Below are 252,609 nucleotides of genomic sequence, written 5' to 3'. Positions count from 1 at the left end.
CGCTCGGTGTGAGGCACTTTTCATTAGTTAGTGGCGTCGCTCTCAGCTCAGGTCCTACTCGCTCTGGGTTAGGTGGTCAGACCCAGAACTGTCGTCCCTGGCCTCACCTGTCCGGATCTCGTAGAGAGAAGTGACTAAAGCATGGAGGCTTGCCCTCCTTATCTTCTCTTCGTTTACACAGCCTATTTTTAACCACATAAAACTGCGTTGAGTTGCATCTTTTATCCCATGTGAAGGGATCTTCTCCAAAAACTGATTTCACACACACACACGGTGCCGGCAGGGTGTTTTGAGCTCCACTAAGGGTGTCACGCTGAAACAAATTTACCTGAACTGTTACAGTGGAGCGTTGTAAAATAAAATGTTACACGCCGTCATTTTAATACATTACAAAAACTTTTCAAAAATATTTTTAGGGGCCCCTGGGTGGCTCAGATCATGATCCCAGCGTCCTGGGATCGAGCCCCTCATGGGGCTCCCTGCTCCGCGGGAAGCCTGCTTCTTCCCTCTCCCACTACCCCTGCTTGTGTTCCCTCTCTCGCTCTCTCTGTCAAATAAATAAAATCTTCAAATGTGTATCTACCTTTCTGGAAAAGGGATTGTGCATTATTCTGAATTTTTTTGTATCTATTTCCTAGCAAAATACTATTTTTATGGTTTTATAGTGATAATAACAAACGATAAACCTTTTAGTGTGCCCTTGACAAAGTAAGTTCCAGGATTTTTCTGGAGTTTTACTAGTTTGAGATCTCCAATGCAGGAAACTTGATTTAGTGGTTAGAGCCGTTCCTGGTTTTGACCTTTAAGGCCTGGGCGCCTGAGTGTTTCCGTTGGTTAAGTCTCTGCCTTCGGCTCGGGTCATGATCCCAGGATCCTGGGATAGAGTCCCGCTTTGGGCTCCCTTCTCAGCGAGGAGCCTGCTTCTCCCTCTCCTCCCCTTGCTCTCTTGCTATCTCTGTCACTACCCGTGTCTCTCTCAAATAAATAAAATCTTAACCTTTAAGCCCAGATAATGTGATTTAAAGCTCAAGAGTTACTGTGCCAGGGCGCCTGAGTGGCTCAGTTGGTTAAGCGACTGCCTTGGGCTCAGGTCATGATCCCGGAGTCCCGGAATCGAGTCCCGCATCGGGCTCCCTGCTGAGCAGGGAGTCCGCTTCTCCCTCGGACCCTCGCCCGTCTCATGCTCTCTCTCTATCTCATTCTCTCTCTCAAATAAATAAAATCTTTAAAAAAAAATTTTTTTTTAAAAAGAGTTACTGTGCCAGACACTCCAGAGAGCTCACTAACATTTAGCTAATGCCATTCATTCAGCAAACATTGTTGACTATTAAAACAGGTGCCTTTAGGGCTCCTGGGTAGCTCAGTTGGTTAAGCGACTGCCTTCAGCTCAGGTCATGATCCTGGAGTCCCCGGATCAAGTCCCACATCGGGCTCCCTGCTGAGCAGGGAGTCTGCTTCTCCCTCTGACCCTCTGACCCTCCTCGCTCTCATGCTCTCTATCTCTCATTCTCTCTCTCTCAAAATAAATAAATAAAATCTTAAAATAAAAAAAAAACAGGTGCCTTTATTTCCGATTTTTGATTAGGCGAATCACCCAAACCTCTCTAAGCTTGTCTTCTTGTTACCAGAATTGGGAAGAGTATAATACTCAAGCTGTGTTCCAGAATTATTTAAAGAATCAAAATGCCATATACCGTAGGAAAGCACAGTGTCCTATAAAGGTAAGGAGTGAGGAAGAGGTTCTCAGACATCAGCCTTCCCTAATGAACAAAACCCAGTATCAATCATTCGGGAATCCAGAATATTAATGTCTGGAAGGCTGGCTATGAGTTTACTGTTCTCTTGTGTTTGGTTGTTTCTTCCTTGGAACTCAGAATGCTTAACAAATATTGATCAGTAAAAAGGGTGGGGGACTGAAAAATGTTATCAAAAGAAACGAAATCTCACTGAAACCTTCAAACTGCATGGACTGCTTCCTCTTCAGCTCCTCTTCCACCTTTGAAGCATCTGAAGTTTAAGTCAGATACTATGCTGTACAACACTGCCGCTCACAGATATTCCTACCATACTTGTTTCTCATGGACGTGTCACCAGCTGTCCCTACCACTCTTCTGAACCTTGAGGAATAACTGTAGAAGAAAAAAAAAGAAGTCCTGGTTATGACACTCCCAGTTCTATCTGAATAGAGTTTATAAACCAGATGCGCAGGTCTTTCACTTTAGAAGTGAGGGGAAAAAAGTGAAATAAAATAACCTAACTTTCAAAAGCCAAAGGTAATTGTGTAAAATAAACTAGTCAAGCCCGTAGTGGTATCTCTTTGGCTCTTCTGGTGCACTGTTTTCTAGATAAGAGGGAGAGACATTATTAGGAGATGGCTTTAATAATACTACCTATCCCATAAAGTCTTGTAGTTTGAACGAGTTTAATACATGTAAGGTTAGAGCCACTCCTGGCACAGAGCAAGCACTAAATGTTGGATTTTAATACGGAAAATACTGCAGTGTAAGCACTGGAAGCTTCAATAACCATTAAGTGGCCACACACCCTGAGAAGCCTCACAGGTTTAACAAAGGGACTGAGCTGGAGTAGAGGACTTGAGAGCCATGAAAAAGTGTTTGAAACGGTCCACCTCTCAAAAGGCAGAAATTATTTAAAGCTAATACCTGTAGGCTTTATAGTCTAAACAATAGGCTTAATTGTTTTTGTTTCTTTTTGTTTTGTTCTTTTTCAATACTCCAGGGTAAACACAGGAAAACCTAACCAAAGATAGTTGCTAAATGCCCGCAGGGGTTCTAAGAACTACAACCATACTATTTCAGATAACTCAGTTCTGAAACTGCTTGCAGCTTCATGTTAACTATGCTTGAATTGAACATCTAGGACTAGTCTGTGGGTCCTGGGAGCAATGGACAACTATCCCTCCTACTTTTATGGAAACTTCTCACAATCAAACCGATCTTACCAACAGTGGGCCCCTGACCCAAGCTGGCCATCAGAGTCTCCCCTATGGACATTTATTTTTGACCAAAATTTGGTCCTTCTCTAGGTGAATGGACCTAAAGCTTAGGAGCTTTGTAGTAAGCCTCTTCCATCTGTGAACAATGCAGATGAGCTGAGAGAGCAAACCAGTGGCTTGCTAGGCCCTCGTTCTAGAACGTGCCTGAGATGCAGCTGCCTGCCACAGTCCTGAGGTTCCACAAGCCATCCTTTGTCCTTGAAATGAATAGCACTTTTCTATTTAAGCTAGCTTACTTTGGTTGCTGTGATTTCGAGAGTCCTATCTGTTACACCTGGATACAGGAGAAATAATTTCCTTGTGACTACCTCCCCTTCTCTGTACCCTATCACCTTAGTCCAAGCTATCATTACTTCTTGCATTGTCTATTGCGGTAGCCTCCTAGCTGGTACCCCTAATAAAACCCTATAATGAGTAAGTATTGGTTACTGTTGTGTGGTTGGATTGTATAAGTAAACAAATTATTTACCTTCGCGATTATTATTAAAGAGTTGTAGCAAGACAGCTTGGAACGAAAATTCAGCTTACTGGAGGAACCTTCTTTATGTTGGTCAGAGCAGCCTGCATGTATCATGCACCTTTGTAAGCCCCCGGGTAGTGATATTGAGTGGTGCTCTGAGGGCAGGAGAGTCAAATCCTTCCACCAAAAACAAATCTATTCACATGAGAACAAATCACTGGCCCTTCTAGGATGGAAGAAGCCCAGTGTTGTCAACTATCAAGTGGCCACTTAGTCTCCTGAAGAAATAGTGTCACGTTGGGAGTTCAGTATTGGTTTGTGTCAATGTTTAATTGAAGATTCAGAGATAGCAGTAGCTAAATAAGCCTTGGTAAATGGAAGTCCCTGCTACTGGGCCCTAACATAGTCTCCATCTCTGCCACTGTTGCTACTCCATACATGTGCTCATTGTGCCAATTCTGAGATGCTCAGTGGCTAGTTGACATCAATCAGCCAAGTCATTTTGTTTATATGGATGTTCAGTGTCTCTCCCGTGGTGGATGCTTTATAGTGGGCATTGACATGTGAAGCAAAGATCTTCATACTTTGTTCTCCCTCTCCTGTATCTATCCATATACCTCTACTCCAGACCTTGTTGTATCCAGTCTTCCAGTCTTTTTCCTTTCAAGACACTGACCAACTGGTTAGGCCATTTGCCACTGCCCATGAGTCCATTTATATTCTCACTTTGAGACTTCTTGCACAGAACGGGTGATCATTTTAATATCTGCCTGTTGAGAAGATTTCCCTTGAAACAGAATGGCCATAACCCACTCATAGACCCAAACCATAACCCATCCATATACCAAACTTGGGCTTTTTCCACCAGCTTCAGCCGGACTCTTCCCCCATGCTCCATTACAGCCATAGGTATGAGCTGAGTGAAGAACACTGGTGCAACTGTAGTGTGTTTCATGGGTTTCTGGGGACCCTGCTCATGCAGATTGCTTGTGTCCTCTGATCCTGCTTAGGCTTGATCCCAGGTGTAACATTTCCATCTTATGATGGATTGGTCCTGGGCCCATCTGACTTTATGACTTGGTGTGTCTGACACAATCCAGCCAGTGATGGAAAGTTCCAGATGCGTGGTCACTTGGTATCCCCTGGTCAAGTTTTCCATCTCCATTGTGGCCCAGTGGCCCACGAGAAGCTGCTTTTCAAACGGCATATAATTCTCTGCTACAACTCGCATATTCTTGTTCCAGGATTTTAATAGTTTGCATTGTGATTCTTCCACTGGACCTTGCCATAAACTTCACCTCCACCACCACGGGTCTGCCATATCATATGGCTCCAAAACTTACTTAAAGTTGTCCCCTGGTATATTGTGCAGAGCAGCATTACCAGGGATAGAATGTGTTGTCTTCACAACCTGAAGAGGCCTACTAAGTACTGTGTTTCCTTCTTGGGGAAAGAGCATGTGAGATGCATTAACTTGTTGTTGTTGTTGTTGTTGTTTAAGTAAGCTATGCCTAATGTGGGGCTTGAACTTATGACCCAGAGATCAAGAATCGCATGCTCTACTTACTGAGCCAGCCAGGTGCCTCAGTAATTTGTTTTTTTATGTCAGGAGATATGTCAGCAAAGCTCCTGATTGCTAGACCTCTGACTCTTCAGAGTTTATTTCCCATCCTCCGGATTGCCTGCAGCTTACCAAGACCTTCAGGGTACTAACTACTTCTTGTTCCATCTTTCTCATCAGAGTGATGTCATGTAACATACTCTGGGACAAAACTATAAATTTATATTCTTATCCCTTCTATGTGAATGTGAAATACTTCTGATTCTCTTTTTAAAAAACTTTTAAAGATTGATATATAATTGACATGTAAAATTATATGTTTCAGATGTACAACATGATCTGATATATTATATATTACAGAATGATCCCCACAGTAAGTTGCAATAGTTAACATCCATCACTGCACACAGTTACAAATTTTTTCATCTAGTGATGAGAACAGACTGGAATAGAAAAGGACCCATTTGTCAAGTCAGTGGCTACGTACCATGTACCTGAGACCATATTAATCTGATCTAGCAAAGATACGAGATCAAATACAATGGCTACAGTTGAGGCTACTAGTTGGTTAAGCTTGTACTGGTGTACAGCAATCCTCCAGGATCCATGAGTTTGTGTAGAACCAGACTGGTGTATTAAATAGAGCATAAAGAGGGACAATTGCCTCTGAATCCTGACATCCTTACAGGTGGCACTAATCTCCCCATTCCCCCCCCCCCCGAGATGCAATATTATTATCGTTATTGATTCATTATTTGGCTGATTTGGGAGCAGTTTCAGAGGTTTCTCCATTTCTGGGCTTTCAGTTCTATCCCATTGATTGATAGGTCTCTCCTTATGCCAGTACCATAGCTTTGTAGTAGGTTTTGAAATATGGAAGTGTGAGTACTCCAACTTTGTTCTTTTTCAAGACTGTTTCGACTTTTCTGAATCCCCTGCATTTCCATATGCATTTAGGATCAGCTTATCCACTTCTGCCAAATAGGCATCTGGGATTTTGAGAGAGATTATATTGAATCTGTAGATCAATTTGGAGGGTATTGCCATCCTAACAATATTAAATTTTCCAATCCCTGAACATGGGGATGACTTTCCATTTTAAAGCTTTTATTTTATTTGAGAGAGAGAGAGAGAGATTGAGAGAACAAATGGGAGGAGGGGCAGAGGGAGAAGCAGACTCCCTGCAGAGCAGGGAGCCCCATGTGGGACTCGATCCCCGGGATCATGACCTGAGCCGAAGGCAGATGCTTAACCGACTGAGCCACCCAGGCACCCTGACATTCCATTATAGATCTTCTTTAGTTTCTTTCAATGATTTTGTAGTTTTCAGTATGTAAGTTGGCACTTTCGTTAAATTTATTAAGTATTTTATTCCTTTTGATGCTATGTTAAATAGAACTGGTTTTTAAATTTTATTTTTGGAATGTTCATTGTTAGAAAATAGAAATAAAATAGATATTTTTGTGTTGATCTTGTATTCTGCCACCTTGTTGAACTTGTTTAACAGTTTGTGTGTGTGTAGGATTTTGTATGTACAAGTCATTTCATCTGTGACTAGAGATAACTTCAATTCTTCCTATCCAATCTGGATGCCTTTTTTTCCCCTAAGTGCTCTCAATAAAACCTTCAGTACAATGCTGAATGAAAGTGGTGAGAACAGACTTTATTCCATTGTTCCCAACCTTAGAGAGAGAGCATTCCGTTTTTACTATTAAGCATCGCGTAAGCGGTGAGTTTTTCATCGATGATCTTTATCAGATTGAGTCACCTTCGTCTTTGAAGACTGTCGCTGGCTATAGAACTCTGAAGTGGCAGTTGTTTTTGTTTTTTCCCTCCCAGCACTCTAAATATATTTTTCTGTGTTCTTCTGGCTTCAGTTATTTCTAATGAAAAATTGTTTATCATTTATGCCATTTTTCTCCTATATGTAAATGTGTTACTTTTACTTGGCTTCTTTGAAGCCTTTTGCTTTACTGGAGTTTAGCAGTTTGCCCATGATCATGCCTACATGTGGTTTTCTTTCTTTTTTTAATTTTAATTTTAATTTTTTAAAGATTTTATTTATTTGAGGCGGGGGGAGCAGAGGGAGAGGGAGGAGCAGACTCCGTGCTGATCATGGAGCCCGACGTGGGGCTCAGTCTCGTGACCCTGAGATCATGACCTGAGCCGAAATGAAGAGTTGAATGCTTAACCAAGTGAGCCACCCAGGCGCCCCCACGTGTGGTTTTCTTCATACTGCTTGGAGTTTCTTGAGCTTCCTCAGTCTGTACATTTATGTCTTCCCAAAGCCAGTATTTCTGCAAGTATTTTTTACGTCCCATTCTCCCTCTTTGTGGAACTGCAATTGCAGGTATGTTAGACCACTTGATATTTTCCCACAGGACTCTGAGGCTTTATTTTTTTCCTCCAACCTTTTTTTCCTCCGTTCTTCAGATTAGGTAATTCATTGATCTATCTTCAAGTTTGCTTATTCTTTATTATGCTATCTTTAGTCTCCTGTTCAGCTCATTAAGTCCTTGAATTATTCATCTCAATTATTGTACCTTCCAGCTCTGGAATGCCCATTCTTTTTTTATAGTTTCTGTTTCTCTGCTAGATTCCTTATCGAGGAATTCCTTATCATCCATTTGTGTGTACATTTCCCTTTAAGTCTCAGTATATATGTAATAGCTGATTTAAGGCTGTTGACTGCTAATTGCACATTTGAGTGATCTTACAGTTGGTATCTATTGACTGATTTCTTTTCCCTGAGTAAAGATCATATTTTTGTTTCTTCACATTTCTAGTAGTGTTATTACTAGAATGAATTATATTGCTTTACAGAAGGATTTATTTCAGAAGGCAGTTACTTTGAGAGGATTTAATTTGCAATCTTTTTCCTCTGTCATGGACAATGGCTGAAATTTCTGCTCAACTCTTTCAATTTCCACCTGCTTCCCTCCCACCCCACCCCCCACCAGGAACTATAGGTTTTTCTCCATATAATTTAGTTTAGCCACCAGCCAAAGGTTTTGACACATTCTATATGCAGATTTGAGGATTTACACCTTCTGGGGCTCTCTCCCTTCATAGATTTCCCACCTAACTACTCTCTGGCTTCCCTGCCAACATGGAACTCTATCTTTTTATACCTTAAGCCAGTAGGCAGTGGTTATCACTGAAGCGGCGTGAAATTATGGCGATGTCCTCAGACACACACACACAAAATCAGACACAAATGTCACCTATTGCATTTCATCTTTCAAAAGTACTCACTCTCCAGTTTCTGTCTTCTGTGGGTCATTTTCCAATGCCTTCAAATAGGTAAAAAAAAAAAAAATATATATATATATGTGTGTGTGTGTAATATATATGTAATATATATGTAATATATATATAGTTCACATTTTAAAAATTCTATCTCTGGGAGGATTAATCTGACCAGGTTATTCCATCATTATCAGACACTTAGAGGCTCATGCTATTTTTATGTTTATTGTGTATTCAGCAATCTTATAAATGCCTATTTGTTTATACATTTGTAGATTCTCTTGTATTTTCTACATAGACTAGCATATCATCACCAAATGTTTTTGTTCCTTTGTATCCCATTCATATACCTCATTTCTTTCTCCCTCTCCCTAATGTCCTAGCTATAATCACAAGTGTAATGCTGAATAGAAAGTGAGCATCCTCATCATTGTTTTGACTTTCATGGTAGTTCTTCTCAAGTGTCATTGTTAAGTTTTGTTTTGTTTTTTTTTTACTGTAGGCTTTTTTTTTAAGATTTTTTTTTAAGATTTTATTTATTTGAGAGAGAGAGAATGAGAGATAAAGAGCATGAGAGGGAGGGGGGTCAGAGGGAGATGCAGACGCCCCGCCAAGCAGGGAGTCCGATGTGGGACTCGATCCTGGGACTCCAGGACCATGACCTGAGTCGAAGGCAGTCGCTCAACCAACTGAGCCACCCAGGCGCCCCTAAAGATTTTTTTTTTATTATTCATTTGAGACACACAGAGAGAGAGAGAGAGAGAGAGAAAGCATGAGCAGGGAGAGAGGCAGAGGGAGAAGCAGGCTCCCCGCTGAGCCAGGAGCCTGATGTGGGGCTCAATGTGGGGGCTCGATGTGGGGCTCGATGTGGGGCTCGATCCCAGGACCCTGGGATCATGACCTGAGCCGAAGGCAGACGCTTAACCATCTGAGCCACCCAGGTGCCCCTACTGTAGGCTTTTGATAGATGTTCTATCAGTTCAAGAAGTCTTTCTGTTCCTTGCTTGTTGAATTTTTTTATTAGTCAGTGTTGAGGTTTATCTTGTTTTTCCTGAATCTATTGAGATGACCATATGGTTTTCACCTTCAAGCTGTTGATAAAATTCCTTATATAGATTTTTCTAATACTGAACTATCCTTGATCTGACCCTCTTTGAACTTCATCTGTTATTTCTTACACAGTACTGGGTTTGCTTTGCTAGTGTGGAAGATTGTAATTTCCAGTACAATATCTCCACCAAAGTCTCTCCCATCCCATATGCTCTTTCACAATCTGACTTTGCCTCTCTCTCATCAAGACACAGTGTCATCTCCCTTGAAATCTGGGCTGAGCAGAATGCAACTGAAGTGGTGTATGACTTCCAAGATGAGAAGTTTACAGCCTAACATACTCTTTCTCCTGATGTTTCTTTTGAGACCTGGCTGCACATTCCAAGAAGCCCAAGCTATGAGGAAAGGCTACATTAAAGTGCTTTGGTCAATAGTCCCAGCTGAGCCTAGTCTTTGTCATCTAAGTCTGGGCTTCAGAGGTGCGAGTAAAGATGCCTAGATGATTCCAGCCCCAGGCTGTTCAAATCACCCCCAGACAATGGAGTTTGTGCAGCCAAGGCCAGACATCTTGGAGTAGAGATGTCATTCCTGCTGTGCTTTGTCCAGTTCATGATGCACAGAATGTGTTTGTATGGCTTTGTTTATGCCACTAAATCGGGGTGGTGTATTACACAGCAACAGAAACGGCTAGGTTTTTTTTTTTTTTTTAAAGATTTTATTTATTTGAGAGAATGAGATAGAGAGAGCATGAGAGGGGGGAGGCGCCCACAGCTAGGTTTTATTTATAATTTGCATCTTTTCACAAGTGAGATTGCTTTATTTAAAAACTGCCCTAGGGGGGCGCCTGGGTGGCTCAGTCGTTAAGTGTCTGACTTCGGCCCAGGTCACGATCCCAGGGTCCTGGGATGGAGTCCGCATCGGGCTTCCTGCTCAGCGGGAAGCCTGCTTCTCCCTCTGTTCCTCCCCCCACTTGTTCTCTCTTTCTCTCAAATAAATAAATAAAATCTTAAACAAAACAAAACAAAACAAAACTGCCCTAGGGGTGCCTGGGTGGTTCAATCGGTTAAGCGACTGCCTTCAGCTCAGGTCATGCCCCGCATCGGGCTCCCCGCCCAGTGGGAAGCCTGCTTCTCCCTCTTTCACTCCCCCTGCTTGTGTTCCTTCTCTTGCCGTGTCTCTATCAAATAAATAAATAAAATCTAAAAAAAAAAAAAGACCCCAAAACTGCCTTAGTCTGATTTTGGTATCAAGAGGAGTTGGATGGCTTTTTCTTTTATAGGTGAAACTGGAATTCTCTTCCTTGTGGGTTTGGTCACATTCGCATTTTCTCTTTCTTGACTTTTCAAATTGCATAGTATATAGAAAATTATCCATTTCATTTAAAATTCAAGTTTACTGCGAAATGACAATAATCCCCTAAGATTAAAAAAAATACCATAGCTGTAGTTATACTCTTCTTTGTGTTTCCTACTAGGTGTGTGAGTGTCCATGCACACATGAATTTTACTAGAGATTTTATTGGGCTATTTTTTAAGAAACTAGCTTCTGGCTTTGTTGAACCTTTTCTATTTTGTTTTCTATTTATTAATTTGTTTCCTTCCTTATTTTCTTCCTTCTACTTTATTCGAGGGTCTTTTCCTTTGCTTAGTTGAATACAACTTATTTTTAGTTTTTGTTTTTTAATAAATGCATTTAATATAAATTTCCCTTTTATCTGCTTCTTAGGAATTCCCATTATTTGCAAGTTCCATGTTGTGTTTTGTCAGCATATTTATTTATAGAAATTATCTCAGAAATGAGTGTTCATCTTCCTAAGTTGAGAACGGAGGTTCAGAGAAGTGAATGAGGTCATCAGGTGACCTCTATCAACTTCCTCCTAGAGGATCTTGCCTCTACCCAGTTTTATTGAGAAAAAAGTGCTTCCTCCTCTCAAAGGCTAATCCTTCTACCTGTTCTCTGAATCTCTGCCCCCCCTACTTCCTCAGTGATCTTTTTTGGTCAGTTATCCCTCACTGCTGTATTTGGATGTTTTCCCTTTCCACTGGCTCTTTCTTCTAACACAGGAATATTTTATTTCTTCCATCTTTTTAAAAACAGCCTCCCTTGATTCTACATCCCTCATTTAACTACTCTACCACCTCTTTCCTGTGCGTAGAAACTTCTGGAAAAGAGTAGCTGTTCAGTCTGTTCAGTCACATTTCCCATCATTCCTCTCTTGAACCAGTTTGCTGGCTTCTGCCCCCAGAGCTGCAAATGAAACCACCCTGACCAAAGTCACCAGTGACTACCCCATTGCCAGATACAGCAGAGGCTAGCCAATCCGTTATACTCAGCTTCACTATAGCCTTTGGCATGGTTGACCACTCCTTCTTTAAAACTCTTCGATTTCTTTGCCCATGTTCTTTTCTGGTTTTGCCCCTACCTCTCCAAGCACTCCCTCTCCTTCCTCCACCAGTCTTCGCGTGCTGTTGTTTCCCTTAGCTCCCTTATTGATCCTTTTCTCACTCTACAGGATCTTCCTTGGCAATGTCATCCACTTCCCGGGTTCAACTACCACCTTTTTTTTTTTTTTTAAGATTTTTTAATTATTTGAGAGAGAATGAGAGCGAGCACGAGGGGGGAGGGGCAGAGGGAGCAGCAGACCCCCCGCTGAGCAGGGAGCCCGATGTGGGACTCGATCCCGGGACTCCGGGATCATGACCTGGGCCGAAGGCAGTTCCTTAACCAACTGAGCCACCCAGGTGTCTCTCAACTACCCTTTTAAAAGGATGTCTCCCAAATATCTAGTTCATGGCCAGAGCTCTCTTGAGGCAGAGACCTAAATATTCAGCTGCCTGTTGAATTTCCTCACTTGCATGTGCCATTGCACCTCAAATGAACATGACCAAAATGGAACATACCATTTTTTTTCCCACTCTGTTCCTCTTCTTTTGTTCCCTACCTTGGTAAATGACCCCACATCTACCTAACTCCCCAGGGAGTTATTTTGGATTCCTCCTTCCTTAGCCTGAATATCCAGTCATTGAAATCTTACCGTCTCCCAAGTTTGCATGCACTGCCTCGTCTCCATCCTGTTACTGCCTTGGTTGAAGTGTTCTTGCTCTATTCCTGCAGTTTCTGCAAAGGCCTTCTAACTAGTCTCCCTGCCTTGGGTTTTATCACTTTCCCTGCTGAGCAATCCATTTCCTATACCACCAGCATAATTTCCTAGGTTGCAAATTTGAGTATGTCATTCCCTTGCTCTAAACCTCTCATTGGCTCTCTTTAGTCCTCTGGATAAAAGTCCAAAATTCCTAGCAAGATACACAAGGCCCTTGGTGATCTGTGCTTGGCTCAAGCCTCCATAGATGACTAGCTTTAACTTTTCTCCCTTCAAACCCTCCATCCTAACAACGAATGGTAGTTCACAGAAAATCTAACGCTGCCTTTCCCCTTGTTGCTATATCTGGCTGTCTCATCCTTTAAAACTCAGTTCAGGGGCACCTGGGTGGCTCAGTCAGTTAAGCGTCTGCCTCCGGCTCAGGTCATGATCCCAGGGTCCTGGGATCGAGTCGCACATGGGGCTCCCTGCTCAGCGGGGAGTCTGCTTCTCCCTCTCCCTCTGTCCCTCGCCGGCTCGTGCTCTCTCAGATAAATAAAATCTTTAAAAACACAACTCAGTTCCGATGTCACCTCCTCCAGCAAGTAGTCATTATTCCCTCTCATCATTGGATTGGGTGCCTGTCCTACCTGCTGCCACTGTCCACCCCTACTCATAACCCTTAATATACTGTACTGCTTTCCTGGATCTCCTTGCAAGCAGTGACTTAATTTTCTCTCTTTAGCTTCAGTTCTGTTGCAGTGTCTTGGGCCTAATGGGTAGACATTCAATAAATGTATGTTAGGTGAAAAAAATGTTCTCAGCTGCCTAAATAGGTTGGACAGTAATAGTTCAAGGACCGGTTTTAGTGTTGGAGAACATGCACAATTTGATGGGCTTGCATTAAGTTCAAACCAAGACATGAAGAACAAATGACATCACTGTAGTGAAGGCTGAAATCCAGTCTAACCACAAATTAGAAAAAAAAATAAAATTTATGGAGCGCCTGGGTGGCTCAGTGGTTAAGCGACTGCCTTCGGCCCAGGTCATGATCCCGGAGTCCTGGGATCGAGTCCCACATCGGGCTCCCGGCTCAGCAGGGAGCCTGCTTCTCCCTCTGACCCTATCCCCTCTCATGCTGTTTCTCTGTCTCTCTCTCAAATAAATAAATAAATAAATAAATAAATAAATAAATAAAATCTTAAAAAAAAATAATCTATGGTTCATAGTTTAAAACTACCACATGCCACGTGGCTAGGAGGAAACCTAAACTTTAATTGTTCCTGACAAAGGCTTCTGAGTTTTCAAAATGACCCTCTTGTGTTCCTTGATTTGTCTTCCTGTTACAGCACAGATTTACTGTAACTTTGGATCTCCGTGTTCATTTTCCTTAGACCACTCTAGCTATCTTTAGGTCTTTCTTACCATCTGAGGTTAAATTTAAAATTTATCAGTTCCAATTTATCAATCTTCCCAATGGGTGAAGCATTAAACACAATCAGGCATCAATATTTATTAACACAAGACAAAGGAAACACATTCAAATGAGTTAATAGAACACTGTCCAGCCAGATGTTAAATTTAAAAATGTATATCTAGTCTAATTTCAAATAAATAAAAAAACTTTATACATAATTACACAGTACTATAGTCTGAATTTGACACTGGTAAATATCTTGACAGAAAGTAAACAAAACATTTAGGACTAAAAAATTATTCTTATATCTTTACACACTCTTCCTGTGGACAAATAACATGGCCCATCTACATATACCTAGACCAGAAATGTTTTATGAATGATAAAGAAAAGGCCTATTGTGTATTTGGAGTACTGCAGCTTCTTGCTCCAAATACTCTTGCTTTTACATCAAAGCAGACAACAAAAACAACACTAAGGCATAAGTCATGTTGGAGTTTGAGGGTGAGGTGATAACTCCTCATTGCTTTAGTCTAAAAGATTGCTGGATATTCAAGGAAAGTAATTTATTTGGCCAAGATATTGAGCACCATGCCTGGGGCGGAGACCTTAACAAAAAAACCTAAGGCCTCAGGCCCTTTGTTGATTCAACAAAAGCATTAAGCAAGCACTGCCCAGGGACTAAAGAAAGGAGACACACTTATATTACCAACAGACAGGCAATGGTCCCTAAACAGCCCGAGGCAGCACAACTTCCGTGAGGAAAGGGCTTGATGGTGGCGGTGGTCTGGACCGGGCCCCCTTTCTGAGGCAGCAAGTAAATAAAGGCTGTGGATTCACACCGATGCCCGTTAGCATGCCGGTCATTCCCAGGGTCTCACTGATGCAGGAGATGACACTTGTGCAGCTCTAAAAATCCCTTGGGCTTAGGAATTTTCCTGAGGCAGCCCCTTCCTGATCTACCTCAATTCTGCTGAGAGGCAGAAAGAGGTTCAAAAGCTGTTAGATGAAAGGATTTCTCTTAACTGAAATGGGGGCTTGCTATTAATCTCGTCTTTTTCACAGGCATAAAATAAAAACCCAGACAGAATGTGTTCCAGAGTTTTGGCTAGGCTGTTTCTATCGGTAATGGCCTTTTGGGTCTATCCTAAGAGTCCATTCTACCACAAAGGTTCTACTTAACGTGGAAAGGGCAAGAGCACTGTGTCATCAAGAGAAAGTTTTCTTATCCAAGTCTGTAACAGACTAGGCATTAAAACTATAGATGACCCCTCAAACACCCACAGGCTAACGACTGGACTCTCTTCTCTTTCCAGAGGATCCTTTACCACAGTTACTGAGAAGGTCCCGAGGCCATAGCTCAGCTTTCTTTCCTCCACTAGCATATTCTGGCTTTGGGGAATACGCAAAAGATCAAGAAAGCAGCCACAAGGTAGAAAGCAAAAACTAAAGATAAATCAGAGGCCTGAGGAACTACAAACCCAGATAATCAGACCCTAAGTAACTGGGAGTTGACCATACTCTGAGATTAATGGAGTATCTTAATTTGAAAGAATGAGTACACATCACCTCTGCCCAATATGGTAGCTACTAGCCACATGTGGCTACTGAAAACTTGAAATACGGGTAGTCCGAACTGAAATGTGCTTAATAAACACTGGATTTCAAAGATTTAATATGAAAAAAAGAAAATATCTCAATCCCTTTTCATATTGATTCCACATGGAAATTATAGTATTTTTGATATACTGGGTTAAATAAAAGATATTAAAGTCAATTTCACTGGTTTCTTTTTACTTTTGCAAATGTGGTTACTAGAAAGTTTAAGATGACCGATGTGGCTCACATTATGTTTCTAGCAGACACCCTAACTTGTGTAGTAAGAATTTTCGAAGCAACCCATAGGATAAGACTCTGCCTATATTTTTTTCTTAGAACTCGTGGATTATGGAGATAGAACTATTTAATCCTCAGGATCCCTTGCTTTGTTTAGTGAATCATTAAAAACTATTGTAAGACAATTACTTTCCAAATAAGCAGGCTGTTCTTTCTGCAAACTGAACCGTAGCTAGTCACTGGGATTTCCTGCCCCAATGTAAGTGCTTTTTTTCTGTACACCTTAGAACCTCTCCCATCATGTGTAAATTAATTTCATCCAAAATGTCAAAAAAAGAGATCTGGAACTGGAAAATGTCTTGAGGTCTGCCCTCAGCAGAGAAAAAACTGGGAGGAAAAGAGGCTTATGGAAAAGGGAGGCAAGAAAGTGGCTTGGAGCCACAAGACTGAAGGGCAGCCCCCGAGAGTGACGAAGGGTCTGGGCTTTGCATTATAAACCTTATTTTCAGGGTAATTACAAGTCTTAAAAATTGTTTAAAAACATATTTAGTTTACATGATGTTACAGCGGGGTAAATAATATGTATTATTAAAATAGTCTAAATAAATATTTACACAATAGACCAGAGTGGGTCCATTCTGATATAACAAGTTAACTCTGTTCACTTGGAGCTTTTCTTTTTTTTTTTTTTAATTTTTAAAAATATTTCTGTAAGAAAAAAATAATAAAATTCAACTATATTCAAATACATGAAGTAATCAGACCAAAGAAAGGAAACCGAGCCAGAGGCCAAACTCAGTCCCACGCTCAGTCCACTTGGCCTGGGCACCACAGTTATTTCAAAGGAGTTTCTTGCATACATCAGACTTCCCCTATTTCAGCATAAGCCTCATTATTTTGGCAACCCAAATCGGTCAGTTTTGAGATCTGTAGTTATGTCACCTCTATGGTTTCCCGTGACTGCTGATCCCACGGCCTTCCCAGCCTGTCATTCTTGTTCCTAAAATCCCTGCCCTCATGAACTGGAAGAACAGAGGACACTCTTCAGTTTCCCGAAGAGAAGCTATATGGATAAACTGGAGACGAAGTTGACAATAGGCCTGGAAAAAGAGGAAATCCTAAAATCTTATGTAGTCACTCTAAATCTGAAACACAGTTTCAACACCGGGGGCCGGAGTGAGTTCTTGTGGTTTCTTAGGATAGGGTGGGATCTAATGAAGCTTAGCCTTTTCATAACAGTTTGATTTTTAAACTGAGATTTTTCAGCTTGTAGAAACAGGCTGAATTCTTAAAAGCTTAAGCTGATTCTGGGAATGCAAGCTTGAAAAACAGAGGCAGCTTTCGTTTATAAAATACATCAGCCAACAGAGACATAGTACAATGTGCAGCGAAACCTGCAAACAATTTGCACTTTTTAGTTACCTATTCAATTACACTGCATTAAGAGAATACCGAAATTCTCACAAAGTAGAAATGCTTCTACTTTAGTTGCCACGACTACACACGCCAATTCTTCAATTGTTTAGCTGAATTGTGTATATTCTTATTTACACGTTTAAAACACTGGTCAAAATGTTTTACTCTCAAGAATTATATAAAGTAACTCTCCTATTCAGTGGGTTATTTGATTTGCTTATGGGTCAGCAGAAAATAAGCTGAGCAGTTCCACGTCAACAAACCTGCAGAAAGTCCGGCTATGGTAAAAGGGCAGAATACAGTACAGAGCGGGGAACTGGAGAACTCCCGACTACCCCCTTCATGTGAATTCATTAAACTCCCTTACAAAATTCTAAAACAGCATTAGATAAAAATACAAGTATATACAACAGATGAAAAAAATGTAACATGCATGGAATCGCTTTAGTAACGTGCTGCTCACGCTATGTCAAAGCTCATGACTAATGGACTGTTAACATTTTTTTCATTTGCTACCGTACGATTCCCCTTTCCTGTGTGTCCTGTGATTGTAGAATCCCACAGGATGAGATGAAGGATATAATGTAACCATCTCAGCTTATTTCACATCATTTGAAAGCTTACTCCTAGTCACTGGTCTTTGGTCCTTGTGGTTTTTCAGGATGGCCCCCCTGTGATCCCCACAAGGCTGGTTACATGTTATAAGCCACATAGATGGGGTCTAACTGGTCAGCCAGGAAGCTGTCACGGAGGTGCATCCTCTGCTTCTCTCCTCTGGAGTTGATGGGGATAACACCTGGGTCCACCACCACCACGACGCCAACAATGAGGTAATGCTCTTCCAGGACCACGTTCGTCACTAAAGGGACCAGATCGAGGGCTTCCTGTTCAGAGCCACACAGTTCCACAACCACCACAAGCAAGTTGGTCCATGTGAACACGGCACTGAAATTTCAATGACATTCAGTTAACATCGTCATTACGTTTACCAGGCATTTTTCATAGTATCTGCTCAAGACTTATCCCAATTTCCCTGACAACTGTCTTCTCTCTCGGATCCAACCAGAAGGCTAGCAGCCACGTCTGCCATGACCTTGCCCCTGTGATCACAGCTGATTAGCTGAGCCATCTACAGTCTCTCGGGGGTTTGGCAATGGGGTTGAAAGTTGTTAGCTGGTCATGTGAACTAAGCACATGTGAAAGTTCTGGGGTAGCCGGGCGTCCAGAGCAGCACAGAGAATGGCTCTTCCGGGACAAGAGAAAGAATGAAGTGGATGCCCCTACGGCTCTAGAAAGTGAGAGGACAGTGGTTCCTGATGGCCTTCCCATCCCTTACTTCTACCTTTCTGGAGATCCAGACAGACTCTAAGGAACCTCAGAGGTAGCCAGGTATTCTTTTCATTAACTCTCTCTTTTGCTTAAGTTTTTTTTGAAGGGAGTTTCTATTATTTGCAACTGAAGAGCTTTGACAAAGATAATATTCTGAGCCCAACAGGAAGGGAGTGGACCTCTCCTCCTCTGTGCTTAGTGCCCCATACAGGTATCTCTCCCATCGGGCCATGAAAGTGACAGAAGGTAGAGAGTTGCCTTACGCGGAGTGGGACTGCTGGGTTAGAAGGCATGACCTGACCTGTGATATGAAGTGTTAAATAGCTTTAAAAAACAGATTCCAAGGGCGCCTGGGTGGCTCAGTTGGTTAGGCGACTGCCTTCGGCTCAGGTCATGATCCTGGAGTCCCGGGATTGAGTCCCGCATCGGGCTCCCTGCTCGGCAGGGAGTCTGCTTCTCCCTCTGACCCTCTTCCCTCTCGTGCTCTCTATCTCTCAAATAAATAAATAAAATCTTTAAAAATAAATAAATAAATAAATAAATAAAAATAAAAAACAGATTCCAATCATTAAAAAAGAAAATGTACACTTGGTTGCATAAAAAGTCAAAGGTCTAAAAAAAACCCAAAAGTCAAAGGTCTAAAACTAGAGGGTAGCCATGGCACCTGACTTCTCTGTATTGTTCTTATAATTCATGGGCATTGTTTGGGTCTGGGGAGAGACTCTGACCAAAGTGAGATGAAGATGCTGACAAGGGGCGCCTGGGTGGCTCAGATGGTTAACTGTCTGCCTTCGGCTCAGGTTATGATCTCAGGGTCCTGGGATCGAGCCCTGCGTCAGGCTCCCTGCTCAGTGGGAAGCCTGCTTCTCTCTCTCTCTCTCTCCCTCCCTACTACTCCCCCCTGCTTGTACTCTCTCACGTTCTCTGTCGAATAAATAAATAAAATCTTAAAAAAAAAAAAAAGACGCTGACAAAGGAGCATCTAGAAAGCATGAGCAACCACGGAAAGAATTGTGGCTATTTAGCATGGGTTAAAAAAAGAAAAGAAAAGAAAAGAAAAAACCACCACCAGGGAAGGATGTACTGCATTAAAAATGCAGAAAAAAAAACTGGGTGGATTCTGTATTGTCAAGAATCCAGCATGAAAGCCACTAGGTAAAAACTATCAAGTTTTAATTTTAAGGAATTTTTAGTCAGTGTGAGGCTGGATGTTTCTTTATCAGGGATAATGTGGAGCGAATTCCTACACTGAGAGGGAAGCTGGAGGAGGTAATAAGGACCTTTTTCATCTGCTTACCATCTGACAGTTTGCGAAGCACATTCCCATTTGATCTTCCCCATAATTAGGAAATAGCAGAGAAAGTATTTTACATGAGAAAAGCTGCCTATGTGGGAGAGCTGGGCCTTCGGAGTTGGGTCTTTTGAACTTCAAGTCATGGTTCTTTCCACCACAGTGCACCGACTTTCTAGAGACAAGCTGGTCAGACGTCTTCCAACGGTAAGAACCTATCAGTACCCGACTCCACGGTGGTTCCATGAAGCCTTTCTTAGCGTCTCCACGGCCTCCTCTGCCACAGCAGACGGCAAATCACGACAAGAAAGAACCAGTTCATTTGCTTTCTTACTCCCCTTGGAGTTCTAGGTCTGTAGGGGGTATTTGGTAGGGAGGGCTGACGACTTAGCTCAGTTTTAACTGACACTACACTACAGCTGGGGCAGGAAACCCATTCTGTGTGGGGGCATTTACCATTCAGCAATGCTCCTGTGGATCCGGGACACTGAGGTCTCAATATCGATCGGGTGGTATCGTAATCCTCTCAGCTCCAGCGTTTCATCCAGAGCTCCCACCACATATAATGCATCGTGACGCTCTGACAGAAAAAAAAAGAGAAATCTGGTTCATCAGACATAATGAGCGCAATACAATGTTGGAGTGAAGAGCACCAGGTCAGACTGCCTGCCATGTCACTTGACCCCACCACTCGCCAGCTGTGTAACCTTGAGCCAATTACTTAAGTCTCCGAGTCCTGCTTCCCCCTCTGTGAGACAGGGAGAACAATACATGGCTGCTGGGAGTATTACATGAGATAATCCAGGTGAGGGAGTTAACAAGATGCCTGGTACATTGTAAGTGCTAAAAAAGAATTAGCTATGCTGATGATGATTATTATTACTACTATGTCCCAGGAATTGTGTCCAGTGCTGGGAAGATGACAAAACACGAGTCCCGCTCTGAAGACACTTACTGTCTAGCGGGAGAGAGAGACACACAACAGGTGCTCCACTGTGACACGGTAAGCCCCGTGCTAGGAGTGCGCACGAGGTTGTGTGTGAGGCGAGCGGAGGACACTCCCCGTGCTCAGTTCAAGGGTTCAGGGAAAGAAAAGCCAAAACCAGGCTACGCTTTTACGGATAAATAGGAATTAGCGAGATGACAGCTGGGGGAGGGGTGGAGCGGGGAGAGTGGATTTGAGAGGGAGAAGAAAAGAGCATGTGTCGTTCCTAGACATCTGCAAGGAGTCCAGATTTCAGGAGTAGGATTACAGAATACGGAGAGATTAGTCCTGGTTATTAATAGGCTTGTAATCCAGCTAGAACATGGCAGAAATCTTTTTTGTTTTAATTGCATGCACACACCCCATACGTAAGGCTACATATGTGGTTTATGTCTATATAGGTACGGCATTTTGAAGAAAGAGATGATTTTGCTAGGTCTACTGAATACAGTATTTTCAGGAAAGGGTAAATTTCTGAAAAATTGAGCAAAACAGAGTGCTAGAAGCTGTTGGAGAGAGAAGGATGAGGAGGTCCAGCAGATTCCCACCATATAAGAAGAGCTCATAAAGACTATAATAACGAACACAACAGAAACACAGCAGGTAATCTCACATCATTCCCATAAGCCAGGAAACATCATTCCCACCGTCCCGGTAGGAAACTGAGAGGCTCAGTGATTGCTCAAGGTCACAAAGCAAATGGCAGAAGCAGGCTTCAAAACCAGGGCACCTGGTGAGGGATACCTCCCTCTTCCCCAGTATGTTATCCTGCCTCCCCGTGAAACATGGAGAAACTATGGACGCTGGTCACTATGGAACAGACTCAAGGAGCTTAGGAGAAATGACTCGGCCCTAATTCAGGCCTTTAAAGTCCAGTGAGTTACCTGTATCTGTTCTTGAAGTGATGATACAGCTACTGCTGGGTATTTTAACACGGCCATTAATGCCATGAGGAAGAAAAGTTGAAGTCAGGCAGCAGTGAAGCCATGATGACAGTCAACTGAGCAGAGGGTAATGGGGGGACCGCTCACACCAGAGCCCTGCCCAGCAGTCACATATCTAACACCCGTTAGACAGAGGAAACACCCATCCTAGGAGCCTGTGCAGCGGTTGGAGTCAGCCAGGGGCACAGTCAGCATCAGACACGTCTCCATGACTGCCGGCCATGCTCACGCACAGTTCAGAGATGCTGACGTGGTACCCCGGGTGCCTGCATCCTAGTTACTCCTCATGGGGCAAAGTCTTGCTTCAAATGAATATAAATTCATATATGGGTCCAAGAATCACAGCAGGGAATAACTAAATACACACACACTGGACAACGCAAAGGCCGGCCGAGGAAGGCGAGCCGGGGCTTCGGGCTGCAAAACAAAGCAGGCTGAAGGGAAAGCTCTGGTGAGGAAGCTACCTCCAGTGGCCGCTGTGAGCTCAGTCCGGCGGACAAATCCAAGGTATCCTGTCCGCGCCCAGAGCGTCTGCGCGGCATCCCCAAAGCTGAGGCGAGTGTTGAAATGATCAGCTTGAAGGGTCTCACTGTCATAGATGGTGTAATAGCCACTGGCTGTGTGGGGACTGTTCACCCAAATCTACAAGAAAAGGGCACCGGTCACATTTCAGCAGGGACATAGAACTCTAACAATTCAATTCTCTTTGGACGGATTATTATTATTTTTTACCTCTCATTGTTAGAGTAACAACAGTAACACACTAAGAAAGGCAGTTGACATTTATCAAGTGTTTCCCATGTGCTAAACAGAGACGTAAGTACTTTATATGTCTTATCCCCATCAATCCCAACATATGTGACAATACAGTTCTGTACTATTGTTATTCCCATTTTACAGATGAAAAAACAAGGAGTTAAGTAACCCGTCTAAGACGGAGAAACTAGGACTCACACCCAAGCCTGCGGAGCTGCAGAGCCCATGCTCTTAACCACGATGCTACACCGCCTCCCTGGCTTATTCCTCAGCCCCTTCCAGAGCCCTGCAAATGCATCAAGGGATCACTTCTGTGCTTCTGTATAAAGCCCTCAGGAAAACACTACGGGGTATTTGAATTCGCACTGTCAGCATAGCAGTAGCTAACAATGGTAATAACACCAGTATTTATTGCAAACTCGTTACGTGACGGTCACTGTTGCACGTGCATTACACATACAGGTATAAATGTAGTTAGCTGTCACACAATTTCTTTCTTTTCTTTTTTAAAGATTTTATTTATTTGACAGAGAGAGACACGGCGAGAAAGGGAACACAAGCAGGGGGAGTGGGAGAGGGAGAAGCAGGCTTCCTGTGGAGCAGGGACCCTGATTGGGGGCTCGATCCCAGGACCCTAGGATCGTTACCGGAGCCGAAGGCAGATGCTTAATGACTGAGCCACCCAGGCACCCCAACTGTCGCACAATTTCATTAGGTGAAATTAGGTGGGTGCAATTATTATTTATGGATGAGAAAACTGAGGCCCAAAGAAAGTGAGTAACTCGCTCAATAGTTAGAGGCTGGGAAGTGGCAGAGCGCAGGTCATTTGGCTCCTGTACCTTCAACTCTGCTCCCAGTAAACTACGGGCTGAAACATCAGTGCTCCTCAAATATTTGAGGTAAGAAAAATTAAGTCTTTTTAAAAATCTTTTAAAAAAAATCTTGATACTAATACAAAGATGGACACATTTTAGAATAAGAATATAAAATTTCCATGAATTTAAAAAATTTAGTATTTGTGGCTCCTTTCAGTTCCACCCCTTAATAGGTGGAAACAGGATTTGCCCATTTTCCTTTTCAACTAAGGGAATGTCAGTGGACCAATCTGGGACTAGTTCTAGTCTGGGTGCCAAAATCTTCCCTCCATCCTGGTGTCAATCGCCCTCTTTTCAGTCTTGAGCCTTACAGAGAAAGATTAAAACTCTTTTTTTGTTTTGTTTTAAATTTATTTGACGGAGTGAGCACGCACAGGCAGGGGGAGCGGCAGGCAGAGAGAGAGGGAGAAGCAGGCTCCCCGCCGAGCAGGGAGCCCAACGCAGTGCTCAATCCCAGGACCCTGAGATTGTGACCTGAGCAAAAGGCAGATGCTTAACGACTGAGCCACCCAGGAGGCCCAGATTAAAACTCTTTAAAAAAAAAGATGAAAATTCACAATGGGGGAAAAGCTCAATCCACAGTTTCACTGACTTCTCGAATGTGAACCCTAAAGTCTTTACTGCCAACTTTTCAGAGTAAAGATAAAAATTATACATACCTCTCCAAGATGAGAGTCTCCAACAGGCCCTTTGGTCTCGGGATTAACAATAACCACTTTCACTCCAGGTAAAATCTGAGCATCAAAGGGAAAACACAAAGACTCAATCAACTCTAATGATCCCTCAGAAATGCAGTCACCTGCCACCCCTCCTTTAGTGAGGCGAGCGAGAGCACAAAGGCAGGAGCTAACTGATGTGGTGCTCACTGCATTGTCCTCAGTGGAGACCAGAGGTATAATAAGGTTCATCCTCAAAAATAAACCAGGGAACCAACCAGTCTACCTTCCCTTCTTCCCTTCAAAGGGATGAGGAACTGCAGCCCAGAATCATAACAGTAGGAATCTGTAATGTGACCTGTCCTTTTTCATGATCTATCCTGTTCACTGGAGTGATGGCAGGAAAACCCCTTAAAGCAGAAAGGGCAGCAGGGAGGGATCGTGTGAGAGGTTCTGCTCCTGTCTTCAGCAAGGGCTTGTGAGAGGAACTTGAAGAGTAAGAGAGGACGGTGGTGGCTTTGCAGGAGAATGGGTCCTGCCCCCGGGATCATGAAAGGTATCACACGCTCGGAATCTCCCTCAGGAGAGAAAAGGAAGAACAGGTGCTGGCCGTAAGAACGGCTCACGGCTTCTCTGGTTACCCATACACTGTCCCTTCAACTTCCTTCTCCATCGTGGGTTTCCGGAGTATGAGGTTAGCTGAGAAGCGCTACAACAGTGATCTAGGCTCATACATCTGAGACCTCAAGGAAGGAAGAGAAAAGACCGTTCTCACTGGTCTGGGTCAGGCACCGCACTAAAAGCTTCTGAGGCGCCCAAGCACGAGCTGAGGCAGATGGAGCTCTGACAACGTGGTAGGACGATCACCCCAACTCCACTTCAAGGAGTTTAAATGGAAGAGAGGGACTGGAGTAAGTGCTCCATGGACTTGGTCTACTGCTTGATAGGTTAGGTAGGATCCCCTTTTTTCTGTATAATTTTCCCCTATGCCCTTCAGAATTACTAGAAGGAATTCTGAGGCATCACTGCTATCTCTGCAAAAGAATGAGAAACTCGCCAGCTTATGCTGATGTTCTATCACCCTTAGTAAATGTTCACAACTGCTACAGACTTGAGGTTGTGTCTCTCCAAAATTCGTATGTTGTATGTAATCTACCTAAATCCCCGATATGATGGTATTAGGAGCAGGGGCCTTCTACCATGTGAGAATACAGCAATAGGATGGCCATCTGTGAACCAAAAATTCTTCACCAGAATCTGCTGGTGCCATGATCTTGGACTTTCCAGCCCCCGGAACTGTGAGAAGTAAGCTTCTGTTATTTATAAGCCACCCAGTCTATGGTATTCTGTGATAGCAGCCCAACGGGACTAAGACAGTAACTGTGTCTCTTCTTGAACATTTTATTTTATTTTTTAATATTTTTTTAAAGATTTTATTTATTTATTTGAGACAGAGAGAATGAGAGAGAGAGAGAGAGAGCACATGAGAGGCGGGAGGGTCAGAGGGAGAAGCAGACTCCCCGCCGAGCAGGGAGCCCGATGCAGGACTCGATCCCAGGACCCCAGGATCATGACCTGAGCCGAAGTTAGATGCTTAACAACCGGGCCACCCAGGCGCCCCTCTTCTTGAACATTTTAAAGCCTCATTCTAATCTAAGAAATCTTATCCCCATAGACACACACTCTATATATCTCTAGGCCCTTCCCCATTTTGGTTTCTCTTTCAGCTTTAAACACATGCATGCCCTCCCTGATCTTCAACCACACCTCTCCACTGCCACCCTATTTTTCTCCCTGTAACATTTATAAAGATAGAATTGGCTCTAAGTGCTGTTCACTTCACCTTGAATATAATGAACACTGAATTTTGCTGATTTGTCAAATAAGAATAACACGTCAGTTGTATTTTTAAAAAGAATCTGTGGAAATTAAGAAAGTCCAAATCTACAATTCTTATCTATGTACCCATATGCATTTGAAAGTATTAGCTAAGGTGAAATTGTTGAATTATCTCCAGATTTCAAATAAGGCTTGCCACCTGGGTACTCATATGTTACATGGCTTCAAGTTTCTTTAAAAGGAACCAATTAAAAAATAAAAAATAAAAAAATAAAAACAAATAAAATGAACCATTTCCCAGGTAGACCAACTTACAATGGTTAACAAATTACCTTTCCAGACTCTGAGAGAAGCAAACTCTGGGGGGCACCCCGTTCCACAAGACGAACCCTGGAGAAGAACAATATTTACTGTATGCATATGTACATACATACATACATACATATATATATATATTTGAAACACTGGCTGCACCACATCTACTACAGCTATATACTGCCCTCCCGAGCCCTTTATTTTGTCTCTCCTTCTCATGCTAGAGCAGAGTTTCTCAAACTTGGCACTACTGACATTTTGGGTCAGATAATGTTCTTTTGTGATTTTTTACGAGGGGCTATCTATCCTGTGCATTGTAGGATGTTTACCAACATCCCAGGCCTCTACCCACTAGATGTCAGCAGCAACCCTCTTGTTGTAACAAGCAAAACCGTCTATGGACATTGTCAAATGTCCTCTGGAGGGCAAATTCTCCCCACTGAAAAACACTGTCCTAGAGAGATGCTCTACCTGTGCAGGCTGGGTCAGTGCCCCGGGGCACATCAGTGAACACAGCCGAGGTCGGCGGGACCTGGGCAAAGGTCCCAGAGCCCTAGGGCCAGGCACTCACCATGGGACATAGCTAAAATTCCCCTGTTAGCTGATGAGGAGGAGGGCTTTTATTCCTGGGGTTTAGATAAAGTGTTGTTTCAAAAACCCTACTCTGCCTCATTTATTTTGTCTGTTCCATCTTTTATTTTTAAACTCCCAGAGGAAAGAGTCTATCATTTTAGTTCACTTTATATCAGATGTCACAAAATAGTTTTACACAGGCAGGAACTAAGTATTACATTTTAATATTAAAGAAGAGCGCAGCAACTCTGAGAATTAGAGCTTTCTTCTTACAAACATAAATCTTATCAGGTATTAATAAAAACAAATTCCTTCCCTCTTCCCATCCCTCCCTGGAAGATACAAACAAAAGGAATGAGGGAGAGAGCCAGCTTTCTTGGGGCTCAGAATTTTTTATGCTTAGAAACTCAAACAGGGAATGAGCATAATAAATCTACTGTACCTGTCATGTCTCAATGATTTCAGATCTACATACACAGTAGTTGGATCAGGCCCTGAGGTTCCCTAAAGAAAAAGAAATCAGTGCATTGTTTATTTAAAATGTAAATGAACTGTGTTTCCATATTTCACATTCTCAAATCAAGAAATAGATAATTTAGCCATATACATGAAAAATCCAAACTCTGTTCAGAAAGCTCACCCTCTCCTCAGCCAGATGAGGCAGGGTTGCAGTCAACACCTGAAAGGGACTCATGGCCTCACGTTTCTTTTTTTTTTTTAAGATTTTATTTATTTATTTGACAGAGAGAGAATGAGAGATAGAGAGCACAGGAGGGAAGATGGTTAGAGGGAGAAGCAGACTCCCCGCTGAGCAGGGAGCCCGATGCGGGACTCGATCCTGGGACTCCAGGATTATGACCTGAGCCGAAGGCAGTCGCTTAACCAACTGAGCCACCCAGGCGCCCAGGCCTCACATTTCTTTTCCTCCCTCCCCTGGGAGAGGAGGCCAGGGGCCTAGTCACAGGGGCTGGAGCAGCCCTGAAAGGTTACCAGACTGAGGAGGGTTCTCGTCCCTGGACTCAAGGCACAGATGAGACAGGCCAGCATCCACGGGATTTTCAAAACCAACACTGGCCTAAGCAGACAGTAAGGAGCCTGTGATGGGGCTCCAAGGTTAAATCATCATGATGCTACCTGAACGTCCTTTGCCCACAGTCACAGAAGCCCTGAAAGTCCCCACCCATGTATGCCAGCTTCTTTTACTCTCTCTCTTGTCCCTACCTATATTTACCGTATTAGCCCCCCAGCTCCCTAAAATCAGAACTTAGTTCTTTTCTATTATTTACCCCCCAACAATATAACATGGCAAAGTTGCCATCTGGCTGCAGAAAAGAATACAGGCTTTATTTGTGCTTCCTCTGTTTAAAAAAAAAAAAAAGGAGGAGACAGAAAAACAGAAGGTAAGACACTAAAAAAATTCAAACAGGACTCAAAAACCTTGGTTCATCATCATGTACCATTAAACTACTAGAGCAAACATTTCAATGGGGGCTCATCTGCTGGGTGTGGCTCCAAGCGTGTGTACCTAGTAACTCAGTGATTCTACAGAATGACCCTGTGAAGAACAATTCTATTATCTTCATCCTACAGACGAGCAAAATGAGGCACTGTGAAATTCGAACGAAGAGCCCGCAGTCCCAGAGCAAGTAAGTGGAGTTGGGCTCCTGCCAGGCTGCCTAGCTTTGCAGCCTCTGCTGTGGAGCACCACACACTCCGCTTCCATTCATTATCAAGCAAGATATCGTGACAGTCACCTGTAAACATATCGCTACATTGACTCTTGATCCAAAAGTAGTGCTCACAGCCCGAGGGGACAGCCCAATGTCTTTGAAGAGCTTGGAGAAGGACTGCTGGAGGGCAATGCGGGGTCGCTCCTCAGCCACCACCACACACGTCCGGATGCAGGAAAGGTTGATTCCTCTGGTCTGTAAGACACCAACGGCCCAGGAGCAGAAGTTAGTAGGAACAGAAAAAGAACCGAACAGGAGGGCCACTGTTCTATCCCTTTGGTCAGGAAGAGCCAAGGAACTGGGTATTCTCATCTCGACACCCAGGGAAAAGACTAAAGTTTTCGGAAATGCCAAGGCACTCCACGAACATCACTACCCACTGGTGCATCTGTTCATTCTCTATTTCTTTCCTCTTTTATCTAAAAATCTTAGATTCTTCAGCAGTCCATTTTTATAACTCCCCACTTCTGTGCTTTGGATGTCTTCCTATTTCAAAATGGAGAGAAGGGACTGAGAGAACATGAAACCCAGCACTCTCAAGACCGAGTCCTGTTTCTTGTTACCCTTCTTAGGGTCAATCCTCTACTTTTATGTATTTACTTATTCTTATTTAAGGTCAGTTAACATATAGCATATTACTGGTTTCAGAGGTAGAGGTCGGTGACTCATCGGTCCCCGGTAACACCCAGCGCTCACCACGTGCCCTCCGGAACGCCCACCCCCCAGTTCCCCGGCCCCCGCCCCTCCGCCCCAGCAGCCCGCAGCCCGCAGCCCGCAGCTCGTTTCCTATGACTAAGAGTCTCTTACGGTTTGTCTCCCTCTCTGGTTTTGTCTTGTTTTATTTTTCTCTCCCTTCCCCTATGCTCTTCTGTTTTGTTTCTTAACATCCACATAATTTTCTATTAAAGAGAATCCGTGTCCTCTGACTTCTCTCATACGCCAGTCAGACACATTATCCCTGGGTACACACACGAATGAGCTCCCCTGATCTTTGGGGCACACCCCAATCTCCACTACTCTGGGGCTGCAAATTTTCTCGGAAAAAAATCCTACTGGGGGTCATGGTTCTCTTTCATCTTTCCATGAAGTCACTTCCATTCAGCCTCCCGACTAGTTTCACCTTCCTCTCCACAAAGTAAGACTCAGATCCAGCTTTGAAAGAGCGCATTAAATTAGAAAGTGGAAGCAATAAAATTCCTGAGGTTTTACAAAATGTTGGCCGGCTAGAAAAAGGCAGGCAGGTAGGCCTGGCAGGCCTGGCTCGGGTCTCGTCATGCGTGGCCCGTTTCTTTCAGGGCCCTTGGGACCAGGTACTTGTGTGGTTGCCTCTTACCTTTAGCACCTCCACTTGGTTTCCAAGCCCTTTGGTGCAGAGCTCCATTACTGAATAGGAGCAGAAAGTGTCCCTTATTTTGTACTGGTTGACAGTGGAGAGCCAGAGGAAAAGGTTGTTTTCTAACTCCATAGGAGGAATTAAGATGGACTGGTGACCTGAATAGACACTGCAATGAAGAAAGGCAAGAGCTGATATTATCAATGCATCCTAGACATCTTGGTGTCTTAGAACACCATCCATTCAACAAATATTTACTGCATGTGAAGGGCTGTGTAAGGTCATATGAGATATAAAGGTCTAAGCATCAACCTTGCTCCTGTCCAACTCACAAGACACAATAACTAATATAAAGCAGACTGGTATATACTGTAACTGAGATGTGAAGATCATAAAACCAAGATCATAAAAGAAGGAGCAAGTCATTCAAATTAGGAAACCTGGGGTGGGGGGTGGGGGCGGTGTTTCACTGAGTAGGTGTCAGTTGACCCAGAGCTTAAAGAATGAGCAGGAGTTTGACAGTGGCTGGAGGAAATGGGGGTGGGGGTAAGAGCATTCCAGGCAGAGGAACAGCATATGCAAAGGAAAAGAAACACAGAAGTATATGGTATGTTTAAAGTTGTCAGAAATAGCATTCTAGTATGAAATGCTATAGCACAGGATGCATGGGGGAGTGGTGAGAAGTGAGGCCAGAAGGGTTGGGGCTGAACCGTAAGAGCGTAACTATCATCTGAAGGAGTTTAGGCTTTCCCAGCAGGCAGTCGCTGTGGCTTTAAGCTGGGGCAAGCCCAGCACTAGGGAGAGGGACTGGAGACACAGACACCGGCGAGGGAGGGACAGGAGAGGTGAGAGATGATGAGGCTTGAATCCCGACAACGCGGTCAGGATAAAAAGAAAGGAATGAGGAGTCACATTTCATATGTATAGTTCGCAGCCATGAATCCTCAACTTCTTAAACCCGAGTATAGATAGAATCACAAAGAGCCCAAGGATCCTGTATTTAAAAAATACTGGAATTGTGGTTGCCAACTCTGCAGATCTAAGTTATTAGTAAGTCTGGGGAAGGCCCCTTAATTTGCTTTTTTAAAGACCCCGAGGTGATTCTTATGTACAGACAGGTTTGGGAACAACTGAGCCACAAAGGACACGACACTTAATTGGATGTGAGACATACAGATATAGAAGTTGAAAATAATGCTCAAGTTCCTAGTTTGGGCCCCGAAGGTGAATGGTCCCATCCTGTCAAAGATGAGGACACACAAGGGGAATGCTGCGTTGTAGGTGTCTGTGAAACATTCATGGGGACATCTCCCGGGGAGGTGAAAATGCAGGGCTGAGAGAAGGCTCCCTGGGAGGAGTGGGGACTTGCCATTCCCTAAGATACAACCTGGACAAGACAGACATGCTGCTTTCCAGGCACATGCCGTCATCCAATCTCATTATACTCCTTCCTGCCAAACCTAGGGGGTACATTCTGGCTGTCAAAGCATGACATATTTCACCCAAGTATCAACCTTTTACTTGGCTCTGCTTCTAATATAAGGATTACCGGATAGAGCAGAGAGCAAGTAATATCACTCACTTTTTGTATGAGGCATAAAACTAACAGACAAGGAAAAAAAAAGGAAATAGAACCAAAACTAAATGAACTTCAGAGATACATCAGGTGCACCAATTCTGGAAACATCAGCATTTTATTGAAAGATTACCAAATTAAAGGAGCAAAGGGAAGGATGAGATGGTGACAGCCCCAAAGACATCCCCACTCATTCTGTTTCTTTGCTTTTCCATTCCTACCTGCAGAGACACCAGAGTGCAAAGCCAAGTCCACAGTAAGGGTCAAGGCAGATAGCGATCTGCCGAGAAGAATACAACTCACACTGGAGCTTGATGGCTCTACAAAGAGCATTGACTGCAGAGTGGGACATCTGGAAAGGAGGGAACACAGAACAGGATGGAACTGGCATCTCCACAGGCAGAAAAAGCCCTAATGATAGTTTTGAAAAGTTTCAATTTCCCTCAAACTCCTCAAAATAATGTCTGTTTTTCATTGTCTCAAAAAGCCTATCTAAGTCTGGAGTGCCTGGGTGGCTTAGTCAGTTAAGCGCCTGACTCTCGATTTTGGCCCAGGTCATGATCTCAGGGTCGTGAGATCGAGCCCTGTGTCCGGCTCCACCCTCGGTGCACAGTCTGCTTGAGATTCTGTCTCTCCCTTTGCCCCTCCCCACCCTCTAAAATAAATAAATAAATCTTAAAAAAAAAAAAAAGCCTACCTAGGTCTAACATAAGGTAACATATTTTTGTTCATTAGTTAATACTGAGTTCTATGAAATATGAATCTATGGTTTCTTACTGGCTTTAACTGTGACTCTTGTTATCTATTAGCTTCTAGGCCAGGTTCAGAACACTTCATAACACACATTCCTTGGGGTTACTTATTCCGGAAGAGCCAATGCTTTTATTTAAATATAGCAGGGACCTTTGATCCTCTGCCTACTGTCTCTGGTACAACCAGCTGGCCTCCACATCTGAAGTCCCTGGGGCAGTGGTCATCTCTATTTTTTGCAGACCTGGCATTTTACCAGCATCCAGAGAGAGTCAATATCTCCAGCCCACTCTACCTTCACTCCTGTCAGCATGCCAGTTGTGGAGACGCTAAAATCAAGATATGCCAACATCTCAGGAGTGGGTGGTTTATACAGCTGAGGTAACCTTTTCCTGGGTAAATCATCTGCAATGAAAAGAAAAAAACCTGATGTCAGACACACTGGAACATCAAAATCATTGCTCTTCAACTGGTTTTCTAAGGCTTTGCTATGGACAAATATAGCTCCTGGGATTTGCTAAAGCTTTGGCTTCTCCTATTTAACCAAACAGCTCACGTATGTCACTCCTAGAAGTGGGTTGGAGTTGAGGACACCACTGGGTAATATAAACAAAGCAAATCTCCATCAGATAAATGTATTTACTAGAAGGTTGGTGAGGGGTAAAGTAAAAAGGGGGCAGAAGACGTAACTAAGGAAGCAGATTGCTGGTGTTCAAATCCTGCTCTGCCATTTACCATCAGAGTGACTTTGGAATTATTTAACCTCTTTGTTTCTGTTTCCTTATAATACCTACCCTCATAGGATTGTTAGAGAGTTGATTCACATAAAGCACTTTTCAAACAACTCAAAAACTCAAAAAGCCTTAGTTGTTACTATGCTGGTTCCAAGTTAAAGTTCATTATTTATAGTTTAGTACATGCAATATCACTCATGGACAGCTTTAAAAGTTGTTTTTCTCCAAGTTAATACGGTAGGATTTTTAAGAATGAAAACCTAGAATTAGGGATTATTTTCCTTTGCTCGTTTATTTATATACCTCTCCCTTCCTCCCAAATTTGCTTCGTAAGTATGTCAAAACCAAGGATGTCAAGGCTGTCTCTGGCCCCAACCATGCCTCTTTAATGACTCCTATGGCTTTCTGGATCAAGAAACAATTCTGACTCTAAAATTTAAATCTCTATATTGTTGGGCGCCCATCTCTGGTCAAACCAAAGACTTTATCTATCACTTTCAACACACTTTTGTATAGGGTAGGGTCACTCGTGTTCCTACAGAAACCTTTCTGTTGTCTGTATCACAGCCCATAGTTCAGGTCTTCCTGAAATGCGACTGAGTCCAACAACCGTAGTAAGTCTACATGCATCATTAACACCAACACAGTCCATTTGTGTTATATATAACTGTGCTTACGTCCTTAAGTAACAAATGTAAAAAACTCTAGTTCAGCATCTGGCACATAACCACCACAAATACCTGCCATCCTGCATTTAAGCCCATACAAATGTTCCTGAGTTAGACAGACACCATGTGGTACTTACTGAAAACAGGGAGAAAGGAAATGAATGGTTAAGAGTCTGGGAATGGAGCCAAATCAACCGGGTTTGAATTTTAGTTTTGCTACTCATTTAACCTCCCTCTACCTCAGTTCTCCTATCTGTAAAATGAGGATAAAATTTACACCTATCTAATAGGGTTGGTGTAAGGATAAAATTAGGCAATGTATGTTAAGTGACTGGCATATAGCAAGGGCTCAATAAAAGATGTTATTATTATGATTATGTGTGAAGTGCTTTACATTATGTCATTTAATCATTACAGCTCCATGAAGTGGTTATTAAAACTCCCACTTTATGGACAATTTTGCCCAAGTTAGTAGGGATACACGGAGAGTAACAGAGTATCAGGATTTAAATATCATCTCTCTGACTCCAAAACCCACTCTCTCCCCTCTACCACCATTCTCCAGGTATCCCCACATCTTCTCCCCCACCGTGCTTTATTAGCACGAATACCATCTACAAGTCATGTACTTTATGGTTTTTAAAGTACTTTCCTATTATGCTGCACTTCACATTCTTGAGTCAGGTAAGGGTAGTTAGCATTTTAGGAAAGGGTAATCTCAGAGAAGGTTATATAGAAAATAAGTACTTGAGCTTGAACTAGAACTGGGTTTTCTGACTCCTAGTCCCATGCTGCTTTAACTAGATCACATCTAGAAGTCGAGGATCGGATCATCTCAAGATTTTATATGGCCTTACATGTACACAGTTATATTCTGCACAAAAACCTAACCACCATTTGAGGATGCCAAGAGTAAGAGCAAGACACTTTTTTGTTTCAAGAGCTTTTAGCAAACTGTGATCTGCATCTTTGGATCTGGCTGCTGTAGCATCCAGTCCTTTGGTAACACAAGCGAACCAGACATGAAGTTTTGCTTCTGTCTTAGCAGGTGGAATGTGTTGCAACCTAAGAGCTGTATAAACATCTTTGGCATGAGAATCTAGGAGATCTCAGGGAATGAACGTTCTTGCTCCTTCAGTAGCTCTGGAGAAATCTCCCTTTCACCTGTGTCAATGATGGTTGGCCAGGTTTTCACGTCCACAGCTGCTGCTGCCTCTCGGGACCTCAGTAACCTCAGCAGGGTCTGTGTGGTGAGAATGCAGGCTGCTTTGCTGACCTAGAAAACAAATGGACAGAAATAAGCACCAGGAAGCTTAGTTCCCATGTGGCACCACAGGCTTTGGCTGCTGCTAAAAGCAAACTCATACTGGACTAAAAGCACACCATACTGCACAGGAGAGTATTTGTTTTTCAAAGAACACACAATAGTACAGTGGATGCTGATGCATCCCCTACATCTGTCCTTCTGGAACTATGTAACACTGGACTGTGACTCAGAAGGATGGGCCTGTTCACAACACGAGTTATTGTAAACAAGTATTCTCAAATATTTCATAGTTAAAAATCTCAGTGTGGATGCCAACATCTCTTGGCTTCCCGAAGACCGTGATAAAGTAAAAACATGGATGTTGGCTTGCGCGGGAACGAGAAGAGTCCGAGGCTCATCTCTACAGGAGTTCGCGTTTGCCGCAGTCGAGCGAATGCACGAAATGTGCTAGGCCTAGAACATATCCCGAATTTGAGGGATGCGGAGCTGTCATGGAAACTAAGCTCTCCTTTCACACCGATACATGGAAAACGCAAAGTGACCAACTTCCCCTCAAACTGTCAACAGCAGGAAACTCCCCTCCCTGCTGCTCTGTCCTACTCTGCAGTATATAAAGAGGGCATTCTGCTGAGCTGAACTTTGTAATCAAATCATCTATGGTGAACATGGCTTTTACAGCACAGGCTCTAGCTGTTGACAGAAACAAATGTCACACAAGTTAGAATTCTGCCTCTTTGCTGTAACATGAATTAGAATATGATGCAATACAGATTTATGTTACTTCCCTCAAATCTCATATCCTTGAGAAACTTCTATCACTCCCAGGGCAAGATCTGGATACCTTTTAATACTATGCCAAGTGACTTTATAGAACTAACCCAAATAAAAATGACCAACACTGGGGAGAATCCAGTTTGGCATGTCAAATTACCTTGGCTACTGTGCAGAAAAAATGAGAACATTTTTTAAGAAGGGAGATAAAAAAAGTTTTATGGAGAATTACTAACGACAGCCTCACCTCCTTAACATTCATGATAAAAACACAATTCTGTACCTCACCAATAATCACTTTCCCATATTCCTTCACCGAAAAATGCTAGTCATTTTGTTCAGATAAATGAAAAGGAGGTGGTTTTCAGGAGACAGATTTCACTTCCTGACTCAACAAAACCGGAAATTTAGTAAGGATCCTGAGTTGTCTGACTCTGGATTTTATGAGATGAAGACGAGGCAAGATACACTCGGTACTTACGTCAACAATCATGCGGACAGTGGGCAATGTGGCCGTAAGGTTCTGAGCGTGAGGAGGTCGGACAGTGACAGGTATGCACCCCGCGTACAGGCAACCATAGAACGCTGCTATTAACTCGATGCCTGCAAGACAGAGTAACTTAGCTGCCCAGCATCACTCAGAAACTAAAAGGCAGATCTTCTAAAACCAGTTTATTAAATCATGTGTCAGATAGTTTACTATCAGGATTTTAACATAGATAACAGCAGAAGAAATTTTTTAAATCGAGAAGGGACTGAATGTAAAGAAGGAAGCATATAAAACAACTTAAAAAATATAGAGAAGCCAAGAATAAGTAACAAGAAAGGAAGTCAAAAGTAAAGAAAACTCTTGAAAGACACCTAAGGAAGGTATTTTGAAATCATTACTTGATATTGCTTAGAAGAAATAACTGCAGAAATGAGGTCTGGTAACTTAGGAAATAAAAGAATGGGGAAAGGGAGGGATGAGGAACACCTGAGCTTTAAAAAAATATTTGGAAGGGCTGCTGTGTGACAAGCAATTAGACTTCTGAGATGGCGCTCCACCTGTGTGTGCGAGTTTTAGGGAGGCAAAGTGTGACTCAATTTGAAGAAGACTCTCCACTATCAGGACATGGAGAGTGGCCTTTTCAGGAAGTGCTCTGGTCCATCACCATGTCATTCACTGGTGGATGGAAGACAACCTTACAGGAGCACCATAGGAGGGTTCTTTTACCAGATGACCTTTTTTTTTTTTTTTAAGATTTTAATTTATTTATTTATTTGAGAGAGAGAGGTACAGAGAGCGTGAGAGAGAGCGCACGAGCAGGGGTGAGGGGCAGAGGGAGAAGCAGACTCCCCGCTGAGCAGGGAGCCTGACGTGGGACTCGATCCCAGGACCCCGGGATCATGACCTGAGCCGAAGGCAGACACTTAACCAACTGAGCCACCCAGTCGCCCACCAGATGACCTTTTAAGAAGTCTTAGTATCAGTGTAAATAAAATAGCATAGTAAGAATCACAGAACAAAATGAACTAAGGGGGATGAAAGACCAGAGAAAACCAGAGGTATGAGTGGGTAATGTGACGGAAGAGTACAGAAACGAAAACCTCAAATATTTCACCTAACATTTTTAATATTTACACCAAACTGTCATCAAATAATTCTGAGTCCCTCTTACTGTGAAGAGAACATTTTTAAATTAAATGAGAGCCTGGAAGATGAAAGCAGCAATAACGAAGACTACACATCAATCAGGATATAAAGAAAGCAAAGTCAAAAGAGTTCACACTTAATATTCTTTAGGAACTGGGTGAAATGGTCCCATTCCTGAACACTCCTAGAAAGAAAGCACCTCTTTTGAAGGTTCCAGAAGTCAGAGTCTTCACTTATTCATTCGATATTTACCATAGCACCAGGAACTATGCTACACAGTGGGAATACAAGAGTAAATACAACAGAAACAGTCCCAGCAGAGCCATGGTGCTGCCCAACTCCAGGGCGTGAAGCTCGGTTCTTACCTTAGCCTGGGTGCCTGGGACTCCCAGAACTGGGAAGTGCACAGCCTATGTGGGCAAAGATGGCGGCCCTCACTTCCTGGCCTCTCATACTCTGTAGCCTGGTAATGGAGCTTGAGTCTAGTTTACCAACCCAACACCTACCAGGTGGATAGAGCAACACCACGTTGTCTCCTGCATTTAGATGCCCCTTATCACCAAGAACTGATGCAATCCTCTCTGCTCGCTTATGAAGCTGAAGGCAACTGGCTGTACACACAGTAGTTCCCTTTAAATAGAAGAAAGTGTAAGTGGGTCAAAACTCAGGAAATAAAACAGTGACAAGTACAACGTTATGTCGGAAAGGCTTGTGCCTTGGTAGATTCTCTTTAGCAAGTTATCAATTCCAGTGAAAATTCCCGTAGTATCGAAAGACTTGTGGTATTTCTTTTTCAATGCCTGAAGGTCCTTAGGGAATATCAACATTAACTTAAATCAAACATTACGTACCTATAGTCTTTCCTATTTAAGACAGCTTCAAAAACACATAGGAATTTTTTATTTAAATGAGGAAGTAAGAATGGAAGGAAAATAAAGGAAATAAAACTAGGATGAGGGCTGGAGTCACTGCTGGCCATGTGGCCACGTGCATCATGTGCATTTGCTGTGCGTCACACAAATTTGGCTCCGAGTATTCTCACAGCAAAGATGTAAACAAAACAGGAACAACGGAGTCCACTCGCTAATAATAAAGATTAGCAGATCAGAAGATGGCCAGCTACTCCTGATCCTGAGAATAATTTCTCCTTGAGGTCTTCATCAATTCCTGAATGTCAATCCAAGTTTCACTGAGCTAGGCTTTTTGAAACCCTTTTGTGTGTAAAGATAAACCACACAAATATGAAAGTGCATTAAAATATGAATGTACTGCATAATGGAAAATTACAAAGGAAGTGTCGGTATAAGAACGGGCAGGCATGAAGAACGCCACTGCCAGCAGCACCAAAGCACACCCGAGGGTGCGCCCCGCCCCCGCCCCTGGTCTAGTCTCATCCTTTCTTTCCTTCCATACGTAACTGCTACTTTGACTTTTTAATCTTAATCACTGATTTCCTTTTCTTTATAATGTTACCACCCGTGAAAGATTTGACTTTACAGAAATGTAATGTACAGTATGAGCTTCTGTGTTTTGCTTCTCTCTCTCAACATTAACAGTCATCTCTGCCGCAGTGCACGGGTGTAGTTCTCATTTTTGTTGCTGCATAGTATTTAACTGTACAAACACACGACAATTTATTCATCCATTCTGCTGCTGATCGACAATATCACTCTTATACATGTATCCTCATGTGTAAACACATGAGTTTTGGTAAAGGGCAGACCTAGAGATGGAATTCTGGGATCACCGCATATGCCTATCTTCAACTTCACTAAACAACACCAAATTATTCTCTGCCTATTGTGCTAATACCACCCTATCTTAATTATTGTAACTCTGTAACTCAAAAAGTCTCACAAGAAAAACAAGTTTTATTTTTAAAGCTATTTTAAAAATAACTTGTTTCTTTAATATAAAATAGTACATGTTCAATATAGAAAATAGAGACAAGTAAAATATAAGATATAACCACTATCAACATTTTGCTGTATATTTTCCTGGCTCTTAAAAAATGAGTATACATTATATGTAAATTCACATGTGACATTAAAAAAATGTTACCATATTATACTATCTGCCTGAAGCTGTGTATTGCACTGGTAAAGAATGTGGGCTCAGAAGCCAGCTCTGGGTTCAAATGAAAGAGCTAATTTCCCAGTCCCACCACTTACTAGATCTCAGGCAAGTTATTTTATATCTCCGGGCCTCAGTTTCCTGAACCTTAAAATGAACTATAAAATATATAGCACCCAGAACAGGGTCTTCAGTAGGTACTCTATTATTATTATTTTTATTTTTTTAAAGAAGGAATTCTTTTTTTTTTTAAGATTTTATTTATTTATTTGACACACAGAGAGAGCGAGAGAGAGAGAGAGGGAGAGAGCACAAGCAGGGGGAGTGGCAGGCAGAGGGAGAAGCAGGCTTCCTGCATGAGCAGGGAGCCCGATGTGGGGCTTGATCCCAGGACCCTGGGATCATGGCCTGAGCTGAAGGCAGCGGTTTAACCAACTGAGCCACCCAGGTGCCCCTATTATTATTATTTTTTAAAGGTTTATTTATTTATCTCAGAGAGAGAGAGAGAGCACAAGTGGGAGGGGTAGGGGAGAAGGAGAGAGAATCTCAAGTAGACGCTGCACTGAGTGTGGAGCCCTATGCAGGGCTTGATCTCACGATCTGAGACAGAATCAAGAGTCAGGCGCTTAACCGACTAAGCCACTCAGGTGCTCCTAGATAGTTGATTATTTTACTGAAGTTTGATATGTTATTCTCTACCACTTACACATTATGAATATTTTCTGCATAATCAAATATTCTTTTATAACACTGTTTTGAATGGCTGTATAGTATTTCATGCCATAATTTTATATGCCATAATTTACTTAGTCAACTGTCTATTGTTGGACAGTAAGGTTGTAACACTAAAACGGATATCCCTTTGGCTAAAGTCAGGGTTAGAGCCACAAGGCCATTTCTTATATCTTACAATATTCTTTTTGGCCCATGGTACAGTAGCAAACTAAAATAAAAACAATTTTCTGGGGGTGCCTGGATGGCACAGTCAGTTACGTGTCTGACTCTGGGTTTCAGCTCAGGTTGTGATCTCAGGGTCATGAGACTGAGCCACTGGGCGTGGCGCCTGCTTAAGATTCTCTCTCTCCTTCTCCCTCTGCTCCCCCATCCCCTGCACTCTCTCTCAAATAAATAAATCTTTATTTTTTTTTATTTTTTATTTTTTTCTGGGCATGAGGGAACAATGCGATATGGTCACTAAGCTTTCTGATAGTCTGGGTTAATCCAAGGTAACATACTAGAATATACAGAAGAATAAATGGACTAAATGTCTTTGAGTCAACACATACATTATTTCTCTAACCAAGAAGCAATTTAAACTTATGCTCTCTAACAAATACCTGGGGGCACGCGTGGGTGGCTCAGTTGGTTGAGCGACTACCTTCGGCTCAGGTCATGATCCTGGAGTCCCTGGATTGAGTTCCGCATCGGGCTCCCCGCTTGGCAGGGAGTCTGCTTCTCCCTCTGACCTTCCCCCTCTCATGTGCTCTCTCTCTCATTCTCTCTCTCAAATACATAAATAAAATCTTAAAAAAAAAATACCTGGGATACAGGTTTCACAGGGCTTTAACTGTAACCCAGCTTGGAAGTGGAGTGGGGAAGTAAGCTGGACTGACATTTTCTTACTGAAATTGAGGACCCTAATGAATCCACGGGCTTGGAGGGTAAGCCCAATTCATTTAGGGTAGAACAAGGAAGTCAAAAAGTTTTCTATCAGAACGCAATGGTTCTTTAGATTTTTAATGACTTTTCACAAGATGCGCAGCATACTCCCCTCATGAGGTTCTATCAGCAAATAAACTCTCAAAAGCGTTTGTATAAATTACATCAGAATCCAGGGGCAGCCGAGGCAGAAGGGGGCAACTTGGGTAAGTGGCCCAGGAGATTTCAATAGGCCCTACAGTGCTCCCCGATGGTGGGAAATACTGTTATACAACATTGTCACAGTATTTTTAGCCTCTGATTCAGCTGTTAAAACAAGTACCACCACATGCCCACAGAATGCCTAACTTAAAAACATAATATTCTGGAGCGCCTGGGTGGCTCAGTCAGTGAAGCGACTGCCTTCAGCTCAGGTCATGATCCCAGGGTCCTGGGATCGAGCCCCGCATCGGGCTACCTGCTCAGCGGGAAGCCTGCTTCTCCCTCTCCCACTCCCTCTGCTTGTGTTCCTGCTCTATCTCTCTGTCAAATAAATAAATAAAAATATTAAAAAAAATAATATTCTTATGAACCATCCATTAGAAAGTACCAGTTAATAAATTCTGAATAATTTTCAATTTGTTTTTTATCTGTTACCAATAAATCATTTAAGTATATAGTAAAAGTAACTTTGTTTCAAGAAATATTTATCCACGGGGCGCCTGGGTGGCTCAGTCTGTTAAGCCTCTGCCTCGGCTCAGGTCATGATCCCAGGGTCCTGGGATTGAGTCCCAGACTCCTTGCTCGGCGGGGAGTCTGCTTCTCCCTCTTCTCTCCCTCTGCCACTCCCCCTGCCTGTGCTCTCTCTCTCTCTCAAATAAATAGTAAATACAATCTTAAAAAATAAATGTTTACCTAAAGTCATTTGCTTCCTGGTGGAAGTCCAAGAATTAAAAGTCAAATTCGATTCAAAATGACATGACATAATGCATCCTATACATCTGCAGATCTATGGAACTGCACTGTTGGCTCCACTGTTCCTATCATTACTGAATGAAGGCGACTCAACTGTAACATGAGGAGAGCCAGCATTAGATAACACTCCAGGAGGTCTCGTTTCAACCTTGAAGTGATTGCACAATTTATCCTCATATGTCAAAACAAGAAGAAAGCAGTAACTCCTCCCTCAGAGTTGACAATGGAAATTTTCTGATGAAAGAGATCAAGAGTGCCTAAGATCCTCCCATAATAGTCATCTGATTAGATAGATACAATTGGATTTTTAATACCTTGGCATTTAACAGCATGAAGAGTACATGGTCAGGAGTTGCCTGGGCTCGCCACTGTAAAATCTCCGCCAGAAACTGGTGCTGAAGTCATAAAGCAGAAAAAAGAATCAGGGTCAGTAACTTTGGAAAAGTTGGATAAGGCATCTCCCATCTACTGCCTGAAGCAAAAATTCTGTCCTTGACTTTTTTATAAAAATCAACACATCTGAACTCTTCTTACCTTCCTCACTAAGTCATTCTCTTCAATTTGCCCAAGATCTCTTCCTGCAGCTTGTGCTATGCGTTTTCCAGCAACCAGATTCCCAACCATCACAGAAGCAGGGCCCACACCTGTAGGTAAAGGCAAAAATCAACTGTCTGGGGGTGGTAATTCAAACTATGTCCCTGAAGTATTTCCAGACTGACCCAAACTAGTTCAAATATTCATTCAACAATTCAGACTGAGCATTCCTCTAGGCACTGGGGGCACAGTAGTAAACGAGGCAAACAGCCTGTTTTCTGGTGAGGAAAGGCAACCAGTAAGTACATATACAAATAAACCATGTCAGGTAGCAGGAAGTGCTAGAAAAAAACAAGATAGAACCAGAGAAGAGACAGGGATTTGGGAGGGTGGAGGGGAGCAGGTGGGCTCCTATAGCTTGGGCATAAGGAATTTTTCACTCTGAGGAGGTAACAGTTGGTTGCACTAGTTCCTACTGATAAATAATTTCATCAGCTCCAATCACAGTACGACCCTAAAAATGGACTTAACAGTAAGGAATATCTGGTCTGGAAAGAAATCTGCCATCTATGAGAATTGAGAGTGGGTTCATCAGGAATCTCAGAAGTGCTCTATTAAAAGTGAGTAATGACAATGTGTTGTGGGACATTCTATAAGACAACTGGCCTGGACTCTTCAAAAACCATGTCTTTAAGAGAAAATAAGGCTAGGAGTTTCCAAATTAAAGGACACGACAGCCAAATCAATGCATGACCTTGACTGGATACTAAATTTTTAAAAATCAGTTGTAGGAGCACCCGAGTGGCTCAGATGGTTAAGCGTCTGCTTTCGGCTCAGGTCATGATCCCAGGGTCCTGGGATCGAGCCCCACATCGGGCTCCCTGCTCAGTGGGGAGCCTGCTTCTCCCTCTCCTTCTCCTGCTCCCCCTGCTTGTGCTCTCTTGCTCTGTCAAATAAATAAATAAAATCTTTAAAAAATAAAAATTAAAAAAAATCAGTTGTAATAAAAAAGTGAAGAAATCTGGATACAGACTGTGTATTGTTAAATGATAGCATTATATTGTTAAATTTCTTTCTTTTCTTTCTTTCTTTTTAAAGACCAAGTGTGTGTACAGGAGCAGGGGTGGGGGGCTGGGGGGGTGGGCAAAGGGGGAGAGAGAGAGAATCCCAAGCAGGGTCCACACCCAGTGCGGAGCCTGAGCGGGCTCCATCTCTTGACCCTGAGTTCATGACCTGAGCTGAAATCAAGAGTCAGATGCTTAACCAACTGAGCCACCTAGGTGCCCTAAGGTTAAATTTCTTAATGGAATAATGGCATTGTTGTTGATTAGGAAAACTTTAGGAGATTTTTTTTTTTTTTTGGTCTTTGGAGATAACATTACAGAAATATTTAGGGGTGAAATGTCGTGATGTCTACAATTTATTTCCAAAGAGTTCAGTAAAACAATGTTAACAACTGGTGAATCTAGGGAAAGTATACAAGTGTTCACTGAGGTATTCTTTCAACATTTCCGTGGGTTTGACACTTCCAAATAAAAATGGAGAACTCACTGAACTCTACCTCTGAAACTAATAATATACTATATGTTAATTAATTTGAATTTAAATTAAAAAATAAAAACTGAGAACTCTCCCTCTCTTCAAGAAATAAGTACGAGGGTGCTGTATGCCTTTCTTGACAGTTGCTTGAAGACTCTGTTGTACCAAACTAAGCAGATGGCTAAAAGATAACAAAACTTATTACCATCCGTGTTTTGAATAAGGCTGATGCTACATATGAATTAAAATTAAATATCTTTTATTGCCAAAATCTGTTGATCCTAAATATACAGCTGGAATAAAATCACTTAAATCATAGACTCTAAATAATTGGGGAAGTATGGGTAAAGGGTATAAGGGAATTCTCTGTACTATTCGGCAACCTGAAGTGTGAAATTATTTCAAAATAAAAAGTTAAAAATTTTTTTCAGATCGAATAAAAAACTCAAGAAGTATAAAGTACTCCAACACTTTGCTGAACAATTTGAGTCTACAAAGTATCTACTGAAATTTTACGTATAATATGCAAAACTCCTTCCTAAGAAACTGTATAACAAGTTACAGAAAAGATATGTCATATTGGCAACAGCCTTTTATATAGGCAGGGACTCAAGAGTGGATCTGACTGTGTTAGCTACCCAATCCTGAAATTAGACTGTAAAAATAAAGGTGTGCGTTTTTAAAAGTAAATTTTTCAGAGTACTTTAAAACAGCAAAAATAATTCAGCAGCAATTTCTTGAGGTCCTTCTGTGTGCATTCCTTAAGTCTAAGGATCACAGAGGGTGAAAGATAATTGAAAGAAATAACATCTAGAAGGCTAACTGCTGACACCTTGCTGCATCTGTAAATATGTCTTCGCCTTCTTATTTTTCCCCACAAAATTATGCAAACTTCCTGTGGCAAAGAATGCTAGTCATCAACCCCAATATCTATTCTCCTCTTCCTCCTTAATAACAGACCTCCCAGTTTTAAGCTAGGCAAATAAATGCCTGGAATTAAGACTATATTCTTTAGAGTGGAAGACTAATATGTAAGAGAAAGTATATGTGCAATTTCTAGATATGTTTAGAGGGCAAGGGTATTTCCTTCTTTGCTTTTTTTTCCACTTAGCTAGAATGTAAGAATGACGGCTGGAGGTCAGGGGGCCTAACTGGGCCCTGAGACAGTATGCTAGGATGGCCGTGGCAGATTGTTTTATTTTCTTATAATCCTTCCTTTCCTTCCTGTTGTTGCCGTGATTATATGACAGGAGTATACCTCTCTGCTCCACTGACTCTGGGAATGGTCTGAACTTGTTTTGGACAATGACATGTTAGGAGCCATGACACAAACAAAAGCTTTAAATATGCTTGTGTGGTTTGGCTTGCCTTCTTGCTTTTGCCATCTGCCTTGAGAAAAATATGGCGCAGTAGCTGCTGGTCCCATGATGAGGAGACACATGGAAGAGTTCGGAACCCAAATACCTGGAACCAAGCCAAGCTCAGGTGATCCCCAGCCAAGTTCAGCAGAGCCACATCCCATGAGTGAAAAATAAGTGCTTTGAAGCTATTGAGTTTTTAGAGTTATCTGTTATGTGGCATATCTGTAACAACAGTTGACTGATATAGTGCCAGGGCAAAAAGATGGGAAGCTGGAGCCACAATGACTGGGGAGCTACCACCCTAGTCCCACACTGCCTAGCTCTGAATTTCTTTTACCTGAGAAAGAAAAACTTTTCTCTTGTCTTTTTAAGCAGCTATTAGGTTTTTCTGAAATTTGCAGCCAAAACCAGTCCTAATACATTTCCCATTCCTTTTTTTTTTTTTTAAGATTTTATTTATTTGACAGAGAGAGAGAGCCCACGAGCAGGGGGAGCAGCAGAGGGAGAGGGAGAAGCAGGCTCTCTGCTGAGCAGGGAGCCCGATGCAGGACTTGATCTTAGGACCCTGGGATCATGACCTGAGCCGAAGGCAGACGCCCAACTGACTGAGCCACCCAGGCGCCCATGTTTCCCATTCTTTACACAATAGCTCCAACAGGCAGCTCGCTGAGATTTCTGTCACTAGGCTGCCTTAACTTTTTTCCATCTTCCTTTTCCTCTCCTTTCTAACCTCAGTCCTATGCAACTCCACTTTCCCATATTCTTCTTAAATCCCAACCTCTCATGTTATCCCCACATCATCTCTACCCCATCTGTGCCATGGTTTTCAAACTGCTTTGGTCCAACCCATATCCATCCCACTAAGATCTTAGCAGGACATCACAACAGACAGCAAAAATACAGAATCCAAACCTAACACTTTCATTAGACAAGGCAGATGCCATACCTGTGGAGGCTTAGGAATAAATCTTTTATATAGGTTTTATCGTTTAATAAAATTGAAATCTGGTTAGCAAAAGCCATGTTTTAAGCATCTACTATGTCTCTAGATAGCATCTTTTAAGCACCTACTATGACATGAAAGGTTTGTTAAAAGAAACTTGGATTGGGGCATCTGGGTGGCTCAGTTGGTTAAGCGTCTGCCTTTGGCTCAGGTCATAATCCTGGGGTCCTGGGATCAAGCCCTGCAATGGGCTCTCTGCTCTGCGGAAGTCTGGAGTCTGCTTCCCCCTCTCCCTCCACCAGCCGCTGCCCCTGCTTGTTGCACCCTCACTCTCTCTATCAAATAAATAAAATCTTAAAAATAAAATCCTAGATTAAATGCTATTTAAAATAGCATTTTAGGGGCGACTGGGTGGCTCAGTCATTGAGCGTCTGCCTTCGGCTCAGGTCATGGTTCCAGGGTCCTGGGATCAAGCCCTGCATCAGGCTCTCTGCTCGGTGGGAGGCCTGCTTCTCCCTCTCCCACTCCCCCTGCTTGTGTTCCCTCTCTCGCTGCCTCTCTCTGTCAGAGAGATACATAAAAATCTTAAAAAAAAAAAATAAATAGCATTTTATTATTAAGAGTATGCTTATCGTTATTAACACTGAGTAATCTATAAAATTGTTGAATTATTACATTGTACAACACCTGAGACTAATATAACACTGTATGTTGATCATATTTCAATTTTAAAAAGTTATTTAACATATTAAAAACTAATAAAATAGGATTTTAGGGATGCCTGGGTGACTCAGTTGGTTAAGCGACTGCCTTTGGCTCAGGTCATGATCCCGGGGTCCTGGGATCGAGTCCTGCATCGGGCTCCTTGCTCGGCGTGTGGGGGAGGGCTGCTTCTCCCTCTGCCTGCTGCTCCCTCAGCTTGTGCTCTCTCGCTCTCTGACAAATAAATAAAATCTTTTTAAATGATAATAATAAAATAAAATAGGATTTTACTCATATGACAAATGAACGTAGGTCTTCAGTAAACCAGGAAGCGAGATGGAGAAGGCGTTGTGTGTTATATGAATCTGCCAGACACTTAGGGAAGAGAGTTTTTACATATTTTTTTATGAATTACTTACAGACTCCTTGATTTTGACTGCCCCTTCAGAATATTAGCCTCCATAAACTCTTATTTCCATTAGCAGAAACTGATAAATATCATATATACTTTAGCTCTATACACACTGTTACTAAGGCTAGTGGATGAGTTGACAATAACAAGTATCTCGATAAACAACTGTGACATCATCTTCAGCCACCAAACCAGGGAAGTAGCTTTTGCAGAGTATATTAAAATTTTAATAATGTTAGGATAATGTCTTGAATAAAAATGTCCTAGAAAGTAAGAGGCTAACCTTGTATTTTATTATTGTACATTATATTTACCTTTCAGTAAAAGCTGTCTTACAGAAATATGATTAAATGCCACACTTCCTCTTCCCTCCCTAATCTCCCCATTACTTCCTCTCTTCCCAACACATCTGGAGGCCAGTGAGCTGACGGACACTCTGTCTGTGTGTGTGCACATATGTGCAAGTGGGTGAGTGGGCGGTGGTGGCAGGATCTGTAAAGTCCAGATTTGGGCTCTCGTGTTTTCAGCCATTCAGGAAACTAGAAGCCTCTTATTAACTTCTCAATTAAAATAAATTAGCATCAAAAAAAATGTAATGATTTCAGTTTGGGTTGAACAGATATTTCAACATGATTGACCATCAATCACTTACTCCTCCCTTTAGCCTCTTACTCAGCCTTGTAACCTCTGTCTGCTCAGAAATAAGGCAAAAAGGTGAAATGAACTATTTGGGGTTTTTTTCCTCTTTTCCATATGGCAATTTACGTACACTTACTTGCATCTTGAATTCACAGGAATTCGGAAAATGCAAAATATGCTACTTATCTTGTGCTTATAACATGGAAAATTTCGAAATTAAGTTATCTTGCTCCCTAGAGATATTACAGGCCCAAATCAGACCCCTAAAGTTTAAAACAACTGAGGGATGACTCTTGGTAAGTGATTCCCAACAGAAAGGCAGTATAACAGTATAACATAGTGATTAAGAGTGTGGACTTTAGAGTCACAACTGGTGTGAGTCTCAACTCAGCCACTAACTAGCTATATGACTTCGAGCACAATTCTTAACTTTTCTGAACTTTATTTTCCACTGCTGGGGCCACACTTTTGGGTCACATATGTACAATACTTAGCTTGTATCTGACTTTTAGGAAGCACTCAATAAATACCAGCTATTGTTACTATTATCAGAACTTCCTCTTAGAAGACTTCTTTTATTCCAGTTCCACAAGTGAGATTTCGATCATCTTGACCCCAAGCCTTACATCCAGGGGAAATGGAAGCATGCTGCTGAGAAGTACTCAGAAGAGGATGCCAGTACTAAACTCAGAGAAAGAGATTCTGCAGGCTCTCAATCCTCCCTGCTTTTAGTCATCTAATACTACTCTTGTGTTACCAGTCTTTGTAAAATCCAGTTCTAGAGAACGAATCACGCTGAAAAAAGTCAGCTTCTTGAAGTTATAATGTTATATGTTAGGTCTTCAAAGCTAGCATATTACCTGGTTGCTTTTGTCGGGGTTTTGGCAAATTGGTCACACATGTATGTGGGCACATGAGGATATTGCAAGGATGTAGAGATCCGTCCAGAAAGAGCTGTTTCGTCTGAGATATGTGGATCCCTCCTAGAGGAGTTTTTGGCAATGTATTGGCAGGCACCAGAGCAAGACAATAAACACCCACTTGATGAATGCTATCAATTGCCTAGAAAAATACAAACAAAAATGTTCAGTGAGATTAATTTTACTACACTTGACATCCTCCTAACGTAATCCATTATTCTACTTTAGGATTTTTCCTTTTCGGTCCATTCTAGGTCTAGAATCTGCTAGATTATTAAAATCTCATACACCTGAAGCTACCTGTTTCTTTTAGCAATGGCAGAGATCAACAGAGGATGGGAAAGAAATGATCTAAATGGGATAGCGGTGGATACTGATCTGTAAGCCTCAATATGTTCTCCCTTGAATGGTAATGTCCAAAACCTAGACATTTGTTTCAGTTCTTTCAATATACAACATAGCTCAATTCAATAGAGGCCAAGTATTTTTATTATGAACACAAGAGAAGCCCTGGAAGTGGGCCCCTGCTTAACTGGTTCACCAAGTTACCCAGAATCCTGTCTACAAAACAATGGGGTGAGGCCCACCACACACTGAACCCTGGAGGCCACTGGCACCTCCACTTCCGGCCACACACCTGTGTCCCTGCTGAAGATCAGTTGTGCGTGCTTCCACACCTTTTATGCTTGCTCTTGTGTTCACATAATTTAACTACTACATCAATTGATAAAACAGAGGGTAAAAGGACAGAGTTGTGCTTTGTTTGGAAAGACTCATTAAAAAACTATTGCTGGGAGGTGCCTGGGTGGCTCAGTTGTTAAGCGTCTGCCTTCGGCTCGGGTCATGGTCCCCGGGTCCTGGGATGGAGCCCCATGTCGGGCTCCCTGCTCAGCGGGAAGCCTCCTTCTCCCTCTCCCTCTGCCTCTGCTTGTGTTCCCTCTTTCACTGTGTCTCTCTGTCAAATAAATAATAAAAATAAAATCTTTAAAAAAAAAACACCAAAAAACAAAAAACTATTGTTGGTAGACACAAGTTAATTCTAAAAGGTAAGGATTATGTATTCTAGTCCTTTTGCACATACTTGCCTTCTAGTCTAACTTAAAGGAAATGAAAACAGAAACCACAGACCATGCAATTTGATGTAGTTTATGGAAGTAGGTTGACCTGGAATGCAAACTGGTGTACTCATACTCACACTGCTCTATATCAAAGGAATGCAGATATTTATATGTTTTGTGTAAAAATTTAATACTTGAAGAATTTCTCATTTTTATGATTCTCTGCTTCAACCACCTTTTAAAGCTAACTGACCAACTATTAATACCAGTTCCAAACATACTAGCTGAGAGAGTTCTATTGTATCTCTCATAAGTCTTACTGAAAAAGAGATATAGCCTTAGAAGAATGGACCAATGGTCACAAAAGACAGACAAGACCTTTTATTAAAACAACTTAACAGTGCAAAGGAATAAACCTGAACATCATATTCCTCAGACTATCCTACTAATCAACAGAGACAACTGGGAAATAGAAAGTCTGGCAGGGATCCTAAGTCTCTGGTATTTTAGAATATACAGAGAGTTAGCAAATGTTATTACCTGAAGCCTGGATTCCCCACTGAAAATACACCATCTGGCAAGTCATCAATCGACCACCTTCTTTAAAAGGTGCTGAGTTAGGTATCCAGTTTATATTATACATAGATCTGGAGTTAACCTCTGGGCTCTAACTGACCAGAACATATGGGGTCCTTACTGCTCTACTGTAGATCCAAATACTCCAAGCTGAGAAGCTACAGATACTGAGGAAATAATGCCCTCTTATTTCATGCCCAAATTAGACCCCGAATGACTTTTACAAGAATCTGGATTAGTAAGTAAGCAGTGCATGTAATTCCTATAATTGCTTTCCAGGGAAAAATAAGAAATATTTTAGGGGAATTTCAGTTTCCTATAATAGGGGGGGAAAATGTGTAATTCATCACAACATTCTACCATTATGACTCATAATTCATTCCAAATGAAATAAGCATTTTGTTTGTTCAAAAACATGAATGGTATGAAAAATATTCTTTGCAGGTCTGATTCTTAGCCATGTGTCGGAGATCAGCCCAGTCCCACCTCTTTATAGTCTTTTCTGACCAGCCTATCCTCAGTAGATTCTCTTTCTTATCTTTTCACTACAAATAGCCTATGCTCTACTAGCTGATAACTCAGAACCACAGACCCTGAAGATAAAAAGAAATCTTAAAAGTCATCTAACCCTATTACTCATCTCAGGCTTGCATCATTTCTATACCATTACTACTAACTTGCAGTGAATATATCCAAATGCCCCAAGCAGACAAGTAATAAATGTTGGGAACACTTTCAATAACATAGACTTTTCTTTGCCAAAGACAGTCCATGCTTTCTTTGGACCATACATTATCCAACAAATATTTACTGAGTCTACTATGTGTATGTGCTGGCATGACTCTCAGGATCTAGGGACTGAGTTGTGAACAAAACAGAAGAGGTCTTGGCCTTCATGGGCCTTATACTGTAGTGGATGTAGAAAAGAGTAACTATAAACACATGGTGATGAATACTGAGTAGACAAATAGTAAAAGGGAATGTTATTTAAAACAGTGGGTCTCTCTAAACTCCTTACTGGAGATTATGCTTATGATGACTTTTTTTTTTAAAAAAAGATCTTATTTGACAGAGAGAGAGACACAGCGAGAGAGGGAACACAAGCAGGGGGAGTGGGAGAGGGAGAAGCAGGCCTCCTGTGGAGCAGGGAGCCCAATGTGGGGCTCGATTCCAGGACCCTGGGATCATGACCCGAGCCGAAGGCAGACGCTTAACAACTGAGCCACCCAGGTGCCCCTATGATGATTATTTTTTTTTAAAGATTTTATTTATTTATTTGAGAGAATGAGAGATAGAGAGCACGAGAGGGAAGAGGGTCAGAGGGAGAAGCAGACTCCCTGCCGAGCAGGGAGCCCGATGTGGGACTCGATCCCGGGACTCCAGGATCATGACCTGAGCCGAAGGCAGTCGCTTAACCAACTGAGCCACCCAGGCGCCCCTATAATGATTATTTTTGATGTTAATAATAATCACCACCGTTATTTACCAAATAAACCCTGTATACTTCAAATAACGATCTCACTGAATCCCTCCCATAGCTCTATCATTTATCCCCACCTTACAGGTTAGGAAATAAACTCAGTAAGGTTAAGTAACATCTGGTACGGAGTGGCACTGTGATTCAAAGGCTGTAATTTCAAATGAAGACTAGACTCTTCTCATCATTCTACCCGTCCAACCCTCCCAACTAGTGATGTATCCCTTATACAGAGCCCAGGTCTTTCTCCTTCCCTAATGGTTATCTCACCTAGCTCTCTAACTCCATAGGAAAGCTCCTTCAGCATAAGAACATCCTACATTTGCTTGGGTCCCTGCATGCTAGGCACCCATTACAGAACATAATGTAATAGGACTATAGTTGTTGACAAGTGGATTGATTTCTGTCAAAGATGTGTTCCACACATGGTCAATTTAAACTTTCATGGTTACTAAACACTCAGGCACAAAAAAAAGTTAAAGAATTTGCTGAGGCAGGTCAATTCATTGTTCTTGGCAACCTGAGCAGAAAAACAGTATGTAGACCAGAGGGAGAAATGGTACTAATTATATTATTTTGCTAAGAGTATCCAGAATGTTTGAGTACTGACTGGCAAGAAAAAAGTAAGGTGTCATAACTAGTCCAACAAAGAAAAGGCTTACTCAGTGGTTGCTGCCACCTCTGACAAGCAAAGCCAACCTGTCCTGACAGATACCAAGGTGTGTGCTCACCTGCAACACTCGGCTCATCCACTGGAAACTGTCTTCCTCTGAGGCGTCGGGTCTTTGTTCCGCAACCACCACAATGCGCTCATCATAAAATACAGACACAGAAAACACAGCAATTCTAAGAGAGACAGATCAAACACGTCAGGACTCCCTTCACAACCAGACCTATTTGCTTTGCTCAGTTGGAATAACAGAGAGGAGACATCCCCACCACACTACCCAGAAGTGAGTCATTTAGAAAAGAAAATGCCACAGTCATTACCATTAAAACGAGGACTCAGAACATGTACTAATAAGCACCACTGGCATGAACACTGGGACACGGTGATAAATAGGACACAGTCCCTGTCCTCATGGAGCTTGCATGTCAGAGACAGAACAAATAAACATGAAATAATGTTATGTTGTAGTATACACTGGGAAGAAAAGCAAGGCAGGGCGAGGGGCAGAGCGGTGTGTGGGGTGGCCGTAACACTGAAGGCAGGGTGGTGGGGGAATGCCTCCCTGAGGAGCGGACACTGGAGCAGAGACCTGAGTGAAGTGAGGACGCGAGCCATGCGAAGATCTGGAGGAAGAGGTTTCTGGGCAGAAGGAACGGAAAGCGAAAAGGTTCTGAGGAAGGAACGAGCTTGGCAGGTTTGAGGAACAGCAAGAAGGCCAGTGTGCCTGGAGCAGAGCAGTGAAGCACAGAGTGGTGGGGAGAGGTCAGACCCAGACCAGGGCAGGCAGGGGGACCTGGCAGGCCAAGGGGAGGGGGATGTTCTGAGTGAGGTCTCCGCTCGAACGTCCCCTTACTAGTGAGGCATTCCCAGACCACCCTATACAAACCGGCAAGCACGCTCTCACCTAACCCCGTGTTCTCAATTTCCCTGTGTCTGCAGTTACTGTTTCCCCTGATGAGAACGTGAACTTCACAAGGGCAGAAACCTGGCCTGTTTTGTTCACTGCCACGTGTCCAGAGCAGTGGCATACAGTTGGCACCCAATAAATATTTGTTGAATGGATGCCTGAAAGAATGGGAAGTCACTAGAGAGCTAAATATGCCCTTCTTTCCTCCCTTTCTTCCACATGTATTTATTGAACACCTACTGTGTGCCAGGTGCTGTGCTGAGTGCTGGGGATATAACAGTGACCAAAGAGAGAAGGTCTAGTGCCCCACGGAGTTTACATCTCAGAGGAAGCCATGCCATTACAAAAACTACACATTTTAGCAACTGGTTCTGTATGGTTTCATTAATTTTTCCTACTTCTTAAAAAACTAAAGGGATACCAAAAGTGCTTTAAATACATATATCCATGATTATAAAACTACTGGATAGACATCAACTACGCAAGTATGTACCAAATATCTTTTCTTGTGTTAATAAGCAAAGAAAAAAGGATTTGTAATTGACTTTATCCACGGAATTTGAAATTAGCACTTGTGTACTATGTCAATCTGTGTTAAAATGTTGTAATAATTTAGAGATGAGTAAGAGAAACAATTCTCAGATGTAAAATTCCTACAATGTAGCACCTATCTTAATTAGCTTGAATGGCACTACTTTTTTTTTTAAAGATTTTATTTATTTATTTGAGAGAGAGAATGAGATCGAGAGAGAGAGCATGAGAGGGGAGAGGGTCAGAGGGAGAAGCAGACTCCCTGCTGATCAGGGAGCCCGATGCGGGACTTGATCCCGGGACTCCAGGATCATGACCTGAGCCGAAGGCAGTCGCTTAACCAACTGAGCCACCCAGGCGCCCGAATGGCACTACTTCTATATTGACAGAATGTAGGAAGTTGAATGTTTTAGAATTCTCCAGAGTCCTCAGAATTCAACAAAGAGTAATAATTAAAAATTGAAATATAGGATATGGTTATATTTTATTCCTCTCAATTTCAACCAAAAAACCCGCCATGTTAAGATAAATATTCAAAGGCCAACTCCTGCTGTGCTTAGCCAAAAATAACCCAATCACTTAGAGACTCTACAGAATACAACTCAAATCACCCTGTAAAGATACATTTAGATTCCACTGGAAGTGCTAACATTTGAATTTTTATTACTCACCTTCCTCTATAAACAGTCTTTATTGATTCAACAGCCAATCCAGTAGCAACAATGTCATCAGCATTATGTCTCCGACCACTAACCATCAGTAACCCATCCATTTTTCCAACTACGAACACCAAACTGCCCTGAAAGGTAACAATAATTTACCTTGATTTCCATTATTTAAATAGTAAAACAGACATTTTACTTCCTACCTTGAGTTAGGGCTTATCAAAAATATAGGAAAAAAACACTGTATTTTATGGTTTCTAAAAAAGGTGTTTCATAACTCAAAAATCAGGGGGAAACCAGTAGCATATTACAATTAATTACAGCATGTAAGAAAGGAATTCGTTGGTATTTATTCTCAGGGAGGAATTTTATAAGAAAACAACTAGGATTCCACAAAAGCACAGTTTATTTTCCCAGACATGATTATGTACCTATTCATAAGATGGATGCAAAGAAAAAAATGGTTAACTCATTTAATACTGGAATTAGGAAGAAATTAAAACAGCTGAATGTGAGAACGCCTGCTTTAGCTTTACAAGGGTAATGCTGTTTCCATTTGGCAAGATTAGAAATAGGCTAATAAAGGTCTAAGAAACACTGGAGGAGCCTCTCCTTTCCAAGAAGATAACACAGCTGCCATGCCCTAAAAGCATCACTGTACAAATAATACTTATCAATAATTCCCCTAGACCCATTTGTAATAAGTTGACTTTTCCATTTATTATACAAGTCCTAAATTCCCTGGACAATTTACACATACTCAATTATCTAGTAGTCATCTCCACATGAATGTCACCCTTTGAATTATCGCACATGATGTAGTGTCTTTCACCTACTGGGTTATGTAAGTAAAGTAGAACTTCTAGCCTCAGGAAGCTACTGGTCAATCTCAGAAGATGGAAAGGAACCAGCCATTTCTAACAGTCTGAAAAGTGCTATGGTGGAAGTAAGTAAAGAGAAAGAGACACAGATCTGTCCATTTCTCCATTTCTTTCACAGCAGAATTTTTAGCTGGGCATGGCTGACCAAAATAAAGACTGTATTTCAGTGCCCCCTGACCCATGAGACATAAGGGGAAGTGTTGCTCAGCAGCGTAAGGAAATCTTCCTTAAGAGATGGTAGGACTGCATTCTATCCTGTTTCCTGGAATGCAGATGGGACGCCGCAGCTCCATCCTGGACCTCAGGCATGGAGAGGTAAACTAAAAGGGGCTGGGTTTTGGAGAACTTTTTGGTGCTGAGAGGAGAAGTCAAGACAGTGGTTATAGATTTCTCTTTCTAGGACAGAGATCCTCTTAGAGGTGTGCCCCTCATGCCCCTGCCCCCAAAAATGGTGGGGAAGAAATAAAATTAGATTTTTCCTTACATAACTTGAGTTGGTAAGAGGAGAAGAAAGAGTAAGGAGGTAATTAGAGTTGGATGGAGATATATGGGCTTAACTATGATCACAAATATCTGTTCCTGACAAAATACAATCAAACTTCCCATTATGTCATGTAAAACCCTTCATGATCTGCCTGACTCTCTACCTTCCTTGTTGGCTCATGAAGCTAACTGTGAGCTCTCTGAGAAGAGATTTTGCATTTTAATTGTCTCTGTCAGTGCCTATAAACACCATTTGCTGGAAAGCAAACTGATTTCATGGTGTAGTGCTGTTAGTTTGTATGAAAATGCTTTGTACACAATTATGGTGTCCCTTTGCTAAGGTAACTTTTCTCAGCACTCTTCTAACTTACTGAAACATAGAAGTCAAATGAAAGAAATGGAGCAAGAATAAATGAAGAGTTTTTCTTTGAAAGTAAAAAAGTCTTAGTTTGAAGGAGTCAAATGAACTTGGGTAATGAAAGCAATAAATATTAACTCAGTTTATGACATTCTTACAAAAACTGCTCTAAATCTAAGAGAGGCCCTATAACACTCTTGAACTAATCTGAATTTCTTCTGTTCTGTGACAGAAACTTTTGTAAAGTACAACTATCTGGATCAGATACACCAAAACAAACATGATTGTATCACTTACCGGCCCTACAAACCCCAGAAGTCCTGACCGGATGAAGGGCACATCCCCCACAGGAGAGCCTGTAGAATTCACTGGAATCACCTAAAAGACAGAAAGCAGTGAAAATCTTCATCTTTTCTTAAAATATGTATTTGATTTTTATTATTTATTTTTAAAATTATGTTATGTTAATCACCATACATTACATCATTTGTTTTGATGTAGTGTTCCATGATTCATTGTTTGCGTATAACACCCAGTGCTCCATGCAGTACGTGCCCTCTTTAATACCCATCACCAGGCTAACCCATCCCCCCACCCCCTCCCCTCTAGAACCCTCAGTTAGTTTCTCAGAGTCCATAGTTTCTCATGTATTTGATTTTTAAAAAGTCTTTAAAAAAACTACAATGGTAATATACACTTGTTGAAAACTTAAAATTACATAAATAGTGATGTCAGTATTCCCACCTTTAAGGGATAAACATTTAAAATTTGTTGTAAATCTCTTAGACTTTTTATAGATAGACTTAGACTTAATATTAACATATTAAGAATTTATTTTTATAAAAGGAATCATATTATATATACTGTTTTGCAACCTGCTTTTTCCCATACTATATATTTTTCACATAACATGTATTTTGGATATCTTTACAAGTTGGTGATTGTTGCTCTAGCTCTCTGTTTAATAGTTCAGTGATACATCATCACACGGGGGACGGGAGAGTGTAGCCCTTGAAGTTAAATGTAAGTTCAATTTTTGGCTCTGCCATTTACTAGTAAGTTCCTGGACTTCTTGAAGCCTCAGGTTCTTTGACCATAAAATAGAGCTCCCAATGCCTCTCACAGGTTTAGGGTAAAGATTAAGGGTAAATAGATCTGGAGATGTAAGCACAATGTTTGGCCCAGAGTTGGTCCTCAGGAAACTATGAGAATTTAGTACTATTACAGCATAAGCAGTCTTTCGGGCTAGGCAGGCCATCTAATTTTACTGTTATAAACATGCTTTACCGAATACCACTGTAGAGATTTTTGTGTATTTGTACAAAAGGCATGAGCCCTTTCAAGTTTTTCTTACCAGTAGTTTATTTTTACTTTCAAAAAGATTTTATTTATTTATTTGACAGAGAGAGAGAGAGAGAGAGAGAGAGGGAAAGAGAATCTGAAGCATACTCTGCACTGAGCACAGAGCCCAACATGGGGCTTGATCCCACAACCCTGAGATTGTGACCTCAGCCCAAACCAAGAGTTGGACTCTGACTGAGCCACCCAGGCACCCCTGCCAGTAGCTTATTTTTAAAGATATACTTTATTTTATTTTCTAGTCATGACTAGGTCTTCTGTCCTACTGAAAGGTTAACTACACCGGAAAACTCTCTCAGGATTTAAATATAAGAATCCAGTAAGAAAAATATTAGAAACTTTAATTTGCAAAACCAAGGCAATAGTTTTCTCCTTCTTTTGGTTAGGATTTTTATTCTACTTCGTTATCATTAAATTTATACTGCCGATTTCAAAATTTCTTCATCAATAAGGACCTAGCAGTTTGGTATTGAAGTCTGAGAATTTTGGCTAGGCAGTTGCTCTTGTATGAAAGGCAACATAATTATCAGTATCTTCAAACACTGCTTGAGTATCTTGTTTATGGTAAGGAAAATGCAATGATGAAAAATTTAGATATTGGGAACCTAGGTACTCCAAGCATTTAAAAAGAAGAGAAGTAGGGTGAGATTTAAAGTAGTAAAATGTATAGACACTCGGCACAGGTAATTAGTCACCTGTGAGAGCGAATCAAGAGCCTGGCAGTAAACCTATGCCTTAAGAGTTTATCAATTTCCACTCCTATCAAGATGAATTGGTCACAACTTTTGAAGGCAGGCCAAGATTGCAGTAGTAATAATGATGATGTGATGATGGTAATAATAGACATTTAATAATATATATTATACCACTTTAGGCTGTGTAAACACAGCTCAGGAGTGCTTAATCTTTTCTAGCTACCACACTATTCATAAAGATAACACTGTCCTGTCAGTTACATCTGTTGCTACGTAAGTTTGTAATGGTGTGTACCAATAGTGGTATGGTAGACAGATGTGCCCTGCCATACTGAGACTGAGAATCAATTAGAGAAAAAGGAAGCTCAAAGAACTAAAAATTGGTAGTGGTCATATTATAAGCCCCGTCTAATATAAAGGCCCATAAAATGGTGTTTTCTGTTCCCTAAAAGCTACCCTGAGGCAGGTTAATCCCAATTATGAAATACAGACAATTCATTATACCTGTTCTGATTTCCAGGCTCACCAGGCAAACTTTCATTACAATTTGTCTTCACATGCAAAACTGTCTGCAGGAAAACAATGTGCTAGTTCTACTAGAATATGAGCTATTTGAGGAGCTTTGTTTATTTTCCTGAGGTACCACAACCATCTAGAATACTGCCAGACACACAGAAGGTGCTCAGTAAGTGTTTGTTGACTGAAAGACTGAATAATGGGAACAATAAGCCCCTGTAACAGGACAGTTCTTCATTAGTAACCGGTGTTCTGGCTGACATCAGTCTTTACAGGCTCAGGTTTGGTTTTTTTTTTTTTTTTAAGATTTTATTTATTCATTCATGAGAGACAGAGGGAGAGAGAGAGAGAGAAGCAGAGGGAGAAGCAGGCTCTCAAGGAGCAGGGAGCCCGATGCGGGACTTGATCCCAGGACACTGGGATCATGACCTGAGCCGAAGGCAGACGCTTAACCATCTGAGCCACCCAGGCGCCCCTTCACAGGCTCAGGTTAACTTGAGTCTTACTGGAGTCCATCTGGAGAGATGGATCTACTGTCAGTGTACACTTAAAATTAAATATGTGGGCTTACAAAGCTCAAGTATGGCATATTCACCAGACTGAACTTTTGTGAGGCCTTTTACTCTTCATTTACTTGACAGGTAAACAGTACTTCCTGCGGGCTGGGGCTGTTCTAAGTCCTTTATAAACATCAACTCATTTAGTCCACAACAATCCTGTGAGGTAGTTAACTATGATTTCTCACAATTTAAAGATAAGGAAATTGAGGATCAAAGGGGAAGGGAGGGAAAAATGAAACAAGATGAAACCAGAGAGGGAGACAAACCATAAGAGACTCTTAATCTCAGGAAACAAACTGAGGGTTGCTGGAGAGGAAGGGGCAGGGGATGGGGTGGCTGGGTGATGGACATTGGGGAGGGTATGTGCTATGGTGAGCACTGTGAATTGTGTAAGACTGATGAATCACAGACCTGTACCCCTGAAGCAAATAATACATTATATGTTAATAAAAAATAAAAAAATAAATTAGAACGGGGAAAAAAAATAAAGATAAGGAAAATGAGGCACAGAAGAGGTTAAGGAACTCCCCCAAGGTCAGCTAGTAAGTGGCAGAGTTAGGATCTGAACTCACGCAGCCTAGCTCCAGAGTATACTCTCTCAGCTGCTCCATTATAGGCCAGCTCATCTGACTTTGTGACACCCTGACCTCACCAAGTAAGCTTTTCATATCATGTACCTCAAATGTATTTTTTGTCACACCAGCAAGCCCAAAGTACATCATGCCTCCTGTTCTAGAGCTGACACAGATTTCTCCAATTTCATCTGTTTTGCAGAGTTGGGGAGGTCCATCAGGTCTCACAATGCACATCATCCCTAGTGTGCAGAAAATACAGTTAAAGGACAGAGATTCTGGAAACTTTGTAAAATAACCTCTTCATCCCCGTGAACCCAGGAAAGTTTTGCATTTACTGAGCGGCATTAAGTAAGAATACCAAATAGGAATGTCAAAAATAGACCTGATACTACATAGGTGTATCTGAAATTTCCATTTTTTAGCTCTGATAAATCTTTAAATCTTTAAAATTCAGCAAATAAAACTACAACAGATGCAGACTGAAGCTTTCAAAGACAGTAACATATGTTTTTTGAAGATTTTATTTATTTAAAGAGAGAGAGAGTGCATGTCTGCAGGAGAAGGGGCAGAGGGAGAGGGAGAGGGAGAGAATCTCAAGCAGACTCTGCACATAGCACGGAACCCAACAACGGGGCTCGATCTCATGACCCCGAGGATCATGACCTGAGCCAAAATCGAGAGCCAGATGCTTACGGACTGAGTCACTCAGGTGCTCCCAAAGACAGTAACATGATAAAAATGACTACAAAGTCCAAAGAAACGAGTTAAATTAATTTACCCCTGGGCAGATCAAACTCACTCACAGAAGCAGTGTGCTCTTTCTGCCAGCCCCAATGTCTTGGCAATTACAGTGAAAACCAGACAACTTTAGTGTAACTCGGTACACTTAAGCTTTCCATATGAAAAACTGTAATCAAATCATTCAATTAAATCATACAATACTGCTGGAAAGTAAGTATAATTAGAATCACCAAACTGTTAGAAAGGCTTTGAGAACTTAAGTGACTATGAAATTTTGTATTCCTGGGTGTGGGTCTCATATTTTATCAGGCTCTACTATCTCTAATGACAAATCTTTATGAAAAACCAAAAGGTGCTCCGGAGAGAACTCACCACCAGGCATTACGTGGCCCACATCCTGGACCGTCAGTGCTGAATTTTTATCTTCAGTATTGACCCGTATTACCCCATAGCTCAATCCATTCATTGAGAGAATAGCTCTTCCTGGCAAAGGGGCCCCTGGAACTCCAGGCCTGAAAACAAAATAAACTCATCAAATTTGGCAAATTACATGATATCAAGATAAAAGTACAACTATGTAAGAAAGCAAATTTCCTCTGGCTACCACACACCAAAAAATCCTCCTTTCCTCTACCCAAAACATGTCAAATTAATCAACTTCACATGTACAAAGCATGGTTCACATTCATTCGAGTGGAAAAAGTAAATTTTAAATCCAATATTAAGAATATATTGGCTTGGGTATACTTTCCATACTTAAGCTATAATCAAGAATAGCCTATTTGTAGTTTAAGATGCTAACGAAGGAGTCTGAAGAGCAAAACAGCACAGAAAAAGAACTCATTCACAAATACGAGATGAGAATAATTAAAGCAAATTTTCAGTTTACCAGTTACCCTTAGGGCAAGAGTGGGATAAATAAACAAGATGCTTCAACAAACTGCTTTACAAAGTCATTTTCACTTTCAGGCTGATGAAGCAGAAAATTAGTTAGCACCCCTTGTCAGTGCCCGGTAAATACTGCACATTTGATGAGAGTTGTAACATACGTCAAGGGCACTGACATTCTGGATGATACCTGCGGATTGCAACAGTCATGGCTTCAGCAGAAGTAGCACACGGACAGATGGCCTCAGGTTTCAGTCCATGGCTTTGGAATAGACTCAGGAAGGCATCACAGGATGACACAGACCCTAAGGAGTTGGAACAGATTGACGTGAAAGCTGAAATTGTGATTCTCATTACTGCGGAAAACTGGTAAAGAGTGGAGAACTGAGCAGTTGCCTAGGGCTAGAGGACAGAGAGGGAGAAATGGGGAGTGTTAGTTAGTTAGTATGGATATGGGAACTTAGTTCATGGTGACAGTTGACTAACTGCATATTCTGAAACCACTGAACTGTACACTTTATCTTTATTTTTTTTTAAAGATTTTATTTATTTGACAGAGAGAGACACAGCAAGAGAGGGACTACAAGCAGTGGGAGTGGGAGAGGGAGAAGCAGGCTTCCCGCTGAGCAGGGAGCCCGATGTGGGGCTCGATCCCAGGACCTGGAATCATGACCTGAGCTGAAGGCAGACGCTCAACGACTGAGCCACCCAGGCGCCCCAAACTGTACACTTTAAATGGATGAGTTTTACGGTATGTGAATTACATTTCAATGCAGATGTTAAAAAAAAAAAGCTTATAGAAAGGGGGCAAAAACCTCAACCTACCAAAGGAAAGAATATTCCCAGACCCACACTCTAGAAATACTCACAGGGATTAGCTCCATCAGTTACAATTAACATTCGGAGGGAACTCAAGCTCACATCTCTTTGGTCCCGATGTGCCATCATAGCCCAATGCAAGTCTCGACATTTTACTAAAGCTACCTTGGCTATAAATTCAAAAGGGATAAAGTTAACACACACATACATGCTAAAATTGGTATGTATTTAATATACTATCATAAAAACATTTTTACTTATTTTAGGGATCATGATTCTTACTTAGAGAAAATAAAAAAGACTTCAAAGAATTTCAAATTGTGCCAGGTGTGCTGAAGCACTATCGACTGACAGGACACACAATTATTTTGGTTATTGTGACCTGCAGGCAGGCCACATAGCTCAGCTAAGGAAGCTCTGAACACTGAAGCACCCAATAAATCTAATTCGGGGCTCAGATTCAAGCAATTTAATCTCAACTCTTAAGAAAAGACATCGAGACAACATACCTGATTTTAGAGTGCCTGAATTCTAAAACCTGTCAAGCCACCAAGGCATAGAATTATGGCTCTAGAAGAGAAATCTGAAAATCCCTGAAATCTTAGTTCAAACAGTCACATAATTAAAGCTTAGATGCTATGTATAATTACCTTTGTGGGCATGTACTCTTTGGACCCAAGAGAGAGGGCAAGTCTTCATAACAGAGTAGGGTACGCTAATTGTATGCATCTTATTCATTACATTCTGAAAAGCAAAGAAAGATAAAAAGTAATCAATACCCATTATATACTAAGCATTTTAAAACTGAACTGGTATTTTATTATTTTAATCATACAAGTAATACATGCTCTTTGAAAAAAATCTGAAATATTGACTCTAAGGTTAAAGTCTCCTTTGCTACTACCTATCCTCAAACTTGGTTCCCTCCTCTCCTCCTTGGAGTTGATCGGTTATGAATCTGGCATTTATCCTCCCAGTCTTTTTTCTATATATTTACAAATATATTTGTCCCCACAGAAAGATAAAAGTATTTTTTTTTTAAGATTTTATTTATTTATTTGACAGAGAGAGAGAGACTGCGAGAGGAACACAAGCAGGGGGAGTGGGAGAGGGAGAAGCAGGCTTCCCAGGGAGTGGGGAACCCGATGTGGGGCTTGATCCCAGGACCCTGGGACCATGACCTGAACCAAAGGCAGATGCTCAACCGACTGAGCCACCCAGGAGTCCCAGATAAAAGTATTTTTAACATAAAAGGCATACTGGCAGCTTGCTTTTTTTCATTTAAATTGTTTTAGGGCTAAGTCAATGCACATCAGCCTAAGAGATCTACAGAATTCTTTTTGAACTGCTGCATACTATTCCATAGTATGACTATATCACAATTTATTTAGGCCATTTCCCTATTATTGACAACTTTTTTGCTATTATAAACAATGTTTCAAGGGACATGTTTATACTTACTTCCCTGCGCAGGTGTGCAAGTGTTTGTCTACAGTAGATACAAAAAAGTAGTACTGCTGGGTCATAGAATATATGCTTTTAAAATTCACCAGATACTGCCAACCGCCCTCTAACCCACTAGGTGCTTTCATCATGCGCATGCTCACCACATACCACAAAGAGGTGGGTATTACAAAGCAAGAAATGAGAGTTTCCCTGATTCTTGGAGGAGGTCCTGCTCAGACTTATTATGTGTTGGGGTAGATAAAGCTGAGTGAGCTGAGGGGGTCATGCAATTTGGTGTCTCTCCTGTCCCCCAAACCAAACATACCCAGACTCCGTGTCCCCAAAGAGATCGAGCCCACAGAATAACTAAGTCTTGGTATTTAGACTGGCCATTTTATTTACCACCTAAGTGGCCCCTCAAAAACAAGATACCATTGTAAACCCCCTTTTACCTCCCTCCCCCAAGTTTCTAGCTACATTGACAGTGTTTTGGATTTCAAGGACAAAATGGTGTTACTACCAAGTCTTTATACATGTCCCTATCTTGCTCTTTGTATCACAGGGAGAAAATTCCCTCTAACTCCTCAAAAGGGTGTTTTAACCTCTGATTAAAAAAACAAAATGGGAAGGCCTTCAGAAATGAGCTAGAAAGTATGTACACACTCAAGGAATAGGCTCTTACTACTTTGAGGTGTCCTGGGTAAAAAGGGATCTTCCTCCTCTTCCCCCAGGCTTCACTGTCTACTCATTCTCAGAGTCCTGCAATGAGCAGGGAAGTTGGATGAGATGTTCTCTCGAAGGTCCTTTGCAACTCTCAGACCCTTTATCTCTCAGCATGCTATATATGGTAGCTTTTCCCATTTAAACGTCCCCTCTCTTTATCTCCACCCCAAAATATCTCTATAATGGCTAAATCTTACCCATTTCTCAAAGTCCAACTCAACTGTCACTCTTTTAGAAAAATGGCCTGATATCGGAGCTGGGAGGAACTACCCTTGGCCTAACTCCCACAGTATGTTACCTGTTCCTCTATTACAGAAGTAGCCTGATCTACCTTGTTACTCTATTCTTTAATTGTCACATGGAGTCATTCAATATATTTTGCCCAATGGAAAGGCTAGATGTCATTAAGCACAGTTGTCAAGTTCTAAATACATTTATGTAATCCTTTCTCCAGAAAAGAGAAGAGGCAAATCTCAAACATACTATTGTTAATCATAAATAAATATACAGTCATTTGTAGAAAAGTGGTACTATGATGGCCGATGTTTTAAAAAAATTTTGATCCTAAGTTCTCCCACAAACTGTTATGTGAAAGGTACGCCCAACCACACACTGAAGAAAGAACAGAATTACAGTCTCTTTAAAAAACATTACCATTTGTATTACAAAATTCTTCTAGAAAATATTATTGATCTTTAGGGGGCTTAAATTTCAAACAAGCACAGGGAGATGATCTGGTTACACAGCACACATACTGACCTGAATTATAAGCACAATTTACACTAAAGGCCATAATTCTGAGGAGCTTACCGCAAACATGCCATGCCACAGCCCGGCATCCTTCTTAAAGTCTAAAACATTGACTACTGTCTCCCCTAGGATTGAAAAAAGGAAAAAAACAAGAGGAAATCATCTTTAGTGTTAAGCAGTAAAACTGTCTCACTTGTCTATATTAAACAACTGCTTTGATACTTCAGAAGAAATCACTAAAAGCTGTCAGGGTCTTTTGATTACTTGAGGGTCCCCTCAAACTGGCTGGGGGACTGATCATAGGTCAGAGAAGAGATAATGAGTTTGAAATTCCTTCCGACATAGGCACTGTCTTCCAAGAGGTATTTTTTCCTAATTATATAAGGAACACATGCTTATTTTAGAAACTTTGCAAGTTTCACAAACACATGTAAAAAATTATGCTTCCTAGAGAAAATTAAAAAGTTGGTGTATATATATATATCTATATTTACATACACACACGCACACAAACATACTTACATCTAGACAGATACCCACCGTAACAAAATTGGCATACAGATATCTACCATAACAAAATTGGCATACCACGCTGTATCTAAATTGTTGCCACTTAATGATATATTGAAACAATTTCCCTATATCTTTAATATTCAAGTACAGGAGTCTTAATGCCTCAGGGTATAATCCACTACTTGAGCATATTATAATTTAATCAATCCCTATTTTCTGGCATTTTGATTGCTTCCATTATATATAAATATATTTTACCAGACAAGAATGCTGCTCTTTAATGAACATGTATTAACTTGTTTCATTTTATGAAAGGAAAATAAAAAATTTAATATTGTAAAGAACATTCTAAGGCAAACAGTCATTACACTGTATCAACATATCTGAAGTTCAACAATACAGAATACATTTTTGTGTTTTAATTTGTGCTTTTTGGTAGCTGGATTTCTTTGACTCTAACTCCAAATGTACAGCTGGTGTCAGCTCTATATACACAGGAAGACAGAGATATAACATTCTGCAGCTAATAAACACGTGGTTTTAATTTGTTTTCTATTTCTACACTCTAGAAGTCATGCTTTACATATTTGGTTTGCCCAAAATTTTAGTTCCTTTAAATTATAGCATATTTGTGAAAAAGAAGAAAGCAAAAGCAAGCCAAGAATGTGTCTTAAAGCATTTCACTCTGAATTTGGTCATTAACTGGAATCCAGTTGTTGAGCACTCTGCTCACGGTCACATATATCTGAGGCTCACAATGAGGGCAGTCACGGGATGAAGTCTGACCTTCAGAATAATTGCAGGCCTGGGACAGAGCTTGGCAGTGAGACAACACTGCAAGGCGGGACACTGTAACTCCCATTACACTCCCTTCTTTGCTTGTTTTATACTAGAAAAAAAACCACAAAAAAGAAAAGCATAAGAAAACACAATAAAATGGGTTATTTCAAATGACAAAGTAGAATTCAAAAATGAAACCCAGACAAGCCATGGTAATGGGCTGAATTTAATGTTTCACATGACTATTTGAGACTATGCATGGGGCCCCCAAACTCTAATCATGCAAAGATAGGATTGAGGAATGACGAAGCTTGACAAAAGTATGTGTGAAAAATTCTTAAAAGTTTAATTAGTCATCAGTGTGAAGTGGCTGCTAAAGAAGCCAAACAAGTGACTGGAGCTGCACTACTAGAAGCAACATATCAAGTACCCAGCAAGCAGGGCACTGCAGAGTTCAAGGTGGCTAAGATGTGGTTCCTGTCTGTCAGAAGCTCCTTTATTGGGAGGGGGAGACCTAGAAATGGCCTATTCACTTCTACAAATGAATCAACTCTCACTTTGCTTTTTACCTCAATGCTCCACCCAAGCTGTTTTTTACCCAGATCAGCAACTTCTGTTTGTTAAATCAAAAGGATATATGACATACTTGATTTTATCTTGCATTTCTGTAACATTTGACACCTCCTTCCTTGACACTGTCTCCTTCCTTGGCTTTTGTGATATTCTTCTCTCCTATTCATAATCTCTCCCCCCTTCTCCCCCTTCCATTTCCTTTGCCCATCCCTTAAATGTTGGCATTTCCTGAAAGTTCTGTTCTGCTTTCTCTTTTCACTTCATTCCATCAGGGTACCACTTACCTGATGGCTCCCAATTCTCGATCTCCAACCCAGCCCTCCTTCCAGATATGCATACTTATAGAGTCAATTGTTCCCCCTTAACGACCTGTAATCCTGTGAAACCCAATGCATCCGCCACGGTATTCCTCATCCCCACCTGTGCCCATGAACTCTTCTTGCTGTATTTTCTTTTTTTTTTCCCCAAGATTTTTTATTTATTCGACAGAGAGAGATAGCGAGAGAGGGAACACAAGGAGGGGGAGTGGGAGAGGGAGAAGCAGGCTTCCCACCAAGCAGGGAGCCTGATGTGGGGCTCGATCCCAGGACCCCCGGGATCATGACCTGAGCCAAAGGCAGATGCTTAACGGTTGAGCCACCCAGGCGCCTCCTTGCTGTATTTTCTTTCTTTTTTTTTTAAGATTTTATTTATTTGAGAGAGAGAGAATGAGAAAGAGCACATGAAAGGGGTTAGGGTCAGAGGGAAAAGCAGACTCCCTGCCGAGCAGGGAGCCCGATGCGGGACTCGATCCCAGGACTCCAGGATCATGACCTGAGCTGAAGGCAGTCACTTAACCAACTGAGCCACCAAGGCGCCCTCCTTGCTGTATTTTCTTAATAAAGGATGGCATCATCTACCCCGTTGCTCAAGTCAGAAACCTGAGAGTCTTTCTTGCTTCCTCTCTCTCCAGAGTCAGGCCCTAAATCCCGCCTCTTCTACTTCCTTACTGTCTCTCAATTCTACCTACTTTTCTCTATCCCCATCACCATGAGCTTGGGTTTACCCAGATAACTGTAAAAACTGGACTCCCTGTTTACCTTAACCCAACCAAACCAGATCCATCTTTTAGCAACATATTTATTCTTATCAAACTCTTCTGACAACCCTTTAAAAGCTCCCTATGACTCCTAGGGTACTTTAAACTCAATAGAAATGTGCTGTGGGTAGTAAGAGGTTCCTAAGTAAAAACTGCAAGTTAGTTCAGAATGGCCAAAGTGTAGAAATGCGGAGGGTAGTAGTTCTACATGAGGTCAGAGAGCCAAGCAGGGGCCACACAATGAAGTGCCTTTCGCTTTTAATGAAGAACCAATAAAGAAGCCTGAAAAGGAGTGTTCGCTGAGGCAGGAGAACTGACAGAGTATTCAGGGAAGCCAGTGAGCAGGGTTAAGGAGGCTGGAGTGATGAACTATGTCCTCACTGAGAAATGATATGGATTGAGAACTGACTGCTAAATTTTAATTGCCTGTTTACTTGTCTGTCATTTATTTTATTTTATTTATTTTTTAAAGATTTTATTTATTTATTTGACAGAGAGAGCGAGAGAGCAGAAGCAGGGGGAACAATAGAGGAAGAGGGAGAGGCAGATTCCACATAGAGCAGGGAGCCCCATGCGGGGCTTGATCCCAGCACCCTGGGATCATGACCTGAGCCAAAGGCAGACGCTTAACTGACTGAGCCATCCAGGCGCCCCACTTGTCTGTCACTCAAACATACTAAGCTCTCTTTCATCTTTCTCCAACATGAACATATCACTGCTCAAGGCTACTGCCCACTCTCTTCCCTTTTATAGCCAGTTATCACCACAGGGCTCAAGACTGGGTGGATTTTTTTTCCTCAAACTTTTCTTTTTTAATGTATTGATTTGTCATTAATTTAGCAAACAGGTGGTGAGCATTTACTAATATGTCTCGAGCACAATGCAGAGTCATCAAGGGCACAGCTTTTAAAGTGAAATAGATGGGAGTGTAAATCCCAGCTCTGTCATTTTTGAGTCATGTGGACTTTGGTTGGTTACTTGAGTTCATTTAAGTCTTAGTCTCCTCATCTATAAAGCAGGTTTGATAACAGCCCCAAACTCATAGGGTACTTGTGGGGATTGCCTAAGATCATGCATTTGAAGCCGCTCTTAGCCTGGTGCCTGCTACGCAGGAGGACTTAATCCCTCAAACTGAATGTTTCGATCACTCAAGGTCCTAACACTGACCTTCAATACCAAACCCTCTAGCCATGTGTTTTTTCTTGCTCTTTATCTTTCCTCTGTTAAGTTTGTTCTTTTCAAGCACAGCTCTTTTCCTTCCTTGTTTCTCCATTCTTTTGCTTCCCACTCCCATACGTCCCCAAAAGCGGCAGAGGAATATCTCTGTCATTATATCATTTCTTAAACCTTTGTACATCTCTAGGTCTTGTGTAACTTTCTTCCATGATGAGGATCAATTTTTTTTTTTTGTGGGGGCTGTCTTTCTCTTGAATGTGTTTTTACGTTAAAAACAATTAGAAGGTCCGATACAAGCATTTTACAAGCAAAAAGATGGAACTCTAAAAACCAGGAGGCTTTTCTAAAATTAAAACTGCAAAAGGTTAGTTTTAAATTTTATAAGATGGCAACTGAAGCCACACGAAGCCAGAATGTATGTTCTAGTCTCAGGACTTACCTCAATGTACGCTGGTTCTGTACCAGCAGGTGAGATGTGGGGCTGCCAGTCTTTAGGTGGCTTTGAAAGGTACTTGGAATCTGTTACAACCCATTTGAGCCGGGGCCAACCTAAATCAAACCCAAAATAAAAATTGAATTGCCTAAGCCATAAGGGAAGGCATTCACATTGGTCGTTTTAAGTATCAAGAGACCAAATCGAGGTCATTGTAAAATCAGTAAAAGACTGCATTTTTTATTAGTTTTTAGTGATAAATCACCAGACAATTATACCTTCTTTCAAAAATACAATCGTTCCACATGCTCGTTTCAGGCCTTGACATGACCTCAACAATTGGGAGGTCCATTTGGCAGTGGAAATCCACTGAGGTTAGTGGTCTATCCTCTGTCTCTACATGTAGCATTTAGCTTTAGTGAACAGAGTGGTAGCTTTTTCCAACCATCAGCATAAAGGTTAAGGGTGTGGGCTGTGGAATCAGACAGATTTGGGTTCAAATCGCTGCTCTGCCATTTATTAGCTGTGACTTTGGGCAAGTTACTTAACCTCTCTGTGTCTCAGTTTCCTCACCTGTAAAATGGGGATAATAATGGTACCTACTTCATAAGAATGTGAGAATTTAAGAAAATAGATGTTAAGTACTTAGCTATTATTAAAATTAAAATACTAATTAAAGTATAAGCTTTAACTTTTAATTGATGATTCAAGTATAAATATTACTAACCTTTAAACTGTACAATTTCTCCATTCTGGGTTTTTGGCAGCCCCTTTAGACAAACTTCACTGGTAAGAGCTAAGGCAATACCACAGCTTCCTAGCAAGAAGCCAATCTGCTGCCCTCCAGCATCCTGTGGAGAGAAGATAATGAGCACGGTGGGGAGTGAACGTGAGCACACCCGGGCCCCAGACCTAACACTGAGCAAGGCTCTGGCACTTGTGTGATAATATTCACGGGACCCCACTGACACCTGGCAATTGTCAAACTCCAATGACAATATGTTCTTCCAAATAACTTCTACAATACAATGACTTCCTGAGTACAAATCAAATATCTTATTAAAATCTGACATTGCTAATCGTGAATTCTACCAGCCAATGTGACCATTTTATTCAAAAGTCAGCAACGTTCCTCTTTTAAATTAATTTCAGGCCAATGAAATAGATGTGATGTGAACCTGGTTAAGTTGTCTTGACCTAGCCACATCCCCAAATTCAAAAGCAAAGGAAGCCAGGTCAGAATAAAATAACGTAAATGGACACCAAATGTCCAAATTTACAATGAAAGCGAATGAATGGTTATACCCAAATCCATATACTTCCTTATTATTCTATTTTAAAGGAGGTAAGATTTAAACCTTATGACAACAGCAGAGAAAACAACGAAAGAGATAGTCTAAGGTATTTCCATTAAAATATCACCTTGAAAGTATCATTATGAAACCACACAAACACAGCCAACTTAATAATTTAAGAACAACCCTATGATTTCCTGACTAATCTAAAGATGCTATATCCCATCAACCAGAGTTTCAGGGATGTTACCAATTTGTTTTTTATTCCTTGCACAAAATAACTGTTTTCTTATAAATCCACAATCTCTATCATATTTGTCTTTATCACGATCCCTCAATAATAAACTGTAGGAGAAAATTAGGGTCAAACAGCTCATGGAGAAATCTTTTGGTTAAACTTAAAAAAATTTGCTACATATGCTGCATGGGCTGATGGGTCATTAAAGTAAAATCTTATTCCCCAGAGTAGTAATCTGCATCACTGTATCATCCTTCAACTTAAGAGAAATCCTGGGTTGTATGATACAATTAAAGGAAATCCCTTTACAAAAAGTTCTCACCTATTATAAATGTGGATTATCTATAGTCTCAAGGAAGTAATAGGGATCCTCTTTATAAATGGTTAATTGTTGAAAAGTAACGTATGCCCCCATGATTTTTAAATTTTATATATAAAAAATCTAACTTAGTTGAAACATTATTTTCCTGAAATTTATAAACAATAATAACTATTATTTGTCTACAACTCTCATGTTTTTAGAAAGTGAAGCTGAATACTTAAGAAAATGGTTAGGCTGTTTCTAATGTCATGATGGAGTCAATCGATCCAAGAACCCGATGCCCACCATGTCACATCAGGCTACATTCCTCTTAAATTTAGCAATGTTACCTTTCTGGTAAGAGGTACCTCTATAGGCACTGGAATCACTTCTGCCAGGAGACATCCATAAAAAGCCACCATAAACATGACTGGATCATTGTTGGGATAAACCAGGGCTACCTAAAATGCATAATGACATTCAATAACAGAGGAATAAAACTAGACTAATACTTTCAGTGTCACTGTCTAAGATAAACATTTATATATAACATGTCTCATGAACACAATAAAACTAATAGCCTACAGAAAATGAAGTTATTGAGAAAAATGCACAAGTCTAAAAAAGATTTCTATCATTCCCATGATTATACTAGACATGTTTTGGAAACTATAATGCAATTCATCATCATCATAAGAAAAATTTTTCACTGAATTCTATGGTGATTGAGCAGTTAACAACTCACCTTAAGTAGTAAGTTAATTACTTGTGAAACCTAAGGCAATTTACTTTAGTGCAGGACTGACACAATAAAATAAATGTAATGGGTCTCTCTAGATAGGCCAGCATATTAGAGAATAAGCCTTACAACTCTCAGAGAACTCACAGGAGTTGACTGACTAGATTGCCACTATAGGGCCAACTCAAGGTTTCTTATTCTTTAATGAGTTCATTGCATTAATCCTCACTCACTTAACCAACAATGCAAGTACTCCAGCATGAAGGCTTTGGTAATGGGTGTAAGTAATATTGGCACAAGCCATTATGGATAAAAAGTTAATTCATCTACAAAAGATAAACAGTGAAACCCATGTTCAAACTGTTCAAAATTGTGATCTCACCTGTAATGCATCATAGGGATAACTGACCCTTCCTAATTTACTGAAGGAATGTAAAACCATTACCATTGTGGAGCTTGTTACTTGGCTTAGATGTTTATAGATTAACATGTTAAACTTAATTATGTCACCAGACTCTTGTTTCCCCTTCTTTTACTTTCAAATTCTCTTAACTCACTCCTAAGATAAATTCAATCCTGAAGTTGCTAATCCTTTCTAGAGTTCTAAAAAATGTTAATTCCATAAAACATTTAAGACAACCTGTTTCCTTCCTGCACACAAGTGTCTATGGTGCTAGGAAGACACAAAAATTACTTTCTTAGGTTCAGTGAGGACCAGGAAACCCTCATGTGTCACAATTATAAGTGGAAGTCACCCTCTAGGTGCCCTTTGCCACAGTGCAAAAGTATTTTTAAAAGTCTAGTTCAGGAGGTTCTATATCATGAGCCTACTAAAAAGAAGTCTGTTGTGTAGTTGGTGCTTCATTCTACAAATACCAAATAAAAAGTAACATTTGACGATAAGAAGTCATCATATTTAGAAAGTCATTGATAGGAAAAAACTCTTCAAAAAGTTAGAAAAAAATTTTTGTTTAATGTCACCTTCAATTAAGAAGAAATTAAATTATGTCATTTTGTTTCTTCTTAGAACATGGGTCACCCTCTCTACATAAAACCACAGAAAATGTTTTGAAAAATTTTTATGGGGTAATTTGTAATGAAAAAAAATCAGAGCAAACTTTATTGCTATTTTTGTTGTCTGATTATTGAAATATTTATTTCCAGAAAGAGTTAGGTTCCTCTTTCTTTGTATTAGCACAAGAATTTACTGAGTAGCAGCTACTGAAAGGGACATGTGAATTTCCTTCAATCTATGAATGTAAGAATTATAACCTGGCACTGAGCAAACCATTTTCATTTTCTAAGAATAAGAGTTAACATAAATTGTACCGTTGTGCATTAAAAATCCAGAATGTGCATATTAGAAAACAATGAAACATCACCTCCCTAAAACCAAAAAACCAATTACCCTGTCTCCAGGTTTTAATACAGGCTCGTTTTTGGTCCCCAGTTTATTAAGCAGTGTGTAGGCCAACTTTAAACTTCTGCTCCACAACTTTCCTGGAAAAAGAAAAGAATCATATAGAAAAACACAGGCCTACCTCAGCAAGGGGGCATTCAGTTCATTAGCACATTTAGTAAGACAGTGGCCCTTCCAAATGTCTCATTAGACAAGCATCGCCCCCAACACGCAAAGCCCCTCCCCCACAAAAAATGCTTTATATTCACTTGAGTTTATAGAAGACAGTCCTGGTTCCAAACAAAAAGAAAGCATTAACAGATGCTCATTCTGGTATAGATAATATTTCAAATTCTTTTGTGAAGTAATCTGAATATCTTTAGAAATAATTTGATGTTAGCAGATCACATTTAAAGGGAGGACAACAATTTTTATAACAGGGCTGAAAATCAGAAGACTACTTCTGCTCTAAGCTTCTTCTGAAGAACTACTTACATATATGGTATTAGACACTTGAGGTTAACTGCAAAGCAAAAGTATGACTCAAATGATTAAGCATTCCATGGCAGTGTCTTTCAGTGAAAACAGACAATATGGAAATTAGGTGAAACGTGGATATATTCATAGATGTTAAATAAACAGGTAAAGATTTGGTCAGCTAACGGCTTTAAGGGTTACATGGATGAAATTAACACATAGCTTCTGAAATGAATGCTAAAAACCACTTTTTGGGGGAAAAAAAGTTAATCTTCCCCTCTTTCTTCCCCCTCCCTCCAAACACCCTTAGAAATTCTTATCTCAGATTATGCAGAAAGTGAAAAAGAAATCATGTCATTCTTAATAGGTATGTTAGTTTTACATCTAACTCATTCAGAGGGGCAGCTAGGGTTTTCAACTCACGTCAGTCTGTCAGATTCTTTAAACGAAAACTTTTTTCCGAAAATTACTCAGTATCTAGGTTTATGGACATGTGCTTCACTTCTTTTTTTAAGTTTTTTTTTTTTTTAAGATATTTATTTATTTATTTATTTGAGAGAGAGAATGAGAGACAGAGAGCACGAGAGGGAAGAGGGTTAGAGGGAGAAGCAGACTCCCTGCTGAGCAGGGAGCCCGATGCGGGACTCGATCCCGGGACTCCAGGATCATGACCTGAGCCGAAGGCAGTCGCTCAACCAACTGAGCCACCTAGGCGCCCTCTTTTTTTTAAGATTTTATTTATTTGCCAGAGAGAGAGAGAATGCATGAGAGAGCACAAGCAAGGGGAGCGGCCGGGAGAAGGCTGGCTTCCCGCTGATCAAGGATCCCGATGTGGAACTCGACCCCAGGACCCTGGGATCATGACCTGAGTCGAAGGCAGACGCTTAACCGACTGAGCCACCCAGGCATCCCTGCACCTCACTTCTGAAGGGAAAAAGGAACCTGATGTTTGAATAAACTAGTACAAAATCTCACAGCCCAGGTTGAATCCATTCCTCTTCTTGTTGAAAATTGAAAAATAGGGGCACCTGGGTGGCTCAGTTGGTTAAGCGTCTATCTTTGGCTCAGGTCATGATCTAAGGGTCCTGGGCTCCCTGCTCAGCAGGGAGTCTGCTTCTCCTCTCCCTGTGCCTTGACCCCTCCCGTCCCCACCCCCGCTTGAGCTCTCTCTCTCAAATAAATAAAATCTTTTTTAAAAAATCTAAAAATTGAAAAATAAAATTATTTTAGAGGAATTTTTGAAAGAAAAATAAGTTACTTTGAAAAGTTATTTAAAAAGGAAAAATCAAACTTTAGCTGGGGTGCAAAACTTAATGGAAAAGTACCAGTTCTTGGGGAGTTTTTTGTTGTTGTTGTTGTTTTTTAAAGATTATTTATTTATCTATTAGTCAGAGAGAGTGAGCATAAGCAGGGGGAGTGGCAGGCAGAGGGAGAAGCAGGTTCCCCGCCAAGCAAGGAGCTGGATGCAGCACTCGATTCTAGGACCCTGAGATCCCAACCTGAGCTGAAGGCAGATGCTTAAACGATTGAGCCACCCAGGCATCCCTAATTCTTTGTTCATTATAAAATTTTGTGCCTGTTCTAGCAAGAGGTAGAATGAGATGGCAAAGATCTAAAAAGTAATTGGTTTCAATTTTTAGATAAAACTATCAGATTTTTGGGGGCAACTGGGTGGCTCAGTCAGTTAAGCATCTGCCTTCAGCTCAGGTCATGATCCCAGGGTCCTGGGATCAAGCCCCGTGTTGTCAGGCTCCCTGCTCAGAGGGAAGCCTGCTTCTCCCTCTCCTCCCAGCTTGTGCTCTCTCTCGCTCTTTCTCTCTCTCAAATAGGTAAATAAAATCTTTTAAAAAAAAAAAAAAGGCATTTCTTTAAAAACAAAAACTATCCTGCCATATATCCTGCCCAAACATCTCCAAATCCCCTTCTAATATTAAATCATCAGTGGATCCAGAAAGCCTCTTTCTTCTTTCTGCTCTTTTATTTTTTTTAAAGATTTTTTTAATTTATTTTTTTAACAGAGAGAGAGAGACAGTGAGAGAGGGAACACAAGCAGGGAGAGTGGGAGGGGGAGAAGCAGGCCTCCCACTGAGCAGGGAGCCCGATGTGGGACTCAGTCCCAGGACCCCGGGATCATGACCTGAGCCGAAGGCAGACGCTTAACGACTGAGCCACCCAGGCGCCCTCTGCTCTTTTAAATATTAGCTGCTTTGCAAATATCATTTAGTAAATGAAAATATTTGACAATAGCTTTACTTAGAACTCAGGATCCTATTAAAATTATTTAAAAGATCTGTTGAAACACAATGACCAGCAACCGCTAAATATCAAGATGAAAACACCACCCATGATAATCTGAACAACTATCAGGAGAAAAGGAAGGAGATGGGACTCTTGCAAACTGACCATATGTGAGCGTGTAAACTGGTTTCCCCGTCACGTCCAGGGCGGTCAGACAGGGGCATTTTGCTTGCGTGGTGCCCCAGCGCTGCAGGGCCGACTCAAGAGCAGGAGGCCAGTTACAGATGACTCCTAATGGCTCCCCCTTTACAGGGGTCATCTGCCGTCCTTCAGGCTTGGGCTGGTTGGGGTCTGGCTGAGGTACTGTACCAAAAAAAAACACCCCAGGGGTTATAAAAATATTATCTGAAATATATACAAATAGCAACTAACAGAACTTAGGTCTCTAATTGCAAATATATTTCCCTTTTCTCTTCATCTTTATTTGGTTTAAACTCACTCTGAAAAGAGAAATGATATCGCTAGAAATGGTAATCCACAAAATGGGCCTGAATTCCCTTCCCACACAACTGTGAAATCATATTTAATATATTTTATGTAATAAACTAATCCTGACTCTAACAAAGCAAATCACTGAACGTACAGAAAAGCAGAGAGCCTACATTCCTTTTTAGCAATTTTATAATTTGACTCAACTGGTTTTTAAATCCTTAAATCCTTCTAATCCAGAAGTGTCTGATGTTAGCGAGTCAGGTTGCACTTCACTGGGTTATACTTAACGAAAAAGCATTAAACTGTATGTCAGAAAACCCAAATTTATGTTAACATTTTACCAGTGTGACCTTAATCAACTTGAGTTACTTGAGCCTCATTTTTCCTCATCTGTAAAATGGGGATAGTAACACTTAGGGTCATTATTACACTTGATCTTAGTCAAAAGACAGAGACAGCATGGATGACAGTGTTCCATGTCTCCGTACCTTTGTACACATCTCATCTGGCCAACCCCTTTGCTCCCGGTATACTTGTACTCATCTTTGCCAGGATGCAGCTCAAACAGCACATTCCCTGGGAAGCCGTCCCCAGTCATTCCTTCCTTAGTGCTCCCCCACTGTATGGCAGTCTACCCTTAATTAAAGCACTGAGGATCCTCAAAGAATTACTGTGTAAGCTTTTATCCCCCTAAGCCTGACACCTTCTTGAAAGAAGGCCTGGTTCTTTGTCTTCTTATTACCTATGGTGCCTAATACATAATGGTAGCTCAATTGATGTTAATTAAACTGAACTGAATTTGGGGGAAAGGAAGTGCTAGATTATTAACATGGTCATTCCAGAAATTGGAGGTGAATAGTATTTCATATTTTTTCATATAAATAAAAGTCCTCTTAATTTTTATACAATGAACCAATATTATTCAAATAAAAAGCAAAAAATTCTATTTTCATTGCAGGAAAGGTAATTTACACATGGAACAAAGTCATTTACTGAGTGCCAATGATACGCACAGGATGTGATAAACACTGAGGAAATAAATGCTGTACATACCATTCTTTGAACAAACATTTATTGTCTCTGATAAGTGCTAGGTGTAAGAAGCACCGAGTCCGCACCCTCACAAGGTATCTGGAGTGCAAGGCGGACACACACACATACACAGAACTAAGTAGAGAAACATGAACAATGCATGACAGAAACATTACAGGGATGGAAGAAGAAGGCCACATCACCTAGCTTAGAGGACGGAGTCCCCCATGGGAGCTGAGTCTTAGAGGAAGGGTAGGAATTAGCCAGGTGTGTGGGAGATGAGAGAAGAGGCATAGAAAGGAAAAGAAACAGAATAAGCAGCAAGTATTAGATGGGCAAATGAAATATGAAATAAATTTTATTTTATAGCTCAACTTAATGACAGACTTTGGAAATTTACTTAAAATGTCTCGATTCTTTTTTCTACTAACATAAAACTAATGAAATAGTTTCAACTTTCCAATTTACTGCCGTAGGTATATAACGTTTCAGCTGCCCTTCTGCTTCATATATTCCCAGACTCTAAACCACCATATTCATTAAAAAAATAAACATGTGTAATTCTAAATAGTTTTGTTTTTATGGACTGTATATATGGTAGGCATAGTCTTCTGGTCATAAAAGTGTATACGTTATTGCCACCCACTAGGCCTCAATGCAGACCCTGAGGGACACTCTTTCAAAGGCTTCCAAAAACATGTGGATACTTTACTTTTCCAAAGATAAATGAAATAAGCAATTGTTGCCCATTTATAATTAGTGGAAAGCTGTTAGTGCTATTCTGCCAATGAAAATTGTTCAAGTATGATTCCTATTAAACCTTGACCTTTATTTGCCTGGTTAATACACAGTGCTAGAAATACTGGGGAGGCTATTACTGGTATGAGCATCTTGAATATCAGGATATGTAGGAAGATGTCCGTAGTTCAGTGAGTTTAGTGACTCCTAAAGAAATATAAAGTCATCTTGACCTCCTATGTCAGGCTGCCTGTTGCTTCTGGCTGCATAAAGTGGGCTAAGACCAGATCTAGTCTATTAACATGCCTAGTTCCATTAACACATGCAAAGTGATCAAAGCCTACTATATTAGTCTCAGGATGTAAAACCAAACTACAAAGCTACCAAGGCTCAGTTCTTTTGACAAAACCTTTTGCTAGGTAGATCTGTTCGTCATCCAGCTTCAATAATTATCAAACGGCCACTTTCATTTCATCTATACTAATACTCATTCAACTCCCAATTCTTCCTATTAAATCCTAAACATCACGGTTTCATCCATAAATATCTGTTAAATTATTAAAGAAAGAAATCACTATTACTACTTCCTCTACGAAGCTTTCCCTAACCACACAGATGGGACTGATTTCTGCCCTTCTCCCAGCTGTTGTATTAGTCGATACATACTTATTGGCTAAACTATGCTTTCACGTGTATATATTTTAGTACATCTAATGTGTAAACAATATGAAGGAATGGCTCTATTTTCATAAATCTTTGAACTCTTCACCATTTACCACACTGTCCTGTAAAAAGCAGACATATGTGTTGACTGACTGATTTAACAAAAGGATTATGTTGTATCAAAAAAGACGGGCAAATTTTTTTTTTTTCCCCCGTAAGGAGAGACTTTATTTGAAAGGATTAAGGCAGGGTTGGAAGGAGAGGAAAGACTGTTACAAAAGGGAGAACTCTGACAATAAGATCTGCAAGTGTCTCCAACTGGGCAGCAAATTTTTGAGGTCAAATTTGACATGTGTATTCTAGGATAATGCAAAACGTAAATAACTTAAAAAATTTTATATTTGGGAAAGTTCCTAATTTCAAAGAGCATATTTTACAAGGATAGTTCTATATGCCTCCATAGTTATCTCTTCGCCTTTCTGCCCCCTTCCCCCCTCTTTATTTTGCACCTGAGATCTGAAATACAAATGATCCTTAGGGAAAGAAGAACAGAGAACTACGAATTCTTTCAACAAAAATGCTGCCTCATTCACCTTTAAATCCTACGGTACCTGACATGTAGTAATTGCCTAAGATATGTTTGTTGAAGGAATGTATGTCTTCAGTATTATTACTACTACCTTCCACAATTTCTTCAGAGTCATCCACAAAAAATTCTTTTAAGGGAGGTCTTTTGGGTCGTTTCAGAGTGTTGAGAAGCTGCTGGATTTTGGTGGATACTCTGCTACTGACAGGAACACCTAGAAGGGGAAAAACAGTAAGTTAAAATTCACTGATTTTAGGGCTATCTCAGCTTCTCAATCCTCTTAGGAGTTTTTATTTCTAATGACATTTGGCTTTTGCTCAGTCTTATTCTAATTCAACAGGGCCAGAAATGTACAAATATGTACATAACAAGTTTTATGACAACACAGAACAAATATGGTGCTATTATTAACATCCTGCTTCCAGATTTCATCTAATCCTCTTTTTTACTTATAGCATTCTTTTTTTTTTTCCATACTCAGTTTTTTGTTCAGAATATCTTTTGACAATGCAGACTGTCTGAACAAGTAACAGTGCTGCCACAGGGCAGGCTGTTGAAAAAGAGGGTGCTCCAGGGGACATGCGGGCAGTGGAGTTCTGCTCAACCACTCAGGTGCGGCTATTCACGATGTCGATTTTCCCAGTTTAACTAATATTCCCTATTTAGCTGCCCAAAAGAACTCCCTACCATCAGCTGTATCCATAAGGCTGGACCTGTTGGATCCTTTGTGCATGCCTTTAACTATCCCCGAGGGGGGCAGATCAATATTTGCTGGGCGCATTGAGGAAGATGATGATGAAGAAGAGGTAGTTGTAGTAACATCAGGGGGAGCAGAGAAATTCTCTAAGAGGGGAGAAAACAAAATTTAGAATCATATTACATAGCAAAAATTCTTTAAATTTTTGTTGTTTCTTAACAAGGAAAAAATTACATAAACAGGGCATCAACTGTTATAAAATAACCTTTGAAATCAAATTCTACGAGGAAGATATAATGAGAGGGCAAGAGGTTAAGGAAGGGCCTATCAAAATTATTATTTTTAAAATTTGAATAGCCCTAGTAAGAGCAAATCACATATCAAATATTCCTGAAAAACATTCTTTCCTACACAGAAAGACTGGTAGAAATTCAATATTAATAATCGTAATAGAATAAAAACTGTGAGTGACTTCAAAATGAAAACAAAGTAAGTATGGTCATAATAGTCTCAAGCATTTGAAGACTAGTCTTGAGTCTTCTAGTCTCAAGCATTTCTTCATGTTTATGTTGACTTATCTATGTTTCTTCTTCCACTGAAAATGGAAGGAGTGACTTGGGAGTGGGGTCAGATTCCTCAGGTCTCCAGATGAAGAAAACCAGATAAAGCCCACTTCCAATTTTTATAAAATAACCCACAAGAACCTCGGATCTACTTGACACACAAGGTTCTTCCCTTGATTGAAGCATGATTAAATAATGTTATTGTACTCTGCTTCATGTAGGGATTCTTAATATTGAGAAACCAAATGACATAAGTTGGAGGAGAGCCATTCAACAGGGATGTGTTACAAAAACCTTAGAAAAATATCTGGAGAAGGAAAGGAAAATTAGAGGAAGTAAAATATATGATTCACAAGAGTAACAACAAGCCACTCAAAACTATAAAAAAGACAAAAAGCATAATATAAACAATTTCTAAAATAAGTTTGGGAGTTGGGTCTCTACGCCCCAAAAGTCTGCTCTTACTAGTTCAATAGTTTTTAAAGTTCTAAATATACTAGCACAAGTATACTCCACGATACCTTTCTGTAGGATGAGGTAACAAAGCATTAAGAATAGGCACTTTTATTTGACCCAGCAATTCCACTTACTGCAATATATCTTAAGGAAATAATCAGACAAATGCACCAAGTTGTGTGTTCAAGGATGTTCCTTCCAGCAGTTTTTACAATAACAAAAAGCTGGTTAATACCTAAATGTCCAAAACAGGGGAAGGGCTAAATAAGCCAAAGCATAACCATATAATGGCATACTCTGAAACCATAAAAATACAGTATAATTCTATATTAATGATCTAAAAGATGTTTGTGATACACTGCTAAGAAGAGCAGGTTATGAACACTATGTTTAGTACAATTACATTTTTGTTAAAAAGACCAAAACCCTACATATTCATATACAAAAAAAATCTAGGAATAGACACATTAAAGTGTTATCCATGGGAAGTGGCTTTATAGATTACTTTATCTTTATTTGTACCTTCAATTTTTTCTACTGGGAAGATGAATTGCTTCTGTTAGAGAAAACATCCAAAAGGCAATAATGTTAGATAAAATGGTTTCTGTGAGTACCTGAAAAAAAAACCTTTCATAGACTAGCAGAAGCAAGAGAAAAAATATAAGGTCAGATGAAATCATCTTGTTAAGAAAAATCCAGACAGAGTCAACTGGGGATTAGGTCTGCCTTCTGCTCAGGTCATGGTCCCAGCATCCTGGGATCCAGCCCCGCATCGGGCTCCCTGCTCTGCAGGAAGCCTGCTTCTCCCTCTCCCACTCCCCCTGCTTGTGTTCCCTCTCTCGCTGTGTCTCTCTCTATCAAATAAATAAATGAAGTATTAAAAAAAAGGACAATATTTTTAATAACTGAAATTGTTCTCTTTTAGACAAATGTGGAAATAAAACCTTACCCAACCATGGCTCTGCTGCTTGTCTTTCCAAACAGAAGAGGCGGTGAGTGTGCTCATCTGTAGCTACTTTAAGAGGTTCAGTGAATTACAGGGCAGAGCCAAGAGTGCAAGACAAGGCACCAGCGGTTGGCACTTAGCTTTTTAATGTGGGCAATCATACCCTCCAGGTAGCTATGTTCTTTACTAATTACAGGCTTGAATTACAAATTTTCTAAGTTTTTCTTTTCAGAAATCAATTAATAGATTAAAGATATATATATATATGTAAGGTAATAGAGAAAGGTCACTGATACGAAAACTAAGACACCACAGACACATGATGTTCAAAATACATTACTTAGTGCAATATGTACCAACCAATTTAGCAGAAGCAGAGATCTGAGCTGTATCTTTACCTGCAGATGTCACAAACTCTTAAAAAAACACACACAAAAACATAAAGCAGAGCCAAGCAAAAGCTAACGTCCATACAGGCGCATCAGCAGCAGGTAGCAGCTCAAAGAGCACCAACATCCTCAGCCTGCACACCCCAGTTGTAGCAATAACACAGCAGCAAGGACAATAAATCCAGTCTTTATGCTAAAGACAAAGGGCTTCCCTGATACTGGCTTAGTGCAGAATCTGTTCAGGTTTTATGGGTTTTTGTTTGAGAAAACACAGATAACAATCCTGGGAAAATCTAAGATGTTACATAGTTTAACACCTTTTAAATACATGGAATATTCTCTAACAGGGATAAACCCACATTAAGACTGGTGTTATATCTTGCAGCTTGAGTATTGCTTATGGAAATAGCTATGGCTTCAGGTGGGCAATGCTATGCACCAATAATGCAGATGATACCTATCATTCCAAATGTATTTCTGGTGTTTCCTTCTTTGCCCCATTAACTGTTATGTTCGTTCTGATTTTCTTTGGCCACTGTGAAAAACCTAATACAAATCATAAACTATTTCCTGGATGCTGGGAGCTAAATGGAACATAATTTGAGCTTCTTGGGTAGATCCAGCTCCTACCTATTCGAGTATTGGCAAATACATCAGCTAGAGACCCACTGGTTCCTTTGACCTCTCCATGGGACAGCGTAGAAGATGCGGATGAAGAAGTGGACGATCCCTGAATTGAACGGTTGATCCAGGACTCAGCATTCTGTAAGCTCTGTTGCAAGGCAGCAGAGAGCGCAGCTTGGCGTCTCAGAGAGCCCTCATCCTCAGAGGCCGAAGACGTGTCTGTGTGGAATTAGAAAAAAAGAAGTTCTCGATCCTGCCTAGAACAGAGACCTTTCAGTTCTTGCTCATTGATCACACATTCAATTTTGATACCAGCAAAATATTTGCACTTTTTTTTTTTTTTTTTTAGAGAGACAGAGAGATTTGGGGGGAATGGGGGAGAGGGAGAGAGAGAATCCTAAGGAGGCTCCATGTCCAGCGTGGAGCCCAATGCAGGGCTTGATATCACAACCCTGAGATCATGATCTGAGCCAAAATCAAGAGTGGGATGCTTAACCAACTGAGCCACCCAGGTGCCCCTATTCACATTCTTAAGGTAGATTAGTATGTAAAGTTTCTCAAGAATCTCACGGAAAGGTCTATGGACAAAACCTGCAAAAATAAAACAGCCTAAATCTAAAAGTAATTTTAAGTTCTTAAAAAAAATCCCTTTTAGAATATTTAAACTTCATTCACTGCTTTTCTGTTCTGAACTTAACCAGGATCTAAATTCTTCTGGCATATCTACTTATATTCAAGTAATACTGAAGTGCTTATAAATCTTCCTCAACCTCTTAATTAGAGAACCTTGTGATAGGTTGCTACACTGATTCTGACAAGTACATATTAATTAGTGTCTACTCAAAAGGAAATGATCTTGATAGGGTGATATAAAAACTTACTTTTGTTAACAACAACTTAAGTGTCTAACAGTGAGTTAGATGCTGGGGAACTACAAATGGAATTAGAAACAGTGCTTAGCCTGGAGGCATTCATGGTTTTAGAGGAAAAGTGGTCACTCAGCACACGTAAGCTTTTCAAACATGACAGGAGACAACCCTGATCTGTATTGCTCTCCTTAATTCTCAGAGAAGAATTGTGAGAAATGTACTGATGCCTGTATTTGGCCTGGCTCTGACTTCAGGAAAATAAGGCCTAAATTAGAAAACCATGTTGAGGAAAATAAAAAAGGAAAAGTTCAACCAAATATAGGATAGCCGAGGGAAGCAGAAGTCAGGAATTTATTTCAAGGCTCTCAGCTTAGGAGCCATACAAGTTAAAAGGGGCGTTTGGTCTGATCTGAAACAAACCCTTCGACATGATTTAGGGGGTTATAATTAATGGCCTGTGGATTGAATTTCATTCAATTTTTTAAAAAATTAAACACCCTGTGGTTAGTCCTGCTGAACACTCTAACTCAGGGGAAACTGTAGGTATGCGTTCTGCTTTGGTTCAAAAAGCCAGAGAGAGAGGGCTGCCTGGCTGGCTCAGGTAGGGCAGGCAACTCTCGATCTCAGGGTTTTAAGTTCGAACCCTACGTTGGGTATAGAGATTACTTAAAAATAAAATCATTAAAAAAAACAAAAACACAAAGAGCCAAAGAGGTAACTAACAGGGCTAGAATGCTGCTAGCACTCGACAATGGAAATTTGAACCACAAAAGACTAATTTAACCTAGAAGCCAAATTTTGCAGGTCCAGAGCAAGCAAGGAAGTTAAAATAATGACTATATCCTGGCTTCCTGCTCTGAACCACCTCCAACTTATTATCTCATATTGAAGGAGATGTGAGGCCCAAGACTGATTATTTTTACAATCTACTACATAACTACAATACGTGCTGGAAACTATGTCAGGTTCCGGGGGTTCTGAGATGTATATGTTCTTCTAAGACAGTGCCCTAAAAAGGCTTAAGGTCTGGTACAGGAGACACAATCCCACGGACTATCTCACAAGAATACAAAGGATGCTAAGAAACAGGGTAAGGAAAGGGTTTCACAAGAGGGGTACTAATCTTAGTCAAGGATTTTAAGAACTTCTATGTAAATGGAGTAAAGACTTTGAGGTGTAAGGGGCAAAAGATGAGGCTGGAGAGGTAAACAGTGGTCAGACCCCAAAGGATACATCGATGAGGTTCTTTAAAGGGGAAAGAGATCTATAATGCAAAAGGAGAGTGACTTAAGGAAAATATAAAGAAAAGTAACAGCATCTGTAGCTTTTTATTCAAGGAAAGAGGTTTGTATCATTCCCAAAAAATATTCCAACATTTCAACGGTACCTTGGAGGGCAGAGATTTCTGTCTTTATAAACATGCTAAAGAAAAGATGAATGGGCAGGTGGCGTGGGACAGGTGAATCTGACCCTAAGAACAAAGTACTTTCAGGGTCATACATCTCAGGATCCCACAAACTCCACTGGATTTACAGGCTGTCTTTATTGGATCATTTATTTTAAACTGTGTTAAGTCTAAAATCAGAATAACCCAATTTTCAGAAGATAGTAAAACCAGTATTTTCATGATTAGGTTTATGGAAAATTGGCTTCACTATGTTTCTATATTGGATCAATTATGTAATTAGGTGCATTGTTTCAATTCAATTACCTTGTTTGCCTGCCAGTCCTCCTGAGTGTTTAGTGACTAAAACTGTGGGCTGGAAAAGACATGGCCTTGGTGTCTATCTTCCATTTGAACTCTGGGGTCCGCCCCTCACAAGCTACGTGACTTGGGGATAAAATTATCCATCTGAGAGGGTTTGCTTGTTCATCCCTTCAACAAATACCACGAAGCGCTACACTAGTTGGCAGGAATAAAATGGTGAACAAGGAAGATACGTCCCTATTCTAATAGGACTTAGAGTCTTACACAGTGCACGCACCCAAGGAAGTGAGTCCTAAACCCAGGCAGGCCAGAAGGGTAAGTAGCTATTGGTTCTGAGGGCCATTGGGGGGCAGGGGAGCAAAGAGTCAGGGAGAGGGAACAGCATGCTAGGATGCTGGGAGGGGACAGAAAAGGCACATTTGAAGATCTGAAAGCAATAGGACTAGCTCAAGCACAGGATGCTACACTGATGAAAGATGAGGCTGGACCAGTGGATAGTGCTGGGCTGCTAAGGGTCTTTGTGCTAACTGCAACAGGAGACCATGGAATGAGACAATGTCCAGAAGGCACCCCCAGCAGTGCCAGCAGATAGCAGTTGGCCAGTAATCCTTAGTTCCCCTTCTCCTCCCCAAATAATCCACCCTACGTTAGCTCACCAGCACAAAACTGGCTGTGCAAAGCTTCTGGCGGATTGCCTATTAAGATCACACAGAACATGACTTTATCTTTTAAGAAATAAAAATGAGCTCCCTTAAATATTTGTATGTTTATTCGGTAGTTTTTTGAATTTGTCAAATAGCTATCACCCAGGAAACTGCTGTGGATTAGAAGAAATCTGGGCAAGATTTAATAGTAATAAAGTTATTTTCCCACTGATTCTGCTCCAGTTGAACATGAACTCACAACTCTTATCCATCAAGTTCCTTGCCTAACTCTACTTTTATGTAAGATGAATACCATAGGTCCTTGCCTAAACTCTACTTTTATGTAAGATGAATACCATAGGTTCTACAGAAGAGAAAACAATTTTTAAGCCATGGTTTGTCCTTCAGTTTATAGCTGGTGTGATTTTTAACACAGCACCATTTTATACTGATAACCAGACGCCTAAAATTCATTTATAACCAATTAGAAAACATGTAACAATTAGCTTGTCGATTTTAAGGGAAGGAAAGTCCTGAATTTACTGCCTTTAACTGTTGTAAGCACTTTTAGTTGTTAGCCATGAGTGGAAAGGACTTCCCTCTTCCTGGCAGAAAACAGATCTATGATACCTAAAAATGTTTATTTTAAAAGTTTAAACACCTACCCATTCCACCTACTAATGGCATAATCCATCCAATCTACTCCTTGGTTATCTACCCAAGAGAAATGAAAATATACAAGGACTTGTACGTGAATGTTCATAGCAGCTTTATCTGTAACAGGTAAAAACTGGAAAGCATCCAAATGTCCATCAAGAACTGAAAGGACAAAGAAATGGTGGTATATGTATTTGACAGACTACTATTCAGCAATTAAGAGGAACGAACCTCCGATATACACAACATGGATGAATCTCAAAATAATTATGCCGAGTGGAAAAGTACAACAAAGTATGATTCTATTCATACGAAATTCTAGAAAATACAAACGAATGTACAGTGACGGAAAGCAGATCGTGGGAAGGAAGAGAAGTAGGATTACAAAGGGATTATGAGGAAATTTGGGTAGGGGATGATGGATAATGTGCATTTTCTTAATTGCGGCGACGGCTTCACAGTTTCGCTATGTCAAAACTTAGCAAAACATATACTTTAAGTATGTTTATTGCATGTGGATTATAATTCAATAAAGCTGCAAGAAGAACGAATTTAAAAAGATCTATGGGGGTGAAAACGGCACCTCGCTGAGAGGATGGTAACATCTCAGTCCGTCTACACTGCCAGAGGGCTGCCATACCAGCTGGACACGCTTCTGGAAAGACAGTGCCTGCCACTGGGTTCTGACAGCTGACACCAAAATCAGGCCCAGACATCAGCTTAGAACAGTAGCTAGGTCAAGATTCACTGAAAGAAAGATCTTATCCTAACAATGACTACCAAATATACCACATAAGCTAGGCCAAGAAACAGGAGCTTCAAAGAACAAGGAAAAGGAAACAACTCGTAGGACACTTGCTGAATGACTTCTGACTGGCATGAATTGCTTGACCACGACTGTCCAAATTGGAACCCTTCTGAGCAGGGGTACTCGCTGTCAATAATTACTCCAGGGTCGCTGTACCTATAAGGGACCTCCAAACACTGTTTTTCTAGGTATTTTCCCATGTCTATGAAAAAAAGTTCACAAAATCAATTAATATTACAAATAATACTGTTGCCCCTTGAACAAATACAGGGGTTAGATGCACTGGCCCCATGCATGGTGGAAAGTCCACGTATAACTTTTGACTCACCCAAAACTTTACCAATAGCCTACTCTTGACCAGAAGCCTTACTGGTAATATAAACAGTCAACACATATTTCTTTTGTTTTTTTTTTGTTTGTTTCAACACATATTTCATGTATTATACGTATTATATTATATGTAATTATATGTATTATATACATATATATTATATGTATATGTATTATACTGTATATAATACATACATTACATATATACATATATATTACATATAAACATATATTACCGTATTCTTACAATAAAGTAAGCTAGAGAAAAGAAACGTTATTAAGAAAATCATAAGGAAGAGAAGTACATTTACTGTACTGTAAAAAAATCCACATAAAAGTGGACCCACACAGTTCAAACTGTGTTGCTCCTGGGTCAACTATATTGAGGTAAGAAAAGAGATTTTTTTTTTTTTCTTTTAACTTACTGCCTATTTGAAAAGTTAGGTCAACCATGCAGCAATTGCTGGAGCTCCAGATTTACCACAAAATATTTACTTGACACTATGGTAGAAGGAGAGGCAATATGCCAAGTGGTTTAGAGAATGGGCTTTTTAGGTCAGATTGCTCTGAATTCTGATCTTAGCTCTGCCACTGAGAGATCTTGGGCAAATCAGTTAAGGGTCTAATTTTGCTGTTTGCTGTTGTTGTTCTTTTTCTATTGATTCTCTCTCATGGTGTTTTCTATTTTTGGACTGTTTGCTCACAAAATTCAGTGAATCTTTATCTCTGGGAATCCTGAGTTCCTGGGCTGAGGTTGTATCCTTGCAGAAATTCTTTTGTGTCCCAAGGTTATCATCAGCCCAAAGACCATTTTTTAATGTTAGTCAGTTCTTACCAGGCAGTAGAGTGACACTCAAACCTTGAACCCACTTGACCCCAAATTCTTAGGGAAGGTCTGAGCCCCTGTTATCTCAAGGCCAGGCACAAGGCAAGCTTTCTTGACAACATCTTTTGCTGGCATGTTAATTTTTTCTAGTTCACTCTTCTGCTGAAGATGTAAGCCCCTCCAGGGATCTCAACTCCAACCTCCCATCTTATTATTATTATTTTTTAAGTAAGCTCTACGCCCACTGTGGGGCTTGAACTCAAAACCCCAAGATCAAGAGTCACATGCTCTACTGAGCCAGCCAGGCGCCCCCAACCTCTAACCTCTTATATAGGTTCAAGGTTTTATCTTTTCTATCCTTATAGTAATTAAATTTAGGTCCCTTGTTTCCTACCTCCCTGCTCCCCAGGGCAGGGAAAGTGAGCACCATCTCAGCACTCTGATGTTCAGTGACTGTTCTCTCCCTCTCTTGTTCCTGTATGTATTTAAAAGGAAACTGGTTATAGTCTATCTAGAATTTCTAAAGGGAAGTTTTCTTTTCCCTGTTCTAGGAGAGAATTTTCAGATTATCTAACTCACTACACAGACAGAAACAGAAATCTGGGCAAGTAACTGAGCTCCTCTAAACCTGTTTTCTCATTTGTAAAATGGGACAGGGGACTGTCGAGAGAAAAAAAAAAAAAGAAAAAAATATATGCTAAGCACTTAGCCCTTCGACTAGTAAACAGAGGGTACTCAATAAATGGTAACTATGAAATTAGTTTTACTGGAAACCTTAAATTTTATAATCAGCCATTGGAATAAACAAATTCAATCTGACAGAGTGGGTTTTTCTGGTGTTTTGGCTTAAAGAATACTGAATATTTACTGGTCTCCCAAGCAACTGCAGACCAAGGCTCATAACCCATACCAAAAATTAAAGTATGCTATTAACATGATCCAAGTCTATTAATTAGAGCACATTTTATAGGGGTCTGATTTGCCAATTCTGTTTATTTTGCAGTTTTGAATAAAAATGGAATATTTGGGGAAAACTCCCCAAGTTGGTAATTCAGACAAGTGTTCTCTTTCGAGTTTATATTAACTAACTAGAATGTTTGGGGCTATAAGCTCTCAGAAGGCAACAGCTATTCAATTTTCTTCGAATAATACCCATTATTCTAAGCAAACTGAATATCAATTAAGTAAAAATGACCTCCCAAACATGATACTTTGGTAGAGTAAAAAAACAAAATTAAGAAGACTTGAGTCTGATACATAATTGTGCTGTTTGACCTGGGGTGAATCCCTTAGTGATTATGAACCTGTTTGTTTCCTCATCTCTACAGAAATCTGCCCTTTCTATGTCAGAGTGGCTATGAGGAGCAAATGAGGCAGGGCAGCCATTGTGAAAGCCACGTGAAAGTCCCTTTTGTACTGTAATGTACTGTAATTCTATAAGGCATTATTAAAGTATGTTAGAAGTATATAACAATATCCCAAGTCTGTTCATGGGCATCACTATCATATAGAGAAATGCAGAGAGGTAAATTTCTCCTTGTTTGGTCCCATGAATTACTTCTGTCGTCACTTTCAAGCAGGGCCCTGTGTGGGACAGATGTCTAAATTCATTCTACCCAAGCCAGCTGAAATAGCTTACTGTGTTTTGGGGTCATTCTGTGGTCTGTTTGGTCATCCAAGTACCCTTAGAATGCAGCACAGGGTAAGTCCACAAGGGTGGAGAAAAAATTTAGAGGGGAAAACAATGTATGCTGCAGTTTTTGCATTGTATTTATCTGTATGAATGAGAAACAGCATTACACAAAGAACCCCTACAAAGAAAGAGCTGAGGTAATTGCCTCATGACATTAGTAAATTATTTCAGCACATAAAGGGAACTGGATGGCAGTAATTCAAGCAGTCTAAAAGACTCTGAAAAAGGCCACAGGCACTAAAAGAACCGTAGTTTGCTACCAACTTGGAGAATTTAAATTTTCCAGTCCATAAGACAGAAATCAGTGTACATTTATCAATAAGCAATTTTAGGTTGACTGATATTTTATTATTTGTGAATGACAGATTAACAAAGGCCATTTCCCATGCCAACTATTTATCATATTTTCCATTCCATATAATACTACGAATAAGGCCAAGATTTATGGAATATTCTACTTTTTTTAATTTTTTTTTTTAAAGATTTTATTTGTTTATTTGAGAGAGAGAGAATGAGAGAGAGAGAGCACGAGAGGGAAGAGGGTCAGAGGGAGAAGCAGACTCCCTGCTGAGCAGGGAGCCCGATGCGGGACTTGATCCCAGGACTCCAGGATCATGACCTGAGCCGAAGGCAGTCGCTCAACCAACTGAGCCACCCAGGCGCCCGGAATATTCTACTTTTTAAATCCTTTTATTAAATCCTTCCCAAAATAACTTTAAAATTTCATTGGTTCAGCAATTCCAACAGTTATATGTTGGATGCCTCCCAAAGAAGCCCGGTGGCTGGGCTCCCACAAGCCAGCACGTGCACAGTGTGCACCTTACAGCAAACCCACTTTGTGGGGTGTGGCGTGACTGCTCACACAGCGCACAAACGGCAACACGACTAAATTACTATGAAATCTGAGGCCGGTTTTGCTCTGCAAGGGTAGTACAACTTTTCTATAAAGAGTGCCACGGCAAGGTCATCTTTGTAGTTGCCCAGAACTTCCTCTTTTTTTAAAAAAACCGCCCATCACCAGCAATAATTAATGTCCATGCTCTTCCACCTCCCCAACCTTGAGGGCAGCCTCAGCATTCTTCAGAACTTCAGTGTTTCAGGGGCTATCAGAGGAAATATGTAAGATAAACCCTACCTGCCATCCCTGGGTTAGAGGGAGCCAGTGACATCGGATTAAATTGCAAAAGGAACAGGAGACAGCCAACTCTCTCAGCAGTGGCTCTCAGAAGTGTGGAGAGAATGAAATCTGAATCCTAACATGGGGAGAGCAAATTCCATTCCCTAAAACGAAAAGTACTGATGGAGGCCTTATGATACAGTTCTTCCACACCGCCTCACGCTAGACATGGGCATGTGCGTAACTGCAGAATGAGAGCATCAAGATCTAGCTCCATGTGGGGGCCATGTGAGAAATCACTCTGTAGGGTGCACTCGACATTTCTTCATGATGGGAGAATTCCTCTTCTGTTTGACAACATTCACGTCCCTGACAGTACAGCGAGGTTTCTCATATGCTATTCAGAGATCCCTGGATCTGAAGATAAATGGATAGAAACCTTTTTATTACTCTGCTCTGCTGAATAAAGGTCTTAGGAGAGAAGACCGTATCTTTATAATCATGAAATTATCAAGACACATAAGGTGATCAGGAACATTATGCCACATCTTTAAGGCTGTAGACAGAGTAGAACATTAGTGTTTAGAGATCCAGAGGACCGTAGTGAATTCCAAAGGACTGTGGTCTCATTCAGCAATGAATAGCCATGACTTGTTTCTGGAGTTGGTAAATTCCCCTCAGGCAGTGACTTTTGTAAGGGGATAAAATAGGTTTCCATTCCTTCTGAGCATTCTCAAGATCCTTTGCTGCACTCTCACATTTAACCCGAGGCCATGAGAGCAGACTATTTACTCTGAAACTACATTTCTTTAATACAGCTATGGAGAGGATTGTTTCTAAGAACTGCGCGTCATGTTGCACCCTACCCTTTGCCATTTATTACAATTGAACCCTCAGCCGCGCTGCAGCAGAATCTGCCAACAAGGAATAGCTACTAAACTGAGAGGCCCCTTTGTCCACCAGGACCCAATTGGTGCTATACTAATGTGGAAGGGAAACCATCCAAGATTTTGAATGAATGGGCTGGAAGTATGCACCATTACAGACACAAAATGTCTTATTGTGAAGGTCTGCTAGAGGTATACTGTGTTAGGTTTTGAGAAACACTTGAAGCCACAAAGCTATTTCTCTTTCAAACATATTGACACCACAGATGTAAAGAAAAAAAGCACACACAGTTAATGAGCCCTCAGCACACCAAATGCTCTGAGAAGTTAGCCAGAACCTAGGAGAAAACTATTAATATGAACCCAGACGAGGGAACAGGATCAGTGTAAACAGCTCAACTTGAGAGCTGTGAATCAAAGTCAATCACGACAATGTAACCTTCTCCCCAAAGATATGGTAAGTCCTTTAGACCAAAACTACAGGGAAAAAATGTTTCCCTAAAGATTTCATTACCAGTAACAGGACAGTAGACAGATACTATACTGAGACTCTGAAATAGATTTATTATGTGTGGTCTCAGAGGCCTACATGGAGATCTTGTTTGGGATTTCATTTAAAAATTTTAAAGTTTTTAGGAACTTTGGGAAAGATTCTAAATAGACAAGACAACTTAAAGTTGTTCCAGTTGTTTCTCAAATAGCAAGTTAAAACTCCTAAATTTACTTTAGCAGAGGTAGATTCCAAATCTGGGGAATGAGAATGGGGTGGAGACACTTAGTTCTCGCTGATCTCATGAACCCATTATAAAAAGTGGATTCTTAAAAATACATAAACGTATACAAAATATATTAACACATACACAAACACACTTACATATGTTTTTCAGATCAATTAAAACTTTGCATGACTACTCTCACATCGTCTTTAATGACACATAAAATTTTGTCCCAAGTGCACTTATCTGTAGAGACAAAGCATCTAATATAGGAGTACAAATGTGTTAAAGAAATGTATGACTATGGGTCATATTTTAGATGTCAACGAAAATAGCTATTAAACCACAGAAGGATTTTTTTAGGCCCTAAGCTTTGGCCTGTGTTTATTTATGGCTACATGAGTTCGGGGGTTACATCAAGGAAATGCTGGAAATTCAGAAGAACATTAAGAAAAAATAGCTTTACTCTTAAGACCTCTTTTTCTATGTCATTTACAATGTGACTGTCGACACCTGCCACCTTCAGTGTGTACTCTTAATACACCTGGGATGATGAGAGTTCCAGCTCCTACCTCAGAAAGGAAAAAGCCGAGCTTATTTCAGGAACATCAAAGGAGTAACTGTCCGAGAGAGGTTCTGACAGACCTACCAGGAGGTGTGCAGGCATCTGCAGGAGACTGGACGAATGTGGACCGCCTTTTGGTTGGCATGGGCAGAGCCATTTTCTGTTCTTTATGCTTTGCCAGTGCAGCTTGAACTGCTTCTGTATGGATATCTGAAAGATTAAACATTTGCATTTATTAGCTCCTGGTTCGTAAAGTGTTCACTTCTGTGAGCTGAACCATCACTGCCTCAGTTGTTGAAAAAGGGATGTTTAGGTGACTTTTACTTATACTTTGTAACAATTAAAAATAAAAATGAAAGAGAGGAGACAAAAGAAGAAGTCAAGGATAATTTTACAAAGAAGGAAAAAGAAACCCAGAATGATTATGTGACTGCTTCAGACACCAAACAAGATGGGGGGCAGAGGTGGGGAGAGGGTAAGGCGTCTAACACGCACCTGTGCCAGGCAGGGAATCCCACCGCTGAATGGAATGAGTGTTGTGCAGGTGCCTGGAGGACACTCACTATTCTTCAAGAAAAGACGCTTATGATCTACTTAACTATCTGAAAGGGGTTGAGACACGTCAGTTCTACACCACAGAAACAGAAGGGCTGATTCTGATCTAGAAAAAATATAAGGGCTGACGGTACTTGTTTGCCACTTTGGCCACAAGAGAATTCAGTTCTCCCCTTGAAATCTAAATGGGAGTCTCAAAATTAACATATCTAGACAGAACTTGAGATTCTCCACTCCCACCATAAAATGCCCTCTACACTTCTGCAAAATCCTATGAAGGTAGATAACAACTGAAGTAGCTTCCTAGTTCACAAGAATTTCCTCGTCTCAGGAATCGGCCCAGTCAGGGGACATGCGAACTATCCTTAGAAGCCTGTCTGTGCTATGTAAAGGCGCCCCTTATAAGAGGTGGACCAATCAGATCCTTTTATTAGGGTAGGGGGAATTTAAACTGAATCAAGAAAACACAGGTCCTAGAACTGAGTCACTTTAAAGATAATGCCCTACAAAGAAGGAAAGTTCTTAAACTTCAGGGTTGAGACACCCAAAGCTGCCTCTCCTTTTCTAGGGATTTCTCAACTGTTCTCTGCTTCTACGACTTACCCCAGCTATTTAAGGTAACCTGAGCTAGCCTGTTTCATGCAACAACAACAAAACCTTCGCTAATATAACCAGAAATATCTTTGTGTGTAAATATAGACTTATAATTTTAAAGGGCTGCATAGAATTTCACTATATGTCTGTGCCATAATTTATTTAAGCAACTTTGTTTCCAAAGTTTTGCTACTATTCATAGCAACTATTCACAGCAAGAATAATTCAATATTTTCACCTTAGTACATGTCTAATCCTGTTTCTGTAGGATTAATTCCAAAAATTGCTGAGATGTATTTCCTAAGAACAAGGATTTTACTCTTATATAACCACAGTACATTTATCAAAATGCAAAAATTAAAAATTGATACAAACTATTATGTAACCCACAACCCATATTCCAACTTAGCCTACTATGTCTCAATAATAAGTTTTTCCTCCTTTGTTCCTGATCTGAGACCTAATAATAGAATCACACATTACATTTACTTGTCACATCTATTATCCTATAGTCTGGAACAATTTCTCAACCTTTGTCTTTTATGACCTTGACATTATTGTACAGACTAATTATATTGTACAATGTCCCTTAATTTTGGCTTATTGATATCCCTCATAATTAGATCCCTCATATTCCTGCATTTTGGCAGGAATACCATAGAAGTAAATGTCTTCTTGAAACATTATGTCAGGAAGCATCTGCCCCATTACTGGTGATAGTAACTTTGATTACTTGGTTAAGATGGTGTCTACTAAAGTAATCCATTGCAAAGTTACTATTCTTCCCTTTATGTAATTAATAAATAATTTATGGGTGAATGCTTTTGAGATGATGTAACTGTTACATATTTCATTAAATTTTCATGTATTTCAGAATCCATTGATGATTCTTGGCTGAATCAATTATTATTATAATGGCTACAAAATGTTGATTTTATTTCTTAAAGATTTTTTTTTTTTTAGTATATGTGCTGCCGAAGCGAGCACTCTTAAAGATTTTTTTTAATTATTTATTTGAGAGAGAGAGAGAGATAGTGAGAGACAGTGTGAGCAGGGAGGAAAGAGAGAAGCAGGCTCCTCACTGAGCAGGGAGCCTGACTCAGGGCTCCATCCCAGGGATCATGACCTGAGCCAAAGGCAGATGCTTAACTGACTGAGCCACCCAGGTGCCCCCAAAATGTTGATTTTATAACTCCATCATTACTTCTGTATTTATTAGTTGGTTTTTCTATTATAAGAAAAAGCATCCCTTTCTCCCCCAATTTATTTTTATCAACACAGACCTATCGATTCTCATTTTATTCCATGGCTACTGTTACTATCATTACTTATTTTGATGGTCCTATTACCCCAAATTTGACCAGTTAGGCCAAATCAAACTGGCTCTTATGTCCTTTAGACATATTCCCATCATTTTGAGCAGTAACTGTTTTCTGGTCTAAGATGTTCCAGGTATGTTCCCTGTTCCAGCACTAGAATTAGACATCTCTCTAAGGAGTCTTGGCTCCTCTTAGTGGAGAATGGTATTTAGAAACCAAGATCTTAAAAGTAGGAGTGCTCAGTGCAATTGGGGTATCTTTCTTCTAAGCCCTTTCATTGGATAAAGGAATATAAATGTGAAAATGTTCACACACATATATCTACATCAGTATTAAAAACCATAAATTCATATTAATAACTCTAATTCCATTTCAACACCACAGAATTCATTCAACCTTCCCCTTTTCCATTTGTAACTCTGTTCTCTAACAGTAAGAAACCTGGTTCACAAAATCCTCAATATATTTTATTCATTCACTCATTCACTCAATCGTACAATACACAAAGTAGTTTCAAAATTACTATCCCATATCACTATGAAAAATAAGTCTAACCAGAGGTTCAGTATTTGTTTGTTCCAGCTGTCCAAGCACCAATTTATTAAAAAGCACATTTCTGACCCAATGATTTACAATGCTATCTTTATTTTTTTTTAAAGATTTTATTTATTTATTTGACAGAGAGAGACACAGCGAGAGAGGGAACACAAGCAGGGGAGTGGGAGAGGGAGAAGCAGGCTTCCTGTGGAGCAGGGAGCCCGATGCGGGGCTCGATTCCAGGACCCCGGGATCATGACCTGAGCCAAAGGCAGACGCTTAACAACTGAGCCACCCAGGTGCCCCCAATGCTATCTTTATTATACACTAAATCCCAGAGGTACTTTGGTCTATTTCTGCACCTGTTATTCTATTTCAACGGTCTGTCTGCCACTTTGTGTGCCATACCGCACTATTTTAGAGTCTTTAGAGTATGCTTTAATAGCTAGTCGGTACAGTCACTCTTCATAGGTTTTCTTTCTCAGTGTTTCCTAGCTATTCTTACATATTTATTTTCCCAAATGAATTTCAAAAACATGTTTTCTAGCTCCACAGATAAATTTGATAGTGTTACTGGGACTGGATTAAATTTATAAACTAATTTAGGGAGTCCTGCCATCTTTGTCATGCTGAATTATCCTATCAAAGAATAAGGGATGCTTTCCATTTATCATGTCTACTTTGTGTCTTTCAAGGTGTTTTAAAGTTTCCTTCACAAAGGCTTTACACATTTCTTATGTTTTTCCTAAATAGGTCTTATCTTTTCTATTGCTTCTGTAAATGAAATTTGCTCTACCACTACATCTTTTAACTGGTTATTGGTTGCATATAAGAAGGCCACTGATTTCTGTACTAATTTTGTATCTTGCTACCTGAGTTATTTCATTAGATTAATTTTGCCATTGACTCTCTTGGTTTTCTAAATAAACATCATATCAAGTACAAATACAGTTATACTTTTTCTTTCCTAATTCTTATACCTCTAGTTGATTTCTCTTGTCTATTTGCATTAATACCTCTAGTACAATTTAAATGTTAGCACCGTTAAGATTAAAAAAAATCTTGCAAATAAATTTTTTAAAAGATGAACAGCTTAACCTTAATACAACAGGCTTACGTATTGGACAGGTAGTTTACAGAAGAAACATAAAGGGTCAATAAGCATATTCAAAAGATCCAATCTCATTAGTAACACTTCTACCAACAAGGTATGAGAGTGTCCATTTCCCTACATCTACGGATAACACTGAAAACAGAGAGAGTGTCCATTTCCCTACATCTACGGATAACACCGAAAACATAACATAGAAAAATGTTATTTTACAGTTTTAAAGTAGCTGCTCCTATTTTTGGCTTGTTTTTATGAAGTGGTTAAGACATGATGCGTAAGTGCCATAGATGGGCTTAAGTACATCTATGGGGCAGAACAGAGTCTAAGTGCCCTTACCTGTTAGGATGGATGAATGGATGGATAGATGGACAGATAGACAAGTAGGTAGATAATGGACAGACTGAGAGGCAGACAGACGCATGGGCAGGTTGAGTCAGTAAACAGAGAAGTACAGTTAAGAGTTACCTGCAAGCCATCAAGTAGTCACGCCATTTTTACCAATTGCTAAGGTACGAACCACTTCAACATTTTTAATTATGGTAGAGGCAGCAACTATTAAGTTCTGGAACATTAGGATATCACATTAATTTCGGCACCACACCGTGGGCTAGTGGGAAGGAGAGTGAAATTTTAATTTAGTTTAAATTTAAGTGAAATTTACTTTGCATTTCACATTCCCCTATACAGATAATGTGTCTTTAGCCTGGAATATCTAGATAGCAAACAGCTACTAGTCCTTCAACACCTCCACGAAGCCTGCCCTTGACAGTGCCCAGTTCCCAGGCTCCTTTTCCTGTCACCCCCTCGTCTATGCTGCCTCTACCTTGTATAAAGGGTTCCTGTGTTTAACAACAGATTCTTGAACTTCTGTCTGTGTTTCTCTAGCATCTAAATTGTGCTCAACTCATAGGAGGTCTACAGTAAATTCTTGCTGAACTGAAATAAACTCCATTTACTTTCCTTGGCACAGGGAAGCATGTTAATATAGAAATAAAATGGTCCTGGTGTATCCGTGGCAGCTACCTTAGCAAATGCCACCATGTCAGCGATCAGATTTGGACAGAGAAATAAAGTTCTCAATTAGGGTGACAGAGGGAGTTATTGTTCCATTTAGCTCCCAGTATTAAGTTGGAAGAATCCATACTTAGAGTAAAAATCATTACGAACAGTAACTGACTTAAGCCTTTAAATCATTTATCCAGGGCTATCATTTTAAAACTATCTTTTACAAACTCCCAGTTATAAAATAATTAAGTCCCGGGGATGAAATGTACAGCATCGTGGCTACAGTTAGTAATACTGTATTGTACATTTGAAAGTTGCTGAGAGATTAAATCTTTTTTTAAAAAAATTTATTTAGGAAGAGAGAGCAGGGAGAGGGACAGAGGGACAGAGAGAGAATCTCAAGCAGACTCCCCACTGAGCACAGAGCCCAACACAGGGCTCAATCCCACAGTCCTGAGAGCACGACCTGAATCAAAATCAAGAATCAGATGCTTAACCAACTGAGCCACTCAGGCGCCCCTAAGAGAATAAATCTTGAGTCCTCACCCCAAGAAAAAAAAATTTTTGTAACTATGTGTGCTGGTGGACTTATTGTGGTGATCATTTTACAATACCGAATCATTGTGTTGTACACCTGACCTAATATAATACGTCAATTATACCTCAGTAAAAGGAAAAAAACTATCTGCTATTTTTTTGTTTAAAAATAATATAAATACATTTTATATGTATTTTGTATTTTACCATAATTAAAAAAACTGGAAAAAAATTAATATACATATTGGAAAAAGATGTAAGCAGGGGCACTTGAGTGGCTCAGTCAGTTAAGCATTTGCCTTCGGCTCAGGTCACGATCCCAGGGGCCTGAAATCGAGTCCTGTATCGGGCTCCCTGCTCAGCAGAGAGCCTGCTTCTCCCTCTCCCTCTGCTGCTCCCCCTACTTGTGCTAGCTCTCTCTCTCTCTGTCAAATAAATAAATAAAATCTTTAAAAATTAAAAAAAAAAAGATGTAAGCACATAGAATGCTGAAGTGAAAATTTTCCCCAGATCCAGCTCTTCTCAGAACTAATCCCACCTCTCTCTCTAAAATGAATAAATAAATCTTAAAATATATATAGATACACACACACACACACACACAGTACATCTCTCCCTATCTGCACAAAAAAATCTACCTCATTGCTTTTCTGTGAGCCTTCACAGAATTTGAAAATCAACTTTCATACAATCTGTTACAAATTATTTAACCATTGTTTTATTATGAATGATATTACAACAATGATATTTGCATATATATCTTTGTGTACATATGTAGGTATTTGTATAAAATAAATTCCTAGAAGTGGAGTTTCTGGGTAAAAAATGTATGAATATTTAAAGTTTTAAAGTATTGCCTTTTAAAGTATTTCAAAGTAAAATACTTTAATAAAGTATTATAAATAAAATACTGAATACCTTTTAAGGTATTAAGACCACAGTACCAACTTACTTATGGCTCTGAAATAATATTACACTGCATTTATATTTATTATACTATTTTAGTGTCCCTGAGGTTTACTTAGTTGAATCAAGAATACCATATTTTATTGAATCTATGATGCTATCCTATATAAAACATATCTTGATTTCAGACATGTTAAAATGTAAAAAGTGTCCTTCTTATATTAGATAAAATTATGGTTCTTAGCTGTCATGGAAAACAAATGATTAACTGCTTATACTGAGAAAAAGCACTTCCTCAACAACAGCAAATCAAATGCTTACAGTTATTAATTAAAAACACATTTCCAGTATTTTTGCCTGAGATATGAAACATGTAATAGCAAACCTGCTAAAAACGGAATTATTCACAATAATCAAGCTTTACAAGGCCCGTGACATTTGGATAATTAACAATTACAGAGCATGTTCTTCTTTACCATAAGGATTCTAGCATCAGGCCACAGAACAAATCAAACCACCCATCTATTTTCTAACATGATAAGCTCTGGCCCATACATCAGTGTCAAAAGGAAATGTTCACAGTTACTATATTAGCAAAGCCTCTTATTGATAAAAACAGGCAGCTCTCGTAACTGGCTTTGACTCATTCATCAGCATACAATTCATCCTGATCTTTGATAAAGTCGTCACTTCTGAATTTCAGTTCCCAGACACGGCTGACTTTGGACATCTCTGCCAGAAGCACATGAAACCTGGGTATCATTTTCCAGCACTACTGTCTGAGCTGAAAAGGTGATAAAATACTTTACAAGTCCTTTTTTTGTTTTTGTTGTTTTGTTTGAGGTAGCTAATTGCTCAAAAATTTAATTTTAAAGGAGTTGTCAGAATGACTAACCCCATAAGATCATTATCCATCTCAGGTACCAACTGTCTATTTTCTACACCTGTGACCCTAACACAGGTGTAGAAAGGTGTATCATGCCTTGATATGCAGGGAAAAAAGGTACTAACCTTTTGCACTTTGGCTAAGTGCAAAGAACAGAATCAGGTCAGATATAACTCTGAATAAATATAAACTCTTTATACCATGTCCGAAACATGAAATACCAAAGTCTACTTAGATTTGATTATGATCAGTTGAAATGTCATAGGTATTAATAAGCCTCCACCAAATAAGAAAGGATTTTCCAGTTACACTCACTAACATCATTAAATCCTTTCTGTGTACCCACCAGTTTATTCTGAATGCTTGTGATTTTTGCTAAACACACCCTATGTTCTCACGCCACTGTCACAAAGAGGTGAAGTTCAACTTCCAACAATTTCTACCATTTATTTGCTCTACTTCTGCCGCGACTGTTGATTTCTTCTTATTCATAAGGGGCGCCTGGGTGGCTCAGTCATTAAGCGTCTGCCTTCGGCTCAGGAAAATGATCCCAGGGTCCTGGGATCGAGCCCCACAAAAGGCTCTGAGCTCGGTGAGCCTGCTTCTCCCTCTGCCTGCCACTCCCCCTGCTGTGCTTTCTCTCTCTCTCTGACAAATAAATAAAATCTTAAAAAAAAAAAAAAAGGAAGCCACAATTTGTTGAGTTTTCCTTTGCAATTTGGCTAAGTCCTAATATACTGAAAAATGTGATTTTCACCTAAAATCCATGCTTGGATGCCTCCTCTTTCATGTACCCCCTCATGACAGTATTGCAGTAGTCTCATAGCTTTCAATATCTTCAGGGTTTTTAAATCAGCTTTTCTTCCCTACTTTACCTTCTCTCTGGCCTGCTTGCTGCTACCTCAAAAGAAAAAGTCCCTGTAGACAAATATCCAAAACCCTACTCTTAAACCCTCAAAACCCCTGCACCTAACTAAGAGACTCCACAGTCTGCTAACCAGTATTTGATTCATAGACTACAATTTCCAACATTTGGGGTAGATCTGAAAGAACTGGTATAAAAGAACAGGGGCTGGAGATGACGGTTAGGTGTTAGTTGATGAAGGCCAAAATTTTACACTAAAGGTCACTATAGCCTTTTTCTGTATGTGATCAGCTTGGGCATAGGATAGAGAATCACCTTTTTGGTTCCTTACTAATCCTTTTATTATATGCCGTAAAACAAACCAAAAAAAGGGGGGGAGGGTGAGAGGACCCACAAAACTCCCAGAAGGCCAGGGGTGAGAGTTTAGAGGCCCAAACCCTTCTGGACTGGTCAGAACCCACTGCTGCTGAACCTGGGCCCCAACCTTAAAAGGTGCCTGGGAAATCGGGCTTGGGTCTTGGCAACAAAGAGGAGCTCCTGAGAGGTTTTTCCACATCCAGCTGTACCTCCCTCTAATCCATTTCTTAACTAATAATTACTTTTATTCTTTCTTTTCTCCAAAATATCTATTTAGCCCTTATATATGTTTGGCCCTGTGCCAGGCACGGGGACGCAGGAATGGCAGAACATGCAGTCTGCAGCTGGAGCAAACCTCTAGAACAAACACAAATCTATGTAACTGCTCTGCTGAAATCCTTCAATGGTATTCAAGATTCCTCAAGATCTCATCCCTGGTGATCTTTCTAGACTCATCTCCCACCTATTTCTGGGTCCTTGCATTCTAAGTTCCAGTCATAATGAACCCCTTTCAGGTCTACACCCTGATGCTATCTCCCTAATGTCTGTCTGCCATGACACCATTTAGATGTCTAATTCTCTGAGAAAGCCTCCCCTGATTACTCAAGACCAGGTTAGGTATAAGGGAAAATTCTGGTGTGGTGTGGAATTTCTATTTTTTTGATGGAACGCTTCTCATTCCTTCCTTTCAGTGCATAAAAATACATATCTAATAAAATCAGCTCACAAACGGTCTGACACAACCCTGCAACCATGTCCTTTTCCTCATTTTCTCTAAAGCAGTTTCTGAAAGGATGTGATATACACTCTGTTTTCCAATTCAAGGAAAGATTAAAGGTTGGCTGGTACAGGAGTCAAAAATCTGAAGAAAGTAAAAGAGCACTGCAATTAGTTGGATGGCTCAATTCTGCTACTTTGTAAGGCAGTGAATGGGCTGCAGAGACTGCCTTAGCACAGTGGACAACGGGTGGGCACAGGAGGGGCTTGCCATGCCACAGGTTCTCCTGAGGGGCCAGGATTTGGTGCTCTGCTCATCAGTCCTGGCCATGATATGGCAGGGGCACGTTCCCGCTGCCGGCCACAGCCTGTTGCCTTTTCCCTTCTTCGGGAGACCTTTTGGGTCAGAAGAAAGAAAGTTTAAGAGTTGACTAATTTGAAATTTCACTGTGAGTTTTTGTTCCAGCTCCATTAGTAAGAAGACTTGATCTACGGCTCTGGCAAACACGGAAGGATATGCCTCTTCCGACAGTCCACGGAGCTCTCCCAGGACCACCCTATGTGACCTTAGCCCCCCACTCTTCTTATTTATTTATTCGTGTTGCCTTTGTACCTGTCCGGCTCCCCTTCTGCCCTTGAGTGCAGAAACGTTGTATTTGCTGCTGTAGCCCCAGCAAATATTGAGTATCTACCACACCTGGCACATAATAGATACTCAATAAATGACTAATGAATGAACTAATATAGACCTGCTGGCCGTTCAATGGGAAAAAAACAAACATTAAAAGCTTTCAGGAGACACAGTTCATCCTACAGTCACTAAAAACTCCTCTGCCGGTAGCTTCCAGTTCCTTCTCACCTGATCGGTATCGTTCATCCCTGGCTCCCCCAGACCGAGTTCGGTGGTACTTAGAAGGAGCAGAAGTTTGAGCTGCAGACGGAGCAGGTGTCTGGTTTCTATGTTCTTTCTGTACTGCTGAATCAGTTTCTAAAAAAGGAAGTTTGGAATACGGTTATCTGACGATAATAACAACTAAAGTTTTCTGAGCACTTTATGGCATTCCCACAACACTCAGGTAGGTACTATTACCCCATCTATAATAAATGATTAGAGAGCATCAATGTACATACATAAAAATGATGCAAAGACATCCAGGCTAAAAAATATACTTAGAGTCGTAATTGTCAATAGGTGATGGGAGAGAAATAGCAAGAAGCTAAATGTAAAGTGAAAAGGCCATTCCAGAGATTCTAAGAATTAATGGGGGGGGGCGCTGTATATGACCTCCTAATCCTGCATAATGGTACAAAGAAAGTATGGAGAGCTTTAGCCTCCCGCCACCATTAGGTACTCCAAATAAACATGTCATTTAAGCAAAATTACGGTGTTTATTATGCAAACAGCTTCAAGTCAAGTCTAACAGCCCCTTTCAACTGGAGACACTACTGATCTTGTCCCTTTCCAGTACCTGGCCTGTCCCCATTCTCTGCCCTCTCAACATTTACTGTCTTATAAGGAATACAGAGAATGGGGAAATAAGCAGGTAAAATAATCAGAAGAAAAACACTTTAAGTTCTGGTATTATACTGCCTTTTTTTTCCTCAAATGGTGTGAGTTCCTAAGTTATATTTTTTAAAGTTATAGCAAGACCTTTTAACATAAGACATACGCTTTTAATAAATTTATAAGTGTATAATACAGTACTGTAAACTCCAAGCATGAGTTTCAGGTGTAGAGTTCAATAATTCATCATTGCGTATAACACCCAAGTGCTCATCCCATCACATGCCCTCCTTAATACCCATCACCCAGTTACCCCATACCCCCACTATCTCCCCTCTAGCAACCCTCAGTTTGTTTCCTATGGTTAAGAGTCTCTCATGGTTTGTCTCCCTCTCTGATGACTTCCCCATAACTAAAACTTTTTACCCACTGAGTAGCAATTCCCCATCCCCCCCCAGCTCCCCTGCTCTTCAGCTCCCCCTCCCCCCTCAGCAATCACCATTCTACTCTCTTTCTGAGTATGACTGTTTTAGATTCCTCATAAAAATGGAATCATATAGCATTTGTCCTTCTGTGACTGGCCTATTTCACTCAGCATCATATCCTCCAGATTCATCCGCGTTGTCACATATTGCAGGATTTTCTTTTTCTATGGCATATTTTAAATTTCTTAAATAGCACTTAATTGTGCCCAGCAAGGATCTCACACATAGGAAATTAAGTGCCCACTACAGTAAGACATCACTTATCCAGCGAATATACTGCTCCAGATCACAGGTGAGAATCAGCTTCTAAAGTCAAGAAGTAAAAAAGCAGACTGAAAGCACAGTGGTCTGGGGAGTATAAGCAATAGTCCCACATACCTTATGCAGGCTGAAGGCATCACAGTACTATAGGAACTGAGACTCATCATGACAATGTCATATCATCTTTTAAAAAGGGTTAGCATGCTAGAGAGGCCATCTATAAGAGCTCTTGGTGACAGTCCCAGCTGAGCCCAGTCCTCTACCTGCCCCTGCCAAGGCACCAGACATACGAGCAAAACCATCTTGAACCTTCTAGACCAGCCCATGAACCAGGTGAAAAGCACTTAGTGACCCTCAGTGGCACCATGTGGAGCATGAAAATCACCCAACCGAGCCCTGCTCAAATTCCTGGCCCACAAAATCTTAAAACAGAATTTAAAAGGTTTTTATTTTTTTAATGGTTAGATTATTTTTCATATACTGTTTTTAAGAAAGCAAGAAGAATATATTTTAGGATGCTCTCCACTAAAGTGCTTTTATGGATCTAGAAATGTTTATTTTTGATGGTTCCTGGCAGCTGAAAATTTTAACATAAAATATATTAGTAGAGCAGAACATATTTTAACACTGATATTTTGAAATGTAATGTCTGGGATTGTAAATTGAAGGTTTTTTTTTTAAGATTTATTTATTTTAGAAAGAGAGAGAGAGTGCGCACACACAAGCGGGAGGGGCAGGGGAAGAGGGACAGAGAATCTCAAGCAAACTCTGCACAGAGCACAGAGCCTGACACAGGGCTCAATCCCAGGACCCTGAGATCATGACTGGAGCCGAAACCAAGAGTTGGGTGCTTAGGGGAACCTGGGTGGCTCAGTTGTTAAGCGTCTGCCTTCGGCTCAGGTCATGATCCTGGGGCCCTGGGATCAGGCCCCATATTGGGCTCCCTGCTCAGGGGGGAATCTGTTTCTCCCTCTACCCCCCCCACCCCAACTCATGCTCTCTCTCTCTCTGAAATAAATAAAATCTTAAAAAAAAAAAAAAGAGTTGGGAGTTCAACCAACTGCACCACCCAAGGGCCCCTGTAAATTGAAGTTTTTAATCAACCTAAATTCTTTTGATAATACATTTCACAGAAGAGCTATACTGAATTCTTAATATTTTCATACCTTGTTTCATTTCTTAGTTTACAAAGGAGTTAACAAACTATAGCCTATTTCTTTTTATTTTTCTAACTAGTTTCATCAGAACATAGCCATGCTCATCTGTTTATGTACTGCCTAGGGGTGCTTTCATTCACTCTGTCACGGCAGCACTGAGAAACTGGAACAGATACTGATGATCCTCAAAGCCTGAAATATCTACTATCTCACCCTTCACAGAAAGAGCTTACCAACTCTTGGTCTATAATAACAAAAGCTAGTGGCTCAGTCGGTTAAGTGTCCGATCCTTGATTTTGGCTCAGGGTCACACACTGAGCCCCACATCAGGCTCCACGCTGGGCATGGAGCCTGCTTAAGAGTCTCTCTCTCCCTCTCCCTCTAAACCCCCACCCCCACTGCTTGCTCTCTCTGAAAATAAAAAAATAAGGTTTGTTTTGTGCTAGGCACTGTGCATTCAGAAGTTTTCACGTTATTTATTCCTCACCACTATCCTACAAAGTCAGCAGTAACACTATCAACTTATTACAGAAAAGAGATCAGAGACATGAATTATTTTATGCAAAGTCACACAGCCAGGGGATGGCAGAGCCAGGATTCAAACCCAGATCTGTCTAACTCCACTGGTTCTCAACCAGAAAAGGGTATGAAAATTCTCCCAAAACTATTAGGAGGAAAGCAATCAGAATTAACAATATAGTTTAGGAACATCTAAATGCTTCAGGATTTACAGTCAGCGGCTAGATAATAGTCCCTTTAAAAAAAAAAAATCAACTGCCTTCATGTACAAGATTCGGCAAAAAGCCCCTCCAAATAAAATTTTCAGCCTTTCATTAGAGAAATCATTTAAAGCATATTCCAATTAACTTTAAATAGAGAACAAAATATAGAAAGGGGCTATTTTTATTTATATTGTCAGATGATCTATACAGGAAGGAAATCAGATTAGTACACATGCGCTACTCTGCCTGTAAATATGCACAGAGAAAATGGTTTAACTTAGAGCACTGTTTAAAACACTAGCTTTGTATTACTTTGTGGGGGAAGGTGTTAACAGTGAACCTATATCTGAATTACCCATCACTGATTACTTTTTAAATTAAATAAGTAGGGCAGACCAAACCACCCTGCTAAGAAACACGGAGCTTCTGAATTACATAGGTAATAATCCAAAGGATGAAAACATGAACACAGATTCTCATTTCACAAAGGAGGGACACCAAAGGTTTATGTATTTTTTACCATTCCTCTCACTTACGCTTTTACTTTGTATTCTTCAATGTAATTACTTAGGAGAAAGAAGATAATATAGGTCAAAGAATAGAAATTGTTTCAAAGAAATGACAGAGCAGTGATAGGGAAGTGGGAGTTGATACATTTGTTTGAGGAAAAATGCAAGAGAATGAATATTTCTACTCAGGATTATCTAAGCGTTATCAGAGATCAAACAGACATCTGATGAGAACTGAGAGTCAGATGACACTTAGCAAGAGATCTACTGAGCTGGTACGGGGCGGGGGGGGGGAGGGGAAGGTCTCACAACACTCTATTCACCAAGCAACATTACTATGATGGTCTGCTATGTTTATCTCAGTTCTCTCAGGAATTTAGTCATCCAAGCAGACCAGGTCCCTTTTGGGTCTAAAACCATGACAAATCATTTTGTAGTAGCTTGTCAGAAGTGAAACCAGAAGGTCAATTTGCAGTTTCGATAAGTGGCTGACAAGTTTGTTCAGTGAGTATTCCTCGGTTGCCCACAAAGCACAATGTCTGACAGAACAACCTTGGCTTAAATTTGCAATACACCAATCAATCAATCAATCAATTTGCAATACACCTGCTTCAAGTTCAAAAGAAGCGAAAGAAAGAAAGCAAGAAAGCAAAAAGAGTAAAATGAATTCTTTGGAATTGAATCACTTTAACAGGGGAGTTTAATAATGGAACTGTAGATAATCCTTCTTTTTTAAGTAATCTCTACATCCAACATGGGGCTTGAACTCATGACCCTAAGATCAAGAGTCACATGACTGTACCAGCCAGGCACCCCTGTAGATAATCCTTTTGAATGTAAATAATCAGTCTCCAATTTACATGAATTTTATAAATTTTTATTTCCATGAATTAGTTTATCTTTTAAAATATAATACAAGTATATTTTATATGTGCATTGAAAAAACTGGAAGCAAATACAGTAAAATGTTAATAGCAATTATCTCTAGGGGATGAGATTATGAATGTTTTATATATTTTTTCATAGGCTTTACTGGGATGCTATAATTTAGAAAAGTTACCTTTTTCAAAACATAAATATATGTTCATTACAGAACATCAAGGAAATAGTTAAGTGTAAAGAAGAAAATAAAAATGATATTGGATCGTCTTAATTCAAAGGTCATACCATATAGAATAGATTCTGACCAAAAGAAGTTGAAATAATATTCAGTTTTTAGCTTCTTTAGATAAATTAGGACTCTACAAGCAGGATTTTCCAATCTTCTAAAATCAGTTGCCTCCTTTTCCAAAAGTAATTGACAAATCAATACAAATTTGAAGGTGAGAGGGAGGAAACAATGTCCTGGCTGGATTAAAAGAACTGTGGAAGTCTATTTCTACCTTAGCTTACTTGCCAGGGCAACAATTTGTCATGGAAGGGGTCAGGAAACAATGTACCTCAAGTCTCCTCAAAGAGAAGAGGGAGGGTCAGGGGACATGGGAGCACAGCAGGGCATTATTTAACTGTACATCCAATGTCAGCGGGGCAGGCAAGATGCTGCTCTAACATGAATCATTCCTTGCCCAGGGTTTCACACTCCAACAGATCTCAGGAATTACTTGGGGCCTGAAAATAGAGATTTCTATACTTTGAATAAGATGTGTACAGTTTCACTATCATAGTAAGAAACTAAAAGCAAAGATAGAATTCACTACATGTATCAATATAATAAGGTATTACACACCGCAAAAAAAATGAAAAATATGTTGACTCAGCAGCAACATGTGAAATAGTCTAAATGAAATAATGTCAAGTGATGAAAGAACACAAAATATCATGTCCATAAGGTGATTACAACTATAAATGTTAAAAACTACTTATATGCACTTATAAGGACCAAACAGGACATAAAATCCCTTAACTAATGATGAGGTACTCTGTAGTTCTTTACTATTTCATTCTTTTGTTTACAGAAAGAGTTCTGAATAAATCAAAGTAATTTTAAAAAAGAGTAAATTCAGGTACATGCTAGAACAAGAGCTGTGGACCTCACAAATCAAGTCTTCTTCAGAACTTCCAAATTCAAGTGTGAGGGCGCCTGGGTGGCTCAGTTGGTTAAGCAACTGCCTTCGGCTCAGGTCATGATCCTGGAGTCCCGGGATCGAGTCCCACAGATTGAGTTCCACATCGGGCTCCCTGCTAAGCGGCGAGTCGGCTTCTCCCTCTGACCCTCTTCCCTCTCGTGTTGTCTCTCATTCTTTCTCAAATAAATAAATAAAATCTTTAAAAATAAATAAATAAATTCAAGTGTGAACATGCTTGAGATCCAAAGAAAAAGATAACTCGCTGATTATTACACAATGACTGTTAGTTTGAGGGTTCCTGATATTTTGGTCAGTTGTACAGAATATCCACTAGGGGTCGCCATTATGTTTAACTAATGATGATGTTACCAGATTTAATAAGTTGAAGAAAAACCACAAATTTTAGTTTCTTCTACAATACAAAGCCTCCCTTCTCAATGATCAACATGTACATGATTTATTGTTCTTTCGCAAAGACAGACTTCCATGATGCCATTGTTTGAACACAGTAACAGTGATGACTTGAAAAAGAGGCTGATTATTTACTGGTATAAAACTGCAAAATTTCCTTTAAGGAAGATGGAAGAAAGCCAACCTCAGCTTCTTATCTTTCAACTCTGCCTATGATTTAGCAGATATTCTCACCTGCAAGAGTAACAGAGTAAAGCAGGATGGGCTCTGAGAACCAAGTAATGTAATAATTCAACTTTTTAGAGTAAACGGAGCCGACACGCTCACTGGCCTGGGTGCTAGAGTACAGAAAAGAAATTAAATAAGTGATCACCACTTCCTGTATGTCTTTTACACCACGTATGGGCTGAAAAGGAAAAGAACCAGGCGCTCTGAATGCCCACAGAATGGGCAATTTAGTTTGTATTAGAATTTCAGGGAAGATCTGTTAAGAGGAGACACTGATACAGGCTTTAGGAAGGCAAAGAGAAGCAAAAGCCACTTTCTACAAAAACATGGTATTTGTAGAAGTCCAGAGAGGGAGGAAAAGCCTTGACAAGTGTAAGAAAGACTGATGGGGACAGTGAAAGAGATGGAGCAATAAAAAATGAGGCTGGAAGAAAAGCTGGGTTGGGTCACTTATGCTAAGCCAAAAGAGCGGTCTTTGAAGGGATTTAAACAGGAAATGGCAGAATAATAATGATAACATTTCTATGGCTCTTTAAACTTTCATGACACCACCTCATTTTACCCTCACAATAACATTATCTGATAGACACCATTAAGGGAGGACACCCATCACAGATTAAATTTATTTTTCTATACTGAGAGAATGTCAGTAATCACCTTGAATCATTATAAATAAAGCCTCCACTCCCACCTGGTACAAGAAGGGTGGGTGAGGGTACCGGTGAATCACTTGGGGAATCTTCCCTTTGGAGCTAAAGTCCCGTCCCGTGTTCTTCCCCCCACCCTTGCTAAGAGCCTGCCTTAGAAGGATAGGTGATTAACCTCACTGGCTGGGGAAAGGGAGGAAAGAATGAAGAGTGTTTGCATTTGGAGCCTGGAAAAGGGGCCAGCACCTGCCTGATTCCTAGGGGTGGATTCTGAGAGAAAGGGGAGTTAGAGGTTCTGGGTCTGGTAAGTGGCAAGTGTTTGAACAGATCCTGACCCAGAGCTTCCCAGGCCACCTGGCATCAGGAAAATGGCTGAGCACGGAGCTGAAAGAGTACTATACGAAGAGCTCTGCTCTGCGAATTCAAGAGGGCTACCTTGGCTGAGCTGAGTAGAGACTGGGCTCCTCTGTCCAGAAAGCATGCTTAACAGTGGGTTGGCACCACTGGTCACCAGATGAGGACCAGTATCCAAAACTCCCCCATGAGGTACTGAAAAGCAGCAGCAGATTATGGGGCTCTTCCCTTTTGGGTGTGGAAACTGCACTGACCACCTTTTTCTGCTCTAGCTGTATCCCAGGGGGTTCTTGAACAATTCAGAGAAACCCCCCGAGGAAGAGAGTAGACTTCCTTCTGATAAGGAATGTGGGAACAGATATGACTGCAATGTGTGTGCACTCCAGACTATAATACTATCCAAACCTAGAAAATGAAAGCACAGAACTGGGACTGGAATACAAAATTCCATGTTTTTTCCATTAGGATGTGATCCTCACTTGGGAAGGAACTTTTAAATCAAAATGGAATAGATAAAATAAAATAGATGCCACCCCCACCCCTCCACACACACCAAGAGACATTCTGCCTACTTAATATTTACATAGTTGGAAATGTTCTGGAACATTCCAAAATGCCATACCTGATTTCAATAGCTGGTTTTAAGTTCACATCCCTTTGAATTTCCACAGTTCGTTATTGAGAACTCTTACACTGCTTAGTTTATTGTATCTTTTATAATCCTCATTTGTATAACCTGTCTTACTCTCCTACTACTTGTAACTTGCACTCCTACTACTACAAATAAGTTGAGGTCAGAGTCTGGTCTTAACCGTCTTGTACCTCCTGCAGTAACCAGCTCTGGGTCTCACAGTGTAGGCACCCACAATTTTGGCTAAAATACATAATTAAGATCTTGTCTGTCTCCTCAGCTCCACCAATGATAGTGAGTGACTGGGAAAAACAAAGACAAAAATGGAGAGGTACCAATTTAAAGGGCATGGTCAAATTTTAATATGAAAAGCCCGCTTATTTGTGTATCTCTAAGCTATGCAAGTTTTATGCAAAAAAAAAAAAAGTACCTTTCACAATTTTCATACTTATGCACGGTCATTAAGAAGAACAGGGTCTCGGGGCGCCTGGGTGGCTCGGTTGTTGGGCATCTGCCTTCGGCTCAGGTCATGATCCCAGGGTCCTGGGATAGAGACCAGCATTGGGCTCCCTGCTCCGCGGAAAGTCTGCTTCTCCCTCTCCCACTCCCCCTGCTTGTGTTCCCTCTTTTGCTGTGTCCCTCTCAAATAAATAAATAAAATCTTAAAAAAACAAAAAAACAAAAAACAGGGTTGTAAACTGATGGTTACCAGACGGAGGTGGGTGGGGGGGATGGGTGAAACAGGTGATGGGGATTAAGTGGTGCACAGGTCGTGATGAGCACTGGGTGATTAAAGTAAAAACAAAACAAAACAAAAGAAAGAAAGAAAAATAGGGTCAGAGACTATCCTCTAGAGGGGTTATCAGAGGCTTCATAGAGACAGCATACAACACAAGGTTTTCTGTGGTCATCTACAGGCTTGCACAATCTCAAAGGCAGGACAGAATGGGAAAGAACAGTGATGAAAGGGGTGTGGAGCTGCCGGCAAAGGCAGCATGTGGATACAGACTGGAACACCGGTGAGCAAACACCCTCCAGCAAAATAAGCAGCTATCACAAAAGAAATCCAAGTTTGGGGAAAACCTCTGGGTCACCAGAGTGTCTTACCAGGACAAGCTAGAGAATGTCAACACATGACCAAATTCATAAACTGATAGGTCTTATCCTTAAAAGGGCAGTATGTGAGGGACTGGGGAAAAAATAATGTGCAAACCTAGGCCACGAAGGAACATGGAAAAGGTGAGATTCTATTCTAAAGCAGAAGACAAACATAATTAAATGAAGTGAAAGAGAGTGGGACAAAGGCTAAGGACGAAGAAGACAAACAAATACACAAAGGTTGCAGACAATCTCAAATACACGAGGACAGAATGGATTGTTTACACCAATGCCATCAAAAACAGAAGCTGCAGTAATGTCCTCAAACAAGAGACGTGGGCCTAAAAGAAGATGCCACTACTGAACTTCAAGGCAATTTATTTATTTATTTTTAGGGGTAGGGAGGAGGAGGCAGAGGGAGAGAGAGAATCTTTTTTTAATTTTTTTTTAAGATTTTATTTATTTATTTGAGAGAGAGAATGAGAGAGAGAGAGCATGAGATGGGGGAGGGTCCGAGGGAGAAGCAGACTCCCTGCTAAGCAGGGAGTCTGATGCGGGACTCAATCCCGGGACTCCAGGATCATGACCTGAGCCGAAGGCAGTCGCTTAACCAACTGAGCCACTCAGGCGCCCGAGAGAGAGAGAAAGAGAATCTTAAGCAGGCTCCATGCCCCAGTGCAGAGTCTCACACAGAGCCTGACCTCAGAATACTGAGATCATAACCTGAGGTGAAATCAAGAGTCGGATGCTTAACCAACTGAGCCACCCAGGCGCCCATTCAAGGGCAATTTTAAGTGGTAAAGAGTTGCCAAACAGAGTTGAGTAGGTCTCTTCTCAGACCCACCTGAAGGAGGGAAGCCTCCCAGTTTGAACACGTGAATCAGGCTGTTTTGGTGACCGTATGATCAGCTTGCTCATGAACAGAGAAAATGAGGTACTAAGGTCTTTGAGGTCTTTTAGTTTGATAGAAATTATCTTTGAATAACGCTTACATAGAAATATTAGGATAAAGAATTCTGACTAAACATGGCAGAATGAACACTTCTATCTATCCCTACTCCCTCCCAAAATGCCACCAGAATGATGATGAAGGCCTGTAGCAGAACAAGAAAACAAACAGTTCAGATACATGCAGGAAGAGAGACAGCACCAAGAGCTGTTTCTACAAAAAGAATAATAAACTGATGGATAATTCTGAAAAAAATGTAATCTTAGTAAAGCGAATGGCTTAGCCGTGAACAATATTTACATAATCATAATAACGTAAGCATTGAGTTTCTTCAGCTGCTGCTAAGGTGCTCAGTCCTTCTGAGGAAGCTAAGACCGCAGTAGGGTGAGGTTCTCACTTCACTGGGTGACTTGCACCATGCCCAGCAGTGCCCGCTCAGCACTCGCCCGCACCATGGCCTTGGTCTTGGAGCTCGCCTACAACAACTTGGCCCTCATCCTGCACGATAAGAGGTGATGGTCATGGAGGAAAAGATCAATGCCTTCATTAAAGCAGCGGGTGTAAATGTTGAACATTTTGGGCTGGGCTTGTTTGTGAAAGGCCCTGGCCAGTGTCAACATCAGGAGCCTCATCTGTAATGCAGGGGCTGGTGGACCTGCATCAGCAGCTGATGCTACGCCTGCAGGAGGTCCTGCTCCCTCCACCAGGGCTGCCCCGGCTAAGAAAGTGGAAGCAAAGAAATCAAGGGAGTCTGATGATGACACAGGTTTTGGTCTTTTTGACTAAACCTCTTCTGTAACCTGTTCAATAAAAAACTGAACTCTTAAAAAAAAAAATGTAAGGGGCACCTGGGTGGCTGAGTCAGTTAAGCATCTGCCTTTGGCTCAGGATCCTGGGATGGAGCCCCTCAATAGGCTCCCTGCTCAGTGGGGAGTCTGCTTCTCCCTCTCCCTCTGCCCCTCCCCCCACTTGTGCGCAGGCTCGCTTCCACTCTCTCTCTCAAATGAATAGAATCTTTAAAAAAAAAGTAAGCACTGAATGCTGATTTAACAACAAAAGTAACATATTAGGGATAGAGCCCACAATAAGTATGAGATGGGAGATGTGAAAGTAAAGGGGAAAAGGGAGTATGTGGTGTCCATGTGGTTGAAGGAGGAGGAATATGTAAGAGAGAAAGATTCTAATATTTTCTAGTAGGAAATAAATAATGCTTCAAATTGGAAAAAAAAAAAGTCCAGAAATAGTGGTAAAAATGGGGGCGCCTGGGTGTCTCAGTCGTTAAGCATCTGCCTTCGGCTCAGGTCATGATCCCAGGGTCCTGGGATCGAGCCCCGCATCGGGCTCCCTGCTCCACGGGAAGCCTGCTTCTCCCTCTCCCACTCCCTCTGCTTGTGTTCCCTCTCTCACTGTGTCTCTCTGTCAAATAAATAAATAAAATCTTAAAAAAAAAATAGTGGTAAAAATGTTACCTAGAAACACAGAGGTAAATGCCAGAAGGAACAGTTAAAGGAGTTGAAAGAATCCATCTCTAGGGAAGAAGACACTGCCCATTTTTGTTGTTATTACAAACCCTGTAGTCCCATTGGACTATTTAAAATAGATTCATTAATTTCATTTAAAAATAAAAGTTAAATAAAGAGAAATGCCAAATCTCAGATGAGAACCAAAATACTCTACACAGTCTCTTGGAGTTGTAGCACGTCTAAATTAAAAGATTTCTTGAGGGTGGAGACAAGCTGCCAGGATCATCACTCTCCAATCTGTACAGTAATCTGTTTCTTTCATTACCCAACACTTTTCATCTTCACAGACGTTTACCGAAAGAGATACTGGAAATTCTAAATGTCCTTTCTGTTCAGTTCCACAAACATTTCTAGAACGTCTACTATAAGCCAGGCCCTAAAGCTAGAAACTAGAGACATGAAGAATAAAAATAATAATGAAAAAAGAATTTTCCTGATTTCAAAGACCTTAAGAGTCTAGTAGGAGAGTAAGACACATGAATAAACCATAATCAATGGGACAGTCAGAGAGAACTTTTTAAAAACGCAGCTCAGATAATGGGAATGGGAACTGTTTTTGATAGGGCTGATCAAGGAAGGCTTCTCTGTGGAAATCCTAGTTGAGCAAACCCCTAGTGGAGTGAGGGAACAAGTCAGGGTGGGGGGTGGGGTGGGAAGGGGGGTGGGTGGGTATGTCCCAGGCAGACTCATCAGCCTTGTCCAGTGTTGTCTCCTAGTGTCTCAATAGTACTTGGAACCCTGAATGCACTTAGTAAATATGTGGTGTCCGAAGGTTTTCTCAGTAACCCCTGTATCATTAGAATAAACTCTTTCCTTAAAAATAGCTGAAATATCAGTTACTTGTATCCAAAGTATCTTAACTTAAAGATTAGACCTGGGATCAGCAGAGGGAAATTGCCTCCCTACATAAAACCTTCGGTTTTTTACAACTCTAAGAGTGGGCAATAACGACTAATTTATAGAGGAGTTAGAACACATGTGGTTTGAAATTTCAATTCTTTGGACCATGCCAAAAGAGAGTTAATTTCTGGCCCCTTCCTCCTGAACATCTTGCCACCTGAGGTGTGTGAGAAGCTCTGTATCCAGGCCCTAGTAGTTTCTACACTGAAAGATGTGCTATAAGCCATTCCTTTCAAAGAGGCCATGGCTCAGAATGAGTAGGAGACGTGAACATACCAAAGCTTCATTTCTCCCATGACCCTCAATGTGTGAGCTTCTTGAGTCCCTGAGTATGATTTTAACCTCTATCAAGATACATATTTTTCACACATCATGGTTCTTCATTTACCAGATAAAAATCTGGTTTGTGTTTAACTAAAGAAACAACTACCAGTTCCAATGTTGGGAGATTTGAGTTATTTGACATGTCAAATTTTTGTCAAATAGTGACTTCAGAACCTAACCCCCGTGACACCACTGATTAGGCTATGCATATTATTATTATTATTTTTAGATTTTATTTATTTATTTGACAGAAAGAGACACAGTGAGAGAGGGAACACAAGCAGGGGGAGTGGGGAGTGGGAGAGGGAGAAGCAGGCCTCCCACTGAGCAGGGAGCCCGATGCAGGGCTCGATCCCAGGACCCTGGGATCATGACTCGAGCAGAAGGCAGATGCTTAACGACTGAGCCACCCAGACACCCCTAGGCTATGCATATTATTAACCAATACTGTCCTTACTCAATTTCTACTACTTAATTTCTAAGTATTTTCTTCAACCTTGTGTTCTCTTGCACATATCTCCATTCTCCTGCTATATTGTTAAATTTCTTAAGTCTTATTTTAAAGATTTATTCAACATTTGAGGAAAGAAATCGAAAATACACAAAAATATGCAATCCAAGATAATTTCAACCCCAAATAAATTCCATACAGAAAATCATTCACTAGGGGCGCCTGTCTGGCTCAAGAGCATGCGACTCTTGAACTCAGGGTCGTGAATTCGAGCTCCACACTGGCTGTAAAGATTACTTACTTAAATAAAAATCCTTAAAAAAAAAAAAAAAATCACTGAATTTTTAGATAAGCATGTGCACATAACTGTTCTAGTAATACAATGCTGCAAGCAGTATTAATTTTTTTATTTCAAAAGAGATTAGTGAAAAATGCCACTTTTTTTTTTAAGATTTTATTTATTTGACAGAGAGAGAGAGACAGTGAGAGAGGGAACACAAGCAGGGGGAGGTGGGAGAGGGAGAAGCAGGCTCCCTGCCAAGCAGGGAGCCCGATGCAGGGCTTGATCTCAGGACTCTGGGATCAGGGCCTGAGCCCAAGGCAGACGCTTAACAACTGAGCCACCCAGGCGCCCCGGAAAAATGCCACTTTTAAACACTACCACCTTCACAGTGAAGCTTCTTGCAATTAAATGAATGAAATCCAGTAAAGTAAGAGAAAGAACTCAGAAGTTATCCTTCCAAAAGGAAGATTTAGAAAATTCTTACCAAAAGCATTAAAATAACTTTTATCTCATTTAATTCTATATCAGACATTAATATAATTTAGTAAGTTTTAAAACTTGCATTCCAATGCCCTTAAAAAAAATCAAACTAAATGGTTTCTTCAAAATCTACAGAGATACACAGGGTAAATATTCTAAGGGGTAATCTCTCCCTTTGCTACAGAACCTATACCGTATAGATTCTCCAGCCCTACAACCAACCCCATTTTGGTAAAGACATGAATAGATTCAAGATCAGAGGTAGGTAAAGTGATAAACACAAATAGAGAGAACTCCCCACTAAGAAACCCTCACTAACATATGTAACTACTATAGGATGGACTTTAGAAAGAAGGAAATTAAACTAAAAGAAAGGACTGAGATGTATGAAGAAATAGGGAGCAAAGAATAAATATTAAGTACCATTAGCTACATAACAATAATTGATAATGGAAGGAGTATGTAAACAAGGTCATATTAAAATGTAAGATGGAGAGTAACAGTAGTCGATATTGAAGCATTTTTAAAGTACTTGTATTGTTTGGGAGGAGAATTAAGATGTCTAATAACTCTAGACAGTTTAGATTGTTTAAAAAGCCTTAGGATAAAAAACACCACAGGGACAAAGACAGTTACTCATGATAAGGAACAATTTACAAAGAAAGACATAGTAATTATTACTTCATGTATACCTAGTAACATCATTTTTTAAAGATTTTATTTATTCATTTGAGAGAGAGAGAGAGAGCATGAGAGAGCACAAGCCAGGGGGAGAGGCAGAGGGAGAAGGAGAAGTAGATGCCCCGCTGAACAGGGAGCCTGACTCCGGGCTGGATCCCAGGACCCTGAGACCATGACCTGAGCTGAAGGCAGACATTTAACTGACTAAGCCACCCAGGCGCCCCTAACATCATTTTTTTTTAACTTTGTAAACTTATTTATTTATATTTTATTGTATTTTTATCATTTTATTTTACTTTTTTCCTCACAATAAGTGTGCTCTTTAATCCACATCCCTTACTTCTCCCATCCCCCACCCACCACCCCGCTGGTAACCATCAGTTTGTTCTCTATAGTTCAAAGCCTGTTTCTTGCTTTGTGTGTTTTTTTTTCCTTTGCTCATTTGTTTTGTTTCTTAAATTCCACACGAGTGAGATCATATGGTATTTGTCTTTCTCAGACTTATTTCACTGAGTAGTATACTCTCTAGCTCCATCCATGTTGTTGCAAATGGCAAGTTTTCATTCTTTTTATGGCTGAATGATATTCCTTTGTATATATATACACCACCTCTTCTTTATCCATTCATCTATCGCTGGACACTTGGGCTGCTTCCATAGTTTGGCTGTTGTAAATAATGCTGCAATAAACATAGGGGTGCATGTATCCCTTTGAATTAGTGTTTTTGCATATTTTGGGTAAATACCCAGTAGTGTGATTCCTGGATCCCAGGGTAGTTCTATTTTAGTTTTTTTGAGGAAACTCCATACTGTTGTCCACAATGGCTGCACCAATCTGCATTCCTACAAACAATGCAAGAGGGTTCCCCTTTCTCCACATCCTCTCCAACACCTGTTGTTTCCTGTGTTTTTGATTTTAGCCATTCTGACAGGTGTGAGGTGATAGCTCACTGTAGTTTTGATTTGCATTTCCCTGATGATGGGTGATACTGAGCATCTTTTCATGTGTCTGCTGGCCAGCTGGATATCTTCTTTAAAAATGTGTATTCATGCCTTCTGCCCATTTTTAATTGGATTATTTGGCTTTTGGGTATTGAGTTGTAGCAGTTCTTTATATATTCTGGATACTAAACCTTTATCAGATATGTCATTTGCAAATATCTTTCTCCCATTCAGTAGGTTACCTCTTAGTTTTGTCGACTGTTTTCTTCACTGTGCAAAAACTTTTTATTTTGATGTAGTCCCGTTTATTTTTGCTTTTATTTTCCTTGCCTCAGGAGACATATCCAGAAAAATACTGCTATGGCCAATGTCAGAGAGATTACTGTCTGTGCTCTCTTCAAGGATTTTTATGGTTTCAGCTCCCATTTAGGTCTTTAATCCATTTTGAATGTATTTTTATGTATGGTGAAAGAAAGTGGTCCAATTTCATTCTTTTGCATGTTGCTGTCCAGTTTTCCCAACACCACTGTTGAAGAGACTTTTTCCAAAGAAGACTTGTTCAAATTATATTTTCAGTTCTCATGTGTTGAAGATTAATTGACCATATAATTGTGGTTTTATTTCTGGGTTTTCTGTTCTATTCCTTTGATCTGTGTGTCTATTTTTATGCCAGTACTATACTGTCTTAATTACTACCGCTTTGTAATATAATTTGAAATCTGAACTGTGATACTTCCACAGTTTTTCTTTTTTGAGACTGCTTTGGCTACTCAAGGTCTTTGTGGTTCCATACAAATTTTAGGATTGTCTTCTAGTGTTGTGAAAAATGCTGTTGGTATTTTAAATAGGGATTGCATTAAATCTGTAGATTGCTTTAACAAAATTTTTTCTTCTAGCCCATGAGCATAGAATATCTTTCCATTTCTTTATATCGTCTTAAATTTCTTTCTTCAGTGTTTTACAGTTTTCAGAGTACAGGTCTTTTACTTCTTTGGTTAAATTTATTCCTAGATATTTTATTAGTTTTAGTGCAATTATAAATTTCACTTTCTGCTGCTCCATAATTAGTGTATAGAAATGCAACAGACTTGTATACATTGTATACACTGACTTTGTATCCTACTCCTTCATCAGTTCTAATAGTTTTTTGGTGGAGTCTTGAGGGTTTTCTATATATAGTATCATGTCATCTGTGAGCAGTTGAGTTTTACTTCTTCCTAACCAAATTAGATTCCTTTTATTTCTTGATGCTGTCCAATTGCTGTGGCTAGGACTTCCAGTATTAAGTTGACTAAAAGTGGTGAGAGTGGACATCCTTGACTTGTTCCTAGTAATATCACTTTAAAACATATAAAGCAAAACTTGACAGAACTACAAGGAAAACTGATAAACACATGGTCATGGTACAGATTTTTTTAATACATTTCTATCAGAAATGATAGATCAAATAATCAAAAAGTTACTAAGAATAGAAAAGATCTGAAAAACACAATTAACTACTTTGAATTAATGGGCCAAAACCATCCATTCAACAAGTAAAACACAAATAGATGAGTTACAGAAATTTACCAAATACTAGGCACGTCTTAACAAATAACAAAGACTTGATTTTATACAGGCATGTTTTCTGACCACAGTGAAATTAAGAAGGCAGAAGAAAATCTAAGCATCCAACTCAGAAAATTTAGAAAGAATACAAAAGAGTAAACAAAGAGTTTAAGGAAGGAAATACATGTAGAAGCTGAAAATAATAAACCAGAAAGTAAAGACATACTTAAAAAGGTTCAACAAATGGGGCGCCTGGGTGGCACAGTCGATTGGGCTTTGGACACTGGTTTCAGCTCAGGCCGTGATCTCAGGATCATCCATCAAGCCCCGCATCCAGCTCCACACTGAGTGCAGAGTCTGCTTAGACTCTCCCTCCCTCTCCCTCTGCTCCTCCTTCCCATGCTCGCTCTCCGTCAAAGAAATAAATAAATCTTCAAAAAAAAAAAAAAAAAGTTCAACAAAATCAAAAGCTTATTCTTTGATAAGACAAACTTCTGGAAAGACTCATCAAGAGAAAAAAGAGATACAAGTAGACAATGTAAACAAGCAGAGGCTTTAAAAATAAAGAAAACATTGCAAATAACTTAGTAAATTTGAAAATGTATACAAAACAGACGATTTCCTAGAAAAAAATTAAACTTGCCAAAAATGAAGAAACAGAAAACTGATGAAACTTGGTGACAGAAAAGAGATGGGCAATGAAGGACATGCAAATGATGATTGTTAAGTCTCTAACTTGTTGTGTTTTCAGACGTGGGTTCAACTTACTCAAAAGGAGAAAACTAGAAGAAAAGCACTAGAGCAGTCTGGATGTCACTGTGGTTGGATTTTGTCTTTCTGTTTTGCACGTGTGCATGTTGGTAGTGGTGGTAGGGATGGTGTATGCATATGTTGAAAGGAGGCTCCTTAAAGTCACGTAAACAGAAATGTTAAGTATGCAGTTGGATCTATGGGTCAGGAGCTTAGGACAGATTTGAGGTGAAGATACATATTTTGGAGTTACCTGTATTTAAATGATAATTAAAGCCACAGGTATGACTGAAATGGGGTAGGGCGATAGAGCATTGGTTCTCACAGTGTGGTGTCTGGATCAACAACCTTAACATCACCTGGGGATTTAACAGAAATGCAAATTCCCAGGCCCCACCCTGGCCTTCTTGAATCAGAAACCCTGAGAATGGGGTCCTTCAATTTGTATACTGACAAGCCCTCCAGTGACTGTGATGAAGGCTGCAATCTGTGAGGTACTGCTGGAGAGCGAGACATCAAGAGGACCTGGGGCCTTGCCTTGAGAACCCCAACATTTAACAGAGGAGAATGAGCCTGCAAGGATGACTAGGAGCAACAGAAAGCGGAGAGTAAGAAAATGGAGAGAGAGGGGCGCCTGGGTGGCTCAGTTGGTTAAGCGACTCCCTTCGGCTCAGGTCATGATCCTGGAGTCCCAGGATCGAGTCCCACATCGGGCTCCCAGCTCAGCAGGGAGTCTGCTTCTCCCTCTGACCCTCTTCCCTCTTGTGCTCTCTATCTCTCATTCTCTCTCTCTCAAATAAATAAAATAAAATAAAATAAAAGAAAATGGAGAGTTTCAAAAGGAGTGTTTCAAGAGGTAGAGTGGCAACTTCTTCTGTGCTGTCACTTAAAACAGTTCTAGAAGGGTCTGGAACAGGCTGAGAACTGAGCAGGAGTTGAGAAAATAGAGACAGTAAGTATAGACAGCTCAGAGTAGTTTGATCATAAAGGGGAAACAAAGAGGGTGAAGATGGAAGACGCTGACAAGGGAGGATTTTTTTAACAGAACAGTAACAAGCATGATGGACTGCTGTGGAAGAATCTAGCTGAGAAGGACAGAGTGAGTGTACAAGAGACAGGAACTGACAGCAACAGCAATGGCACATTTAAGGGGCGGGGCAGCTGTCTGCATCAGCAGGGGGAGCATCTTATTACTTATAATCTTTGGAATTGCTAGACAGAGTAATAATAAAAACAGACCAACTTTTTGTTGGCTTTATTACTGCTTTTATTTTTTAAGATTTTATTTATTTATTTGACAGGGAAAGAGAGAGTGAAAGCACACAAGCAGGGGGAGCAACAGAGGGAGAGGGATGTGCAGGCTCCCTACTGAGCAGGGAGCCCTATGCGGGGCTCCATCCCAGGACCCTGGGGATCATGACCCGAGCTGAAGACAGACGTTTAACAGACTGAGCCACCTAGACGCCTCCTATTATTGCTTTTTTATTTTTTTTTAAGATTTTATTTATTTATTTTACAGGGAGAGACACAGCGAGAGAGGGAACACAGGCAGGGGAGTGGGAGAGGGAGAAGCAGGCTCCCCACTGAGCAGGGAGCCCGATGTGGGGCTCGATCCCAGGGCCCTGGGATCATGACCTGAGCCGAAGGCAGACGCTTAATGACTGAGCCACCCAGGCGCCCCCTATTATTGCTTTTTTAATTGTTAACAGATACTGCACCCCTTATTGCCTAGGGCAGCAATATATATACCAGGGGCATCCCACTTCCACTGCCCTGTTCTTGGTGTCACTGGATGATAATATAAAGTTTCTGAAAACGGAAGAGGGAATGGGATCAAAGCATAAGTGGAATGACTGGCCTTGGATAAGGGGAACAGATTACCTTTTAACCAGAAGGAAGGAGGTAAACATGATGGGCACAGATGTGGCAAGTCTGCAGTTTGGTAGTAGGAAGCTGAAGGAGCTATCCTCAAATGGCTCCTATTTTCCCCATGAGGTCATCTGCAAGACCCTTCCTACTGTAAGAAGGCTATGTTCCATTCTCTTGGCCTACTGCAATTAAATGTCTGATTCGTACTCACTGAACAAACTTCCATGTGTGATTTGGCTCCCCCTGTAGGCCTACCCATGGGGCAAGAATGTGCTGATCACACAGATTTGAGTATGTCTCAGTGGTTTCTCATAGTAAACTGATAAACTTATATTTTTTTAAAGATTTTGTTTATTTGGGTGCCTGGGAGGCTCAGTTGGTTAAGCACCTGCCTTCGGCTCAGGTCACGATCCCAGGGTCCTGGGATGGAGTCCCGCATCGGGCTCCTGCTTCTCCTTCTCCCTCTGCCCTCCCTCTCCTCTCTCATGCTCTCTCTTTCTCAAATAAATAAAATCTTGAAAAGAAAGATTTTATTTATTTATATGAGACAGACAGAGAGAAAGAGCAGGAGTATGGAGGAGGTACAGAGGGAGAGGGAAAAACAGACTACCCGCTGAGCAGGGAGCCCAACGCGGGACTCGATCCCAGGATCCAGGGACTGTGACCTGAGCCAAAGGCTCAGGTAGGGTAAAACAGCGGGTAGTCTGTTTTGGTAATAGGAAGCTGAAGGAGATTCCTGAGTTCCTAGGCACCCCTCGTTTCCCTGGTATTTAGGATAGACCAAAATGGAAAACTTGCTCAAAAAACTTGCTCAACAGAGGCTTAACCTGACTGAGCCACCCAGGCGCCCTGATAAACTGATTTTTGGAACGTGATTTGGCTTCTACGTAGCCTGGCTACAGATAATAGATCATAGTCCTTTTTTATATTGAGTCCTATTTCTTGGTCCTATTTCTTACTGAGTTATTGTCTCGGGATCCAATTGCCTTTTTTTTTTTTTTTAAGATTTTATTTATTTATTTGACACAGAGAGATAAAGCACAAGTAGGCTGAGTGGCAGGCGGAGGGAGAGAGGGAGAAGCAGGCTCTCTACTGAGCAGGAAGCCAGACGTGGGGCTTGATCCCAAGACCCGGGGATCATGACCTGAGCCAAAGGCAGCCGCTTAACCAACTGAGCCACCCAAGGCGCCCCGAGATCCGACTGCTTTTGCACAAAGTCACTAAAGTAAATCTCTGACCCTACAGAGGTATGGGCCAGACCCACTTTTAAGCAGCCAGAGTACCCATCTTCTCTGTCATGGCTTGCTCAGCAAATGCTGGCTTTTCATTAGCTGTCACTGGCCCAATTTCTACCTCTTTTTTCTCAATTCCTTTTGACATCTGTCTGTTCATTAAGATATTTTAAATTGGCTGTCACTGCACTGACCTACTAGTTTTTGTAGGGAGGAATTTCCAAGAATAATATAGGAAATAAAACAAGGACTTCAGTGAAATATACTGATATGTCACCATTATTCATTTTCTTATTCTATTATTCATTCAGTATTTACAGACCATATACCCTGTGCAAGGCTTAATATTAGAACTATGGGGAATACAAAGTCCTCAAGGTATTTATAATCCAGAAATAAAAGCAATTAGCTCCACAAAGAACAGGCTTGAGGAAATGGGACTTTGATTGCAAGGGAGAAATTAGAAATAAAAATTCCTTATGTAAAAGTGATTAAAGCAGAAATAGGCTATCAAAGGAAATCCTCAAATCTGAGTAACTTTAAAAAAATATGATGACTTAGAGACAGACAGCCTTGCCCACAGGCAAAGGTTATAGCAAGCCCTCTGGAACGAAGCACACAATGACTCAGGACTTTCTGACATATAAAGAACCCACCAGTCTCTTTGCAGAAGGAATAAGGGATCAATAGAAAAGTTTATTAGGGTTCTTACCCCCAAATGCTCAGGTACTGCAATCCTTGAGTTGCCTTGTAATACTTCTCACTTATCTTTGCTGCCCTTGCTCCTCTCCACCACAGTTTGTGTTCAGACATAAATAAGATGCAGTTTTTCCATGACCTGGAATTTTCTGCCATTGAATCATATCAGCTATGCACATACACGCTACCACCCAAGCTCTGTGTAAATGATTTGATGACTTAGGTATTTTAAAAGTGCCTAGCACACAGCAGATGCTCAATTAAGATTCATTTCCTCCTTTCTTTCCTTCCGTTTTTCTCTCTCCCCTGGTGAGGAAGGGAGGGAAAAAACAGGAACCAACAAGACAGATCTTCTGTAAGATAGCATTCTTTGGGGTAAAAATACTGAAAAAGTTTAAACCACTTCTCATTGCCTACCTTGTGTCTGCGGAATGTAGGGAGACAGGAGTTTTGACCTTTTCTTTTCGTATCCCTTCTGTGTGATGTCCCCTAAAATAGCAAGAAACAGAAATAGGTTATGCATTATTCTTACTCTGTGGTTGTTCACTGTAAAAATAAAATTAATTACAGAGTGTTATAGAATTACCACATAGAGAGTAGGGGGGAAAATGTATAGCTCCTTGCCAAGGATTTTGCTATGTGTGATTTCCCACAGTCTTGGAGCTGACTTCTTAAGGAAAATTGTAGGGCTTGTCTCCACACCAATCTAGCATAGCAATATGCTGCATACCATGTCAGAGATTCCCGAGTTCCTAGGCACCCCTCGTTTCCCTGGTATTTAGGATAGACCAAAATGGAATGCTGCAAGGCTGGCGGACAAATGATTTCTCCAAAGTTTCAGTTTGACCACATGAATGCAACTGACACAGGAGGTACTCAACTATTTTGCTATATGGAACCACGTAAAATCAAAAGTCTAGTTCAGGGGAGAAGTCGAGGTTCAGGCACTGGGATGGGATACCTGAAAGGCTTTTCTGCATCCTAGTACCTATGCTTGAACCAGGGCTGTAATTCCCATATTCTCTCCCCTTGGTTCACTGGTTTGTATTATTTATGTACCTGGATGTCTTTTTCACAAGGTTAAACAAAAGTATACACAAAGGACAAAAAGTACACATGCAACAAATGCAATAAGAATAAACTGATTAACAGAGGAAAAAAATGTGTGGTGGAAATGCCAAGAACTACACTAGGTACTAAAGAAAAGGTAGCAAATGAATGGGTCGAGAGCAGGGTGAAAAGGAACAGGAAACACAGGAGAACAAAAGTTCATTCAAGGGAGAATGAGTAACTCAAAGCTGGGGGAATAAATATATATTGTGAGTTGATATGGTAAAGCATTGTTTTCTAAAAAAAGAATTTTTTTTTTAATTCAGAGAAAACTTTAAAGTCAAAATTTAGCATAAAAAGTAATTTATATATTAAAATTTACAACAGAGACTTGAAACCAAGGCTGGTGATTGTCAGTTGCTGTTAGCCTCAGCCTGGGACTGATGGAGTAGACAGTGGGGAGGTAGCAGAGCTCACTGAGGGCTTAAGCAGGGAGGTGACACTCGAAGACTGTGGAGTTCAGCAAGTTAGTTCACTCTTCCTGAGGAGAATGGAACCAAGGGTAGAGGCCAGAGAGACTACCTGTTACCCAGTGCTACCACAGTGATCTGGGCAAGTTAGTAGTAGCCTAAATTAAAGACAGTGGTAGAAGGGATAAGAAGAAGTGAACGGATTAAGAGAGACATTTGGGAGAAACACTGGACAGGATCTGGTGATTGGATGGATATGGGTGAGAACGTTTTTGGCAGACGGCGGTGCTATTCCGTGACAGAGAAATACAGTAAGAAGTGCAAGTTTGGTGGGTTGAAGAAGTTGAGTTTAGGAAAGGCCCAAGAGACACACAAAAGGACATGTCCATCCAACAGCTGGATATGTGGATCTTGAACTCAGGAAACAGAGATAATTTTGTGGGGCACCTGGGTGGCTCTGTCGTTAAGCGTCTGCCCTCGGCTCAGGTCATGATCCCAGGGTCCTGGGATCGAGCCCCGCATCGGGCTCCCTGCTCCGCGGGAAGCCTGCTTCTCCCTCTCCCTCTCCCCCTGCTTGTGTTCCCTCTCTCACTGTCTCTCTCTCTCTCTCTCTCTCTGTCAAATAAATAAAAAAATCTAAAATAAATAAATAAAGGCTATTAAAAAAAAGAGAGAGAGATAATTTTGGAACCATGATATAGCTGAAAAATAAACTGATACAATCTCTTTGAAGTAATTTGGCAATTTCTAGCAAAATTTTGATTCAGCAGCTGCATTTTTAGGAATTTATTCAATGATAATATTCACAATGGTGCACAAAAATCAAATAAGGATATTGCCTGACCTATTCTTTGTAATAAAAAAACTGGCAGGAGTCGAGATAGAGATTACAGACCATCTATGTCAGTGGCTTTCAGCTGGGAATGATGTTCCCAACGGGAGAACTGACGATGTCCGGAGAGATTTCTGTCACAACTGGAAGAAGGGGTACTACTGGCATCTAAGGGACAGAAGCCAGCGATGCTGCTAAGTATCCTGCAATGCACAGGACAGTCATACAGTGAAGAATTATCCAGTCCAAAATGTCAAAGTGTTAAGGATAAGAAACCCTGGTCTACATAATAATAGGTTGATATTCCAAATGTCTTGGCATAGGAAGATGTCTAAAATATACAAAGCGTAAAATGCAAGTTGCAGAACAGTAAGTATAACAGGATCTAATTTTGTAAAAAACAGAAATAGATACATTTCCATATCTATAGAAAATAGTCTGGAATATAATATATATACATTAAATTAATGTTTATCCTTTGAAAAATGGAATTATGAGGGTTTTCACTTGTTTTATATACTTTAACAGAGTTTGATTTAAGAAAACAAGACTGGATGATTTGCATAATCTCAAAAATAAAGACTTCTTTCAATTAAGGATGAATGGTTCTATAGATATGTATTTGTAAATAATAAGATGGTCACTGTGTGTGTGTATGTGTACACAGATTTTATTTATATATATATATATATATATATATAATCGGGAAAAAGGCAAAATACTAAACAGTTTACATAGTATATTCAATTTTTGGAATAACTGTTTTTATACACACACGTATGCATAGAGAAAATTTGGAGTTTTACACATCAAAATATTAACAGTGGTTAGCTATGGCTTGCAAGGTTATGGATTCGTTTTAGCTTCTTTTCCTTTTTGCTTGTCTGTATTTTCTCATTTTTCTACAACAAACATCCATTATTTCAAGAAACAATAAATAATTTAAAACTACAATCACAACTACTTACTAGACCGCACAAACTGAATCACAATGGCCCTTCATCTTTGCTTCTCTAGTGAAATAAGAGAAACCTGCAGTCCATTTTTTGGAAAAAGAAACCAAATCTTGTCAAATTAGCAAACTGAAGAGTTTAGGTAATCTCCAACATTACATACAACTAACCGAGATGTGGGAGCCTACCAAGGAAACCCCTCTTAAAAGGAGGAAATCAAGTCTTTTATTGCAAAAGAAACAATGGAGCATTCTCCTGTCCCATTTCCCACTCACAAGCTTCCCTATTTCTACTGTACACATACATCCCACTCCCCGAAGGGCACAAAGACCACTTCTGCAGCCTCAGAACACATCTTTTAGAATGAAAGGCCTTTTTAAGCTTTCTTCAGGGTTTAGAGTCTCAATTATTTACTGTCAGCAACTGATCGTGGGACAAACTGGTAGACCTAGTATCTTGGAAGTTAATCAACTAACCATCTCAGGTTTTGAAAAAAGTCAATCAATGGAGTCCAATTCAGCCACGACAATCAGCTCCATTAGATCCATAAATGAGCAAAGCCATTAAGGAGACCTAGAAGATGAACTGCAATGAGAATGTGAGGACTCTGCTGATGAGCCTTTAAAATGCCCTCCCCTTTTCTAAGACCATGCTCAAAAGTCACCTCCTCTGTGACACCTGCCACCCCTCTTCGTGACTTCTCAGTACCCCTTCACCTCTGCACACGCTATAACAGCATGTGACACATCACTGGTACTTTAATTATTTGTTTACACATCTGTGTCCCTACTAGACTGTGCACTTGAGGGCAGGGATTGTGTTGCGTTCACCTCTGTAGCCCGCCCACAGCCTGGCACAATAGACACTTGTTGAATGAGTGACAGAATGAATTTGTAAGGTGGAGGCAGTGAGAGAACAAATCAGAGACATGTATACTTGGGTGGAAAACTGGAAATGGGAGAAAGAGGGGGCTTTACTTTAGCAAGAGCTGAAAGGCCCAGGGAAAGAAATTTAGTGAACCAAGTTTACTGAAATTGGAGAGCTAGACTTCAAAGGTGACCAGAAAAGCTGAACCTGGCCTGCCTGAAGGGAGGAATATAGTCCATAAGATCACTGGGCATTAAAAGCTATAGGAACTGCACCAGATATCGATGTATCCCTTAGCGAGAGGGCAAGACCAGACCGAAGGAATTCAGTCAGCCCGCCTAACTGAATTTGTTATTCCATATCTCAGTCACTGTCCACCGACAGTCTGTGCTCTTATCATCCTCACCACCGCTAGTTAACCAGTGTTTGCTGCACTAAAGCAACATTTCCCAAACACCCAATTTTTGAGAATCACCTGAGGAACTTGTAAAAATACAAATTCCTGGGGCACCTGGGTGGCTCAATCAGTTAAGTGGCTGACTCTTGGTTTTGGTTTAGGTCATGATCTCTGGGTCCCGAGATGGAGCCCTGTGTTGGGCTCCCCGCTCAGCAGTGAGTCTGTTTTAGGATTCTCTCTCTCCCTCTTCCTCTTCCCCGAACTCTCTCTCTAAAAGAAACAGATAGGGGCGCCTGGGTGGCTCAGTTGTTAAGCATCTGCCTTCGGCTCAGGTCATGATCCCAGGGTCCTGGGATTGACCCCTCATTGGGCTCCCTGCTCCGCGGGGAGCCTGCTTCTCCCTCTCCCACTCCCCCTGCTTGTGTTCCCTCTCTCGCTGTGCCTCTCTCTGTCAAATAAATAAAATCTTTAAAAAAAAAAAAATCTCTAACATGTTTTTTAAAAATAAATAAATAAATAAATCTTAAAAAAAAAAAATTCCCAGCCCCTAGCGTGAAGATTCTGATTCACTAAGTCTGGATTAAGCCCAGCTCCTGTATTTCTAACCAGTGCCTCCCAATGAGTCTTTTAAAAATCAGGCAAGTTTGGATTGCCTGATACAGAATCATGTCTGCAGTGTGCTGGGCAGTTCTGACTTAATGTGAGGGGACAAGAGAAGAGGGGAAGAATGTTGTCTCAGTGGGGACACAGCCTCAAGAGAGAGCAGAAAGGGGGCTCACAGACGCTCAGGCACACCACAGGCATTCTTAGAACAAATTTTTTGCCATCTGGCATATAAAACAAAAAGGAGTGGGCGCCTGGGTGGCTCAGTTGGTTAAGCGACTGCCTTCAGCTCAGGTCATGATCCTGGAGTCCCGGGATCGAGTCCCACATCGGGCTCCCTGCTCAGCAGGGAGTCTGCTTCTCCCTCTGACCCTCTTCCCTCTCGTGCTCTCTATCTCTCAGTCTCTCTCAAATAAATAAATAAAATCTTTAAAAAAAAAAATAAAAAAATAAAACAAAAAGGAGTGCCATAACTATACCTGTATAAAATTTGCATTAAAATGGCACAGATCTAAGTTAAACCTGTTGTTCAAGTTTTTTGAGAACTACACAAATAAAGAAAGGATTAGCCTTCCCCTCCCACTAGGGTAACGTATTTCTCCACCGCCCACATAAGCATTTAGGAGAGCAGCCACTTCCGGGGGTCTGCAGCCTCCAGGCGTGTGGAGGCACCCAGCCTGTAAGAAGATACAGGGATCCACATGACTTAGACTGTCCAGTTGCTAGGCACTGCCACAATACTGAATAGCCAAAACCAGACGAACAGAAAGATCCATGTGTGAGGCGGAACCTAAAGGAAGTATGTTCCCAATTTCCCTCCTCGCCTACCCAGGGTCAATGAAAGCAGCTTGGCACAGGCAGCCAGGAATCATCTTTAAGCAGAGTGAAGAGGGGGCTGGGAAGAGGTGTGTGTGAGCCTGCTAGCCAACACAAGCCTTAGAGGTCAGCAGTGAGAGGAGGACTAGTCCTACAAACTGGTCGGCCGTTTGAATGTCTATTTACACTGATGAGGTGGCATGATGCTGTGGCTAGCACTTAAAGAGTCTGTGCTAGAAAGAACTACATCTGGAGCACAGCCTTGCCACTTCCTGGCTCGCTGACTCTAGACAAGTTTTACTTAACCTCTTGATAAGTCTCGGTTTCCATGTCTGTAAAATGGGTAACAGAAATAGCTGTCTTGCTAAGTTTTTATGGTGATTAAGACTATTTGGAATGGGGTCTGGGCTCTAGAAAGTACCAATATCAACAAACTTTTAGTGAAAGCCTACTGAGGCCTACCCTACTGGCCAGGTGGGGATTGGGGTGGGCAGCTACGTCGCAAAGAGAGAAGAGGAAGGTAAACAACATGACTCCATAACTTGAGTGCTGTGGGAGAGAGGCACAGCAAGTAACAGTACGGGACCCAGAGGAAGCACCATGAGCTCTGCCTGGGTAGAGAAAGGAAAGCTTTACAGAGCAGGTGACATTGTGGCCGGGGTTTGGCCTTGCATTCTAATATCAGAAATAGGACATATAAACTCCTAATGATGCAGTCACTCAGCGGTTTACTCATTTTCCTCTGCTGCTGACTGGCTGTGTGTGGATACAGCCATGTTTGAGGGTTCCTTTAGGATTTTACCTCCCAGAGAGAAGTAGGGCAACACTAAGTAATTTTCAGAGATGACCTTGTACGGCACCCTGAGCAATTAGGTGCTACCTAAACACAGGCTTAGGAAATTTTGGAGGGTCACCAAGTGGTATGTATGGATAATCTTGATGGACAGGGAGCAAGGATTACAGTTCCAGCCATAAACTCTTTCTGCTCCAATGGAAATAAAAAGGCATGTGCCACTGCAGCCCTGCCTTAAAGTCATACCTATTCAGTCAGGGGTGGCAACGGTTTGAGGGACTTTGGGATGTCACAAAAACATTTTTGAGCAATGAATGAATGACATGCAGAGTGTTAATGAAACAGTATCTATGTCTTTAAGAAGTTCCCAATCTGAACAAATAACTACAATAAAAGCGACAAGTGCTACACTAGAGATCATGTACAAAATTCTAAGGGAATAAAAAAAATAATGGTAATAAAAAATAATTACAATACTCCAAAAATAAATAAGTAAATAACAGCTCATCGAGGGCTTACTATATTTAACAGTCTCTGTTCCAAGAGCCTCACAACATCCCTTATAAGGTAATATTATTATCAGTCCCATTTTATAAGTGAGGCTACTGAGCGACAGTAAGTTTAAGCTACTTGTCAGTCATGCTTAGGATCTGAACACAGGCAGTCCTGACTCCAGGACCCCTCCTCCTAAATACTACCCTATATTCATTTTTCAGAAAGAAGCTCCAAATTTGGCCTCCAAAAGACTGGGAAGCTGTCACAGAAGTTGCTCTTGGGTTGGGTCCTGAAGGATGATGGTCAGGACTGTTCTCAAACCCACAGCTGTGGAAGAGAATAGCAGACCTGGAGCAACAGAAGGCTATAAAAGCTGTGAATTCAATCTCTGAAGAACAGACGCTGTCCCTACTGCTGCTCCTCCAGGCCCTGCTGACCGGGGGGACTCCACCATTGTGCCTCAACATGGGTGCTCCAGATACCTGAAGTTCAAGGCTGATTATTTATCTCATGGGTCAACAATTTTACTTCTTCCTTAATTAAATGCCTCTATATGACACAACCAGCATTCCAACTTCCCAAAATATTCGGGTATCAATTCATCTGATTTGCCTAAAAATCCCCTTCAATAAACAGAAAAGACATCCTCTCTACTACAGGACAAGAAACTGAGATGTGAAAAGATAAACGGCTTGCTTAAAGACACACAGCGAGACTAGAATCTGGGTCTCCGGCCTTTTCTTACTGTTCTTTGTCCATTGTTTATTTGTAGGTGGCCCCCAAATCAGATGCAATAAAAGTATAAAACTAATCTATTGTTCATAAAATGAACAACATGAGATAAACAATTTTTCTGACTCACTCCAAAATATAGATGACTTTCCAGAAGGCATTAAAAATCCACCCCCACCCCCCAAGCAGGACCCTGCATGAATTGTCTCTTTAATTATCTTTTAAATGAGCCAGCCAACTGTGGAAACTGGGTCCAACTGCAGTTAAAAAACAATCAGCAAAAAGTCATTATACTTCATTACTAAATATTCAGCTAACAGAGAATGCGGCCTTTCTTTTTTGTTAAGGAGTAATTAGGAGGGAAAGAAATGAGAAATAAGAAGAAAAACTTCTAGAGTTATCATCTTCCAATCTGTACCTGTATCTAATAACTCCTGTCCTCGACAGGTAAATCTTAAACCAGGAAGGTGGTACATGTTGGTTATGGCTGGAGATGGGGAGCTAGGACTGGGGTTATGGCCATTTATACATCAGAAATATAAAGAGACACATACAAAGAGTCAAAAATATAGCTGAGAATGTGAATGAGGTAGATCTCAGAAAAACTTAAAAAGGCAGAGGATTTGGATCCTATCCAGGAGATGCTGGCTAGAAGACCAAGAACAATTTTTATTATTAAATTTTAATCATGTTCTCCTTAAAACAATTCTATTCAATGAATTACATACATCAGCCACCCATCCTCCAAATATCCTCCTTCTAGAGGTGATAAAGACTCACAACAAATATGAATTTTTTTTCTAAAAGCACTGTTTTTATTTACACAGAGTCCTAACCACTTCAGCTGCAGGAGGAGTGGGAGAAGTTCACAGTCACACAGAACAATGGCCTTACCCCTTAAACCAGCTTACAGGGCGTTTTGACCTTTGTCTTTCCCTATTTTTCTTGCCATATCTGAACTAAAAGTGGCCAACAGGATTCTAAGGAATAAAAAACCTTGAATTATTTTTTAAAACTCCTTGTAGTTTCTTTCTACACATAGGTATAGAATTAAACCTATGTTGAAAGAGCAAAAGCTACAATATTTTCAGAGTTTAGCCAGAAATAAATCTCTGTTAAAATACTTCAATCTGTTCAAAGAAGTTAAGAATTTTTATTTTAATCTAATTTTTCTTTTGAAAACAAAAATCAGAGGTTCTAAAAGTTCAACTGGCAGCTTATAAAAGCTATAGTCTTCTTTTAACTCAAACTTGCTAATCTTACAAAAGATTTTCAAGGAAATTAACTTCAGGCCATTCAAATTTCCACTCTCAGTAGATGTCCTCTCACCTCGTTTAGGACAATAACTAGACGTTTTCCACGTCAAGAACTTGAGAATAAGCCCAGGATGCCTTCTTCCAAAACTCAAATCACAGAATTGTTTTGGCTGCACAGTTCTGTTTTCTAGGTCAAATATATATGACTTCTTACAGATGGTATTTCACCTAAGGCATCAAGCAAGTTCAAACAAATAAAAAGCAACAGAGTAAAATGCTTGAAACACACTGAGAAATTGAACTCTCAGCCTGACTACATCAGCAGGCAGCTGGCTCAATTAATCCATCTAATGCAAAAGGTATGTTCATTTGTCCATTAGAAAAACTATGTCTGCAAATAAGAAATTTGCTATACAAATGACCTGGATGTCGAAAGAGAGCAGGAAGAATCCCTGAGATGGTTCGGTCGGTAGGAAAAGCATGGGTTCTAGCATGAGGCAGGTCTGGGTTTGGACCCTGAGTCTGCCAATTTACTGGCTCCATGACAAGTTACTGAACACGTCGGCCTCAGTTTCATAATAGGTGAAACTGGAATAAGTCCTACCTTGAGTGCTTAAGATGAGTCTTAAATGAGAGAATAAATGCAAAAGTCCCTGGCACACAACACACATTTAACTAGTTTTAGTTGACACCACTCCAGCCCCAGCCCCACCCGTAAGTCCCAACAATAGCTTTAGCCTCAAAAGGGCTACCTAGAAAATTCGGGATTAGGTTTTCTTTAACAACAACAACAAAGAGGAGAGACTGCATTTCATGTCTCTAAAGACACATCAGGGTACTAGATCTTTAGCAATAAGAGCGAACAAAATTAGTTACTTTGGGTGCTAGTAGTCTAAAAGAAGGAAAACTGACATCAAAGAGGAGGTACAAATATCTAAACCAGAAATGAGCAGAGATTAGTTAAAATGAATATATGTAAATTTATGTAAATGAAATAGTGCCACTATGCACAAAACAGGATTCCATGCCTCTAACTATGGGTGTTGTGACAATTTAGGGCTGCAAATGCCGAGGGAAAAAAAAAAATCCCAGAAAAAGTAAGGGAGTAAAAAAAGGTAATATTTTTATAACTTCTCTACCTGACTGTTATCTTTATGTTTCCTCAGAAAAGTCAGGAAACTGTTCCTTTTGAGAACAGCTAGATATATTACTCTGCCTTTCTTCTGGTATCCATCAGAATAATTTTTAAAAACTAAGCATAAGTAATAACATCTACACCAATCACTGAATCTGAAGTAAACAGGTCATGTGCTTAGGCATTCCTTTTCAATGTTAATTTTCAAATTAACAACTGCTCAAAATCTAAGTATGTCATCTTGCAAGTGCAGAAATAAAGTGAAAATTTATAAACAGATGAAGAATTTTGTTGGTAGCCAATTCATACCGGAAACCAAAGGTACACAGGGAAAAGTGTAAGTAGGGAGAACACTGCCACTGCTAGAGTATGTGGATCACAAAATGAACAACTCGTCTGTGTCAGTGGCAAGGGCTTTTCCAGTGGGACAGAAAACAGATTATCTTTATGTGTATGGCACAGATTTATCATCTCAGATTCCAGGTGTTGGGAGACGGGTTTTCTTCCCTAGTTGCTCCAAACCAGCTCTCTGGGTCCTGGGCAAGCCACTGTACTTCTCTGGACCTCCCTTTCCTCATCTGTAGGAATGAGGATCCAATGAGCTCTACATCTAAGGCTGCTTCTGATCGTTTGCTGAATGCCACTTGCCTGGCATTATTATGTGTGGCAAGTCAGGACCAAAGGAAGATATCCAGTAGGCAATGAGATAGTTGAGCTCTAGGACAGACATACAGATGTTCAGCATCAGCGTAGGAGGTGGTAAGTGAAGGCTTGGGTGTGAATGATATCATCAGAAGGAATGCAGTGTGAGAAGAGATGGCAGCCAGGAAAGGAATCTGGGAGAAAACTAACATGTAAAGAATGAGCAGAGGAAAACTAGATGATACTGGGGCACAGCAGGGACACAGGAGAGAACGGGGAGGGGGGGGGGAATGGAGGAAGAGAGGAGAGGAAGAGGAAGGAGAGGAAAAGAGAGAAGATGACAACGAATAATGTACCATCACAGATGGAAAGTAAGGACTGAAAAACACCTGCAGGATTTGACAGCTAGATCAACAGGGGCCCAGATAAGAACAGTTTTAAAGGAACAGTGAAGGAAGAAGACAAAAATATTTATACTGAAAAATGGATAAGAGGTGAAGTGAGAATAATAGATTCTTTCTTTCAATATGTTTTGTTATAAAGTGAACGAGATATGGGACAGTCTCCACAGGAGGCTACAAAGTCAAGGGGAGTTAGTCTTTCTTTTTCTTAAAGAAGGACAAATTTATGTTACAGAGAAAGAGCTATTAGAAAGAGGTTGAAACACTGACTCAACCAACAAATACTAAGATCTTCTTACCTGCCAAAGCACTACTTTAGAGGTATGAGACAGAAGAGAACAGACACGGTCCTGAAACTGAATCATGGTCATGAAGTTTACAGTCTAGTCTCTTCCAGCACAGAGAAACATCCAAAAGCAATCATATAATTACTGAGTGAATTACAAGTGGGCTAAGGGCTTATAAAGAGGTCACGTCCAGGGGACTGAGAGACCTCCGACAGAGGCTGCTGCAGGCACAGTGCTTAGTACGACTGTGGGCAGGTTCAAGACCCGGTCCTGGCCTTGTCTGGGCAGCTGGGGAAGGCTGCTCTGAGGAAGTGACATTTAAGCTGAGACCTAAGAAAAACAGAGATGTCTGAATATTTTGAAAATGGAACAGGAGCTGGGGGCAGGGAGCTGTGGACCCACAGTGGTATGCTTCACATATCCCCTGTGAAGACCGTGAGTGGGGCGGGTCTGGGTGGGAGGGAGCACAGCTGAAAGCCAGTTCCATGCAGCAGGCGGGATGAGATGAGGCTCTGGAGGCAGTGGGAGCCCAGATCCTGCAGGGTGCTGGACACTATTTGAAGGATTTAGGATTTTACTCCAAGTAAGAGAGAAAGCCATTGAAGGCCTTGAAGCAGGGGAGGAACATGATCAAATATAGCAAAGGAACAAGGTACCTGACAAAGATGAACATTCCTGAAAAGATTAGAAGAAATAAGATCCAGAGCTGGGGGCATGGGCTCCCTCATGGGTTAGCTCCACGGCTTCTCAACCTATGCTAGGAATGTAGTATGTGTCCTCCATCTGTGAGTGCTTTATGGGTGTGGAAATGTTTATCCTCAGCCCTTCGGTCAGCCAGGCAGAGCTTACAGGAGCTGGAAACCCTGGGGCAGCCACCTCAAGTAGGCAAACAGCCTTTTTCATCCGGTTGTACTGAACAAATATTATCATTTTCTGTGTTTGTAAAGATGCATGAAAGACAGGAAGTATTACAGGACTTTAGTATCTTTCTCTAAGAAAGGAAGCAAGTTTTCGGTCCCAGTTTTCAGGTGACAAAGTGAGGCACAGGGAGATTGTGACCTGCACAAGGACACACACTGGGAGAGCCAGCTTCAAACCAGATGGTCTTGCTCCACAGTCCAAGCTCTTTAACCACTGCTGAAAGCTGCCTTTCTAAGGCTCTTTGTTGAGAAGGACCAGAGAGCTGGAAGAAAGGATTTTAGTAAAGACGCTGAGTTGCCACTAGAGGAATGGGAAGCACACGCTCCGAAGCCGATAGAGGCAACAGTCTGGGCTCTGCCGGTTGGTTGTTAGCCAACTGTGTCTGAAAAAGCTAGTTAACGTCTCTAAGCTTCAACTACCTCAACCGTAAAACAAAAACAATAGAACCTAATGTGTTGTTATGAGGATTAAAAAGATAATACAAGCAAAGTTCTTAGTTCCTGGCACAGAGTAAGGCCTCAATGGCATCTGAGGCTTTAATGGCAGAGGGAGTTAACTAAAGAAATGGAGAGTGTGCCAGGCACTGCTGAGGGCTCAGGGAGACAGAACAGAACTTTTAGTGGCACCAATTTCCAGTTTTGTGATTTTCCCCAGCAGTCCCTGCCAGATGGCTCCTTAGAGCTGGGGTTTAAGAGGAAAGGAGAATGAAAGGAAGGATGGATGATGGGATCCAGGCTAGCAAGTATTTATTGATCAATAACCAATTATTTGTTGAATAAATGATCTGCAGTACTATCAACCTAACTTCTATAACTTTTTTAAAGCTTCTGGGAGAAATACACTCAGGATCCATCTTGGGGTGGCAGAACACATTACCCTCAGGAAGAAATGACAGGATTCCAAACGGAGAGAGCTGAAAGGAATCAGGGAAGGGAAATCTGGAGGGTATATAAAGGCTCCCCGCTAGGACAGTTCTCCTTTCCTACTTCCCATACTTGCTTTTCTTTTCTCACTTTGGACCCATTAAAAACAAAACAAACAACAAAAAAACTATTAAAGACAAAAATCATGTAAATGTGATAAAGAATAGAGAAGACCGAAGATTAGTTTATGTTTGAGAAGAAACACTAAAAATTGAAATTTTCTTGGGCCTCATAATGGCCTGGGGGAAGAGCAGAGCCTGTCAATGAAAGGACTGTTACTGGTGCAGGGAGAAGCTTTGGGGGACGTGGTGGTGGAAGCTGGGGGGGCAGGGGACAGGTCTGTTGGAAGAGTGACCGAAGGGATGTATTACTAGGGAAAAGAGGCAGAGGGAGGAAGAGGAAATGAAGAAAACCATCACAGGCAGTGGCGAGGAAAAGGGAGTTCCTAAATCCAACAAGGTCCACCCTTGATCAAACATTCACAAAAGACAGCCAGATGTTACCGCTGGTTCCTCTTTTACCATGGTGAAATTTAAAATAACTAACCGGTGGTCACTATTTTTAAAGATTAAATAAAAACAACCCACACCCCTCAATGCAACCTCAGCAAAAGAATTCATGCTTGATGTTAATAATCCTCAGGAATAGAGGCTTTCTGAACAAGGGTAGAGAAACAAGCAAAAAGAATAAAAATGATTTTGCAGCTACATAATTTGCAGTAGAAAGCTGCAATAGCATTTCAGTAGTCTAAGAGCTGATATCCTTAGCAGGTAAAAAAGTAGAGTGAAAGAAAGAAATATGATGAACTGCTTAAGGATTCTTATACACAACTTGTCATTTTATAAAACACCTATCCACCAATGTTTAGGAGCTGTAACTTTTGGTTTGGCTGATAAAGTATGGAGAGTGTCTGTGTGTGTGTGTGTGTGTGTCTGTGTGTGTGTCTGTGTGTCTGTGTGTGTGTGTGTGTGTGTCTGTGTGTGTGTGTGTGTCTATTGTTCCCCCAGAGATATTTAAATCTCCAATATCATTACCAAAAAATCTACTTCTTTCCTGTAGTTTCACTTGAAGGGGGAAAAAAAAAACAATAACAAATTCCTTCTTAAAATAGCAAAGACAACAATGCGAGGAATAATACTTCAGAGTTTGAACAGATATTTCCTGTACTTCACTCAATGTACTAATCACAATCAAAATTAGGAATTAAAGGGAAAAAAACACCACAACTGCTACATACCCTCAATAACAACAAAAAACCAAGTACACCATTCTTTGTCCACACTTGCCCCTCAAACAAGATACCACCTCACGTATGAATAGAGTATTACAAAAAATAAACTCTGAATGCTGTCAATATATGAAATGTAAATATTAAGCAGGATAAACGTTCCTCATGACAGTGGTGGTAGTCACAAGAAAAGCCATTATTCCACAATAAATGCTAGAAATAATCAAATGCTGGTGTTCAATTATGTTTAAGTGCTATAGCTATAGACTTGGAATTTTTAAAAAATGTATTAAAATTCTTGCATTACAAATACTGTCATTATGAATTTAAAATACAATTTCCTTATTCCCTATCCCATTTGAAATGTGATTTTGTAATAGTTATTTTCAGAATGAAGATTTTTTTCAGAATGTAATTATGTTTTAAAAGAACATGAAAGATGAGGAAACATCATTATAAAAGCCAAGTATAAAAGAAAAAAAAGCCAAGCATAAGCAATTTGTGTGCCAAGGGGTTAAAGACAAGTGCCGCCATCATCTCTTCTTTTGTCTTACATAATAGAATTTTTAGCTGGGCAAAACAACTACTGGATAAAGACCACATTCCCCAGTCCCCTCATAGTTAGGTGTGGTCAAATAACTAAGTTCTGGCCAATGTGGTATGGACAGAAAATATGTGTTACAGCACGGCCTTTCCTTTTCTCCCTTCCTGATGGCTGACTGGGATTTTGGTAATCAGCCATCTCGGACCATGCACTGACAGACAAACCCAAGGATGGTGAAGGAACAAGACAGAAAAAGCCTGAAGCCCAATGACCTCATAAAGCAAAGTTGCCATGCTAGTACAGACCATTACATGACATGGAAACCAATCTCTATCTTGTCAAGTATCTGTTATTTGGGATCTCTGTTACATATAGTCAAATCCATAATCCAACAAACACATAATAAATGAGATGATTTCCAGTCAGTGGCAGCAAATAATTGCTATTTGATGTCCTCACCACAACCATAAGCCATGGTACTCAAATTTTTAAAAAGTTAATTTAACTGTTATATCGGTGATATATGCCCTTACAAACTTTTCAGTGTTACTCCCCTTGATAAATCTTTTTCACACCATCTTATATCATGAGATTTTGATCTATGCTAAATTCTTTCAAAATAAATCTGGTTTACTTATTTGAAATCACAACACTGCACAGCAACTCTTAAACTAATATATAAAATTATCTAAGTACACACATTAAAAGTCGGACTGGGTTCATCAATACATTGTATCAGTGTTAACACTTCTGATAGATGCTGTTTCCACGAAAGGTTTTAGCACAATTAAAATGGCACTTCTGCATTGTACTTGTTTATTTTTATTCTTGAAATTAAAACAGCAAGCACTTGATATGCTGAGTTCCCCATCAAAATGTTATCTAAATAAACTATCAGTTAAAAATAGAAAAAAATTTGTGTGAACACAATTCCAATTACTAATTTGCCAATTGTTGAAGAACTACAGCCTGGAAATAAGCAAGCTGTGTGAGGAATGATGCTTCTCCTGTTTTCAGACTAAAAGCTTGCTGCACCAGAGCCACTAGTAATTCCAGGAAATTCTCCCAAGCTTCAATCAGAACAACCCTGTTTTTACCGATTACCTTTGATCATGCTTTAGCATAAGACTGTTTTTGAACTTGGGGCACCTGGGTGGCTCAATCAGTTAAGCATCTGACTCTTGAATTCAACTCAGGTCATGTTCTCAGGGTTGTGAGATGGAGCCTCAGGTCTGCTCCACGCTAGCATGGAGCCTGCTTAAGATTCTCTCTCCCTCTCTCTCTAAAAAAAGAGTAAAAAGACAAGGGGAAAAAAAAGACCGTGTTTCAACAAAGACCTTCGCCTTAGTTAAAAGATTTTAAAACTACTGTATATGTAACTAATAGTCCTAGAGAATAGTCTTCTTTTCAGTAGCTGAAAAGAAATGCTGTCAGGTAAAGGAAAGGAAGAAAGATAAATCACTGGGGAGCATCCTGGCTGGCTCAGTCCGTAAAGCATACAACTCTTGATCTCAGGGTTTTAAGTGGCATAGAGTTTACTTTAAAAGAAAAACAAACAAAAAACAAAAAGATAAATCATTGGAAAGAATTGATTTGACGAAAAGAGGTAATGAGATTATCCTAAAAAAATTTTTTTAAGATCTTATTTATTTATTTGTCAGAGAGAGACCACGAGCGGCAGGCAGAGGGAGAAGCAGGCTCCCCGCTGAACAAGGAGCCCAATATAGGACTCAATCCCTGGGATCATTACCTGAGCAGAAGACAGACACTTAACTGAATGAGCCACCCAGGCATCCCTTAAAAAAATTTTTTTTTATTTAAAAATTCCTGGGTCTTCTGTATCTGTGTGATCCTCTAGAAGTCAGACAGATCTAAGTACTGAGCCTGGTTCATCACTTACCAGCTGTCTCTTTTAACAAGTTACTTAAGGTTGTGGATCCTTGTTTTTTCCATCTACAAAATGTAGAAAGCCACACTATTTCACAGGACTGTTAAAGATTAAGTGAGATAATGTAAGTAAAGCTCCTAGCAGAGTGCTTAATCCAGAGCAGACACTCAATAACTGTTAGTTTCCCTCTCCACCCACTCTGCCCCTATCACCAACCATCAAAATCTCTGAATGAATTACAAATGAAAGGGTTCTGATGTGGGTTGAATACCTTTTTGCAATGGGTGATACTTAATGTCGAAGATCGGAAACACTTCTCTGGAGAAAAACATGCATTCACACAAAAATTTGTACAAGCATGTTTATAGCAGCATTATTTATAACCAAAAAGTAGAAACAACCCAAATGTTCATCAGCTGATGAATGGATAAACCAAATGTGATATATCCATACGAGGTAACATTTTTTAGCCATAAAAAGGAATGAAGTACTGATACATGCTACAACATGGATGAACCCTGAAAGCAATATTCTAAGTGAAAGAAGTCATTCACAGAAGACCATATTCTGTATGATTCAATTTATGTGAACTGTCCAGAATAGGGGGAGGATGGGAAGTGACTGCTAACGGGTATGGGGTTTCTTTGGGGGTAATGAAAATATTCTAAAATTAGACTGTATCGGTAGCTGCACAACACTGTGAATTTACCAAAAAACACTGAATTGTATACTTAAACGGGTATGTGAACGATACCTCAAAAGCTTTAAAAAAATAGGAAATGCTAATTCAAAACAATATATGCACCCCTACGTTTACTGCAGCATTATTTATAATAGTCAAGACATGGAAGCAATCTAAGTGTCCATTGATAAATGAATAAAGAAGATGTGATATATACATATGTGTATGCATATATGTGATATATGTATGTATGCACAAAACAGAATATTACTCAGCCATAAAAAAAGAATGAGACCTTGCCATTTGCAGTAACATCAATGGACCTAGAGGGCATTATGCTAAATGAAGTCAGACAGAGAAAGACAAATAACATATGATTTAAATCACATGTGGAATCTAAAACAACAACAATAAATGAACAAACAAGCAGAAACAGACCCATAAATACAGAGAACAAACTGATGGTTTCCAGAGAAGGTAGGATGGACAAAATGGATGAAGAGGTGTGGGAGGTATACAGGCTTTCAGTTATGGAATGAATAAGTCATAGGGGATGAAAGTACGCAGCACAGGGATATATAGTCCATGGTATAATAGCATTGTATGGTGATAGATGGTAGCTACACTTGTGGTGAGCACAGCATAGGGTATCGAGTTGTTGAATCACTATGTTGTACACCTGAAACTAATATAATATTGTACATCAACTATACTTCAATTAAAAAATAAACAGGGGCACCTGGCTGGTTCAGTTGGTGGAGTACACAACTCTTGATCTTGGGTTTGTAGGTTCAAGCCCCAAGTTGTGTGTAGAGATTACTTAAAAATAAAATCTTTAAAAAACAACCAAAATAAAGGCTGGACATTTTTAAAAAAAAAGTAAACAACAAACTATACTGCATCTAAAATTTAATAAGCCAAATCACAGCTATTCAATACTATCATCTGGAAAATAAAGTACATTGTGGGGGCACCTGGGTGGCTCAGTCAGTTAAGCATCTGCCTTTGGCTCAGGTCATGATCCCAGGGTCTTGGGATCGAGCCCCACATCGGGCTCCTTACTCAGCGGGGAGTCTGGTTCTCCCCCTTCTGGCTTGTGCTCTCTCTATATCTGTCTCTCTCAAATAAATAAATATTAAAAAAAATAAAATAAAATACATTGTGGGTTTGTGTATATAAATTTCTATGTCATGTATAGGAACTTTTAGCAGTTTGTCTTATTTCTTTCTGTTCATTACATACAATGGATGCCTTATCTACTGTGCATCTAAAACTGTATCAGCTATGTATCCTACTTGGGAGAAGTGAGAAGAGCCACTCAATTTCCTGTATAGCTTAATTCTCTTGTGGAATGCCAACTGATATATGTTCTTTTTAAACAAACAGAATACTTTGAAATTGACCACACAGGAGAACATAAAGCAAGATATACAATTTTTAAAGAACTGGTATCATACAGACCACTTCATGTGTCAACAATGCAAACAAGTTATAAATCAGTAAAAGGTAACTTTTTTTTAAGGGCAGTCATAAAAATGGTCTACTAATGTGCCATTTTGTGTATGTAGTATACTATCACTTGATATTAGTACATAAGGAAATGGGCTGAGGTTGGATATATGTTTGCATACTGTCAACAGATTTCCTTGTTATATTTAATACGTTTGTTTCTCAAAAAATGTATACAGTGAATCCTATTTAGAAGCATTAGAGAATCTGCTATTTAAAGGATTCACGGAGTAAACTTTTTGTATTACAAATATTGCCTAATTCATCTGTACCTAATTCTTTCAAAAGTTTATTCTGTATGGAGCAGAGTATTCACTATACTATTACTATCTGAGTGAGTACAACCCATCAGGGGCTTGCATGAGATGCAAAACAACTCAGAGAAAGGAATTCGGTACTCTGGTCAGTGCCAAGGTCAACATTTCCCCCAGTGTTCTCCTAATTCAGCAAGCCAAGGCCTGGAACCAGTCCATGGCTTTATCGTTGCGGATTTATCCTTGGGAAGTTCCTGAGAAAAGACCTCCACTGGGTCCTATCCTGGCAGAAAAATGGGACTGGGCTTTAATCACCTGAGGGGACCAACTAGCTTAAAAATCGGAAAGATAGCCAATAATCTTCCTCATGGCTAAAAAATGGCAAACACAGAACTCTCTCTTCTCCTTTCCAGGCTCAATGTCACTGACAACTTGAGCCTTTTTTAAAAAGACTCAGTTCCCAGCTAATATACCTGCTTCTTATTAGACTAAGCAGTCGCCAGACAGAGACAAAACTAAGGATCCATTTTTTGCACTGTGATACTCTTCCCAATTCCTCCATTCTGCCTAGGCCTCTTTTCCAATCTGGACGTATCTTCTGGACACTATATTCTTCACTAATTTATAAAAAGGCATGACCTTGTCTGTTTTCCCTTTAAACCTGTATCACTTGTTTATTTGCTTGAGAAAAACAGTCATTTTAAATATTAAATTAAATATTGAATTTTAACTACATACCAATTATACTGCTGAGACATGTATGTATTAAATTATATAAACTTCAGTACTACCATACATGAGTGTGCAAAGTCCTGCTCTATTTCTGCCTCCTCTCTTCCTACTTATAGATTCCTAAGAGGGGAAAAACTGGGAATTACTTCAGTAAATTAATATGAGCTTCAAGTTGGAAATACATGAACCTGCTCAAGGCTGACAAGGAGGATTTCCAGAACTCCAAGAACTCCCTTGTGATCCAGGCCTGGGTGACTAATAACAAGAGTGAGAGGATTTTTGCTCTCTGATCACAGGATCAGAACGCTGAATTATATAATAGGAGCAATAACTGTGACAAACCAGGATAGGACTGAGCAGAGAACAAAGGTGAAGATGGCTAGAATCAAAACCATATGCAGGTGCGCCTGGGTGGCTCAGTCGTTGAGCGTCTGCCTTCAGCTCAGGTCATGATCCCTGGGTCCTGGGATTGAGCCCCTGCTCCTCAGGAAGCCTGCTTCTCCCTCTCCCACTCCTCCTGCTGTGTTCCCTCTCTCGCTGTGTCTCTCTCTGTCAAATACATAAATAAAATCTTTAAAAAAAAAAACAACCATATGCAAACAGATTTGGGTTCTTTGGAGACTAAGGCATGAGACAGGGTAAGATTTAAGTGCTAGAATAAAAACAGGTTAAATGTGAAGCAAGAGGTAGTAAGAATGCATAGAAACGTTATGAAGGCCAACAAAAACAGCCTACAGATGCAAGAGAAGTGGTCACTGAACTGGCTAAGAAGTAAAAACCAAATATACAAAATCATAAAATATTTTATATAAAACATAAAAAAGAAAACATGCTCTCTCTGGTAAGCCCGTTCCACACAGTTTGTACTGTCCACATAACCATACAGAAGCATGCACATACATATGTGTTACTGATCTCATCTCTCATTCAGCCAATGTTGATGGCCTGCTAGAAGTCAGGCCCTGGTCTAGGCACTTGGGGAGTGCCAGAGCAGACAAAGATTCCCTCGTAGAGCTTACATGTGAGGGAAGAGACAGACAATAAACCATAAAGATAACAGGAGATAAGTGACAAAGAGTGTTAGTGGAAAGTGCTACAGAAAAAGAAGAAATTAGAAAAAGCTCAGGGTATGGAGGAGTCAGAAGGAGGAGGCAGGCTGCAGTATTTGATAGGGCAATCCAGCAGAACTCATTTGACAATGTAAGATCTGAGCAAAAACTGAAGGAGGAGTTAGCCATGCAGACATCTTGGGAAGAGCCTTCCAGTAGACACCTTCCAGGAAGAGTAACTGCCTATACAAATCAATGAATTGAGAAATATAAACATGTTTTAAGCTTTAAAGAAACAAATATCAGCCTTCTCCCAAACACTTATCTTTGGAAAGTAGCTTTCTGAGGCAGTTAAAAAAGATAAATTGGAATGCCTGGATTTTATAGAAACATTTTAAAAAGCAACCCATCAATTTAAAATCTAATCAATTAAAATGGTTATCTAAACAGGCGAATGTTCTCCTGAGCTATGTGGGGGGGGGGGGGGTCTGTGTGTGGAGGGGTGGTGAGCTGTGGACCACTAATGCCAGGCCAGGCTCCCAGGGCCCAGCCACCCTGCTCCTCCGTGAGGCCTGCTCCATGTGGCTCCCAGGGAGAGATCGTCACACTATCAGGCTGCTCCCCTGCACAGAAAGCACATCTAGTTTGGGACTAGTAACGGGGAGATTTGTTTTCCTCATTTATAAAGTGTTATTTACACCCACATTTATGCACAGTATTACAATGGCTTTTCTGTGGAGAAGAGCAGTCAACTTATTCTAGTATTAATACTGTTAACAATTAAAACAGTGGGTGCCTGGGTGGCTCAGATGGCTAAGCGTCTGCTTTCAGCTCAGGTCATGCTCCCAGGGTCCTGGGATCAAGTCCCGCATCGGGCTCCCTGCTCAGCGGGGAGCCTGCTTCTCCCTCTGCCTCTCTCTCTCTCTCTCTGTCTCTTATGAATAAATAAAAATCTAAAAAAAAAAAACAATTAAAACAGTAAATTCTAAGAAATATTCTGTCTTCATCAAATACTAGCTAGCAGGGGCCACAGGGTGGTTTTAGAAATCCACTGAAACGTCAAAAGATGTCTAAATTAACTGTCCTGGTCATATGTACAAAAGAGAGTGGTGGAGATGCATTTAATTCAAACATATATGCTTCCGGAATTTGCCCATCCCCTACCCCGAGTGAATAAATGTTAATTACTAACCATCATGAAAATAGCTCTTTCTGGTTCTATAAACTGACACCATCTCCCAACCATTTGAGGTGGCTTACTAATTAAAAACAAAGGTTCCCAATATTTCAATTTTTTTCCTGTTCAGCTGAGCTGCAGGAAATGGAAGCAGTTGAATGTGAATGTAAATACGGATGTCCTTACAGAACTGCTGTCATAAATTACATGACCAGGAAAAGAGCAAAACAATACAAAAGATCATAATCTCAAAATCTACTACTACCATCACAGAAAACAGGTAATTTTTATAGAAATGGTGTTGATGATAACAGTTAAACTAATAAATAACAACCAGTGACTCTAATCTCCCTCAGCAAAGCCTATAATTACACCCTGTCAAGCTTTCTCTGTTATGTTATATGGATATCTGGTTATATGAAGAAATAATAAAATCAGAACATCCCCTCAGGCAAAAATAATTGTGCAGTGACCAAGAGTCTTTAAAATATTTATATGTTTCGACCCAATATGTCTTCTAGGAATCTACCCAAAAGAAAGACAAAAATTTGTCCACTCAAATGTTATTTTTATAGTGACAAACTGTGAAAAATCAAAATGTTCAACAACTGGGAACGGTTTAAAAATTATTTGGAATGTTATATATCTAGCGTAAAAGATATTTACTAAGAATTCCTACAGCAAAAAGGAATTATCTTCTTTAGTAAAAATACTTTTTGAATACACAAGGTAGACAATGTAAACAGCACTGGTTTTGGCATAAAATGATCTGGTTGATGATCTGGTTCCATTCTTCACTTGCTCCATGACTTTAAGCAAGTAATTTCTAGCCCCCTACCAGTGCCCTCATCTGTAAAGTAGGGAAATGAATATCCAGCATATCTACCCCACAGAATGTGTGTGTGTGTGTGTGTGTGTGTGTGTGTGTGTGTACCAAAGCAAAGTAATAAATCTACAAACCTTTTGAAAGATGTTAATAAAGGATCATCACCATCATCAAAGCTACTTTTGAAGGAATGAATAAAAAGGGGAACGGAGGTATGGTAGTTTATATTCTTGCTAGACAAAGGAAAGAAGGAAATCAGACTGCTTTATAAAATTACCCACTTACAGATGACCAGAGAGATGAAGCAGTGGCATTAATGAAGAATCTGGAGCTGTACAAGGATACATTTTAGAGCAATGTGAGCAGCAGTTAAAAAGCCAGGTACAATAATATGTTCCAAAAGTCTCTAAGGAGGGGAGGATGGAGCCTGGGTGGAGGAAAAAGGTAGTGTGTGTGAGGGCCCCGAGGCAGGCAGATAAAAGCACTCGTGTTAAGATTCTCCTTAAGGGTAGGTGCGCGTGGGTGGCTTAGTCAGTTAAGCTTCGGACTCTTGATTTCAGCTCAGGTCATGATCTCAGGGTTGTGAGATTGAGATTCTCTCTCCCTCTCCCTCTACCCCTCCCTGCTGCCCCTCTCCCCTCTTAAGGGCATGTGCTCCTTCTCTTAAAAAAAAAAAAGATTCTCCTTAAGGGTATAGTCCAGGACTAAGACTACTTAACAAAACTATGTACAAGTAGAATATATCATGAGATGCAGGTTGTATCTGCTGTTCCCCAGACACTGTCATTACCATTACCTTAATTAAGTGGATTACCCAATTTTTATAAATCCGGATTCTTAGTTTGCCCTTCCTTTAAAGAAAAAAAGTCCTTTCCTCATTAATGAAGAAACAGGTAGCTGTGGATGACGTGATGGTATTAAAGAAAGGAAAATAAGTCAAACTCATACGTGGAAATTACTGGAGTTACTTCTGAATCTTACATCAGTTAGCCACATGGATGCTCTGAACCCAACCTGACGACATTAAGTGTGACCATGTTCCGCAAGAGTGCTCACTTCATGCCAGTGGGAGGCAGAAAAGTATACTTGCCAAATGTGATAAAGAGAACTCTGAAGGGCTGAGAACAACCAAGCCAAGAAGTAAAGCCATCAAAAGAACTTTATTGTTGAATTTGCAAACTTTTTCCTCAAATGTGAACATTCACTTTAAAATAACATATACTTTATACTCACAAAGATTGAAAAGATAATGATACAATGGCAGCTGTAAAATATTACTAAAGCACTCCATTGTTTCAGCTTAAACAGGAGTCTGCATTCATTCCACAGACTCCACTCTGTGGCATCCATGACAAAGTCTGGGACCACGCAGGAAAGGTCCAAGAGCCCCCATCATCAAGTCCCAGTGAGTGTTCTCATGACAAGCCTCCTCTCAAAACTCCCTTGGTCGGTCAGACATCACACATCCCAACACTCAAAGAAGTGATGCTCATTTTCCATAACAGTCCTGCATGCACAGGAGGCCACAGCACTACTTAATACTGTTATATTAACATAACCTTCTCACTTTAACCTTGTCCTTCTCCAGAGTAATCAGAATAGTGAGTAGTTGCTGTCTGCAAATTCTTAACTATGAACACAATAGACAAAATAAGAAAGTAATTTCTATGAAATACCATAATGCTGGACAAAGAAGATCAACATTTCAATATGGTAAGATGCCAGCTTTTCAAGCACCTTTGCTTAAATTAAAATAACTTTTAAAGTGATTTAAGTTTGTTGTCAAATAAATGATGGATTTCCCATTCCAATTTGCACTATGCAGCCCTTAAAAGAATGAAGTAAATCTGTATGTGTTGAAATGGAAAGTTCTCTAAGATACACTGAGTAACAGAGTGCAGGAGAGTTTGTAGAGTGGAGCCCCCCCATATAAAGAGTACATCTCTGTGCGTCTATGCTAGAAGGATTCACAAAAGGCTGGAGAGACGTGTGAGTTGGAAACTACCTATATAACAAAAAACTAGCTTAGATAATAATTTTTAAAAGTAGTGGAAATTTTTACTGATCTTATGTAATCTCTGACTACATTTCAAGCAAATATTACCTATTCTGTCATAAAAAGTAAAAATAACCAAGCTTCAAAGAAATAAAACTGAGACAAGTGATAGCTATTTTTAAAAACATGCAAATCAGATTTAGCTCAATACCTTTGGTTACTGACCTCCTGTTACTGAATCCTCAGTTTATTTTAATTCCAATTGAAAACTGCCTTTTTTTAGGATCATCCAAACCAGGTCAACTGGTCTTGGACATATGTCAAATGGGAAGTCCAGGCTGGCCTGGCACTTACACAGCCATTAAGACTACATGAGCAGGAAAAGCTCTAAGATTCAATAGCCCCAGACCAGCTATGCATAGTAATGACCATCCTCCAACTATCCACATACATTGCTCGTTAGCCTGTTTAACCAGCGTGCAAAACTTTTAGACACAATCCTATTCATACAGTCAAAACTTTATCGGACCCTCTTGCAATTTTTCACTTCTTCATTTTTACTTATGATTATTTTATATTTTTAAAACAATTTAAAAAAACAAAAAACAATTCTATCTCATTGTAAATATATAAAACACAACAGGAAGGAACCTACGTTCCAGAAGCTGAACTAGAGTTATGAGATTTTAAAGGCACAAAGAAATCCCACTCTTTGAGGGTAGAAGAGGGATGGCTAAATGTAAAAGAGGAGAAGGTAGGAGCCCTTCAATATATTCCCAGGAGGCCATGTGCCAGAGAGAACTTATTTAATTCATTTCTCATACGTTTTTACTTTAGTTTATCTGGAGATTTTTCTTCTATGAATAAATCACTTATTTTATAATATAAATCAATACACATCCTTTTGGATAATACATTCAACTGTCACAAAGTAAGAGAAAACTGTACTTGAGCAACATAGATTTGTCTCCTAAATGACTGCATTAAATATAATCTTTGTGTACTTGAAGCCTTCTGTTAATAAAACCTTACCGGTTTACTCTCCAGTTCTAAATTTATTCATCAATACACAAAGGGACAGGAAACCAACCAGCTACGCGCACCACTAGCTTGCTAACACACATTACCAGAGTCCGCATGGTTTTACTCTCATTACAGCCAACAGCTGCCAAAGTGTTATTCCTTTCAGACCTTGAACCTGAGCTCCATGATAATTTATATGGCCAATTTAACTTAATGGTACTATGAAAATAATGTTTTAAAGATATGTTATTCAAAGTAGAGCTCCTCCCTCTGAACAAGAAGAAAATGTCAAAGCAAACTAAAAGAATTACATTACAGCTAAAAGCTAAAAGGTGGATCATGGATTCTGAAAGTCAAGACCTTTAAGATTTGTCACTCAAGACACACCAAGGTTGGGGTGCCTTGGTGGCCCAGTTGGTTAATCGACTGCCTTCGGCTCAGGTCATGATCCTGGAGTCCCGGGATGGAGTCCCGCATCCGGCTCCCTGCTCAGCAGGGAGTCTGCTTCTCCCTCTGACCCTCCTCCCTCTCATGCTCTCTATCATTCTCTCTCTCTCTCAATAAATAAATAAAAATCTTAAAAAAAAAAAAAAGACACACCGGGGCTGACACTGTTATTTTGTGTTGTTAAAATAAACCAGATAGGGGTGCCTGGGTGGCTCAGTCGTTAAGTGTCTGCCTTGGGCTCAGGTCCTGATCCCAGGGTCCTGGGGCATCGGGCTCCCTGCTCCGCGGGAAGCCTGCTTCTCCCTCCCCCACTCCCCCTGCTTGTGTTCCCTCTCTTGCTGTGTCTCTCTCTCTCTCTGTCAAATAAATAAATAAATAAAATCTTTTAAAATAAATAAACCAGATAATCTTAGCCAAAAATCAGGCAAAATAAAAACAGCAAAACATTTAAATTGAAAATAAGACCAAAATAGACAGGCAAAACATATTTTATCACACATCAAACTATAAATACCTTTTAATATGTCATTTCTGAACTGGGCTAAACTTTAAAAATACATTATTTCAATATTTCTGATGGCCTTTTCCTATTTGACAGTTAATGTTGAGTTCCAGATTGATAATTTGATTAAACTACTTCACACTTGACATAAAGGGTTATACTGATTAATTCTTAATCTATGTCACATGATGAGGTAATACACATAACAAGCTACACATTAATTTGTTGACTTTACTTCATAAAACTTCTTAAAATTCTGCTAAGTCCAAAATTTGGCCCAAACATCACCAAGAGTTTCTTCCCTTCTAGACACCTCATCTGTTAAAAATTAAACCTAAATTAATTCTCACAAAACCGAGGTAAACACTATGCTTACAGGTGTGGGTATCAGATCAAAGAGAAAAGAGCAAAAGCAAAAGGTGTCATGGTTCACATTCAAACTCAGGATGACATTTGCTTCTGTGCTGTAATTACTAAGGCAGCAGAGAAAGATTGGTTGGGCTCCAACATCTCATACTTGAAATGAAACAAAGAGGTGTGTTCCCAACAGGAACTACTGATTTCCTGATAATGCCCACACATCATCTCCATTTGTGGCCTTAGGTGATTCACTAATCTCTGATGGGCTCTCCGTCATAAGCAAAATGGGTGGAATCATTTGTAAGGCTGGGACATATCTTTAATGAGTTGCTGCTGTGTCTTTAACACAGAGTCGACATATTCTGTATCTCTAGAAGACTAAATTCAGCTCTGGTCTTACACCAGGACATTAAGTCTAGAGCTACACATAAGTTCTACTTAGTGAATGGGTTTTTAATTCCAGCAAGTGTGGAAAACAATGAGAAAGGATGAAGTGTAAAATTCAAGTTTAGCTCAGATTGAAATTTAGTTGCCTACCAAAGGAAAAAGAAGGAAAAAATTAAAATAACCCTACCAGATGGGATTAAAAAAAGAAGAAAAATCAATATAATAAAAACTTAGAAGAATTTCAGGTTCAACAACTGGGCATTAGACTTAGCCCCCAGCTTCTTGGCCCTCAAAGTACATGGAGAAGTGAGACAAACTTGGGGTGCCTGGGTGGCACAGTTGTTAAGTGTCTGCCTTCGGCTTGGGTCATGATCCCAGGGTCCTGGGATCGAGTCCTGAATTGGACTCCCTGCTCAGCGGGAAGCGTGCTTTTCCCTCTCCCACTCCCCCTGCTTGTGTTCCCTCTCTCGCTGTGTCTCTGTCAAATAAATAAAATCTTAAAAAAAAAAAAAAGTGAGACAAACTATTCAATTCCTACTCTTTGAAAAGATGGTAAACCTAACTTGTAAAAGTAGATTGCCATGTGGGTCCTGGTCCATAAAAAGACTAAAATGTTTTAACATCAAAATTTGATCAATCTGTAACTTTACTGCAGTCTAAATTCCTGTTTTTAAAAAAAAATGCTTTCACTGGAAATGATCACAGTAATGACCTTCTAGTAGCTGGTGCTGTAACAACTACAACAATGATTCACTCCTTGGGCCACAACTATGAACCCTCAATCATTTCTCCAGTGGGGGTCACAAGTGGCATCTCTAAACAGAGAAGAAAACCATGTTGTCAATGTTACTAAGAAGAAAGAAAACAGAAAGAAAACAGCTTGAGGATCTTGGAAGATAATTAGCTCCATGTGGCTTTTATTTCCACTGTAATATTCAAGTTTCTCCTCTTAACCTCTTCTAATTTTTCTTCTTGATGATCCTAAATCACTCAACTGTAAAAATTTCAGTAACACAAAGAACCCTCCCACGGGCTCACAAAAGTCTAGTAGGATATCTGGCCCATTTGTGCAAATCCGCAGACCCCATCTCCCATCACTCTCCTCCTAACCCACCCACCATACCCTTTGCAGCTGCTCAAATACGCTAAGCTTCAGGAATCCTGCACCAATCATTTCCTGTGCCTGAGACACACTTTCCCTAGACTTTCTCATAAACTGGCTCCCCTCTCATCATTCCAATGGTTTCAGTTCAAATGTCACCTCCTCAGAAAGGCTGTTCTGTAGTAAACACTCTCTTACCTTATTTTTTTTTTCAAAATGGCAAATAACACACTATGGCAATTACTAAAGAAAATCAGCCATCTTAAAGTAACCAGCAGGATTACTGTCACAATTTTAAATTAAGAAGACATTTAGCAATCACTTTATTTAATCGAGTGACTTTAAAGGTGAGGAAATAGAAGTTCTGAACATCAAGAGATTTTCCCTTGACTTCACTTCACTAGACCTCAACCCTACTCTCCAAGCTTTATAATGTTCTCTAAAAACAGGCACAAACCCGGTTGGACCGTAGGGGCTATAAACATAGAACCCAGCAGCCAGGTTAAGACAGAATTAGCGTTAACACGATCTTGTTATGGGTGCCTACTCACCACCCAGTAGAGGGAAAGAAGCTGGAGGATAGAAAGATGCCTCATTCAGAGCATTCCCTAAAAAAAGGTTCTTCTGATCTTCAGTGAAATGACTATTAAGGAAATAACCACTGTACATGCATTTAAAAAATGCACCGGGGAACTCTGAATCTTGTGTAAGTACAGTACCGTAGCAGTACTAACAAAACAATCTCTAAAGCTGTTTCACCAATATATTACTTCAAGGTTGGTTTTCTTGGTGAGGTGGGGGTGTGGGGTAGGCAGTGTGTCTGAACATTTAAGTCTAGCTTTGCTCACATCCGTTGATATTCTACAGCTACAAAAACAAATCCTGGGCCTATAGATTACATTTTTATTAAAGCAAACGATCTCAAGAGACAATTTTCTTTAAAATGTCTTTCCTATTTTGGGGTGCCTGGGTGGCTCAGTCAGTTGAGTGTCTGACTCTTGGTTTTGGCTTGGGTCTTGATCTCGGGGTTGTGGGATGGATGCGCTCAATGCAGAGTTGGCTTGGGATTCTCTCTCCCTCTACCCCATTCTCTCTCGCTCTCAAATAAATAATCTTAAAAAAAAATACAAGTTCGGGCACCTGGGTGGCTCAGATGGTTAAGCGTCTGCCTTCGGCTCAGGTCATGATCCCAGGGTCCTGGAATCGAGTCCCGCATCGGGCTCCCTGCTCCTTGGGAGCCTGCTTCTCCCTCTGCTTCTCTCTCTCTCTCTCCCCCTCTGTCTCTCATGAATAAATAAATAAAATCTTTAAAAAAAAAATACAAGTTCTTTCCTTTATCTACTTTTCAAACACAACTAGGACAGAGTTTAAAGTATAACACTGCTTGGCCTTTTGTTCTCTGAGGCCCCAAAACAGAAATGCAGGCAGACCACCTGCAGTATCTGGCAAGTCAGTGGAGCACTGAAAAGAAGCAGGGAGAAGAGCAGATGAGAGAAGCACGGGTGGCACACAACGTATATGTGGGTTTTCAGCTTTCGGAAATGAATCGTAAAACGTTAATATACAAGATCTCAAAGCACAGGAGATGCTAAGAGGAGGAAGAAAAAAACAAAAAATATGAGACTGGGACTAAAGCAAATTCCTAGGCTATCACAACCTGCCATAAATCATTTCTATGCACCTCTATGAATTAAAATGATGATGTTAGTTTTATTTCAGACAAAATTTAACAAACTGCCTCATGAAAAATCTCCCCTCCCCATTAGACACCTCCACAGCCTCTAATAGGGCAGGTATCCAGAAGAAGGAGTGGCGAAAAGGTAACTACATTAGTCATCAAGTAAATATTTGAATAAGGTCCAGATAGCAAGTGAAAGGCAAAACAAGCGGGGTCTAAAGGCTGGGCAGAGTCAATAACTTGAGTATCCACCGAATCCAAGAGGACAAGGGAATACTTGTAGTATTAAATCATCACGTTGTACACCCTAAAAAAATAAATGAATAAGAGGACCAGAGAAAGGGTAAGAAAAGAGACAAGGGGCTCCTGGCTTGGTATCAAGCTCTAATTTTATCTAGAAGCTTCGTATGTACTTCCAACTGGAATGCAGAAAGACACCTGCTGAAGATACACGAGTGTAAAAACAAAGTAGTTCCATCTGGAAGAGAAAGACACCTAAGAGCAGACCAGTTTGTAAGTTGTAATTAATGTATACTACTTATTTTATAATATATTCACCCATGGTTCAAAATCCAAAGATACACATATAGTAAAAATATCATTCTCTCTCCTGTTTTCCAGTCTAGTGCTTTCCTGAGAATCTGCCCAAAGATGCATACACAAGCAAACCACATTTTCATGTGGACACATTTTGACCTCAATACTTGTAATTAACATTTTTCCCCAGGAGTCTTTCTTTTAACCAAACTCACTGGCATCACACATACCTATATATTACAACTTTCCTAAGAAGCTGAGCTGGGGTGGGAAGTCTGGGGTCTGGCTTCCCTCTGAACAGATGTCTATTTCCTCAGAGAAGCATGAAACAAAGCCATTAGTTGAGAGAATAGGAGTCTGTGAGGTTTGAAGAACAGGTATGAAATAGTCCTCTCAGAATCTGAGAATGCAAATTATCAGTGGGGTTTCCTGGCAGTGATGAGCCCCTTGGAGGCTTGTGGTTATGTCTACGTGGAATTCTAGTAACACTTTTTGCATACAGTAAATATTTCTTTCAATCAACTTTATTATCCAAATTTATACCAAGAATTTGATTTGTGATACCATCTTCGATCACTGAGCTAATGTAAGTAAATGTTCCTCTCTCCACACACATACACAATAGAATAACATGGGCTCTCTACTCATTCCCCGAATTTGATTCAGTCATCTGATTAATCAGCATCTTTAAAAAAGAAACCAGACAACAAACCAAAGAGAAAGAAAAAAATTATATAATCAGGGGAAATGTGACTACAGAGTGAGTCTCTCTTATATTTCTGGATGAAATTATAGACTGATGCTTGAGACATACTTTAAAATAAAGGGGGCATGGAGGAGAAAGTGAAAGTGAGTGGAGGGTATTAATGAAATTAGATTAGCCATGTGTTGGTAATTACTGATACTCAGTGATGGGTACACAGAGATTCCTCATAGTACTCTACCTACTCTGGTATATGTTAGAAACTCTCCATTAAAAAAGGCAAAAACAGGGGCGCCTTGGTGGCTCAGTCGGTTGGGCGGCCACCTTCAGCTCAGGTCATGGTCCTGGGGTCCTGGGATCGAGCCCCACATCCGGCTCCCTGCTCGGTGGGGAGCCTGCTTCTCCCTCTCCCTCTGCCTGCCACTCTGCCTACTTGTGCTCTCTCTCTATCTCTCTGTCAAATAAATAAATAAAATCTTAAAAAAAAAGGCAAAAACAATAATAAAAGAAATCTAGAACAATAAATGTAATTATTTTATGCTTCCAATATAAACTAATATTCCAAAGTTTCATAAATTTCTAGTTTGCTTCCTTAACAACTAATCCGGAAAAGAAGCTTACCAGCTTTCCAAATAAAATCTCCTTCATTTCCAAAGTTCCTACCCTTTTCTTTTGTCTTTTTTGGGATGACTCGGGCACTCGGTTGCAGGCTCTCACACTAGGCTCTGACTGGATCACTATTAAAGGCAGCATTTTTGCCTCAAGAAGAGAAAAAGAAAAAAGTAAGATAATAGTTATCATCTCTTCTTTCTTGCCTCAACAATTTTCTAATCTCCACAGCACATGGAACCACTGTAACAGACAAGCCTACCTTCATTAATTTCCCTTTTAGCCAACAGCAAGTAAAGTAAGGACTGGGACCAGAGCATGCTTGACAGGGGCAATGGAGTGAACAGTCCTGTGCTTCCCAGTGTCCCCAGCACACTGGTGAGGTTAATTTATACCAGAAGTAGCTTTTAAGGACACTTACCGTTGTGGTGAATGTGGGTAGCAAATGGATGTTATGGAAGAGAAATCAGCACTGTGTAATCCCCCTCCTGGGACAGAGGGTAAAGCATATTTCTTTTATTCTACTGGCATTCTCCTCCATCCCTCCCACATCTCCTTTCACCCCACCCTCTTCTAAAACCAAACTTGTGGCAAATAAGATGAACTAGACACCGTAAGGCTGGAAAGAACCAAAATCCCATTGGATGCCACTGCTCTAGTTCAGCCTGCCTATCTGAGGGTTACCTGACTGGTTTTACTGACGGAACTGGTTGCCCAGGAGGGTGTACATGATCTCTGGGAGCCACAAAGAACATTTTCTTTGCGGTAGCAGTCTTGGAAGTTTTTTAGCTTATGAATATGTATCTATTTCAGTGATTCCCAAATCTGGCTAATTGGAAGAATTTCTAGAGGCATTTTTCTAAGACTCAGTTGGGGCCCAGAAATCTGTATTTTTAAAAGTCATCAGGTAGTTGTACTCATTTAGGTTTAGAAACTAATGATACATTATGACTTAAGGTACAAACCTAAGTCACAGTCAAAAGAGTAACCTGCCTCTAAAATCTTTAATTATTCTGAACATAAAGTATTTTCTCCAAAATAAAACCACAATTCTAGATGATATACAAAGTAAAACCAAACTGTTCACTCAGCAAAACACAATAAACAGCTAACAAATACAAAGGAAGGACTTAAATAAAGTAGGATCTTTTTAAGACTAGTATCATTAACATTTGGAGCTAGACCATTCTTTGTTGACAGAGGCTATGCTATGCATTGTAGGATGCTTCTATCCTTTGAATGCAAATTCGGTGAAAATCTCAATGTAACCACATAATGAATGATTTTGTTGAAATGAAGGCAAGCTCTGACTTCTTCCCATTAGATGCCAGTCACGTCCCCCCAAATTGTGACAACCAAAAATATCTCTAGATCTAGCCAAATGTCCCGTGGGGGACAAAATCACCCCAGTCCAAAACTACTGGACTAAAGGAACTTGGCGAAAAATAGAAGAAAAACTAAAGTAGATTGGGGGTGAAGATAAAGAAAATAAAACTGTCTTCAAAATATAAAGCAATAGCAAGAGGAGCACTGTCTGTAGCTCTTTATTTTTATTAAAAATACAACTGACGGAAATGGACTTAAATTACAAAAGGGAGCATCTAGAGGACTCAAAAGGAAAAACGTCTTAACTCCTGAGGTTTATTACGGCCAGGAAACTGGAAGAAGGCTTTTCCTGGAGATAATTAGAATGAAAATACTATGATATGACTCAAAAGGTGTGGGGCTAGAATGTGTAGGTCTGAGAGACCAATGGGGGGCCCTTTTGAGCTGAAGAATCTCTCCTGCCCTGGAGCCTGAAAGACTCCTTCAGAAAGAAAGCACTTGACTCATAGTTAATATCTCCCGGTGGACTCCGGTCCATGTGATATGACCAATTCCTGAATGCACACACAGCAAACCAACAAGGCTAGCAGGTTTGTGGCCCTTCCCTGTGCTTTTGTCCCTCGAGGCCAAGGTGAGGCTGTGAAGCAGTCTTTTCCTTTGTGCCCAAGGTCATTCCCAGCATTTGCCTAGTACCTGTCAGAGGCCGCCAGCTGGGAGTGGGGATTTGACCAGTAATGGTATTCAACCCAGATCTGTGCACCTCACCAAAAGAAAAGGCAAAAAGAAGAAATTAGAGACAAAGAACTAAGTCAAGTCAGAAAGTACTTTACTGTAAATCAGCAGTTCCTAAAAATGTGGCCCATGGGTTTCTGGAGGTCCCTCAAGAACTTATGGAGGTCCACAAAGGAAAAAAATATTTTAATAATGATATTAAGACATTATTTGCCTTTTTTACTGTGTAAAGTCTATTTGGAATTTTTACCTCTCATTCTTTATCCATAACAATGGATTTCAACCTTCACACTCTTAAATTATTTACACTCATGGCATAAAAGTAATGGTGAGTGAAACTGCTGGAATCTTAGCACAAATCAAGATGGTGGCGACCTAGGCCACGCACTCACAGATGGAAGTTATTGATTTTATTACAACTTGAAGCCTGAGTGCACATCTTTTTAATATTCTGTGTTGTCTCAAGGAAAAGCACTTGCATAACTCAGTTATGAGTTGAACTGGATGCCCTTTTATTTAACACCATTTCTACTTGAAGGAACAAATTATGGACAAACTATGGCTATTCAGACTTGAGTATCTGGCAGATGTTTTCTTGAAAATAAAGGAATTGAGCCTGTTACTGGCGACACTGATGAAAATGTTAAGTTTCAGTGAACTGACAGTGATTTCAAGCAAAAGTCAAAATTTTGGAAAACTTAAGCTTGACAGCTTCCTAACACTTAGCATTTTTTCCTTATGAGACTGGAGGTGATATTAACAAATATAAATTTTGATATTGTATGATTAAATGTGTCATAATTTACAAGATGTGCATAACTCAGTGATTCAATATTTTCCAAATGACCAATGCATGAGGTTAAAAAAAAAAAAAGATCATACCTGGGTAATAGCTCCATTCAAAGTACAAGACAGGTAGAAGGATTTTAGTGTAACATAGTATGATATTAATCTACATGGTTTCATATTCTACACTGTAACTAACCTTCAACAGACTACCATTGGAGTTTGGGTGTAATATCAAAGAAGAATATCCACAGTTATGCAAGTATTTCTCATAAAAGTTACTTGTGATAACATACAACAAATTTATTATTGTTATTTTAAATACATTAAATATTTTTTAAATATGTTTTAATTTCTAATATGGTAAATTATAGATATAATACACTTAAAAGCTCTTCGAGCCTCAGTAATTTAAGGGCGCAAAGTTTGAAAACCACTCTTATAAAGAACAAGAGGTAAAATTTTAAATACTTTTTAAAGAAACTGCAGTGATATATAAATAGGGGACTGCTTCATCTTTTAAAAGTTAGGAAAATTCAGCAACAAAAAGAACTACTGATATACAAAACCACCTGGATGAATCTCTAGAGAATTATGCTGAATGAAAAAAAAACCTGGGGCACCTGGGTGGCTCAGTAGGTTAATAATCTGCCTTCGGCTCAGGTCATGATCCCAGGGTCTTGGGATGGAGTCCCGCATCAAGCTCCCTTCTCAGCAGAGCCTGCTTCTCCCTCTCCCTCTGCTGCTCCCCCTGCTTATGCTCTCTGTCAAATGAAAGAAAGAAAAGAAAAGAGAAAAAAGAAAAGAAAATCCAATCTCAAAAGATTACATACTCTAATTCCACTTATATAATACTCTTGAAATGACAAAATTATAGAAATGTAAAACAGGTAAGTGGTTGCTGTGGGGGAGGGTGGAGCTAATCTGGGAGCGGAAGTAGGTGTTGCTATAAAAGGACACCAGGAGGGATCCTTGTAGTGACAGAAATGTTCTGTATCAATGTCAAGATCCTAGTTGTGATACTGTATTATGGTTTTGCAATATGTTACCAGTAGAAGAACTGAGTAAAAGGTAAATGGAATCCTTCTGTATTATTTCTTCATAACCACATGTGAATCTATAATAATCTCAAAATTTTAAATTTAGTATTTAAAGTTATGAAACAGAAATCAACAGAATGTAGCATGACTATGTCAAGAATCTAGAAGCTATAAGTCCTGCCTACCAAAGTCAAACTGATTAATGATACCTTATTTAAACTAGTATTTTTCATATCTTCGGAATAAAAATTATTCTTCAAAGCACCTATCATAAGTATTAATTCATTACAGTTCCTACAACATGGCAGATGTTGCTAGGAAAAGAGATTATAAAAATGAATAGGACATGGAACCTGCCCTCAAGGTGTGCATAGTGTAGCAAGGATGACTGAATGGCGAATGAGTTCTCGGAATGCAATCTGGAATGTGCAGTAACAGAAGTACAAACAAGGTTGAATGGGGGCATAACTGCATAGGAGACAGGTGGACTTAAGGAAAAAGGCGACAAGTGAGCAGAATCCTAAAGGGTGAAGAGGCTGCTGCAGGCAGAAAATGGGAGAAAAGGGCAAAACGCAATGCAGGATTTTAAATGAGAGGGTATGATTAGCTTTATGTTTTGTAAAGAAATCTGACAACAGTACAGGAGGAAGAAACAAGTGAGAGGGCTACCAAGTTAGTCCAAGTGAAAAACAGGACAGGCAAGATCTCGGGGGGCAGCAGAGGGTTGAGGGAAGGAAACAAAAGTGATGTTTTGGAGAGAAAAATGATAGGACTTGCTCAGCTAGGACAGGGTTAGCCAAACTTTTTCTGCAAAGGATCAGACAGTAAATACTTAGGCTTTGCAGGCCACAGAGGATCTCTCTGATTGCTTAAAACAACTGCTTAAAAATAGACAAAAACATACTTGTCTCCCAAGTCTCTGCCTGGATTTGACCCAGCAGCCACAGCCTGCTGACCCCTGACCTGGGAGATTAGCAATAAAGAGGGAGGAAGAACTGGAGGTGACACCCAGGTTTCTAGCCTAACCTAGTGGACAGGCTGAGGTGCTGCTCACAAAGACTGTGAACACACAGAAAAAGGCAAGAGTTTCTGAGCTGCTGTTGAGAGAGTGGGTGGAAGAGATATTCTTAGATGGCCCAGATCAAACTGTGAAACAAAGTGTCAGATATACTAATAGGGAGTTTAGAGCAGAGGTCTGGGTAGGAGAGAGAGAGAGATTTGGAAATCATCAGGATATAGAACAGTTAAAACCATGTAAGTGGCTGACGGTGAAGTGGAAAGAAAATGGTCTATAATTGTGGTGAACACTAGGCGGGTGGGGTGAGAAAAGGGGTCTGTGAAGAACACAAAGAAGAGACAAGGAGGCAGGTATATTTTAAAATGCTCAAGGACTGCACAAAACCAAGTTGTGGACCTTATTGCCAGGAAGGAATGCTCAGTCAGAGATGTTTCAGAGAAGCAGCGAGAACCGCCTATGGAGAGACAATTCTTGTGATTCTGGCAAACAAACATTTGCCACAATGTCCAAGAGGCCAATCGCTTTAAGGTCTGCTTCCCAAAACAAAGGTTTACTCTCTGGCCTACTTAGGCTCCCGTTTCCTACCCTGGCACCAGCCGATTCTTCGTGTAAACCATGCATGGAAGAAGGAACCAAGTGCTAGAGGGGACATTTAGTCCTCACGTCTGACGTCTCCTTCCATGATTCCAAGTCCATCAGCTGTAACATCTCCGCCATTTCTTTGCCACTTAGAAGATTCTATTCTGGGAAGGGAAGCAACGGATCTGGTGGGCAAATTTGGGGAAAATAAACAGTCCAGCTGTGCCCTTCTTCCTCGTATCAGTGAGCTACCTGTAAGAGCTGGGTCGGGTGGAGGATTTGCATACCACATATCCCGTCAATTCAGCACCCCTGTGACCAGGGGGTAGGATTGCCTAATTTGGGAATTCAGTTAACAAGAGCCAATTTAGCTCTAATACTACGAAAAGCACATCTCCAAAATGCCCTTCAAGTACTTACATATAATTCATAAATATTTACCTCTGGTCACTTTAAAAATACTTGAGAAGACAAATTATTTAAATAAGTAAATTTAGTGACTTCATGCAAAATACCTCCCACACTATCATACAGTACACCGTACTGTTTTTAGTTTAAAGAAGGGAAAATACACATTCTGTAAAACAAGGAAATGTAATCAAAATCAGACTATTTTTAAAGAATGCCTCCCGTCTGGGTCCTGCCTGTTTGAACTATGAAAATCATGGGACTCCATTAGAAAAACAAAATTGCCCTAAAATAGTACCTCAAGTGGTTAGTGCTACAGCTTCTCCACCAATCATTGTAAATACTGTCCAGGGCTCAAGGCACATCTCTATTGTTTCTAATACCTACTGTACATTAAGGATAAGGTTATACAGACTGTGCTGGAATCACCACATGGAACAATTTAGGAGTCCACACCAAGTTGTAGGTGGCTACGGGTAGACCAGGAAGAAATGGAGTTAAAACGGGATGGCAGATAGACCAACCAGCACAGAGTGTTTTACTAAATCTGTAAGTTACTTGACAGGTACTCAATTTTATTTGTATCTTTACACCCTGAAGCACCCAGAAATTTACATAGTAAATATTCAAGCAGTTATCCATTTAATGAACTGGGTGTTTGTGGCTGACGAAGCCAGAATTCTGACTTCCGGATAAATGACTATATCTGAAGATTTTATGGAATTCACTTCTTCTGGATTATGTGCTAATAGTGGCGGTCAGATTTAGAGGAGAGCCTAAAAGGATACTTAACCATTTAGTTCTGCCCAAATGAAAGCATGGAACGCCCTATGTGGCTTTATTTATTAGAATTCACATGCAGAATAGTTCATATCTAATCAGTTTTGGGATGCCAAGAGTGTTCTTTGTTTCAACAGCACACTCTAGCCAAGATGCTGACACTGGGCATATTCTCAAACTCTCAGCTGTCTCCCAGAGCTGCTCAGATCTGATTTAATACTATCAATGAAGAGTCACAGCACGAGAGGGGCTGGATCAAGATGCTTTATGAAAAGAAGCCACTTATATAAATGTTAATTTACAGAAGAAGACACAAAATGTTTCCTGTCATTTTAATACTGGCAGCATGAAGGAGGAAAAAGCCACCAACATTTTAAGCACACTTATTTACAGATTTTCCAGTTTAGAGAATTGATAAATTAGAGCTCTAATTTTCACTATCTGGGAAATGGCAAAGATGCATAATGGAAAAGAGGAGATTCAAACAGTGTAGTAAATTGGAAAGTCCTTGGAAATAGAGCCTATGTTTTGTTCATTTTCTTACCCATCAGAGGGCCTAGGAGTAGTGCTTTACAGCATTCAGTAAATATTTACTGAATCAAATTGCTACAAAAGCAATCTCAGCACACCACCTATCCAGCCTGCCATAAATTTAGCAACCCTTAACTCTCTCCTTAGCAAATGCTTTCAGTTCCACTTAATGGCAAAATATTTTTTGAGAAAATATAACTTAACTCCATAATACATAAATGAAAAAAAAATCTCCTTTGTGTATTTTTTTTTTTTTAAGGAGCAATATATTGGGCAGCAAAGTCTGAGGTAACTATGTTCTTATTCTGGGAAGAATATTTATATATCAGCATGCAATGGCCATCTTTGCTTTGAAGAGAAAAGGAAGATAAATAAGGATGATAAAATAGAACAATAGATCCAAGTTTGTGAATTTTTTTAAGTTTTGCCTTGTTTATACAGACTGAATGAAGACAAATGAGAAATATTCTGTGGTAAAAAGGAAAGGGCAACCTAAGCACAGCAGTGTAACTGGAGCTGCACTGAAAGGGACTCAAAAGAACAAACATCTGTAATGCTGCATACAGCTGCAGCCATAAGCGTCTTTTCCTAAAGGACTAGTTAAACTAAAGGTTACACTGAAAGGCAGATGCATCTTTTAAATAAACTCCCAGGCCTAAATGTATGTTAAAGTCATATGAATAATTAAAAAGCCAAGGGTCACAGAGAATTTGACTCCCATCTACCTACAGCCAAAATCGTTCTTCAAGAGGTTGCCAACAATAATGCATGCTCTATGAGGCTTTTCCTGGCAGTCCCATCCTTCCCTAACTCCTCCCCTACATTGCCATGGCATTTTCTTTTTGTACCTCTACTTAATCACTTGCCTTATTAGCATATAATCAAACTGTAATTTCCTTTTTATTACAAATTAGTTCCTGATTAGACTGGAAGCACTTTGTGGACAGGAACTGGGTCATTTTGCTATCCTCAGTATCTACTAAATAGTAAGCAGTCAGTAAAAGTTTTGTTGAGAATAAAGCCAAAACATCTGAGAATACTGTTTTACAAATTTAAAGCTGCTCAAGAAATTATTTGTTTATGCATCATATATCTACACATGGTCTGCTTGTATCTTTACACCTTAGAATGACAGCAACTATCTCATGCAGGACAATGTTTGCACTCAGTAGGTAATTGATAATTAATACATCTAGAACACTCTGGGTGTTCAAATGTACATACATAAGACAGACAGAATGAATATGTACAATATACTACAGAATATAAAAGACAAATTTCCTAGATCTCTTTTTAAGCTATGAAGATGTTAAATAACATACAAAGGGGAAAAAAAAACCATAGAAAGGAAAATTAGAGAACTTCCTCATTTTTCAATCAGGACTTGGAAAGTGTTCTGGAGTTGATTTTCAGAAGTGATTAAGGAATCATGACATAGCAAAAATCCAGCCAAACTACTGAATCTCTCATAAAGGTATCCAGATAACTTCATTCATAGAAGTGACAACTTTCTAGAACAAATCACAAAAGATTTCTGACTTGTAACAACTAGCAGTAGGTGTCAACAGAGAAGCTCAGATGTTACTCCTTCTTGGATATTAGATGATTTTTTCTTTTTAAGATTTCATTTATTTGAGAATGAGAGAGATCACAGAGGGAGAGGGAGAAGCAGACTCCCTGCTGAGCAAGGAGCCCAATGTGGGGCTCCATCCCAGGACCCTGAGATCATCACCTGAGCCAAAAGAAGATGCTTAACTGACTGAGCCACCCAGGAGCCTCAAATATTAGATGATTCTTAAACTTCTTAGTTTCACAATATAAAAATATGTAAAAAAAAATCTTTTAAAAGACCAGTTTATCTGGTATTTATATAATAATTTTAAGTTCATTTAAAGGCAGAGTACAGTTTTATAAAAGAGCTGACTCTCAAGCCACTGGTAAAAAGTATGTACTGAGAAGTTAAAAAAAAAAAAAGTCTGCCAGTCAAGAGTGAGGCTAAGCAATCTTTAACTGCCACATATAAAGGGCTTAAGAGCCTCATTCTTCCTTAAAGTCTCACCCTCAACCCACTAGAAATAGCTGTGATAGATCAGCAGGCCAAGAGATGGGGTCCAACAGTTCAAATGGTGGAATTCACATGCACAGTCTCTTCCACCTTCAAATGTCTGGTAGGTTAAAAGGATATTTACCAACCACATAACATGGCCTTGGTTTTCAGTAACAAAATGCCATTTGACAAGTCACAATGGAATAAAATTCTCCCCCAAAGTCCAATATACACTAGAGATTTACATTGCAGAGCATGGGGGGTGGGGAGGAATGGCCCATGATGCAGCATTTCCTTTAGGTAACAGGTTTAGTAACTCTCCTTACTATCTCAGTAGTTAACATACCCCTTGAAAAAGCTACAATAAGGACTCACATTTAGCAGACTTTGGGAGAGAGAAAAACAATGATCATATTCACTGAAAACTAAACTGTTTTCATCACTAGACTTTTCCCCTTGACTAATAAATAAGGGAAAATGCCTTTCAGACACTGGCAATCTTCATTTATATTCAAGATTTTAAAGATCCATTAAAAGTATAATTGTAACAGATCTAACATTCTTTTATTCCTTTTATTAATGGAGTATGACTACTTTTAGTGAAAATACATACATTTATAGTGTACCATGTGTGTTATGGGCTGAAATGTATCCTCCCACAAAATTCATATACTGAAGCCCTAACCCCCAGTACCACAGAATGTGACTGTATTTGAATACAGGGCCTTCAAAGAGGTAAGGAAATTAAAATAAGGCTCTTAGGGTGGGCCCTAAGCCTATCAAACTCATTTTCTTACTAGAAGAGAAAATCTGGACACACAGACATGCCCACACACAGAGAAAAGACCATGTGAAGATGCAGTGAGAAGGCACTAAATGAAAGCCAAGGAGAGTGACCTCAGAAGAAACCAAACTTGCTGACACCTTGACCTTGGACTTCTAGTCTCCAGAACTGTGAGAAAATAATTTTCTGTTGTCTAAGCCACCCAGTCTGTATTTGTTATGGCAGCCTGGCAAACTAATACACACAGTAAAAAGATGTCTTCCACACGATCAAGAAGCGGTACGGCAAAGATGGCTAGTTGCCCAGCAGAGATTCATGTTTTCCTTCACAACTGGGGCTGGAAAGCAGGTGACAAGTACAGACTACATTTTCTGCCTCTTTTGTACCTAGATTTGTGCTCACCAACCCAATACGCCCAGTCTGGGATGAGATTAAGAAAATGGAAGGGGCGCCTGCATGGCTCAGTTCATTAAGCCTCTGACTTTGGCTCAGGTCATGATCTCGGGGTCCTGGGATCCAGCCCCACATCAAGCTCCCCGCTCAACCTCTCGCTCTGCCCCTCCCCCTGCTCGTGCGTGCTCTCTAATAAATAAATAAAACCTTTTAAAAAAATAAAAGAACCACGTGGAAATTGTACAAAAGAAAAGTAAACTATATCAAATAAAAAGGTCACAGGATGGGCTGAAGAGCAGAATTGAGATTATAGGAGAAAAAGCCAATGAATATAAAGACAGATCAACAGAAGGATTCAATCTGAAGAAGAGGGAAAAAATGAAAAAATTCAGATCAGAAACCTATGAAACACTATGAAAAGGCTTAATATCCATGTCATTAAAATCATAGGAGAGAAGGAAAAAAGTGGATGGTTAAAAAAAAATAATTGAAGAAATAATGGCTATAAATTTCCCAAACTTGAAAGACACAAATTTACAGATTGAAGAGAACTCCAAACAGGATAAACTTAAAGAAAACCACACCCAGACACATCATAATCAAAATGCTAAAAACCAAGAATTATTCTAAAATGCTTAAAAGTGGCTAGGAAAAAAATGTCTTATTATACACAGGGGAACAATAGTTAAAATATAAGCAGATTTCTCATCAGAAACTATGAAAGCCAGAAGGCAATGGAACTGTATTTTGAAAGTGTTGAAAGAAAAATACTGTCAATCCAGAATTCTAACTTTACTGAAGATATCCTTCAAGAATGAAGGTGAAACAAATATGAGGAAAGGCTAAAAGAATTTGTCAACAGCAGATGGAACTTTCTGCACTATTTTCACAATTTCTCTGTAAATCTAAACTTATTCTAAAATAAAAATTTTATTCTTAAAAAAAAGAGATGAATTGGATAAATTTTTGGAAAATTTTGGAAATGCCAAAGATAGCACAAGAAAATCTGTGAATTTAGGGGTGCATGGGTGGCATAGTCGGTTGAGCATCTGACTTTTCATTTCGGATCAGGTCATGATCTCAGGATCGTGGGATCAATCCCTTCACCAGGCTCCAGGAGTCTGCTTAAAACTCTTTCCCTCTCCCTCTGCCCCACCCCCATGCTCTCCCTCTCTCAAATAAGTAAATCTTTAAAACAACAGCAACAAAACAAAACTGTGGATTTAAATGACTAAGCATTAAAAGACCTGAAAGACGTAAATAAATTTTGAAAAAGACCTTTATTTTTTCATTCAAATTTTAAAATGTTTGCCAAATCTCTCAAAAAAAATACACATGGAATTTAACTGGCACAACACTGACTCTATAGAGTAATTTGAGGAAGAAATTAAATCTTTTTAATTTATGTACCCTATGAGTTTTTAAGACAGCACAAAGCAGAGTAATAAAAACAGGTGATACTGATATGAGAATAAGCAAACACACTCAATAAAACAAACTAAAACTCTTAGCCTTGGAAATATAGAAACATGATATATAAAATATAAGAACAATGGTATCACAGGGGCACCTGGCTGGCTCAGTCGGTGGAGCATGCAACTCTTGATCCCAGGCTTGTAAATTTGAGCCCCACACTGGATATAGAGATTACATTTTAAAAATATTTTTAAAAGAAACAAACAGTGGTACCACAGATTAGTTCATGAGGTTTGGTAAAGAGTGTAACTACATGGAGAAAAACAGAATTGGGTTACTATTCTAAACCATTTATAATGATGGACTCAGATGAATTAAAGACCTAATGTGAAAGGCTGAATTATAAAATATACAATTAAAAATGTAGAATACCTATTATATTTAACAAGACCCAGAAAGCCCTAAGGTAAAATATTACAGACCCACTACATCACAGTTAGTTTCTGTTCAACAAAAAACACCACTGACAAAATTAACATATGACAGACTAGGAAATGACAAATACCAGGCTAATATTCTAAACTAGGCAACAGACTTCTTTCTGTAAATCAACCAAAAAAAGACAGGAACCCTAATGAAAGAAATGGGTGAAGGATATGAATAGGTAAAATTCACTAAAAGGGCATTCTAAATGGCCCTCATGTTACACAGAGATCCTGCAACTCATTAGTAATTGGAAAATGCAAATTAAAACAACATTAAGGGATGCCTGGGTGGCTCAGTTGGCTAGGCATGAGTTGGTTCCATGAGTAAGTCGAGGTGTGGTTTTTTTTTAAAAGATTTTATATAGGGGCACCTGGGTGGCTCAGTTGGTTAAGTGACTGCCTTCGGCTCATGTCATGGTCCCAAGGTCCTGGGATCAAGCCCCACATCAGGCTCCTTGCTCAGCAGGGAGCCTGCTTCTCCCTCTCCCTCTGCCTGCTATTCTACCAGGTTATGCTTGCTCTCTCTCTGTCAAATAAATAAAATCTTTAAAAAAATAAAAATAAATAAAAGATTTTATTTATTTACCTGAGAGAGAGAGAGAGAGAGAACAAGTTGGGGGGGGGCAGAAGGAGAAGCAGACCCCCCGCTAAGCAGGGAGCCCAATGCGGGACTCAATCCCAGGACCCTGCAATCATGGCCTGAGCTGAAGGCAGATGCTTAACCGACTGAGCCACCCAGACGCCCCTGAGCTGTGGTTTTTAATCTTAAAATTTTGGACAACCATTCTTTGCGGCAACTAAGTTAACTGAGATATGATTTTATGAGGTAGTTAAAATGGATTTGGTGGTTCCTAAGAGTTAAAATTATTCCCCTGGCACCAACATGACCAAGTATTTATTTGGCTTACATTTCAATATTGTTTTATAATCGGTCCTCCCCACCCCACAATGGCCATAAAGTCATACTAATGAATCCAATTTAGGTGACAAGTTAAACTGACCATTAAAAAAAAACTGAATATATTTTAAAAGAAAACTAACTCCATAACTTTCAAATATATAAATAGCATTGCTGAAAAGTGATGGGGAAGCCCTGCTCTATTCTTTTAAGTACTTGCTCCAACCCTGTGTGCAAAAGCGACCTAAATGATAACTTCTTTCCTAATCTTATCACCATAAACACTCCCTCACAATGCCCCATAATCTTTTGTATTCCATAATCAGGTATAACCACTGTTTAAGACTTGCTCTGAAATCTGGAAGAACAGCTTCTAACACTTTCCCCTCCTCCACCACCTCTTTATTTGAAAGCTTGCTCCTGGCAGTCAAGGTCAGTGAGATAACTAAAACAATTCACATGTCAGTTTGGAAAGTGATTCCAAATATTTGAATTATGATACTATATTATTTATTCTCTTTATTTCAGTCAAGAAGTACTTAATGGTCCTAGCAATACGGAGATAAAAAAAACATGGTCCTTTTACTACTAGATTAAGAACCCCTCAAAGAGAAACAGACCAATAATTACAAGAGATTGAACAGGATTATGTTAGAGTCAATTAATTTCCCTAATTATGTGATAAAACAAATTTTTACATACAAAAATTATTTTACAGACTTCTTAGGAGTATCATTTCCATCAATCAAGGTATTTCCGTCATCTTAGATGCAATGCGTTTATGGGTGCACTACTTTAATTCATTCTATTCTGAGGTATTCCACAGAAGCTATTTGTAGAAAGACATTTGTAGTTCTCTTTAAAAAGAAAACAGGTGCCCGGGTGGCTCAGTCATTAAGCATCTGCCTTCAGCTCAGGTCATTATCCCAAGGTCCTGGGATCGAGCCCCGCATTGGGGTCCCTGCTCCGCGGAAAGCCTGCTTCTCCCTCTCCCACTCCCCCTGCTTGTGTTCCTGCTCTCGCTGTGTCTCTGTGTCAAATAAATAAATAAAATCTTTTAAAAAACTTAAAAAAGAAAAAGAAAACAACAATTTAACTATGTAAAAGTCACAAGCTGAAATGGCGATAATAAATAAAGGTCTTTGTATAAAAGCATTAGAAAATGTCCACAGAAGATTCTTCCACCTTTTAATATGTCTGGAGATACTATGACAAACTGTAGAAATATAATATAAAAACACCCTTGTCAGCTTTCATTAAAAACCTGAAATGTCTCTGAATCAAAATGATGGCTCCTAAGCATAGTTAATAAAGGATAACGACAAAAATAAAATCTCAAATACTATTAACTGGTTTGGCTAAGAAGAAGGAAAAGGATCTGGGGGGGGTCTCACTTTTCTTAAACAATCTATATTAGTAAATAGGGGGAAACGGCTGATGTTTTAAACATAATTTACCGTCCATCTAATTCACATGGGAGTTAGGGGACTGTGCTCTTATACAGGTTGCTATTTCCTAAAGTTTTACTCTATGGAATAAAGTTCAGAAATACTGAACCATAAAAAATGTTAAAACAGCTTATTTGCCAGACAATTGCCTAAGCATTTAACGTGCCGTTTAATGTGAATCTCAGAAAGAAGAAACTAAACCACTGAATCTTTTAGAGATGTAATATCCAACTAAATTGAACAGTCATTAGAACATAATTTAAGAAAGACCATTTCAGACTGAAAATTCTCTGAGGGTAGAGAACAAGATTTTTCTTTTTTACTTTTTACCCCAACTTATACTTGTACACAGGTACACAAAGAATGACAGATTAATTTGGTATGCCGTACCTTTTCCCTTCTACAAGTGCAAAGAATACATTTTAGATTTTTTTGTACTGCACCCCCTACCAATCTCTGGTAGGGTGAAGAAAGGGCATTCTTCTGACTGCATGGAGGGAGGGAGAGAGGATCTGGGAGCCTAACCTGTTAAGACATTCAACAAATCTTCCTGTTTGTAACCTATTTTCCCCCCCATTTCCACGGGGAACTGGTCCAGCCCATTCCTGAGCCTTTTGGATTTTCATAGTGTAAATCGCCTAGCTCCTCCACTGCCACTTAGACTCAGCTTTTTTGGGTCTGCTGAGTCAGTTACCAATCATCCACCTGTTTTCCCGTTTCCAAAATTTTGTTGCTGTTGTCTCTTCTATGGTTTTGTTTTGTCCTTGTGAGTTAATGCTTACATTTTTTTTTTCCCTTCACTGTCATTTAGGGAGGGATGGGAAAGAACCAAGGCTGTTAGGCATATTCATTCTGTCATCTCTGACTGCAAGCTCCTGAACTGTTCCTGAGATACTCCTCACTGGTAGAAAACACATGCAGAAATACGGTGCTGCTTTACTGCTTGACCTCAAGCAAACCACCTCACCTCTCAGGACCTCAATTTCCACATATACAAAACACATTAAAACAGAAAATTCCTAAGGTTCTTTTCAATTCTAGGAGTATATGATTCTCAATTATTACCCTTGGCAGGAGCACAGAAACCTAAACCACCTTGATGTCTTCAGTCAGCACTGCTGTATCTAGAACCATTTCCTTTTTTTTATTATTTGTATTTACCCCTAAGGGTAAAGGGCGTTGATCAAAACAATGCAATATCTTAAAAGTTCTTGAACTAGACTGAGGTAACTTACATAATTTATATATTACATATATAATTTATAATAAACCTCAAAATTTGTGACAATTTCCATTGGGCTGTTAAAGTTCACCTTTTATTATCTATAACACTACCATTTATGTACTTAGTTTTCCTTGTTCTTGAAGAAATGGTTACCTAAACAAATCAGTAGTGCCAATCACATGGCAGAGAGGCAAAGCTCAACCTCAGGAGACAGAAATAAGAATATTAGAATCCATTTACAAAGACTCACAAAGCTTACATAACCTAAATTCCTCCAGGGCTAAGCAGTTCGTGCACACAGATATGGTCACAAGAAGGAGACTCTTCCTGTCTTTCACCCACCATGAGCTCCAGCAGATCCCTCGGGGAGTATCCCTCCCACAGCAGGCCACTAGCCATAGTTCAGCAGGGGTCAGCCACCACCATGCAGTTCTTGCAGATGCCTCTGCCTAGGAAGGGCCTGCCACTGTTTTAAGAACACCAGTGTCCCTACCAAGAACGCTAGAGCCAATACTTCAGATCTGCCAGACTTACAGGATAGGGCAAGGATGGCTTCCACCCAAAAGTAGAGAGATCACCCAAGCCACAGCCATGACACCTGAGGATCTACTCAATCCCACTGGTGTCTACACACCACACACAGAAAATCAGCTCCCAAACCTCAGCCTGGACCATGTACAGAATGCAAGACGGGCAAGGCATATAAATTACATATCATTTCAGAGATTTCCAGACACTTTCTGCTTAATTGATCTCATTCCCTTCTCAAAGTCCTATAAAATTTTAAGAAATTATTATCCCTGTTTTATAGATAAATGATCAAGATTTACTCATTCAGAAAGTTTCAAAATAATATCTAGGGCACAAAACAGTTCTCCTGACATAATGTTTCCTCTCTTACTCCCTAAGTTTATTCTACTTAAAAAGGCAATACCTGTCTCCCTAGTGGCAAAACCCTGCAGAAAGGAAGACATATCCGCAGGTAAGTAAGTAGTATAAAGATGGGAAGTCAAAGAGACATGACACAGGAAAAGGGTAGCAAGGATGGAAGAGAAGTAAAGTTAGGACGTGCTAAATCAACTAAGATTTAATTTCTCAAGATTTGTATGGGGTTTTTGCTGTTGTTCATATGAGTTTCTTGAACAGCTACAAAAACACAGGCTAAAAAACAGAACAAAAAAAGCCCAGGCTAGAACCTATCCTTTGATCAGTGTTTTATATCTTGGGGAGCAGGGAAACTGACAAGAAGCAAAGGGAGAGAAGGCTCACTGCTTAGTAGAGGCACCTAGAAATAGAGAACATGTACTAGAAAAGTGTGGGGTAAAAGGAAACAACAGATAAGAGGTCCAATAAGCTGGAAAAAAGTAAGTATTAAAGATGACTGCGGTTGGAGCAAGATGAAGTAAAAGTCAGAAGTCAGAGAGGCAAAGTAGATAAACGTAGACTAGAAAACCAGCTCACAAGGAGGAGAGCCAAAAGTCCCAGGGGCTTCCAGTTGGAGACGTTAGAATGTCTACACAGCCTCTGTTCCTTCTCATCCTTCACTGAAGAGCAGAAAAGGGGAAAAAATTAAGCATTAACTTACAAGGACAAAAAAAAGGACTGAAAAGACAGCAGCAACAAAATTCTGATATTTGGAAAGCAGGTGGATGACTGAGCAGTCTCAGAAAAGCTGGGTCTAAGCAGCAAAGGGGGAGCTAGGCAATTTACACTTTGAAAATCAAAAGGCTCAGGAATGGGCTGGACCAGTCCCTGGAAATGGGTGGGGGAGTAAGTTACAAACAGGAAGATTTGTTGAATGTCTACTTCAGAAAAGTCAAACTCCCAGATTCTCTCTCCCTCCCTCCCTCCAAGCAGCCAACAGAATACCCTCTCCTAACCCTTCCAGAGACCACATATTTATTTTCTAAAGAGATTAAAATAGAGCACCTCTAGAACGGATAACATCAGGAACAGCTGAGGGCAAAACCCTATATTGAAAAAAATAAGAGACATGTAGAGATGTCTTTCAGACATGCAGTTAGCCAAAGTGAGGGAGTAAACCCAAAAAGGTAAAAACCTAGGACCCAGGACATAGAGAATGAAGCAAAAGCAATCCCTAGGAAACTAGACGATGGCCCATTCTTGTGCTGCATACCCAGAGATCAATACATCAAAACCACAGAGGTTCTGGGGCACCTGGCTGGCTCAGTCGGCAGAACATGCGACTCTTGATCTCAAGGTCGTGAGTTGGGCACAGAATTTACTTTAAAAAATTTTTTTAAATTGGGGCACCTGGGTGGCTCAGGCGTTAAGCGTCTGCCTTCGGCTCAGGTCATGATCCCAGGGTCTTGGGATCGAGCCCCACATCGGGCTCCCTGCTCAGCGGGAAGCCTGCTTCTCCCTCTCACACTCTCCCTGCTTGTGGTCCCTCTCTCACTGTGTCTCTCTTTGTCAAATAAATACATAAAATCTTAAAAAAAAAAATTTTTTTAAATGAACCAGAGTGCATCAGAAGACTCTAGGACGGACTTTGTTCAAGAAAGCAAAATTGATAGAACACTTAATGTGAATGACCAGACGGGAGATTCATGCAACTGAGAGAGAGTATGAAGACATACCAGTGCTAAATATATAGAAAATTAGTAAATTAAAGAACTAACAACTCCAGAAAAAACAAAATTTAAGCAGTAAAGAAAAGAAATAATCATGGTACACAACATAATTTAGCTGTCAATAGCATCTACATAATCATAATAGTGTAAATTCTGAATATCGATCTAACATTTAACCAAAATTATGCCATAACTATATGGAGAGGAAAGTGGTATGGGAAGTACAGGTAGGTGGCTAAGGTAGGAAGCCAATAATGCAAAAAAACTGAAAATCAAGAAGTAATGTATGCATGTTATTTAAAGACATGAAGGTAAAACCTAAAAGAATCCACTAAAAGAGGTTATCTCTGGGGAGAAAGAAACTGGGTAGAAGGGGTGAGCAGAGGACTACTGTTTGTAGTGAAATCTTATTTTTTTTTTAATTTTTTAAGATTTTATTTTTTTTATTTTTTTAAAGATTTTATTTATTTATTTGACAGAGAGAGACACAGCGAGAGAGGGAACACAAGCAGAGGGAGCGGGAGAGGGAGAAGCAGGCTTCCCGCAGAGCAGGGAGCCCAATGCGGGGCTCGATCCCAGGACCCTGGGATCATGACCCGAACCGAAGGCAGATGCCCAACGACTGAGCCACCCAGGCGCCCATTTGTGGTGAAATCTTATAAAATTATTTAACTCTTTAAAACATGTGCATATAAAACTTCAATACCAATAAAATTTCAGTAAAAATTTAAGAACAAAGGAAAACAAAAATGAACCAAAGCCTTCTTTTAGGGAAAATTTTAAAAAGACTTCATATTAACTATTAGAATAACATTCCCATTTAGATGAAACAGATAATGCCATTAGATATATAATTTAGTTCTACCTTACAACATCATGACAATGATTCTCAAACTGCTCTGCAATACACAAACAGCCTGTTGCTACATTCAGGATTGCTTAATGAATTTATTCAATAAATGAATACTGAGTGTCTATACTAAGTGCCAGGCACTGTGCTAGCGGCTCAGTGGTCAGCAAAACAGATACAATCTTTGCCCACATGATACTTCAGTATAGTGGGAAAGAGATTTAATCAAATGATCACACAAATAAAATGACAATTTAAAAAAACAGCTTAGGTGAGAAGGTGCCAAGACCACTCAATGGAGAAAGAAAGGGCAGTTTTTCAACAAATGGCGCCAGGAAAACTGGGTATCTGCATGAGAAAGAATGAAGCTGAACCCTTACCTTACACCATATGCAAAAATTAATTCAAAATGGATTAAAGACCTAAACGTTAAGATCTGAAACTATATAGGGCGCCTGGGTGGCTCAGATAGTTAAGCGTCTGCCTTCGGCTCAGGTCATGATCCCAAGGTCCTGGGATCGAGTCCCGCATCGGGCTCCCTGCTTCTTGGGAGCCTGCTTCTCCCTCTGCTTCTCTCTCTCTCCCTCTCTCTCCGTCTCTCATGAATAAATAAATAAAATCTTTAAAAAAAAGTGCCTCTCACTACAAAAATATTTAAAAAAAAAGATGTGAAACTATAAACTCTTACAAAACATGGGGGAAAGCTTTGTAACAGCTTTGTAACATGGGAAATAATTTCTTGTCTATGACACCAAAAATACATTAAATTAAAAATTTTTTTGAAGATTTTATTTATTTGACAGAGAGAGAGAGAGACAGCGAGAGAGGGAACACAAGCAGGGGGAGCGGAAGAGGGAGAAGCAGGCTTCCCGCAGAGCAGGGAGCCCGATGCGGGGCTCGAGCCCAGGACCCTGAGATCATGACCTGAGCCGAAGGCAGACGCTTAACGCCTGAGCCAGGTGCCCCCACATTAAATTAAATTTTAAAACTTCTGTGCATCCAAGGACACAATCAAGAGTAAAAAGGCAATCTATGGAGGGGCGCCTGGGTGGCTCAGATGGTTGAGTGTGTCTGCCTTCAGCTCAGGTCATGATCCCAGGGTCCTGGGATCGAGCCCCGCATCAGGCTTCCTGCTCAGCCGGGGGACTGCTTCCCCCCTCCCCCCACCCCCCCCCGCTCATGTCTCTATCTCTAATGAATAAATTTAAAAAATCTTTAAAAAAAAAAGGCAATCTATGGAATAGGAGAAAATATTTACGAATCTCCATTTGAGACAACATGGATAGACCTTGAGGGCATTATGCTAAGTGAAATAAGCCAGAGAGAGAAGGACAAATACTGAAAAATATCACATGTGGAAGCTTAAAAAGAAAAAAAAAAGTCAAACTCGTAGAAACAGAGAGCAGGAAAGTGGCTTCCAGGGCTGAGGGGGAATAGGGAAGGGTTGGTGAAAAGGTACAAACTTTCCGTTGTAAGATGAATGAAGTCTGAATATCTAATGTATAATACAGTGACTGTAGTTAACACTGTATTGTATAACTGAAATTAGCTAAGAGTACAGAACTTAAATGTTCTCACATACAAAAAGTATGTGAATAAAAATATAAGACACGATAGATGTGTTAATTAACTAGACGGGGTGAATCCTGTCACAATGTATACATGTATCAAATCAGCATGATGTACACTTTAAATATCTTACGATTTTATGTCAATTACATCAATAAGGCTAAAATTTGAAAAATACTTACTAATCATGTCTAATAAGGAGTTAATATCCAGAATATATAAAGAACCCTTACAACTCAACAACAAAAACACCAATCAAAAAATGGACAGAGAATTTGAATAGACATTTCTCTAAAGATGATATATAAATAGCCAACAAACATATGAAAAGATACTCAGTATCACCAATCATCAGGGAAACGCAAATGAGAAACAAGGAGATATCACCTCATCCTCATTAGGATGGCTACTATCAAACAAACCAACAAAGAGAAAATACCAAGTGCTGACGAGGATGTGACGTTCAACGCAGCAATCCCACTTCTGGGTATATATTTAAAAGAACTGAAAGCAAGAGTCTGGAAGAGATGTCTGCACACCATGTTCCTAGCAGCATTATGCACAATAGCCAAGAGGCAGAAGCAACCTAAGTGTCTACTGAGGCATGAATGGATAAAGAAGATTTAGTATATGCATAAACAGAATATTATTCAGCCTTAAAAAGGAAGGAAATACTATCACATGCTACATGATGAACCTTGAGGACATAATGCTAAGTGAAATAAGCCAGTTACAAAAGACAAGTATGGGGCTCCTGGGTGGCTCAGTGGGCATCCGACTCTGGATTTTGGCTCAGGTCATGATCTCGGGGTTGTGGGACTGAGCCCCGCATTGGGCTCTGCACTCAGTGGGGAGTCTGCTTGGGACTCTCCCTCTCGTCTGCCCCCCGCCACGCACATGTACCGCTCTCCCTTCTCTCTCTCAAATAAATAAAATAAAATAAAATCTTAAAAAAAAAAGACAAATACTATATGATTCCACTTACATGACATATCTGTAGCAGTCAAATTCATAAAGACAAAGTAGAATAGCATTTACCAGTCCCTGGTAACCAGGGCCAGGGAGAAAAGGGGAACTGTTTGATGGGTACAGAGTTTTAGATTTGCAAGATGAAAAAGTTCTGAAGATCTGTTTCACAATAATATGAATATACTTAACACTACTGAACTGTTCACTTAAAATGGTTAAGATGGTAAATTTTATGCTATGTATTTTCTACCAGGCACACACAAAAAATTGTAAAAAGAAAAAGGCATAGGTGAGATGCAAGCAAACAAGTGGTAGGCAGATGAGTGGAAAGAGAGGCATAATGAATAACACAGGCCCTCTGGGGCATATGAATCCATTCAATGGAAACATTTATGGCTGCTTACAAGATACTGCCCTATGTTCTCTGGGGGTTACAAAGAAAGTGAGACTGCAGCTCTGCCCTAAGAATTGACAGCCTATGACGAAGATTTACTCGGCACTGAACTACAATACCAAGTTGTATATGGTCCCAAGTAGTACAGACATTAGTGCTGTACAAGAATAGAGAAGGTAGATTTTTGATTCCCAAAGTGAGGACACCTGTATAAAAACAGGAAGAAATACATCACATGCCAGGCAATGTTTCAATGTGGAGACAGAGAAGATGCCACCACTGCCCACAATGAGCTCATAGTCCAGAGCTCAAAGTCTAATAGAAGAGGCAGAAAAGTATCAGACAAAAAAAAAAAGTGTGGAAGTGCTACGAGAGAGCTGAGAAAAGAACTAAGAGGGGGGCATCTGAAAGGCACCCAGAACCCAGCCCTGAGGCGTGACTGATAAGAAGGAGGAGTCACCTTAGAGCGCCTGGGTGGCTCAACTGGTGAAGCGGACAGCCCTTGGTTTCAGTTCAGGTCATGATCTCAGAGTTGTGAGATGGAGCCCCGCATTGGGCTCTGCACTCGGTTGGGGGGTGGGTGGCTCTGCCTGAAGATTCTCTCCCTCTGCCCCTCCCCCTACTCATGCCTGAGCGGCGTGCACGTGTGTGCTCTCTCTCTAAAATAAATCTTTTAAAAAAAAGGAAAAAGAAAAAAAAAGTCACCTAAACTTTGACTTAAAAGATGAGAATGGCAAAAGGAGTAAATTATGTAAAAGAACAGACATACAAAAATACACAGCTTCTTTCAGGACCCACAGTGCTACTGTAGGAATAAAGAAGCAGGCAGGCAGGGCACAGGAATCAATTTCAAAGAAATAATTAAGAAAAGACACAGCACTTAAGACATATTGTTTATTTTAAAGTTGAAAAACAAGGTGCCTCGGTGGCTCAGTTGGTTAAGTGTCTGACTCTTGGTTTCAGCTCAGGTCATGATCTCAGGTCGTGGGCTCGAGCCCTGTCTCGGGCTCCACGCTGAGCAGAGTCTGCTGGAGATTCTTTCCCTCTCCTCTGCCCCTCCCCTGCGCATTCTCTCTCCCTCTCTCAAATAGATAAATAAATCTTTAGAAAAATAAAAAAATAAAGTTGAAGAATAGAAATAGCCTAAATGTCCAAGAATGGGGAAAAGGTTAAATATGTACTATTACAAGGATACTATAAAATAGCGTGCAATTATTAAAAATTATTCTGTAAGAAAAAAACTACCAGGTGCCCTTTTAATAGAATATAGGCACACTCTTTCAGGGTTATCTGATTCCATGGGAGTCTGGGCCTTTCACCGTCAGCACCTGAGCTATTTTACAATTAAGTCGTAGAAAATTCCTAACAGGGGCGCCTGGGTGGCTCAGTTGGTTAAGCGACTGCCTTCGGCTCAGTTCATGATCCTGGAGTCCCAGGATCGAGTCCCACATTGGGCTCCCTGCTCAGCAGGGAGTCTGCTTCTCCCTCTGACCCTCTTCCCTCTCGTGCTCTCTATCTCTCATTCTCTCTCTCAAATAAATAAATAAAATCTTTAAAAAAAAAAAAGAAAATTCCTAACAATTCAAATGAATTTTGTCCAGAGGAAATGTAATCACTACTATCTACTTGGCTCTTCCCCACCCCTAAAAAAACAACAGCTTTACATCTACTACTAAATTCATTTCAGCATTCCTGACTGCCTACGTAAGTATCTGCTGTTTGGATTCTCTTTCGAATAAGTTGTAAAAATTCCTTGACGTGTGTTCATTTATTTTTTTAAAAAGTAGTGAAAATTTATTTATTGAAATGTAAAGAACAGATCAAATTACAAAACAGTATATTCCTTTTGGCAAAGAAAAAAAGGAAAAACAGGCGCGCCTGGGTGGCTCAGTTAAGCGTCTGCCTTCAGCTCAGGTCATGATCCCAGGATCCTGGGATCGAGCCCCGCATCGGGCTCCCTGCTTGGCGGGAAGCCTGCTTCTCTCTCTCCCACTCCCCCTGCTTCTGTTCCTGCTCTTGCGATCTCTCTCTCTGTCAAATAAATAAATAAATAAAATCTTAAAAAAAAAAAAAAGGAAAAAGGAAAAACAGATATAGAATTATATTTAGTCCTTTCATATACGTATACACCTCCATATGCATATAGACTTTAAGAATATATACCAAACAATTAACAATGGTTATCTCTGGGGTACATGGGTAATTTTTCAAATTGTTTCTGCTTATCTATGATTTTTTACTTTTTCCACAGTCAGTATGTATTGCTCAATGTGGGGAAGATTAAGAAAAAAATTTATTCAAATTCAAATAAAAAGTAAATGAGCTGATCTCAGAAGTATCAGAAACTGTTAAAGCGCAGACAGCAATCAGAGGCCAGTCAATATAGAGATGAACAGTCTTATACACCTCTAATGCCCAAGGACAACATAGTAACGTAGCACAGGACACTAAACACTCAAAATAATGAAACCGATTTTAGTAATAAAGGGTTAAATTATGCTCTGTTTAAGAAATTAGAGAAATATGTCGTATAATTTCAGGTGGCTTTCATCAACCATGACTCAAATTTAAATAGCTTTTGCTCTTAAAATGCACTATGGTAAGTAGCAGTCACGTGGGAGATTCACATATTCAAGATATCCTATTACTCAACGGTGAGTCTGAGTCAACTACTCTGATGTAACATTTCACTGATACTTGAAAAAGGCTAAGTAAAAGAAGTCAGTCACAAAAGACCACATATTTATTGTATGATTTCATTTATATGAAAAAATCCAGAATAAGCAAATCCATAGAGGCAGAAAGTAATTTAGTGGTTGCTGAGGGCTGGAGGAGAGAGAAAGGGGGAGTGATTGTTAATGGGTTTGGAGTTTATGGGATGATGAAAATATTCTAAAATTAGATAGTGGTGATTGTTCCAACTCTGTAAATATAGTAAATACAACTAAATTGTACACTTTGTTCAAAAGTATGAATTTTATGGCATGTGAATTATATCTCAATACAGATGTTATTTAAAAAAAAAAAAAGACGTAAAAGAAAGGAAAATGCAAAAGTTGACCAAAAAGAAGCTGGATAAAAGGTCAGTGTGTAACCCTCACATGTAAATGAAAATAACAATACCTACTTTGCAGGGTTTTTGCAGAATATATGTAAAGCACTTAGCACAGCACTTGGCACAAAAGAGCTACTCAACAAACAGAAGCTCTTATTAATATATACATTACATAAACTGCTTTTGACTACAGATTTCAAAACAAATACATGATAGACTCAGGTCCTCAAAATACTTCATGTTTTGAAAACACTACTGATAAACCTTAAATTTGTAGCTAGCTGGCATCCCTAGAAAAAAATTTGTCACTTGCCTGCAGACGGGGGTAGGCAGCACTTGTTGTGAGTCTGCATTACTAACTGCACAGAAGTGGGCCAGTATGCTGCCTGTAAATTAACAGCCACCACAAGCACTGAGGGACAAATCACTCCCTTCCCGCTGAAACAGCACTGTTTGGAATCTGGTTCTACCAGGCCTATTCATTTCCTTCTGTTTAAGATAATTTTTCAATAAGGTGAAATGAATCATGAGAGATGGAAAAGCCTGGTAGGTTACCCAGACCACTCCCCTCAGGAACCCTGGGATATAGGAAACTTTTACAGAGCTGTTAATATACCAATGGTTACAAATAATATCTTAGAGGCTAATTGTTCTTTTAAACTGGGTGTCTCTCATTAAACATTCACAGTTAGATTCTGAGTTCAATTTCTCAACTCAGTTGCGAATGCCACGGTCTCATGAAAAAGAAGAATGAAAAAAAAAATCAATGAAGAAACTGTTCCAAATCTGCAGGAAGCTTCAAGTCTCAAAAAGTAAGCTGGCCCCATGAGGTTGCTATTATTAACCCTAAAAATAAAACCCAAGAGTTCTCATGGAAATTTTAAGAACTTAATGTTATCCATTACACACAAAACTAACCAGGCCTAAAAAACAAAATTCACGGTTTGTAGGCATCTCATTTTCCTTCCCTAGGCAGAGAGGTGACACAAAGCAAATGGTTGCTGTTCTGCGGCGGCGGGGGCGGGCGCGGCTGACGAAGGAAAACAGAGCCCTAGCTAACTTGAAAACTGATGAGTCCCTGGGATCTAAAATTGTCAATGACAATGAAAGGAAGTTCAAGAAAATTTCCAAACTGATATAACCAGATACACTGATTCTTAAATTTGGAATAGGACTTTTCCTTCATATGTAAAGAGCTTAAACTTCTATACCTGAAAAAGAACAGCATGTCATTAAATTCTTTAAAAATCATCCAGATGAAACAAAATTAGGAGCAACGGACATAAGCTATGTATTTCTATGTGTCAAGAAGATCATTCTAAAATGAATTTAAATAGGCTATCAATGTCCTCTGAAACATAAAATTCAGAAAGAAGTCATGAACAACTAACCACACAGGCTTTTTAACAGCCCCCACTCTTATCCCTGACATGGTTTCTAGAAGGGAATTCCAATTCACAGTCCAAACCTGGAACAGTTGTACTCAGAGTTTCATTGCTCTCGAGTACTTTTTTTGCTCAGTTTCAAAGGTCATGCAGTTGGCTAATTACCATAAAATTTAAACTTTAACTCAGAGACATGAACAAACTATAACCTGCATTGAAGAAAACCTAATACATATCACTGCAACACTAGAAAACTGTCTGTACATTTCCAGAAAAACTCCCGTCACCTCTTGAAGAACTTAAGAACTATTACTGCACGCTGTGACACACGAAAAACTACTTCTTTGTGTTCTGTACTTTAAAATACATGCCAATACAGTCCATCTTGCAGCTTCACTGAATATCCAACTGTACTCATCCTATACGTGTGTTGTGCACGTATACATATACATATACATGTATACATATGTATATAAACACACACATGAGTGTATGTACATACAATTTTAAAGGACATCTTTATTAATTAAAAATTAACTTAAAATACCTAGTTGGATCTGTATCTTCTATTAATTTTTTTCTTAGGATTGCTTTATTCGAAAAATCAGAGAAAAGTACAAAGAATGTAAGTCACCCATAACTCTCACCTTTTTTCAAAATACATCTAGTAAGAAGTGAAAGTTCCATACGCTGTCTCTCTAAACCCAATTCCAAAGGAAACCACTATTAAGATTCATGTGTTCATGCTTATACAAAATTTAATATATACATACTTTTTTAAAACAAAAATGAAATCATGCTCTACACACTGTCACAACCTAGTTTCACTTAATATTTTATAGACTTTTTTTAGCTCAATACATATATAGCTCTAGTTCATTTTTTTAAATGGATGAATAGTAAAGATAAATCATAATTTCACTGCTTTTCTGTTGACAAGCACTAGGTTGTTTCCCACTTTTGCTCTTACAAATAATGCTTCAGGGGCACCTGGGTGGCTCAGTCGGTTAAGCATCTGCATTTGGCTCAGGTCATGATCCTAGAGTCCTGGGATCAAGTCCCGCATCAGGCTCTTTGCTCAGTGGGGAGCCTGCTTCTCCCTCTCCCTCTGCCTGCCATTCCCACTTGTTCTCTCTCTCTCCCTCTGTCAAATAAATAAATAAAATCTTTAAAAAAAAAAAAACAAATAATGCTTCAGTTAACATCCCACTGCATACATTTTTATGGTTCATGCTATTGTTACTGTGAGAGATTGCTAGACATGCAATTACTGTGTCCCAGGTTATACAAAATGAACCCAGCAGAGTAACTGCTAAATGATCTTCTAAAAAAGATAGTACCAATTAATATTGCCATTAAGTATTTTTCATTTATTCTTGGCTAGTGTTGTACACAGGGAAATTATTACCTCAAGAAACCTTTCATTCTTTTCAGCCAAACATTAACTACTAATTGAATCAATAATCAATGGTTAAAGTTAAACCTATAAGTTTGTCACTTTTTTTTTAGTAGGTTCCACACTCAGTGTGGAGCCCAACTCGGGGCTCAAACTCACAACCCTGAGATCAACACCTGAGCTAAGATCAAGAGTCAGACTTGACCGACTGAGCCACCCAGGCACCCCTAAGTCTGTCACTTTTATGAAAAGGATTACTGCCACCCCCCACCCCCCCGCCCGCCAAAAAGGAATGAAATTCATTGTTTAGAAAGTGCTATTTTCAGGGCACCTGGGTGGCTCAGTCGGTTGAGAGTCTGACTCTTGATTTCAGCTCAGGTCATGATCTCAGGGTTGTAGGATCCAGCCCCGAGTTGGGCTCCCTGCTCAGAGCGGAGTCTACTTGAGGTTCTCTCTCTTCCTCTCCCTCTGCCCCTGCACTCTCATTAAAAAATAATAATAATAAATAAATAAATCTTTAAAAAAAAAAAAAGAAAGAAAGAAAGTGCTGTTTTCACTAAAGCCAAGGGATGAACTAAGTTGGTGGTTAACGATGCCATGAATGTCAAGGAGGAAAGAGTACAAATAAGCCAAGGAGAACTATTAAACTTTAAGTAAGCAGCATTACTAAAATGGAGAATAAAACCAAGCAGAAAGTGGTATATTTTATTTTTTTATTTTTTTAAAGATTTTATTTATTTGTTTGACAGAGAGACAGTGAGAGAGGGAACACAAGCAGGGCAAATGGGAGAGGGAGAAGCAGGCTTCCTGCTGAGCAGGGAGCGAGATGTGGGGCTCGATCCCAGGACCCGAGGATCATGACCCGAGCCGAAGGCAGACGCTTAACAACTGAGCCACCCAGATGCCCGAAAGTGGTATATTTTAAAGTTGTTTTGTTAGTAATGAATTTCCAAATTACCTATACATAAAACCAGTTGTAAATGCAAAAGAGACGTTTCTTTTTCTTTCTCCACACCGCCTCCTCTATTAGCCCTAAAAAATGAGACACAAGGCCATGATGCAACCATTCTTAGTTTAAAAGCATCCCTATCTGAGAGCTAACATTTGTTAGGCACCTAATATCCGTGCAGCAATGGGTAGGTACTTTGCATGCATTACCCCATATTTAATCCTAACAAGTGTGTGAATAAGGTATTAATGGACTCATTTTCCAAACAAGGAAACTGAGACTCCCAAAGAATAAAGCAACTTGCCTAAAAATAAGTGTTGGAAATATCTAAATTGGTAAGGGTTCCATACTGTGCCTCATTCCACCAAGGTAAATATGTGGCATATACATCACTCCTGTAACAAGAGCAGACATTACTATCCAGTGACCTCAGGCATGGCCTCAGAATTCTCCGTAACACATGACTCCAACCCATAGGAGGAGGCATCTAAAACTATATGCCATCCCTGTGTCATGCCATCTTGCCTCTCACTGAATACTGGATATTTCTGGAAGGGCAGGACCAAATTTTGCTATACTTGGGCATGTTTGCACATGTATGCATATACAACAAATTATTTTCATCTTTTTGAGGAAGGAAGCATATCTGGTCGGCCTAGGACAGGGTAAGATAATGCAGTTAGTGCAGAGTGGAAACAAAGTAGACAGGCATGGCAGCCCCACTATACTCAGTTGTACTCGTATCTTTTCCACAGAAGGAACTGTAAAATCAAAAGAAAGAACTCTGCTTTTGTATCTAACACGCTATACAAGTACTCAATAAATCTTACTTTATTTGTATGCTGATTTTTCTCTCTGTCAAAAACGTGTTCCATAAGTATATTCTGCAAGTCTCTTTCAAGGTGTAAGGAAATTCTGAAATCTACATAATTCATTCTTATGAACAAAATATAACTAGTTAGATAAAGCAAAAAAAAAAGATATTATAGTACCTTAAAGTAAATTATAGTTAAAAGTATCACTTTGTGTCATACTACTCATTCATTCAAACAACAGTCACTAAATCCTTACCATATACCAAATATTTTCCTAGACAACAGGGACAGAAAGATAAACAAAATTCAATTCTTATCCTTAAAAAGCTCAGTCTAGGGATAGCTGGCTTAGTTGGTAGAGCATGCAACTCTCAATCTCAGGGTTGGGAGTTCAAGCCCCTTGTTGGGCAAGGAGCCTACTTTAAAAAAAAAAAAAAGCTAAGCCTAGTATGAGAGACATGTAATACACTACTTACACTTTGTATGACAAATGCGGGTCAGCAAACTTTTTCTTTTCTTTTTTTTTTTAAAGATTTTATTTATTTATTTATTTGAGAGAGAGAGAATGAGAGATAGAGAGCATGAGAGGGAAGAGGGTCAAAGGGAGAAGCAGACTCCCTGCTGAGCAGGGAGCCTGATGTGGGACTCGATCCCGGGACTCCGGGATCCGGGATCATGACCTGAGTCAAAGGCAGCTGCTTAACCAACTGAGCCACCCAGGTGCCCAGCAAACTTTTTCTTAAAGGGCCGGCCACACAGTATATATTTTAGGCTTTACTAGCCAAAAGGCAAAATCAAGACTATTACATAGGTGCTTACATAACCATTTAAAATATAACAATTTAAAACTAATGATGTAATGTATAGTGATTAACATAACATAATAAAAAATAAATAAATAAAATATAACAATTTAAAACTGAAAAACCAGGGGCATCTGGCTGGCTCAGTCGGTAAAGCATGTGACCCCTGATAGAAAAAAATAAAAAATGAAAATAAAATAAAACTGCAAAACCATTGTTGGCTCCTGGGTCATTACCTCCCAAAATAAATAAATAAATAAAGGTAATTGATGGAATTTGTCCGTCTGGCCCAAGTTTGCTCCTTCCTGCACTCAGGAGGACTAAGATAAAGTAGTGGCTTCAAGGAGGGAACATTCGGTTTTTCAATAGTTGTGCTGATTTGGGGCACCGAGATGGCTCAGTTGGTTGGGCGTCTGCCTTCCGCTCAGGTCATGATCCCAGGGTCCTGGGATTGAGCCCCGTTGGGCTCCCTGCTCAGTGGAGAGTCTGCTTCTCCGTCTGCCCCCCCACACACTGTGCTTGAGCTCTCTCTCTCTTAAATAAATAAAATCTTAAAAAAAAAAAAAAGTTGTGCTGATTTGACTCTTGAAGGGTAAGTAAAATTCTTCAGGAAAACGGGCAGAATAAGTCTCCTACACACACACACACACACACACACAAAGTTAAAAAGCAAGAACCGGTGGTGGGACAATTGTATATCCACCAGCAAAAGAATAAATATAGACCCCCGACCTCACACCATATACAAAAATTAAATCAAAATGGTTTAGAGACCTAAATGCAAAAGCTAAAACTATGAAACACTTAGAAGAAAACATAGGTGTAAATCTTCATGATCTTGGATTAGGCAAGTTTCTTAGATATTTGCAAACCATATATCTAATAAGGATCTAGTATCTACAATATATTAAAAAAATGTACAATTCAAAAATAGACACATAAATCATTTTATCTTGTCCTCCTGGCTAGCCTACCTACTAGGATGGCTATTACCCAAAAAACAGATGATAAGTGTTGGCAAGAATGTGGAGAAACTGGAACATCGCTGGTGGAAGTATAAAATGGTACAGCTACTTTGAAAACCATTTACCAGTTCCTCAAAGAGTTAAACACAGAGGTACTATATGATCCAGCAATTTCACTCATGGGTATATTCCCAAGAGAATTGGAAATATATGTTCATACAAAATCTTGTATGTTAATGTTCACAGCAGCACTGTTCATAACAGCCAACAAGTAAAAACAACCCAAACATTATCAACCGATGAATGGATAAACAAAATATGTTCTATCCATATAACGGAATATTATTCAGCCAAAAAAAAAAAAAAAAGGAATGAAGTACTCATACATGCTCCAACACAGATGAACACTGAAAAACATTATATTAAGTGAAAGAAGTCAGACACAAACAGACACATATTGTATGATTCTGTTTATAGGAAATGCCCAGAATATGCAAATTCACAGAGACAGAATATAATTAGTGGTTGCCAGAGGCTGGATGGAGGCATGAATGGGGAGGTATTACTAATAGGTTAGGGTTTCTTTTTAGGGTGATAAAAACATTCTGGAATTCGATAGTGGTGATGGTTGCATGACTTTGTGAATCTATTAAAGACCATTGATTTGTACACTTAAAAAAATTTTTTTTTATTTTTTGTTTTTTTAAAGATTTTATTTATTTATTTGACAGAGAGAGACACAGTGAGAGAAGGAACACAAGCAGGGGGAGTGGGAGAGGGAGAAGCAGGATTCCCGCTGAGCAGGGAGCCCAATGCGGGGCTTGATCCCAGGACCCTGGGATCATGACCTGAACCGATGGCAGACGCTTAACGACTGAGCCACCCAAGCACCCTTGTACACTTTTTTTTTAAAGATTTTTTGTTAAATAATCTCTACACCCGACGTGGGGCTCGAACTCACAACCCCAAGATCAAGAGTCACATGTTCTACCAACTGAGCCAGCCAGGTGCCCCTGACTTGTACACTTTAAATGAGTGTCTTGGGCGCCTGGGTGGCTCAGTTGGTTAAGCGACTGCCTTCGGCTCAGGTCATGATCCTGGAGTCCCGGGATCGAGTCCCACGTTGGGCTCCCTGCTCAGCAGGGAGTCTGCTTCTCCCTCTGACCCTCTTCCCTCTCGTGCTCTCTATCTCTCATTCTCTCTCTCTCAAATAAATAAATAAAATCTTTAAAAAAAAATAAAAATAAAAAAATAAATGAGTGTCTTTTACAGTATGTGAATTTGATTTTTCAAAAATTGAGGAACCAACGGGTGTCTGGGTGGCTCAGTCAATTAATCATCTGCCTTTGGCTCAGGTCATGATCCCAGAGTCCTGGGATCCAGCCCTGCATTGAGTTCCCTGCTCAGCAAGGAGGCTACTTCTCCCTCTCCCCTCCGCCCCTTCCCCTGCTTGTGCACTCAGTCTCTCTCTCTCGAATAAATAAATAAAATCTTGGGGCACCTGGGTGGCTCAGTCGTTAAGCGTCTGCCTTCGGCTCAGGTCGTGATCCCAGGGTCCTGGGATCAAGCCCCACGTCGGGCCCCCTGCTCAGTGGGAAGCCTGCTTCTCCCTCTCCCACTCCTCCTGCTTGTGTTCCCTCACTTGCTGTGTCTCTCTCTGTCAAATAAATAAATAAAATCTTTTTAATAAATAAATAAAATCTTTTTAAAAAATTGAGAAACCAAAAAATAAATAAATAAAAATAAAAACAAAAACTATGGGACCAAAAAAAAAAAAATCTGGCATGCTTGGAGAACTAAAAGTAGTTTGTTATGATCACTTTGAAATTCATCTCATTTCTCCTCTACACCACTACAATTCTCTAAGTGGTCTTTGAGCTGAACTAGGCTTACCACACACAAAAATCTGTCTTTCAAAATTCATCATGTTGGGCGCCTGGGTGGCTCAGATGGTTAAGTGTCTGCCTTCGGCTCAGGTCATGATCCCAGAGTCCTGGGATCAAGTCCCACATCGGGATCCCTGCTCCTTGGGAGCCTGCTTCTCCCTCTGCTTCTCTCTCTCTCTCTCTCCCTCTCTCTCCTTCTGTCTCTCATGAATAAATAAATAAAATCTTTTAAAAAAAATTCATCATGTCACTCCTCTGCTTTAAATTTTTCAATGGCTCTCACTGACTACAGAATAAAATACAAACTCACTAAAACAATTCTTCAGGGTATCTGAGGCTACTCCCCATTACCTCCTCAATGCTGAAGCCAAACTTAAGACCTGAAGTTCTATTAACTGCTAATCCCCTCTGCCTTCCTTATCTTGTTCTCCGCGCTAACCCTGATCATCTTCAGGTCTTGGTTTGAGCATCACCTTCTCTGAAAGGTAAAGTTTGACACAAGTGGCAGAGACTTAGTTGATCTGCAAAATTCATCTTCCCCTTGTCCTAAGTTAGGGATCCCCCCCAATTTTTAAGCTCATGGGTAGGTGTGGAGTCATACAACTAAGCTCTAACCAATGTAATGTAAGCGTTAAGTTCCCATGGACCTTCCTTAACAGACAGCTCTACCCTTCCTCTTCTTTACTCCTTTCACCATCTCGCAGCCTGAAGGAAGAAACTGCCATCTCAGACCATGAGACTGAGGCCACACATGGTGGAACAACAACATGGATACGCTAAGATCATGAAATAGCCCACCAGCTGCAATCCACCCAACCAAACATTTATAGAAGAGGGAAACAAACTTCTCTATCACATATACCATTGTTAACTTGGGGGTTCTGTCTATCTCAGCTGAACCTAACTCTAACTATTACAGAATTTGTTCTCTGTGTTCCCTTACTGCCTTTGGCATATTCTCACAGTAGCACCAGTGATAAGCACTGTCACTGGTTTTTGTTTTTGTTTTTGTTTGTTGTCTCCCTCTAGTCTAGACTGTGAGTTCCCAAAGAGGGTGCTATCTAATTTATCCCAATATTAACAACCAAGCACAATATCTAGCCTTCTGTCTTGGCACATTAGTAGGTGTTCAAAAGGCATTTACTGAATTTAATTATGTTGGTGACTAAGTACCAAGTTACTAACTTCAGCTATCTTGCCTCTTCTTTCTTTTCAAAGTCCAAATATGAAAGGAAGTCCTTTTCTGAACACATCTCTCAGTATTTCTCCCAAACTTCAGCCCCAAATCTCAAGCTACTTTTTTCTTCCTTTTTGAACACTGTTGGTTGAACATAAAATGTACGGTTACAAAATTACAGTATTCTCAGCATCTCTTCCATGTTGGCAACTCTAAAGATTATAAAGAATTCAGGACACCTGGGTGGATCAGTCCTTAAACCTCTGCCTTCGGCTTGGGTCATGATCCAGGGTCCTGGGATCGAGCCCCGCATGGGGCTCCCTGCTCAGCGGGAAGCCTGCTTCTCCCTCTCCCACTCCCCCTGCTTGTGTTCCCTCTCTCGCTGTCTCTCTGTGTGTCAAATAAACAAATAAAATCTTAAAAAAAAAAAAAAGGCAGACGCTTAACGACTGAGCCACCCAGGCGCCCCAATAAATAAAATCTTTAAAGAAAGAAAGAAAGAATTCATCATTGACTCAAAAACCTGTATTAAGTATCTACTATGTGTCAGGCACCATGTAAGCAGCCAAGAATATTAATTAGGCATTCCTGGCTCTCATGCTCTGTTCAGTTTGGTGCTTCATTTTGAGGATCTACCCCCAGCCAAGCCAGAAACATTAAACTGTTCTTTAAGGGGGCTTGTTGCTAGAAGAGCCCCATGTTTGTGAGATTTAACATGTTCTGTACCTTAACTGTTTTCTGTTCTCTTCTGCCTCTCCAGACTCCTAACTGCCCCAGTCCTTCTAGTCTGATGTCTAACTAAGTCCTTTTCCTGCTTTGATCCTCCCAATTTATTTCCTGGTCTATTTCCTATCTCCCTAGGCCTTTCATGGAAACTGTTTTTATACAGCCTTCTTGATAACTGACCTCTGATTCGGTTCTGCCCACTCTCCTTGAATACTATCACAGGAGGCAAAGGCAGTTTGTTAGGTTTCATATCAGTCTCTCCCCCACAGGCACATCAACCCTGTAGGGAGTGTGGTGTAATGGAAAGTCCACTGGCTTAAAAGCCAGAGATTCATAGACAAGTATGGCCTTAAGAAAACGATTTACCCTCCTGAGCTTCAGTTTCCTCAAATATAAAAGGAGATTCCATCTTATTAGGGTTAACAAGGACTACAGGAAATTCATGTAAAGGGCCAAGGGCAATGTCTAACATAGATTTCTAGTCATCATGACTTACTTTAATACAAAGAGGTATGTGTTATAACAGATCCAAAAAATCTTGTCATCAATTATAACAATTAGTATTAATTTTTAAAAACCTAGTTTATAGGGGCACCTGGGTGGCTCAGTCGTTAAGCGTCTGCCTTCAGCTCAGGTCATGATCTCAGGGTCCTGGGATCGAGTCCCGCATTGGGCTCCCTGCTCAGCAGGGAGCTTGTTTCTCCCTCTCCCACTCCCCCTGCTTGTGTTCCCTCTCTCACTGTGTATGTCTCTCCCCATCAAATAAATAAATAAAATCTTAAAAAAAAAAAAAAAAATAAAACCTAGTTTATAATTCCACAACATCTACAGAGCACTAACTCTAAGTTGTGCTGGGTACTAGAATTGTTAAGTAAGAAACAAGAAAGTTCCTGTCCTCCAGAGGTTTACACGCAGATAAGGAAGAAAAGCAAATAAAAACATAATGAGACAAGGAACCAAATAGGAGTAAGAACAAAGGCTTAAAACAAAGGAGCATAAAATATTTGAGATACAGATTGAACATATCCAGGGACGTGGAGGAGATAGAAGGCACAGTAGGGAGGATGGAAAGTAGGAGAGTGGCAACAGTGAGTGTAGGAGCCTCCAATTGTGAAATTTACGGAAGAACAGCAGCTATCCACGGGCTGATATGCACTCATAACTTTACTCCTGTTCAAATAATTAGAACCACAAGCTGGCTTACTCCTATACTCATGAAAGATTCTTACACTCCCCAGTAGTCCCCTACATCACCCTCCTCCAAATCCCAAGGTTATAAACTATCCACACATGAACTACAATATCCAATACAGCACACTGGGAATAGGAGTCAGGCCCAGCAGCCAAAATAGCACCAATCCACCCAATTCGAACAAACTGTTAAAAAAAAGAGAGAGAAAGAAATTAATGAGCCAATTGGAGGAATTCTGAACACATGACCAAATATTTAAGGAAATTAAGATTTTTTTTTTGAGAGAGAGAAAAAAGAGTGCACACCTGTGTTCAAGCAAGCGAGTTGGGGAGGGGCAGAGGGAGAGGGAGAGAATCTCAAGCGGACTCCATGCTGAGGGCCAAGACCAACTCGGGGCTTGATCTCTGGACCCTGAGATCATGACCTGAACCGAAGTCAAGAGTCTGGAGGCTTAACCAACTAAGCCACCCAGGTGCTCCAGCCTTTTTCTTTTTTAAAGTGCACACCGTTGGGCTGTATAAAATGAACTCCTGGTGTCTACTGACAAATGCTGATTGGAAGAGCTACCCACAGAAAACCAAAAACTCAGACAACAGGAGAGGCAACTCGAAACCCAGATATGATTTCGAATCCAAAAGAAGAAATGTGAGATAAAAAGTTTTTGAATATATAAAATTTAAACCCTTTGAAGTCACCAATATGTATTTTATTCTTACTCGCTTAAAAACCCTGCTTCCTGAAAGCATGTATAAATTCAATTTGTCCTTACAAATAAATAAATGTTTTTAATCTTTTTTATCCTTTACTTCCTAATAACAGTAAACATTAACTGAGCTCTCACTATGGGCCAGATACTTACCATTAATTATCACATGTAATCCTCACAAAACCCTTATAGGGTAGATATACTATTATCCACATTCCAAAGGTAAGGAAACTAAAGCTTAATTAAGGAGGCTAAGTAACATACCTAAGTTGCCAACAGTAAATGCAAAAGCTAGAATTCCAACTTAACATAGAATCTGAGTTCTTAGACACTAAATACTACCTTTCTATCTTTTTGCAGATAAGGAAGAAAAGCAAATAAAAACATAATGAGACAAGGAACCAAATAGGAGTAAGAACAAGGCTTAAAACAAAAGAGCATAAAATATTTGAGATACAGATTTTTGCCCTCAGTATCTATATTTTTAACTCTTGGCATGCAGCTTATTTTATTCTAACTCTGGAGAAAAATAAAGTCAACTTTTACTTGTTTATATAATCCCTACTTTTAAATGGATAGATTAAAATTTATCAAGATCCTAAGCCACTGTTTGCAATTTAAGCATTAACTTGTATGTACAATACTTCATGTAAAAATGACTCTACTGGGGCACCTGGGTGGCTCAGTTGGTTAAGCATCTGTCTTTGGCTCAGGTCATGATACCAGGGTCCTGGGGTCCAGCCCCACATGGGGCTCTCTGCTCACCAGGGAGCCTGCTTCTCCCTCTGCCTGCCACTCCCCCTGTTGTGCTCTCTCTCTCTGTCAAATAAACAAATAAAATCAGGGGCACCTGGGTGGCTCAGTCATTGAGGGTCTGCCTTCGGCTGGGGTCATGATCCCAGGGTCCTGGGATAGAGCCCCGCATCGGGCTCTCTGCTCGGGGGGGGGGGGGGGGAAGCCTGCTTCTCCCTCTGCCACTCCCCCTGCTTGTGTTCCCTCTCTCGCTGTGTCTGTCAAATAAATAAAATCTTTAAAAATAAATAAACAAATAAAATCTTTGGGAAAAAAATTACTGGGATGCCTGGCTGGCTCAGTCGGTGGAGCATGTGACTTTTTTTTTTTTTAAAGATGTTATTTATCCATTTGAAAGGGAGGGAAGGAGGGAGGGAGAAGGACAAGCAGACTGCACTGAACGCAGAACCTGACGCAGGGCTCAAGTCCATAACCCTGAGATCATGATCTGAGCCAAAATCAAGAGCTGGTCACTTAACCAACTGAGCACCCAGGCACCCCAAGCGTGTGACTCTTGATTTTGTGACTCTGGATTCAAGCCCCACACTAGGTATGGAGATTACTTAAGAAGAAAATCTTAAAAAAAAAAGAAGACTCTACTAAGCCAGTATTACCAGGCATTGAGCTTTTAGTAGTCTCCCAGGGTTAGAGATAAATTTTTACTTATCCATCCATGTGCTCCGCTGGTTTCTCTTGCAACCAAGGGCCCATATTTACTTGTAAGACAGCTGGCACCACTCAAGGGGCAAACCATGGCCATGATGCTGGGCAAAGCTAACAACAACACAACTTCTGCTTTTATTATCCTCTTATGCACTAGAGGTCCAAGTGACCTCTAGCTAGATATGAATGTGTGTACATTTTTACCGAAATAACACTGTCAATTTCTTAAAGTTTATTGTGTGATCAAGAGATACCATTAAGGGGCGCCTGGGTGGCTCAGTCGTTAAGCGTCTGCCTTCGGCTCAGGTCATAATCCCAGGGTCCTAGGATCCAGCCCCGCATCAGGCTCCCTGCTTGGCAGGAAGCCTGCTTCTCCCTCTCCCACTCCCCCTGCTTGTGTTCCCTCTCTCACTATGTCTCTCCCTGTCAAATAAATAAATAAAATCTTTAAAAAAAAAAAAAAGGAAAAAAGATACCATTAAGAGAGGTCAAGACACAGAATATATTTGCACTGCATACAACAAAAGAACTCACATCCAGGATAGATAAAGAAGATCTACAAATCAATAAGGAAAAGGCAACACAATTTAAAAATTGCCAAAACACTTCAACCAGTACTTTACAAAAGAGAACTTCCAAAAGGCAAATGAGCATAAGAAAAGGTGTTCAATTCATCAGACATCAAGGAAATGCAAATTAAAATCACTAGGAAATTCTACTACTTCGTATTTACTAGAATGGTTAAAAGTAAGAAAATAACAGTACTAAGTGTTGATAAGTATAGGAGCAAACGGAACTCTCATATTGCTGATGGGAATGTAAATTGGTATAAACACTTTGGAAAACTGTTTGATAAAATATCTGTTAAAGCAGACATACACATACCTACAGCCAAGCAATTCCACATATATATGGATCAACATATATATAAAAAAGACATATATTAAAAAATTCATAAGAGCCAAAACTAGCAACAAACTAAATGTTCATGAACAGCAGAATGAATAATAAAGTATGGGACAGTCATATAATTAAATACTGCACAAAATGAAAAAGAATTAACTACTGCTATAAGTAACAACATGGAGGAAACTCACAGATCCAATGTTGAACAGAAGTCAGACACAGAAGAGTACCTACATGAGTCTATTTATGTGAAATTCAAAAACCAACCAAATTGAATTGGCAAACTGTGAACTGGCAAAAACAATCAATGACAGAAGTCACAGTAGTGGTCAACTTTGGGATTGTAATAACTGGGAAGGGGCATGACTTCTAGATGCTGGTAATTAATGCTGTCTTTCTTGATCTGGTTGGTAGTTTCACAGGTATGTTCATTTTATAAAAGTTCACTACAAATTCCTTAAGCCAAACGTTTATTATTTGGACTGTTTTGTATGCAAGTTATACTTCTATTAAAAAGTTTACTTTAGGCACGCCTGGCTGGTTCAGTAGTAGGGAGAGTATGGGACTCTGGATCTTGGGGTAGTGGGTTCAAGCCCCACGGTGGGTGCAGAGATTACTTAAAAATAAAATCTTAGAAAATGAAAGTTTAGCGGCACCTGGGCAGCTCGGTTGGTTAAGCATCACCTCTTGGTTTCGGCTCAGGTCATGATCTCATGGGTGGTGGGATCCAGTCCTGTAACAGGCTCCATGCTCAGCAGGGTGTCTGCTTCAAGATTCTCTCCCTCTGCCCCTCCCCCTCACTCGCATGCACAAGCATGCATGCATGCGGTCTCTCTAAAATAAATAAATAAATGAATGAATAAATATTTTTTAAGTTTACTGTAGAAAAATTTAAAGCTACCTATAATTCCAATGGTAGGTGAATACTGAAATATTATGGTATATCCAAACCAATGGAATATTACTTAGTCATGTTTTTAAAGAATAATGAAATAGGAAATGTTCAAAATAGTTTAAAAGTTGAAATAACTGAATTTGCTATATTACCTCAATTTTTAAAAATTCCATTATAATTAGTATATAGTGTTTATATTACTTCAGTTTTCAAAAAGATATCTATATAGAAAAATGACTGGAATGAAATATACTGAGGTAGTATTCGTATTTATATTTGGGTGTTAGGTGTGAGGAAATACTTTCTTCTTCAGTTTCCTTTTTTTTTTCCATTAAGCATGAGTTATTTTTATAATAAGGGAAAAGCTATTTTAAAAACATTAACAACTTGCCATAAACACTGCAATTATTTTAACCTTAATGAATTTACCCATGAAAATCTATCTTGGTGGAGCATCTGTACCACTGAAACCACTGACCCAGAACCAACAATACAAGAAACAACTAGAAATTTGTTTTGGTATGTGTTTCATTTTCTTTGTATGGTCAAAATGAGAAAGAGTGTAATCATCAGTCTGATTAAAGCTTTGTAATTGTTCTAGCACCTGTTTAACTTTGCTGATGAACAACACACATGTGACATACTAAAATCCAGACAGGATTTAACAAGTGAGGTATATCAAACACAGACCTTGTTATTGTCAAGGTTTCTAGGTGTGGCTGCAGCTCAAGTATAATAAGATCATTTACATCTTTCTGAGTCAGTCACCCACTCTCCTGTCTGTGTCTCTTCTTCCATATCAGACGTGGGCAGAGGTACAACACTCTATACATAGCACAGATCTGAGCAAAATGAGTAGATTTTAGGAAAGTGATAACTCAGAAATATCAAATCTCTTTTCATAAGGGAAAATGGAGGAAAAACTATACTGAAACACAAATCTACAAAGATGAAAAAAACTTATGTTTTTGAACACATTTATGAATTCTAAGACAACAGCAGCCTTTTACCATTCTATTTATGAAATTTAGTTTGCCCTATTTGTGTGTATGCATGCACACACATGTGTACTTTCCCACACAAGTTAGAGAGTAGAAGGAATTAGATTAAAGAAAGTTTCAAACCTAGAAAGGTCAGACAACTTGCAATCACTATACCCCTCAAGTTTATCGAATTCTCGTAGAAATCTAGTCCAAAATTTAGGGAATATGAAATACCACAGCAAGCCACAACAGAGGATTAACACTTTCCATTTGTATTTCTCTTAGTCTGCCTTTCTCTTTTCTCTAATCTGAAGTTGTTTGTGACCATGGATTAAAAAAAATTTCCCCTCCAACTATAAGTACAGCAGTTCAGTTCTCGTACTGCAGTGATGCAAATTTAAAACCAGAATTACTACTATTACTAACACTCTAAGCACTTTTAGGGGTTTTGAGTATCATTCAAACCAAGGACCAGTGGTTTCCTTTCACTTACTAACATGTCTTAAAAATAGTAACAAAAATGTTGAGTACAACATTTTCAGTCATTTTCTCCATATTTTTTCATCCAGACTCTCTAAATTTTGTTAGGGATGGGGCTAATCAATGAATTAAGAACATTATGTACTATGTGGGAAAAACTAACATTGCTCTACAATATACTCACAAATATTTTTAAGTCAGCCAGGACCACAATACACCCTCTAAAAGGCTTTCCCACGGTAGGGCACAGAAAGATCGTATTTTGTTTCGTGAAATATAAAACGGAGATGATATAGAAAATGAAGTGCTTACATTTTAGAAGTTAATATGGACATTAAGTGGGTTGTTGAATCAACTCCAATTTTTACTTTCTAATCTCTTGAGCCATACAATAAGTCTAAGCTATTATCAAGAAACTTTCTTCATCCACCCCCACTGTGAAACTTGACTTTCCTGAACTAAGACTGCCATCATGGCCAAATTTTTCCCAAGTCTGTTCAGTACATGTTGCTGCAAAGAGATGGTGTAACTAAGATCTATGGAATCCCTCTAAAACCCAAAGCTCACATTCATTCATAAAACCCAACTAAGGAAAACTGCTTGCAGTTCCTTTTGTTCAAACCAGCCCATTATCCAAATTTACGTAAAATGGTGATCATCAGAAAATTTTCAACCAATTCCCATAATTTGTTCAATATATTACCACGTTTTATACTTTAGCAAACACTCAAGGATGCCTGCCTTAGAGAACTCCCGAGGCCTATGAGTGTTTATCCGAGAGGGTGCATCTTTAAATGAGGATCATACAAAACTCTTTCCACAAAGTTTAGAGGTATTTAAAATGGATTTCTCCTTATGTCTGAGGCTGAGTTTATTAGCTCTATTATCAATCAATCCAAATTTCCCGAGTTCCGTGATAGGTTGCTTTGAATGCCTCTCAATGCTCAATCACTTTCAGGTGAGTCAGTGAGGTACAGAATAATTGTTACCCCAAACAAGCCTATATAATTTAGGCAGAGTATCAAAACTCGTTAGCAAAAGCATAGCATGCCTTAGTCTGAATAATTTCGCACTAAAAGCAAAACCAAAACCCCAAAACCTTATAATCCATAAGCCAGTTAACCTATAATAAATCTCTCATATCTTTTCAATGCTTCAAAAATACTCCTTGTCCTGGGGAGCCTGTTAAGAGTCTGCCTTCGGCTCACGTCAGGATCCCAGGGTCCTGGGATCGAGCCCCGCATTGGGCTCCCGGCTCTGCGGGAAGCCTGCTTCTCCCTCTCCCACTCCCCCTGCTTGTGTTCCCTCTCTAGCTGTGTTTCTCTCTGTCAAATAAATAAAAACCTTTTAAAAAAATAAAAATAAAAATATTCCTTGTCCTTAGATAGCATAAGTTTTTGATGGCTCTTCTTTATTCTACATAATGCTGGCAAAGGAAATTTGAGTGAGATAGTAGATGAAAAGGAAAATAACAGAAAAGAAGTTTAAGAAGTTGCAAACTTGACAGAAACTATAATTCAAGCCTGGAGGTAGTTACAAATAGACTTATTTGATATAGACACACTACTAAAGATTCTACAAAATAATTAGGCTTGCAAAAATCATAGTTAACACATGACAGTCGCATTGATTATTTCCACATTTATTAATGCAAATTTCTCTTATTAACCCTTACCCTTTCTGCATTTTCCAAAGGAAAATAGTGTAAATGTTAAATGTTTTTAAATTCCAAAACATAAAAGTAAGGGCATTTAAGGAACTACGGAAAATACAAATAAGTCTGCCTTCGGCTCAGGTCATGATCCTAGGGTCCTGGGATCGAGCCCCACATCGGGCTCCCTGCTCTGCAGAAGCCTGCTTCTCCCTCTCCCACTCCCCCTGCTTGTGTTCCCTCTCCCGCTGTGTCTTTCTCTATAAAATAAATAAAATCTTTAAAAAAAAAAAATTTTTAATCATTCACAATTTCCTATCCAGAGATTTTGTTCTATTTCATTTTGAAAATCCATGACTAAAGGTCATGTGTATGTGTACACACACACACACACACACACACACACACGTTTAAATATAGAAGATATATAGCAATGATGTCGCCAATAGCAAAAATGTGGAAACAACTAAAATATCTGCCAGCTGGTGAATGGACTAACAAGCTGAGGGGAATTCATGCAATGGAATGCCAGAGCAGCAGGAAAACAAAAAGAAGTACGATAACTTGCATCAGCAAGAATGAATCTCATAAACAATGCTCAGCAAAAAAAAAAAAAAAAAAGCAAGTCACAGAACACATATAGCATGATTCCACTAGTAAAGTTCAGAAACTTACAAAACTAAATATTCTGTTGGGATATATACAAACTATAAAGGAAAGTTAGGTAATGAGTAACAAAACTCAGAATGATGGCTACATGTGAATGTGAGGGAGAATAATCAGCCCACAGGCGCTTCAGAGGCCCCCAAACTAGATCATGGACAATTTATTACTCTTACTTAAACTGTGTATACACATAATATATACTCTTTTGTATGTGATATTCCATAAAAACTTATAGTCAGTAAGACCAATTTAACTCCAGAAGAAAACCATGCCAACTACCTATACTAATCAATCTAGTCACTCACATTAACCATGAACAGCCATGAATTACATGACATTTACAGAAAAAAAATGGACAAAGATGAACCACTGGAAGAACTTGCCCCAAAGGAAATATGAGATATTTCAGGAATTAGAAGACAACTTTTTAAAATATTCTAATCAGCATACTAAGATTCAAGAGGCTATCGTGTCCATAAAAATCAAGAATAAATTGCTGTTAAAAGAGAGAATAAAGTTTAAAAAAGAAAAAGAGAGAGAAAATACAAAACACTTTAAAAACAAGACCCATGGAAGGAAAGAAATAATAAAACAAAATCCCTCTGAGCTGTAGAAAGACAGCCAATAAAGACAGATTGAAAGAAGTCTACCAAGTGCCAAGTAGGATGAAAGAGAAGACACGCACCTAGACACATCCTAATGAAATTTCACAACTCCAAGGACAAAAAGCAAATCCAAAAAGCCTCCACAATATAAAAATAGGTTACATTCAAAGAAATGACAATCAAAGGGAGGTAAGAGAGGGGGCCTGGGTGGCTCAGATGGTTAAGCGTCTGCCTTCGGCTCAGGTCATGATCCCAGGGTCCTGGGATCGAGTCCCGCATCGGGCTCCCTGCTCCTTGGGAGCCTGCTTCTCCCTCTGCCTCTCTCTCTCTCTCTCTCTGTCTCTCATGAATAAATAAATAAAATCTTTTAAAAAAAAAAGGGAGATAAAGACATTTCTGAAAGGCAAGGACTTAAAGTTTAACAGTCATGCACCCCATATTAAAAATTACTCCAAATTTTTTTAAAAGACAAGAAATACGTCAACTTAAAGTATGAGAAATAAGAGCAGCTGAGTAAGACCTAGATGGAATATAGAAAGTAAAAAAATTAAAAGAGGATTCAGTAGATATTGTTGTTTGCACCATTCTCGTTGAGGCAGGAATCTGATGATAAAGCATCCTATTTCCTTCTCCACATGCCCAAAGTACTTCTAGGTTCTAAAGTAATTTTTATTTGATAATGATATTGCAAAAGTGGTATTTGTGGAGTATAAACATTTAGGCTTAATTTGTACACATAGCACAAAGACTACTTCCTGTTACACAAAACAGTATAAATATTATCTACTTTGACAATATAAGAACAACAATATAACTGAAAAAGCTCAGGAGGACGAGTACTAGAAATGGGTAAATTTCTCATTGTAAGTTGACATACCATATTACTGAAAGTTATAACTACCAGAACTTACAGAAAGTGATTTCATTTGGGAAGCAGGACTGGGAGGAGGAGGAGGAAGGGGGCTATTTTTCCATTTCGGAGTTTTTCAACAATGTTCCCATGCCTTTTTTTTTTATTGGGGGGGGGGAAGCATGGCATTCTTACAGGTATTCTCATACCTTTTTCCACCTCAATATCCCTTAAATAATCTTTCTTCCTGCTTCATAGACATACACACAAAAATAGTGACAGGGAAATATATCAACAATACGGGACAGTCTGAACTGCTAAGTCAAGGCGGATGGCATAGTGTTCCTCAAGCCCCCCCCCCTCAGAACACATTCCCATCTTTACAGCCTACCTTCTTCTGCTTTCCTCTGGACCCCAGGGGGCCACTGACATTGGCACTTATGATTTACAGGACATCTTAATCTCATAGTTCTACACAAACATCACGGAACTGTGTCCACTCCCAAATCCATACTGACCACACTGCCTCCGGCCTCTCGGGTCCTAGCACTGCTTTCATTGTTTCATTAATTCTTCTCAAACTTCCCTACAGCTGCTGCTCCAATTCTTTTTTTTTTTAAGATTTTATTTATTTATTTGACACAGAGAGACACAGCAAGAGAGGGAACACGAGCAGGGGGAGTGGGAGAGGAAGAAGCAGGCTTCCCACGGAGCAGAGAGCCCGATGTGGGGCTCGATCCCAGGACCCTGGGATCATGACCTGAGCCGAAGGCAGACACTGGGCAGCCACCCAGGCACCCCTCCAGTTCTTTTCACATTTCTCCAAACTCCAAGCTTCCATCTTTCTGAAGAATCTTTTCCCATTAATCCCACAACTTCCCCTCCCCATTTTTTTTCAGCCAAACCCCTCCTATGGTCTCAGAGGGAGAAGTGCCCCTCCCTCCACTCCAGTGGGACCACAGCCCCACCATCCTGCTCTCAAGCTGACCTTCTACCCTCAAGGGATCCAGTTTGCACCCAAACCTCCCTAGCCAACTCCATCTTTTCTTAACCTCCCCAGGCCTAAAAAGATTTCTCAGGACCCTCTATTATTAAAAAATAACAACAAAGTGGGGACGCCTGGGTGGCTCAATCATTAAGCATCTGCCTTCGGCTCAGGTCATGATCCCAGGGTCCTGGGATGGAGCCCCACATCGGGCTCCCTGCTCAGCGGGAAGCCTGCTTCTCCCTCTCCCACTCCCCCTGCCTGTGTTCCCCCTCTCACTGTGTCTCTGTCAAATAAAGAAATAAAATCTTTAAAAAAAAAAAGTCTATTCAGAAAAAATAAGTAACAACAAAGTAAAATAAGTCCTCCTTTGAATCTGCCCTTGTTCTTTCAACCCTTTTTCCCAATTTCAAAATGAGAAGCCTACACTCATAGTTTCTATGTCCTCATCACTTTTCAATCTAGGCTCTGATTCAGCCACAGGACCGGAACTGACTAATCCAATCATCTGTGTTCCTTCATCTAATCCTCCTGACCTCTCCAAAGCTTTCACACTGCTGAGTCTTTACCTCCATACCAGCATGGCACCACATACCCCAGTCCATCTCCTACTCTGTCGTCATTCCTGACACTCTGGATGACTCTTCTTTCTCCTCTAGTTTCCTAAATACAGGCAGCCTTCCCCATTAGCTTCATTTTTTACTTTCCCTTTCTGATTCACCCTGATAAACCTCATGAAGATGATGCCCAAATCCTTCAACTGCTCCAGGATATAAGTCACCATTTCTCCCATCCAAGTATTAACCAGGCCCGACCCTGCTCAGCTTCTACCCTGCTCAGCTTCTGAGATCAGACAAGATAAGTCACCATTTCTAACTATCTATTGACTAGTCTACCTGAACGTCCTGACAATGCCACACATTCCCTCTTTTCCAAAATTACATTCACCACCTTCTCTCCAAACCAGCCCCTCAGGAGTCTCTATATACAACACCATCATTCCCTTGGTTTCCCAAACCAAAATCTGGGCCATCTTTGACTCTGCTGCTACCTATTTCCTCGCACCTCACCATCTTTCTTCTCCTCAATGTTTTACAATAAGAAAAGATGAATAAGACAAGGTTTCTAGCCTGGGGAAGGACAGAAAGAAATGGAAGCAAACAATTCTAAAGTAATCTGATAAGCATTACAAAAGAAAAATGCACAGGATGCTGAGGCTGTGGGGGAGGGAAGGGCAAAGGGGAGAGGAGATGGCAGTTAAAAGAGGAATCCAATATTCTGTAAATTCTAAGAGTCAGAACTAAAGTCCTGTCCCCAATCCTCACTAGGCCAAAACAACAACAGTATACATCCTGAATAATTGTGTGCCTTGCTTAAAGAAAACTCAACATGTAAGTTTTGACTGAATACAAATTAGGCAATGATTCTCACTACATGGGTTTTCTTCAAATAATAACTGTACTGATAAATTTAAAATAGGATTTCCTTTTCATTTATTTTCATAAACATACAGGTGGTCACAGGAATTAAAAGCTACATTCACTCATCTAGCCGCTTCATCTCCCAGAGGCTAGGGGAGGTTAAATGACTGGCCCAATGTCACAGAGCTTGTAAATAGCAGAAATGGAACCTGAACCCAGGTTTCAGTAAAGATCCAACATGGATCTTTTCCATGTTACTTCACTCACTGCCTCTGATGTGTCTCGTGCCTCAACATGCTTTCCCAGTTGATTTCTATGAAAGCCAACAGAAATGAGAATCTGGAAAAAAGGTCCAGGCGTCAGGTGTCTTTCAAAAGACTTGAATATGGTCTCTTAGACACACACACACACACAATATAAATTCAGGAAAATACGGATCTACAACTGAGCGGTCTATAATAATGAGAAATGGGTCCTGGGCGCCTGGGTGGCTCAGGTGGTTAAGCGACTGCCTTCGGCTCAGGTCATGATCCTGGAGTTCCAGGATCCTGGAACTCTCAGCAGGGAGTCTGCTTCTCCCTCTGACCCTCCCCCCCCTCAGGTGCTCTCTCTCATTCTCTCTCTCAAATAAAATAAATAAAATCTTTAAAGAAAAAAAAGAAAAGAAATGGGTCCTCAGCTTGTTGATCCCAAATTGACTAGATGACTCTCTCGCTCCCTAGGTTCTCCCCCAAATGCCGATGAGGTTCTTTTTCTTCCCCCAAATAAAGGCCTAACTGGAGTTCTAACTATTCAACTAATGGCTAAAAAGCTTAGAATGTGGGGGAGTGAGGTGGAGGCACACAGGGTTTCCCCCATCCCCCATCAAATGCTGGGTGGCATAGAAAAAAGGAATTCTAAGTACTGAGCTAATTGTGATACCAAATCCCAATTAGCATAGTTTAGTCAACCTGATTTCACCTTCTGTCAAAGGAAAAAAATGTACTTCTCTCCGCCTCCAAAAAGTGACAGGTGCTTTTCACATTATGAACTTGTTTTCCCTGATAGGGCAGTTAAGTAAGTGATTACAATTGGCAACTTGCTCTAAGCAAAACCCCTTTTACTTTTAGAATCTGATCCCTTTCTGAAAGATCCTGTGCTCACTTTACAGGGAACGTGTTTTAACATGTGAGAAATGCAAACACAGAAGCAGCCAGAGCTCAAGACCAACTGCAGCCTGCCTTGTACAGCTTCACTGTCAGAGGTCGATTTGTAATAATGGCTCGTAAGGTTAATAGCAGAAGAAAAAAAAAATCAGCTTGTTTGGGTTATTTAAATTCAACTGAAGTCTAGAAGACCATAAAACCCATTCTTACTACTATATTTTCCCTGTCAGAAAATTCCTGAGAAATAATGGAGTCTTGAACTTGATTAGGCCAGAGAGAGAGACTTCTGAACAAGTGAGAAATTACTAAACTGTTAATTAAAACAAAATGGACACTTTAATAGTCTTTGATTCTAGATAAAACCTGATGAGGTGAACAAATATGGCCATGTCTTACTCCTTATGACTCACTGAGACACTGTCACATCCTCTTTCTCACTACTACCTCTGCTTCTAAACAGACAAATCATTTTAGATAACAAGTTGTCAAAGTTGGGAAAGCAGTTTCCTGTGAAATGAATCAGAAAGAAATCACTGGAAAACCAGGCTGGTCAGTCGGAGGACTTGCTAACAAAGCTTCTCAACTTCACTCAGGGCTCAAATTTCTGTTCATTTTACCTCAAAGAGGAAAAAGTGAGCCTCCTGCACTGCCTTTCCTCCCGACTTCCCTGAGAGTCCAAGGACAATCTCCCGCCGGTTGTGGGTCGCAATGAAATGGGTTCTCACTGGTACGTGTATTCCCTTCTCTCAGCTCACAGCCACTCCCTACATTTCCGTCTGAGACTGGAGACCTCTTGTCTCTCTCCTCCTCTTACTCATGCTCCCTGGCGCATCCTTACCTCATCTACCCTTTATGTGTGTCTACAATTATATATCCAGAACTTTCCACATAAGCATAGCTGCTTAAGTGGGAGTGGCTTTTTTGTAGGACTTCACAAAGTATTTTCCAAGGATATATAAATGATACTCATTTTTACTTTATTTTTAACTCAGCGAATACTCGTAAGACCATCAGGAGAGAACTCCCCCAGCTTCCTCCTCCACCACCTATAAATATCTGCCCCTGTTCGCATTCTTTCTTCCTTTCCTTCTGTTTCAGCAGGAGTCACTTCTGGTATCCCGGATAATCACTCAAGCAGTGCTTGGGATCTCACTTTCCTGACTCATGCGGACCATGTTCCATCATGTCCTTTCTACTCTACACCTTCATCCTCTCCTCTTCAAGACCTCTTACCCTTCACCCCACAAAGGAGCATGCTCAAGTCTCTGCCCTCTTAACATAATTCATTAATGCAGTCATCAAATATTTATTGAGCACCTACTATGTGCCAGGAGCTCTTTTCTACCTGGACATAAAGTGGTGAATAAAAGGAAGTTCCACTCCTCATGCAACTTACTTTTTTTTTTTTCTTTTTAAGATTTATTTATTTGAGAGAGAAAGAGAGAGAGAGGAGGGGCAGAGGGAGAGACTCTTCCATGGAGCCCAATGCAGGGCTTGATCTCACAACCCATGAGATCATGACCTGAGCGGAAACCAAGAGAGTCAGACGCTTAACTGGCCACCAGGCGCCCTTGCAACTTGCTCTCTAGTGGGGAGAGAAAGAAAGGAGAAACATATAAGCATCCTAGCTACTATTCTTTCTCTTCTTCACTTCGCACAGTTTGGCTTGAAAGAGCAAGGTACACTGGCTGCCTCTACTTCCGCTTTCTCTTCCACCTTGGATTCCTTGCCCACACTATTCCCAACAGGTTTGCAGTCCCCTGCCCCAACACAATTAAAACAGCGCAAGCAAAGGTCACCACCAATGATCTCCTCTACTTGCAAATCTCAATGGCATTTCTCCGTCCGCTCTTGGTTACGCTCTCCACAGCAACAGGCACTTCCTGCAATTCCCTGTTGCTCTGCTCTTCTCCCTCTTTGGCCATGATGCATACCTCTCTGACCACTTTTTCTCAGGTTCCTTTTCTTCAGCTTCCCCCTTAAATGGTGGTGCTTCCAGAGCTCTGTATTCAGTCTCTTCTCACTCAGTGTGCTCCCTTTGGACCATCATGCCCATGGCTTCCATGATCAGTGATGACCACTCAGGAATACTGAATGGGTGTTATCTTTAGGACAGGCCCTTCTAAAGAGTTACACGCACATAGCCAACTGCCTGCTTTCGATCTCCGCCTGCATGGCCCAAAGACCTCTCCAATTCAATGATACTGCATTTATCTCTTCCCATTTCTTTGTTCTTCTTCCTCTCTTCCCTGTATTAGGACATCGTGCCATCTTCCTCTCAAGATGCTAAGCCAGAAACCCTAGAGTCAACCTCAGTCCTTCTATCATATCATATATGCCCTCCTCTTCCACACTAGTCCCATCAATTCCGCCTCCTACTTGTCTTTGCAGGTTTTCATTTCCTCTGCCCATGTTAGCATTCCTTAGGGTTCTGGCTGAAATACTCCTCTCTGTTCATGCCAAGCCCTCTTTCCTGGGTGAACTCATCTATTCTCAGGGCTTTAACTATCATCCTATTTTAGATAAAGCTGGAAGCCAAATTTGGGTTCATATACCCAATTCAGATACTCTTCACTAATCACAACTTCTGTATGGATGGAAGCTTTGGGAGTATAAAATTATAGCAGCACAGTGGCATAAAAGACTTAGAGGCCTTACCAGGTGCCAGGCACTGCTGTAATCATTATACTTTTATATATTAACTGATTTTGTTCTCACATAAATCCTATAAAGTAGACGCTATTATTATCCATATTTTACAGGGAAAGAAACTGAGACAACTGCAACTGACTACAAGGGAAAAAAAAAAGTAGGAAAGAATCCCCACCTCTAACGAATAACTCCTTTTTTGAACAATTGTCAGGAAAAGTTAGAAGGTGATCAAATCAAATTCTGGATTCTGAAAAATTTACTTTTGATAATGATGATCTTCTGTTAGTTAATAATAATCACCTTAGTCATGTTTTCAAGCTGATAATCATGCTAATCACATTTCTTTCAATCTTTACTGAAATAGGATAATCTTAATTATTAAGATGTTTCCCAAGTCTATTTCTCAACCATGAAGATAAACTAGAAGTTCATGACAATAATAAATGGAATATTTGACATTTTACTGTATTTATGCCATGTGCAAAATTACAATAAATTTAGTATTTGAACAATATCTTGGACATAGATATTCAAATAGGCACCTGAGAGAAAACTGGTAGGACCTAAGATAAAAGTGTTGTGTGTGTACAGTTGGACATACTATGGGTGGCCCATTAATGTCCTTGGAAGTCTAGTTGGCATATACTAGGTTAAACTGACCAAAGGCCTGACCTAGTTCAACAGGCTAAATATTTCACTTCCCTGGTTAAAAAAATTTTTCAAAGTTTTTCTTTATTTGAGAGAGAGAAAGACAGAAAGCAGGGGGAAGGACAGAGGGAGAAGCAGATTCCCTGATGAACAGAGAAGCCTGTGGGTGGGGCTTGATCCCAGGACGCTGAGATCATGACCTGAGCTGAAGGCAGACGCTTAACCAACTGAGCTACCCAGGTGCCCTGGCTTTCCAAAATTTTGCAAAAGACATGTGGCCAAGAAAAGATTTTGGAAAACCAGGCATACAAAATATTTATAGTTTTTCCCAACCAGTTAAACCAAAATGAAGGTTGCTGACGATAACTGTTCTACAGAAAAACCCACCCAACTAGCTTACACCCCAGATCAGATCCTGTGGGTAATACATTTGGTTAAGGTAAAAGAAAAAGGGAATCAACTTCGCATGGGCAAAATACAATGAAAGAGAAGAGGTGTATGTCCCCCCATGCAGGGGGCAGAGGCACTCAGGGGTGTGGCTCCACTCTCATCAAGCACTGTACTAGGTGTGGCACTATCTCTTCTGTTAAGTAGCTGCAATAATAAATATCAGCCAAACTGACTGAGCAACGTAGTCAGGTAGGCTGATGAAATGGAAAGTTGTCACACATCATCCAACTATAAAAGTCACATGGAAAATCAGAGGGCACAAATAGGTGAGGGAAACAAAGGAAAAACAAACTTCAGAAACTAACCAATGCCAGGAAACATCCTGAGCCCCTGAGGTCCAGCCCTGACCAGCTCCCACAGGGGCTCCTTTTCCTTCCTGCCAGAGGCCCTGGGGCCAGAGCCCACACTTCTTTACTCTGTAAAGCTGCACCATCTAAGGAATCCTGGTGGAATCTTCTCCTTGTAAAGTCCATCTGTTCCCTGAACAAGTGTCTGCTGAGAGTCTTCTATTCTAGGCTCTGGGCATCCAGCAGGGAAACAGGACAGCAAGGTCTCCGCTCCCACAGAACTAACATTTTACTAGGGGAGAATCAGATAAATCAATACAGGAACAAGATCATATCAAATGGTGGAAAGCATTAATTAAAAAAAATTTTTTTATTAATTAAAAAATTTTAAAACAGAAAAAGAAAGTAATAGAGAAGTAAAGGAGAAAAGTGGGAGGAGTTACTCGTTTGAACTTGATCAGGGAAGGCATCTCTGAGAAGGTAACTTTTGAGCTGAGACAGAAAGGAGGCGGAGTTGTTGGCCCAGCACAGAGCATTCCAGGCAGAAGCAAAACAAGAAACAAGGAGGTGGCGACAAGTATGGTGAGTTCAAGGGAGAGGAAAAAAGTCTCGCTGCCCTTGGGATTTTGTTCAAGTGCCATCTTAGGACGAAGTCGTCCCTGACTACCCTGTTTTAAATTGTAACCACTGATCCAGCCCCAGTAGTACTCTCTATTCCCCTTCACGACTGCTCTCCTTTGAAATTTTTACCATCTGACAAGCAATATATACCACTTACTAATTTCTGTCTATTCCTACAGAATGTAAGCCCCTTAAGGGCAGGGATTTTTGTTATTATAACCACTGCTACATTGCCTGTACCTGTGTAGCACATAGTAGGCCACAATAAATAGCCACTAACTAAATAAAAGGGAAAGGGAACAGAAGGAGGGAGGGAAGAGTGAAAAAAAAGTGTACTAATATGCTTGGGAATGATACCATCCGCAAGATGGTGATACCTTTTAAATAACCAGCTTTGGGGGACGCCTGGGCGGCTCAGTCGTTAAGCGTCTGCCTTCGGCTCAGGTCATGATCCCGGGGTCCTGGGATCGAGCCTCACATCAGGCTCCCTGCTCCACAGGAAGCCTGCTTCTCCCTCTCCTACTCCCCCTGCTTGTGTTCCCTCTCTCTTTATGTCTCTGTCTGTCAAATAAATAAATAAAATCGTTAAAAAAAAATAAAAATAAAAAAATAAATATAAATAAAAAGCTCACTGTAGCTTCTACATGGAAATCAGTGAGAGAAGAAAGCAGGGACATTAGGAAGGAGCTAGCAAAGCCAGAGACGAGCAGGTCAGGCAATGATTAGCAATGATCAACGGTAGAGAGAAGCAGATTAAGGATCCTTCTCAAGGTGGTACCAAAAAAACTACGGAGAGACTAGATATGGGGAGTTGGACTGAAGGAAAGAGAGGAATCAAGGACATGTCAGTTTTCAATTTATTGCTTCTCAGCTCCAAATCTACCCTTCATTGCCTGTTCTGTGAAAACTAAGGTGGACCCTTTAAACAATTTTCCTTTGCCTGATACCTCAATGTTAAGCATGGTCTGTAGAGGACACCGGAAAGACACTGCAAGAGGAATGGTCTTTTCTTTCTGGCTCCAGTGTGCTCCTCTTGGCAGCATACCTAGAAGAACATCCAGAAGTTCGGTATTGCTGATGTCCTACGGAGTCCTAGCCAACTTAAGGTCTTTTCGAATTTGAGAATTTGAGAAGGCAAGTGGTCTAATAAGCTCATGAAACTTTCATGTTTTCATAATTATTTTTCCTACATATACAAGGACTTGGGCACTTCATACTGTCCATTCATCTTTATTCAAATGCTGTACCATACTGCTTTGAGCATAGCAATTTTAGACTCTGTTTTAACACATGGTAAAGCAAGGACCACCTCATGATTCTGTTTCTAAATTTTCTTGGCTATTCCAAAACATTTATTCTACTACATGCACACTGAGATTTTATCTAACTCCCCACCACCCAAAGAACTCTCCATTGGAGCTGTAATTGATTTCCATTATGCTTATATATATTTAGACTTCCCATCTGGGAAAATATTTTTCCATTTTTTCAGATCTTGCCTTTACATCCTTAAGATTTTATCATTTTCTTCATATGGATCCTGTGCCTTTCTTTTGATATTTATCCCTAAGTATTTTGTATTTTTTAACACTATTATAATGTCTTTTTCTCCTCACCAAGGCAGTTCACTCCCATACTTCCTTCTGCCAACATCCCAAAGATACCAAAGAATGCTATTACTTCCCACCCATTCCCCTACCACCCTGACCCACAATGTCTGAGTTCTGCTAAAATCTTTTAGACTATTTTATTCAGACAACCAGGTTTTCTGCTGCAATGTCTCTTCTATTTCAAAGATTCTTACTTAGCATTTACATTACACGTTCCTTGTCATTTGCTATACATGCAATTACATATATATTTTATATATATTATATATATAGATTATATATATAAAACACATATATTCATACGTTTCAAAGTCCATTATCCACCACTGTTTCCTTTCTTCCTCCTATCTTGGGGTCTCTGTTTTGCAATATCTGTTTGATTAGAGTATACTGCTTAGATTGGAGTCTGTGGGTGATACAATCTTTGAATCTTCACACACTCACACAGAGCTTTCTTTTCCCTAAAGGGTGAATAATATCTAGACTGCATACAGGATTCTTTGGAGCAGAGACCTCTCCTCTAATCGGTAGATGTTTCTTAGCATCATCATCAAAGTTGCAGAACTGCAAATGACAGCCTATTTTGTTGTTGCTGTTTTAACTTTATCTTTCTATCTAGGAGCTTGTAGGATTTTTTTTTTCTTTATCACTGAATTCAGGAATTTTATCAGAATATGCCTACGTTTATGCCATTTCTCATCAGTCTTGCCTGGGACATGGTGAACCCACTCAAATCTGCAGTGTTTTTCCATTTGCAACCTTTTTTCAGCTCAGGGCATTTTTCTTCTATTACTTATTTCTCCTTCTAAAATTTCATTTTTTAAAAAAAGATTTATTTATGTGAGAGACAGAGAGAGAGAGAGCACATGCATGTGGGGGGAAGGGCAGAGGGAAAAGGAGAAAGAGAGAGAAAAGCAGACTCCCCACTGAGTGTGGAACCTAATGTGGGGCTCGATCTCACGACCCTAAGATCATGACCTGAGCCAAAGCCGAGTTGGAAAGCCCAACTGAGCTCACCCAGGCACCCCATCCTTCTAAAATTTTATCATATGCATTTTAGGTTTCCTGAATGTAATTTCCAAGTCCTTAATCTTCGTGAGTTCCCACTCTAACTCTTGGTGTTCCTGTTCTAAGCTTTGAAATTGTTATTTTACTTAAACTGAGTTTAAAAAAGAGGGCAGTAGAGATGTGCACAAACTGCCATCTTCCCAGAATCATTTCAAATGAGATTTTTATTTTTTAAAATTTTTTATTTATTTTTTTTAAAGATTTTATTTATTTGACAGAGAAAGACACAGCAAGAGAGGAAACACAAGCAGAGGGAGTGGGAGAGGGAGAAGCAGGCTTCCCGCAGAGCAGGGAGCCCGACGCGGGGCTCGATCCCAGGACCCTGGGATCACGACCTGAGCCGAAGGCAGACGCTTAACGACTGAGCCACCCAGGCACCCCTCAAATGGGACTTTTAAATGCTACCTTATCACTCAAGCAGGAAACAAAATGCTTTGGGGCGTCTGGGTGGCTCAGTCAGTTAAGCATCTGCCTTCAGCTCAGGTCATGATCCCAGGGTCCTGGGATCGAGCCCCACATCGGACTCCCTGCTCAGTGGGGAGCCTGCTTCTCCCTCTGCTTGTTGCTCCCCCTGCTTGTGTGCTCTCTCTCTCTCTGTCAAATACACAAATAAATAAAATCTTTCAAAAAAAAGAAAACAAAATGCTTCTATGTGCTTAAAAGACAATTACTTAAATTAATATTTTTAAAATCCAAGCAGCTATTTGTTGAGAAGTTACCAGATTGAAAGCTCCTTGAAAGCAGGGAATCTGCCTTCTACGCATCTCTTACCCTCTCAAAAGATCGTGTAAATAAATGTGTTCAATACACCTTTACTGATATACTGATATATTGAGCTTACAAGTTCCAAAAGGTAGAAGACCTTGCCATTACACTCACAAAGTGTAAAATCCAACTGAGGAGGCAAAAATAATTGAAACAAATAATAGTGGTCAGTTAAGTGTTAAACTCTGTTACTGAATATGACGGTCTAAAAATAGAAGAGGGGCACCTGAGTGGCTCAGTTGGTTAAGCAACTGCCTTCGGCTCAGGTCATGATCCTGGAGTCCTGGGATCGAGTCCCGCATCGGGCTCCCTGCTCAGCGGGGAGTCCGTTTCTCCCTCTCCCGCTCTCCCCTCTTATGTACTCTCTCTCTCTCATATTCTCTCTCTCAAATAATAAAAATCTTTAAAAAATAAAAAATAAAAATAAAAATAGAAGAGATTAATATGAATGAAAGCAGTCAGTTGGTTTCATGATCAAGGGAACATCAGCTGGGCCCTGGAATATGGGGAAATTTTAATAGGAGAAAAGGCAGCCCTGACAAAATAGTCATTGTAAAGGCAGAAAGATAGGAATGGGCCTGTCAGGAAAAAGAGTGAGGAAACCAGTCTTACTATAATAGAAGAGTCTGTCAGAGACGAGTAAGAAAATAAGAATAGACAGGGAGGATGATGACAGAGTCTAGATTCATTCACTGATTGAATAGGTATTGAAAATACACATGCTGAAGGATGCTGCGTGCTGTCCTCAAGCACCTTTTCAAAGGAGGTAAGAAGAGGTATGTAAATGTTAACTTCCTAAGTTTGAGATCATTTGAAAAAGAGATAAAACACAGGGGTAACATTAGAGATCAGAGCTTAGAGAACTAACAAATGAGGAAGTTGGTGTTTTTAACAGGAAGTTCATCTTCCGGTACTTCCCTTGGTCCTTGAAGAAAAACAAGCAAAGAACTATGGGAGGAAAATTCAGACTGATGCTTTTTCTATACATTCAATTTAAGAATGAAAGTTTCTCCAAGCCAGAAAGGAAATCCAATAACGTGAGAATGGCAACTCTTTAAAATTTTAAGAAAGGAAAAAACTTTTTGTAACTACATACGGCGACAAAAATTAATACTTATTATGGTGATCATTTTACAGTATATACAAATATCAAAGCCTTATGTCGTACACCTGAAACTAATATAATGCTGTATGTCAATTATACCTCACTAAAGAAAAATTGAAGATAGCCTGTTTGCCTCAGTCACAGATTTACTAAACAAGAAACTATCAGAAGCTTCTACCTAATAATTCCTGCTGGGTTCATTTTTAAAAAGGAGATTCAGGGACGAGACTGATTAACACCGTAACTCATGCATGCCTGACCTGAGTTAAAACCCACAAGTTCCAGACTGATGAATAAAACCTGTACCCCTGAAACAAATAACATTATATGTTAATTTTTTAAAAAATAATAAATAAATAAATATTTGGTAGACTTAAAACAAAACAAAACAAAAGAACTCCCACAAGTTCCAGGCTATGAGTAACTTGAAACAACATAATCCAAAGTTCTTAGAAAGAAACAAACAAACCCTACAGGCACTTTAATTTATCATAAAAGCAACAGCCCTCTAAAAATAAAGAGATATTAGAGCATTATTCCTTCACAAAACAAGAAATAACTCCAAGAAAAAATCAATTAAAGTACATGTCATTTACAAAAATACCTACTTTAACTTATACATTAACTTTAAACTTAAACATTAAATATCCTAAGAAGAAAACACAGCGCTAAAAACTCTTTCTGAACCAGAGTGTAACCACAATCCTCTCTACAGTCCAGAAGCTCAAGTCCAATGCAAACAAGGATCTTTCAAAGACACCAGACCTGTGGATTTTCATTTAGGACTGTCCTGTGAAGCATCCAAAATATTTTCCTCTTGGGTTTCCCCTTTTCAGCTTCTGATCATCCTCACCTCAATTCAAGGAAGAAAAATTAATTTCACATCTATTCTCTGAGAATAGGACAGAACATTCCCATCCTTTTCCCTCCAGGGAGCCCCACCTCAAAAACTCCAAAGACAGAAGGTGTAGTCTAAGAAAAGTGGGGCCCAGTGGTTAGGATGGAGAAGAATTTTGCAGCAACAACTTGAAACATGATTCAGGGTGACAGAGGCAGATGGCAGTGTGGAAACCATGGGGTTTGGAGCCAAGCAGACTTGGATTCCCACCCCAGCACACTGTAGCAATAGACTGCACGTTCTTTAACAAGTCTCTACAAAATGGAAATCACACACTTATCTTCAGCAGCTGTAAGATGAGAAACACATTTCAAAGACCTGTCTGAGGTCCCACAGTAAGCAGCGAACACAGGACTTAACCCAATTCTAAATGACTGTTAAGTCCACTGTTCTGATCCCTTTGCCATTCATTTCAGAATGTAATTGTCACCGGCAGGGAGAAAGGGAAAGATCAGGGTATAGGGCCAGATCTGGCACACACTGCATTCCTCTCCAATTCAGGTGATTTCTGTGGGCCCAGTTCTCTCATCATGATAATAGGAGCTATTTATTCAGCACCTACTTACCGGCCAGTTAGGGCATATGAAGAGCTAAGCACAGGGCCTGCTACGTAGTAAGCACTCAATAATTGATAGCTCCTTATACAGAGATCTCAACTTCCTAAGGGCTGGCTTCTTACAGGAAATTGAGTGGAAGAGAAGTAAACCAGGCAGAAAAGGGGGAAGAATGTGCCAGAATGGGCATTTCTCAGAGGAAGGCAACGTGTACAAAGGCATGGAAGTGAAAAAGCACAGTAGTGCAAGTAGCTAGGCATGGCTAGAGAGGGGAGAAAATCATGGAAGACGCAGGAAATGAGGCTACAAAGGCAAGCAGGTCTTGCTACGCAAAGGATACTTGCATTTTATCCTGTGGATGGGGTAAGCCAATGAATAATTTTAAACATGGGAGAAGACACGATCAGATCTGTGTTTTAGAATGATCATTCCATCACAGAATAGAGAAGGATAGACTGGAGGGAGAAGGGTCTGGGAAGGGACTGGAGGCAGGTGGATAAGTTAGGAGACTACTATAATAATCTCAGCAAGAGGTTGATAAGGGCCTGAACAAAGACCAGGGGCACCTGGGTGGCTCAGTCAGTTAAGCGTCTGTCTTCAGCTCAGGTCATGATTGATCCTGGGGTCCTGGGATTGAGCCCTGCATCCAGCTCCCTGCCCAGTAGGGAGTGTGTTTCTCCCTCTCCCTCTCCTTTCCCCCAGCTGGTGCTCACTGCTCTAACAAATAAATGGAATCTTAAAAAAAAAAAAAAAAGAGCCTGAACTAAGACCAAAACAGCATGGATGGAGGGGAGGAAGAAGAATCAACTGGACTAGTGACTATCAGAAGTTAAGGATGACCCCCAAGTGTCTGACCTGAGTAACTGGACATTCCGAAGTAGGCTTCTGAGGAGTGGGCTGAAATGAGGAGTACGGTGTTGGATTTATTAAGTTACCAGTGTCGGGGAACCAATGGGATGTCTGGGGCAGAGGGCTCAGAAGTTAGGCCTAGGGACACAGACCAGGAAGCCATCTCACAGCCAAGACGGCTAATGCCCTAGGCATGGATAAGATTACTCAGCAAGTTTATGTGAAGTGGGATGCAGGCTAATGACAGCTAGCAGGAACACCTGTATCAGAAGGAAGCCCGAAAAAGAAGCTCAAGAGAGAGCATAAGAAGAAAAAAGCACCAGAAGGAAATGACGCCATAAAAACTAAGGAAGGAGAGGGTTTTATAAAGATAACTATTCACCATATCCAATGCTGCAAGGAAAGATACTGTATCCAGTGGGTATTTTTCAGTCTGAAATTAGAAGTCACTGACAGCCTTGGAGACAGTTGGTTTGGAGGCTTGATAAGCAGAAGCAATGGACCAAGGAGTGAGCAAAGGAAAGAAAGAAAGGAAAGGAAATGTAAACTACACCTTCTAGGATCTGTGAGAGGGAGAGAACGCATGCACACAAGAGCAAGCGGGCTCCAACACAAAACTGTGGGAAGCTGCTTTTTTTAAGTTGGGAGAAATTTCAGCCTATTTATAGGCTGAAGGGAAGGAACCAAGAACCAAGTGTTAACTGAGAGGCTGAAGATGAGAGAGAGACAAAGACAAAAAGACTATGAATGAAGACTATGAATGAATAGATCAGTCAATGGAGTAAGACGTCAAGATCACAGAAGAGAAGGAATGGGCCTGAGAGGGATAAACCACAGAACAGGCAAGGGGATATTCCTTCCTCTGAGGAAAGGAGGAAAGCGGACAGGGTGGGGCCTGGTTCAGATAAGGCTCAGAGCGCTGCGGAGGTAAGTGGAGGGAGTTCAGCTTTCCTTACAAGCTCGTAAGAATGGTTCTTAGCTTTGCTTCATAGTCCTCTTTAAGAAAATGATGAAAGGAATAGATTCTGCTCCCGAAAAAGACACATCAGCACTCACACTCAAAATTCTGCACATGACTTCAGAGTTTCCAGGTCCACTGAAGGCAACTCATGAATCCAAAGAAACTGCCTTTCAGAAGTGATCTTGTTTATAGATGAGTATCCACAGGGAAAGCAAACAACCAATTCATTATAAACACAAAGATATGAAAAGCTCTCACTTAAACCTCTAGAGTATGATCAATCACCAAAAGAGATGGGACTATTTGAGGCGTACGACAGCACTAACTTAGACTCGAGGGATGAGAGATACAGGAGACCATCCCTGCTTTTAGAAAACTTAGAATTTAAAGACAATGAGTGACAAGAGCCCTGGATTTAGCTAGCAATGGCTTTAGAAAAAAGCAGTATCTTTATTTTTTTTTAAAGATTTTATTTATTTATTTGAGAGAGAGAATGAGAGAGAGAGAACACAAGAGGGAAGAGGGTCAGAGGGAAAAGCAGACTCCCCGCTGAGCAGGGAGCCCGATGCGGGACTCGATCCCGGGACTCCAGGATCATGACCTGAGCCGAAGGCAGTCGCCTAACCAACTGAGCCACCCAGGCGCCCAAAAGCAGTATCTTTAAAAGACGAAAGATCAATCTAGAGCTCAAGGGAGACAAAAATCGGACCCTTGAGCCTAAAGATAGAGGACCAGACAAGGCTGGTGGTAAACACAGCTCAGAAGAAAAAGAGGACGCAACAGAACTTTTGAAGCAGGAACTGAAAGGATCTGTTCACCAAAGACAAACGGAGGACTAAGAAAAGGAAGAGACAAAAACTATTTGAGGGTTCTAAGCACCCACATGCGCCTTTTCATAACTGGTAGATGCCTGAGTCTCAGAAGCCGCGCTTAAATTTCAAAGCCATTTGCCAGAACCTACCGCCTCGGAAATGTACTCACACCAGATGTCTGTACGAAACAAACCAGCTACTCTGCTCTGCTCTAGTCAACTGCCTGCAGTGACCCAACATGTGTTAAACTAAGGGTAGAGGGTGCCGACAGGAGCAACTGATGGTGGAGTGAGGTCTTTCTTTTAAAAAATACGTACACACGGGGCGCCTGGGTGGCTCAGTCGTTCAGCGTCTGCCTTCAGCTCAGGTCATGAGCCCAGGGTCCTGGGATCGAGCCCCACATCGGGCTCCCTGCTCAGTGGAGTCTGCTTCTCCCTCTCCCACTCCCTCTGCTTGTGTTCCCTCTCTCACTGTGTCTCTCTGTGTCAAATAAATAAAATCTTAAAAAAAATTTGCATTAAAAAATACGTGCACAAATTGATCCCATTCATCACTTCATATACAACCATATTCTGCTAAGTAACACGAGACACTAAAAACAGCCAAGTCACCATGCATCCATTCACTATCAGAAACAATAAAGATTACATGCACCAAGCCAATTACTGCATGCCACACACTACAGTCAGCTCATTTTCAACCTTACAACTCCAATGACATTGTCATTCCTTTAAGGACTGAAGAAGTTAGGGGCGCCTGGGTGGCTCAGTCGTTAAGCGTCTGCCTTCGGCTCGGGTCATGATCCCAGGGTCCGGGTATTGAGCCACACATCGGGCTCCCTGCTCCGCGGGGAGCCTGCTTCTCCCTCTCCCACTCCCCCTGCTTGTGTTCCCTCTCTCACTGTGTTTCTCTCTCTGTCAAATAAATAAATAAAATCTTAAAAAAAAAAAGAACTGAAGAAGTTAAAATGAGGGAGGGTAGACAGTCCGTCCAAGCTCACAGAGCTAAGTGGCAGGCCAGGAATGGGACCCAGGCCCACGAGATGCCAAAACCTGTGCTCAAATGATTACACAACCCTGCTTCATACCAAAATCAAATCCCAAGACAGGGACTTCATGTTTCACTTTACATCAAATTGAAGTGAGCAAAGTTCTCCTAAAACAATACAAGAAAGAAATAGTTGGGGAGCTCCTTAAAGAAGTTTAAGTATGAATGACCTCTGTAGGAGCTTACACTGAGGTGTAATGAAAAACAATTTAAATAATTAGAAAATGTACTGGTTGGCAAAAATGACACACACTGTAAATGCTATAAGGTTTGAAGCGAGGGAGCTCACAGTGGTCAGGGTTAGGTTGATTTAAAAAAAGCTAGCACTTGAGCTAACTCTTAAAGAGCAGTGGGACGGCAAGCAGGAGGAGTGCTTCAAAGAACATTCTTGAGAGGGGGGAGAACTGTAGTAATTATGATAAAAATATAGTGTGAGGCCCCTTTTTAGCCAATCATCTGAACTTTCCACCCTGAGGCACTAATCCTTACACAGGCTAGGAAAGAAAGTAGCCACCAGGGGCCAGGCTAAGAGTGAAGGAGTAACGATTTTTTGTTTTTTTTTTTTTTAAATTGAGAGAAAGGGAGAGAGTAAGCGGGAGGGAGAGGGAGAGAAAACCTGAAGCAGACTCTGCACTGAGCACAAAGCCCGACGCGGGGCTCGATCCCACAACCGCGAGATCATGACCTGAGCAGAAACCAAGAGTCGGATGCCTCACTGACTGAGCCACCCAGGCGCCCCTTAATGATGTCTTTCATTCAAAAATCCAGTTCAATGCCATGGGGCTGTCAAACGATAATTTTTCAAAATACACATCAGAACAAGGGTGCCCAAACAAGCGCTACCCTTTACAGTAAGCTGAATCATTCTACCAACAAATTCGTCACTGGTCTTCTGAACTACCCTCAAAACCAGTTTACATCATTCTACTTTTTTGACAGTCACAATGCAAATCAGTTTATAATCTCTCTAATTTTTTTCAATCACAACTAGTCTGGACTCCAAAAGAACATCACCAGATTTTCTCTACTTGACCCCAAGTAACCTATAAAATGAAATTCCACCCTCAAATAAAATTTGCCACCCTGAAGATTTTCAAAGGAATGTGCCACAGGCTCTGACCACAATTCCTAAAGATAAGTTCCAACGTAAGATGAGTATGACCCACCAAAAATATATACATGAAAGTTTTAGGGAGAAGATCACTTAGATAATGCCCCATTTTGGTTATTTAAAAATCCACACCCCCGCGGGGCGCCTGGGTGGCTCAGTTGGTTAAGCGACTGCCTTCGGCTCAGGTCATGATCCTGGAGTCCCGGGATCGAGTCCCACATCGGGCTCCCTGCTCGGCAGGGAGTCTGCTTCTCCCTCTGACCCTCTTCCCTCTTGTGCTCTCTCTCTTTCTCTCTAATAAATAAATAAAATCTTTAAAAAAATAAAAAATAAAAATAAAAATCCACACCCCTGCTTTCCTTCCTAGCCCTAGCATCAGGTATGACAACCGCTTCGATGTACTTTTCTGATAAATGTATATCCTATGAATTCAAAGCCATGTGCTGTACTTGGGGGAAAGTGAACCACTTTCCCACTGTAGATAAAACAGGCGGGACTCGCCAGTTTCCTGGCTCCTTAATTTTACTCGCCCACTTCGGAGACTGTGAAATATGATCTCTGCCCAGCACCTATCCCTTTCCCTCTTCAACTCCCCCACTGCTTCCCCGCTCCTCAAGAGGATTTTCCCTTCACCTCCTGGCAAGGAACCCTCTCTTATCCCTCCACCTTCAAGGTGGGCCCTACCAGCCTTGCAGGGCTGCCAAGATGAATGATGAAAGCGGAGGAAGGGAGGATGTGATTGTGTTTGTTGTGTTTGTGCTCAGAGAAGTGTTCAAACAAGAAAAGGGAGGATCCCTTCCTGTGTTATTTTGTCTTAAATACCTTCCCAGTTGTCATCTTTGGACACTGACAGACTTGAGCTCTTCCGACAAGCCACAGAAGTGTGGGATTTATGTCCTTCTTTCCTTCACGCTCAGGACTGAACTGCACAAGCTCAATCTCACCATCTCTACTAGCCACACAGCCCAATCTTATATTTAGAGTTCTCTGCTGTTTCTTTTCCACAACAACGACAAAGCAGATAGCTTCCTCTTTTCTTAGAAGGCAGCCTCTGGACAAAACTCTACTATGGTCTCCTGTACTGTCTGGTTGGTACTGTCTGTATGTGATTTCCCTTCTAGACTCAGGGCTCCTTGAAAGCTAACACAGCGCCCTGCTCACCTCTGTATCCCCCGCACACAGTAGGCACAAAATAAGTGTCTGTTGAATCAAATAAGTGAATGATAGACTTGAAAGAGACTTCAGAAAGAGAATCAAGGGAACTATTTAGAAGTGTGGCAAACAACTGTCACACAGCATTTCCTTAAGAGTAAAAATCAGAATAACTTGTGCCATAACAAGAAAGATATTTAAATCATTTGATGGTAACAGATGCCAAAATTACATGGCAGCTTAGGATAATGGCATTTAGTAGATGAGCGACTTTAGATAAAATACTTAGCCTCTTCACCTTTCTAAGTTTTCCCTTCTGTTAAAACAAACAAAACAAAACAAAACAAAATAGACAAGAAAAGGTGAGCAATGGTAATATCTTTCTATTCTACCTAATCACAAAGTTGTAGCAAAGCCCAGATGACATAATGTGTAAGATCATTATACAAATATAATGTATTTATTACATGACAGATTTAAACAAGTCTCATCATTAGTGTTACTTAATATGCATGCACTTGAGTAAAACTCGTGAATAAAGTGACAACAGAGTTTCTTGTCAAACATATGACAACACAATAATAATATATGTGGATTATGAAAAAAATAGCCACCACGGGACTACTTGCAGAAACCTCCTACCTATTCAATTCATCTACAGAAGAGCTCCGGATTACATGTAACTTCAACTTTAAGTGATTCTCTTCACAGCTGCAGCCTCTTCTTTCTGGTGCAGAAGCAGGAGCTTTCAGGGCCAAGTCCATGGTGACCTGCGTGAAGCACTAGACACAGCCCTGGGCTCTGCAACGCACTCTGCGGCAAACAGCCCAAGAGGCACAAACCTGCATTTCAGCACAGAGGTGGCTGAGCTATGCCAAAGCCTGCAGCCGAAAATACAGACAAGCACAAAGAAATTTCTTTAACAGTACACAGCTCAGACTATCACTATAATTAGGACCAACTACAGCCTGCATGAAAAAAAAATGAATAAAATCAAGGGTACACCAAAGCCAGCAACCCATGACAAACATAGTTAAAAGTACATTTTTTTGAAAGGAAAAAAAGTACTCTGTCAACAGAGCAGCAGCTGTAGAGAAAATGTACAATAAACAAACAAACAAGCAAAGATCCATTCAAATTATACTACAGACATCACAAGTAACACCACTCTGGAGATCTGGGGGTTAGTGGGTTGTTTTAACTTCACCTGAATTCCTAAAAACGTGTACCTAATTTCTCCAGTCAAGCATCCTCCGTACTTTATTTTTGAGCAAGAGGAAAAAGACAGATGGCCGAGACGCTGACACTGCAGGCCCAAGATTTTTCAACTGTTATTTCTCCCAGTTGTCCGTTGCTAAAAGAGATGAAATACAGGACAACATAGCACAAATCTATAAGAAACGAATTCAAACTAAGTATATTCAACCAAAGCAACCCCGCATGTGAAAGCAAACCATACATTTGTCCTTAACGATGCCGAAGGCTTGACATCCACAGTTTGTAGGAGTTTCTCACCTTTCTAAAGGAGAGAAAGGTGAGCTAATCAGTGTGAGTCCTAGAAAGAGTTCCTCAGAATCATTTCTAGAAACAGAGAAGTAAACAATAATCAGCTGGAAGCCGATATACCAAGAATAAGGAGCTTCCAGGCTTTCCCTCTGTGTAAAAGCAATCAACTCCTATTTTTAATCTCATTCTGACACAAACATCCAGCCAAACCTCTCTCTTGCTGGCTAATCAAATATAGCTGATTTGTTACTATAGAGTAAACTGTTTTAAAAGTCAGATGTGAATGGAAGTCATTACAGATTTAATGACAGTGTTTTAGTATACGAGAAGAATGAGGTTATCTTGAGAGGCAGGACCCACGGTAATACTCTAAATACGTCACAGAAACCAACTCACCCACCACCAGGGATTCTGGGGATGAGCCAAAACATAACTTCCCAACTGATTAATTGAAAAATAATATGTTGGTAATTAGCTGCAAATGGAAACAGCACCTCCCTATACACTGGGAAAACCTAACAGGGTTATTAAAAATAATTATTTCCTTGTATGCCCAACAGGATTTATAACACTCAAATCTACTTCTCGTTTTTCATTGTAAAGGATTAAGGTGGGGGGATGGGAAGAGAATGCCTCCATAAGTAAACAAAAAGTCTGAACTCTCCTGGGAACTTGTCACATTCTTCTCTTCCAATCAACAATATTTAATCCACTTTAAAAATGCTGGCAAAGAGGGCCTTTGGCAAGGAACTCGGTAAAAATATGCAACTCTGGGGACACCGCCACAATACTGACATCAAGCTTGTAGAAAATGCTGCTTTTGTCTCAGAGTCAGCCCCTGATAAAAAACAGGAACTTTATGAAGAACTGATCACAACTGCACAAGAAGCCTGATCACATGCTCACAACAGAGCAACGTTTCTCTCATTGTTGTCCAAGGGACTTCTCTAATAACAGAGGCTTGATTTATTCCATTCTTTTAATTCTCAAATCCAACCCTCCTTGTACCAATCCACTGTCAAAGAGGATGCCGGCCAGGATTTGCATGTAACCGGTAGCTACCCTCCTCTCTTGAAAGACTCCAAAAGGTGATCAGATGCGAAAATTCACCCCGAATACAGGCGCCAGGAAAAAACCCTTATGACAAAGGTGATCTGAAAGCAGCACAGTGTGTGTCTCTCTGGGTTAATGCCACTGCTTCTAATCTCCCTAGGACCCTCAATGGCCCACCCTGCTTCTCCCTCACTCCTCTCACTGGGGAGGCATCTTGTATTGTTAAAAAAGGAGGAAGAAAAAATGCTGCAGATTTCCCATGTATCTTTCTCTTTTTCTGAAGGGGGGGAGGGGAGCTGAAACAGGCGTGGGGCCCTCCTCTCGAAAACGGTAGAGGAGGTCAGGGGAAAGCTGTCAGCCACCCTGCTCGCAGCCTCACCCCTCACCCCCACCGTGCCCAGACGCCCGGGCAGGAGCGCGAGGGCGCAGCTTTGTCTCGGGTTTTGAGGAGCAGGGAGTGCAGAACCTGCCCGGGCCCGGGGAGGGCTTCTCCCCCAAGCAAGCCCCTGCTTAACCCCTTCCCAGAGAACACAATGAACGCCACGGGAAACCCACTTCATGGGGTGCGAGAGCAGGGAAGACGACCCTTCAGAGCACGGGCCAGATTTCCGGCACCCTCCTCCCGTCTCGGCCGCACGGCCAGCAGGGCGCGCGGCGGGGACCTGCTCTCCCTGTCGCCGCGATCCGCAGCGGTGCCCGGGCGCTCGCTCCCCCGCCCGCCTCCTACCCTCCGAGAGCTCCAGCTCCAGCTCCGCCAGCTGCGCCCGCACTTCGGGCGGTAGCGCCGCCACCGCGGCCGGCGCGGGCTCCAGGCCTCGCTCCGCCATCCGGGCTCCGCCAGCCACACTCCGGAAGACAAGAGAGGGGGCCAAAGGAGGGACGGACTGACGCGGGCCCACACCCCGGCTACAGGATCCGGCTCCGGCCGCCGAGCGCCGCCGCCGCCGCCGCCGCCGTCGCCGTCGCCGCCGCCGCCGCCGCAGCCATGAGCGAAAGTCATGTGAGCACGGCGGCCCCGCCCCCGGGCCGTGGACGCACCGCCTCCGCGGCCAAGTCGGCCTGAGGACTCGCGAGCTTACGGCGCCCTCTACTGGGCATCTCCTGAGACGACGAGCCCAACCCCGCCACCCGGAGCTCTCCTAAGCGAAATGAGCCCGAGGTGTTGACGGCGTGGACGCACGTAGCGTGTACCTATTACGAGCTCCCGAGAGCGAGGAGTTTTCACGGGAGTCAAGCCTCCCTTTTTCCACTTCTCTTAGTGTGTTTGCCTTTGTCTTCTCCCCTCCTCCATTTTCCCAGAATTGACATTTATCCATTTATGAGGACCTGAACTCAGGCCACTTTTTTTTGGACCGATTAATGATTTTTTTTAATTTATATTATATCACAGACCACTTCTTTCATGGGGGCTTCCTAGTCGCACTTGCCAGGAGCTCTTTGTTTCTATTTCAGTTCTAGCATTTAAGGCAACAGACGGGGAATGTCCTTCCTCCTCCCTGGAATGCTACTGCTTGCAAGTGGGGAACTTAGTCTTCTTTATCGTTTTATCCTCTTCAATGTCTGATTTAATAGGTGTTCCAAAAATATTAATATTTTAATTCAATATAATGAGGATCCAAACATTTGTGTATTTTTTTTAAGATTTTATTTATTTGACAGAGAGAGACACAGCGAGAGAGGGAACACAAGCAGGGGGAGTGGGAGAGGGAGAAGCAGGCTTCCCACAGAGCGAGGAGCCTAACGCGGGGCTCGATCCCCGAACCGTGGAAACATGACCTGAGCCGAAGGAAGACGTGTAACGACTGAGCCTCCCAGGCGCCCCAACGTTTGTGTATTTTTACCAGGAACTACTGGGGCAGAAGCTTTAAATAGTTGTTCATATTCTATCTTTTTTTTTTTTTTAATGCCAAAGCTCCCCTTCACAATTTGAGGGATTTCAGTGCTTTCACTTCCTTTCTGTGCTGATCCAAAATTGGTCCTTTAAGAGAAAAGGCCTCAACATCTATTCACTAGTAGGAGTTTCTAGACAGTAGTATACCAGTTAGGGGCTGAAAGGAAAATTATTATTTTTTTTAAGATTTTATCTATTCATTTTGACAGAGAGGGAACACAAGCAGGGGGAGTGGGAGAGGGAGAAGCAGGCTTCCAGCCAGAAGGGAGCCCGATGCAGGGCTGGATCCCAGGATCCTGGGATCATGACCTGAGCCCAAGGCAGATACTCAACGACTGAGCCACCCAGGCACCCCCAGGAAAATTATTTTTTAGTTGAGAAAAGAATTTCAGCTTGAAAAAAAGAAATGTGACATCATGGTTGATTGAGGGATAGACTGAAATTTTCTTTTAACTGCAACAATGTAAGGAGAATCTTGGGAATATATGTACTTCCTCCGGTTTACACGAGGACTGTTGCAGGTTTGTTGGTTTGGTTTTTTTTTTAAGGCTGCAAATTTGTTGACATTCCTCCCCTCAAAAAGTGAGGTCCATGACCCCTCACCTGAATCTGGATGGGCTTCTCATTGCTTTGACCAATAAAACATGGCACAAGGGATACTGTGTAATTTCGGAGGTTAGGTCCTAGAAGGCCATTCAGCTTCCCTGGTTCTCGGAATTCTCCTTCTCCAGAGAACCCCTCAGAGGATCCTCCCTCCCAGGGCACTCTGAGAACCCAGCAGCCACACCAGGAGCTGACCACATGCAAGACCATGTGAGGTGCTCTGCCCAAGCGCCCCAGCTCAGCCCAGCCTTTTAGTCATCCAAGCCCAGGAAGCCTCCAGATGACTCCAGCCCCCAGACATTTGAGTCTTCCCAGCTGAGGTCCCAAACAATGTGGAGCAAAGACAGCCCATCCTTGTGCCCTGTCCAAATTCCTGTGAACGTAATAAAATGGCTATCCTTTTGTGCCTCTAATCTTGGGGTGGTCTGTTACACAACAGTAGACTCCCATAAGAAGGATCTTAGCAGGTGTTCTTGTTTACCCTCCCAGTAGCCCTAACTCCCTTTTTTCCTTGTCACTAGACCACACCAACCTTGTTGAGGCTGATATGCCAAATATACACTTTTCTGACCTCCTTGGCATGTATGTGACCCACTGGGCGAACTACTGTAGAGGGAATATCTGGGGAGGATTTTCCTTTCTGATGAGAGAGATGCACAAGGAGAAAATGCCCCTTCATTTCCTTCCTGTCTTTGGATGTTGTCCAGGTTAGGGCATCAGTAGTCATCCTGCAACCACAGGGGAAAGCTAAGAGAAGTGCAGAGATGTCACCTAGCACTTGACTGAATTGTTCTGCTAAAATAAATTCTGGAACCACCTATACTTGGGCTTGTCCTTCTTATATGAGAAAATAAGGTTTAAACCTATTTTAGTTGAATATTCTGCTATTTACTGCCCAGTTTCCCATCTGATGCTCAGTTTATTACCAAAAAATGGAGTATTACAAGTGAGCAAAAATGTGAAATGACTGAGTGCAGTTGCAAAATGTCTAGTAAACTATTATGACACAGATCACATGTAGACTGGGGCTGTTTTGCTAGGGAAATAATTGGAAAAATTTGAGATTTAGGGAGTAAGTGGACTACTGGGTATGGCTTTCAGTAAATTCACACAAGAGATAAATAGTCTGGGAGACGTCTCAACGGAGGACAGGTGGGAAAGTTTGGCTTTACTAAGAAGCTCTTCTGGCTGCAATCCAAATGGACAGGGATGACAGGGTGGAGCTTTGTTGACTTGGGGAAGCCAAGGTCTCCCAGGTTAAAGTGAGGTAAACAGAAGCAAGAGATTTAACAGTGATAAAATTGAAAAGATTGAGGCTCCAGATCTCTGAAGGTTCTCCAAGACCTTTCATTAAACAGTCTTTGTCAGATGAAGGAGGTCAATTTAGTAATGAATACAATAAGCCTAGCAGGAAAGATTACATTAAGGGTGGTATTCCTCCCCCTGAGGTCATTAATTTCAAACTGTCTCAAGGAACAGACCTTTAAACTAAAGGAGAAGGGGGTATTTGCAGAGTATAGAGATAAGAGCCATGAGGCTGGAATTCTCAGGCTTAATGACAGATCAGTGCAGTCTGATAGAAAACACAATGTGAGCCACCTGTGTCGTTTTAAATTCTACATTAAAAAGTAAAAAGAAACAGCACATCTCAATCCAGACTAGCTATATTTCGAGTCTTCTATAATTACACGTGACTAGTGGCTACCATGTTGCTCAGCAAAAGTCTAGGTCTTTACCTGCTTTATTAGCATATGGAATTACAGGATTAAACAGTTCCAGAGCCCCGCTAAGTTTTTGCAGCATATGTATTGCCAAAGATATTCCAAACTTGGTTTTAGCTGCAGCTAATTATTCCAGACTAAAAGCAGTCCTTAAACTTCCAACTCCCACCAATAGGAAAATGGCTGCCAAAGTTCTGCCCAGAAGGGCCTATACCCAATGCCCATATTAGGTATGCCCGTGAAGGACAATGGATAACTAAGGCACTTCCAGAGATCAGAACCAGAGGCTGCCAGACTAGCTAACACATTCATTCCATTTGCCAGGGTCAGGCATTCTCACTAGTCCTGTCAGGCAGCATGGTAGATTATTTGCAAAAAGGGCTGCGCTGTATTCGCTATCCTTAGGTAAATCCCTCCAATACAATGGGTTTGATCATATGACTTGCTTTGGCTAATGAGACAATAGTAAGCATGACCTACAGACTTGGAAAGTGCTTGTGCATTGGACTTGCCCCCTCTCTTTCTGCTTTTGAGACCACTGCCTTGTGAATGAGCAGAAGCTGGGCTGCTAGATGAGAGACATGGCCCAGCTACCCTTACTGCTCTAGGCAAAACCCAACCTGCCACAAGGTATATGAGTGAGACCATAGACTGCCAGTTGATTGCACGTCCATGACTGAGCCTTGCTGAGCCCAGCTCAAATGGCCAATGCACGGAGAAAAAAATGGTTGCCATTTTAAGCTACTAAGGGGTTTTTTTATTGTTATGTTAATCACCATATATTACATCATTAGTTTTTGAAAGCTACTAAGTTTTGTTGGTTTGTTACACAGCAAAAATTTATAGGAACAGGTATGATATGTGCTCAGGAACAGTGTCTGCTACATATTTCCTTTTCTGAGTGGAGTTACTATTGTACTTAATTCCTTGTCTGGCATTGTTTGTTGCAATAGTTCTCAAACTTTAGCATACATCAGAATCACAGGGATGGCTTATAAAACACCAGTTGTGACATCCAACCCAGAATTTCTGATTTTGTAGGTTTGGGATGTGGCCCAATGACTGACATTTCTACCACCTTCTATGATGACACTGCTGCTGGTGTGAGCACCACACTTGGAGAACCAGTGGTCTCTTGGATGTTTTGGAGACAGTTAGGACTCCAATTGCTGGTCCATGAGGAGTCATCTCCAGAAATGAAGGAGACTACATAAGTCCCAGAGGTCTGGACTTGCAGCTGGAAGAGGTAGCTGCATGACATTGGGATTGTCTGCCTTAGAGGAAGGGAATGAAATTTCATGTGAGCGAATTATATACATTTTTGGTCTAGTGTGTCATCCAAAGACACCGTTTCCTTACTGATTATCTGCCTGGATGAGATATCCATTAACGTAAGTGAGATATTCAAGTCCCCTACTATTACTGTATTATCATCAGTTTCTCTCCTTATGTCAATTAATATTTGCTCTATGTACTTAGGTGCTCCAATGTTGGGTGCATATTTACAATTGTTCTATTCTTTTGTTAGATTGAACTATACCCATTTTTAATTGTGTATAATGGAATAAAAGTGCCACAAGTGAGTGGGCTCCGGCAGAGGCTGTGACCCATCTACCCAAAGTTCATTTCCCCTCCTTTCTACTTTGTCTGGAGAGCCCACCTACCACCATAGGCGCTGAAAACGCCAGATACTCAAGCTTCCTTAGTGCTAGGTTATTAACAAATCACCCTATCCTGGCCAAGGGACCTGGATGGAAGCCAGCTAGGGGTCAGGGGACAGAATTCTGGGAAAGATATCCCTCCCTGATAAGGGAGACATCTGAGAAAATCCTGACTGAGAACTCTGCTAGGTTCTTGAATAATTATACCCTCAGAAGAGAGTGGCAGCGACAAGGCTGGCAAACAAAAGCTTGGAACAGAGTGACAGCCACCGAGTCCTGAAGGTGGTGGCAGAAAGCAGCAACTTGGAGTGACTTGTGATCTACCTCCTGGGAACACCCAAAGGTCCCTGAGTTGGGCGAAGAACCGGAAAAGGATCCTGTCAGGGAGTCTCTCACCTGTAGGCAGAAGCAACAAAATTTTTGCGTTCATGTTAATAGGCTCTCCCTTGTACCCCTAAACTGAATACTGGGAACATTTAGGTGACATAAAACCTACCTATAATTGAAACTACAAAATAAAGCCCTGTAGAAACTGGAAGGCATTCCATGAAGGAACAGGTTCTGTGAGATGAACCAACATCTCATGGTTAACATGGAGATTTTTATGTTCTTAAATCCATATGAAACCACTGGGAAAACAGCAGAAACATACAGTAGACTCTCTTCAACTTAGGAGGGTTTAGAAAAATATTGGGAAAAAGATTCTCTTCCTGTGTTGTGACATGTCACTGGGGAAGGCTGAGGTGTGCTTTAAAAGAAAAAGCATCTTGGGGCACCTGTCAGTCAGTTAAGCGTCTACTCAGGTCATGATCCCAGGGTCCTGGGATCAAGTCCTGAACTCCCTGCTCAGCGGGGAGTCTGCTTCTCCCTCTTTCTCTGCCCCTCCCCCTGCTCCCCCCTCTCTCTCTCTCATTCTCCCAAATAAATAAATAAAATCTTAAAAAAAGAAAGAAAGAAAGAAAAGGCATCTTTCCTCACTATGACCTTAAGTGAAATCCTGGCAGACAGAGGAAACGTGGAATAAACCAGCTGAGCCCTTCAAACTCTGCTAGTGAATTACTTTGCATGACCCATCCCCATTACACCATAGCTGCTGCAACTACAGCTGTAGACTCTGAAAGGACTAGAATACTGTCCTAGATGAGGCCAGGCCATTTACATTTGCTATTTCTGGCTTTATCCAGCATGCAATGAGTGCATAACAAGGGGTAAAACCAAAAACAACAAAAAGTCTACTTGGATGAATATACCCTGTAGGAAATAACATAACAACAAACAGTAACCTATACAAAATTATATAGAAATGCATTAATTTAATTCCAGCTCATTCAACTCCCCCCTTCTATGAGGTAGAGCTTAACTGTATTAACCTCCCCACTTGAGTATGGGCCATATCTGGTGACTTGATTCCAAAGAGTAGAGTATGGAAAGAGGAAACAAAAAATAACTTTCCAGTGGAAAAACCTGGGAAGCACAACCTCAGCCAGGTGATCCAAGTTCGCATCATCAGTGATAAGTCATGTTTTTTTTTATATTTTATTTATTTATTTATTTGAGAGAGAGAGAATGAGAGATAGAGAGCATGAGAGGGAGGAGGGTCAGAGGGAGAAGCAGACTCCCCGCCGAGCAGGGAGCCCGATGCGGGACTCGATCCCAGGACTCCGGGACCACGACCCGAGCCGAAGGCAGCCGCTCAACCACCTAAGCCACCCAGGCACCCCTGATAAGTCATGTTTTAAGTATGGGCCCTTGATATGATGGGATAAAAATGGCACATCACTTCTGTGGTCTTGCCCTCAAAACTCATAACTCTAGTCTAATAACGAGAAAACCCAAAGTGAGGGACATTCTACAGAGTATCTGACCAATAGTCTCTGTCTAGGTCTGTCCAATAGCACTGTCAAGGTCATCAAAAACAAAACAAAACAAAACAAAAAGTCTGAGAAACTGTCACCGCCCAGAAGAGCATAAGAAGACATGACACCTACAAAACACGTGGCATCTGGGATGGGATCCTAGAACAAAAAAGGGACATTAGAGAAACACTAATGAAATCTAAATAAACTGTGGAGTTAAATTAATAGTACGTACCAATGCTGGTTCCTTAGTAGTGACAAATATACCACAGTAATGTAAGACGTTAGCAAGAGTGGAAACCAGATGCGAGGTACATAGGAATACTCTGTACTATCCTTGCAACTCTTCAGTAAATTTCAAACTATTCTAAAAATGTTTATTATTTAAAATAAGGAAGGAAGGACCAGCAGGAAAATTACAAAATATTTCCAACATACAGTTAAGTGTAAACAGTAATATAACAAACATATGGCTACCTATTAATACTGCTTTAAGAAATAATAGTATTTACCATGTCTTATTTTTTACAAGAATATATTATGAAGAGTTTGAGTCCTTGTGAACCCTTACATCCCCTGCAAGATTTTATACTTTGACTATATATGTATGTTGTAAACAATATAGTTATACAAATGTACATTATCTTCTGCATATTTATGAGCATATTTATGTACACATCCTTGTGTGGCTACATGTAGCTCTATATGATTCATTTTAACCACTGAATGATATTCCATTGTAAGAATATGGTATAATTTATCCTTGTTAGACATTTAAGATTTGGGGTTTTGTTTTGTTTTTGTCTTTTGCTATTTGAAGTTGCAAGAATATTCTTTTTTTTTTATGTTAGTCACCATACGCTACGTCACCCATTTAGCCCATCCCCACCATCTCCCTCCATCAACCCTCAGTTTGTTCTCTGTTGCTAAGAGTCTCTTATGGTTTGCTTCTTCCCCCCCCTTCCTATATATTTATCTGTTTTTTCCCGTAAATTCCACATATGAGTGTGAAATCATGTATTTGTCTTTCTCTGACTGACTTATTTCACTTAGCATAATAACTCTAGCTCTATCCACGTCATTGTAAATGACAAAATTTCATTCTTTTTGGTGGCTGAGTAATATTCCATTGTATATATACCACATCTTTATCCATTCATCAGTCATTGGTTGCTTGGGCTCTTTCCATAGTTTGGCTATTGTTGATAATGCTGCAATAAACATTGGGGTGCGTGTACCCCTTTGAATCACTATTTTTGTATCCTTTGGATAAATACCTAGTAGTGTAATTATTTGGTGGTAGGGTAGTTCTATTTTTAACTTTTTGAGGACCCCCCCCATACTGTTTTCCACAGTGGCCACACCAATGTGCATTCCCACCACCAGTGCTAGACAGTTCATTTTTCTCCACATCCCCACCAATACCTGTTGTTTCTCGAGTTGTTGATATTGGCCATTCTGACAAGTGTGAGGTGCTATCTCATTGTAGCTTTCTGTTTTTTGTAGTTTTTTTTTTTTTAATTGTAGTTTTGATTTGCACTGCCCTGGTGGTAAGTGATAATGAACATCTTCTCATGTGTCTCTTGGCCATCTGGTTGTCTTCTTTGGAGAAATGTCTGTTTATGTCTTCTGCTCATTTTTATTTTTTTTTAAGATTTTATTTTATTTTGACAGAGAGAGACACAGCGAGAGAGGGAACACAAGCAGGGGGAGTGGGAGAGGGAGAAGCAGGCTTCCTGCCAAGCAGGGAGCCTGATGCGGGGCTGGATCCTAGGACCCTAGGATTATGACCTGAGCCGAAGGCAGACGCTTAACGACTGAGCCACCGAGGCATCCCTCATTTTTAAAGATTTTTATTTATTCATTTGAAAGAGAGACAGAGCATGAGCGGGGGGGAGGGGCAGAGGCAGAGGGAGAAGCAGGCTCCCCGCTGAGCTGGGAGCCCAATGTAGGGTTCCATCCCAGGACCCTGATATTATGACCTGAACCGAAGGCAGATGCTTAAATGATTTAACCACCCAGGTGCCCCATCTTCTACTCATTTTTAATTGAATTATTTGTTTTCTGGGTGTTGAGTTTTTAAGTTCTTTATATATTTTGAATACTAACCCTTTACCAGATATGTCATTTACAAATGACATTTACAAATATTTTACAAATATTTTCTCCCATGAATAGGTTGCCTTTTAATTTTGTTGATTATTTCCTTCACTATACAGAAGCTTTTTATTTTGATGTAGTCCAAACAGTTTATTTTTGCTTTTGTTTTTCTTGCCTCAGGTGACATATCTAGAAAAAAGTTGCTACAGCCAATGTCAAAGAAGTTACTGCCTGGGTTCTCTTCTGGTATTTTTAGGGTTTCAGGTCTCACATTTAGGTCTTTAATGCATTTTGAGTTAATTTTTGTGTATGGTGTAAGAAAGTGGTCCACTTTCTTTCTTTTGCATGTTGCTGTCTAGTTTTCCCAACACCATATGTTGAAGAGACTGTCTTTTTCCCATTGGATATTCTTTCCTGCTATGTCAAAGATTAATTGACCATAAAATTGTAGGTTTATTTCTGAATTTTCTATTCTGTTCCATTGATCTCTGTGTCTATTTTTGTGCCAGCCATACTGTTTTAACTACTACAGCTTTGTAATATAATTTGAAGTCCAGAATTGTGATGATGCCTCCAGCTTTGCTTTTTTTTTTCCAGATTGCTTTGGCTATTCAGGGTCTTTTGTTGTTCCATACAAGTTTTAGGATTGTTTGATCTAGTTCTGTGAAAAAAATGCTGTTGGTATTTTGGTAGGGATTACATTAAATGTGTAGATTGCTATGGGTAGTATAGACATTTTAACAATATTTTTTCTTCCAATCCATGAGCAAGGAATGTCTTTCCATTTGTTTTTGTCATCTTCAATTTCTTTCCTCGGTGTTTTGTAGTTTTCAGAGTACAGGTCTTTCACCTCTTTGTATTGTATTATTTTTGGTGCAATTGTAAATGGAATTATTTTTTTAAATTTCTCTTTCTGCTGCTTCATTATGGGTGTATAGAGATGCAACAGATTTCTGCAGATTGATTTTGTATCCTGTGACTTTACTGAATTCGTTTATTGGTTCTAGTAGTGTTTTTTGGTGGAGTCTTTCGGGTTCTCTCTATATATTATCATGTCATCTGCAAATAGTGAAAGTTTTACTTCTTCTTTACCAATTTTGATGCCTTTTATTCCTTTCTCTTGTCTGATTGCTGAGGCTAGGACTTCCAGTACTATGTTGAATAAAAGTAGTGAGATTGGGCATCCTTGTCTTGTTTATGACCTTAGGGGAAATGTTTTCAGTTTTCCCCACTGAGGATGAGGTTAGCTATGGGTTTTTAGAAAATTACCTTTATGGGCGCCTGGGTGGCTCAGTCGGTCAAGTGGCTGCCTTCGGCTCAGGTCATGATCCCAGGGTCCTGGGATCGAGCCCCACATCGGGCTCCTTGCTCCGCGGGAAGCCTGCTTCTCCCTCTCCCACTCCCCCTGCTTGTGTTCCTGCTTTCGCTGTGTCTCTCTGTCAAATAAATAAATAAAATCTTTAAAAAAAAAAAGAAAATGACCTTTATTATGTTGAGGTATCTTCCCTCTAAACCTACTTTGCTGAGGGTGGAGGTTTTTTTTAACTTTTATTTTTAAAGATTTTGTTTATTTATTTGAGAGACACAGAGAGAGAGAATGGAGAGGGACCAGGAGACTTGGCACTGAGCGCAGAGCTCAACATGGGGCTCAATCCCACGACCCCAAGATCATGACCTGAGCTGAAGTCAAGAGTTGGACACTCAACTGACTGAGCCACCCAGGCACTCACTCCAAGGGTTTTATAATGAATGGATGTTGTACTTTGTTAAATGTTTTTTCTGCATCTATTGGGATGAGCATATGGTTCTTATCCTTTCTCTTATTGATGTGATATATCACATTGATTGATTTGCAAATACTGAGCCATGCTTACAACCCAGGAATAAACTGCACTTGATCATGGTGAATGATTTTTGAAAATGTATTGTTAGATTCTGTTTGCTGGTATTTTGTTGAGGACTTTTGCATCTATGTTCATCAGAGATATTGGCCTGTGTAGTTCTCTTTTTTTTTGCAATGTCTTTTTTTTAAAGATTTTATTTATTTATTTGACAGAGAGAGAGAGACACAGCGAAAGAGAGAACACAAGCAGGGGGAGTGGGAGAGGGAGAAGCAGGCTTCCCGCTGAGCAGGGAGCCCAATGCAGGGCTCGATCCCAGGACCCTGGGATCAAGACCCAAGCCAAAGGCAGGCGCTCAACGACTGAGCCACCCAGGAGCCCCTTTTTGTGGTGTCTTTATCTGGCTTTGGTATCAGGTTAATGCTGACCTCATAGTATGAATTTGGAAGTTTTCATTCCTTTTCTATTTTTTGGAATAATTTGAGAATAGGTATTAATTCTTCTTTAAATGTTTGGTAAAATTTGCCTGTGACGCTATCTGACTCTGGACTTTGTTTTTTGGGAATTTTTGATTACTGACTCAATTTCTTTCCTGGTTACCAGTCTGTTCAAATTTTCCATTTCTTCCTGTTACAATTCTTTTTTTTTTTAAGATTTTATTTATTTATTTGACAGAGATAGAGAGAGCACAAGTAGGCAGAGAGGCAGGCAGAGGGAGAGGGAGAAGCAGGCTCTCCACCGAGCAGGGAGCCCGATGCGGAACTCGATCCCGGGACTCCAGGATCATGACCTGAGCCGAATGCAGTCGCTTAACCAACTGAGCCACCCAGGCACCCTCCTGTTTCAATTCTGGTAGATTATATGTTTCTAGGAATTTATCCATTTCTTCTAGGTTGTCCAATTTGTTGGCATACAGTTTTGCATTACACTGTCTTATAATTGTATTTCTATGTTGTTTATTATTATTTCTCCTCTCTCATTTGTAATTTTATTTATTTGGGTCCTTTCTCATTTTTTCCTTGAGAAGTCTGGCTAGAGGTTTATTGATTTTATTGATTTTTTTTTCCAAAGAAACAGCTCCTGGTTTCATTGATCTGTTTTATTAGTTTTTGCTTGTTTGTTTTTACTTTCTATATCATTTATTTCTGCTGTAATTTATTATTTCCTTCCTTCTGCCAGCTTTCAGTTTTGTTGCTTGTTCTTTTTCCAGCTCCTTTAGGTGCATTGTTAGGTTGTTTATTTGAGATTTTTCTTGCTTCTTGAGGTAGGCCTATATTGCTATAAACTTCCCTCTTAAAACCATTTATGTTGCATTCCAGAGGTTTTGAACCATTGTGTTTTCTTTTTTTTTCTTAAGATTTTATTTATTTGAGAGAGCGAGAATGAGAGAGAGAGAGAGAGAGAGAGAGCACATGAGAGGGGGGAGGGTCAGAGGGAGAAGCAGGCTCCCCGCCGAGCAGGGAGCCCGATGTGGGACTCGATCCCTGGACTCCAGGATCATGACCTGAGCCGAAGGCAGTCGCTTAACCGACTGAGCCACCCAAGCGCCCCTGAACCATCGTGTTTTCATTTTCATTTGTTTCCATGTACTTTTTAATTTCCTTTCATTTCCTGGGTAACCCATTTATTGTTTAGTAGCATATTATTTAAACTCTATGTATTTGTGCTCTTTCCAGATTTTTTCCTAGGTTGATATCTAGTTTCACAGTGTTGTGGTCAGAAAAGATGTATGGTATGACTTTGATCTTTTTTAATTTGTTGAGGCTTGTTTTGTGGCCTAATATGTGGCCTATTCTGGATAATGTTCTATATGCACTTGAAAAAAATGTGTGTTCTGTTCTGAATATATCTGTTAAATCCATCTGGTGCAGTACATCATTCAAAGCCATCATTTCCTTATTGATTTTCTGTTTAGATGAAATGTCCATTGATGTAAGTGGCATGTTCAAGTTCCCTATTATTATTGTTATTGTTATTTATTAGTTCCCTTATGTTTGTTGTTAACTGTTTTATATATTTAGGTGGTCCCATGTTGGGTGCATAAATATTTACAATTGTTATGTATTATTGTTGGATTGTCCCCTTTATTATTATATAATGTCCTTTCTTGTATCTTGTTGCAGTCTTTTTTTTTTTTTAAGATTTTATTTTTGCATCTTGGGTCCCCATGTGTGTGCATCTAATCTTAGCGGTCCACCTGCGACCCCCTGAGCACCAACCCTAGTCCCCCCACATTGTCCTATTTGCACTCCAAAGAGGTGGAAGAAATTATCATGAACCAGGAGAAACTCACCAAACTGCAAGCACAAGTGGGCATTGGTGGGAAAGGAACTGCTTGCTGAAAAAATGTGGTTCATAGAAGGGTTACAGCAGATGATAAAAAACTTCAGTTCTCCTCAAACAAGTTAGGGGTAAATAATATCTCTGGCATTGAAAAAATGAATATGTTCACAAACAAAGGAACATGATCCATTTTAACAACCCTAAAGTTCAGGCATCCCTGGCAGCAAACACTTTCACCATCACAGGCCACGCTGAGACAGAGCAGCTGACAGAAATGCTTACTCAGTATCTTAAACCAACTTGGTGCAGACAGTCTGACTAGTTGAAAGAGACTGGCTGAAGCTCTGCTGCCACAATCTGTGGTTGGAAAAGCACCATTTGCTACTGGAGAGGATGATGATGATGAAGTTCCAGATCTTGTGGAGAATTTTGATGAAGCTTCCAAGAATGAAGCAAGCTGAATTGAGTCAAATTCTGAAGAAGATAAAACTTGAAGAAGTTACTGGGAGCTGCTATTTTATACTATGACTGCTTTTTAAAATTCTGTTCATTATCATTAAATTTATATTATATTTATAATTTTAATTATCATTAAAATTCTGATCTGATAAAATCTAGATCTCTAATATTTTTAAGCTCAAGCCCCTTGGACACTGCAGCTATTTTCAATTTTTGCTTATACACAATTCATTCTTTGCAGCTAATTAAGCTGAAGAAGGCTGGGAATAAAGTTTGAAACAAGGTTAATAAAGCTCTTTGCCTAGTGAAAGAAAGATTGATTTTATTTTTAAGTAATCTCTATGTCCAACGTGGGGCTTGAACTCACAACCTCAAGATCAAGAATTGCATGTTCCACTGACTGAGCCAGCCAGACACCCCTACAATCTTGTTTTAAAGTCTACTTTGTCCAGTATAAGTGTTGCTACTTTGGATTTCTTTTGACATCGATTTGCATGATAAATGTTTCTTCAGCCCCTCACTTTCAATCTGCAGATATCTTTAGGTCTAAAATGAGACTCTTGTAGGCAGTGTATAGATGGGTCTTATTTATTTATGCATTCTGTCACCCTATATCTTTTGATTGGAGTGTTTCAAAATAATTATTGATAGATATGTATTTATTGCCACTGTATTACTTGTTTTGTGGTTGTTTCTGAATATTTTTTTCTGGTTCTTTCTTGTATTTCTTTCATGGTTTGCTGGTTTTCCTTAGTGTTATACTTGTATTTCTTTCTCTTTATTCTTTGCATAATTATTAGTGGGTTTTTTTTAAAAGATTTTATTTATTTTATTTATTTTAGAAAGAGAGAGCCCAGTGCAAGCTGGGAGAGGGTAGGGAGGGAGGGCGAGGACAAGCAGACTCCACACTGAGCATGGTACCTGATGTGGGGTTCAATCCCAGGATGCCAAGATCATGACCTGAGCTGAAGTCAGATGCTTAAGTGTCTGAGTCACCTAGGCACCCTGTAACCCATTCTTTACTCCTCTCTTCCCCACGTTTTAGGTGTATGGTGTCATATTTTACATGCTCTTATTTTGTGAGTTCCTTGACTCAGTTTTTACAGAAATACTTATTTTTGCTGCTTTTGTGTTTCCTACTTTGATACTGTCATTTTTGGTCTTTCCTTTCCATTCAAAGAGTCCCCTTTAATATTTCTTGCAGGGCTGGTTTAGTGGTCATGAACTCCTTTAGTTTTTGTTTGGGAAACTCTTCATCTTTCTTTATATTATGAATGATAGCCTTCTAGATAGATTATTCTTGGCTGCAGGTTTTTCCCATTCAGCACTTTGAATATATTCCCCACTCCTTTCTACTTTAGAAAGTTTCTGCTGAAAAAATCTGCTGATAGCCTTATGGGGTTTCCTTTGTATGTAACTGTCTTGTTTTGCTGCTTTTAACATTTTTTCTTTATCACTAGATTTTGCTATTTTAATTACAATACGTCTTGGTGTGGATCTGCTTTTGTTGATTTTGTTGGGGGTAATCTGTGCCTCCTGGATCTGGATATCTGTTTCCTTCCCCAGATTAGGGAAGTTTTTGGCTATTATTTCTTCAAATAAATTCTCTGTCTCCTCTCTCTTTTCTTATTCTGGGACTCCTATAATATGAATGTTACTACATCTGATGGACTCACTGATTCCCCTAAGTCTATTCTCATTTTGCATAATTTTTTTTTCTCTCTTTTGCTCAGCTTGATTATTTTCCATTACTCTGTGTTCTAGGTCATTCATTCCTCTGCTCCTTCTAGCCTACTGTTCATTCTATCAAGCATATTTCTTTTTTTTTTTAAGATTTTATTTATTTATTTGACAGAGAGAGACAGCGAGAGCAGGAACACAAGCAGGGGGAGTGGGAGAGGGAGAAGCAGGCTTCCCGTGGAGCAGGGAGCCCGATGTGGGACTCGATCCCAGGACCCTGGGATCATGACCTGAGCCGAAGGCAGACGCTTAACGACTGAGCCACCCAGGCGCCCAGATCAAGCATATTTCTCATTTCATTTACTGAGCCCTTTATCTCTGCTGTGTTATCCCTTATTTCTGTGTTAATGGTCTCACCTACTTCCTCCACTCTTTTCTCAAGTCCAGTGAGTATCCTATAATCATTGTTTTAAATTCTCCACCAGGCATGTTACTTATATCTGTTTTTAATACTTTTTTTAAAAAAGATTTTATTTATTTATTTGACAGAAAGAGATACAGTGAGAGAGGGAACACAAACAGGGGGAACAGGAGAGGAAGAAGCAGGCTTCCTACGGAGCAGGGAGCCCGATGCGGGACTCGATCCCAGGACCCTGGGATCATGACCTGAGCCGAAGGCAGACGCTTAATGACTGAGCCACCCAGGTGCCCCAACTTATGTCTGTTTTGCTTAGATCTCTGGCTGTGGCATTGTCCTGTTCTTTCATTTGGGACAAATTCCTCTGTGTTCCTAGACAGTTCTCTCAGACCGTCTAAGTCTCTGTGCCTGTTTCTGTGCACTTGAAAAGTCAGCTTTGTCTCCTAGTCTTAAGGGGAATGGCTTTATGAAGAAGAGGTCTTGTAGTGCCCTGACATGTAGTGTCCCCTGTTCTTGAGAGCCTGGTGCTTCCAGGAGTGGCTCCAACGTGTACTGCGTGCACTCTGATGTTGTGTCTTTGTCACTTTATCCTTTAGTCTAATTGTCTGCAGAGGCTGTCTTTGCCTGTTATGGGTAGTGTTTGGTCTCTGGCCTGAATGTGGCACTTATTTTTTTTTTAAGATTTTATTTATTATTTTATTTAATTTTTTAAGGACTTATTTATTTATTTGAGAGAGAGAGAGAGAGTGCAGGGGAGGGGCAGAGGGAGAGGGAGAAGAAGAGAATCCCATGTACACCCCCCACTGAGCAGGGAGCCCAGATAAAGGGCTGGATCCCACTACCCAGAGATCATGACCTGAGCAGAAACCAAGAGTTGGATGCTTAACTTACTGAGCCACCCAGGCACCCTTATTTATTTTAGGGGAAGGAGCATGGTGGGGGAGGGAGAGAGAATCTCAAGCAGATTCCATGCTGATCACAGAGGGCTCTATCTCACCACCTTATCTTAACCTGAGCTGGAAACCAAGATTTGGACACTTAACTGCCTGAGCCACCCAGGCATCCCTGAATGTGGAGTGTTTTAACTAGGTGTGCTCTGGTCTGCTTGTGAAATGAGACCTGTTGCCACAACCAACAGAACTGAGGTCTCACAAGTTTCCCGTGTTGGGAGCGGCAGTGTGGACAGGGGTTTGGGCTGGTCTTCTGGGGGAGGGGCCCCACTGCACTGGGACTGAGGCAAGTGTGATTGGGGAGGGTGGTTCCACCAGAGCATGAGGGGATGTAGTTTGGTATAAGTTAGGGAGTGTCAGTGCTGTGCTGGTTCTGGCCGGTGGCCCTGTGCTTTTGCTGAGGGGTCAGGGAAGAAAATGGTCCTGGTCAGTTCCTTTGTTCCTGAGGGGTCTCTCCATGAATGCTGCCTTTCTTTTTTTTTTTTTTCTTTCTTTCCTTTTTTTTTTTTTTTTAAGATTTTATATATTTATTTGACAGAGAGAGACACAGCAAGAGAGGGAAAACAAGCAGGGGGAGTGGGAGAGGGAGAAGCAGGCTTCGCAGGGAGCCCAATATGGGGCTTGATCCCAGGACCCCGGGATCATGACCTGAGCCGAAGGCAGACGTTTAATGAAGGCACCCAAATGCTGCCTTTCTGAGACACACTCCGAAAGGGGAAACTAACCTCTCCACTGTGTGCTCCAGGCATTCTTCAGATCACTGTCCCCACGTTGTATGTCTGTGGGCTGTTTGCCCAGACTTCTCTCCAAGAATAGCCCCAGTGTCCTCTGAACTCTCCCAGAGCCCAGCACGCTGACCTTTAAAACTCCAGGCTTTAAGTCCTGTTGGTTGCAAGAACTAATGAAATTCTGGCCCTCTCATTTTCTAAGCCAATTGCTATGGGGATTCATTTTCCCCGGGTGCTCCCATGTGCTAGTTTGCCTCTCACCCTTCTCCATGACTGGGGATCCCTCCCCACTGTAGTGGCCACAGTCCGTTTCTCTCCCACACTTCCTACCTTCTTGAATGTGACCTCTTCTCTATCTTTAGTTGTGGAGTTTGTCCTGCCAGTCTTCAGGTCAATTTCTGGAGTATTTAGATGATTTGATAATTACCTAGTTGTATTCATGGGATGAGGTGAGCCTACCATCTTCCCCTATAGACTTTTTTTTTTTTTTTTAGTATTGAACTCATAGGTCTCAGTATAGAGATATAGGAATAAATACAGATACGTGTGTGTGTGCAAGTGCACGAATGTGTATGTTTGCGGCAATGAGCAGACCTGATGATCAGATCTTGGTTTTTATTTTTAAAGCTTTTTTCTTTTTCTTTTTTAAAAATTTTAATTCCAATATAATTAACATAATGGAGAAGAGATTTTTTAAAACAGAAAAAATCTGAGGACCAGGGAAATTCTAACACTAGATATTAAGGAATGATTTATATTTTTACATATGGCAATGGCATTGTGATTATGTAACTAAAAGACTATTTTTTAAGGGGGAAATGTACTCTAATAATAATGGGTGAAATGGTATGCCTGAGAGTTGCTTCATAAAAGCCCATTGGAAGGTGGGGTGGGAAGAAAGTAGAAGTATATATAAAATAATATTGGCTAAGATCATAATGGAAGTTGAGTGATGAGAATATGCAGGTTGATTATACTATTCTATTTTTGAATATATGAAAAAATTTCTCATAACCAAACATTTTTAAGCACAGAGAAATACTATTTCTGCATAAGGCCATTGCTTTGTAATTTTATCTTGTTCTATTTTATCTAATATTGATGCATAGGTAAGAAAAAGGATACTTCAAAACATGAACCTGCAGAACAATCTTTACTAAAAGTCTCATAATTATAATGGCTGAAAAATTAGAAATATTGTCTACCCAGAAGTCCAAGAGAATCAACTAAAATACCATCATTCATTCGTTCATTCATGCATTCAAACATACTGAGTTAATGTCACATGTAGGCACTGTTTAGGTGGTAGGGAATACAGTGTTTGCATAAGGTCTATCCTCTCATAAAGCTTATAGTGTAGTTTTATCAGACTTATGAAAAATTTTTAAAGTGGCTTAACATTAAGGTCAACATATAAAAATAAATAACTTTCCTGTATTAGAGCAACAGTGAATTGAAAAAAAAAATCCATTCACAGTTACAGCAAAACATAAGTAGGCACAAACCCAACAAGACATGTACAAGACTTAGATGAAGAAAAAGCTAACTGAATTTTTTAAAAGAAGACCTAAATGGAAAAAAATATATATCAATGCTCCAAAAACTAATCTATAAAAATCAGTGCAATTTTCACCAAAATCCTATTGTAATTTTCTAAATTGTAACTGAGCAGCTAATTCTAAAGTTTCAGTAGAAGATAAAATGCTCAAGGAAAGTCAAGAAAAACTAAAACTAAAAAATTTAAAAGGAGGATCAGAGCATACTAAAAAGCTACAAGACTTAAAACCAAAAAGTCACTTCTCCCAAAATTTCCTGTAAGTGCAACATAATATCCATAGAAACCCCAATAGAATTTTAAAACAAAATTTGTTAGCGGATTCTAAAATTGTAGTTACAGAAAAAAAAGTCACAAGAATAGGCAGACATTTTAACAAAAACAACCATGGAAGCAATTTGCCCTTTCAAACAACAAAATATACTAAAAAGCTACAGGCCTTAAAATGGGGTGTTATTAATGCAGGAATAGGATAAAAGGAATTTGATAAATTTTGAAGAAACAGATTTATGCATAACTGGAAATTTCCTTTTTGATAAAGGTAGCATCTCAAATAAGGGAGAAAAGATCAACTATTTAGTAAATAGTTTTTGAACCAATGACTATTCAGAAAAAATAAGTTAAACACTTCCATAATGCACCAAAATAAACTGAATGTGTTTAAAAGCTAAAATTTAAAAAGTAAAATTATTAAGTATTAGAAGAAAATAGAAGAAAAAATATTTAAAAGCTTCACGATAAGGAAGGCTTTTCTAAGCAAGTCATATAGGGAAAGATTGACAGGTAGGGCTTCAAAGCAATTAAAAATACAAGAGATCATATAGAAGTTAAAATCTTAAATATTACCAGTAAGAATACAATATATTTAACAATGAAATATCCAGAATGTGAAGAAGAACCCCACTAGTAAACAAAAAATGACAACCTAATGAAAAAATAAGCAATAAATAATATATGGTTAATAAATATATGAAAAAAATTTTAACTCACCAGAAATCAAGGAAATATAGTTTTAGCAATAACAGATAAGAGATAACTAAATGATACATAGATGCTGGGAGTATCATGTCTCTTGATCTCTGGAGATCTAAACTATGAGATCATAAAAACCTAGAACTCCTGAGGGTGATTTGTCCTGTTGTGTAAAAGATTTGCTATATGGACACTGGGGGAGAGAATTCTTTATCTAGAAGTTGCAGCAAGGACCATGTAAATATATAACTGCTACTGTACAACACTTCCTGTCACATGGAGAAAGTTCACTTGAGAAAGAAGCCAACACACAGCTGTTAGACTGGGCATGGGAGAGAAAAGTGGGGGAGAAAAGGGAGAAATGGAGAGATAGGGGCTAGAGTGAGATTATGCACATGGATCCAGCTCCACCACTGGACATTTAAAATAGGCAACTGGCGGGGAGCCCGGGTGGCTCAGTCGTTAAGCGTCTGCCTTCAGCTCGGGTCATGATCCCAGGGTCCTGGAATCGAGCCCCGCATCGGGCTCCCTGCTCAGCGGGGAGCCTGCTTCTCCCTCTCCCACTCCCCCTGCTTGTGTTCCCTCTCTCGCTGTGTCTCTCTCTGTCAAATAAATAAAATCTTTAAAAAAAAAATAGGCAACTGGCTTCCCTCTATCTACTTTCCAACCTCTTTTCAACCCTGTTACTATCCAGGCTCGCATTTATAGTCTATTAAATTAGTCTGGTAATGTTTACCAGTAACTACCCAATTGTCAAAGCCAATGGACTCCTCAGTCATCTCATTAATGTGGTATTTATCTTGAACACTCTACATGTTGACATTTTCTCCTTTAATTTCTTTGACATCCCTTTCTCCTACTTCTCTTGTTGGAATGTTTAATGCTAGTAGTGTTTGAGAACTCCTTTTCCTCCTCTATATTTTTAAAAATTGTTTTTATTTGAAAACATTTCTAAGTGTAAAGAATTATACCTGTGTACCCATCTCATCACCTATTTCTTCTTCAGAACTTTAAAGACATTATACATACACGTGAAAGCCCTATACACCCATCCCTGTTATCCACCTGCCTCCTCCCTCCTTCCCCAAAGCTGGTTATTTATTTATTTATTTTAAAGATTTTTATTCATTTGTCAGAGAGACAGAGAGAGCACAAGCAGGGGGAGCAGGAGAGGGAGAGGGAGAAGCAGGCTCCTCACTGAGCAAGGAGCCTGATGTGGGACTCGATCCCAAGACCCCGGGATCATGACCTGAGCCGAAGGCAGACGCTTAACGACTGAGCCACCCAGGCGTCCCCCAAAGACTTAATGGTGGATATTTAAAAGGTATCACCATCTTGCGGATGGTATCATTCCCAAGCATATTAGTACACTTTTATAACTTTTATTAGATGTATCATAATATATAGTAAACTTAGGACTATAAAAAAGGTATCAAACTCTATATGCCAATCTAACTTGCTCTTTTGACACATAAGAGCTGTTCCAGTTCATTCATTTTATTTTTTTTAAAAGATTTTATTTGACAGAGAGAGACACAGCGAGAGAGGGAACACAAGCAGGGGGAGTGGGAGAGGGAGAAGCAGGCTTCCCGCTGAGCAGGGAGCCTGTTGTGAGGCTCGACCCCAGGACCCCGGGATCATGACCTGAGTCGAAGGCAGACGCTTAACAACTGAGCCACCCAGGCATCCCCCAAAGCTGGTTATTTAAAAGGTATTACCATCTTGCAGATGGTATCATTCCCAAGCATATTAGTACACTTTTATAACTTTTATTGGATGTATCATAATATAAACTTAGGACTATAAAAAAGGTATCAAACTCTATATGCCAATCTAACTTGCTCTTTTGACACATAAGAGCTGTTCCAGTTCATTCATTTTATTTTTTTAAAAGATTTTATTTGACTGAGAGAGACACAGTGAGAGAGGGAACACAAGCAGGGGGAGTGGGAGAGGGAGAAGCAGGCTTCCCGCTGAGCTGGGAGCCTGATGTGAGGCTCGATCCCAGGACCCTGGGATCATGACCTGAGCCGAAGGCAGACGCTTAATGACTGAGCCACCCAGGAGCCCGTTTATTCATTTTAAACAATGTATAGTATACCATCATAAGACACAGTATAATTGGACATTATATTGATGGACATTAGTTTTAGCTTCTCATTGTTTGGGGAAAAAAAAAAAGCTGCAACATTCTTGCAGTGCCCATGAATAAAATCCAGTGGTTGTCCCAGCGAATATAATCCAGAAGTGGAATCGTGATTTTGCAAAATGTGCTTGTCACTTCCTCTAAATACAGCCAAACTGCTCTCCAAAATGATTTTGTTAATCTATACTCTCATAGCAGGTATATAAAAACTTGGGTATTGATTATAAATATACACACACACATTTGTGTGTGTGCCAACTTTAACATTTTCCAGGATTTTGTAACCTATTTCTACACTTAGTCACTCATGACATTATCAGGTTACTTAACAGGCATCCTAAAATTTTCCCCATTCTCACATCCAACCAGATACCAATTCCTGTTCATTCTATTTCCTTAAAATCATGGATATCCGTCTCTTTCTCTCCATTTGATGAGTTTCCTATTGCTGCCATAACAAATTACCATCAATTTAGTGATTTAGAACAACACATTTATTCTCGTACAGTTCTGGAGGTCAGAAATCTGAGTTTTATGGGGGCAAAAATCAAAGTGTTGCCTGGGCTAGTTCCTTCTGGAGGATCCAGGAGAGAATCTTTTCCTTGCACCTCTTCCAACTTCTAAAGGCTGCTGGTGTTTCTTGGCTCATGGGTGCATCACTTTACTCTTCTTCCATCATCATGTCTATTAGCTCATCTGTCTCCCTCTTATGAATACTTCTGGACTATATTGTGCTCACCTGGATAATCCAGGATAATCACCCCATTTCAAGATCCTTAATCACAGCTGCAAAATCCCTTTTGCTATATAAAGTAACTTCCATAGGTTCTGGGGATTAGGATGTGGACATCTATGTGGGAGAGAATTATTCATCCTATCACATTATTCTAACTGCTGGTCTCAGTCCCAAACATCCTGCTCACCTGGACAATCCCAAACAATTTACATAGCCACCAGAATTCTCAATTTCAAATCTATCTGTAATTCTCTGCTTAGGACTTTTAGTGATTCTCTATTCCCTGCAAAATCAGTGAACTCATTTTCTTAGCGTAGGATTGGTCATGATTTAACTACAAATGAAATTCTTCAGCTTTTCTCTTGCTATATTCTATTGAAATCTATGCTCCACCCATTCCAAACTATTATGCTGAATTTGCCTTTTTCACTTGCACTCTTTGCTGGTATGCCACCCATCCCTTTGCCTACCTAGCCAACTCCTACTGATTACAAGTCAACTTGAAATTTAATGCCTTCTGCTACCAGGAGGGCTGACCATAGTATTTGAAAATGAAGGCATTTTAAACACTTTATAGCAATATGTTGGCTTATGATGCTCGACTCACGTTATTAGGGTAAGAATTTCATAATTTTAGCATCCTATGCACCTAGTATCTTGTCTTATAGTAGATATATAATATCAAAGTGTTCATAAGCAGAATTAAGGTCATAGAGAGTTTGTGGGTATTTTCTGAAGGTTTAAATACTGATGAAAAATGGCATGCCACACAAATAGCTATACATCCACAGGAAAATAAGATAGTGGTAAGACAACACATT

At 40.3% G+C, this 252,609-nt stretch overlaps 1 protein-coding gene and 1 pseudogene across 4 annotated transcripts; one reads left to right on the top strand and one right to left on the bottom strand.

Moving 5' to 3' along the window:
* Positions 1 to 13,913: 13,913 nt before the first annotated feature.
* Positions 13,914 to 229,144, bottom strand: DIP2B (DIP2 acetate--CoA ligase B (putative)). 4 transcript variants are annotated; one of them, XM_028125652.2, is made up of 38 exons: positions 228,916 to 229,144; positions 127,282 to 127,353; positions 105,021 to 105,149; positions 94,857 to 94,982; positions 83,959 to 84,171; positions 80,965 to 81,120; positions 80,369 to 80,491; positions 76,932 to 77,129; positions 74,061 to 74,152; positions 72,264 to 72,374; positions 70,807 to 70,930; positions 70,086 to 70,195; positions 66,826 to 66,928; positions 65,587 to 65,651; positions 63,258 to 63,351; positions 62,658 to 62,777; positions 61,979 to 62,093; positions 61,273 to 61,412; positions 60,262 to 60,398; positions 56,752 to 56,832; positions 54,739 to 54,866; positions 52,691 to 52,805; positions 48,789 to 48,990; positions 42,333 to 42,442; positions 42,113 to 42,193; positions 37,619 to 37,742; positions 35,958 to 36,079; positions 34,603 to 34,714; positions 32,332 to 32,441; positions 31,508 to 31,638; positions 29,711 to 29,879; positions 28,402 to 28,572; positions 27,090 to 27,151; positions 26,092 to 26,149; positions 23,924 to 23,998; positions 22,098 to 22,275; positions 20,161 to 20,284; positions 13,914 to 18,029 (listed from the first exon to the last, which is right to left on the bottom strand). In XM_028125652.2, the coding sequence occupies exons 1-38, from the start codon at positions 229,013 to 229,015 to the stop codon at positions 17,777 to 17,779; spliced, it is 4,734 nt and encodes a 1,577-aa protein (XP_027981453.1). In that variant the 5' UTR covers positions 229,016 to 229,144; the 3' UTR covers positions 13,914 to 17,776. The 4 variants fall into 4 exon arrangements, with proteins under 4 accessions (XP_027981453.1, XP_027981455.1, XP_027981454.1 ...); XM_028125654.2 differs by having other exon boundaries at positions 72,282 to 72,374; XM_028125653.2 differs by having other exon boundaries at positions 80,372 to 80,491.
* LOC114225841 (large ribosomal subunit protein P1 pseudogene) lies at positions 115,637 to 115,969 on the top strand (annotated as a pseudogene).
* Positions 229,145 to 252,609: the final 23,465 nt, after the last annotated feature.

The sequence above is a fragment of the Eumetopias jubatus genome, unplaced genomic scaffold (assembly GCF_037043125.1).
Source record: "Eumetopias jubatus isolate StellerSeaLion01/CBP00866 unplaced genomic scaffold, mEumJub1_p1.0 scaffold_8, whole genome shotgun sequence".
Lineage (NCBI taxonomy): Eukaryota > Metazoa > Chordata > Mammalia > Carnivora > Otariidae > Eumetopias > Eumetopias jubatus.
This window is presented reverse-complemented; position numbering and strand designations above follow the sequence as displayed.

What these genes read in the sequence shown, in the direction of transcription:
- DIP2B (XM_028125652.2), bottom strand. Translation starts at nt 229,015, where the DNA reads ATGGCGGAGCGAGGCCTGGAGCCCGCGCCGGCCGCGGTGGCGGCGCTA. An exon ending in GGGCCACGTAATGCCTGGTG is followed by an intron (nt 60,399 to 61,272) that starts GTGAGTTCTCTC and finishes TCTGCACACTAG; the next exon opens with GGATGATGTGCATTGTGAGA. An exon ending in TTCTCTCAGAGTCTGGAAAG is followed by an intron (nt 23,999 to 26,091) that starts GTAATTTGTTAA and finishes TTTGATGCTCAG; the next exon opens with ATTTTACCTGGAGTGAAAGT.